Below are 288,358 nucleotides of genomic sequence, written 5' to 3'. Positions count from 1 at the left end.
CTTAGTGACTCAGTGAGCAAGTTTTTTTTAAATACACATTGGTTCAATTTAACACAAATTGTTAACAAAATTCTTTATTGTTCCACAGGCAAGTATTACATGTACTAAAACTCCAGACAAGTATGAAAGTACTTTCACAAACACAGTTTTGCCTGTTAACAACAGCTTCCAGGCTTCTGGAGGTTTGGGTCATTCCATTTGACAGACTTCGCAGTGTATTTTTAGTGTCTTCAGATAGCAAATTACCCCATTTATTATCAAAAAATGAGATGAGCTGTTATTTAAAGAAGATTATTTTCTTAAATCAAAATGATCTGTCTTATTAAATTGTCAGATCAGTTTTAAATGTAGGGGTGAAAAAAGAGGAATAATTCCTTTCCCTTTCTTTCAATAATTTTAAATCACACTAAGAGCTACTCTGAACTCTATGGCAGTTAATTAATTCTCCTTATATAATGCACCCATAGGAGAACAGGATTTGACCTAAAATATTTACTGGTACAGAGATTATTACATTTTTAGGGAAGTTACACTGGGGAATTACATGGCTTTGCGTATGTTGTGCTCTGTGTGCATTTGGTTGCCACACTCCACAAGCTCCCCACTCCTAGAGGGGCAGTCAGGGCCAGCTGAGAAGAGGAGGGTAAGTGGACCTAAGGATGCAGCTCTGACAAGATCACAAAAAAAATAGTCTCCTTTCAGATATCTCTGCGCCCAACAGTGCCTGAGGAAACAAATCCAAAGCAATTGCTGTTTTCACTCAGCGTCTTCAAAATCTGAAGGCAGAAATGTTCTTCTGAATTTAAAGGGATCAGACTGGATTTTGACACAAAATGAACAAGTCAGATCCATCCTGAGGATCACTGGAACACACCTGTGACTTACACCCTCATTCCAGATTGACAATTTGAGGGAGATTTTGTTTGGTTGGAAATCTCCTGTGTGTACCACTTAGTGATCTTCAGGAGGGGTTTTTATTGGGACCATCTTGTTGAAGGGCTGACTGAAGAAGACTCCCAGTCATTTTCTAATATTCCAACTATCCAACTATCTTCCTTCCAGCTTTGCTCTGACAAATTCCTTCCCCAGTCCTTTTCTCTTTCCATCATCTCCTTTATTTCATCCTCAACTATTGGTTCTGTCTCAGAGTTTGTTCCCAAACTCGCTTATTCCAGCACACAAGACACTTGACTCTTCCTTCTACCATTAAGGTCCAGAAAATCCCTATTTCAATTAATTATCTGTTAATGTTTCTATGAATAGAAGATTAGTGGAATTTTTGCCTCCACATTTCTGTAGTTTGGCATTTAAAAAACAGTAGCCTTGTGAATGAGATGCCAGAATACACAACGCTGCAATTACCAGTGAGCATCCATGGAAAATTTGGTGGTTATTGTCAGGAAATAACATTAGTTCCTTATCTTTAGTATTGCTCAGGTATGTCCTTTCCAAAGACATAAAAATAGGACTATTTCAAATAGCAAAACAGCATAACATCAGGAAATAATTAGGAAGTGCATTATCAGTGTCACATCTCTACCCAATATCCAATTTATATTTTCTGCAATAGCAAGCACACAGTTAAACTTTCAAATAAATAATACTAATAATAACAGCAATGGAGTCCAAATAAATCAAGAAAATTATATGATGTACTGAACTTGATTATAATTCTGAGCTCCAAGCTTCTAGACAGCTCTTATGCTTGTTCAGTTCATGAACATTTTACATTCAATATGTTTCACATTACCATCTAAGCTTGCATCGAAAGTAAAAATTGAGAACCAATTCATAGTGAACTCAAAGAGACACCACACAATATAAACATCAGAATCTACTTTTTTTCTGGCTGAACTTCTGTAGAGTCAGATGGCAAGTCAGATACAAGGGAATTTCAATTTCCGGAAATTGTTCAGGCTGGCTCTTTATTATGGGGTCTTTGAAGGGCTTTAATAGATACACAGATAGATATTCTCCTATTTATCTGTTATAGTGCACTTCTATCATTTTGTGGTCTTTTCCTTGACTTTCATAACACAGTTCTCTATACTTAACTTTACTCTCAAGGTGAACTAAAATTTTTATAAGATAAAATCTCAACTGGCATCTGTGCTGAAAATATAAGTTGAGTTGTTCTGTTTGTGACTTGGGTAAAGGTAAGGAGTATTTTGGGTTATGTACTCATAGTTCTTGCTGGTCTCCTTAAGCCTCCATTGTATCTTAATTATTGTTTCTTTCTTTTTCTTTCTTTCTTTTTTTCTTTTCCCCTAGCATGCTTCATCATTTTTTCATACATTATACTGGTTTTGGGCACCCTACCATCCTGGACCTCCCTACCTACAGGGTGTCCAGGTTAGCCACAAGACTGGGAGTCTTAGAGTGACTTGAAGGGAGGGAATGCAGAAGCCTGGAGTTTTGAGCTCTTTCTTTTCCTAAAGCAGAAGAAAAATAAAAGATGATCACTTTGAAAAGTGCCTCTAGATGTCCTTCAGCATTTTTACAGCATTCTTGTGGTTCAGTATTCTGCAGTTGATACCTTGATGTTCTTCAGCTTTTCTGTAAATAGCAATCTGCATTTCTTTCATCAGCTTGGAAGGTACTCCACAAACCTCTCTAGGAAGATGAGGAAGAAAATCTACTTTCATTTATATGTCCACCACAAACACAAGGTCCTTCTAGGTGTGAGGAGAAGACGGGTCACATGATCCTTAGAATCTCTATTATGGTAACTGAGGAGAGCAAAGGAAAGTCCATCGAGTTCTTCTTCTTGGGTAGGATCCTCTCCTTCTGTGTGAATATAAATGTTTCAAGTCCAACATCTTCAGGTACACCTTTTAGTCAGACTCTAGACCCTCCTTATCTGCTGTTATAGGAGGATACACTGAGGCACATTTTGGCTTCATCTTGGCATCTCTCTACTCCGTGGGCTTTTCTAGACCTTTCTTAAATCTTTTTAACCCTGGAAACTAAATTTTTTCTTGGCCTTTTGCCTTTTATTGCCAGTGTTGACAACTTGCCTCTAGCCAAGCAACTCCCACCATGACAGACAGTGTTTTCCTTACTCTGCAGGTCAGACTCTGATCTCAGTCATGACTCTGTAAAGGACTGCACTACTTTAACAAAGGTTAAAGTCCACCCCATCATCTTCTTAGACTGTTCTTGCAGAGCTTCTATTCAGCTATTCCAATTCCACTCCTTTAAGTGAGAATTCTCCAACTTCAGAGAGAGTTGAAGGCTACCAGTACATTGCAGGCATGGCATCTTCATTTTTATTTAAAGGAAAAAGAGAAATATTTACTCATACAATTTGACCATATTTTAGCTATGATAGAGATTAAAACTGAATAGTTTGTAAAATTTTGTAAAGCAGTAAGTTCTGTGTATCCTCAGCATGAACAGGATTCAGAAAAAAAATCAGACAGAATTAAGTCTGTCCAGTATTTGTCTACTCAGGTATTTTCTTTACAGAACATTTATGGAGGTACAGTTGAGTTCTATGACATGAGCACCTCAAAAATAGATCTGACTTAATAACTCCTGTTTCAGAAATATTTTCCAGTGTCAAATGTTTGCTCATGACACTGAAAATTCTGCTGAGTCAAGTGATTCAATCACTGGAAGTGTTCAGAAATAATTTTAACATCGTGTTATAATTTGTGTTATAGAAATTATAGCATTGTATTTTAATTTATACTTTCCCCCTTAAAATCTGACTTTATACACCTTCAGCCTGTATTCAAGTTTGTAGTCTGCCTTTAGTCGCTGTTTCTTCCAGACAGAAGGAAACTCAGAGAATGCACTTGCCTGACTGTGCTACTCTTTAATAGATTTCATGCCTATGGGGAACTGGATTTACTCAGGTATGATGAGAACAAGGTTGAAGAGATACAAGGACACAGTAAGAACAAGAAACCCTTTAATTTAGGTAAAAATCACTTTTTCAAAAGTCCTCTTTCAGTTCAACAAAACTGCAAACAGAATTATTTTCAATCTTAAAGATTAAATTCATAATAACTGTAGAGACAAAAATAGAAGATTCCAGTCATACATGAGATTAATTCTGACACAAAGTATTTTGTTCTCCAGATGATAATAGAATAAATAAAAATCTATCCATGCCAACAGCTGGATTTGTCTACCAACCTCATTTAAAGTGTAAATACATTGTCTTTCAGAGAAGGATTCATACACTTTTCTGCTCTCAACTTTTAAAGTATTTCTATTACAAAATATAAGAATAGGTTTTTATAATTTTCCTAATGGTCTCCTTTATTAGTTTCCTTTTTTTTTTTTTAAATAGATATATTATAAGATGGAAAATCCCTCACTTGAAGTTCTTACAGTTAATGGATGTGATTTGTCACTTTGCTGCAAACAGTCAAATGATCCCTCCAAGCAGGGTCTGGAAAACAGCTGATTTCATCTTCTCTTATAGTAATAGAATCTAACATATACTGAATAGAACTTTAATAGTCACATCAGAGATATTTCAGGTGCTTACCATTGGCAAAATAATAAAGGCCATTGGCAAGTGAAATCCACAGCCCTACTGGAAAACCCCACTTTTGATAAAAGGAATCAAAAAGTCTGCTATGCTTGTTGCCCTTTTTGGTTTCTTTCTTTTTAAAATCTTTCCTTGCTGCCCAATAAAGTTGCTCTGAGGGTTGGCCTTCAAGCTGATGGTGCTCTTTAGGGCTCCAGCTGCAGTTGTGTGGCAGTGTTTCAGCATTGCATGGGATAAAAAGAGTCCTCCGATTCAAGCATGTGGAAAGGACATACACAATGTAAACCCACAACGTATCTACTGCGCACCAAAGGGGGCTGCCACATGGTAGCAGCAGTCTGCCAAATCCTCTGAACTTTTGGCATCTAATAATAGGGCCACTGCAATAAAAGAAAACCAAGGAAGGAAATTATTAGGGAGCTGGGAAAAGTGACTTATGGTGCTTTTTTCAGGGCAATCTCTTTATCCCACTTCATTAATGCAATGATGATTGGATTGATAGAGGCTTAGCTCAGAGTACATCTGTTGGACAATAGCTGCTCTTTATTTATCTCTGTTCTGTGTATCAAAGGGTATAAAGAGAAGTTAACACTCTTTCTACACTCCAGCCTCTCACCCCAGCCCCAGAGCCTGGAATTTTCTTTCCCACTGTTTTGCTTCAATTAGAAAGGATATGCTCAAATGTTGCCTTTGTTCCCGTTTCAGAGGGATGGTCTCTAGGACCTGCAGCAATCTCCAGCAAGAAAGACAAATTGAGCATAGTAACCCTCAGGGCACCATTGATCCCAGAAGGAAAACATGGGAAAAGTACACATGAATATCTTTTATGAGTAGTATTTTTAAAAAATGTGAAGAAAAAAGTAGCTTATATATTCAAATGTGAGGGTATATACCTAGCTGAGTGAGAATGAATTAATAGATGTTATATTAGATTTTGTTACAAACATAACTAGCAGAAATTGTCAGACTTTGATTTTTTTTTGTATTTTTGCAATTATTTTTTTTTTAAATACCTCTTAGGATGATGAAAGTAACACCACAAAGTAAGGTTTGAACAAACCTCCTATCTTTATGACACTAATCCCAAAATAGCACAGAAAATTGTTATTTCTGGCACTGACTCAACTGGCCTTGCTGAATTCTACTTTTAGTTTATATGGCTGCACATCTCATGAATTCCAGGGGAGTCATTTGACTTTTCTGACTTTTTTTAATTTGAAAACTGTTACATAGAAAGCTGTTGATGTTAATGGAATCAGCTCAGACTTATTTAAGTGTTAGCAGAGTGTGCTGTTATAAATAAAAGGTTTTCATCATGTTGCATGAAATTGATCTCTAAATACCACAGAACACATGATTCAATCTCCTTTATTCATTAGTATTTTTATTTTCCATGTCTTCCCTCTGAAAAACCTTTCAAAACATTTACACATTGATTTTTATATCCTGCTCTCTCTTTAGCTCATTCTCTTTGTTCCTTTCTTTTCCATGTCACTTCACTCCAGAATATTAGTGTTAATTTTTTTCTCTATACTCTCTTTCTCCAGTCCTATCTCATGTTTTTTTCACTTTTTAAAAAATCTTCTTCTACCTTACCAGGTGAAATCTTTTCCCAGAGTTCTTCTTTTGTCAAAATGACTGTTTCTTCACCAGCTGCAACATCATAAGCAAGCATTTCCTGCTAGACCAGAATTATCATTCCACAGCATTATTTTTTGAGAGTGAAGTTTTAAGAAAGAAAGGACAGTGTCTGTTGTTGAGAGGAAGGCATATTATCTATCAAACCACACTAACCAACCTCCCTGCATGTTCTCACGCACTAGTTCTACCAGGACTGGCCTGGACCGGTTAAACTCAATTCTGTAATGGAGGCAAACAGTAGAGGTGTTTGAACTTCAGCATCTTCACCCTCTTAATTGTCTGGAAATATTTTGAGTTATGCCTTATGTTCTCTCTTAGATGAGTCAGATGGAATTAATTTATATGATTTATCCATTTATGAATAGTCAAAGAAAATTGATTAACTGTAGTATGCTGCTGGTTCTCCATAAGGAAAAAAAATGTAGATAACAACAGGGAATTGTGAAATATTTATAAATCACCAAAGAGGATAGAAAATAAAACTATTTTCACAAATACTTGTGAAAAATTAAATTCATTCCAACACTAGAGATTGGAAACAAGACTTATTCAGGTTAATAGAAAATAATTATCAACTACAAACTTTACAAAACCCCCAGAAAGGGATTCAATACATGTGTCATCATACAGGAACACGACCTTAGAAAAGTAAAGTAGATATTTGGAAATATTTTTCCACAAACAAAGCTCTTCCAAAATGAAAATAATTATGGAATTATTTTGGTTACCCATCAGAGGTGGTATGTTATGCATTTTCAGAGAGCTGGACATGGATTGCCTATGGCAAGAGGCAAGCTCCTCTATGTATCACAAGTAACTCTTCTACATTTCCAGTAACTGCATCCTGGAAATAAAACATCTAATTTCAGCAATCTCTCTTCAGTGATGTATTTGGTGTTAAGTCAACTTTCTGACTTCAGAAAACAAGAGACACAGATTTTACAGATGAACTTTTACAGTTTCCAGAGGTTCAGTATGTAAAATTTGCAGCCATAAGGATTGTTTTCTGGAGCATTGTGATCTTTCCTGGTACCCTTTAACAATACTACAATGTCTTTGGGGTACATCATATTCCAAAAACATTATTTCCATTGAAGTCTGCAGCCATGGCTTATTATTTGTGTTTTTTGAGAAGTAAGAACACTGCCTGAGTCAGAGTTTCGTCTCCACTCTCCAGCCATGATGGGCACTACAAATTCACATGATAAAGCATTTATTTTTCACCAGTACAGCCCAGTTTGGAAAGAAAAAACATGTAAAGAATCGAAAGGCACTACCTAATTTTTACGCATAGCACCAGAGAGATTTTAAGTAGGACTCTTCACCAAAAGGTTTATTTTTAAGAGGCCAATGCTAAGTAGGACCCTGTCATCTTGGAGCTTCTCCATAGGGGATACAGGCTGGAGATAAATAAGTAACAACACAACTTATCTGATCTATTCTGTCTGCATAACGAGAACATGAATCTGTACCTATAAAGAGTGTCCAGTTCAGATTAGAATCCTGACAGTGACTCAGATTTAAAAGTCAATCTTTTGATCTCTGTTAGGACTGATTACTCTTGTCACTGGTCACTTGACCAGGCTCTACAGCACATCTAAATCAGGGCCATAAACTGAAAACAAATTTCTGATGTGTCATGCTCAAGGCTCAACTGTGAGGGCAAACTCTGAATGACAGTTTCTAAAGATAAATTATATTCCCTGGGCTAGAAAAAGTGAATATCTAAATAGGCAAGGATAAGGAATTGCTTCCTGATTTATATCTGTCCATTTGAGAAAGCTCTTTTCCTTTTGTCAGGTTGGCAAGTGCATTTCTTCTTTTGTGCCAAGCAAGAATTTTCAGAGTTCAGAACATAAATGAAAGGTCACAGAAGTATAGTTTGCTTGCACTAAATCTTCAAAGGAAAGAGGCTGCTAATCACCATGGATGAAGTCTAGCATAGCAGAAAAGCTTGAAACAGCTTCTTCAGAGAATGTTTTAACAGTCAGACCCTTTTGGGGAGGGGGGATGCAAGTAAGCACACAATTGCAACCTTTATCTAATAATTACTACCAGCCTCTGAAATACCACTTTTCCTCAGAGGCATGATATATCAAGAGTTAAAGGCAGTATCAGAGGAAAAGAACATTAATATTACTCAAAATTGAGTTGGTTCTTTGATTTCCAATGTTTTTCACTTGTTGAAATAATAAATTGCTATTTTTTATCCTTCCTTTTAAGATAGGGTTTTGTTACAGGGTTCTTTAGGTTCTTTGCTTTTTTGGTTCTTTTGGCAGGGGGTGTTGTTGCATCTTTTTGGTTTTGTTTTTGTTCACTTGTTTGGTTTGGTTTGTTTCATATCTGGAACATTTACAAAAAAGAGTTAAACATGGAGATAGTTCAAAAGGCTTTAAAGCCAGGCAGCCTCCCACTCCCTATGCTTTGCTAAGCAGGATGCAAGACATACATCAAAGCTCCTGTGGAAGAATGTGGTAACTGTTACCCTGCACTCTACATGCTAAGACAGACCTAGATCCAAAAAGGAACTTGGGTGCTGAACTATGTGAAAACTTCTCAGCTGCTAAATTTGCAATCATAGGCTTCAGCATCTGTTTCCCAGAGTGTAATTCAGGGTGGTGAGTCTGGCCCTTGGTCCTCTCAGAGACAATGCAGAGCAACATCAAACCTGCAAAGTGGTGCCTGTCCCCATCCCACTGCTGCCTGCCTGCCTGGCCCTGGCTGCATAATGGACACTCCAGAGACACCAGTCTGGGGCTTCTGATGCCTAAAGTAGGGAAGGGAGATAGCATTTTTTTAAGAATTAAAGAAAATAAAGCCACAAGGAGGAGTTTCATGGCCTTTTACATGGCATCCTGATGTAGAATCTTAAAAATGATGGGTTACAGCCTTTCAAGGAGGATGCTGGAAAAATTATGTTCATTTCTGCTGAAATACAGAAAAAAATATTTGGGATTTAATAATTTTTCTGCTATTGTAAATTGTTTTACTGCATTAATTCTTTGTTTTAATGCTGATCAGCAAATGCTACTGCAAGAAAGTAGAATATATAACTTAAAACATAATAAAAGTAAATGATGATGTTTTACTGTTGGCAACAGTTGACTTCTTTTGGAATGGATAACTTCAATGCAGTTCTAAACACCAACTGATATGTTATTTTACTGGTTAGAAAGAAACTAATTATTTTTTATAACAACAATGAAAGCTGAAAGCCTATATGGAAGGCAGGAAAAGGGGGTAGAACTCCTTTCTTCTTAGATATTTAGATCTGCAGTGAACAACAACAGCTAATTTTTGTTTTCTTGATGAATTAAAGCCAACCAAAGACAATTAGCTCTGCTCAGACTAGACTGAAATAAGAAAAGGTCATAGAAGAATAACAAAGATCTTCAAAGTTGTTGAACAACTTTCCGATGGGAAAGAACTAGGCAGACAAAAACTTTCAGACTGGATATGACCAAGGAGTGATATGGATGTGGACAACAAAACTTTAGGAGGCCCAGATAAGGTGAATAGGGAATGACTGTTTGTTGCCTTTTCTAGTACAGAACTATGAAGCCTCAGATGAGGGAGAGAGGCTCACAGCAAACAAGGAGTTCATTCTTCCCACTGCTCACAGCTCTGTGGAGCTGGAGGACTTGGTGCCACAAGATGTTGCTGCTGATAAAAGTCTCCAGCTTCTCCAGGGAAAGTGAACAAAGGAAACACATCTCAGTTGAGGCAAATGAAGAAAAGGGTGTCTTTGACAAGTGATATCCTCATCCACAAATTGGTGGCAGGCAGGAAAGTATTCTGGAGAGTTACTACTGCATTCCTAGCCTGTTTCTAATCTCCTTGGGCACCTGCTACTGTTGGAGGTGGGTTATGGAGCTGGATGAGCCTGTGGTCTAATTTGCCATGGTTTCAGTGTTTTTGTCAATGAAAGCTGTACATAGTTCTTGGCAATAGGAAGAGAACCCACAGCTCCTTTACCTCCCTGTGAATGTTCTAGCTGCCAAGTGTGAGGTTTTGGTCTCTCCTCCTGGCTTTAAATGCATGCTGAATTATTGTCCTGACCTCTTGAGTAAGCATAGATGACTGATGAGTGATTATTTTTAACCATCCCTCACCTCCTATGGAAAAGAAGGCAGATTTTAAAAAGGTATTTTGCTCACGTCAGATCTTTTTCAGTGTCTTTTTAAACAGAGTGTAAAATTTCTAGATGACATTTTTCCTAAATTGGAGAGAACTCTTAGGGGCACTTCAGAAATTGATTTAATAGAACCAATACATCTTCTAAGGCTTAATATGCCAAAATCACAATGTATTTAAAAAGCGGTTTTGCAAGAACTATATTACAGCAGAAAACATAGTTCCCATAAGATCACTTAATATAATTTCATCACAAAAATTTTCTGTTTTTCCAATCACTAACATAATCAGTCACAGTAGGGAAAACACAGTGTTCTAATTTTGGGGTTTTTTTATTATCAGTATGACTGAAAACATTCTTCCACTGATCTTGGTATCTTGAATATACTGGCCACTGAAAAATTCATTCATAGTGGTCATTTAAGAAATTTCTATAAGTTTTCTGATGCAATTATGATATTTTTTTATCAACAAATCTGTATGACCACTTTCTGGAACTTTGATTCTCTTCTGATATTATCTTCTTTCCATAACATTTTACTAAAATTAAAAATCCAGAGAAAAGATTTAAAGAGCAATAAATCCTTGACATTTTAGAGAGTGAGCTGCAGGAAAAAAAAATATTGGAAAGTTACATATAGAAGAAAACTAACTCCAGCAAATTCGCTCAAAGTCATTCTGTCTTGTTTTCCTTCACCTTCCCTAGGAAAAGCAGCTGTCCCCAGTTTTCAGTGATTATGGCAGCATGGATACATGGGCAGCATCTTGCACCATTTTGCTACTAGTTGGGTATTTCTCAACTAAATTATGTGGAAGCATATCTCGTGCGACATTCCTGCTGTAGCATGAAGAACTGGAAGAAGATAGAGTACATTGCTATGTGGGAGGTCTGGAAGAGAAAAATCATCACAGGTATGATGCAGGCAAGCACCTGCAGCAGGAGTCAAGGGCACACTTTGGCATCCAAGGTGATTGTGTTCCCAGGGGTTGGCCCTTCTCTAAGTAACAAAAAAAAAAGATTTTGCAGATTAGAGGTGCTGACTAGGGACAACCTCCTAGTCTGTCAAAAGACATTATACATATAATCTGTAGGGTTTATGCTATAAGAATATATAAATATTATGATAATTCATTGTCCTCTTTCATACTTGGTAAGGAAGGCCATTGTGTGCTTTCACAGTAGAAAAAAATATTTTCTAAAAGCATAAAACTATCTCATTTCAACATTCTTAATCCATTTACATTTACAGACCAAGGATTTGAGGACAATGAAAAAAAAAACAATGGGACCAAAACAATGGAAGCAAAGAGATACAGAAGAATTATTAATCAACTTTCTGAAATTTGTGAGAGGAAATTCATTCAAAGGGAGGGTTTTGGAGAGAAAAAAATGGCCTGAGTCCACAGTGACTTCAAGATTATTGCCATGAGAGCAAATCAAGACTTAAGCTAAGAACAATGTTCTCAATCAGAGATAAAGGTCAAGTATCATTTTCTTCCCCAGTGCAGACCTCTGTACTAAAGGAGGAGACCATACAGCATCTGAGCTACCAAAATGGGTAGTTTTTGTGAGGTTTTATAGATACAAAAAAATATATTAATCTTGACATCATGAAGGAAAACTGACTGAAAATCTCTCCAGTTCTGCAGAATTAGAATGCGTTTCCTCAGTTTTGAATTTAGAAATCCCTTTCTTTGCAGCTGCCTGCAATATTTGCTCATGATCTCTGCTATCTCATAGGTTTTAATCTTGCAAAGATTTCCATGGTTTCAAAATAATGATATTTTTATTTTCCATTATATTTCTGCTGGAGTACTTTATGTGTGCAAATCTTTCAGCTGTTCTTTGCACCCCTAATTAAATCCAAAACTGTTACAAGAAATTTCCTAGCAAGCAGGTCACATTCTGCACAAACATCGCAGCTCCGTGGGTGGTTGTTTGAAGTACATATTTGCTATATCTTGCAATCTAGAAATCTTATTCCATGTCCTCAGCAGTGGTGTAATATTCCTGTATCTATTTATCATTTCAGCAGTATCAGTCTTTTGTTATGTATCCATGTATACCATGCATTTTTACTGCCATTTCTGGTTTGAATATCTTCTCTAGGAACCTTTGTACTTTACAGTGCAAAACTTCAGATGAATATGTAATCTTTCAAAGACAGATCCTAGAATTCAAATTCAGACATAAGAGGGCACAATCATCTTTGTTATATTCAAGTTCTCACACTGCTGAGTAAATTCACATTTCCCTGATGGATGCTGGGCTGACTTCCTAACAGATTCTCAAATATGTTGCCTGGATAATGGTGATACTAAAGCCAAAACTGAAGACTGACTTTTGCTACAAAGCTGGACCTTTTATCAATTACCTACTGCAGCACTGGCAGGAAGACAGGGTCAAAAGAGCTTCTGTTGAAGCATGTCTTTGTTTTGGGCTTAGCCTGTCTGAAGTGTGCCAATGCTTTGGCAGGGCGCCCTGATGCCCTGATGTTGGATTGCCAAACACTGGAAGACCAATACTTGGAAAGAATAGTTCTTCCAGTAATGCAATGCCATGGCCATTGTCATAAAATTATGAAGGATTTTGTGCTAGTAAAAAAGTTGTAGTATGTGATTTCTATTATCTTGCTTTAAGTTTACGTGGGAATAGAACTTACTAGCCTTTAACCTACGCCTACTCCCTCCACAAAGTAATGGGTTTGCATTAAGTAAATGCCAAAGAAAACTGACTTCTAACATCTTTCTGAAGAGACGATGATTTATTTTTTATTCCTAAGTTTACTTTCTACATTTTCTTTTGCATGATTTTGTCTCCTTTTAATCCTGTTGGATGATAAACCAGTCCATTCCCATCATTACAGCTAACCAAGTCATAAAACTGGTGACCTGCCCTTAGTCTGACAGTTTCTATCCCCTTGCTTCATTTCCCACACTGTCCATAAGACAATAAATTTTGTTTGTAATTCAATAATTCCTGAGTGAAAATCACAAGCAATCTTTTTAGCAGGTATCCTCTCTTCCAGAAGAATATCTTGTCATCAGTCTACAAAATTGTGCTCACTCTTGCTGCCATCTATTACTACAATGAATTGTGAATTGTTTATCAGCAAAGTGGCACTGTTTCACAAAGAAATAGAGGATAAATCCACCCTAGAGTAATTAGGAGAGGAGTTCTGGATCTGAATGCTCTCAAGTTGAGGATAAATATATTAGGTCAGTTCTTTGTCTTCTGCAAGTATGTTAAGGAAAAGAATGGCTGATCCATGGATTTTAAACAACCATGTAGAAACCATGATGGAAGAAGTTACGCAGACTATAGACAACAAATTCCAGCCCAGTATATGTCACCCTACAGCCCCAAATCAGGTGCCAGAGTACCAAAGGACATGGATCTTCAAAACACCTCTAGTTTAGGATTCCAGGGACTTCATTTTGAGGTACTTGATTGCACTCAGGCAGGGCATATGGTGCTCCAAAGGCTTGATTGAACAACCTCTCTGTGTTGTGCAGTCCCACACAGCTCAGTATCATCTCTATTAATCTCAATAATTAAAAATTGAAAATAGTATCAATGTTTTATCAAATTAATTCAAGGCTATCCATAACATAAGAAATTATTTACATTTACAAAGTAATTTGTCAAGCATGAGCCAATGCTTATCTTCTGAGTCAACTCCATTAAGATGCACAGTTAACTGCATCATCCACTTTTGGATCAGGGGCTTGCTCAGTCAGCCATGATTTCCTTCTCCTTCATAAATTTGTAGTGTTATCTGCAGATCTACTGCACAAACCCAGAGAACTGACATGTTCATTGCCTTTTCTCTCCTTTTTCTTTCTGTGGCAGTTACTGTTTGACTTTCCCATTCAAAACGATCACCTTATGCAAATCAGGAGTTTGTAGCTACAGCAGCTCTTAATGCTAAATGGACTGAAATTTCATGTTGATTCTATATCCCATCTTTTTTTGGTTTTGGTTTTTTTTTTTTTTTTTTGAGGCTTTCCTCCAAAACACAGAAGAAGAGGGGAAACACAGGTGCTGAAAGATTAAATGCTGGACACAGAGAGATATTTAGGAGAGCTGCCAAAGGTCACAGCAGAAATGCTCAGGAGCATGCATCTGCTAAGTCCCAGTGCAAAGCCTGCTGGTCATCCTTTGTGTTTCTCACAGAAGGGGATGGGTTTCAAAGCCCCATCAGAGGAACCTGACACCCTGTTGCAGTCTGCGTGCTGAATCCTTATGTCTGCCTTCCAGTGGTTCAACCACTTGAAATTACTCCTTTCTGGATATTTCAGAAAACCCTTTTGAAAGAAAGGTGCCATAGGCCGCAGAAACAAGATACCAGTGCTATTGCTGATTTAAATACAAACCATTATGCTGTCAATGCCTATAGTTACCTGCTTTAATGCTTTGAGTTTTGGCCTTCCCGTTCCATTTGTATGAATATCTTTGATCTGAGTTAATACCTTCATTTGGAGATTTAGACAGCTGTAGCGTACATACAAGGGATAGCATTGTTTCCATAATGATGGAAGTTTCCTCACCTGCTGTTTCATTTTATCTTGTAATTTAGTTAAATCAGGAGTTCTTGTTCTCTTGAATCACCTTCTGCTTGACAAAGACACAATTTGAGTCAAAAGGGCAATGGCAGAGTGTTTTTACCCTCAGAACTCTGCGTTTAGCTCCCCTTGCTTCTGTCACTTTTATTCAAGTATCTCTAACAATTTAAAATACATCTAAACAGATACTGCAGTTGGATATAAAATTACAGAACAATAGAAAAATGTAGAAATTTCAGCATATTTGGTGCTCAAATTGGCAGCAAATGAAGTTACCATCTTATGACTGCATGTTTTCTTTGAGACAATTCCTATACACACTCACAAAATTTAAACTGTGACCTGAGAGCCACATCATAACAGTCAGCTCCATCACCTTTTGTGAACAAGTGTGATACTTAGCACATCGCTGGTGATTAGATCAGGTTCTCAGAGTATTTCTGAATAACAAATGCTTGTTCAATCAAAATAAATTACTCCTTTGGGGCTACTGCTGAAAAGAGATCATATATGCAAAAAAGTTGCACTGTTTAGATGCCTCAGGATGTTTTATTTATAAGTTAAGGTACTGTGACTATCAGTGCTTATTCAGAAAATACATCAGAAATCTCAAGGTCAAGCATTCAGAGTTAGAAAATACCACCAAACGCCATTGTGACAGTGTGTTAGGAAATAACTTTAATAATATTGCTCTATACTCTGTTCCCATTAATCTGTAGTCTCACCCAGGGATAGAACAGCCACGAACATCAGACAGGCAGCTATGAAAAGCATCCTTTGACATTTAGCATTCCATGCCCAGCTCTAGGCTCCATGCAAGAGTTAAAACCCTGCTCTGAAGAGATGTTTTGGTTTCCTTATTACCATTTCACTATATTATAGTACCATATATGCCTCACAAACAGTAAATAATTTTTCTCAAATACTTCAGAAAATGAAAGAATCATTTATCTCCAAATGGGGGGGGGGGGGGGCGGATCTGATCCTTATCATTGAATTTTCAAAAAAGGGAAATTCAGTGTATTGCTACTTTAAATTTTAGTTCATGGCTCACACTTTGTAGAAGATAGGGTCTCAAAAAATTTTCCTGAAAAGGGAGGACACATTTGTAAAAAATCTGTGGGTAAATGCCTTGTCAAATTTCCTACACAGGAATTTTACACTGGAGGCAAGGACAGAATCTAGTCCCACAGAACTCAGCTGCTGCTGTTCCACATTTTACAATTCTGTATTCAACTGTCTGAAACAAAAGACCATTTTTCCTTTCTCTATGGATCCCTCCATCATAAGAACAGATCACAACACAAAGCCTCTTTCACTATACAATTCTTAAGTCTTCCTCAGAACTCTATCCATCCTTCACATTTCCTGTGGGAAAATAATTAATAAAGGGCTGTATAATAACAGCAACACAGAAGAAAACTGAATTGAGGTTGCACAGGAAATGTCAGTTTCAGTGTCCTTCTTGCTACCATAATATTTTTTTATGCACTTTCTAGCCAGCAATTTCCTTGGGTTTTAAGAAAAGCAGGCATAGACCCCAAAAATTCCTTAACATGGAATTGCAAATTGTGTCCACACATAACCTCCCTACACACATAGCAGGATTAAAAGCAGGCTGGAGGCTGGGAAAGCCACGCCTGAACTGCCCACATTATTTACTGTGGACTCTGTTGTAGCTTGGCTGAGAACATTATAACTGCTTAGAAAAAGCCAGCCTCAGGGTATCTGCTAGTGGATGGGGCTGTAAGTGTGCTTGGCTCAGAATATCCTGACCCTCATGAACTGGGTAAAAGAGAGCTTGGCTCTACTTTAAAGCATTTAGAATACCCAAGCCTTCTTTTCTTTTGGGAGGTCTCTGCAGTTAGCTTCATGTATGGCTTTCAAGCAGGCCTGATTTTCATAAGTAGTTCTGAATCAGGAATACCTCAGTTTTTAAAGGGAATTATTCATGTTTCTGTCTATTTCTATTCCTACTAGTTTTTTGCCCTGGAGAACCATCCTTTATCCATTAAATTATATCATATCTAAAACCCCGTAAGATAGTCTTTTGCACAATTCCCACTAAAATATACCAGAATAATCTAGTGATTCTAGTACATCTAGTAAATTCTGTTTAGTCTACTGTGCTTACCAAGAGATACAAAAAAACCATCTATGGAATAAAGTTGTATGATGTACTAATTATGAACCCTGAAAAGAACCATATTAATTTCAAGAGTCTATTAGTAGAGATTTGTTTTTATTTCAACTCTGAATGACTCTGTTTTTATAGATAATTAAGCCATTAAAATGAAAAAAACTGCAGTAAATTATGTCCACATTCTGATTCCTATTAGTACTGTCATGCAAATTTTTACACTCCAGTAGAATGATCTGTCTGTAGCTGAGATAAGCAGCTCCACGTGAATGTAGGTATCCAATGCAGAGATCTTGCCATGAAGAGTTAACAAAGAGCCCTGGAAAAGTCCTTCTGCCTCAGACATTCTGGGTAACCAGAGACAGGTCAGAGATATGCTCTGAAGTGTGCATGATATATGTGTGCCTGTATGTGCAGCCTCTACTGGAATCTGATTTGTATGAATTGTAGCAATTTGATGTTCTGGAATAAGGAATGCATATTGCATCATTTTATAGAAAGCATGTGTCAATGTGCTTTTTAAAACACAGAACACCAGGAATGGGACACAATTTTCAGTTTCTCCTCCATGTGTATTTCTGGAAAGTAGCAGTTCTTTAGACTGAACACCTTGTTTCAGTGCGCTTTGCCTACACAGGTCTCTCTGATAACCTTTGTGGTTAGACTCCATGGCATGTAAAATCAAATGCCCTTCCCACACACATACTTTTTGTGAATTTGTCTGTCTGGCTCTGATCTTACCTCAACATTCTTTCACAGCCACATATGGTCTATCAACAAGAACCTCAGCACAATATGCTATATTATTCTTTACTCAATTGTTAAAAACATGACAGGCTGGAAATCTCCTAATGCCTAGAAGCAATTTAAATCCTCGAATCAAATTTCTTGTGATGTTCTTATCTTGGATGGACAATTATGCTGATAATAAACTGAACTATGAATTGTTCTACCTGTACAAATTTGTGTCTGAAAACAGGAGTGTTAGAAGGCACAGAAAATTGCTCATCTATTAGAGTGAAGAACATTAAAGAGGCTCATAAACACCAGTGACAGATGAAGTTCTGACACCAGAAATGCTTATTGGTTCTTTTCATGTATCCTTTCTCAGCATTGTAACATTGGAAGAAAATGATGTTAAAAAGCAAACACTACATGTGACAAAGCAAAGATCTTTGATATAGTATTTTTACAATTATTTCCTGATGTTAGCCAAAGAGACCACAGCATAAAACATAGTTGTACCACACAGTAAGGGATTTACCTTCTACATCTGCATTGCTTTAATATATGGAGCAGGAGGGAGAAGTTTTCAAGGATGAAGTTTTCTCATTCACCTGATTCTCATTTTTCAATTCATTAGAATTTTTTCAATTCTGAACAGAGCACCTCTTTTTACTGCATTTTAGGAATAGCACTTCATCCGTTTGCTCAACTAAGCCTTAAAAGCACTAAAGACGAACCTGTCCTTTGAAGATAACAAATCAGTTCACAGTTCATGAACAGATTCAGCATCAAAAAGGTCCTCAGGGGAAAAAGTATCAGCTGTAGACCAGCTGCTTTGCCAAAGACAATATACCAATCTTCTGCAAACTTATTTTTCTTCTGCTTGCCAAGGCCTTTGTTGGGTAAATTCAAGTCAGACAAGTTTTGGGCACAACTCTTCTTGCTCTGACACTCTTGAGCCCGTATTGGAGAGCTCTCAAGCATTGAAGGGCTGAGCTCAATCAAAAAATGAGGCAGTGACTTTATGAACCTATGTTTCTACAGTGAAACTGGACCTCTGCCCTGCAGTCTTACTTTACAGAGCTCTTTCTGTACCAGCAAGATGGGAAAGAAATGCCAGTGCAGTGACGCAGAGCTGAAGGACAATCCCCAGGGCAGGGACAGGCAGGGATGAGCACTGAAGGACCATGGCAGGTCCTCTGACTGGGATGGTTGACATTAAAAGGTCACAGTTCTGGCTTAGTGGGGCACAAGTAATTTGCTGCATAGGATGGTTCTCAGCATCAGAGAGAGGAATGCCTTAAAATAAAAGGTGAAATTAAGAATTCAGGGTAAAATAAAAATGCATGATGTGGAGAGAAGGGGGAAGGTTGATACAATGCTTTTCTCCTATTTTCTGATTTAAAAATACTAAAAATCTGCTATAAATTAATAGCAGAACAAACTCTTTGGCTTATTTTGAAAAGAAAGAGGATAAAATAAAATCTTAGAGCCAGTTTGAATACTATAATGACACTGAGTCTGCACTTACTGTGAGATAGACCCAAATCATGCTTTTTTTCCATTAGATTGTCTTTTATTTTAAACTGCCCTTTTATCAGCATGTTCCTTGACAGCCCACACCCCATGGTACTATATATTCCCTGAAGTATCTCAGCTGGCTCCTGCCAGTCAAGCTGACAAGAATCTCCACCCAGCTTTCAACAGAACTGCTATTTGAGAAACCGACTGGTTTGGTTCCTTCAAGCGGATGCAACAGTGGGTGAGTAAAACTCTGAACTCTGAACTGATACACTGAAAATATGCTGAGAAATAGTGAGTGAAATGGGGTGACGACAATTTACACAGACACAGTTTCTTATCTCTCACTTTATCCTCCTGTATTATTCATTTCCCAAAATCATTCTTTTTACAAGCACTGTTTCCTTCTCAGATCATCTCTCTCTCCATTCCTGCCTTTCTTAACACCACTCCACAGAGTATCAATCTTAGCAATAACCCCTTCTCATATAGCAGCCATCCCATGCCCCAAAATAATCTCTCCTTCACATTTAACTTAACATACTTGCTGAAAGCATCCAGCCCAAAGATTTTCTTTATATCTGGAAAATTTTCTTTTGCTCTACCCATCCCAAGATTTACTTCCCTAGCTTTGCTCTGAGAGGCTCTTTGAATAAAGGAGAGATAGAGGACTCCTGATCTCTAAGAGAGATTTATGATTTGATGGAGTATATTGTTTTTTCCCCTTGGGAAAAACAAATAGACAAGAGTTAATTCACAGTAACATTATAAAATACATCATTCTGGGACAATAAGCAACTGATGGGCTGTTTGAGGCATTACTAAAATGTCTGAGTGTGTGTTTTTGTGAAAATGTTGTGAAACAGAAAACTACTCTTTGCCTTGGACTTGCTGGTAGGAGATAAGTACTATCTGTATCAGGTGTCTAGCCAAGATTTAGGGCTTAGGGACAGTGTGAGATGGTGAACTTTGCCCTGTAGTTTTTCAGGATTTTTAAAGTAACACAGTTTAAGAATTTGTCAACTATTTACCTAAAAAGCATTATTTGCAAGGTGTAAAAGAAAGTGGCTTTACAAAGGAAATGTTGGGATTAATTATATGGCCTTGTTGTAGCATGTATCATAAATGATGCATGTTGAAACTTGAGTTTCATGAAGAAGAAAATATAGTAATTTCATGAATACAAGCCGCACCAATTTGACCAAAATTTTGGTGGAAACCCGGAAATGCGGCCAATATTCCGGGGCGGCTAATACATGAACAATATTCTAAAAGCTGCCAACACGGAAGTGAGAGCCCGCGGCAGCCCCAAGCCAAGCTGGAGCCCGGCCGGCCCCGGCAGAGGTGGGAAAGCCTGGCAGAGGCGGGGCCAGCAGTGTGGGGGGTGGGCGGCTGAGCCTGAGCCAGCATGGCGGGGCAGGGGGGGCGGCAGAGCCCGGGCCAGCAGGGCGGGGGAGCCCGGGAGAACTGGGGCTAGCAGTGCAGGGGAGCATGGCAGAAGCAGGAAGGCCGGCGAGTGGGGCTGCCTGGCAGCGGGGGAAGCCCAGCAGAATCGGGGCCAGCAGCGTGGGGGAGCCTGGCGGTGCGGGGGCCTGCAGTGCCGGCCAGGGCGAGGAAACGCAGTGGCGGTGCAGACCGGAAGGGGCGGCCGGCGAGCGTGGTGGCGGCGGCGGCAGCCCTGCCGGCGGGGCGAGCGAACGTGGCAGCGGGGCGGTGCTGATGGGAGAGGGGGGCCAGCGAGCCCGGCGGCGGCGGCAGCACCACCCGGCCAGCCCCACCGAGCCGTGGCGCTGAGCTGGGCCACCCGGCCCCGTCGGCAACCATGAGCGGGCCGAGCCTTCCTGGCCCCGCCCCGAGCCAGTAAACCCCGCTATGCCGCGATCCTGTTACTAATTGGCCAATTTGTGAAAGCTGCGCACAGATTCTCGCGACGAACGAAAGTGCGGCTAATATTCGGGGTGCGGCTTATCTATTGACAAAGACAGCAACATTGTCGAGGCACCGGAAGTGCGGCTTATACTCCGTGTGGCTTGTATTCGTGAAACTACTGTATTTTGTTTGTCAGGCAACCATGCCATGGCCAGAGCCTGTTCCACTGCCCCAGACAGGTGTAGGATGGCCAGGGGGCATGGGGCCAGGCCCAGCCCCAGTCCCAGGCATCAGGCAGAACACCATGGGCAGGAAAGGGGGAATCTGGCACAAGGAGTGTCAGGACCAATCAGACTTGCGGGCCCTCAGGACCCAGGGAAATTCAGTGCTGAATCTGAAGCACATTCTGACTCCTAGAAGAAAGACTTCATGTCTCCTTCCGGAAACTTCTTTCTCATAGGAAGAAAGGCATGCCTTTTTAGCTGTCTTTGTGGGCTAGCTGTCATCCAAGCTATGGAAGGGAAGATGCTAGATGACCTGACCAAAACTGCCTGGCTTAACACAGCATCTGATGCATCTGCTGGCAGGTTAGGGTGAAGGTAGGTATTGCCTTCCCCAGTAATTTCAAACTGTGCTGAGGGTGGATGGAAGATGTTCCCATTGCTCCAAGGACCAACTTCATGTGTTTTAGCAAGTTTTATCAGACTTTTAGGAGCAAAATAAGGATTAAATAAAATATATCCTTAACTATGTGCAGTTCTAGCTCACTCATCTCAAAAGGGTATACTAAAAACCAGTAATAGCTAATAGAAGGACAACAAATACTGTAAGTATGGAATAGCCTCCCACAGGAGCAGAGATTGCACAGCTGCACGGTTGTGCTAAGCACCTCATTTAAGAGATACATTTGGAAAGCATACCCAGATGTACTCATATATATGTAGAGCTGGATACCAAAGGGATGGGATAGGGATGAACCCCTTACTGTCCCTTGAATTGAAATGTAGGAGCCAAGGATGATCAAATGAAGTCAGAAGTAAGCAGTTTAAAGTTTTTAAGTGCAGGAACATTCTGGAAGACAGAATCAATTTTTAAAATAATTTATTTCTAAATGGTCTTAAAAACCTTACTGTCCTAAGCAGGAAGAAGCACTTCTATATAAGCTAAAAAATAAATTTTAAATGCTGTAATATAAAGGACTGACTTCTGTGAAGCAGAATATATTAGCTTCTGATGGTGTGAACATCTGACTTCATTGATTCTGCCTTCCTTGCAAAGACAACATTCCCAGATGATGTCTACCTGAGAAAGCTTTTTGGTATGACAGAAACAGATGAACATATCAGAGCATTGAAACATACTCAACAGAACAACCTATGTGTAGGATTTGAGACTCTCCAAACGACCAGCCTCTCAGTTGGATCCCAGCTTCTCCATGTGGACACAAATATGCTTGGCCTGCAGCTGCATCTCACCTTCTGCTTTTATTTCCCCTAGAAAGAATATAGATCTGAACCAATATGCTGCAAGACACAATCTCAGACTAAAAGAAATGAAAGTGTTAAAAATTTCTCAGCTTGTTGCCTTGAGTACCTATTACAGGCAGAAGTTCTGCAAGAGAAGGGAAAGGAGGCTTGTCCTCATCAGCAGGGTGTAGGAGGTCAAACCACCAGCTGACAGCAACTGGCACTAAGAGAGGAGTTAATGGAGTTTTAATGAGTGAGCTGGGCCAATAATCACACATCTACCTGGCTTCTGAACTGCCTTCATGATAGGAATGCAATTTTAAGCCATCTCCTTCTGAAAGATCTGAAAATTTCTACATTCTCATTGAGGATCATAGTAGTTGTCAAATTTGTAGGGAATTAAAAGTAACAGGATTTCACAGACTAAGAACATTTGCATTTCTCCCATTCAAATTGCCAATTATCTATCATCTGTGGTGAAAAAAAATCAACTGAACTTAAAACCCCTTTTGTTAAGGATAGAAGAATCAGGAACCCCTCTTCATTAGTAGTAGTGATTGCTTTAAGGATTATCAGAATAGGATGGCAGCAATAGAAGTGCTTAGTAAAATGAGAGATGAATCTTTTCCTTAAATTCAGATCAGTGCATAATGATCTTCTTTTCTAAATGCAGGGGTGCAGATGTTTTACCTACATAGATTATACTTAGGAAGCTGAGTATTGCACTCATACAAACTCCCTGAATTCAGCTATTCATGTGCACATAAGCCCTGCAAAATAGTTGCTAGGGTTAAGAGAATGAATTACAAATAAATAAGATAAAGTAAAAAAATATGTTTATCATATAAACACTCTAACAGCTAACCTGACTTCCCTGGTAGAACATTTCTACTTCAGGAATTTAACCTATAGGCACACATAATTAGCTCTTTCACCTTAAAGTTGCTGAAAGAATGATTTGCTTAAGAAGATTAGGGTTTTTTTAGTACCCAATAGAAGTACTGACAAATGATCCTAAAATGATTATAGGGGCACTCTTTCAACACCATCTTCTGATCTTTTATTTTGAAATAGCATGCCTTTCAGTCAAAAAACTTTTAATCTGACCTTTTGTGTTTTTCCAAATCAATGCTCAACTTTTAATGCCTTCTGTATTCAAGTTGTGTATGCGATGAGACGGTTTTCAAGGCTCTTTTCATCCACATGGACGATGACCACAAAGGTCTCCTTAAATAGAACTTTAGTGCTAGTTTATTTCTTCTGGTCATTGTAACTGCACACAGCTTCCTGTCTGCACTGGAGCACCTTACCACGCCTGTGCTGACACCACAACCCTTTTTAAACTGCGCTGTACCAAAATTACTTAAGTTAAAAATAATTTTCCAAAATGGGGGGATTTTTAAGGGCAGGTGGAAGACAGAAAGGTGATACTGAAAAGCAAAGACAGAAGAAAGTTGACTCAGTTGGGTCATGGCAGGGAAATGGATTGTTCCATCATTTTGCCTGTATACCATAAACTTGAGATGTGGAGCAAGCACTGTAATAGAGTAAACATTGTAAGACACCTCCAGTGGCTCTGTAGCTATTGTGTGCATAACAGTCGATTTACGCATATAAAAAAAAATCTAAGGATCAAATTTTGAATTACTCACACAGACTTACAGAGTAATCCTCTTTTTAAAGGTATAGAATTATCTGGATCCTTCATTACCACAGTTTAATACATGCATTGAAATTATGTGAGCTTTATTTCTATTTTTCCTATTCCTATAATTCTCAAGCTTGGGAAATTTAACATACTTAGCTGTTAGCATCATCTGGAAAATGATGCAAAAATTTAATTAGCTGATGCAATAAAGAAAAATCAATTTCTATTATTAATTCTTACTCAGTAAAAATGGAAAGACTTTCCTACTTTAAGTTATGCTGCCATCTACAGGCAATCCAGGTTGGAAGAGATCTCTGGCCCCTAGCTTAACTGCCTCCACAAAACAATGATAATAATAAGGGGAAAAGTACGTGATGCTCAATGCAACTGCTCACCACCCTGTTTAATGCCAGACCTCCATTCCCAAACTCAGACCAGCTCCCCTTCTAGGTAACTTCCCCCAGTTTTTATACTGGGCATGATGTTCTGTGGTGTGGAATATCGCTTTGGTCTGTTGAGATCACCTGCCCCATCTATGCTCTCTCAGTTTCCTTTGTGCACCTCCTCACTGGCAGCAGAAAAAAGTCCTTGTCTCAGGACAGTCAACTTGGCAAAAAAGCCAAAACATCAGTGTTACCAACGCCATTCTCATTCTGAATTGAAAATACAGCACTGTAATAGCTACTGAGAAGAAATGAACTCTCTCCTAGCTGAAACCAGGACAGCTGCTCAGAGCTTTATCCCATTTGGTCTCACAAACCTACTCAGATGGAGGCTGCATGCCTCTGGGCAACCTCTTCCATTGCCTGACTGTCTTCACAGGTAAAAAGTCCTTCCTTTTAACCATTCTAAAGCTGACGTTTCAATTTAGGCTCATTGTCTCTTGTGTATGAAGATCCTGGCTCCACCTTCTTGCTAACTTCCTCATCGGTACTGGTGAGCTGCTGTTGATTCTCTCCCAAACCATGTCTTCTCCAAGTTGATGAAGCCCAGTTCCTTCAGCATCTCCTCAAATGACAAGGGCTCCAGTGCCCGAATAGCTCAGAGGCTCTTTGCTGAACTGGTCCAGTTCTTGTACTCTTTTCATGCACTAGGGACCAAAACTGAGCGTAAAAGTTAAAAGTGGTCAAACAACTGCTGAAAATTTGGATGTAATACGTTCCCATGGTCTATTAGTTGTGTCCCTGCTAACCTATTTCAGAAGGTTGTTGGTCATTCTTGCTGCCAAGGAACAGAGCTGAACAGGGCCCATGTTTAGCTGCCCACCAGGTCCCAGCAGAGCTACTGGTGCTTCCTTCCCACAGGTAGCACTTCACATTTGTCCTTCTTGAGTGTCATACAGCTCCCATTGGCCTCTTCCTTCAGCATATCTAGGCTGCCCAAACAGCAGCCTAACTGTCCAGAATATCCATTTCTTCCTTCATTTGGTGTCATCTGAAGATTCAATGAAGGTGAATTCTATTCACTCCCCTAGCCACTGACAAAGACACGAAGCAGGATGGGGCCCAGAAGACATGCCAGTGACACTCATTCCAGGGAGGGGTATCACCCCTTAACCCCTTCTCTCTGAGCCTCATCATTACACCACATTTTCACCTATCTGGTTGACCACCCATCCAAACCACAATGCCCTAACTTGGTTTCACAAATACTGTGGTACACAGTGGCAAACAGACAAGGTATAAGCTCATTTTATCACAGTTAACTGCCTCCTTTTTACATAATAAAAAAAACAAATCGTTTTTTTTTTTCCAAAGTTGGTTAGTATTTTTTGTTGCTTGACAGTAACAGAGTAGAATCTGCATCTGGTAAAAAATGTTACATAGTTTTGGTTTCATTATAAATTTTTCAGTGATACCAAGTACTTGCCTGATCTTGAAGAGCTTACTGAAATAGGTACTCCCAGCTATGCACTACTGAATCCTGAAATCATCAGCATTAACTTAATTTGGGGCATTCATCAAATGTCTGATAAAGCAACTGACAACTTGTCACTGTTGACTCAAGACTTTTAACTTTTACCACTAAGTGCCTGAACATGACGAAACAAAATATTTAGGATACCTCAGTACAACTTTTCAGTTAGAAACCTTTAGGCTGTAAACTTGAAACATTATTGCTTGAATAGCATTTAGAATAAAACATTTTTTAAAAATACAATGTATTACAAGATACATTTGTTTGATGCAAATACTTTTTCAGAACTTGACTTTGCAAGCCAGATGGCTATGCAAACAGGAAATTCATGCTGGCTGCCCATGATTTCTTTAAGTTCTGTTCTACCTGCCTGGTGTAACAGTTTTACTCCAATGCATTCAATGCATTTAGAGTTTGGAATGATTTTGAAATATTCCAAAGAATTTTGGTAATGTCTTTCCTTATCTGTATGAATCTCAGTCCACAAATTTTTCCTGCTCATGACTTGAACCTGTTATTCTCCCTAATATTCTCAGCATTAAATGTAAAGTACCAACATTGTACAATATTCTTGTTGTCTTCCATTACGCAGAATCTTAAAAATCACATTTCATTATTTCTCTCAGACAGACTGTTGCGTAACATGAAGGATCAAGGTCGAATGATATATGAAGAGAGAATTTTAAATCATTCTGATGGTTGTCCTCAATTTTGATCTCTTTTTCACTACTTTCCAAAAAATATGAGAGATTCTGAACATTTTTCAAAATGAGTCTGTAGCACCCAGGTATATTCAGCTGTAACGGAGACACTCTGAATTTGCACAACTCCAGCTCATCCTTAGAAAGTCTTTCATGGTACCATTGTCCAACTTTATTACTGGGATACTTGATACTATGTCCCACCATTGGAAGAACCACCTTCAAAGAAAAAAACAAACATATTTGAGGTAATGCTCATCCATTTCCCTCTAAATAAGTGTGATCATTTAAAATATGTTTAAACCTTGTGTTTTGGGGCCTGAAATAGTAAGCCAGCAGATTCTCTTGTGAAATGAAGCTGTGCATGGCAGGTATATTGAATGCAGAAAAAATAACCAGTGTATCAGGCTTCCTAAAATGAAGCAGCATACAGCAGTTGCCATATATTCAGTTGCCATGCAAGACTTCAAAACTACACTCTGAAAGCTTCAAAAAATTAGAACACCAACTGCTTTTGAAAGTTTTTCCCAGTAAACTGAAATCTTTACTGAAGTGTCAGCTTCAGGATAAATATTCCCATACTGCAAATGATACTGTATTTATTTCCACTACCAAGTAAATTTGTTATGAGAATGGAAATAAGTTAATATGTGTTTTGTTCAATGAGCATTCTGGCAGGGATGAAGACTGCACCAGTTAAATTAATCACATTACTTAAAACAAAACATTTCAATCAAATAGAAAGATCAACAAGCCAGAATTTTTCATACAGACTTACTTGGTATATAGAATATTTGTTAGCTGATTCTTCTGAAGCAGTGACTACATGAACCTGACAAGACATTTAAGAAGAAAATAACACCAACCTTTTAAAAAGTAAAACCATAAGCTCTATTTTAGGAATTATGCACTGTACTCACAAACTTGTAAAAAATATTAAGGTTATATGACTACTGCTGGGGCAATAAACTCAGGTATGAAAAAATCTTAAGATAGGCTTAATTTAAATTAACCAGTTTACTGATAGATGACATTGCATTAAACATTTACTGATGCTAGCAACCACTATTATTCTTTGAGTCTGAAGTTAAAGTCAATGCCATCTTGTGCTACATCAGCAAAAGTAAAAACACCAAGAAAAATATCTAATATTAAGAAGGACTATATCTAAAAAATATCTGTATTATCTATTTTATATCTATATTATCTAAAATATCTATTTTATATATCTATAAAACTCAGTAATTCAACACTGAATTTAACATATTTGCTTTTCATTTTATTTGATCTAATTGTTTCATTAACATTTACTCTTGAAAATAATGGTGAAGAAAACTCTCAATTGAAACACAAGCCACTCCATAAGGGACTGAAGGTAACCTTTCAAATGCTCTTGCCTTCCAATTTGTAAGAGGTTCACCCAAAACAAATTAATTACATTCTGCCTCTGCACACACCTGTTTGTTTTCTAGTAAAACACTGCACAGTTTATGATTTATCTCATCAGGAGAAAGAATCATAGAATCATCTAGGTTGGAAAAGGTTGAGTCCAGCTGCAAACCTAACATTGCCAAGTCCACCACTAAATCCTCATCACATACCTCCAGGGATGGTGTGCCAACTACTTCTCTGTGCAGCCTGTTCCAGTGCTTGATAACTCTTTTGGTGAAGGATATTTTCTAATACACAATCTAAATTTTTCTAGCATAACTTGAGGCTATTTCCTCTTGTCCTACCACTTGCTACTTGGCAACTGTCTTCACAATAAGGTATGCTAACCCTAAAAGAAGAGAGCACTTCAGAATGGACTTCAGCATGTCAAAACCTGGGACCAGACACCCCACTGCCAGATTCTCCTCACACACTCACCTATGGCTCCATTCATAGCTCCCAGGCTGAGCTATGGGCAAGGAGAAGCACTCCCTTGCCCTTTACTACTTTACCAAAATACTGCTGCATTTTTTGAACAGTTGCTACCAGTTTAGATCCAGCACCAGTAAAATTGTGCTAAACATGTTTTGCCTCTGTAGCTGCAATGAGATTGTCAGTATAGCCTGAGGTCATCTTTCACCCTGGACTGACACTCAGCATTGTATATAGGAAAGGTCTGATGTGGAGTGCAAGACTCAGAACTGCACTGACTGGTAACATGGGCACACCCAGAGTCCACTCTGAAGTTTTTCCCCAGTCAGATCCTAAGAAGAGTATTAAATATCATGGAGACAAAATTTTCACATGTATAATTTCTGACCTTCTGTTCCTTCCTCTCACTTGAACAACATGAACAGCCAAAACAGATTAAAGCCGCTAATTATACGTCTAGTTCTTAGGTCTATTTATGGTGAAACAAAAAACATCCTGTATCATGGTTTTTAACTTTGTCACAAATATTAAATGAATGAACCAAAATAAAGGCATTAGAGCATGTCTGCTTATGTATTCAAGTGCATTAAGTTTTTCAGAATTTATTGTTGTTGTTTACTTTTTACAAGAACTACTTTACAAGAAGACTCACCTTGTCATTCAGGGAAACGCTTTCATCATTTTCTTCCAAGAAGACAAGATCACCCTCAACCACTTTTGAGCCGTATGTTTTCAACCTGTATGATGCTGCTTCATTCCAAATTTTACTGCAATAAGCATGGACATAGAATATGCGCAAGGAGTGAGGAATGTTGAGCCATCCTTTGGTACAACCTTCATGATTAACACCATAGCGATTTAAAGCTCGTAGCAACATCTTCTCTCTTACTTTAAATTCTGGCAGCATCACAAGTGTGCCCTTTGCATCTTCTGAAATAAAGAAAAATAACCATGTCAGTAATCCCTGATTATTCAAGTATTACCTGACATTTTAAAACATAATAATAATCAAATAGGGAAAAAAGGTGTCAGTCTAATGTCTCCATGCTTTGACTATTTCCTTTCCTTCAATGTGTCATTTTAGACTAATTTCATCTTGTATGCCTATCAACACAGACCCATGAATTTTATTCTGTCTCATAGAGTATAAATTAAACTAGCAGTCATTCAGTTATTCAGTCTAGTTTGAACAATTTCTTTTTATTAGAAACTTACTTTATCACCCAAAGGGGTTTTTATTGAACCAGGTAACTGAAAGTAAAAATGAAGCTATAAAAGAACATTAAATCTCTCATTTCAGAAGATGTATTTCACAGCAGGTAAAAACCATGTCTTCATTTTAAAGGCAAAAAAATACACTGGTTTCAGGGAAGTCTAACCCTTAACCAAAATGAAAATGCATTTAGTCACATTTTTACCACATTATATAATTTATATATATTTAAAATTTTATGGTGGTTTTTTTTTTTCATATTAAAAATTATTACCTGACAAAGCCTTTTGCACAGACTTCTACATCTGCTTTCAGGAAAAGCCCAGCAGCTGCTTTCAGGTTCTACATCAACAATCAATGTTTTTCCATGCATCATAAAGCCATGTACAGAACAGAATCATTCATCTTATAATTTTTTGAGAAACCAAACATATCTTTGTTTTCTATAGCTGCATATCATAGTTGGTATGTCAATCTACAATGATAAGCAGGCTAATGTGGAATATTTGAAAAGAAAAATACATTTGAAGTTGGGAGCAACTTCAAATTGGCGATAAAGTTCAGCTGAATGATAAAAACAATAAATATGGTAGAGCACTCAGCACACTCCTGCCTTTGAGCTATTTTGTTGATTTCAGTTCAAGAAAGAAAGTAAATGTGTTAAGTGCTGCGTATGAGTTGGGTGCCACATTCCTGTATATTTCCCTCACTAGAGAGAAGTTCATGATCCAAAAGCAGACAGATGGAAGGAGGCCAGAACTCCCCTCTCATAAATCTTAGTCTCTTTCAGCATTATGATACACAGCATTTACTTCTACATTTTTTGCAGCTGCAGTACATTCATTTTCCACTATTTTGCACATCTATCGAGTTTCACAGAATGAAGTATAAGTGGCATAAAGCAGTAGGAAAATAAAAAGTACCTCCCAGTGCAGCAACACATTATTACCTCACAATATCAACTCTGCATAAATATATGGACAATTTAAGTGGACATACCAGTTTGAAGAAAGTATCTTTTGGCATTGTTTACAGGATCATCAGTATCTTCGGGTGTGAAAAATAATTTCACAGCTTTCACCTTAAAAGAATAATTTTTTTTTCAGTTAAATATGACTATTTGTAAGCTAAACAGGTAATCAGGCATCCAATTCTGTCTTAACATATTCTGCAAGCTGTCAAAACTGCATCAGTTCTTTAGTATCAAAGTTAAATTCTCCTTTTCACAGGAGATTCTATGAACAATGTATTGTGTCCCTTCTCAGATTAGAAAGAGGTTTTAGTCACCCAGAAAATGTAAACCAATTTTCAAAGCTCTGTGAGAAACCACTTTCTTGGTCATCCAGTTCAAACTTCTCCATTTGAAATTGTCATCATTCTATCCTGAACAGGAAAGCTCCTTCCTTCCATCCTGTGTGCTTCATGTAAAATTTAGACTAAACACTTTCCATAATCTCATACAGAGGGACAACTATTTTTTATTTTGTCTTTTAATACTTATCTGTGTTAGATTAGATGACACTGTGTCAAGGAAAACACTACAGTAATCTCTGCTACTTGTAATATCAGAGGAGTTGCTGTATTTCCTAACACTTCTACCAACTTGTGACACCTGACTCTTGTCCTCCTCTGTATTGGACTGCACAAGCACATACTGGCACATTTTTAATATAAATAGTAGTTCCTACCTATTTTAAATTAAAATAACTAAGTTAAAACTAAGGATTTAAATCATTACTCCTCAGGGATTGGCACCTGGTCTAACTGCTATCTGATGTCGGATACATCAACAGCAACTTTCATGGGCTGTCCTCAAATCTTGATTCTTATATTTGAAAGATAAGTTTTCCTGATTTTTCTCAGAATCAAAACAAGATTAGAAGGATCCTTTTGACTTTGCAGTGTCTGATTAGTCTTTTACCTGTGCCAAACACTATACATATACACTGAAAAGTACGTTACTCTTATCTTATTGTTACTTAATAAGCTCAGAACTGAGAGTTTGGGGAAGCAGTCAAGGAATAATGGAAAGCAGCAATTTCTTCTATACAGTAGATAACTTACTACAGTATTGAAAAAGCAAATCCTTTCTTATGAACTTATGTGACATTTTTAAGAAGTAAACAGACCCCCAGCAGGATAAAGAAGTTACAGTTCAGAGGCAATCAGGACCATGAATACACACAGTAGGAAGACTGCTTCTTTTCAGTGTTCAAACCCTGTATGGAATGCAATCACTTTCCTGCCAAGTGGCATGATGACAATCCCAATCACATTCCAATCACAGACATAACTATCACCCCAGGACTATTTAAAGCTTCACTTGCTGTTTAAAAAAAAGGTTTTCATTTCAGTATGATTATCTTCATGCTTATGCTGGTATCAAAACTGATCTAGCAATCGCTTCCAGCACACAGATGGATTTATCTCACAAATGGAATTGTTCACTGAGGTCAACTCCAGTGCTAGATATTGCAACATTAATATGAAATTCTCTCGACAGTAAGCACTCAGATTACAAAATGGAAATACCATTTTTTCATTCAGTAAAGCCAATCCTATTTGATCTGTCTGAACAATTTGTCCTTGTCCAAATCGCTGAGGTCCGTAGTAATTCACAAAACCTTTTGTCTAGAATGAAAAAAGTAAGTATGTTACATGTATGAACGTACTGGGTATGATTAATAAGACCAGGCAACAACACACATACATCTATATTTACATCCAAAATGGATAAAATCGGAATCAGAAGATACAGGAAACAAAAGCAAAACTCGTCACTCATTACAATATTTTGGCACTAAAAAGACATCTAAAAAGATGTCTTTTATCAAGTTCTACCATTGTCTTCACATCATTAAAAAGAAACAAAATAATTAACTATATAGAAATAATTATTATTTCAGCTATAGGTCAAGTCAAAGTAATTAAGCTTTTTAAATGTGTCACATTATGGAATCTCTACTCAAGCAAATGCAGCACAGCTAATGAACAGTAACCTCTGGACATTTTTTCTTAAAAACACTAATCTTTTTCACATGAGACAATTTCTGTTGTTATTGCAATATAAAGGTCAAAAGTGAACGCTTCTGCTAATTCGGATTTTAAATCTCCTGATGAGTTCTAGATCACATGTGAGAAGTAAAATCACAGTCATGTGACCCCAAGGAGAACACCCTTTTCTAGAAAATAGTAAGTATACACGGAATACAAAACCAAATATATATTTGTTTTTCAAATAGTTATAATTTTATAAGTTTATAAATTTTATAATCTTGCTTTGGACATCTATAGGTCCAATACACAATTTTGCTTTCACAGAGGATGAAAAATGCATATTTTGGATTAATACATATCCGTTTTGTCATTCCTCTTCTGACCAGTAAAGTAAATCTGAAAAGCAAGACACACAATCATATGAATTTGTGTTCATTTTCCAAACAGCAAAATAAAACAAGTCAGATGGAGCGAATAAAGCATTATAGTACCAGCTGAATGCTGCTCTCAATAAAATTAATTTCTAAAATACATGCAATGTATTTTGCATTTGCACACTGGGGAGTTTTCATTCAAGACTTTATTCCTGGATTAATCCTCTTAAAGCAATTTATATTACAGTTACTGCTTCAAAAGATAGGGCAAGAAAATCAATACTATAAAAAAAATCTACATTTTTTCCCTTCCATTATTTGCTTTTTATTTTTCTTAGTGGTTTAAGAATGTCTGATGATGGTAGTTTCCTTCAGGGACTAAGGAAAACAGAATCAAAATCCACTGCATTTCAGGGGAATCTTCCTTCTCGGAGATGGACATTCCACATACATTCATACCATTAAAGGTTTTCATCCAAGCCAACCATGCATGCTCCTCACAGGGCCAAAAGAGGCAACCAGCTGTCATGTGCACTGAGCATGTGTGTGTATATACAGGTATCACACACTCATTATATGGATGTGTAAGTACATTTTTCCCCCCTGCATCTGCCACAGTGAGACCCATCACTTTGGCTGGCCTCAGCTCTGTGCAGCAAGGGCTCCTATATCCATACTCATTTGTTACTGAATTCCCCTTGTCTTTTGCTGCACCACCCTGGGGTCTCCAGTCTGTAACACAGAATTGATTCACTTGTAGTCTCTTCTTGGAAGGCAATTTTACTCATGATTCCCTAAGAAATGCAGGAAAAACATAAAACTGCAAAAAGCACCGAACTTGGAAAATATTGCCATTATTGTGCTATTACAAGCATTTTCCTTAAAAGTACTTTTTATAACAGCAAAGATTTAAAACTGTTCATTATCAGTAACCATGAGTTTTTCTTACTGCAACACTTTCCATTGCTTCAGATATTCTCTCCTTCAAATCTGCAGAAGAGTCATGACTGTGGTGTTGGAGATCTCTCACAACTATGTCAAAGTGATTGCCCTTCAGCTGACCAAGTCTGAGGTGCTGGTATGCTGGACGGATGTTGTATATTGTCATACCCTTTTTTTCCATTTTGTTTCCAATTTCTTTCAACCTGAATAAATAATTGGGAAAAATTATGAACTATCCTCTACTAAAGCTATACAACTTGCAATGAATGTCTTTTTCACCTTTGCACTGATATTAAAAACTCTCCAAAAATTAAGAGAGTTTGTGAAAAATTATTATAAGAAAACCAAATAAAATGCAGAGATAGAAGTTTTAAAATTTAGTTATAATCTATAAATACTTTTTAAATATTTGCTTCATTGGCATTTTTATGACACATGCTGGAATGAAGCAATTCATCAAACTTTCTAAGAGTAACTGCATTGATTTTTAAATCTTTTTTACTGAAAAACTAGTACTTTTTTTATTCTTCACTCCTTAATGTTCTTCATTAAACAGAAAGGAAAAGAAAAGGTAATGTACCCTAGCAGGCTCCAAAACACAATTGCTCTTTATCAGTCAGCCTTAACAAAAACAAATGTGCTCACACATGCTTGTAATTGGAAACACAGCTGACAATTCAAATATATACCCTTCAAAATATCCACTCAATCTATTTGCTCTTATGTGTAAATAAGAGTCATTCAAATTAAAGGAAAATTTCAGCATAAGAGCTCGAATTTGAAACAATATTTTAATAACTTCATAAACTGTTTATTTATAAAAAATATTTATTTATCCTGCTGTGTGTTTTTCTTCATCATTTAAACACTAATGCAAAGTTTTGCTAATTTTCTCTTGGACAACTGGTGTTACAGTCCAGTTTGTAGTGGAGTTTTACCATTGACATGAGTGCTAAGTCACATATTCCCTAAATCCAAAAAAGATTAAAGCCATTTCCACTGTATTCTATATAGGCAAGGGGAAGACACATCAGTAAGAACATTTCAAGAGATCTGTACCATGCTGATACTTATTAACACCAAAAACTAGGTGCTAAACTGCTTGTACCCCAATTTTTAGTACCTCTCAGGAGTCACCTTCTTCACAACCATAGGCTGCAAAGTTATAGCCTTCTTATCTTTGATGCCAGTGTAACTGAAGTCTGAAGGAAGAACATCAAGCTCAGCTGCCAACAAGCCGATTGCTTCCAGCGTTTCTAGGTTTTCTTTCTGAAGGGTGAAAGCTGAAACAATCATCTCAGAATTATTAGGAACTTACCTTTATGTTTCAGTGCCCTGCCATGACAGATGGGCAGGCTCTTCCCCTCAAACTGTAACAGCATGGAAACTGCAAAGAAACTGTCCTCCTGCCCCACAAAACTAAAGCAAATGCGACTTTTACAGCACAGAAGGAAAACAAATAAAAATAGTACACAAAACTCAGACCAACCAAAAAATCCTGATGCCTTTAAAAATATTACCTCATAAAATGCAATAGACATGCATGGATGTATTGCAGGAAACATTCTCTATAATTGCTTTAATAAACGAGAGATCATAAGTCAAATTTGACCTTACTAACTTCTTCAGTATCTAAAAGCACCTCCTAAAACCCCACAATTGCTTTCAAGGGAAAGCTATCACCCTGGGAGTGCTGATTAAGAGTTAGTTAATGGCTACAATCAAAAGAACCGTAACCACTATCAGTGAGCAGTTGATGTCAAATTGCTGCAGTACCTTGGTTCCCCCATTCCATTCTCCATGGAAGTAACATTACTGCATGGATAATTATTTATTTCAACATAAACAATGGGTCGAGCAGGCCTATGTGTCATATAAAAAAGATCCTGAGTTTCAGTCTTCTACAGAAAGACTTATATATGCCATCTTCATTTAAAAATGTAGTATTTACCTGTATAAACATCTTGCTTCTCCTGAAAACCACCAGCAGGTCGTTTTCTGGACCAACATTTTTCTCGAAATCGTACCATTATTGACATATTTGGCTGATCATTGAGATCTGTCACAGTAAAAGATTTTGTTTCTAAAAGCTTTCCAAACTTTCTGTTGATAAAGTGGTGAACTATTTTTCTGTGCTCCTTGTTTCCATCAGGCTGAAAGGAAAACGTAGAATTTTCTAGCTTCGCATCTAAAAATTTAAAGAAATCACTTGTTTCCTTTTCAGTCACTAATTGACAAAGTTCTCTGTAATCGGGATTTCCTTTTACAATCATTTCATTGTCTTTTGTAACAGTGACTAGAAAGGGGAATTTCTGCCTAACAGCACTGTGCAAATCAGCTCGAATTTTCTTGTCCAGCCTAGGTCCTAGTGAGAACTCCCGAGTGCCAGCATCAGCGCTGTTCTCCAAGCCCCACGCATCCTTCAGATCAGCGGCAAATTTGTGGAGCAGCTCGCTCACGGCCTTGCCGAGTAAGGACTCCAACACAGGGACTTCCCCGAGGCCGGACTGCAGCTCGGGATCTCCCTCACGCTCACTTTTGTCAGGGGGTGCAGCACCGCCGCCTCCCGCCCGGCTCGGGCCGCGCCCCCGGGGCCCGGGCGCAGCGTCCCGGGGAAACACAGGGACACCCGGCCCGGGGGGCTCCGTCCTCCGCTTCTTGGGCTCCCGCGGGCACGGGCTGCTCCGTGCCGGCGGCGCTTCGCTGCTCTTCCGCAGCAGGTCAGCGCGGGGGTCCCTGAGGAGGAGTCCGGGCACCGCGAGCTCTGTCACGACGAAGTCCCTCGGAGAGTTTTTGATAGTGCCGCGGAAGCCGGTGTGCGCCGTCAGGTAAGTGAAGGAGGGCAGCATGGCTGCGGCCTGCCCGGCCCCGGCCAGGCCCGCCGCGCCTGCAGCGGGCCGGGAGGAAAAAGGGAGGGGCGGAATAGAATCAACGGCTCCACAAAAGGGCGGGGAGGGAGCAGGTAGGCAGGCAGGGATGGATGAACAGATGAATGGATGGATAGCTGGATGCAGGGACGCGAGCAGGGAACGAGGCAGGAACAGGCACAGAGAAGCGGGAGCCCGCGCTCCCGGAATCTGCCGCCAGGGGGCGCCACGGCCTCCTCCCCGTGCTCCCATCAAAGGGACCCAAGGACGTTACCAAGTTCCCCAGGGCCGGGGGGAAACACAAAAAGGCACCGAGCTCCCCTCCTCGCGGCCGGGCATGGGGCGTGCCGGGGGCGGGGCTCCTTTAGGCCGCCTATGGGAGGGCCAGGTGGGAGAGCACTTCCGCTGTGTCCGGTGACGTCATTGGCATCGGGGGCTGGGCTCTGCCCCCTTAAAAGGGAAGCTCTGACGGAGGAGGGGAAGCGGCTCACAGGTAACGCGCCATGGGAAGCGGGGCGCGCGGGCCGGGAAGCGACGGTGAGGCGTGAGGGGGCTCCGGGTGGGGCCCGCTGCCGGCTGCGGGAGGCGCTTCCAGCCGGGAGTGGTGGGCAAGGGGCGGCCCCGTCGGGCCGGGGCGCGGCTGTGGCCCCTCGCTGGGCGGCCGCTTCCCGGCGAGCCGCGCGGGTAACCCTGTGTCCCACCAGGAGCAGAGGATGGGCGAGCCCGTGACGGATTCCACGTACGTCCGCTGCCTGAGCTACAGGCTCGTGAGGCGGCTGGCAGAGTTCATCGACCCGCAGGAAGGGTGGAAGAAACTTGCGGTGGATATAACCAACGCGTCCGGTGAAAGCAGATACAGCCAAGTGCATATAAGGTACTACATTAAAGTTCCGTATCGCAAACTTGTGCATTACCTGTTCAATATAAATACTTTGTTAATCCCGTTTTCCATCCCGTTACTGTAACTTGTAACTTTGTGCGCCGCTGGGCACTTGTGTCTTACAGTCCCGTTTCCTTAGGGAACGTAAGGTAATTACTCCTAATTGTTCTGCAGTTCAGTTTTTAAGCAAGCCTCAGAAAATTGACTAAAGAAATTAGGATTAATTAGAGCTACAGACACAGGCATTTTTAGTAATACAGCACGGGCTGCATAATCTTCTGTACCCTAAAGGCTTGTGGACATTGATGTTATTGTGCCCAAGGGACAACTGGACCGTAATTCTTAATGCACTGTTTCCAAGAAAATGCCCAACAAATGTGGGAGCCCGAGGCTTAAAACTAACAAGTTTACTTGAGAAGTAATGCTCACAATATTTTATAAGCGCCTCATTGCTTGAAGGGTTTGTAGAATCCTTGTTGAAATTCTTTCAAAGACTGACATTGTTTCTGACTGATGCTGTATGTATCATCTTGAGTTTCCAGTCTTTTCTGGTAATAGTAGTATTAAATCTTTGTTTTCCTTTCAGTAACAGTATTAAATCAGTCAGAATACAGAATCTCTTTTTCTTCTTGATGCCCATCTCAAAATATTCAAAATGGAGTGTGAATGCTAAATGCATGCAAAACATTTGCAAATTATTTTTGCCATTTGATCTGGGTCTGACTTACTCTCTGTCTCTGACTGACATTCTCTTTTCTGTTAGTCCAAGGTGTCAATATATTATGGATCCTTGACAAACAGCTGAAGCCATGTATATGTGTATCTCCTGTAGTTTTCCCCATTTTTTGCATGTTTCCCACCCGATTTTGAATGTGTTCAGGTTTTTTTGGTTGTGTTTTCAGAAAATTTGTGATCTTTGCAGTGCCTTCAGATTTTTTTAGATGTGGATTTTTTTGTGTCATTTGCCTTTTGTCTCTTTCCCTTTATGCTTCTTGATGTAGTTTTTCCCTTTTTTTGGTCTTAATTTGGTCTTAATTTACCTTTTAAGGAGATTTGAGGCATTGGTGCAAATGGGAAAGAGCCCCACATGTGAATTGCTTTATGACTGGGGAACCACAAACTGTACTGTTGCTGATCTTGTGGATCTTCTGATCAGGAATCAGTTCCTAGCACCAGCAAGCCTTTTGCTTCCAGGTAACAATTACTCTTGGACATTTTGTACTGTGTTCTCAGTTTTCTAAGATGCTAGAGAGCTTCATACTAACATGATAATCAGAAAAGATTAGGTTAAAATAATCCAAAGTGAATATATTTTCCACTTTCTATCACTTGTAATAACAGTTTAAATAAGAGTTTCAAATTTCACTAAGAGTGCTGAAGTTTACACATGGTGGCAGAATGTAATCTGGTGATACTTAAGTGTCTCCTAATTCTCAAAAATACTAGCATTAGTATCACTTATTCTCTGGTTCCTAATGTAGTTAACACTTTTTCTAAATTCCCTTTTCAGAAGCTGTAAGGATGCCACAAGAAGTTACATTACCTCTTTCTTCACAGGAAACCTTGCCTATACATGAGAAACAACTACCTGTACAGGAAAAAGAAGTGGCATCTGTAAGGCCTTTTTTATCTCAGAGTACTGTGAAACAGCATTCAGATTCTTCTTACTCAAGTGAAGAAAACAGCTGCTCACAGTCCAGTAACACAGGTAGACATTTATTTTGGTAGAATTCAGTGCTTTTATTTTTGCTGATCTGTCCTTCACCCCATGTGAAATAAATCATAGCCATGCATGAGAGTGATGACTCTATTCCTATCATGGTGCATCTGTGGGAAACATCATCTTGCAACTTGCCAATAAGTCACCCTCTATGAGGGAAGAGTTGACTGTTAATTAAATTGCAATTTCCTTTTTGCCACCCATAATCCTGTTGCCCTTTTCCAATATTTATTTTATAGACTGTTCAGCATCTCATGCTTTAAAACTAGATTTTGTATGTCAGAAATTACTAAGAATTCTGAAGAAAAGATGACTAAAGAAGGCATTTTAGGAAAGTGTGTGGTTAGTCTATTCCTTCCTAAATGTCCACTTTCTGGTTGCTGCCAGAAACATGATGTAACCTCAGTGTATTTTTATGTACAAGGCAATGGGATCTGCTACACATTTAATTTCTACTGTCTGTATTACAAGTATGAATCAAAAATACAATCAGATGCGTGCTGTGGTGCTAGTTGTGAAGAAAGTTATGCATAGGTAATTATATATATTAATCTGCCTTCTTTTTGTTTTTCTTACATCTTCATCATAGAGCTGGAAGTAGGGCTCCACTGTCAGGTTTTGTGTGGTAGCAAGTTTTTGTTTTAAGAGAGCTGAAACAGAAAACTTTGTTCCTTGAGTGAAAATGTAGTTTTGTGCTAAATGTCAATGTCTTTCAGATTTCCAGAGTTTTTTGTTTCGTGAATTGGAAAGCATCACAAATAATTTTGATGCCCGACCAGAATCAGCTGGAGGTAATAAACTGGGAGAAGGTGGCTTTGGCATTGTGTTCAAAGGCTACATCAATGGCAAAAACGTGGCTGTCAAGAAGCTTGTTGCTGTAAGTTGTCCTGGGAATTTTTCATTTTAATGACTGTATTTTATAGGATAGACTTTTTAATCTTGCTTATTGTGAAAAGTGTTGAATGATACATTTCAAAAAGTATTGTCACCTTGTTACACATTAACTGGATTAAGAAATGTATCCTTAGTCCTTAAAAATGTATCAGTGTTGTGAGTCAGCGAAGTCACAGGAGCTAATTCCTGCCTTCTCTGTAGCTCTCCTTTGTGGGATTAAGCTAGTTGTTGGGAAGAGCAGAAAGCTTTCCCAGTTGTTTTCCCCTCACCCTCAAGAAGTGCCAGAAGAGAAGGGGTCCTAAGGAGGTTTTCCATTTCAGATTAGGATGGCTGAGATTCTCAAGCTAATTGTTTTGTGTGAATATTGAGTTTTTTAGTTAGTTGCTATTAGGGGGTAACTGCAGTGAATGGAGTGGGTTTTTGACTGCTGAAACCGGATCCATTTATCCAGTTAAACAGCGTTCCAAGGAATTTAAAGTCATGTTCCGGTACTTGGCTGTTTAACTTAGTTGAAGGTCTATTATGAAAAGTTAACTAAGAAAAGCTTACAATTCTTTTTAAATTTTTTTAAATTAACAACTTTGCATTTTGTTATGAACCAATGGCGTTAATGTCAAATACTACTTTTTATAGATGGTCGATGTTAGTGTTCAGGACTTGAAACAGCAGTTTGAGCAAGAAATAAACATAATGGCAAAGTGAGTACATCATTACACAATTTTTGCCTTTCTAACATAACAATTTACATGTTAACTGAAAATGTTTCTTCTACAGCACAATCACATTTTGTTTGTTTTAAAGCATCATCACACAAACCTGGCTTTGTGCACTAGAGGTGAAAAAAGTCATTTGGAATCAAGTTCCCTCTACCTTGTGTTTTCCTCAGATGTTGAGAGTTTTTCAGAGCACATGTGAACAATTTTTTTTTTTTTTTTTTTTTGCTATAGATGTAAGCATGAAAATTTAGTAGAATTACTTGGTTTCTCAAGTGATGGTGCCCAGCCATGTCTGGTGTATGAATACATGCCCAACGGCTCATTGCTTGACAGACTTGCTTGTCTGGTAAGTGAAATCTTCTAGCTTCCTGTTGCCTTACTTTGCTAACATATACAATCTGTGGAATGTCTTTCAAATGCAACTGAACTGTGATGGCCAGATGATGTTTTACTACTTTCTTCCTGTTCTCTAATAACAACTACTCTTCCAGTAAGATTTTACACAAACATTTTAGATTGTATTGTCAGCCTGATTTGACTTTAATCTATGTCATGTACTGGTACCTCAAGCATCACAGAAGTAAGGACTGACTATGCCTGTGTGAGGCAGTGCAGAGGGTGCTGCAGTCTTGTTCCCAGTTCTGATGTTGGCATGTTCTCTGCTGGCTCCTAAGATTCTACAATATGAAATTGACCTTTGTTCATTGTCCTCATGATAGGGGTTATAATACAATGCTCATAGTCTGCTGAAGTACCTAAGTAAATGTGAATTTAATTTTTAAAAATTATTATTTTATGTAAATGCTTCTGATGTAATCAAATGGTGTATCTTCTAGCCGTGGCCTTAAGTATATAATAAGTTGTTGGGTGAGGCAACTCTGTGTATCAAAGACACACAGTCCAATAGTATGCCAGACTTAAGGTAGTAGATTTGTGTCTGTGTTAATTTGTTGAAGGAATTAAAAAAAATCTTCTTAATACTAAGCAACTGCAGCATCTGAGATTGTAATCTGGTGAACATTTTAAATTGGTGCTACTTGCAGCCACCCATGTCCCCAGACCTAAAATGCTTGGTTTGCTTTTTTTTTCACACTGATCCTCTGGTTATAGTGGTTCAAGCATCTATTAGTTGGAGAAAGATCTTGATTAGGAAACTGATCAGTCTGATAAAATAATACTTGGTGAAAAAAAAAATTAATTTTCACCGGGAAACATTTCTTTTGTAGGGCTGCATAAATACTTTGCTCCAGTAGGAAAGAAGCGGTACGATGAGAATGAATAGCAGTGTTTGAGGAAAGTTAGTCTCTCTGTTAGCACTGCTGTCTCAGTTTAGATTGATTCACTTGCTTGCATACACTGCTACATGTGCAATTATTTTGTTTTTCTAGCTGAATCAGTGCAGAAGAGAGACTAAGTCTTACCTAAGGACAGTGCAAGTTTATCTGTAGAAATGAGCGGTGCTTAACAAGGACATGTATGAAAATGTTCATCTGTGTAACTGGCCATTATCATCAAGTGAGCTTAAAAGATTGGGGATAATTGAAAGCTAAAGGAGAAATAACTGAGTCAAGGAAGAGACAAACTCATGACATAAATCATGGAATCTAAATCAGAATCTGTAAATTAGAAAGAATCTTTTTCTAATAAGATCAGACAGATGGGTAATGTACTTACTTGAATATATGTTCTTGCTGATAACTTCATTTTGTGACTTCACTGAATGTATTTGATTCACGGACTCTTGCTTGTGTCATCTGTCTGGATGTTGAGCAGGCAAGAGAGGTGGTAGAATGGTGAGATACTGTAATCTACTTCCCTTGGCCACTGACAAGATTAAGAACTGTATTTGAAATGTAGGTGTCCTTATTTCTGAAGTTTAGTTAGTAGAATGAATAAAGCTAAACTCTCAAGAAATCCAAGAACCTTGGAAGATTCACTTCTTGTTGTTAGTAAAAGCTGTGGATTGCTTTGAATTATTTCCTTCGGGCTGAAGTCTCTGTTATCAGTGCTGGTACAAAGCGGGAGTTGCAGTAGATACAGATAGATCTTTGCAGAGCAGCTGGCCTTGGAGGGTCAGAGTCAAAGAACATTTTTGCAACTGGCAACTTAATCTAAGGCAAAATGCAGGGAAAGAATGTAATGTGACAAAGGCATGTATTTCTTCCCAAGTCAATTAAGAAATGTATGCTGGTAGTGTTTTTAATCATCTACTTGAAAACAACAAAGAAAAACCATAGCAAGAAGTCACTTTTGGGTTGTGGAGGTTTTATATGTTTGTTTTGGATTATGTGAGCGTATATATATTTTTCAGATTTTTACCTGCCTTTCTCTCTTCTTAATCAAGGATGAAACTCCACCAATTCCTTGGAATATGAGGTGTAAAATCATTCAAGGTACAGCAAATGGCATCAACTTTTTGCATGAAAATAATCATATTCACAGAGATATCAAAAGGTAAAAGCTGTTGACTATTGCTGGCTGCGTTTTCACTTTTTAATTTTTCTTTTTTTCATCTTTACCCTGTTAAAGTAATTTTAGAGAGAACAAACTGCAAAAAGCATTACTTCAGTGAAGGGCACAATCTTCTGCAAGTGACATCAGCACAATCTTGTCTGTGCCACAAGGACATGACCAGTACAGACTTCTAAAGATAATGATGGGGCTAGAACCATAGACTTGCTTAGGGTGGAAAAGACCTTTAAGATTATCAGGTCCAACCGTAAACCCAGCTCTGCCATGTCTGCTGCTAAACCATGTCCCCAGGCAGCCTCGTATACATGTCTTTTAAATATCTCCAGGGCTGGTGACTCCACCACTCTCCTGGGCAGCCTCTTTCACTGCTTCACTTGGTGAAGAAATTTTTCCTGACACCTAATTGAAACCTCCCGTAGCACAAATTGAGGCTATTTCTCCTTGTCCCATTGCTTGCTGCCTGGGAGACGAGACTCCCAGCTGGCTCCAGCCTCCTGTCAGACAATTGTAGGGAGTGATAAGGTATTCCCTGAGGCTCCTTTTCTGCTGGCTCCCTCAGCTGCTGGACAGCTTCCCAGCTGTGGGATTTTGCATTGTAATTGTAATTTGTGTTATAAATGTAATATGTAAATTGTAATTTGTATCATAATCTGTTACTTTCAAATAGTTATTTGAGTGCCATGAGAACACACAAAGGTCTGTTCTTTAACATCTGCTGTTGAAGAACAATTAATCTTCAAATAGGGAATTTTTCACATAAACCACACTTTTTTTTCCTTTTCCTGGAATGCGTCTTTGTGTCTCCTTTGATTAACTCGTATTTTTTATGAATACATTAAAATTAGTTCAGTCCGGTTCATGAAGTTCAGGGTTCTTCAGTGATAGTGAATGTTCATTGTTCGTTATACCAGAGCTTTTTCTTATGGATATCAGAACTCAGAATAGGTGAGAGTTTTATTGTAGAGTTTGGTTGGCTTTTTCTGGTAGTCGTGGTGTTGTTTGTTTCCCTTTCCTGCTACAGTTTACTGTATTGGTGTTTTTAAAAAGCAGCCCAAATCTTTGAAGAAAAGCCCTAAATGTGTTACTCCTTCTGAGGGTTAAGAAGGAGCAACTGACCAATTTGGAACACCAACAGATGAATGTTTCAGTAGCTTTCTGGCTTCTGGCACCTGCTAAATACAGGCAACTTTAGTTTTGTGACCTTTCAGCTTGTGGGGAACAAGCTTTTGCTTCAGCTGCCTCATGTATGTGCTTGCTGCTTTGACAGTTTGTTTCTTCTTTCTTCCCTGCTTAAGCCTCTGGAGAAGTGTAATGACTGGAAGAGATGCACTTCTTTATCTTGCACTGCCTCTACCCTTCTAACTGCTGTGAGTTGATCATATTAGAGAATTGGGTTTTGGGGTTTTTTGTTTGGATAACATTTTGCAACTTGTTGTGTGAATAGTTCAATAGATTTGATTGGTATTATTAATAGTGCTGCCACTCCCAGATAACACTCAGATGAAGAGACATCTAAGAAGATTAACTTCAGTCTTCATTTGGCTATAGAGACCATTCATGAACACACAGGCACTAGAACAGCTTCTCTAGTCTAGAGGGGACATGATTTAATGGGTGTTCTTGCAGTTGTTCATAGTTTTTTGGATTGGTTATGCCCAGGAAATAGTTCCGTTTTCTTTCAAAGCTTGAAAGTTGCAGTAAAACTTCCATTTGTTGTGCTCTTTGTGGTATACACAAAAAAACCAGACCACTCTTTGAACTTGACTGAAGTTGATAAGAAGCTGAGATTTATGAAGTTGTGATCTTGTTCTCCTTTGAGAAATTGAGCTTTAAACAGGAGACCAGCTGGCGGATGATGCCTTGACAAGTGTTTGGCCTTTTGTAGTGGTCATATATCTAGCATTATTTACAGCAGTTCTAACATCAAGTGATCCATTGTAACTTACAGCTCTGTTAATTTTGTTCAGGTTTTGTGAACAAAAAGAAGTTAGAAAAATAACTTTCTAGTAAGTGTTATGTGTTGTATCAGGCCGTGTGGCTTTCTTGCAGTTCCATGAAAGGGATCAGAAAATGAGGATTTCATAAATAATAAATCAAGTTATTTTAAAATGGTTCTAAGTGGTACAAGTTTAAAATCCAGTAGATTCTTGCTGTAATTTATCCCACTGAGTATTTTAGGAAAGTGTTAAGGACTTTGAGATGAGCCTCATTGTCAGGGTTGCTTTTTTTAAAGAAAGTAAAAGCCAGAGGTCGAGGGAAAACATGGCACGTACAACATTCTAGAAGTAATAAGTTTTCTAGTTACATTTCCAGACAAAAATAAGAGTATTCTTACTCATTTGGCATATGAATTTGTCATGGATAATAGGTATTAAAAAAACTGCTTTTGTTAGTTCTGAGCAGAGATTTAGACTAGAAGAATTAACCTGTGGTCCAGTAGAAGTTGATCAGAGCTAAATATTCTCTCTTGTCCCTCTTAAAGCCAAATTATGAATGTAACATAATTGGTCTCTTATAAGAAAATTTCTAAGGTTTGGGGGTAAGGGGAGTGTCTAGTTTTTTTCCTTGTGTTTTTGTTTGTTTGTTTTTAATGCATGCATGCACACAAGAAAAAACATGGATGGATCTCACATTTAATTATTTATTTATTTGGAGGACTGAATTTTGAAATTGAGCAATTTCCAACAAAACTAAATTTACGTAACTTGTTTTATGAATAATATGTAAATATCTTAGCTTTCAAGACAGTCAAAATAGCAGTTTGCATTTTGTTACTAAAGGATTACTAGTCTGTCATAAGACCTGTTTTCTATACTGTTTGGAAAATTCTTTTTTCTTTTTTGTTTTTTTTTCCTTTCCCTCCTGTCTCCACCAGTGCAAATATCTTATTAACTGATACATATGTACCCAAAATTTCTGACTTTGGCCTTGCAAGAGCATCTGTAACATTCACACAGACAATCATGACTGAAAGAATTGTTGGAACAGCAGCCTATATGGCACCTGAAGCTCTGCGAGGAGAGATTACACCTAAATCCGATATCTTCAGTTTTGGAGTAGTAAGTGGAATGTGGAAAACAGTATATGACTTCTTTCGTAAGATAAAAGCACACAAAATCAAGAGTATCTGAAATTAAATGATTACTCCGGTCTATAAATTTTCTTTTTCTTAAGATAGTGTTTCTAAACTTTGACTGTGTTAAAATCATGTGAGATGTTGATTTGCTATGTGGAAGACCAGAGTAAAATAATATTCTGAGTTCTTGCTAAATGTGATTCGAAGTGGTGTAGAACATTGTTTTTGCTTGCATGGTATTGCACAAGTGTAACTCGGGCTGAAAAAAAATTTAAGAAAATGGTCCAAAATTATTGTTTGTCCATATTGGATTTGCCTTAGAGCTGAGTACAAAAAGGCATGAGCTTAATATTTGGAAGAAAAATGTATCCATTCTGAATAGATCCAAGACCCTACTCACTATTGACCACTTCCTTCACAGCATTTGGCTTCATGGGAAGGTAGGCCCAACACTACGTCTGAATAGTTTGAAAATCCTTCAATCTTGCTGTGAAGGAACAACATGTAGGGTGAGAATAACTTGTGCTGAAATTTGTAAGCCACACTGCTAATAACAGTTAATGAAAATAAAGGTAGGAACAAAAACTAGGAATTGTATAGGCAATCTCTGGACAAACACAGATCCTGAGTGTATTTGTTGACAGGCTGGAGGTCATGCTCCTTTTTGCGAATCATACATAAGTTAAGGTTATTCTGTGCTTCATTTTCTCTTCTCATTTTCCTCCTTCTAGGTCCTACTAGAAATAATAACGGGTCTTCCTCCAGTAGATGAAAACCGGGAGCCACAGTTGCTGGTATGTTCTTCATGCTTTCTTCTTTCCTCCTACTGCTCCAGGATCACTTTGTATGAAATCATAGACAGTTAACAGGTTTTGAAACAATCAAATTACTCATCAAAATATGAAGTTGTGAAAACAGCTCTTTTGTCAATATTTGTCTTAGAGGTGAGGCTGAAACTTTTATCTCTTGGCTGGTAGATTTGTTCAGCCCTCAAGGTCATCATTTAATCTGATACTGAATTCTTTGTTTTGGTACTTCTTATTGTAATACCATTGTACTCTATTAACTCCCTGATAATTCCTCATCCCCTGAAACATTCTGAACTATTCATCTCTCTTGTTTCTTTATGATTCTGTATCAATTTCCATCTTCTTCAGCTTTGCTAACAATATGCAAGTACTTTACGCTTTTAACCTTAGTGAAGTTTGAAATTTAAGGGCTTTTTTGCAGAGTGAGAGGTGGGTTGAATTTTCTTTACTATTCAGTTAGTAATTCAGTCTATTAATTAGGAAGCTAATTTCTCAGAATTTGCTCTCTTGAATTACAAAACCTTACAAGACTTCATAATTTGGCCTTTCACATATCTTAAAACTAAGTTCTGAACTACTTCATGCAAGATTTTCCTAGAATACTTTTTACATAAAAACTAATTTATTCTTTAAGTATGAAATAGCATTGAGGTCTGGATTGATTTGTGTTGCATACTGTTTGGAACAGTATAAATCAGTTTCTTCCAAATCTTCAGGAATACCAGTGTAGTATTAATAGATTTTTTTTTTTTTGTCCTTCTAAACTGTGTCTTCTGGAGTAGCAGAATAATTATTATGTAAACACTTTGTAGAATTCAGGTTCTTTAAAGTGGGCATTTTCAGAGATAGGATTTAATTAGGAATATGACTGGTACAGTTTACCTTTGTAATGTATGTTTGGGACCATAAAGAGAATGGTCAGTGTAAGACCATATGGCATCCTTAGCTTGAGAGGAAAATTTTGAGGTGGTTGAATGTTAGCAATTTCAGACTGACTCATAGAGGAAGGCAGAAGATCTGCCTCTACTCACTGCCTCTTATTTATTCATTTATTGCTTCCTCAAACAATATGTGTGATTACAGATAACCCATTTCAAGTGTGTTGGAACTGAGGACTTTTGGACTAAACCAGTCAGACTTAAAATTTGATTTCTGAATAAAGTTTCCAGCGGGATACTGCAGCCACTGAGACTAGAGCCAGAAGTTTAGTTTACAGGCAGACATTTGTTTATAAAAGTGGTTAAAAAAATTATACCAACTTAAGCTGGCATATTTCTGGGTTATTAGGATACTTTGTTGATTGTGCCTCTTCTCTTACAAAAGAAACATTACTAGAAAATTGAGCCTTGAATTGAGAAGGTTAAATCTGTATGATACAGCTTAAAGAAATTTGCTTTATGATGTTCTGGTAGTTAAAATTATAGAGAATAAAAATAAATAATAAATTAACAAAAATTTATAGTTCATTTACACTCTCGCATGCTGTTCAGATACTTATGTTATCTACTCGTTGGTTAAAATTTTCTTGTAGTTAAGTATAAAAGATGAAATTGAGGATGAGGAAGCAACTATTGAGGACTATGTTGATGGAAAGATGAGTGACTGGGATGTACCTTCAATTCATAAAATGTATGCGATTGCTGATCGGTGTCTGAATGACAAAAAGAGCAGAAGGCCAGACATTAAGATGGTATGTAGTCTTTCAGAAAAAAGGCTTATTTTGGGTGAGCATATATGTGTGTCTGTATGTTTGTGTGTCTTCCCTGCCTATGGTTGCAGTATCAGTTAACTTATATTTGTCTGTTCTTTTCCAGGTCCAACAGCAGCTCCAAGAGATAAAAACTTGATAATGTGTTTCTTCTGATACACCAGTGTTTCTGTAATGGAGACACCAGTACCAGTTATTTAATTAGTATTTAGTGCAAGTGGCTCTGCTTTCCAGAACTTTCTGGACACATGTAAGGTGAGCTGTTGGTCTATCAGCAGCTCTTACACACATCCTTAGTCACTGGGCCCTTAACATGAGAAAAGCGTTTCTTGTACTAACAAATTGCTGTGCTGGTACAGCATCTTCTCCTGCAGGTTTTAAAATGCATTTCGATATTATAATCTATTTGATTATTTTTATTTCCAAATATCTAGTATGACTGCTGTAACTAGGCAGAATGTTCTTTCTGCAAATTGCTTTCTTGATCAGGTGTACTAGACCTTCATCTGTTGAACACAAAACCATTTAATAGCTATAATGGTTATATTAATAATATAAAAATACTTACATATGTATATTAATAATATAAAAAGACTTAATGTCTTTTTGAGAAATGACAATAATATTATCCATTTAAAACAAGCTTCTACTTAATATTTTAGCTTGAGTTCATATTAGTGTGAATGGTTTGGTACTGTTAATGAATGTGATTATTATCAAAAAGTCTTCTTGGTGTTAGTTTTAGTCAAATAAATGCTGCGACAGTTCCTAGGCTGGTTTTTCATTTCAAGGATCACCAAACAAAATAGTTATCTTGCTGTGCAGAAGCATTTCCACTTGCAAATGCTTTCTTACAGTGAACTCTGTGATGACAAATCGTTTAATTTTTATTCACAGGAAGACTCTTAGCTACTTTGATTATTTTAGGAGGATGGAGTATTTTTAGTACTTTAGGAGAGGATTCCATATGAATTATAAATACAAATGGTTGCTTTTCTTAAAGGGGTCAGATGTGAAGACCAATTCTGCATTTTACTTAGTCAAATAATTAAGCTATTTTTAATATACATATGTATGTATATTAACTAAATACAAAAATACACTTCTAAAAGTATAAATTGAAAGCTTTTTAAAATAGAAACATTGACAGATCAAAGCAGACTAAATATGGAATGAAAGTAAGACTAGTAAGATTCCAGATACTTTGGACTAAGTATGAACATATTACCATTGTAAATGAAAGATGTTATTTTCAGATAAACTCATTTTGCACCTCATGAACTTTCTTAATAGCTTAGGGATAGGAACATAGTCTGGCCTACAGTTAATTTTGAAATTCTGTGATTATGTGTGACTTCTTTCAGGACTATAGATCTTGTTGGAGGAAGCATGTGATTTCTAATGTAATGATATCATTAGATTTCTGGCTATTAACTCATTCTGTATTGCCTTTTCAAACTGCTAGCTTAATTTAGAAAAAAAATCTACCTAATGGCTTCTAGCTTTTTAGTACAAATTGTAAAAAAACTGTTAACATAAATAAAAACTCTGCATTATTACTTCTTTCTGCTATTAAACCTCACTGTGTGGAATAAAGCTATACAGCTCTGAATCTGGAGAAAAAAGCTGCTGTAAAAATTAGAATAAAATCTGCTGAAGCTATTCTTCAATTTAAGCATCTCCAGCTGTTATGTGAAGATCACATCTGCTTTTTACTATTTCCTGGAGCTGCACTGTATCTATAGCTTTGTCCAGAAGCGTGTTTACTGTAGCAACTCCCTGGACAGCTCTGTTCACCTCTGGTATGGTAGAACATTCTTGTTCATACACCAACTGTGATATTCTTCAGTGTGAGGAGAGTCTCAGCTACAAGCATGGGAGTTCTTGCTCTGTCATACTAGACCATTACTGTTTGCAGTGCTGCTCTCAGCAGTGAGGGTTTGGCAGTAATTTTTACTTCCTCACTGAAAATGAAGCGTGTTAGCTACCCTTTCATACAGTTAAAAAAAAATAAATTTGAACTTCTTTTGAATGAGAATATGAGGGGTCAACTAGGTAAAACTACGTAACTTATGTAGCAACTTTTTTTAAAAAAAATATGCAGAGGGCAAGGAGAAGGAACTTCCCTTTCCCACTCCAGATTTTATTTTGAGGTCTTCATACCATAAGGTCAACATCTCTACACACTAACAGAGGGTAATAGTAGCTGACTTGAGTTTCTTTTGTTCACTGCAAAAGCATTAACTTTTACATACTTTTTTGTGTTGTTTACTATAATAAGACTTTTTAGGACACAGATCAGTAACTTGAGTCATTTAAGATATTTGTAATGGGATGATGTGGTTTCATAGAACTGGAGCTGAGAGAAATCCAGTACAGTTCCTGGTGGGTGAAGAAAGCTACATGTGGAGCAGAGATAGGGCTAATCTGGCTGGCCTACATCCTGTCTCAGCAGGGAAGGGGCCATGGAGGGCAACAGAGGATCACTCTGCTCGGGGAAAGAGCCAAATTTTGCATCTTAAGGATTTAAGAACTGCAGCATAAAGCAATTTAGTCACCCAGGGAAGGATGGGTAAATGAAAAATAGCAAGAGCAATTTACTGCAATTCCACAATTAGAAAGCAATAGCAAGATGAAAGCAGATAATAATGATCCAAAGAGAATTGCCTTTTTGGAAGAACATCATGGGAAGGACAACAGTTCTGCCCTTGGCCACAGCAGGAGTAACAGAATAGCTGGTTGGAGCCAGAGCAGAGGTATCTGCATAGCCCTTGGGCTGGGATGAACCATAAGGGGCTGCTGAGGAACAAAAGCGAAAACAGGACCAGTATCTGGAGATACTTCATTGGAATACAATGGCTTTGTACAGTCAGCAACTCAGTAATTTTGGAAAGGGTGTACAGTATTCCTTAAGTTACTAAGATTCTATTATAAATTTTGATCAGTTTGTCCAGTTGCCTTCTGAGCCAACACACCAGACATAGCAATTTGTATTACTGAAATGGGAAATCTTTATATTTGGGTGTTCCAGCTGGGAGTTTATTTACCACCCACTGACCAAAAGGCAAATAAAATTGCTTCTGAGATTCATGGGTACATAGAGGCCTAGCCTATTCCCTCCTCCTACCTTATGCCTGTTCCTCTAAAAGCTCTGATTACAGATAGCATTTGGCATTAAAATTATTCCCTGCAGTCCTAGTTCACATTTTCAGATTTTCTTCTTTCAATTATAAAATTGCTGCGTCACAAATATTTTCCCATGGGGATGTGTAGGCAGGACATTTAAGAGAAAAGCCAAACCAGTAAATGTTCTTTTCATCTTGACCTTTCAGGGCAACAAATTTCAAGCAAATTATTTTCAGTTTAGACAAAAATGTGTTAATGGAACAACACAACGAGTAGTTTGATTGAAGTAGTTCATGCTGAGCAAGTAAGAACAGTTAGAACTGTTAAATCACCAGTCAACTACTTCAGCATTTTAAAAGGATAGAAGAAATTTTTGAAGAGGCTTATTACTGAAAGCACAAAAGCCTCAAGAGAAGAATAGCCTTGGATCCTGCTATGGAGCCCTTGATGCTGCTCCCATAAAGCAATGGGAAAGTAGTTGTTTCTAACACTGATTTTTCTCTAATAGCAGAAGCCAGGAATTCTGTTTCTGCTCACCTCCCTTCTTACATGCTACAGTCTCTAGTCCCATGGGAACTGCCTATTGCACATTCTGATGTTAGAATACAGATCTTCATTAAAGAGACTATGAAATGATTGAGTCAACACGAAGCTAAAGCATCAATCTTTATTTATAAAGTAAATTACAAAATAGATAAGGTAAACTTAGTTAATTTTAGCATTTGAAGGTGGCTTTCATTGAATACATAAACACACTGATAAACAGTATTTTTTTTTTACATTGTCTATCTGAGCAACAGAGCAATTTTTACCTTGATTAGTTTAACCTTTGATAGGAGTGTTTTAAAAGATCAAGATCTCCCTAACTTGCAACATCTGTCCTGTTAATTAACTATTTAATAGCTTGTGAGTTAGCTGCAAGCAGCTGCATTGCTTTTGGGCTTTATGAAGGCCAACAACAATTTGAATGGACACTTTCAATTATTTAATGACCAGAGACAGTTAAAGGAACAACTTTGATTAATTCCTACATTTTGTTCTGGTTCTGAACATTCATAAACAGAAGTGGAGGCAACTATGTAGGTGTGATCAATTGTACAAAAAGAACAGATACTTCTTATTGCTGTTAGGAGAATAGCTACAAGAGGCCTGGAGAAGCAGCCAGCAGTGCAAGACTTTATACAATTCTCTTTTTGGGGAAAGGTGGGGGGGCGACATGCTCAGGACATGACTAACTCCTGGCTGGGCTGGGTGTGTGTACATCACATAGAATATTTTCATGTAAGGTAGTTTACAATGTCTGGTTTGGACTGAACTCTAAAGCAGCTCATCATAAATGCTCTTGCATAATCACTTAACCAGCTCTCATCATCCTCCAGATTAAGTTTTCCATCTTCTATCCTCATCTACCTAAGGCAGGATTACAAAAAAAAAAACCAAACCAAACCAAACAAACAAAAAAACCCCCAAAAAAACAAACAAAAAACACCCCCCTTCCCCCAAATAAAAGCCAACCCCAAAAACAAAAAACCAAAAAAACCAAACCAACAAAATTAACACGTAAAAAAAAAAAAAAAAAAAAAAACATCCAACAAACCCCCCACAACATGCACACAATCATATCAGGTAAAATTTTTCATTATTTAAAATACTTAGTCTTAAAAAGCTGGACTTCTTTACTGGCTCAAGAAACTGTACAAATGTATGTGCACTCTTGCTATGGCTGGCACAAGGGCAGGAATACTAAATTCAAACAACCCTCTAACAGTAATGTTCAAATGCTACACCCCTTAAGACCAAACCAAAATAAAAATGCCAAAGTGATTTAGGTGTGTTGCAAATATTCTGAGTTAATCTAAAAATACATTTAATTACAGTGTACAATGACCTGCACACACAGTAACCATATTTAAAAAACAATGACACTTGCCTGACACACAGTACAGAGGAAAACTTCAAAGACCATTTCCTTACCCAAGAGAGAGAAGACAAGAAGCAGGAAAAGAACCCAAGAGCTAATGGCAAGCAGGAGATAAGCTGAGGATCCAGAGCTATTGAATTGGACTGCTGTAGTGTGTAAAATTAAATGAAAAAAAGCTGAAGTGTAAAATTTTGCATGTTAAAAAAACACAGTAAAACCAACTATTGCAACCTTCACATATAGTGCAATCTCAGATGTCACAGCTAGTATAGCTAAACAAAATAATAGATAAAACAAATTTTTTTGTCAGGAACTACTAGTGTCAAAACATTATTCCCTACAAAACTAGATTAAAATCCATCTTCCACCAGGTAAACACACGATTCAGCTCTATAATGAGTATATCCACCAGCTACAATAATATCCAATGAACCAAAGCTGGCAACTCCCATGTAGCTTTAAAAAAAACCAAAACCAACAAAACTCAAAAATCACAAAGGTCACATACAAGACACTAAAAAGCAAGTCCTCACTGGGAATATAATCTATTCATGAGTATTTGCTTCATCACACACTTTTAAATATTTAAGGTCATCCAATACTTGATTTCCACATCTAATTCTCCCTTAATGCACTTATTAAAATAACCTATTTTTCCTCTTCCTGTTAAACACATTACTGACAGTTCAATCAAGCTGAGACTCTTCTGCCTGATTTTATTACTTTGAACAAGGGAGGGAAAAAAACCTCAGATTCCTAACTAGGGGCTTGCTGCCAGCAGTTATTCAAGACCTAGTTGGATTTAAATTACGGATATAAGATGCTATTGAAGTTCAAACATTTAGGAAAAGTAATTTTCAGAATACCTTGAAAGTAAAAATTGCAGTTAATACTGCAAACACAGTAGGACCTCAAGGATAACTCACTGTTATGAAGCAAGACTACTTCAATTTTTACTGCACTTAGATATTTTTAGATCCAAGTGCACTGATAATTAATTACTTATTAGATACTTTAGGCATATTGCTCTGAAAGTAGCTCTATAATCTACTGAGTATACTAACTCATGGACTTAAATTACCTTTTACTTGGTCATTCAGTTACCTAATATGTAACACAAGTGATATAGAAGTCTGGAAAAGCTATGGTGTTTTAGGTCTGATTTCTTTAAAAGAGAATTCATGAAATTAGTTATGAATTTGAGGTGACCAAGTTTTTGCCTAGGAAAATTATCCTATTACATACAAATCCACCTATTCCTGAATGCTTATATTAATTGAATGATAATTGATTTTAGTTTTTTCTTTTTCATTACAAGAAAAAAAAAAAAACTCAAACAAAACAACAAGAAAATCCAGCAATGCATTCTGTCAAAAACCAAAGACAACCTTTTATTTTACTATTGCCCATAAGTGCTACAAGGAAAAATATTGGGACAATGCTATGTAGTCCTTCATCTCTTCTCACGTGGAAAATCTTATAGGTTTAATAGACTATGCATAATGATAGAGCTGTGACTTACCCACAGAATACATGGGCTTCACAGTCTTATGTCTGCAAAGTTTATGGTCACATGTACAGCTATTAAATAATGGATTCTAAATCAAAATAAAGGGGTACTAGCTTAATTTTTCTCTTCTAGCTTTAAAATAATTATCTCTTCTATATGTCATAAAACATGGTCAACAAATATAATCATGTAACAATATAAAAAGTGTTGAGGTCAGAAAAGAGAAGAGTAAAAAGAGCTTTTTTTTATCCCTAGCATCTATGACTGGAATGATTTCAGTTCATTATCAAAAGCCAGAATTGCATTTCTTATTCTAATATTTTAACAAATACAAACAGTTTCTAATCACTAGGTGTTTCAGTCTCTGCTGGACCTCTAATCAGTCTTCGTATTCCCCTCTTCCCGGCAGGACCTTTTGGTTTCGCAAAACTCTGTTTGTAAGCATGTTGTTTTGGATGTACCTCTTCATAAAGAAAGTCAGCAGTTAACTCATCACCATTATCTATTTCAATCTGGCAGAAGAAAAAAAACCATCAAACTCAAAAGTCAAAAAGATTTAGAAACTTTGCTGAAACTCAATACTGTACTAAAACCATATGTGCAATAATGTTCAAAGTCAAGCATGAAACATTCTCCAACTTGTGCCTAATGTCCTGAGAAATCTTGAACAGTTTTCCTGCAACTCCCTATGCTCCCACCAATATTAAGTGTGACTTAAGTATTTTCCTGAAATGTAAGCATGACTAAACAGTACATATGTCAAGGAATATTTTTTGTCCCAAGTTTTGGCACAGTGTACCGGTTAATACTAACTAGGAGAACACATTCCATGTGAAACTAGTGCTTATTTACTCATTTGAAGTATTTACACATTTTAAGAATCAAAATTGTTCACCATGACATGTTTTAAACACTACTTGTATAAGTAATGTGCATACATATTGTTATCTCTTGAGAAAGAGGAGAAGTATAAAGAAGCTTGTATTACTGACACTCAGCAAGTATTCAAGTGCTTAGCAAGGAAAAACTAAAATAATGAACAAAATGGAGGGGAGTGTTTTAGTTTTCAAAATCTAGATGTATTAAACCAAAAAGTATAAGAAAACAGTGTTCTCAAGCCAAACTCCACTGTTTTAAATTGCAAGAATTTTGAATTCAGAGAAATGTTATGGCCTTGCTCTGCTGAGCATTCAGCACTTCATGCCCTGCCAACCGTAACACTTGACAGACTTGCCAGCCCCAGTTTTGCTGTTACAAGTACCTGCTCAGAAACTGCTGTCTGTAGGAATTTTCAGGAGTCACATGGTACTTTAATTTTGTTGTAGAAAGGCAATTTCAGAAAAATAATTACATACAAATACACATAGCAAAAATCTAGTTAATTCTTGTCATTCAGTAAAAATTGGTAAGTATTAACTCTGCTATTTTTAGGGGAAACAATCTCCACAGAAACTAAGCTTCCACAAAAGTATTAAAAAAGTAACTGTAGGTCACAAATGGACTACTTCTGTGATCTCTGCTCAGCAGGTGAGAAGCAACTTTTTGCATTGAAGTGAAATCTCTACAGTGTGAAAAGATCAGCTTACTTGCAAATGCTTGTTTGCCCCATCAAGGACTCCTAAGATAGCAGTTTTAATTTTCAGAACTCCAGCTGAAATTATTTTGAAAATCCCTACATAACCTTGGTTTCAAAGGAATTTAGTATTTAACAACAGCAATGTGTTGTGGTCCAAAATACTACACAACTTTGAGTAAGAAATCATGCTAATTCTATAAAGTCCTTCAAAGTACTCTCAAATACTTCCTTGATGCAGGAGGATATATTTGTTCAGGATAAGTGTAGAAATTATGAAACAGAGTAAAACTTCCATGACTTAACTTTGTATCTCTAGCTCCACCAACAATTATTTCCCGTTCAGAACAAGCTAAGTTACACAACACCTCTCACAGTTTAGACAGGGTGGTGACAGAGACAGTTATAATTTTCCATTAAGAAAGGAAGACAGAGATAGAGAAAATACCCACGCATCCACTGTACTCACCTTTCTGACTATCTGCATCCACAACTGTGTTTCTACAATTTCTAATAGTGGACTTTTGCAACTAGAGTAGAGCATTCGTTCTCGTATACTACAGGTATATCCTGGCATAGAGTAGATGAAAACTGCAGGAAAAGAAAACAACAACACAAATCAGACCATAAATACTCTCCATCAAAAGCTGTATCATAAAACCATTTATAGCAGAGTGGCAATGGAAATAAACTATGCAATCTGAAAGCAAAATATGTAGTGTCGTTCTGGAGCTTCTTTGCTTTGGCTAGTGTTTCATTTCAAACAGGGGATAAGAGAATGGCTGGTATCTGTATGTTTTCACATTTATGGGTATTCATAATCAAAAGGGATAGCTCACTACTTTACAAACATGAGGGCTCTCCTTCACAAGTTAACAGTTTCACAACCAAATGACTCCGAAATTTATGATCATGCTGACACATCCTTCTCTCTGACTCAAAATCCCTAAGGAATTTGAAACAAGCCAGTGAAGTTTCATATTGAGAAATTTTCTCATACTTATGGATTCCAAATAGTCTCCTTCATGTGTGTGCTTATACAGGAAAAAGTGGTAACGCGCAGCATCCTTTGGAACTCTTTTTGGCAAGTCCTTAAGTTCAGTATCAAGTGTGTTGGCCAAAATAATAGTTTCATTTTTCATATCAATTTGCTGTAAACAAAGCAAATATGAATATATTTAATGCACAAAAAAACCCAGAGAACATGACAGGATAGAAAAAAGTTAGAATTAATCTAATTCAAAATGGTAATTTATCAGCATATTACATTAACACACATTGCTTAATATGTAGGTAATCTATTTTATATGCATTATTAAATAATAGTTAAAATATTTTATACTTACCAGTTGTACATAATTGAGTTTCTTATTTTTCAGTTTCTCCAGAGCCTGAATAGCGTCTTTAGCAATGGGGAATGCTACTCCTTGCAGTGTTTGATGCTTGGTATCTACACCAACATCTGCCTGTACCTGGAATACAAGTCAGCAGAGATGTTAAAAGAAACCTCTGCAGGCATTCATTTGGTTTCGTACAATGACTAACAATGCATTCCAGATGGTTACACATAGAGTTAGCAGTAGCTGTTCCAAAAATAAAGTACCCCAAGAAATCATCCCCATATACAAAATATTTGCATTTTTTAATTTACAGGTCATGTTTGTTTACAAGTGTGCAAAGTTTCTTATCTCTGAAATAGCTCTGCTTAGCAGAGCAACAAAATCATCAGAGGGAAAACTGGTTCAAGTGTCAGTGAAGAAGATCTAAGTTAAAATCTGGTATAGAGACCAGGAAGAAAAATTTTGAACTGAAAATATTCCTTACAAACTTTGTTATAGCTTGAAAAATTTTAGATCAAAACAAAGACATGATTTCTAGGGAGTCAAAAATTTTGAAGGAAGAGAGAAATTATGAGACAAAGTGATCTTCTCAAAGGAAAAGTAAAGCTACTACTCTCCCTCCTGCATCAACCTACCCCTGCAAAAAGCCTATACCAAAACCAAAGCAAACAAACCAAAATAAACAAAATCCTCATTTCTTATTTCTAGAAGATCTAGTACAAAGTTAAAAAAAAATCCAGGACAAGCTAGACAATTGTTCATAATCCAGTTATATTAGTGTCAAATTATTTGAGAGAATAGTTATTTTAAAGCTGATGTTCAAGATTTATGTTCATCTTCATATTCATTCAGTTTCTCTCAAAATGAGCTCTGGTCTCCAGTCTTCTTCGGTCTTAGTTTATTGTTTAAGTACTGAATTTTGAATATATTCACTTCCTTTCAAAGTTTCACAATTACCTTTAACATTGGTTATGAAATTGCAAAAGTCAAAAAAGTGTACCAAACAGGTAAAAGTACGGGCCTCAGATCTATCAACTAGAAGATGTGCCGCTTTATTAAAAAGAGATGCTAATAAAATATGAAACAAACTGATAAAAAAATTAAAAGCAAACACTTGTGGCAACACTTCCTTAAACATTTTAAAGAACAGCTTGTCAGCAACAAGGAAAGAGGAAAAGAAAGCAGTTGGAGAGCTTACTTTGCAGAAAGATTGACAAATTTATGAACTAGGTTGTATAAAACATGTTTTGCAAAGTATGTATCTGCATAAGTCTGACTGACAAATGTAGAATAGGCATCACAAAAATAATAAACCATAATAAAATACCATGCTCTAGAAACCATATTAAAATACAGGTAGAAAATAAGTACTCCAAACTTAAAAACAAGATGTGAAGTGTGGAGATAGACGAGGCAAGAGAGTAACCCAGCGTAACTCCAGATATAAGGAAATGAAAAGAACTACCTGAGTCATTTAAGAATATTTAAGAGCTAAGATTTAGTTAATAATGGATGCTGAGTGCTGGATAAAATGGCAGATGAAATTTCCTGTGAATAAATGTAAATGTACACAGGAGGAAAAAAAATCCCTCTTTTTACTTGTATGGTGATGGGGTTGAGCTGGCTACTACCATTCAGGAGCAAGACCTTGCATGTCATTCTGACTAAATCTGAAAATAACCCCAAGCAAAAGAAAAAAACCCCGAACACTCCCCACCCACAAATGAAACATTATAAATTGTTAGGAAAAAGAGTAGAGAACAGAACACATTATTACGCACTGTAGATATCAGTAACATGCCTGCATCTCGAATACCACATGCAGATCTGGCTTCCCCATCCCTCCATCTCATAAATTATATAGCAGAACTGGAAAAACTGCAGAGAAAAGCAAAAGGATCAGAAGTATGGAGTGTCTTCTTTAGGAAGAAGAGCTACCCAGATTAGGACTCGTCAGTCTGGAAGAGATAACTGATAAGGAATACAACAGAGGTCCATGGATACAGAATCGTGAGACAGCTGGGGTTGGAAGGGTCCTTTAAAGATGATCTAGTCCAACCCCTCTGCAGTAAGCAGCAACATCTTCAAATAGATCAGGTAGCTCAGCCCCATCCAACCTGACCTTGAATGCTTCTAGGGATGAGACATCTAACACTTCTCTCAGCCATCTCTTCCAGTACCTCATCACGCTCATCATAAAACAAATTCTTGCTCATATCTAATCTGAACCTACCCTGTTTTAGTTTAAAACCATTCCACCTTGTTCTATTGCAACAGGCCCTGCTAAAAAATCTGTCCCCTTATTTTTTATAAGTCCCCTTTAAGTACTGAAAGGCCACTAAGATTTCCCTGAAGCCTTCTATGCTCCAGGCTGAATGACAGCTTTCAGCCTTTTCTCACAAGGAGTATGTTCCAGCCCTATGATCATTTTCATGGTCCCCTCTTGGACCCACTCTAACAGGTCCCTGTCTTTCCTGTGCAGAGTACCCCAGAGCTGGATGCAGTGTTCCAGGTGGGATCTCACCAGAGCAGAGCAGAGGGAGAGGATTACCACTCTGTACCTGCTGGCCCCACTGCTTTTGATGCAGCCCAGGATATGGCTGGCATTCTGGGATACAGAGGGCTTTATCTAAGCGGAGGAGGAATCTGAGGATAGACTGAATGACTCTTCTTTGCCTTTGCCACACTATCTGTAGGGTATAAGAATAAACTAGAGATTCTAGAGAACAGTCAGTGGTTCTTCACATAGTATTTTGTTAAGCTATGGAATATGCTGCCACGGGACCTGTGGACTACAAAACCCTTTATGTGGATTTACAGAAATTACAAGACTAGATGATGGATGAAAAACCATTAAGAAGAATTATATAGTAAGATGTCATCTTTTGTGCAGGAAGATCCCTACCTGCAAATGTTGAGGCAACAGAAGAGCATTTAAGGTAATTATGGCCTTCTTGCCCTTCTCCTACATCTTCCCTAGATTTCTGCTGTTTTTTCAAGGACTTGACAACAGACAAAGTGATCCTTTGATCTGGCCCAGTAAAATATTTCTTAGGTTAATTATGAAAGAATATACATATGGAAAACTTACTAAAATCAGAAAGTTTTACATTTTCTAAGTCTAATTATAGGCTTTGTAATGGTGGAAATAATGAAGAGAAAAATAATGTTAAGTTAATGTATTGTGAGATGTTTCAAACAAAGCCAAAATGGCAGCAATATACAATTTATGTGTCTCTGAAAAGCAAAGGTATTGCTATTGAAATTTCAGAACACATAAAGACTTAATTCTGCTTGAATCAGCTTCTACCTACACTACTACCAGAAGCGATCACCAATCCCACAGAAGTTTTACATTCATTACTCATCATTCATCATCATGGGTTTCTTTTAAAGCTGATGAAGCAAAATGCAGTATTTAATGATGGTGAATGTATTTCTGCATTGACTTGTTAAAATCAGACATGAAAACGAACAAAAGACACCACTGGGGGAAAAAAGTCAATAAACAACAAAGTTGCAGCAAAAGCACAGTAGAGTGAAAACGTAAGAGAAGATACACAGTTGTATTTAACACAATGGCTGCCTGATATCCAGCTGCAGAAATAAATCATACTTCAAACACATGCACCACAGTTCTAACATACAAGTCTAAAGAACAAATAAGTTCAGCACATGACCTGTGTTAATAAATAGTGTTCAAATAAAGCAAAAAGTGATGAAAAGAATCTTCTGAAACTTTTCAGTCACTAGCTAGCTGACAATTATCTTTTTTTTGGTTAAAGACATTTGATAGGGATTTTTCTAAAAAATATTTGTAGCCTAAGCAAATCAGTCTCTTAAAGTGATCAGCTATTTTGTTTGGATTTCTGTTTTATTATTACTGGAAGACTCTTCTCTTCCTCTCAGTCTTAGACAAGTGCACTGGTATCAGAAACTATGTACCTTTCCTGTAAGAACAAGGTTGCTGAAATACTCCTGGCAATCACTCACTGCAATAATTGCTATTCTGTGTTTTCTCTACAATTTCTGCCACCATGGGAAATGCATAGGGGCAATCACATGTGACAATGACTGAGGTTGGAAGACCTCTCCATAGGTCACCTTGTCCAACAACACTGTTCAGTCAGGGCCACCCTAGAGCTAGCTGCCCATTTCTCTGTCCAAACAGAATATTTTGAATATCTGCAGGATGAAGACCCTGTAACTTCCAGTGCCAGTGCCTGGTCACCCCTCCCAAAGAAGCACATCCAGTGATACTAAAAGCTGGAGTTGTAACAATTAAGCTCTGCAGTTGCCAGGCCTCTGATTCAGACACTAGGCTTTTCATATGCCATGAGATCACTCATGCCACTCCAGCCATCATCATCCTGCAGTTTCAACCCATTGAGAAGTACATTTACATGCTCATCCACTCACACTTTCTGAAACTTCCCATTTTCTCTTCTGCCTTTTTTTACCCTGGAAAGACATTTTCCTACAATACATTTGGAACTCTGTACCATTTCCCACACATGCTTGAAGACATTCTAGGTACCTCATTAATCTTAATTTGTCGAAGTTCCTCTTCTGCCGCCGTCAAAGGTGCAGGGGAGGATTGTGATATCAAATATTTTTTATATCCACTCAGTGAAACATCATCCTGAAAGTACGATATCAATAGTTATCAGCTTTTTTTTAGACTAGAACTTTTCTTCAAAGATTTTCTATGGAGGATTGCAAAAAGTAGTTGCCTTCCATACAGCTATGGTCATTTCATTTGAATATTCCAATATTCTGTTATGTCTTGTTTCAGAAGCCCAGAGGTATCCAGATTAATACATGTGAATTAGCTCATGGGACCATAATAGGGTTCCACCAGAATAGCACCAAACCATCCTTAGGTTTAACAAAATAAAGACAAAGTTACCCACTGGATACGGATGATCAAGATTCTGAGTGAGATCAGCAACTTGAACACCTTGAAGAAGTTGTGATATTCACACAGATGAACATTAAAGGCCAGCAACAATTAAGAAGTTTATAAAGACAACAAAACCAGCAATTTAGATATATAATATAAAAGTTGTAACATAATGAGCCTGGAAAAAGTGAGTTATAGCAATGTCATCTTTCCTGTGCCCCAGGCCCATTCTGAAATAACAGTAAGACAGCTGTAATGCTTCTTCCTCAAAACTGATACAGAAGCTCAGACTTGTAGGGCTAGACACAAATTCCACATATTACATAGACTGCTAATGGTTTGGTGCAAGTGGCGGTGAGAGACTGGTTATTGAACAGACAAGAAAAAAATAACAGGACCTCCACCAATAAACTCTCTTAGCAATACAGCCTCTCCAGAGAAGTTTATTTACATGTTTGTAATGAAACCTTCATGATGGTTAATGATAAATACAATGAATTATTTATTCAGTAAGTAAAAGAATTATTCATTTCCTGTCCACCACAACAGTCCATTTCTCTCTCGCAGCTTTTTTCCCCACTACAATATCCTGCATTGTTCCCCAAACCTCCTACTCCTTCCACTGCATTAGAGGACTCATGCTCATGCAGTGAGATTAAGAGAGATGCCTATTATTCTTAGGTTATTTAGTTTCCAGAACCATTTGAAAAAAGGACTTCTAAGACTGATGATGTTAACTATACCTATTACTTGTTCAAATGAGCTTAAATACTCTTTAACACTGGAATAATACCCATAGCTTTTAACTCTTTTTTTTCTTAAACCAAAAAGACCATAAACAGTCCACATTAATACCAATAGCATCAGCTACTATATTCAGTATTTAAAGTCAGTGTCCTGATATTGAAAAGAAAAACATACCTGTACTGTGCCAAATACTTCATCCTTAATATGGCCACCTCCAAATTCTTTCTTAAGCGTTGCTCGGGTTGCTGCATACAACATTTTTTGCCGAACCTAGCATATAATAAAACAGTAGCTTTTTGGTTTGGTTCTTTTTAAAAATGTTGCTGTACACAGACAATCTAACATGTTGGTGCACCAAGTCCATTAAAAACATCTTTCTTGAAGAAGTATTTTAAGTGTTGAAATTGCACTATAAACTTGTAGAGCTCTGAATCATGATACTTACTCATACTATTAAACTCACAACATCATGATATTATATATTATTATCAAAGTAACTTCAAAACTGAATTGCAGCCTTAGTTGGAGTATGAGGTTTTTTAAAATGGGAAAAAAAAAATCAACAATCTTTACTAATTTTAAATGGGAAAAACCCACAATTGTTTGAATCTTTTGTCACCTGGTCTGTGTACTGATGGATACAACAGACAGCAAAAAAGCAGACTAGAAATAACTCTTTATTACTTTTGATTTGATAGTGACTCCAGATAATTACGGCTCATCTACAGAGTGGAAAAACCATGTTTGTTCCCTATTAACCTGTGTCTAACGTAGTCACTTACTCCTCTCTCAGCAGTTCCACCTTTCCACTTTATTTCACCATCATATTATCATCTTCACAATACTTCAGTTTTTCAATCATCTCTACGCACATCAACTTTTGGTGTCTTATTATTTCCTAACTGTTAGTGAAAGCAGTAGGAATATTGGAACAGCTTTGCTTTTTGCCTTCCCTTATCTCACATTCCCAGTATCCTAGTGTCTCATAGAAATCCTTAATTCTAACCTCAGTCCTCTCCCATGCTCTCAAACCACTAAGAAGCAGTGTATTCTGTGGCACACCACATATCCACAAGCATCAGCTGGGCAGCCAGCAAGCCAAACAAAATAAACAGCTTGAGCTCACACTATAATCCTTCTCTATATGAGCACCCATTAAGACTTCTGTCCTATATCTTTCCATAAATTTTTCTCAAGTACTGACATTAAGACAGGGAAAAAAACCTGTGTCCACCAGTCAGGCTAAAAATACATTGGATCAGCTGTACTCCATCTAGATCTACCAATTTGCTCTTTAATCATCTTAAAGAAACATTTTCCTAGTTTTCTTCTGGGAATGTAGGGGGAGGTTGGGGAATGTTTAATTCCTCAAATCCTTTTCCTTCATATCTTGGATCCAGACCAAATGGTACTCTTGAAAAATCATTGACATGAAGACTCTGATGATTGTTACTTACAGGAGAGTGATCAGGTGACCATGCAATGAAGATCCATTCATATCCTTGAGCATTCTGAGAATCTAATCTGTATAATATATAACATGGTTGCTTGTCTTCAAGAAGGGGAAGGACAAAGGAATCATAATCTTTTTCCCATGATCCAACTGGCCGTCTAGAGGATCCCACAACAAGCTGCTCTAAAACAAATAACCAAACCTACAGGTTAGCAACAATACAGTTAATACTGTCCATCCAAAATAATAATTACAGTAAGAAACTAACTGGACGCTTAATCGTTCATAATTATGCCCAGAAGAATGGAAGACAAGAACAGTGAGTATAAAAGTGGGCAAATTCCTACAAAAACTATGTTCAAACCTTAACTTACTTTAATCAAAATACTGATAGCTGAGTAATGACATGCTGGTTGTTATCAACTTCTTTGATCTGAAGTGATACTACTGATGTTAGCTTTTAGCATAACATACATGGAATGGAAATAAGAACTGTTTTCTAACAGTTTATTTTTTAATTGTGAATGCTTAGGTATAAATAAGGTAAGAGTAAACTTTCAAAATTTAGAATTATAAATACTGATGCTCTTGGTATAACACATTAGTGTTTGCACCCATTGTAAGGAATCAATAACCCAGTTATACAGTGAAAAGAGTTTGGAATGAATGTGCTTGCACTAATCACTGACTTGACTGTGTAAGTAGATAAACCTCTTTCTAATATAGCTTCATAGCTATGCTCTCTTTAAATTACTGAAGTTGTTTATTATGTATAATTGGCTTAAGTCTGTACAGAATACTTCAATGGTATTTAATTATGTGAACAGCTGTAGCAACAAGATTTTTCTCTTATTCATACATCACATCTCAGTTTCCAAAGGAAAGTATTAGCATACTGTCTTACAAAACATTTATCAGCTTCCCAAGAAATACTAGCCTGCACAAGTGGAATAGAAATACCTTGTTTAAATGGGATCCTGCACCTGTTTGAGACCATCCCATCATAGTAGCAAGTATACACATCGCCTTTTGATAGTCTAGGGCTTAACTTATAAAATATCAGACGAAAGTACAATAGCAGATGAATGCCTCTACAGCAAAACTTCAAGCAAAGCATTGTACCACAGTAACTCACAGTAAGCTCAGGGCAAGGGTGTTTGGCCTTTCTTTGAATTAGACACAAAGTACCTGAAGTTGTACACCTAAACCAAGATTATTCAGAATGTACTCACTAATTCTGAACTCTAGGTGGATTTATACCCACTTGAATTTAAGATACAGCCAGAGGAACTTTGCTGCCCAGCAGCAAATCTCTTCTCTTATTAACTCAGATTAGCAAAACACGATTTGACTATTATCTGTTGGCTATTATCTGTTACTTAAAGCTCCTAAAGACAGATGAGGCAACTGCCCTTCTTCCAGCACACTGGGAGTTTTACAGGTTTCTTTTTGAACTGCGGAAAATACTATCAAAGATTGGCTTCTGCTTCTTACAGAGATGCAATGCAAATACCCATAGCCATATATGTGTGTATGCACATGTATACAAACACACAAAAATGAAAAAACGGGAACTGAAAAAATAGAGAAAGTATTCAATTTGTATCTTATTCCTAGGCTTCACTTCATATTATAAAGTAGCACATACACAAAAGCATATTGCTTTGCCTTGCTTAACAGGACAAAAAACCCCAAAACAATGGTTTGTCAGCATTTACCTTGTTCTACAGAGACTATCACAAAGTCCTGCCTGTAATCTTACTATTCCCACTGCCTTAAAGAAAGCTATATTAAAATACCAGAAGACTTCCTAAGAAAAGCAAACACAAAGAAGGTAAAAATAGGTTATTTACCTAACAATAAAAGTGTGTCTGTGTATGTATGTACGTGTAGCTTTCTCCAGCTAACAGATTTTTAGTGTACTGTAAATGAATGAAGTCTAGAACAAACTTCTAAGTGGACAACTGACATACTTGAAGGAAATATCTTATACAACCAACCAACATTGCTATTAAAGAAAATTATATATTCTGTCTTTCAATGTTTGCAGCCTATATCCCTTGCCAAGAAGTTCAAAAATCACAGTCAAGTTCTGATCGAAATTATGTGATTTTCTATTTATACATATATGTTGAGATTTAAGAGAGAGTTTTACCTTTGAAAATTTAAGTAAAGTTACAGATTTATAAAAATATTTCCTGTGTAACCAGATTACTATTTAAACATCTGCTTTAGCAAGACTTTCTACATACAGCACTTTTATACTGATACATGCTGGTTAAAATTTACAATTCTACATCTAACATGACTGGTTATTGTGTAAGACTAGCTCTCTCTCTAGTGAAAGGAACCAGAGTGTCCAAATGCTACACAGGTGTGGAAATTTTAATTTCCTCTACTCTTTCTTTAATGAGAGATAAGAATAAGCTTATTTGTACTATCCATATGAAATACACAGCAGTTCTTGGTAAAATATGAAATTACATTTGGGAGGAAAATTCAAATGCAAAAAGACAATAGTATTGCAGTAAAAAAGCTTAGGATCAACAAAATTTAAATTTTACCTTCAATATATATGAAAAACCTTAGTAATATTAAGTTTAGCAGAGTTATGGTTTTAAATTGTACATGTATGTCATTGAAACAACTAAGAAAACATCCAAAAGAACCAGAAAAAAAAATTCTACTAACCATTGTCAATTATTATTTTTAAAAGCCTGTATTGTCCATTTCTGGCTCCAACAAAGATGTCTTTAACACTTCCACTAGCTGAAAAAGAGAAAATAAAAGTAATCAAATTAACACATTTCACTTCCCTAGGACAAAGAATATTCATGAGGGTAAGAACAACACTGGAAAAATGTACAACTGGCCCTTTTTCTACGAAGTTGGACAGAAAAACGAACCCAGGAGTGATGCTGCTGCTATGCTGCGCACTGTTCCAACCATCAGCATGCCACACAAAGATGAAAGGCAACATTACAAAACAGCCCTGCTTTCTAGCATACCAAATGATTTTCAACATTGTGAAAATTAAAGGTGACATCATATCATCAATCTCATGTTTCAGAGTTAACACAGCAACACAATAAAATATGACGCATCTCAAATTACAACAGCTTCACAAAGTCTGCAGGCTTAGTACAAACTTTCAGACAGAAACTTTACGTCTGCCAGGAAAATGTTAGAGCTTGTCTGGCAAAAGTGATGGCCTTTCCTGAGAACGTCTCTCTGCAGAGTACCAGTGAAAGCTGCCACTCATTGCTCATCTTTCCTACTGCCTTATCTCCTTCTATGGTTGACTACATTGTTCAAGCCCCAGCCTACTGTAACAGGATAGCTTGATAGTGAATCTACAAAGTAACAAAAATATTTTTACATGTTTGTAAATTGCATTGACGTGATACCAACCAACATGACAGATTCACTTCCCTAAGCACACTGAAGAATTGTTCTTGACTTGCATGGAGGCCATTCTTATCTCAACCGCTCTGCTAAATAATCCGAGCGCAAATCAGTTTAATTATACCAGAGACAGAGGGTTGTAAGGATTTGCTGAAAAACATTTATTGTAAGCTGGTCCTTTAAGTAATCCCATAGGATAGAGCATAGCACCAGCAAACCAAACATCAAACCAGGAAACAAATAAAATGGATTATTTATAGTCAGGTTTAGGCCAAGTGAACAGATGGTATCCAGCAATGTTATTGCCCATACTTAAACATTTTACACTTATGTTCATCCAAGTGATGCCAGGTCCATTCTGAGAATCCAAACTGGCATGTTAAACAAACTGAACTGTAGTGGTTACCAGTTCCATCCCAGTTTCATCCCAGCTGTCATGGTCTCACTAAGCAGTGCAGACCCTCACAGTAATTTGCTGTCAGCTTTTCTAATCATGGTCATTTTTCTAATCTGGTCTTCACTATTCCATTGAGCAACCAAACATGGTGCCATTTTCTAGACTTTTTGTTACCCCAGAACATTCTTTATCCTTTTCTTTCTTATTATCCTTTTGTTCCTTATTCTCTCATTGCAACACTACACACCAAAACAAGATCGGAATACAGTCATCTCTACATAAATTCCAGAACTGTGACAGTTTCCTGAAAAAAATATTTTGAGACACTTGTGAAACCAGCTCACCATCAAGTGTTCTATGGGGTTTTTTCATCATGACGGTTTTCAAATTCACAACAGTGATATTATTTTCTCTTTAAACTTTCTGCATAGCAGAGGGCCACAGAATCAAAATCTGGGCTTATTTCATAAATACTTTTGCAGGGAATACTATTTTAAAATTATTTAGAAGACTGTAGACCCATTCAATTGTATTTCCCCCCAGTTACTGCATTCTGTGACTTCCTATGGTATTTATCTGCACTGGCCTGTTTTAAAAGTCCAGTCCTTTCAGCAACTGCCTGGTGCGTATCACTGTGCCCATGACTTCATTTCTGTTTCCAGAAAAAAGCAGTCCATGCTGCCAAATCATGTAATTGTTTATGAGTGACAGTAGTCTGTTTGTAGCTAAAGCCAGCAATGGCACAAGTAGAGCTATTCCTCTTCCAAATTGCAGAGGCTGATGCTTTGCTGCAAGCAAGACTCCCTATTAGTCCCTGCTGAGGCAGGTTCCCGAAGGAAAGCTGCCGAGTACTCTACAGCTCTCCTCAGAGGACGAACGATTCTCAGACACGAAGCAGAGCTGCAGAAGAGGCTCAGCCACTCTTTTGCTTACAATAAGCAAGCAACAGAGTATTCTTCTGCTCCTCCCCGCCAGCATCGCCAGGAGAACAAGCGCTTATGAGTTACTAACAGGTTTCCCCAGATTGGGAAAAAAACAACCCCAACAAACTATTCCAGGTGCACCTCTAGCCTGAGAATGGTTGAAGAATTTAAAACAAGACGCTGCAGAAAAGACCAAAGATTGGCATGCTAAAGAAGGAAAAGAAGAGAGGGAAAAGGGCGCAAACCACACGCAGCCAATGGACAAAAAAGGGAACAGAAGAGCAGCTAAGGGCTGCCGTGGCTGGGACAAAAGTCACCTTCAACAATAAATATCTGAGTGCAGGCAAAGTACACGGTAGTAGTCACCGAACACGCAGATTGCAGAAATCCAGACAGTAAAACCTGACCCTTCCATAATCCTGCAATATAATCCCTGCTTAGCAATTCTGTGATTCAGGCGAACCCGCTAATACTGCGAAACAATACGCCGTCTCCTAATTGCTCCTCGCACCCTCCAAGGCCTGGAAACATTGGGAAAAAAATGTTCCCACATAGTTTTCCCCTTTGTGGCCTCCAGTGAAGGGTTTTATAGTGACTCTCGTACGCCAAGGCTCCTCTTCTCCCCACGGCTCTCGCTCCAGGGCATCGGCAGCGACCCCCGGCATTTCCCGTGCTGTCCAACCCATCCCAAACCCGCTACGGCAACCCCGAGCAGGCGACAGCTCCGACTGGAAAACCTGCACTGGGGGAGCTACCTGAGCCCAGGCGGCCCTGCCCGCCATTCATGGGGCTCTGCAGCGAGCCCTTTCCTGGGGCAGCCTCCCTGTCTCTCCGGGGCGGACAGGCGCGGTTCGCTGGGCCGACAAACCCCGCAGCCTTCGCCCGACTCGGAACGCAGCTATGGGTTCGAGGAGCCGTGGCCGCAGGGGACGGAACCAGCAGCAGCTCTCTCGCCAGCCCGAGGCGCAAAGGACGGGCTCCTCCAGCAACAAAGAACGAGCGCAGTAGTGGGAGAAATCCCGCCGGGAACAGCCCGTTGAGCGCCCGCCGCGGCCGCCTGCCCCCGCGCCGCGCCCCGACCCGCGGGGAAAGGCGCTCCGCCCGCCTCCCGCCCGGCTGGCACGGCCACCGCGAGACAGCGCCGGCTGTCAGCGGGAGCTGCGGCCACCGTGGGTACCTTGGATGCCGGTCTGGTGGGACATGTCGCACCGCGCCCGGGCACCACCGCCGCCACCACCGCCTCCTCCTCCTCCTCTCCGCCCGCCCGGCACGGCCCGGCCCGGCCCGGCCGCGCGCACGTGACGCGCCGCCGCCACTCAGCGGCCGCGAGGGAGCGCCGCGCCTTCCGGGCCCGCCGGCCGGGCCGGGCCGGGGGCTGCGGGCAGAGACCGCCCCTGCCGGCACCGCCCTGCCCCGCGCCGCCCTGCCCCGCGCCCGCTCCCCCTGCGCCGCCTCTCGGTGCTCCGGAGCCGCGACGGGCCGCAGCCCTCTCCTCTCCCTTCCTCTCCTTTCTGTCCCCCCCTTCATCTGCTGTCCCCGAGCCTGCAGCGCGGACATCCCTGCGCAAAGCCTGTGACAATCCTGCCTGGCAGGGAGGGACGTGTGCCCGCAGCCCGGCTGCTTGTTAACCGAAGTTCTGAAAAGTACCTGAGGTGAATTTAGTTGGTCTCTAGGAGCCCGTGGTGGAGACCTGTGGTTCTGGCTTGGGGCAGCACAGAAGGAGCCATCAGGTGTGAGTGACAGCAGGTGGCATGTATATACTGTACATTTCGGATTAAACAGTCCCTGACAAAGAGCCCACAAGTCAGGGCACAGGGCCCAGACTCAGGGCTCGCTCAGTTCAGGCCCTTGCCCCTGACAAGGCAGTCTTTCTCTGTTAATTTTGCAGTATTTGGTACGTGATGGCACTGCATCAACAGAAACAGTGAAGATTTCTTCTCTTTCAGTATGGATCTGGTGGTTGAGCCGCTCATCTGCCTCGGCAGGGCATGGATCCAGGCTGAGAAAGGGTGGATCTGCTTCTCAGGGCCCTATCCACATGGCCAAAGGCTTCTTTATGCCTTTTCAGACTGTGTTGGTACAGTTTCCTTCAGCTTTTTCTGTCAAAGTTTCCAGTGAAGAAACTTTGAAAGAAAAAGCATCATGACTTTAAGCATGCTCTGAAGGTCGATTGGCTTTTGCTAGCTCTTTTTCAGGCTCGTCTCTCTATGGGTTGAGAAGCACCATCCTCCTAATAATAAAAAGATGGGTACTGTAGCTTCTTTAAAAGTCACTTCATTGTCATATCGTCAGCATTTTTATTCTGTGCTGTGGTCTAGATTATGGCTTCACAGATAAAATGTGCATGCTGTAGGCATTGATGGTGATGATTCCTTCAGGTTCCTGGGAGCTAGCAGGTTTTTGAGGTGCCATTCAGCTAGAGAACACAAGAAGTGCTGTAAGAGGGCATATCAAATATCCAACCCACTGGACCGGGCAAGAATTGGAAAGTAAGGCGAGTGCACTGTAATCCTTCCTTGCCTGGTTCATCTTCCCAGCCTCCAGCCTGCTGCAGCTCAGGAATTTCTGAAGTCAACTGTGTTGATAAATGGGGGTTCCTGTGCTTTGTCAGATCCCCAGTTTAAAGAACGTGTGGGATTTAGTGTCCTATTTGGGAAATGTGAAACAGCGCTGTAACTGTTATGTGAACTGTGCTATGTAATGCTAGTCCAGCAAATACAAAGTCGCTGTGGAGACACGTCATCAGCTAATGAGCTGGGACCAACAGCAGCTGGGCAAACAGAAAGGCTGCAGTTTTTCTTTCTTCTAGCAAGAACACTGAAAGAAACAGGGAAAAGGGTTCATGTGAAACCAGGAAATAAGAGACAGGTAGCGCCTACCAGGTACTCAGTAATTGGCTCTTGTTCCTCAATTGTAAGGCTCCAGGAGCACCAGGAGTATACAAAAATAGAAATAAATTCTTGGAGAAGAGCTTTTTCAAGAAGAAAGGAGTAGTAAAATCCAACCAAAATGACAACCGAAGATGCGGTTCTATCAACAATTATTTTTAATTATTTGATCCCAAGCCACAGGTTCTAAATTCTTTGATTTTTCCCATTTTACTGTTAGTGCTTGTAAAAGATGGCATTGCCTGAAAATTTATGAGAGAAAAAGTTTTCCTTGATAGACAGATGTCCTGAACACACCAATCATTTCCTTGCTCCAGTTAGTCATGTGTCCCCAGGACCCCCACTATTGTCACAATGTGGTAACAAGGAAGTGTGGCTAAGATTGTGGTACTGTTTTTTTCAGTGGAAATTCATGCTTAGACTGGAAATACCAAAATGATATAACATCTGTCACTATATTCAGATCATCTTATTTGTCTGTCTGAGGTTGTATTACTACAGCTTCCACCAATCTGAGGGCTCTAAAGTGCAAGAATGCAATCTTAACATCAGTTTTATATGAAACAAACTGGTAAGGATTGGCATTTTGTACCACTTTTTTGGCAAAAAGACAAATTGAAATTCAAATGCTTTTTCTTTAAAACATTCTTTCTCAATATCACATATATTTATTACAGTGATTGATATGTGACCAAGAAGAGATGTTGAATGGAAATTAACACAAGCAAGTAGGGATTTTATATCTAATGAAGATTCCTAAAGTTCTGGATGTTAGTGTCTTTCAGATTCTTACTAAAGTGCTTTAAATAATTAAACTCCTATCCAAATCATAAAGAGTGCCTGGACAGAAATAGAAATGTTTATATTTTAAGTAACTTTTCTTCTTTTTATTGGTAATATCTTCCTTGTACTCGAACTGGTTTTTTTTCAGCAGATTTTGTATCTAATTAAGGCTGTTGATTGTTTTGGTAGACACAGCATACTGCAGTTTCCCAAATTATAATAAGATTTCTTTAACTGAATAATAAATGACATTTTAAAAGGAAATACTTCTAATAGACTTTGGTGCAACATTTTTTGTGTGACTTCTGGATCTTGTTTTCAGTGTCTTTAATGCCTTTTCCTGTGCATTTACTTCTTCATTGATTTAACAATGTTCTATGCAAATATTTATGCTAGTTTATTAAATATTGTGGTTATAAGCTCTGGGGAATCATCAGTTCACTCTGTTCATAACTGTGTAATGTTGTGCAATCATTTTCTTCTGTTGTGATGTTGCTGGCATGTCCCAGCTTTGACTAGAATTGTCTCACAATGAAAATACATGAACTGTTTACATACAATTTCTATTACTGCATCTTGTACCTTAAGCATTAAACACATTTCTAACAATGGAAGTATAAACCTGTGTCTTTTTACCAGGCAATATTATAATTTCAGTTTCTTGCTGCAGACCTCAATTGCCCGTAGATGTCTATCCTGATGCTCTTCAAAACTTCAGTTTAGATTATGCTTTTCCCCATCATCAAGGTCTTCAAAACTAACCATATTTTGAAGTAGAGTATGAGAGAGTTCATCAGCAAGAGGAAATTTCCTCTACATAGAGTAAAAATACGGTATCAACTGCTTCCTTTAGAAGTATGTGGAAAATTAATTTCTTCAACTCTGCTTCTAGTTATCTCCATTCCAACACACTCATAGGTAGCTAAACAAAGAAAATAGAAATCACATCACTCCTAGAGTCAGATTTGCTTTTAACTTTGAGGATAATGTGAAAGGTGTCTACTGTCAAGTAGACTTTGATTTTTGAGCATGCCAAATAAAAAGATATTCTTCATGACAAACAGAGCTTATGGATAGTCTGCTATTAAGAATTATTGATATAAGAATTCACTGCTCTCTTGCCATTACAGCAAGTGATTTTCAGTACAGTGTGGACAGCTCTCAGTTCATGTTTGTCAGTAAGCCTTTACAGCAGTAAGAATGTATCTCTTCATCTCTTTATGCTTTGAGGCATTTCTGTTCATTTATTGTAAATGACAAATAAACCATCTAACTCCCTTCTCTTAATATGCATAATCTGAGGGGCTTTTCTTTCTGGCTCCCTAAACAGCTGACAGAGTAGGCGATTTCTGTGGGTGGCCAGGAACGTGCTAGATAGCCAACTATTTTAAATTGAATTGCAATATAGCAAATAGCCAAGGTTGGGTTTTTCCCAGCCACTGCCATGAATAAAAGCAGATTTACAGCAATAGGTTTTGGTATCCTAAAGGTTGTAGATAATTTAATTTTGTCACTTTTTTTTTATGCTTTGATAATAAGATGAAAATGTCCTGTGAAGTAAACTGAAAAAAGTGCAATTGGTGGGACTTCCCATTTTTCCTGCCTTTTTATCTTATGTTAAGTACTGCCAGACTATTAAAGAGTTGATTCCATTTTTTTTTTTTAAATATATCTCTGCCCATTTCTAGTCCTTATGCTAATCTGCTAATCTGGTAAATCTGTAGACAGTCACTAGACATGGTATATCTGCATTCTCTGTGCACAGCGTAGTGGACAGTATCATGATCAAATTGTTTCCTGCTCTCAGTGTTTTTTAAATTTTGAAAGGTCTCAAGTGTTAGTTCTTTCATATACTTTCCCTAGTAGTAGTGATTAACTAACATGTAAGAATCACTGCAAAATGACTTGTGATCCAATCATCCTTTTCACCACTCTTGAGATTTTCTGTTCTGTCTCCATGAGGTATTATTTGACTGCATTTCTGAAGTGCATTAAACAGTAAGACTGATATCTCTGTGCTTCTCTATTCCACTTTTTTTCTCTAATGGGAAAATTTGTTTATGTTCCTTAAAACCTATGTTTTCCTGTTCATTATTGATGACATGTTTCAAGAAGTTTCCTAATCTGTAAAGCACATGACAGCTTCTTAGAAAATTTACATGATGTTCAAAATGATTCTTGGGTCAGAAAAGGAAAAAAAACCCACCTTTTTAAAGACCAGGGTAACTCTCTCAAACCTTTGGAAGAGATTTATAAGTCATAAGTTAAACTTTAAGCTATCAGGGCTGAGCTAGTGAATTTGTGCCTGCTTCCCAGACCATCATGTTCCTGACGATAAATGCCAAGGTTTTACATTTTACTGGAATCTAGATAATACAAGATGGACATAATATAGGCCAGGAGGGCTAGGGGCTAGAGATGCAGTCATTATTTGTAGCAAGATGCTACATTGCTGTAGGTCCAATCGAAGATGATATAAAAAAGCAGTTACTGGAGCCATATTACTATTTTCATTCAACTGGAGTGGAGTCAGTCTTCATGTCAGCAAATAGAAACTTCACTCAAATAACACTTATATTAAAAATGGAGATCTTGTATTGGAAAAAAAACCCCAAGGCAAACATGAGGTGCTATGTGCAGTCATGTAAAACATTTAGCTCAAGATAGAAAAAAATTTTCAAATATCCATTTATTTTTTAAGAGACTGGATATGTCTCACAGCAGCCTCTCCTTGTATGTTTTCATGTCAGTTAGGAGTACTCTACCTTCCACTCCATTTGATTTGCTATTCTTTCTTGATGACAAAGAAAATATGCTTGGGACTGTTTCAGCTCCATTTGGATGATCATACTGACAGCCCAGCACATGGTGACTGGAGAAGGACCCCTTTTAGAAAGCTAGTGAGTCCTGGCAGAGAGCCACTAAACACAATACAGTCTAGATCTTATCTGCCAAGATTGTTAATTATCTCCTGCAGGGGTGGTTTGTCTGGCTAGTAGTCATGTCTAAACATAGAGCAGTATTTGAAGTTTGCATGATCTAATGAGCTGGTAGGTAGCCTCAGGTACTCTGAAAACTAGTAATTTTCTCAAAGATTTCCTTGCTCAAATGTTCCTGTTATCACAAATATTTAAAAAATAATACCAAGACGTATGCAATGGTTAGGGGAAAATGCATATTACAAAAAATAGAGATTATTCTGCTTTTCCTAACATTGTATGGAGAGTATAATAACCCTACACAAAGTAATTAAGAATTCTCTCACTGACTTTGGTACAAACAGGATCTACTAGAAAGCACGTGAAATGCTTTTTGTAGCAGATGATCTGGGATGATAAACCGGTACAGAACTAGCATGGATTCAGTAATTTTCCTGGTGAACTCAAAAGAGAGATGCTGGGCAACATTCCTTTCATGCCCATTTCCACTTTATTATTTACTTTAGATGAGTGCATTGAGTCATGGTAAAATAGTATCAGCTCAAACATCAGCACTGTGCTGATTTGCGCAATTGTTTATCTTGTTTTCCATTACTATAAGGATGGCAGTTCCTCTCTTGACAAGGTACAGCTAGTACAAACTAATTCCAGAGGAAGCAAATGCAGTTCTCGCCAAGACATTGTTTGCACTTGATGCTGAAGACAAAGTCCCAAGTCACTTCCTTTCTTAATCACTGTTGCAGACTCTCTGGGCCTTGCTGAGAGCTTTGACTTTGTAGCCCAGGAGTATCAATATTTCAAAGTTTTGGTCATTTATCTTACATTATCTTTGACGTTTTGCCTAGCCTTTCTGAGCTCCCAGATTCCTGCCTGTTTCTCCATGGTACGTGTGACTATAATGTAACAGATCATAGAATCATAGAATATTTTGGGTTGGCAGGGACCCTTAAGGTTATCTAGTCCAACCACCTGCAATGAGCAGAGACATCCTCAACTAAATCAGATTGCTCAGAGTCCCATCCAATCTGACCTTGAATGTTACCGGGGATAGGGCATCAACTGCCTCACTGGATAACGATTTTTTAAAAACATTATCCCTTTTCCTTTCACTAGAGGCCTAAAAAGGCTGTTCTCATCTTTCTTATAAACACCCTTTCAGTATTGAAAAACTGCAAGGAGAAGTCTTCTCCACAACCCCAACTCTATCTGCCTTTTCTCATAAGAAATGTATTCTAACCCTCTGATTATTTTTATGTCCCTCCTCTGGACTCTCATCAGCAGCTCCATGTCTTTCATGTGCTGAGGACTCCAGAGACAGATGCAGTGCTTCAGGTAGAATCTCACCAGAGCCGAGTAGAGGGGTAAAATCACCTCCAGCCAACCTGCTGGTCACACTTCTTTTTATGTAGCATTTCTGAGATTTGGCAGGTCATTTCTGAGATGTCAGAGAATAAAACTCTAACATATCCTTAATATGCAGTGCTTACTGTTTAAATAGGCAGAAATGTGGAAGACAAGTAGGAGAAAGAATTGCAGTGAAACCCAAAGTAGTTGCATTGTTCCCTTCTAGCCCTTGAGAACTGCTTTGTTAGTGCTCAGCTCCTTGCACTTAATTCCCAGCAGAATAAGACCCTCAGAGGCACACACAAACTCAGATGTATGCTATGTCTCAGCGTAAGCTGAATCTTTTAGTTCCAAAAGATTCTACAGTGTACTCAGTGCTCTTAGAAATGGAAGAAAATTCGATGAGAAAACAAAGGATATTTTGATTGCATTGTACATTCTTACTTATTCTCTCAGGGAATTATTCAAAGTGTGTGTCGATTTTCAATAGATTTCCTGCTGCTAAATAAATTATTACATTTATAATTGATTTTTTTTAAAAATTGCATAACTATGCTTTTTCACAGTGCATTAGAGCGAGATAAAAATAACAGGCATTTACCACAGGCTGTTCTTTGGACATTGAAAAAAGTCTATTTGCTTAATAGATACTGCATATCCCTGTAAAGGACAAGAAAAAACTTTAAAGAAAGGTCACAAAACCTGGTCTTCTGATCACTTCTTCAAAACTGAAAATCAGACAGCAAAACCTCAACTCTCTAGACGTAGCAGTGTATATATTATTCCCTCATTAATTTTCTTCAGACTTAATTATCTTTCTCATATTTGGTATGGATACACAATTCTCTTCAGTGAGATTATAGTTCTTATTCATGAAGTGCTACCATATGGACAGTCATCTTTAAGTTGTTAGCAAGCACAAGGTCACTTGTATTCCTGCATTCAATCCACTGCTTGGACCAGCCAGCTTTGAGCAGGACACCTGAAAGGGTCTGCTTTGACAAAAAAAAATAGATCTGCTCTTCATTTACATAAGTGCAGTGTCTAGTGTGCCATTGAGACAGAGAACGAACTGACCAGTGCCTGATAACATTCCCTGCCCTGGCTGCATTTTTATTCCCCCATTTCAGTCAGTTGTACACGGCAGTTCATGATCAGAGTTCTTTTATTGTATTAGATAACATACCAATTTCAGGTATGCAAAGATTTGAGAAGAAAGTAATGTAATTGTTTGAGTTATCATACTATGCTTGAGCTTAAAAGAATACTTCTTCCAAGATGCAAAAAGTACTTTTCTCAGGATGCAAAATTTTATGTCATGCTGCACCTACTTTTGTTTCAACAGAAACAGGACCAAGATGCAGTGAATTAATGTGACAACACAGTAAAGCCTTCAGATTTAATTTTTTTACAGAGGCAATGCATTGTTGTACTGTAGTTGTACACAGCAAAGTTGTTCATTGCACTTTAGAGGAGCATCATGAGGCACAGTATGTTGGAAACAGGACTTTTTTTTGTCTTGTGCTTTTTTGTGAGGTTAAGAAATTTCCCCTTATTATTCTTAATCAAATATTTCTTTAGTATTGAATAAACCTCCAGGCTGAACAGCCTCAACTCTCTCAACCTGTCGTCACAGTTGAGGTGTTCCAACCCTCTGATCATCCTCCTGACCTTTCTCCAGACCTGCAACAGGTCCATGTCCTTGTCCCTTTGGGGACCCCAGAGTAAGACACAAGAGTCCAGATGATGTCTCATGATATTGGAGTAAAGGAGGGAAATGCCCCCCCTCGCCCTGCTGTGCTTTATAAGAGCCCAATGAGACATGCGGGAGGGACTTCAGATGACTCTTTAAAATGCTGTTTATTGTGTCCAGATGATATAGCAATTCACGGGTCGTGGGTGAAAAAGCCTAGCCTACAGCTGTCGCTTGCCTGAAGCTGGCTCTAGTTCTGGTTACAATGTATTATATACTTTTCTTTGCTGAGCATCTTGATACATAGCAACCAATTAATACCTCTACTGTTACCTATAGCCTATCATAATTACTAACATGACCGTATTTGTTACTGTTTTCCAATTACAGAAAGTTAGAATGTTGCAGTTCAAGCTAGAAGTTGATTTTCAGTTTTCTTGCAGCAGAAAATTCTGAGACACCTTTTCTACTTACAACATCGGCAGTCTTGTTTGCCTCTGGAATCTTTTTACTTGGTAAAAACATCTCCTGTTTGAGGTGGGTTTATCCTTTGTTCAGAGCATTAAAAACCCCTTCCAACTCATTTACCCTTTGCCTTCTTAGGTATCCAGTAAGACTGGTTCAGCAATTCTTTTCCTCTATATCAAAACCCGCTTTCATTTCTATTCCTTCTTCAGATTCTACATTCAAAGAGCTTTCTGCTAAGCATGCATGTCTGTGAGACTTTCTTGTCAAACTTCCATCCATCCTAACAGTCTGTGCTACTTTTTTATGCAGCGTAGGACATGTTTGGCTTTCTGGGCTGTGAGAGCACATAGCCGGGTCATGCTGAGCTTCTTGTCCACTAACACCTGTGTTTGTTTCCAGGGCACCTCTCAGTGCATTCTCTGCCCAATGTGTACCTTTGTTTGGAATTGCCCTGATCCAGGTGCAGGACCTTGCACTTGCTGAACTTCATGAGGTTTGCACAGACCCACCTCTTCAGCCTGAAAAAGTCCCTCTGGGTGTCATCATGTCAACCACAACGCACAGATTAGTGTCCTTGGCAAACTTGCTGAGGTGCATTCAATCCCATGTCACCAACAAGATGTTAAACATCACCTGTCCCACTACTGACCCCTGAGGGGTCCCTCATCACTGGTCTCCACTCGGACATGGAGCCATTGACCAGAGTTCTTTGAGCGCTACCATCCAGTAAAGTCCTTATTCACCCAATAGTCTATGTATCAAAGGCTCATTAGACCTTTACATTAGAGCACTTTTTTTTCTGAAAGACCTTATGTTGCCACCTATTATTTTCTTGACCTTTTGACCTCCAGCTTAGTTCTGTTTTTCTGAAGTCTTCCTTCACCATTGCAACCAACTTGGACAGTGTGGTTAAATAGAATCTGTGTAAGGCTGAACTCAGATTTCCCTTTTTCTTAATTTGTGTTTTCTCCGAGTCTGAACATGGAACTATCAGAGTAGCTGCAAGCTGATTCTAGTGAAGTCACATGTACAGTAATTTCACGATTACAAGCCGCACCATTTTGACCAAAGTTTTGGTGGAAACCCGGAAGTGCAGCTAGTACTCCGGGGCAGCTAATATATTAACAAAAATGTGACATCTGCCCTTACCTGGTACTGTGCTGGTTCTGTCCTGGGCAAAAATGGTTTGAAATCCATGGTTTCCCGTTGTTCCGACGATGAACCAATCAAAGAACAGCTTATTGCCTGCCTGCGGATGGCGGCGTTACTGAGGGGCGGGGAGTGTTATCGGGGTGAGTTACCTCAGCGCGTTCTCTCAGGAGTTTGATAAAAGTGTGTGATATTTCTCTATTTCTCTTTTTTAAGTGTTTTCAGTCTTGTGTGGCTGCGCGGCTGGCCGTGCTCACACAGATCAGGGGAGGGGCCTGGCCAGGCCGGGCCAGGCCGGGCCGTGCTCGCGCGGATCAAGGGAGGGGCCTGGCCGGGCCGGGCCGGGCTGGGCCGTGCTCGCGTGGATCAGGGGAGGTGTCGGGCCGGGCCAGGCCGGGCCGTGCTCGCGCGGATCAAGGGAGGGGCCGGGCCAGGCCGGATGAGCGGGGTGGCTGTGCCGGCTGCTCGCTTGTGCGGCTGAGTGGTTGTTTCAAGGCAACGCGGATCCGTTGGGAATGCTTGCAAAATGACCACACTATTGTTCGTGTCTTTTTTGGCTTGGAAATAAAACTTGCAATGTACGCTGCCGCAGCTATGGTGTGTGTCTTTTTTCACTTGGAAAGAATGTTTCCAAGGCCGGCACCTGCCAGTAAGCCCTGGCGATCCCACGATTCTGTTACTAAATGACGACTTTGTGAAAGTTCGCCACGAACAAAAGTGCGGCTAATAATCGGGTGCGGCTTTTTTATTGACAAAGACATCAACGTTGCCGACACACCGGAAACGCGGCTTATACTCCGTGCAGCTTGTAATCGTGAAATTACTGTCATTGTTATATTTGCTGAAAGCATCCATATGGCCAGCAGATGTACTTAAAAGGTATTTAATGAGTGGTGTAAATTAGCTTTGTTCAGTTCTCCTTTAGTGATTTCATCTAGGTTAGGTGTATATTGCCTCTGTTTGATATTCGGTGTGGATTGTCTGAAGTAGAATCATGCTTACTTGGACTAAACTTGGTCTGGATGAACAGAAGTAAGTGCATAAATGTAAGGTTTGCCACTGGACTTTCATCTTCAAAATTGTCAGTACAGTTTCTGCTTCAATTTTGCTAGCCCCTATATCACTGGACTCTAGGACTGAAGTTCTGCTCGATAAGTAAAAGGTCAAGTAAAAATAAGTAAAAGGTCATGTAAAGTTCTGGTTCTCCTACTCCTTTTTTGTTACAAGTTCCACTGGTATGGTAAGGGTAGGTATATCCACATATTAAATTCTGGTCAAAATTTGATTTTTGTGATTTAATGTATCAAAGGCAATGAAACCATCCCTAACTTCCTCTTAGTAATCTAAAACCTGATCAACAAAGATCAAAAAGTACATATTAATCACCCATATCCCAAGATTCCACTAACATTTTTAACTGGAGCATCACTTATATTTCTCAAAATCTGTATCTGAATGCTTTTTTCACTTTTTTTTTGTCTTAACATGTGTGCGCACCTGCACATGCATATGTGGTTGTCTTTCTCCCTTTCACTCATTACAACATTAACTTTCTTCTAGTTCTGTGAATTTTCCTCAGTATTTCAGCAGTTAAGGAGAAAATTTAATTATTGCATTGCTGTCTATCATGTGTTTCATTTATTTTTCTAATAACTCTTCAACCTACCATTTAAAAATAAATGTTTCATTTTAGTTTGTGCAGTTTATTAGCCTTTCATATTACTGATTTAATGGAAAGTATTTCTTGTTATGTAATGTGAAAACACTGTTTCTGTTTATATCTTCCAAATATGCAGTAGCAACATTTCTGCTGCACAATTTCTTTTGCACAATTCTGCTTTTCACATCCACTTTTAAAGCAGTATTAGTGTTTGAAATATCATTGTCTCTGATTAACTTAACATTCTTAATGCCACAGAATGTATCCATTTGCCTTTTCTTTTTTCTAAGTTCTTGAACTATTTACTTCTTCAGTTATACACTATCTGTTGCCAGCTTTTTTTGCATTTTTTATTCTCCCGTTTGTTTCTTGCTTATTGTGCTGTTTTTTCTTTTAGAAGATGGTAAGCAATGAGTTGGGCATGCAGATAAGGAGTAAGTCTGAAGTGTTATAGCTGAGACAGGTCATCATAGTAATGAGTTTGAAATTCCAAAGCGGGGAGTCTTTTGTTCCAAGGACATTTTTAAGGTGTACTGGATCTGGCCCTGAATTAAGTTGACTATCTTCATAGCAGTGAAACTGTGCTGTGTTTTGTGTTTGTGACTAAAACAGTGTTGAAAACATGCCAATGTTTGGGCTATTGCTCAGCAATGCTTGCAAAGGATCAGGGCTGCCTCTCCTTTCCATTCCGCCCACATTCCCATACCAGCAAGTAGACATGAATTTGGGAGAGGACAGAGCTGGGACAGCTGACCCCATATAATCTATGACATCAGACCCACCAATAAATCTGGATAGAGGAAAAGGGTGAGATAGCAGGTGTATTCAAAGCTGTTATCAGAGACTGGTGGTCTGCTTGTGGGCTTTGGTGAGTGGTTGTATTAGTGTATTTTTTTTAAATCCTTACTTATTGCATTTTATGTGTCTCACTTTTTTTTTTTTTCTTTACATATTAAACCATCTTTATGTTGACCTACTGGTTTTCTTTCTTTTTCTCCTATTCTCTAGGGGAAGAGGCAGGGGCAAGTGAGCTAGCAGCTGTGTGGGCTTACCTGCTGAATGTGTTCAACCCACAACAGCAAGGTGGAAGAAAAATACATTAAGAGCACAATCTGAGTGATGGGGTTTTGAGGTTTGAGGGAATTAGGTACTTTTAATGAGAAGCAAGCCAGGGAAGAGGCATTTGTGCATCCACAGATGAAAAGAGAAGGAGGACAGGAGAAAAAAACTGTGGCTGTTTAATAGGAGTAAAGACGAAGACAGACTCCTTGTGATGTCCAGGGAGGGACAGGAGGCGATGAGAAGTTTCATATAATTTATGACAAAAAGAGAACATTCCAGTTACATACTAATGTGCTGAAGGCTGATTCCTCATATCTGGGCATAAAATGACACTACAAAAATTGGTACTGTAATATCAATTAGTAGTATCAATATACAGTTAGTTCAATACTCACAGCTCTGCTGGAAACTGAGTGTAAAACAATAGCCTTTATACAAGTGCTACTTTGTAGTAGGAGTGCTGATAGATTCATTCCATTCACAGGTATCAAAACTAACATTTCAAGATGACTCATTGTCTTGATTCAGCCTGCTTTTTAGGTTCAACTTACTGGTTTCATTTCTGGCTTTTTTATTTGCTGACACTTTTGTAGGTAAGAGTTTGTTTATATTCTTCTTTTGAAGGCAGTCCCTGGCATTCAGTGAGCAGGCCTGATTAGTCTTGTCTACTGAGATTATTTGTTAATTGTTGCTATTCAGATGGGTATTTCATCAAGGCAATCTTGATTACTTGCTTAAAAATAAGAAATAGGAACCATCTATCTTTTTTATATATGAGTGAAACACTACACTTTAAAAAGATATATTAGCTTCCTCTTAAGAGAGTAAATGCAACATGAAATTTGGGAGCACTTATGCTTTTGGTTGCTTTAATAGAACAGTAGAAAAGTAGATGATGTTCATTTAATCAACTTAGTGACTTCAAAAACTTGCTCACTGATTTACTATCTGAAAAAATTGTTCATGGATGCTTTGTAGTGTAGCATGGGTTTCAGTCTGAGCTGAAGAGAATATTTTTTGGTGTGTAGGTGCATGAAGAGTGTGATCTCTGTAGTGCACACTGCCTGCCTCTCTGAGGATTCTCATTAGCTGCACATAAGGAGACAGCTCTGCAAGAGTGGCAGTACACACAGAACTGTTGCATGAACAGGCAGTGCTTCAGCGCTTTTCACCGTATTTCTGTAATCTCACATTGTACATGATGATTTTTCATCTGTGAATATTTGAATTTTCTTTTTACCATAAAGATAGCTTGGGGTGTGTTAGTGTGAAATACTGAATACTGCATTTTTCTGCATACAATTGAGGGTCTCAGACTATTCCACTGAGAAAGATAATGTAGTGATTATGTTGGACATCTTCAATAGCAGTTACATTTATGTACAAAAATACATAAAATTGTATTGCCAGAAATACAGAAGGGGCTCACAAGTCTTCTGCTGCTGCATATTCTGGTTGTGCTGGTCTTTTGCAACATGACTCTTCTGAAGACCCTTCCACATTCCTCAGTGGATCTCAGCTACATTCCTATCGACCTTGGCCTGAAGCAGCCAGATGTCTGACACCAAATTTCAAATACCCACTCCAATGGAGTTACCTAACTTTTCCCAACAATATATTGAGGCTGTGTCTAGCAACTTCAAGTTGGTTCTATCTGTCTTCAGCAATGACCAGAACTAGTACATACTGCACTAAAACCCAGTCATAATGCAATGCTAAGAGCATCCTGTAAACGTTTTCCTGGGATGTCAGCAATACCAGCACACTGACACTAGGGACTACATCCCACATTAAAAGGCTTTGGTTGACAATTCGGCTGAAGTGCAATGTCAACAACTCTGGCAGGCTGCACAGAATCGTTTTGCCCGACACAGTGACCCTACAGACTGTGTGTGCACCCTGGAGCTTCAGCATAGCCCCTTCCCAAGTAAGTAAATTGGGTATAAGCCTCCTTCCCCTCCCAAATATGAGGAAATAATATTTTCATAGCTCGTCTTGAGTGATCTGGCTGTTATTGCCAGCCCTGTGCTTTTGCGTTGGGATAATTAATAACCAGATTTGACCGCCCGTTTTCCGTGTTTCTAAATTTGCATAATACTGGAGTCTGACCGATGGGAATCGAGCGCTGCTCGGGTTTCGTTCACCTCGCCGGCTGGACAAGCCCCCGTGGCTGCCCGGCCACCCTTTCCCCGGCTGAATACAGACACCCCGGCACAGCGCGCACGTTTCGGGTCCTTGCCGGTAGGCTCCGGGGAGGGGCGGCCACGGCCGGGCACGGGCTCCGGGGGCGTCGGGACCCTGCCGCAGCGGCGCCGCCCGCTGCCACCGCGGCTGCGGCACTGCCGGGGCCGCTCGCCCGCGCCCGGGAGCGGAGCAGAGAGGAAAGGAGAGGAGCGGAGAGGAGCGGAGGAGCGCAGCTACCTCCGCCGCCGCAGCCGCTCCCTCCCCCGGCGGCCGGGGGGCGGGACGCCGCGGCAGCCAGCGCTGCTGTCAGCGCCCGAGGGGCTGGGGGGCCCTGCCGGCCGCGGGGAGCGGAGCGGGGCCGCCCGCCGCCCAGAGCCGCACCGGGCGGGCGCACAGCCACAGCAGCAGGATCCCCGCGGCGGTGAGCGAGGGCGGCGGGGCCGGAGCGGTGCTGAGCGAGGGCGGCGGGGCCGGAGCGGCGGCGCTGCGGGGCCGTGGCCCTGAGCCCGGCGGGGCGGGAGCGGCCCCGGCAGGGTGAGGTGGCCGCGGTGCCCGGGTGCGCGCCGGGGCCGGGGGGAAACGGGGCCATTGAACAGGTTGCGCCGGGCGTGTGCTCCGCGGCGCTCTCGGTTTTGGCGTTGAGGCAGGTAGGAGCAGGATTTTTGTTAGCAATTCGTCACTGGTGCTATTGCTAATACTGGCTTCTGATGCTACAGAACGCTTCCTAGGAAGCCGCGTCTTCAGCTGGGGGTTTGATAACTCTCGGGTATCCGACAGCTGTCAAAAATACCAGGACATGTAGTTGTTTATCTCCAGCTCCATTCGGGCTTTAAGATGGTTCATACACGTAAGGAAATACCAAAACTTTTCTTACTGCTAACGGAACGAAAGCAGAAAAAGAAATAGCTTTAGGCATCCTTATGGCTCTAAAGGCAGTTTAATCCCCCCAGAGTGGTATTTTCTTAGACAACGACCCTTACTTTAAATCACTTTTTTCATAAAGTTTTTGAAGGACTGACACTTCCTTGTGCCAACTTTTTAACTCCATAATGTGGTATTTTTTTTCTTTTTCACATGTAATTTATAGATAATGGGACATTATTCCATTCTGTCATTTGCTGAATGCATTGTCTGAATCTGTCAAGAGGTTCTTTTATCCTTTTCGTTTAATGGGTACAGGATTCCTTGCAATTTTACTAGTATAAATTGGGTTATGGAATTAAATAATTTTGGGACTGACTAAAGGGAGACCTTGAAATTCGTGACATTTCTAAGTTTGCAAGTCCTAAGTTAGAAGTCCAGGAAGGGATGAGTAATTGATTGGGGTTTCAGGTATTTTGTGGGTGGTTTTGTTTGTTTGGTTTGGTTTTTTGCTGCAGGGCATATGACATTTGCAAAAATTTGTCAATGTATCCTTCAAGGATCATGCTGTAATAAACAAGCAGTATTACTAGGCACATTTTGTTTTTCTTCCTACACACTGTGCCACTTGAATAATTTTGGTGTTCTACAATACAAAGGCCTTGTATCTTCATGCAAAGTGGTTCAAGAGGATGAAACAACTAATTGGTTGTGAATAAAAGAAAAATAAATAAAATGAACAACTAAAATGTTGACCGTGCTCAGTTGCATTTTTCTATAGCAGTACTTAATAAGTAAACAGTTTTCAAAATACAGTTTTTGTATTCATACAGAACAATCTGTTTTCAGTTTTTGTATTCATATGGAACAGTCTGTTTTCAGGGTGCCTTATTTTATGGTTTTGAAAATATGCTACCTATAGGTGTACTCCCTGAAGTCAATGGAAAGATTTATACAGGCTTGCCTGATTTGCAAGAATTAATTCTAGAAACTTTTCCAACACGTTATTCTTTCATGTGAGCATAAGTTTCTGATGTTTCTGGGTCATATGCTTTCAAGTTTCCAATAGAAGACCTTTGAATGCCTGGGCTGGTTCCATCCTTTTCCTACATGGAGAAAGATTCCATTTAGGCTTAGCATTAATGTTTGTGAAATCTGTGTTGTATTTTTTGTGTGGCTGGAAAGGCAGTCTGGGTTTTAGGTAGTCTGGCATGTTCTTATAATCATTATTTTCGTGCCCCATTATGGAGTAGGCATAAAAGCAACAGTATATTTGAGACTGCAAATCCTTTGCCACAATGTATATATGTTTGGTTGTTGTTTTTACATGGGAATAGGGAGAAATTTCAGTTTTTCTTTACCTGGATCGAACAATCTCTTTTGATTGAAACTTTCTTTTCTAGTCAAGTCTAAAGTGTTAAAAATTATGACAAGGTTGTTATGATTTGATTTTTGTAATGTGCGAGTCTCTCCTAAGCTCTGAGAATTTGGGGTATAACATTATGCATTTGTATCTTTGCACACAGGAAAAATCCAGCTCTTCAGTGTCTGAGGATGGATAAAGACTTCCGCTACTACTTCCAGCACCCGTGGTCTCGCTTAGTTGTGGCTTACTTAGTGATCTTCTTTAACTTCTTAATCTTTGCTGAGGACCCCGTATCTCACAGCCAGACAGAAGCCAATGTTATTGTTGTTGGTAATTGTTTCTCCTTTGTAACAAATAAATACCCTGAAGGAGGAGGCTGGAGATTCTTGAAGGTGTTTCTGTGGCTCCTTGCCATTCTCACAGGACTGATAGCTGGGAAATTTCTCTTCCATCAGCGCTTGTTTGGTAAGTTAAAAGACGCATCTGCTGATTTCCTGGTAATGGCTTTCTGTCTTTTCCTTGTAGCTTTCTACATGTGGCAATTTTGTAAACTTTGCTTTTAATTGCTTCTACTGTTTAGAGCTATATAGAACTCAGTACATCAAAGCTTACACCATCATGGAAACTAATGCCATAGCATAATTCTCAATGATTTCAGTCAAAAAAGAATAAAAATAGTGAAAGGTGACATGTTTTAAATACTTGTGAGGTCAGTAATTTTTGGTTTTTCCATATTACAAATGTACTTCTTTGCACCTTCAGACCAGTTTTTAGGAATTCTTGCTCTTCATGTCTTGTCAAAAGACCCTTAAGTGGAAGCAGAGGAACTTGTAAGTATTAGCAAAGCTGTGCTGAAGGACTCCCATATGAAAATGGGAACTCTAGAGAGGAAGGACCTGTCTCTGCTTTAGTACGAGAGCAAATCAGTAAAATGGAAAGGTGAGAAGTGGGGAAAAACAAGACAGTAAATGTTTCCATACACAAGATATTACTTAACTGAGGAACATACTGTACATGGACTAACTGAAAGGAATGAAATGGCCCTGGAATAAATTCTGAGTTTGAGAGCTTAGATGTAACTATATAGAGATACAAAAATATTCATTGTTGTCTTAACTTACATGTAGATAATGCTGTATCTGAAGGCTCAAGGCTGCCTCTGTGTCTTAGAGATAACTAGAAATCTTCAGTAGAAAAGATTTCTTTGTTCCTGCCATTTGCACTATTCTTTGAAACATCTGATTCTGGGTGTGTTGCTACTGGTCTAGATGGACAATCCCCATATTCTTTTACTGGTAGTACTGAAGGATGGATGGTTATGGAAACACCTGGAAACACATGAGCAATAGGCCATTTCCTTAGTCTGTCTCATTCTATTAAGATCAAGAGAGAATCACTGTTGTTTCAATAAATCAAATGTGAAGCTATTGTGTTGAGGAATGAACAAGCAAAGCCACATTAAGAAACTTCTTTTAATACAGACTTCTGTTGAAGCACTTATTCTGAAAATAATTAAACATCATGAGGACTATTCAGGTATTTTACCACAGTGTAACAGTACATGCAAAATGTTCCCATAAAGAGGACGTTTTACCCAGAACAAGGGCTACTGCAAGAATGTTTTCAATTCTGGCTTCCCCAATTGAGAAGTGATTTTGTTAAACTGAAGAAGTTTAAGGAAAAGTGATGAAACTGATGATAAATTTAGAAAATTAGCCTGATAGTGAGAGGATTGAGAGGATAAAGGGAAGATTAGAGAGTGACTTGCTCAAATTTGAAGGACAGAACTTTCAGTTCAGCATATGCAATGCAAGGTCCAGTGCTTGTAAGTGGCAAATAGCCAGCTTTTTTTTTTTCTTATCTGAAGGACTAGACAATCAGTAGAATAATTTTTTTTACAGGATATGACCTCATCAAGACATACATTTTTCTTTTTGAGAATATATTTTCTTGATTATGGAGTAATTATCTTCTGTCTAGGTAGGTTATTGATAATACCGTCTGGATTTGTAAGTGAATATCATATGTAGCTAGCCATAAATTTTAAAGGGGCTTGATTTGTTCTTACTGCCAAACAGGGAAGGTCTGTCCAGCCTTAAGTATCTGCTGCTGTATGCCTTTGTGCAGTTGCTCAGTGAAACAGGATAGGGAACTTGCCCATATTAGCAGCACCCATCTTTTATTTCTGTAAGGATCACATGTCTGACTATGCTGGTGTTTGTGGAAGCACTAGGATGGGGTCAGCATTGAGAAGAAACTGACGGGCAAGAAATTCCTAACCCTGAAGGCAGTGCTGGTTTATGGATATTTGTGGTTGTGGTCTGGGCAAGCAACATGGGCGTAGGTACAATCTGATTTGAGGCCAGCTGCTGCATGTTGAGTTTCATGGCAATCTGAGCCAATGTAGATCTGTCACAACCCCACCCCCCTACTGCCAACCCCATGAGTTTGGTGCCTCCTGTGAGCCAATGCTGCTGTTGATGTGACAGCGCAGCAAGCCAGCTCAGGCAGCCAATCTTACGGAAAATTAGTTGTTTCTGCTGTTGGCTACAGCAGCTCCTTGAACTGATGTGATCACTCGAGTGCCAGTGCTGATGAAATGGCCAAGGATTGTGCAGCCAAGATAGCTGGGGGCTGTGGCAGCCGTACCTTGTGTTGGCTCGAGTGCTGTGGGACTGCACCCACACAGTGTGTCAGTGGAAATGTGCTGTTACTTGTGATACACTGTGAGCAGATGGCAGGCAGTGTGACTGGGGAGCTGACTGTATTGCTGACTGATGTGGCTGTGTAGTTCCTGTAGATAGAGATTGCTTCAATAAGAATGTTAGTTTACAGCTTCAGTTAACTCTGTGTCTCCAGAAGATTTGTACAGCCTGTGCTGAAATATTTTCTGCCTGTTATTTGCTAGTACTTTAATGACTTCATTGCCTAGAAATCATTCCTTTTATTAAAATCCTCATTAAGTAGGTCCTCTGGATCTTCTGGCATCAAGCAGTTCATGAATTCACTCTTTTACTGTTTTTAATTTGCCTAGTCTATTTTTCTAAGTAGCTGTTACTTTTGCAATTTTTTGAAATTTAACATTTTTTAATGCGCAATTGCTTAGGACCACTGTGGTTTAAAATCCTTGTTTATTTGTCAACTTCCTGCAGTCAGGGAACCAAATAGCACCAATCTCCCCCTTTCAGGTCTTGGGCTCATTGTGTAGGCTTCAAATGAAAAGGATTAGCCTGCACATCTCACTTTAAATTAAGAGGAAAGGATTTTCTTTCTCTATGCCCTTATTGCTTTTTTGTTCCTTGTCTTCTGTATTTCTTGTTGCTGAGTTCGCATAAGAACTAGAAAAATAGCGTATCTTGAACTGTGTCATAATTTAACTGTCTGTGACAGTCACTACCTGATAGCCATGACTGTCATGGACTAAAAAAATAAAAGAAATAAGTTCAAGCATCTTACGTGTCTAAAAGGGGAAGGAGACAGGTGCTGGAAACCTGATTTAGGCTTCATCAGTCTGACTTTACAGAGAGATAAGGGAGCAGGTAAACTATATGGATAAGAAGGAGAGATCTTGACTGGAGGACATGGTGGGGTGTTTTGTGTTGTGACCTTTGAGCAGTATCATCCTCATGGAATCCTTCAAGACACTCCTTGTGACTTAGAACAAGATTAGAAAACAATTACTTTTCTTGTTCTTCATCAAGAAATGGCTTATTTAATTTGATAAACATCTCCCATAATAAATATTTCTGTGGAAAATAGCCCTTATTTATTACATTCTTTACATCTTCATGACATGTGGTCAGAACAAGTAGAATTTAACATTATCTTTTGGCTGTTATCCACTGTATTATTTTGATCCATTACTAAGCATACCTTCTATTTGGTTCGGTATTGTCTTCTGCAGTGCTTTTTATTTTGTAATGGAAAGTGAAAGGTAGTAGAAGACTACTGAAAGTTTGGGGAAATGACAAGTAAAGATACCTACCCCTGGTTTGTTTTTTCTTTCTATATGAGAGAATTACTTGAGATAAGGGAAAGTGATAATTTCTTGATGAATTTTCTGCTTTATTTAAATCAGGGAGAGCTTACAAACTGGCCCATTTGGTGACACTCTGCATTCAAAAAATGCATTCAAATCTTGACTTAAAATAAATTCCTAAATAACTATTTGCCTATTTTTCATATTGTTCTGGGGCATTGTATGGAAAATAACACAGTTTTTAAGATGTAGAAAGTGTAGCTTTTAACTGGCATCTGCTCAGTATATGCACAGTTGCTCTTCTGCACTACTTCAGACCTAAATACTGAATTCTGTGGGGTGTTTTTTCGCCCAAAGTTCAGGCTGTGCGTTTTGCATCAATATAGATAAACACCATCTATCATGTAAATTTAAAATAGTCTTCAATTTGAATAGATTATTAGCAGTATGCATAAATGGGCAATATACTTGGAAATATATATTGTTTTTCCATTCCAACATTTTTGCTTTGACTGGTCCTTATGTGCACTAATACTTAGCTTATGCTGCATATTATATACATCAGTTTTTAAAAACTTACTACAAAACATATGTGTTTCTCCCTGCCCATTTTTCTGATTCTAAAGATGTATTAAAATCAGGTTAAAAGTCTGATTACAGAGACTGTATTCGTATTTGTATTGTATTTTAATCAATTGCCAATGAGTGTGCTTAGATTTATGCTTGTAAGTTCCTTTCTAAATGGTGTGGATGGAAAAACTAAATACTTAATGTGTTATAAAAAATTACAGAAAAGAAGATATATATAACTAAATCTGTATTTCTTAAAATGGAGGAATCATAATACAGCAAGTAAATTAGAGCTGTTGTATAAATGTTGAATTTAATGTGTTGCTGTCTTACAAATGCTCACAGTATGCTGTTTGTTCAAAATTAAATGATAATCTGAACTGAGATAAATGAGTAAAACACTCATTATAGGAATTGCACTTAACTGTGGGTGCACACAAATGTTGCAGATTTTTTAACAGACAGTAGTGCCATGCTGGGAGCAATTTCATGATACAGAATTTCAAACAAAACACCCACCAAGGTTATACTGTCTGAAAACATTACTCTTTTTGTCAAATATCTTATCTGGAAGGCTCTAAAAGACCATGCAAATGTCTTAAAAGCAGACTCTTCAGTGTCTGCTTTTATGCTGAAATGTAAGGGGTGTATTAACTGAATGAAGATTGCAAGATGAAATTGGGCAGATGATTCAGTCAGGATGATGGTGCACTACATAGGAAAAGTGGAAGTTAGGTAACAGGATAAATTCATGCAATATTACATATATAATTACTTAGTATCCTGATATACTAGGGGTCATGTTAGTGTAAAATCTGGGCAGTGGTATTGCTGCTACTGTTGGCATATCACTTTCACAGTGGTGCTTGTGAAATAGCTAATGAGCCATGTGATCTGTTTTGCCAAAGAAGCTTCCCATAGATTTGTTGAGATTTTTGCGTGCTTGTTTTTCAGCCAGATTGTTTCCCGTTCGTGTTTGATGGTAGTGATAGGAGCAGTTATACCACCATCTGTGAGACAAGTGGTGTGCCTATAGCAATACTTGCATAAACTTCTGAGCTGATTGATAGAGCAGATTCTCTTCTGTTGTCAGCTCTGTGTCTTACATTACAGTAAGGACTGTCACTTAATACCCAACAACTTTGTTCCTGCTCTTTCTTTTCCATTGATGACTTCAGCCTAATAGAAAACAACTAATGTGATAGCTGCTAAAAAATACTGTCTTCAAGAGCCTGTTCAGTATCTTAATAACAATGACCAAGTTAATACTGTTGAAGGAATTCAAGGTCTGCTGTGATTTCGCCTCACAGTCAATTAATCTCTTTTGTACCAGTAAAATACTGAAGCAGTACAATAAAATTATTTTGGTCCTACAAAATGTGTGCCAAGGGGCCAGTCTAACAGTTTGCTAATAATAATGCACAAATGACTGTGAGCAAGCATTTCTGAGAGCCAGAAGCCTCAAATTAAAAAAAAAGCAACATAAAAAGAAGATGCTCTCAGCCAGTGACTGAATGAGTTGCAGGCTCATCAGATTCCAGCTTTGGCAAGCTGACAGTAATTGAGATACCAGTTTATTTTAAACTTTACATCATTCATGAGAGAGACCACAAGTGACCTTTCAAATATAAATGAACAGCATGCAAGTGACCTCCTAATTTCTTCTTTTACTTTTATTTTTAGAAGAGCCATAACATCTCACTGCTTCCTCTTTTCACAGTCAGTGGGAAGACTGCTGTTGTCTGCACTTAGCCTTTGTCGTGGAATCAGTCTTTGGGTAGTAAATGATAGAGTTTAATTGGAGAGATACAGGCAATAGCTCCAAAAAGATTATTCTCTCTTCAATGGCAGCTTTGGTTCTACTGAAGGTGCATATCCTACTCCCCAAGCAGTAGCATAAGAGTGCAAGAGCTACATGTGTCAGATTTTCCAAAATGGGAAAGCTCTAGATAATATTTAGCACCCAGTGACTGAAAACTAAAAATAAGTTCATTGTTACTTCATATTGATGTGTCAAAACTATGTTTTGATCTTTTGGACATGGCTTTCAGACTTTTCTTTCTGTTTGAAGCTGGGAGTGATTATGGAACGATGCCTGCCACTTACAGGAATGATGTGTCTCCATTCCCCAATTTCCAGAAATAGAAGTGAGCTTATTCTTAGTAGGTGCATCCTGATGGGCATAGTGCAGGTGCAACCTAGTGCTGGGACAAATTTCATATATCATTATCCCATACAAGGAGGAGATGGAGAGGATATTAGTGTGGAACATCACCTTGCCATGTGCCTGCTTGAGAGTCCCTAGGAGAACATGATTTCCTTGGTCATGCTGTGTCCTTTAGAAGCTCCTCTTAGGCTGTCAGAGTAGCATGAAGGTCCTTCACCTACAAACCAACATTTCTCTCGCTGTGATTCCGCTGGGATCCCAAGCAGAATCCAGCCTGTGCACCTGTCTTGTAAAGTTTTATATATCTATATATGGAGTTTTTTGTAAATTCTAGAATGAAAAATCCTCAACATATTCTGGTCCTTAAACAAATTTGAATACATTATCAGGTTGTAAGAACTATTTAGCAAATAGTAGGTGTGGCATGTACATTTCTCATAAATATTTTACATATGGCAAAAGTAAAAAGAATGTGTAAACGTATTCACTAACAAGAGTGACTTTGGAGGAGGGGGATCAGTAATTGTTTCCTATGACACAGGTAGGGCAGAAATGCAGAGCTTCTAAATATGACAGCTGAGACATTAGAGGCACATGCCCTAATTTGAGATGTGGGAAAACAGAATTTTCTGCCTTCTTCTTTTTCATTTTTCATTACAAAGGGCAATGCCTCTTTCCCCATTGAGTAACTTATGCCAAGGGATAGCAGGAACAGCAGAAACTCTCCTGCTCTGAGGATTCACACCATTGCTGGTGTCTTTATGTGGGAAAGGAGTCTCCCAAGAGCAGGCTGGACATCTGAGTAGAGATAGCAGCAGAACCTTGAATTCAGCTTTCATCTGCAGCACTGGGATATGATCTTTGGCCAGCTGGATAGGGCTTATTGTGCTCACTTATGTACATGCTAAATAATGTTTTCTATTTCTGGGACACTGATGCAATGTCTGTCTACTATGAAGCACACTTTTGTTTAGTAGTAAAGCAAATAAGAAATTAAATCTGTACAAGATTCAGGTAAAGTCAAACATGCTAAACAAATAATGAAAAAATTATTAGGGCAGTAAAGAGATGAGTAAAGGAAGTAAAGAGATGAGGCAAGATGGAGAAAAACATTCCCGGAGAGTCACAGCAACAATATCTAATTTTAGCTTACTTGTGTTAAAGGCCTAGAAATTGAGAGACCACCGTTTTGAATAACAAAACCCCGCAAATATCCTAGCCCTTTTGCTAATCTTTGCTTGTAGATGTATGTGACCAAGAATATGGATGTTAATCCACACCTGACTGTATAATGTGCTAGAAAAGGGAGGAGGAACTGAAAAACTAATATTTCATGTGGAATATCTGTGGAGTTCCTGCTCTGGGGAATTCAGGGCTTAGCACAACGTTCAATTTTGTGTCACCTTCATGCAGCAAATAAAAAACTGTTTACAAACTGTTTTCTCCATGCCTACAACTTGACTGCATGTTGTCCTTGATAGGTTCCAGCTGAGATTACTTTGAAGAGGTTTGGGGCTTATATCCCACAAGCCTTATCTCTGTGGCAGCCAAAGGTAGAGCAATTTTTGTCTAAATTAGAGGTCACTTTTGTATGGCTTGTCTAAATTCAGAGAGTAAAACAGGTGTGTTACTCTCTTGGGGCAGTCTATAGATTTCCATCTCTTAGGCTGCAGAGAGAAAACAAACTTCTCTTGAGACTGTGTTTCTGCTTGCCTTGCTAGGACACACACCTGACCAAGGCAACCTGTGTGTACCCAGAGGTTATCTGGGTAGCAAACTAAACCAGAAATTGGTTGAGGCTCATATAAGGCTGTGTATAAAAGATGAATTATTGGTCCTTGTACTTTTAGATGAAGTTTGATGCCCCAATACTTTTTGTCATGTGGAATTGGTGTAGATTATATACTTGGTGTTTATATGTTTGTCTCAGTTCTTTGTTTTTTGTTTGATGTGGTGTTTTTGATTTTAGGTTTTTTTTAATGTTGGGCTCTCCTTCAGATTTCAGACAAGTGTTCAAATTCTAATTAGGGATGCATTCCATCTTAATTTACTTCAGGAATGGGTTTGGTGGTGTTAGGTGCAAAATTGGAGTCAAATATCATAGAAGTATTTTCCAAGTTAAATGATTCTGTGATTCCTAACTTTACAAAATGTGTGGTTTGCTAGTTCCACCACAATTTCCATGCCTCACTTTGCAGCAAAATTAATTGGAATCCTGCTCAGATGGGATTTCGATTTATTAGAAAATGAACGATAACAGATCTGTTATTTTCATGCTGTGATAATGCTAATAGCAGACGAGGTCCAGCTGTTTTATAGCAGGGGTAGTGGCTGCAATTGCAGTCTGTGTAAACAACTGGCCAGAACCAGTTATTGGAGGAAAATTAGCTTTTAGCAGCAATTCAGACAGAAATAATTTCTTTCAACAGAGGAGCACCTTCTAGTGGTCTCGAGTGAACACGGCAGCTAGTTAAACAGTTCTCCAAATAAGGAGACCTGAATGTGCTAGATAGAGAATAACAATGCATATTTCTGCACACTATTTTTATGGAAAAAATAATAATTAATTTGAAAACAAAGGAAAAAAGCATATATTGGAAAAAACGAAAACATTTTTCAATTACAAAATATTCTGCTCCTCCCCTTCTCCCTGCTGATCTAATAGTTTACTATCTTTTAATGCAGTCACCTTGAAAGAGTATTTTTGTATGTTCTACTTGTAACCTACACACCCTTTTGCTTTCTTAATGATGAGAATTTGTCTTCGTTATATACCAGCTCCAAAGGAAATTTGCCATGGAAATATTCTTTTCTTCAGTTTCACTGAATATTATACCACAGTTTCTCCAGCCAGAGTACTCCTAGTAAACATAGATCTTGCAATATATTATTTGCCCTGGTTACTTTTGAAAATAACATAGTATAAAATGATTTAAAATTCAATTTTTCCAAAATTACTACTAAATATAGGGGCTATAGCAGTTTAGTCTTGTCTATGGTCTCTTTCAATCTGAATGTAGTTGATAATCCTTTTTGGACATGATTATATAGTGTGCATAATACAAATGAATGATATGCTATTTCTAGAAAGACAAATTAAAATTAATAAGTAATGCTTAACATTTTGCCATTGCAGGATATTTGTGCATTGATGGAAGCTATGTATGTGAAACGTATTCATACTTAGATTTTCATGACCTTGCTCTGAATTTTTCAGCTGAGTGAAAAATGTCAAGTGCAAAAACTCAGATTTTCAGGTGATTAAAGGATGACATAGCTATTCAATTTTTGCTCTATAAACATTTTAAATATATTCCTGAGTTATCAAAGTAGGGAACTTGACCTTTTTTTTCCTGAAGAAATTTTTCAACATTTGGAAACTTCAACCCAAAACTGAAACAAGTCTTGCAAAGATTTTAACCCATGAAAGCAAATTTTGCATCATTTGTTTTGGTGGTGCCATTATAAAATAGGTTTGATGAAATAGTAATTTGGCATCCTCCATCCCCTACTAGAAGGATAAAGGCGTAGTAAGACAAAGTTAATGGAGTTTTAGGGTTGTCAACCACTTCTGTAACCACAGGCACAATATTCTGGAATATATTGCAAGTGCTACACACTCATTTGTAAGAAGTACAATTGCTAACCATAAGACTGCTCCAAATCTGGCAGAATAATAATCAACCTTCCTGTGTAAGATCTGTGCAGATTGAAGCACATGTTAGTTCTGACATAGAACTGGTTTAACTGGTTGCATCCCTTTTTGGTGCTCAGACAAGTGTTGCTCTAGATGCTTATACAGCTGCCAGTTGAGAAGTGTACAGCTTACAAAAAACCAGTTTTCACCTAGTCTGGAAAGGCTCAGGTCTATGTGCATACCCCTGTATTCCACTGGGAGCTACAGAGCATCTTTTTGTCATTGGAATGTGCTTCCTCTCAGTCCCACAAAACCAATTCTTCACTTTGTTTTGCACTGGGAACACAGACATGCTCAGTAACCCGTGGAGTGCCTGTTTGTCCAATTTGAGATCTGGTCACAGTCTCTGTCATAGACTGCAGAGTTGAAAATATTTATTGAAGACAAAAAAATAAACCTCATGCTTAATTTACTTTGTCTTCTGATGTTTATTTTAAAGGCCTGTGTAGTAGATACATCGTAAGCAATTCTATTTACTATTAAAAATAAGCTTGTGAATTGGCTTCAGGAGAAAAGAACAAACATTATAGAAAAAAACCCTGATTATTTTGACAAGTTGTTACAGAGCATCATCAAACTGGTATTGAAGAACAGAGATTTCAGCACTTCCCTTCAGAGTTCAGCCAGCATTATACAGGCTATAAATACTGCTATGTTTCTTTTATCTGCTATGAAGTTTGGATTCCAAAGAATTCAAAGAAGGAGGATGTAGTTTCTGGGGGCGTGACATACATGGTGATAAAACATTTTAGCTCAAAAATTAAAAAAAAAATTATGATAATGAAATTGCTTACATAGGTTTGACAGGTAAAACCCAGGTTTCTCAAAAATGCCAAAAATTCTAAAAGACTAAAGAGTGTAAAATTATAATTAAATACTCACATGCCCTCTAAATAACTTTTTTTAAATACTATGCAGTGAGACCATTTAAAAAGAGAATTATTTTTTCATGTTAGTTTTGTAACCTGGGATTGAGTCAGGTAGAATTTAAAAATCTACACCTCAGGAACAAATGCGTTAGCATTTTCTGTTGCTAATGCAGGGTTTTCAGTTAGTTCCCCACTAAAAAATGTTCTAAAACATTACAGGAAACCAATATCTATTTTTACAGGTTTCCTTTTATCTGCATCAGCACAATTGTCTAAACATGAAGCAATAATTTCAGTAATAGTAAAGTCTAAAATTAAAATTATAAGCTAAATCTTTATAATGCAAGTTGAGAGGTGACGAAAAATTCTGAATTCAACCTGCCTGCACACTAATTCTGGCATAGCTTTACATCTTCCCACATTATCTGCATTTTACAACGCTTTCAAATCAGCAGCCTGAAATATTGCCTCAAGGTAATAGCAATGACATTAATGTAAAGCAGAGATGTGGTGCCTTCAGGACACCCCCTGCAGTGTTTGGTATGGCAGATGGCACTGACCATCACCACACGGCTCTTTCTTGCCTTGGGGTAATCCACCAAGAAAAGAACATGTCAGCTCTCTCCTTGCAGCAGCAAAAGTCCATCCTCCTGTTCTTGTTTTGGTATTAAAAGATGAACGTGCATTCTTTTGAACAATTCTTTTCTTCTTTGAGAAATAGCAAAAAATCTTTAAAGGCTATGTGGCATTTCTGAAGTGGCATTTCTGAAGTGGCATTTCTTTCTCTAAAGAAGGTAGAGTGCTATGCATTTCACCTGTGTGCGCTCACCTGCAGTCTCTAGTTCAGACACGGCCCTTGAGACCACCAAAATCAGATAAGGCAGGCTGCACAAGTGGAAAGACATCTGTCTGTGGGCATCAGTCTGGTGACCAGTGTTGGCTGAAGTGGTGGGAAACCGGAGATCCTAAGCTCCCCTTGTCTTAGTACACCATGTTCTGTGTGAGGACATCAGTTTTCTAGCCAGGTCAGTAGCTGAGACCTTGGCTGTTACCTTTTGTGACATTAGGCTGCATTTTACCTTAGACTGCAAAAGCTGAGAACAGCAGTGCTCCCTGATTAAGGTTCACCTTTCCCAGCTGGAGGAAGCCCCATCTATGCTGACTCATGCAAAGTGGAAGGGACTGAGCTGGTAAGTGCCAAGCTGGGAGAAGTCCTGAGAAGAGAACTTGGGAAGGCTGCAGATTTGATAGGTCTCTGCAGGAGGCCAGCACATCCCATCATCTCTTGATTGCAGGCTGCAGGCAGAGCACAGGGAGACTTGGCCACTCAGAGTCTTGGATGTCTCTCTAGAGTAGGAGCAGAGAAGCTGCATTTCTTTACAAGGCAGATGATGGACCGTATTACCTGCCTCTGCTGTGGTTCCTCCAGCTGTAGAATCAGCCTAGGCATATTTTTCTCCTGCCTAAGAAGATTTGACTTCCACAGATGAAAGCAATGTACAATAATGAAGTATTTTAATACAACTGTGGTATTATTTGTTACGGTTTTTTGCCAAGTGAGGTGGTTCTGAGGTGTGGCAAAGAAAAACTTTGATATCAAAATACACTCATTTACGTATCTTGAAGAGAAAAGCAAACTTTTAGGCAGGTCTGAACATTTTTATTTAAAAAAGTAAGCTCTTAAGCTGTCTTAATAGGTAAACATTTCAGTAGTTTCTCTCTGAGATGAAAGTTTTACAAAGAAAAATAGAGAATATAAAGATTGCTTTCCTTAGCAACTTTTAGAAATTTGTAGCAAAATTTATCACTTCAATGTAGAGATTTTTGGTTTAATGACTTTTTGCTTGCATAACAATGCTGAATGTACAATAGTAAATGAGAAAGTTGTTTTGCTGTCAGCAGCTGAGCACGTACATAAAAAGTCAAATCTTTCAGGCCGTGGTTATCTTGTGTTCCTTGAATGTATTGCGAAGATGTTAGGATATCTAGATAAGGTACACAAAACCTACCAAGACCTTGTAGTGAGTTTTGTAGGCTAATACATTATTACAATAATGTGTTCAAACTCATAATAATTAAGTATTTAACTGGATACCATGTCCTCAGATTTAGTCCAAACAAAGATCTGTGAGAAACCAGTATTGCAACATAATTGTCACAGTAGAAGATGCTTACTTTGGCTCTTGGCTGTTTAGTTTATTGTTCACTTATTGTAGCAAAATGGAATAAACATTTAATTTCATTTGTTTATGTCATTCTATCCAGGTAATATTATAATAAAACAATTTAGGATAATGTACTTCAAAGTAAAAATATAAGCAAGTAAATATGAACAGATGTCTTGTGGCTTTTTACTCTTACTTTGCAGGAAACTTTTGGTTTCGATCAGAGCAACAGTAGCATTAGATCAGCCTAGTTGAACAAAAATGCTTTTAAAAAGTATGCTTAATTGATTATATAACCATTTATAATCAGGAAAACAAGTTTCTGGAACCCTTATCAGCTACTAGAGTGTATTCATTGCTGAGTATCATGAGAAACAGAAATAGTTTAGTGCAAGAGATGGAAGTATAAAGATTAGGCTGTGCTTTTAGACTCAGCCCAGGACAAAGGCATGCTGTGTGAGATGTCCAGGCTGGGAGAACAGCCAGCAGAGGCACTGTGGCACAGATGTGTTTTGTAGCAATGCCTTATCTGCTTTTTTCCCTTCTGTTCTTCATTACTCAGGGCTGGTTGAGACTATTCTTTTTAGAAGCATGAGGTAGTTTCTTCTCTTTTTTTCCTCCCCTTTTTCTCTTATTTGTGTGGGCATTTAGGACCTCTGTTATAGATGGCTTTAACAGATAATTAATGAGCTTTATAGAACTTGTAGACACAGACAATGGAGGTGAACAGACATGGAAGCATCTTTCTAACAGACAATTAAAAATATTTCTCTTCTAAAGCAAGAAAAAATGAAATATTGAGAAATATCGAAGAAAAGAAGCAGTAATTAGAATAAGTACACATAGACATACAATTTTTCTGTGGGCTTTTGTGAGTGTAGTAATACATCCCAACATCTGTAAAGTGTCTCAGATTATCAAAACCAGATTATTTTCTTGTCACAGACAATTAAATTTTTTTTTCTTAGATTTTATATGTAAATATAATTGACAATATAATTGACAATATAATTGACAAAACAAGAGAGATTGAATACCCATGTAGGTATAATTTTCTAATACATACGAGGAGAAAATAAGATTAAAACTGTGGAAATTAAAGAATTAAGACTGTACAAAGTATATTAAAATCTACTTCATCATCAATAACTTTGAAAGTAAAGTTAATGTGCTCACTGATACATGGGCTTTCATAATTAACAAGGTAATGTGTGGAACTTGGCAAGAAAACAAGTCAGCAGGTGGCTGATTATTAGAACATGATTATTTTGCCCATACAGTGTAATGAAAGAACACATATTTAATGACTCTTGAAGGTGGATGTTCTGATGACTGTTGTGTTGGTTGAATGACTAAAATGTATTGTAGTCTAATTATCTTGGACTGTCCTGAAACTGTGATGCTAAGACCCCAAAGGAACAAGAGAAGAATCATTCTGTGTAGTGGCATCTCTCATGCTTCTTGCAGCTCAGCCACCTTTTTATTTCAGAGCTTCTCCAGTGCAGTCTTCTCCCTGTAGAGAAGTTCAGAGTTCAAGGCAGAACAGGGGCTCCCCTGAGGCAAAGCACTGATAACAAACAGTTGCAGCTGCCTGGGGTTGTGGGGAGCCCCTGCTGCCTGGGAGAAGACTTAGCACAGCTCTCTAATCCATGCTTATTTATTTCATGAGCAGATTCACTGTGGCTCTGACTATCCTCAGGGACTTTATTTTACCATTTATTTTTTATTTGTTTGTTTTTGGAAATGTGCTGCACTTTCCTGGGTTAATGAGGTTCTACTGCTGTTGGAACTCTAGTGCAAGCAGCATTAAAATGAAGTACTTGTAGAAAGCCCCTTTGCAAATGCTCAAGCAGTTCAGCTGTAAGCATTCTGACAGTTATTAATTGCACAATCACAATCACAGCAGCACTTAAATAGATGAAGAAATAATTAACAGTAACTATAAGGAGGCTTCTCAACACTGTCTGTTCTTAATCTCACTCAGAATTAAAGGAGCTACTTAGAACATTTTATCATTTTTTATTCCATGTTGCATGTACATGCAGCTAGAAGTATTATTTCACAATCAATTAGGGTATGACAACAATATTTAAAATGCCAATTCTGTAAAGCTAGGAGCTGCTAGTGTTTCTTGTCATGTAAAATTTTACTCTGCATTTCTGTGTATTCTTGCTTATTTGAGAGATATCCGTACAACAGGGGAGAGAAATATGAAATCGGTCTGATGACACAAAGCCAAATGAACAGTTGGAGATACAAGTCTTTGTAGACTGGTATTTAAGTAATTGTTCTCAAGGACAGAGTGATGTCCCTTACCCTTCCTTTCAGACAACAACAGTACTGGCATTTGGGATGACATTTTATACTTTGACAGAATGTCTTATTTGCTATTGTAAAAATGATTGGGTCAAGGCAACTGTTTATGCCGCAGATGATCTTTGTGACTTTGTAAATGGCACTTAATGTGCTTATATTCCCACAGGGTGGTTGACAATTAATTCTGTAAATTATTATCACCATCATCATAACATGGTAAGGTATGACAGAAACAGCGAACACAATCATGGCAGCTGAAATCAGTAGCAGTGGCCTAACAAGTCTGTTCCTTCTTTGCTGACGTTTGCTGAATTGTAGTAATGCTTTGAGAGTCAACATATAGCATGTAAAGATGACTGTGGCTGGAATTAGGAACCTCAGTACAATTTTGGAGAATGTGAATGGCGTGGCAAATTGTAATGGTTCTTCAGTGATATCCAGGTAATTTATGACGTCATGCTGTCTTCTAGCTGCAACTGTGGAGTAAACCTCAGGCAGGGATGCCATCAGTATGAAGATCCATACCCCAATGGTGCAAAACACAGCCTTTTCTTTGTCCCACCATGTTAATGAACTGATGGGATGAACAGCACCTATGTATCTGTCAAAACTGATAAGTGTCAGGAAATACACACTTCCGTAGATGTTAACACTGAAAAATAGTTCTATGATCTGATAAAAAGCTAGACTGAAATAGACAGCAAACTTCTGGATATTGTAATACACTGAAAAAGGTGCCATGAGAGTCCAAGCAAAGTCACACAGTGCCAAATTAAAGAGAAATATGGTATTGGTAGTCCATGTCTTCATGCAGTAAACATAATGTCGTAGTGCAAGTATATTGCCTAGAAATCCTGTAAATAAAGTCAAAAGGCAAACCACAATCAGCAAATAACAGTACCACTCCAGCTTGGGATTTCTGTTGCAAATGAGAATAATGCATGTGCCATTCATCGTCTGTCCATGGAGTACACCTGAAGGGAAAAGAGAGAACAACAGCCTTTAAAATAAAAATTGAGTTGGATACATTGCATTTAAAATTCAGAAATAATAAGTTAAATTCAGTGTGTTTGAGCTCAGAACATAGTAGAATGTACACACTCTCTTCTCTATCTGAAAAAAATATAAACTCCAAGCAGGTAACACAGCTTACTCTACAACACCCACACAAACAGATCTTCAAGAACTTATATGCAAAGCTTTATATACTTTCCTCTCTGCTATTTACTGTAGAGTATGATGGATGTGAGGAAAAAGTGTACACTCTCAAGTGAGAGCAGTGTCCCTTGGCCACTAATGTGTTTGTATCTATCTTTGGAAAAAGCAGAAGAGATGACAGGAGGACAATAATTGCCCATGCTCATTCCATCATTGCTTTGATTGCTTTGAGCATCCATATGGGGCCTAGGGGCAAGTTTCATGTGGGCAGCTGTGCAGTGAACTGTGACTGAGATCAAGAAAACAACATCAAAACAAAGGAGGATGAAATTCTGCTTTTGGTGAAGGCCACAGAAACTTTTCCATCTAAAGAGCTAGACAAGGTGCTTTTTTTGACCCTTTTCTTCGTTTTTCTTCTGTAAATATTTGTCCCAGGGTTAAAAATTGTGCTTTGGTAGGGTTAGAGTTCTTTTTGTCTAACTTTATGACCTACTTTGTATTAATTCGCATTATGGAGTGCATGTAATATAGATCTGCAGTTCAAAGATTTTCGAAGCAAGTTTTTATGCTTAATTCTAATGATTTTTTTACTCCTAATAAAACCAAAGGCTGAAATGTCCTGTCAGAATGAGCTGTCACCAATTGCAGTTTGTTATGTTTCTAGAAAATTTCCAAATGATGCCAAACTGTGAGGTCTGTCCAAGTAGAAGCTTTGTATGAGGATCATCCAAACAGCAATTTGTAGATCAGAGTCCATTACAGTGCTTGCTACTCTGACAGAATAAAATTTTCATTAGTACAGGCCATACTTTGAGTGAAAGAAAGGTTCTTTTTCAGTTTGTTATTGATTCAATGAAAATTTTGAACCATCTTCAACTGTTAAGTTGGCAATAACGTTTTTTTCCCTAATGTAATGCTTTGCTTTCATGTCTAGCTTAATGCAGTAAGACTTTTCCAAAATGTATGTTCACATGGGTCAAAATATAAAGAAAAGAAGCTGCAGTGAAGACCTCCTAAATAAAGACTGCATTATCGTGTTTTGCAAATTTATAGTCCACTCCGTTACTTGACAAAAAGCTGGTTTAGACTGTACTCAGCAAAACTAGGAGGGAAAGTGGTTTTTCTAGAAGCTCAGCAACAAAGGCAGTCAAATGACTTTCAGGAAATTATGTAGATAGAAAACCATCTGTTCTACTCACAGTGTATTTCACAGGTGGGGAGTGTTCATTCTATAAATGTATTTTTTAAAGTAGTGAAGCACTGGACTTTAACCTAAGGTAGCTATACATTCCCTGCTCCTTACCTTTGTGAATATAAAAAATTATGCAAACTGCTTTCTTCTGCTGAAATTTATGATATCCCTGTAAATTCTTTAAAATGTGAAACATAACTAATTAACATTTTCTCATTATATATTCAATTAAAAATAGTTGGAATGGATATAGGAAATTTATATTATCCTGAAATCCTCTTGGCTAGAGTTTGTGTGTTCTTGGAATTAAATGGCATTTCCTACTTCTCTGCCTTCCTTTTCAGTACTTACAAATGAAGGCATGAGACACTTGATTCCAAGTTGTATTGGCAGTATAAGTAAGTCCTAAACCAGCTACAAACATGGCCATAGCTGCACAAGAGAATTGTAATGCCAGGATTCTGATCTTATTAAGCTGCTGGCCAAGGGCTGTAGGTAGGTCTAAATAGAGGGTGGCCAACAGCTGTGCCACCTGCTCTGCTTTGCTCTAAGTTGGCCGGAAGAAGTCTGGATGTGCAGCCTTATGACTCAGTTGGTTTTGTAGCTGGAGGGGACAGGCCTACCCAGCTGTGTAAGGTGCATTTGGAGCTCAGAGAGTCATTAGAATATATGTCTGTTTGTGTAGGCATTTCCCCCACATCTACCTGGGGATTCCTATGTGAATTTTCTAAAATATTTTTCCTATCTCCTGTTAATTCTTTGTAATGTAGAAGAGCTTAGAGACTATAAATAAGGCTAGATTCTTAAAACTATGCCTTGCAATTGAAAGGAGTGACTTACAGGGTGGACACAGGAGAACAGGTGCAGAGATAGCAAGAACCTTCCCTGAGTTAACTTAATAAGCAAGAGGAGTCTGGACCCCAGTTTGGTACTCCAGGATTTCCTGATCTTCCATCAGAAGAATTTAAGTCCTTATGCAATCAAGGATGCAGTCTGACTGCATGCTGGAAGACAGACAGTATGCCCTACTCTATGCTCTATTGGAGTTCCCCTGATGACCAGAAGTTATGTGCTGTAATAATTTTCAGAAGTAACATTTTTCATATCAGACAAAAACAAGTCTTCTGTCTTAGCACCAACAGAATCACTCCCTTTACAGGATATGACTAGATTGTCTTCACAGTTCAAATCCAAAATTTTGCATCTTTATTTTAAGAAAAATTTCTTTTTCTGAGCATTATAGCATTCACTTCTTAGTCCATGTATGCTTAAGTGAAGCCAGTCAACACACATATGCATATTGTATTAGGGTGGAATAAGCAGCATATGTGTGCATGTGGTGTTCCTACTGACTAAAACCAGAACTGCCAAACTTTTGTGAAAGTGGAATTGGTTATCAAGGTTAAAAAAATACTTCCCTTTTATTGAGGTTGATTTTTCAGTTGCGCAGTTTCAGTCATTGATGAAGATAACCTTGAGCACTAAGTGGGCAGAAAGAGCAATTCCTTGATGTGACACCCAGAATTAAAGGCATACTTCTGATTCAGTGAAGAGCTTAGTATTAGAATATTAGAAATATGCCCAGGAAATGGTTGAAGTTTATGGTTTTCATCACTCATAATTGAAACAAGAAAGCATGCTAAATGCACAGGTAAGAACTTGCTGTTTCTCTTGGTTCTGCTTCTGCAGTTTAATGAATGCAACCATCTTATGGGCTGTGTAGCTAAAGATACTAGAAAGCTTTAGTTTTTAAAAAGGTGACCTGTTTGACTCAATTTTTTGTATCTGCCTATTGAGTTGTCTTTTCTCTTGGACTGAAAAAAAATCCTGGTTGGTTACTGCCTGGTTTGTTGCAGGACCCTAAACACTGAAATTTCTGCTACCCTGTGTTCCCCTAGTACCGTTGATGTGCTCTCCAAAGCCTTGGAGCAGATAAAAAGAGCTGTTTCCAGTAAAAAATTGCATTTTGAGGAAGCTTCTTGTAGAGGTAGAATCTTAATTGATTTTTGTGTATAGTTAATTCACATTTTATCACTGGTGGTCATTTATAGGCATTTAACTCGCATATGCAAAGGTCCATTAGACATTACACATTTATTTGGGATTTTTTAAGTATATAATTTTTTATGTGTAAATATATCCTAATAATCATGTTATTCTCTGTCATACCTGTTGGGGTTTTTTTAACATTTTTAACAAGCTCATAATAAGCAACTCATTTTTCCTGAAGTAAAAAACTATAAAAAGAAAGTTGAGTCAAAAGCTTATTTTGTGCAATATTATTCCTTATCTACTCTCTTTGCCCCTTGCTACTTTTTGTTTGCTATTCTTTATAGTAAAAGCCCTAATTTTTGATAAACTGTTCTATTTCTCTGGAATTACTCTTAGAATTTTGTTGGACTGTTTAGAATTGTATTTTAATCTAGTACAAATCTATTCCAGTTACTAGATATGTTTTCCAAATTTCTGACCATCCATACCCCATAGTATTTCTGTTATGTGTGCTTTCAAAGTGTAACATTTTAGCTAATTTTCTTTTTAAAAAAAGCATTATACAGAGTCCTAGGTTTTGTTATAAAATAGCACTATTTGCAATTTTTACTTTAACAACTTACCCGTTAGGTAATCATCTGATACAACCCATTTTTATTTCAACTGAATTGATATAAAAGGATATATAAAGCAACGTGAGCACTAGGTGGATTATTTAACAAATTTTAGTTTAACTGCATTTAGCATATTATACATACTGGTATGGTGGGAACAAGCAGTAATACCTGCAATATTTGTATGCAGTTGGGTAAGAAGATTGTTCTAATATCCAATTCCTTTCATTTTTATGTGTCAGTATTGTGATTGAAGTACTATTTTTTTCATTTAAAAATATGCTGATGAAACCTTCTTGAGAGTTAATTAAGTCCTATATGGCAAACACAAGCTACAGTAGAAGGAAAGTTGAAGTGCAAGAATTTGTCTACTGGAGACAGTATTTATGAAAATATTCTTGTAAGAATATGACCTTTACCATATTTGTAGATATTAATCAGTGTGTAGTAACTAAATAGGATAAAACATTGCTTTCAGGAGTACAGGTGCAATGAATATTTATTAAATATTTCTCTTACCTGTTTTAGAAAAGTTGGTGTTATCTGTTTTACAGAAGTCTGGATTCCAGGCTGTGTTTTTTCTCTCCATTAATCTGAAATCACAACTCTATTCTGTGCGTACTGTTTATTATCCCAGGTGTTGGTAATATTCCATCTACAATGGCAGCTGTTCAGAGAGCAGGTATCAAACTGCAAGGGAAATATCTTTTATCATTAAGCCCCTCCTCTCTGTAAGTGAGGATAATATGTTATTGCTGTAGCAGCCTCCACTTGCTCTTTAGGGAAGGACAGACTTATGGGACATCCTCAGTCTAGCTAGGCCTGGGACTGTCATGGTTTCCTGCAGCGAAAACTTAGAAGAGTACAGGGGCTTGGGGCATGTGTATGTGTGTTTGCACACTTTCTTCACTCACAGAATCCTGGTTGCTGCCCTGCTGCTGGACTGGTCTGTGGACCCATGTTGCTCTTGTCCCGTCATAGATCTTCGTTCAGCCCCCCTATACCTACCTGCCACTTTTCCTGCCTCATAGTTCCCACGTAATTCCAAAGTCTCAGCTTTGTCAAAGAACTCTCATCCTCCAACTACTTAATCCAGAGCTCACATCCTACCTCTTCAGCCCATAGTGTATGTCTGCTCCAGGTCCTCAATTCTTCTTCCCCCAAACCTGCATCTCCATCTTCAGCAGCAAACACCAGTCCTGGGATCTTCCTGTCTGCCTAAATGAGCACCTCAAATTTTGTATTATTTTCTTCCACTTTATAGCTTTCCCCTCTGTCCAGCCCTAATCAATACTAAATGTGGACTTGGTAGTTCAACAACCAGCTCAGAGAAATTGCTTCCGTCCCCAGACCATTTCACATTGAGTCTGCTGTATCACTTCCCTTGATGCTTTCTGTCCAGCTCCTCATATTACTTCTGTTCTCCCTGTTATGACATCTTTTAGCACCAGGCTGCACTATCTCTTTTTTAGATGCTGTCCTTCACCTTGCTGCCCGAATTATCCATCGTCTTCCTTTACCCCCTCTTGGCTTCTGCTGTGGCGCTCTCAGCCTTGCAAAAGCAAATTCCCATCTCTTGTGCTGGTTTTCAATACTCTAAACAATTCTTTAAAGGTAAGAGATGACAGAGAAGAAAAGCTAACCCAGGAAAAACATGTTTGCAGCAAAAATATCATAAAGATTTCACTTAACAGCAGTGGTGAGAGTAAGCAGAGCTTCTTTTCGAGTGGCAAGACACACCAGCATTCTTTGAATACTGTATAAATTACTGCATGGACACTATATAGAATACTGTAGAATAAAGTATAATACCATATCATATGATTAAAGTGATTAGGTCTAAGGAAAACATACATTACAAGATTCTACACCGACTCATAATTTGATTTCCAAATTAAATTAGGGAAGAAAATAGTATTTCTCAATGGACATAGCCCAAATACTTCACAGTCTTAGACATGAAAAGCTGTCTTAGACAGGAAAAAAAGAAAATTATGCATGAATCACTAACCTCTTTTAGCATTTGGAATGCATTGTTACGAACTGTGGTCTTTCTCATAGTGTCTTAAAAATACTGCTATTAATAAGTTATTATTGCATTTTCCCCCCTTTTGGATTGCAAATAATTTACAATTCTGTAGCAATAATATCTGTTCATGCTAAACTACAGAAGAGTAGTTTGTCTGCATGATGCTGAGTCTGTCCTCCTCACACACAGTGGAATAATTGGATATAGGAAGCAATACAGTTTAGTATACTATATTTTGATTTTATTAAAATGTAAACATGTATTTACTGACTAAAATACTTCTCATAATTTTTGTATCATAGGTCAGTTGCTCCGTCTGAAAATGTTTCGAGAGGACCATGGGTCTTGGATGACAATGTTCTTCAGTACCATCCTCTTCCTCTTCATATTTTCTCACATTTATAACCTGTTCCTCATTATGGCAGGGAATATGAGGTAGGTTCCAGAGATTATTTTTGTCTATTTTGCTCTAGAATATATTTCACTGTAAACTTTTTAATTCCTCTGCTTTCTGAATTTAGGTGGAATAGTAATTTAATTGGTTGATTAACCAAGAAGATAAAAATATTGGTTATAAAAAATGGAGTCCCAGACTAATGTTAACAACTGTTAGATCATGGTAATAATGACTATTATATCTTGGTGGTTTTTTTTAATTACAGCTGGACTGATTTGAAGTTATGGCTGAGTGGTTTATAAGATTAAGCATTACTATTGTGCCTGGGGAGGAAGTTCAGAGTTAAAAGTAATTGAAATAGCTAAATTTGAGGAAGCTCATAGGTATTAAATGGGTAGTATAGTTCTGTTTTGTTTATGTAAAATAATATTTGATGATCCAGTTTGTTTAGAATATTCTTAACTTTTTTTCCCATAAGGCACTCTGACAGAGCAAAATTGTGTTTGGTTGAGGGAAGAACAACCATCTATTATATATGTATTTATTTTAAATGGACCTCTTTATATTAATTTTCTGTCTTAAGACCTGTTTTCTCCTATTATCTCAAAATTAACACCACTTTCATGTGTTGATTTTCCTGAGAAAGCCTCTATTATTAGTCGTCTATTACGTACAAAATGAGTGGATTGGACAAAAACCCCAGAGCAATATTGTTTATGAAAGGCAAGGTAGCATCTAAAGACTTCCCAGCAGGGAATAAGAAATCCAAACTATTTTTGAGTTGAAGAACAATTCAAATAATTAAATTTCTTGTTTCTAACAGAATATCAGAGCTATACAAATAAACTGATAATGAGCAATTTAATGGGCTGTGGTGTGGTGTGTTACAGATCTTAAACATGTCAACAAAAATGTGCAGTGTTCAAAGTCCTGTAAACAATGTGACATAAAGAAAAAGGTGAGTAGGAGGCAGACTGCCTGTCACTGAATGAACATAAGCACAGACCAGCTGGGATAATCATGAGATTGTGACATGCAGACTAAATGTATTGGTTTGAGCCAGGCAGGTAAAGCATCAGACTCATCGACTGTTTTATGAAACGATCACAGTAATGACATGGTAAATATGAGTAGGTGCTCAATAACAGGTGGGATAATTAGGATGAGGAAGCAGGGAGCATTGCAGGTTTCTGGCTTCTCTATTTATGTAGTCATACTATTATCGGTATTATGTTAAGATTTATATTTGGTGTTCCTAATGTTCCATAAACTAGAACCGGCTAGCTGTTAGACAAAGCATTAAGAATTTTGAAAGCCTGACTCATGTCTGGAAATCACATTTCATTTGTCCTTGTCCACATTCCTGCTTCCTGTATCAGTTACAAGCTTCCATTAGCTGCACTGAAGAGATTGTGTGGCTATCAGCATCCAAATCCATGGAAATAGGCACAGCCTAGTACTAAAATAGCTGTGTCAGACAATGTGCCCTCTTGCTTTCTGTGGGGTGAAGCCTCTCCTTTCCTGAAGCTTATGCCCCATCTCTGGATTTTATTGTGATTCTTGTGGGAGGTTCATGGTTCATGTGCTCATGGAATTGCACAGCTTTTTTTGAAGTGGGCTGAGGGCTCATTTACAGACAAGTCGGCTCTCCATTCCAGCAGGAAAGGATATGGAACAAACAGTTTCAGTCTCAAACAACAGAACTTAAATCATCAGTGAAACAGAGCTCTTGGATGAGTCCTCTCAAAGTTGGGGTAGAACAATCTGTAGTACTTTTGAAAAGAGGGTTTCTACAACAAACATCATCAAAGCCAACTGCTCCATGTTGCCTTAATGAAGTATTTCAAGAAGTACATTATTTTTTCCTGAGTAAATGAAAGCTATTTGCTTCATGGTTTGTACCTCTGTGCTAAAAAGCAGCTCTGTCTGTATCTTTTACCACAGTGCCTTACTGAAATGACTGTCACCATAGGGACTGGTTTCCAGGATGAAGGTCAGAGTTTACCTGCATGAAGGTTATGGTGTTTGTGGAGGGAAACTTATCTTTGAGCCTGCGGGCTCCTAGGAAACACAGGCATCCCAGATTATACATCTTTCAATATGAGGGCTATGAAAGCCTTCCTGTCTACAAGACTAACTGAAAAACACTTTTTTCTGGTTTTTTTTTTTTTTTCTTTTTCTTTTTGTTGTTTTTGTTTTCTCCTTGCAATGTCTCTGTATCACTTTTCCCTGGGTGCTGGCGCCAGAGGGATTCTGAAAAGTTTCTTTATGTCAGATGTTTGGTCTCATCAATGAAAATCCCTTTCTGATGCACAAGTAGGAAAGTCATACATCCTGCATTATGCCAGCATGGCTGGTTACAGCAAAAGCCCTTTGAGGGTTTGAGAAACCTGTAATTGAAAGTTCTGTCATATAACCATCTAAAAAAGGTACATGTTACAGTTGCCAAAATTGGGGAGTTTTTAAAAAGTATTTTTTGAAGACATTTCACATGGATCTTAGTGCAGCAAACCTAAAAAAGTGTGAATATATATCCCTTAAAAAAAATAGCAGTAGGGACTGCAGTTTGCAGGGAAGAGCACAGGCTGGATATCGTGTTCAGTTTTGGGCCCCTTACTACAAGAAAGACATTGAGGTGATGGAGCAGGGCCAGAGAAGGGCAAGGAGGCTGGTGAAGGGTCTTGAGAGTGAGTCATAATAAAAGTGGCTGAGGGTGCTGGGGTTTTTAGCCTGGAATAAAAGAGAATTAGGAGACACCCTGCCAGCATCTACAATAACCTGAAAGGAAGCAATAGCAGGGTGGGGTCCATCTCCCAGGCATCTCCTGGCAGCGTGAGAGGGAACAGCCCCAGACTGTGCCAGGGTGGTGTGTATTGGATATTAGGGAAATGTGCTTCACAGAAAGGGTTATTGAGCACTGGAACAGGCTATCCAGGGAAGTGGTGGAATCACAGTCTCTGGAAGTGTTCAAAAGACATGTGGCTCTTGAGGATATGGCTTAGTGGTAAATACACTTCTTCTCAGTTGAGTTGGATTTGATGATCATGGAGGTCTTTTCCAATGTTAACGATTCTACAATTATATGAGCAAGTTACCGGTATTTGAATATGTATTATACAGCTGTCTTCTGGGTGAAAGTGTAACTATTTGAAGTAAAAATTTTGGAACAGATTGGTATATATATTTTTAAATTTAGAGTCACTATTTTGTTTTTTTTCAGTGATGTTTCCTTTTAGGTATTTCACAGTGTAGAACACCGATCCACTATACATAAGGTCACTGTTCTTGTAGTCAGAGCTGAATATCTGGTGAATATAACTGTTATCAAAATACCATTGAATACTTTTGTTAAGACGGGAGGGACTTGGGTGTTTATTTATTATCTTAGGCCATTTAGAGTCTTGAAATTAAGCAGTGATTTTGAACTGTTAACAGATAAGCAACATGGCTTATTTATTCAAGGCTGTATTTGAAACATAAATGAAAGGAAAAAACTTATTTTTCTGTGTCAAAAAGTATCTTGCAGCAAAACCACGTGGTGGCAGCAAAGGGTACAGTTTAAGAAGCTAAATCCCATGAAAGTATACAGGGATCCTTGCTATCAAACTTTTCTCTGTGTTTTTCTGTGCCACAAGCAAATTCAGACCCCTTTATTTATTGTGTCTTTTTTTAAAGGAATTTCAGGTCTGGAACTTTCCAGGGACTGTCCCATACTTTTGTCATTTATATGTGACTTTTGTACCCTTGACATACTGAAGTATTCCAGGTCTGTACCTACACAGTTTTCCCAACTGTATTGCTTTAAGTAGAGATTGTATCATGAAAAGGAAATCCATTTTCTCCTTGGGGAGCCTGCATCAGTAAATACTGCTTTGATGTTTTACATTACGACACAGTGATGTGTTTTTCATATGACATCCAAAAATCAAAGTTGTGACTGCTTGCCTTACAAATGTCAGCTGTCTTGTCTCAGACAAAGAAAGTTTCAATTGTACAAAGAATGTTCAGGTACTTCATTTTCAACACTGTAAAGTGTCAGCGAAATAACAGACACAAGCCCATTTTACAATAATACAAATTGTTGGGATTGTCTTCTTTGAGTGTTGCATGTGTCAGGAGAGAGTTTGGTATGAATTTATTAGCTGTGCTGTCAAAAGGTTTTGGTGATTCTTATTGAGCACTGAGGGGAAAGTACATCGTCTTTTGGTGTAGTTTTATCTTCTCTTACTGCTAATTTCATTTGCAGAAAAATTGTGACATTTTAATACAGTTTACATTACTTGCAGAAATTCCTTAGGAATAAAAATGCAACTTTAATTCATTTTAGTTAGAGTGATTTAGTGAATTTGGACCCAGTTACAATCTGCAGCTGACAAATGCCTGTAAAAAGGGCTTGCATTTTGTTTAACAAGCTCAAACAAGGAAACAGCTATTTATATATTTAAAAGCCACAATAATAGCTTTCTATTAAATACTTTACCCTTATCCAAATTAGTTACTGCTCCTTTTCCTTTTTCCCCAAGATACAGATTATTGTGTCCCTGGGAATGTGTATTTACTCAAAGCTTTAAAGCTACATGTTGTTCAGGATTCTGTGCTTTAGTTTGTTTGATTGCTCATTAGAGTCAAGGATTAGTCATTGTTAGCATAATTTTACAGCAAGATTTAGGGACAATAGCTGTATCTACCTGGCCATATGTTTTGTGGGCTTTATGTTGATAAATAATTTGTGTATATTTGGTGTAGCTGGGTATTTAAATGTAGTCATGTTAATATTTAGCAAAGATTGCAGTATTATACTGCGAGCTTTAGAAAGTTCAAGCTTTTGTGAACTGCTGGAAGAAAAGGTTCCAGATCTGTAAGGTTTCTATGCTGTTCTCAGACACTAATACTTTGAGGCCATCATTCTTTCTCAAAATGTATGTGGAAAACAGGAACTCCCTTAGAATGTTTATAGCTTCTAAACAGAATAAATTGTGACATGTTTGCATTATGTAAAAGTGAATAGAAGCAGAAAGTTTATTATGGTTATACAAAATATGGATGCAAAATATTGCTCTAAGAATGCAGTCTGTAAGAGGTTTTCAAGTTAGCCTTTTTATTGCAGGTTGTCCTCCCAGCTGGGATCGTAAAGCATCTAGTGAGATCACAGCAGGAACAGAAACCATATTTTCCAAGTCATTGTGATTGGAAAGTGTCTTCAGCCAGGATTAGTACTTGAAAATCAAATTCCAAGCTAGTTCACGGTGTCCCACCAGTCAAAAAGTACCTCTCCATGTGCTAAATCTGCCATATTGCTTCTTTCATCTGTGAAGTAGGCTTCATCAAGCTTTTCCTCCTTCCAAGCCACGAAATGGCAAAGAATAGAAAATGCTTAATTTAGGTGCAATTACAAGATGATGACACTGAAAACCCAAACCTTTTAAGGACCAAGAAACATTCCCCAAACCACACTCTCTGCAGCAAAAGGACAAAGGAAGTCTTGCATATCGCAAAACAGTTGGCATAGAATCATCATAGATCCTAGGGATGATGGTATCCAGGACACCAAAGAGCTCTCTTATCCATAAAGCTGTCCCAGGAGTACCTCCTGGTTGTTGGTCTCAAAGGCTGCCAAAATTCCTGTGGCATAATTTGCTCTCTCATAATGCAGGTCAGTCAGGGTGAGAGCAATGTTAATCACTTTGATAGAATGACTGAAATTAATAGGAATTTGTGGAGAACACCAAACAGTGAGAAAAAAAATCAAAGCCAAATTATTTTCCCATAAACTCTTTTTGATAGCTTACAGGCAAAGGCCAAACCATAGAATTTCAGGTGACAAATATCAATTTTGGAAGGAGTTCTTTGTCAAGATACAGGCAGAAGACACAGTTTGGGAGTTGAGTACTAGTCATGTGGGCTGACTGAATTAGTCTCAGGTACTTGTGAGTTTAAGGTTGTTGGAGCACTGTTGTAAAACCTCCCTTCCTCTGAGAGTTTTCTTCCTATTGCCCAAAGTCAATGACTCTGGTTTCAAGAAGGTTGTCACTGATAAGAGATGCCAGAGGGAAGAACCGCAAGTGCTGAGCACAGCCAGACCTGTTAGCTGTGAACAGCAAGTACAAAGGATGCTGGAGGCTGTAATGGGAGAAGGATGGAATAGCCACAGCCATGTCCAGCACCAGAGGGGTCTCACTCACACCCAAGACAGAGGGACAAGTAGCCCTGTGGCTATGTCCTAACTGTCCTGTGGTGTTGCCATGGTGAGACTGATGTGACTGTGGGAATGTCTTTAGGCTTCATAGACAGATTCCCCTTTCCTCCTTTCAAATAAATACCCTTTCTAGTGCTAGGGATAAATGACTAGGTAAATTAATCACAGCACAATGTTTTTAAACCAGATGCAAAAGTTAATTGAGGGTGCTAGTATGGATTTTACCTTTGCTTTTTATTTTTTTTAATTAATATCATGCTAATTTAAAGTGAAAAAAGTACTCAATTTGAGGCACAGGTAATGGCTGCAACATTACTTTTCTTATTTCATACCCCTCTGTATTGAATTGATATGTGGATATTGAGAGTGTTTTCCCTTAACCACACTATGACCTCATTGCTGTGGCATTACAGTAGGGTTATGTGAAAATGCTCATCTCCAGCAGCCCCCTTGCCATTTCAGGAGCTATAGCATTGCTGCTGCATTCGTTTCTTGTTTTCTTGGCCCATGACACACACAAGTTGAGTCCCCTGAAGACTGAAAAATACTTTCCCCTAACCCAGATTATTGAGTTCCAAAGAGAAAGACAATCTGCGGAACAAGCTAGTGGGTTGCCCTGTGTTTGCAATTTATGAGGTGAGGTCGTATCTATGGGTAATATCTCTGTGTAGGAGGTCCAAAGACACCCCTTGAAGCCTGTTAGGATATAGTCCTTTTGGAGTCGTCTGAGTGAAGCAAATTTCTTCTTGTACAGGATATAATTTCTTTGATCATCTGTCCTTGAACTAGAAAATCTGTAAAGCTGTAATCTGCACTTCTAAGAGGTTTTTCCTTTGCCAGGGAAACCTAAAATTGAGGTTTATCTTCTAAGAGGATCTACTGCCAATTTCCATTAGCTGAGGAGCTGGTCCATTACTGTCTTGTTTGCTTTTAGCTTACAGGAGGACATTGAGATAAACACTGTTTTAAAAATAGAAATTTAATAAAACTTCCATTAAAAACAGGTTTTTTTAAGAAGAAAAGGCTTCTTCACACTTTTTATCCTTCTTTATTTTGGCTGAAAACCCTGGAGATACCAAGTACCTGGAACAGAAAAATCTGTAGCCCAGCTGCCAGCCTAGTGAGGCAATTGCTTGCTGTAGGTGCTGCTGCTGTATTCTCTTTCTTGTTGTCAGAGCAGGACTGGGGAGAAGAGCCCAGCTGTCCCCAGCACGCCTGCCAGCAGCGAGGTAGGTGGTGGCAGCAGATGGGGAGCAGCCTGTTTCCCTGCCCTGTGGGGATGGTGGAGGGGAGGCTGCAGTTGTGGTGGAGGCTGCTAAACATGAAAGCCATGGCAAGGAAGAGAAGGAATTGGAAAGTGCAGGAAGAAATTTTGCAGGCATTTGGTCTCCCCTGGCAGCAGAGACAAATTTGGCCCACATTGCGCTGTCAGCTCCCATGGGGTAACACAGGATGGTGGTGTCTGCCCTTCTGACAGTCCTGGGGACAGCAACTGCCTTGGCTTTGGAGGTGACTCCTTGTGTGAATTAAATTGAACATTTGACGTAATTCTTGCCAAATTATGGCCCTAATGCTAGTAGTTCAGCTGCTCTTGCTAGAGAGGGCAATTTGAAGTATCTGTTTTCTTCACCATTTACTAGTACAAGAGATAATGGAAGAAAATAGAAAACCAGGTTTGCTTTCTGAGAATATATGACTTGATTTTATTTAAAACATGTAAGATTGCAGTTCTTCCCAAAAGTACACGCATTTGTATGACACATTTTATTGTCATCTTGAAAAATCACTGCACAGACATTTTTATAGAAATGTCTGAATTTAGCAAGTGATAATTCATGTCGCCCTATTGCTTTATTGATGTTGTAACCATCAATTACCCTAATAACACAACTGTAACAAAAATAAGTAGTCAATTAAAAAAATATTTACCTGCATTTTTCAATAACTGCCTGTTTTCTAGGTATTCTTAAAGAGAATCTCTAAGTGTGATGTAAATAAAATAGTGCTTTAGTGATTAACCTGCAGGGTTAATGCAGTTTTTTTTAAAACAGGATATCACTTGTAGGTGACAACTCTTCATTAATATGTTCATACCTCTACAAATCAGTAGACTAAAAAATTTCCTTGTACATATGAAGTTATAAATGTTTGATGTCAATTAAAATTGACTACCTTTTTCCAAACTAGAAAATACATATTTTTTTTAAATGAAAGTCTTCTGATTTTTTTTAATCCAGGCTTATGAATTCTAATTCTAATCTAATTTTGTTTATAAAATTAAGGTACAAACAGTTTTTGAGTTTCTAAAAAACCTTTGGATAGATTTCAGTGAGAGAAAAAAGGTTAAAAATATCCAAGTACTTTAATCTCCATGAATGACTTGATTGGAAATAGTTACCAGATAGTAAAGGGCACAAATTAAGTTGGTAGAGCAATACTGTATCTAAGTCCTGCTACTTGCATTATTTTGTCTGATACCTAAGTTAATAAAAAATTAAACTAGAAGTGTTTACACTATGGAATTGGACTTGAATCCTTAATCTGTTAGCAATACTCATATGCTAAGTATGGAGAAGCCTTCATACAAGGCCCCCAACAGGAAAGAAGACAGTAAATTTGTGAAGGGAGGAGAAATTTGTAAGACTTTATAAAGAAAATTTAATCTACAAAAGTACTCAGGACCTTAAAGGCTTTCTTACTTTATTTATTTTTTTCCAGTTGATTACTCAGATTGCTGCTTTTTTCTCTCTGTGAGTCTTTGTGCCAAATCTTGAGTTCTTCAGTCAGAATACTCACTAGATGATCCAGGATTTTTTTGCTTGCTAGTAGCTGCAGCGCTCTACTTTCTTTGCATGTTAACAAGAAATAGTGTCTTAGAATGTCTTCAACGTTTTTCACAGCATTGCACATTTTAAACATTTCCCTGCTACACTTATCTATAGATTTTGAAGCAAATATTTTTATTTACTGTGCAGTAACATTGTACAAAGTTTTGAAGCAGGAATTGCTCCCATTCTTTTACTTTTTTTAAAAATAGAACTGCTTATTCTGTAGTTTCAGCACCCAAAGGAACTTCACATTCAGATAAGTAGCCAAAACATCAGTTACAGAAAATTGAAGCATATGTTTTCAATAAAGCATTGAATGCTTGCTGTAAAAAAATTAACAAGCAATCTAAAATTCAAGAATTCAAAAATAATTTTGAATAATATACAGATAACTACTTATGATGGTACCAGATGGCAAAAAAAATTGCTAAATTAAAGAGGAGAGCTTTTTTATAATTAATGTGTCAAAAGATTTCTCCATGTTATAATTCTTCAATTAAATTTAGTGTTAAAGCTTTAAAATTAGCATGAAAGTTTCACTATTATTTAGACAAAATGCAGGTACATCCATTCTTGTCCATTCTGTAGGAATATTCTGTGAAATAAGCAATGGACTATATATTAGTACGTAAGTGTTTGTTTTTTAATTGATACCTGTGTATGTATATATATATATGTAGATCAGAGGAATTGTGATATATTGCTGTTTCTGAAAAAAATTAAAATACACTCTTTTAATTCTAGAGACATATAGTTTCCGTAAATGCATTACTAGCTGTAGTTATCTAAACTTTTCTCCTTTTTTTAAGTATGCTAAACTTTTAATACAATTCACCATTTTGGGAATGAAAGAGCTTGAAAATAGCTGAGTGCAAGAATTCCAAATTTGGTATTCATATAAACATGCAAAAAAGTTAATGCAGCTTAGGATACAAACATTTTCCAATCCAAAACTCTGCATGCTAAGATTTCTTACAGAAAATTTGTAAGTATAGGTTAGAAATGTTTTGCCACTTACCAATGCTCACCTAGGAAAGCATAGGTTAGGAATTTATTTTCAGAGACATTTTTGCTATAAGAGAATCAGCATGACTGTGATGGAGAGCACTGCTGGTTGTAAAAATTACAATGAAACATTGAAAATGACAGGGTTAGAGCCTATCTAAATGGAATCAACCTGTAAAATAAATTGTGATAAAATGACTTTCAGTGACACATGCTCTGAAAAGTAGAGTCAAGATGCGCAATAGGTTCTGCTTCTTTCAGGTGACCCATTGTAATACCTCAAGTCTAGTGAACACATAATGCTTACTGAGAACATAAATTGGTGCTAGGTAACAGCAGCATTTGACACCTACAATTAGTCCTCAAGAGATGAATAAATGATAATAGAATTGAACCATTTTCTAACCTTAAAATGCTGGCGAGGATACAGGGAATATTCCTTTAGTACCCTGCAGTAGCAGAAGGATGACACCTTGCTCTGTGTGAAGTACAGTGAGGGAACTTGCAGAAGGCTTTTGTTCTTGTCCTAGAGGAGTGAAGGGTGGTCCTGTGTGCACCCCCTGGTCCTCCCTGGGTGGCAAATCCACCCCTGAGCAGGGTGATAGCAGAGGCAGAAATCCACAGTTGTGACTGTGACACCAGCAGTGAGCGCTGCGTGTCTTGGGCTTAGGACTGAGGTTTGCAAGATTGGCTTGGGACTAAGCAAAAGCAACAACAACAACAAAAAAGAAATGCCAGATTAGAGACTTCAGAAACATACCACAGAAGCCTGAAATTTTCCAGAGATGAAAATACTCTTCTCGACCTCTGGTCATATGTAGCATCATGTAGCCCTTGGGGTTACAAAGATATCTTCTAGTGATTTTCAGAATGGTTTCCTCGCAACATTTACCTACTAGAAGCATTCCATGCTGAAACAGTTTCCATATATGCATATAAAATGGTGAATGGAATTAGCATAGGAAAAATGAGGAAAAAAATCCCCTGCTTAAGGTGACACCAAAATTCTATAAGCTGAGTATAACACCATCACAAGCCTATGATCAGTTCTTGTGACTCAGAAACACTGATCTTTTAAGATCTTTCAGTTTCGGGCTTTTTCAAGTAAGAACTGTCTACCTTTTCAAGGAACCGTAGAGTAAATGCTCAGTTCTCATACTGACAGAGTTGAGGAAAACCTTTTTTTTTAGTCTGTTGCTGAATGCAACAGGAGGCAGGACCAGGGTATTTCACACAGTGGATGTTAAGATGCAGGTTCTCCTAGTTTTGCTTTGCCTTATGTTGCAGCTCCATAAATGCAACATAAGCATTAAATAAGCAGAGTACACACAATGTCAGAGATATGTCTTGAATTCTGTAGCTCTGAACACTGCAAAGAATCGAATGTTCTCATCTGGTATTACTAGTTCCAGCTGCTTTTCATTTAAAATGACAACAGAGTGAAAATGGCTGTTTAAAAAAAATTGTTTACCACAAAGTTATTCTCAGGATTTATAGATTAAAATTACAGTAGGCTGGTATGGAGAATTTGAAATGTTTTTAGGACCCTTGTGATTCTTAACCTAAGCTTTCCATTTTCACTCCTTCTTCTCACCTTCCATGGAAAAAGAAAACCAAGGAAGGAACTTTGCTGCGTCCAAAGCACTGCCCAGACTTCAGGATTACAGAGGGGCTGGGAGCACACTGCTGAAGAAAATAGTTTAAATAGATGCTTATTTTGTGAAGGTCTGCAATTTCCTGGTGTTTTTTTGAAACAAAAGTGACTGTGGTTAAAAAAATCCTGTGTGCAAGTCATCTTGTCCATTAAAGGTTAAGAAAGAAGCTGAGTGCATCTTGTTACAGAGAATAAAATTGTGAAGGTGTATTTAAGACACTGAGTATATCAGGATTTAGTAGGATCAAGTTTTAGTGTGGCTTAAGAGGTCAGAAGGGGTAAAGTCTAGTCTCAAGAGAAGGAAGAAGGAAGAGAATATCAAGTGTCCATCAGAGAGTGTTTCTGGAAGACACAGCCTTTGAAAAGTGACCCAGTTCCCTAAACCAAATGGATTAGGAAAACACATGATAAGCTGGATCTTACCTGTTTGCAAGATACTGGTGTATGACTGGTGTCATCTGAGAAGGGGGCCTGTCCTTCATGCTGTCATCTAACAACCCACCTTTCCAGGTGTGCCCAAATGTGCTGCTCTTTACTGGTGCTTCAAATTCAAAACACTCAGTGTGGGTTGCACACAGAGGTAAAAAGCAGTGAAAGGCAGAAACCCATTCTTTCTGTTGAGGTTTTTTGGGTCCCAATGAAAATTTTGAACCTGTTTCTATTTTCTTCAGACTGGTTTCCTGATCTATACTTTTCAGGCTGGGAGATTCGATAAGAAAAATATATTTTGTTCATTGTATGTTAGAGAAAGACTTTTTTAGGAGTGGGGTGGGTGGGTCATCATGATAAGGAAAACTGGGCAGGTGGAACACAGCTGGCAATACCTGTACCTCTCTAGCTTGTGGTTCAGGCAGACTTTTTGCTTCCATGAAAACTGCACCGAAATTGTAAAATAAGAATTAAGACAGCTAGAGGGCACTGTGGCTAAACTTTTGTAATCTGCTGTTTAATGAGACCTGATTTATTTACCAGACATATACTGTAATTTGAAATTAAGAACAGCTTTAAAGTTACCCCTCATATCTTTTGTCATATGTGGAATGCATCAAAATCACTGTAAAAATGCTGTTTGTCTTTCATGGGCTTTTGAAGGAAGAGACAAAAATATACAGAACTGAGTATTATTGAAGTCCCACAAAAGAATACATTGACTATAAACTATATGATTATTTGCAGTACCATCTGCACAGTTTCAGATGCTGAAATCTTCTATCCATTACTCACATTTGTCTAATTGATAAATTATATTTAAAGAAGTTGGTAACATATATGAATATATGTTACACTAAAATTTTTATGTATGTAAATAAGTGACAAATGAGATATTGCTATATATGTCCAAAGTTGCTTCCCTGAGGAGGAATTCAGTGCAGTACATAAAATATTGCTTTTTGAGTTTGGTCATTAGTCTGCATGTTTGGGAAACTATGAGAAACTAATAATTTTCTGTAACCTGCTTAGTTCCTTCACACAGAACTAGCAATATGTCAACTATGAGATAGATCTCTTGGAAATCTTAACAAAGAAAGGTTCCAGATTTTAACTTACTGAGAATAGCAACTTCTGAACACACGAGACTGGATTTAAAGTCAGTTTTTGTTGCATTGATTTCCTTGAGGAATGCCTTAGCTCTCCTGTGACCTCATTTAAACCAGCAGAACAACCTACTGTGAATTGGTTCTCATGTGAGTCAAGTACACCAAGACTGTCCATAGCTGAACTGCTATGAATTAATCATTCAGGTGTCAGATAATCCACTCTAAATCACAAGGTAATCTCTGCTGCATAAATGATATGTGGACAGCTAGTGGAGAAAATATGTCATCTTTACAAAATGTGTTTTTAAATGTACAGAGAAAAGTGTATTGAGATATGTAAGGCTGTGATGAAATGTAAAATTAATGATTCAGAGCACTAGCTTCTGTTTTCTGGATCAAAATGTTGAAAATAAAGGGACATATAGCATTATTTTTCACAATTCTAGAGTTCTTGGCTTAATACTTCATCAGAATGCAAAATGGCTATATATAAGGTTCATTAATGCAAAGTTTACATCTGAAACGTCTGAATGTTTTTATCTACGTAAATCACATACCAGTTAACTTCACTATTTAATTGCACCGTCTATTTGATGGAATCATTTATTAATCCCACCTAATTGGATGTGTGCTGGTAACTGTTATCAGTTGTGCAGTTCAGCTGGGATTAGTTTCATGCTGCGTGTTGCAGCTGCACCATTACTCAAGTCCTCTCTTTTGTCTCTGTTTTATTTAGGGAGATGACACTATGGGTAACAGCTGAGCCAGTTATTGGTCTTGGGTTTATTGGCGACTTGAATGCATGCTCAAGGCAAAGATAAAGTGATTTCTGTCCTTAGGGAGTAAGATTTTTTTCTTCTCAGGCTTCTTGTGGTTGAGCCTATTCCTGGTTTTTGGACTTGTTTTTTCCAGTGTCATTGAAAAATGTGTCTGCGCCTTTACAGCAGCACTAAGTATATCCTGTAGAACATCTGAATTTCCAGTAGGCTTGCAAACATTAAATATTAATATTGAATTTCTGTCACTCTACCAATAGTTGTTCTACTTCTCTGATACTATTGCACAAAGTATACTTTAAAAATGTTAATTGAGACCCACTGTGCTGACTTAAACACATGGTTACACTAAGTGTATTAAATTCACAATTTGTAAGATTTTTATCTTCAGTGGTTTTAATTGAAGCTGTCTGATTTTTATCAGCTTGGTTGTTCTTTACTTTCAATGAGAAAATTGTATAATAAAGCACAAAAAGCAAATAAACGTTTATGGAGGTAGGTATGAAAAAATCAGATTGAACAGCTGAAATCCTCAGATTACAGAGAAACTACCCTGATAATTGATGGGAGGGTAATTGATTCCTCTAATTAAAATCCAGAGTCTTAAGGTAAATGTAACCTCTCTATATTAATGTTTTGTCAATTCTAACGTATGTTTGAGGCAATTTAACATACAACAGCTTGATTTTCTCTCACATACCTTTCTCTGTCCAACAGGAAGCTTGTTTGGCTTCCCTCTGTCTTGTGGTATAAAGATCAAAACAAGAGTAACTCAGGGATTTAGTACAGTGTGTGTTTTAAATAGAAGTCCTCCTAATAGTTCATTCTGCAAAACACATATTTCATAAGTGTAATTTTGTATAATCCCAGAAGTCCACATAAATTGTTTTTTCTTTATTATTTAGGAAAATTAATATGAACCAGTAGAGTTATTGCTCTGTAGCTATTTTTTGTGACTACTTAAACTGTAATTTCATGTATATGTAATGAAACCTGAAAATTGCTTTTATTCTGATTATTTGATAATCTTTTAACCCAGCAAGCAGTTTTCATCCCTGTAATAATTCTGTGTCATTACTGACAATGTACTTTACATCTAGGTATTATAAAACCAAAGGTAGAGAAATGCCTTCTCTTGCCCCTGTTCTTTCCTTGTTTGCACATCATAGTCAGATGGCTCAAAAGGCTGGATGGATCCAAGTCTGATTTATACTGGTAAAAATCTTTCCCAGGTAAATGAAGACACACAGAGATTGATTGTCAGGCTGTATTTTTAATAATAAAATGTTAGAAGAGAATAGTGTGTATCCAGTTTCCTGTCTTGTGTGTAGGTGGCATTTATGTGGGCATGAGTGCCCAGTCACAGAGTTCTCATGATGCTGCAGCCATCAATTCACGTGAAAGCCCTCCCTTCACCCACTCTTGGGAACGAGCCTGCTTCTCATCCACTGAGCTTTGTCTGGGAAGGTGCTATTTATCCCTTATCCAGTCCAACTGCTCTATATTGGGGGCTGTTAGATATCACCTTGTTCTGAATATTAATGAGTTTGGCAGAGCTCAAATATCCTCCACCAGAGATGCCTGTGCTCTGTTGATAACACATGCTAGGACTGCAGGATGTACTGAAAGAGAGTGTGTTTGGGGCACCTGGCATTCTCGGTGCTTCCGTCAGTGCTCATCAAACAGTTGATGGACACTGGGGTACACCTTGCACTGCTCAACTACATTCCTTTATTTTGTTTTTTTTTATGGCCAGAAGAATTTCTAGTTTAAACCTCTGCCCATCTTTTGAAGGAGAGTAAGTGTCATCTGCGTGCTGCTGTGTACATTGCACTGCGTGAGCTACTCCTGGAGCTACAGGAAAGAGCTGGAAGATACAATAACAAAAGTTGTAGGCTCCATAGGTGAGTGCCTTGCAGGCAGAGCATAGAAGTTGACTTCCTGTAACTTGCTTTAATATATGATAAACAAATACTGAAATTAGTGCAAATCAAATGCCTTCAGTGCCCAGCAGCTGACTGTGGGAAGGAGATAGCAATAAGATTTACGTAGGAGGGGTGCAAAGCTCAGGGAAGGATGTTTGACTCCTCTATACAGGTGCTCCCCATGCCAGTAAGGGAATGTAGAGGTATTGGATTTAATGCATTCCTGTTTGACAGGGTTTTTTTCCACATAATTGTGTTTCCTTCATCCATGAATTTCTCAAAGTGTTTACTAAGGCCTTTTGAAGCTGTTTACAGTTATGGGAGATTATCTTGTTCCGTACTGCAGGCATCTGGTGTTCAATAGGAGCTGTTTCTTTGTTTTGCTTATTCCACCCCACCCCCAGTTTACTGTATACAATACATTCTTTTCCCCTGATTGCTACATTATAATAGCTAAAAGTGACCTAAACTACTAAACTCATTAAAAATCCAGTATCCTGACAGGTTTCAGATAGTTCTAGAATGAAAATATATTATTTGGAATGTCTTAAAGGGCTCTCTGTTGATATTTGCATTGCTTGGTGTCTGGAAAAGTGTACTGGAAAGGAGAAGAATGGCAAAGGTTTTGATGGTCTGGAGTTACTCAGTGTAGCAAAAATGAAAGCACATTGCAGAGATGCAGAAGGATTTCACAATACTAAGTTAACAGATGACAAAATGGCAGGTGACAAGCTGTTCCCTCTCAGGACACAGGGCTCAGAACTAATATAGGTAGGTGTATAAAAACTGACTGTGCAAAGGTGAGCAGAGGGCAAGAAAGAGAATGTAAAGAATTACTAGAAAAAGAGCAGAGAACTAGGAACTGCATTCAGAACAAAACAGAAATTATTGGGCAATTCCTCATACCACTAATGCTCCTGCATCTTGAATAATATACATGGTTCTTCTCCCCCTTCAGAAAATAGTACAAGGAGCTCAAGATTGCATAAAGAAGTGCAGCAAGGATGGCCAAAGGAATATCTTCTATATTACAAGCTGTGAAGTAGACTAAAGTCTGTTAAAAGGTCTATAAATTCATGGATGATGCAGAGAGAATTAATTAATTAAACTGTTTAACCTGATATGAAATTTAGACTGTATCAAATGACAGCAAAAACATGCTATGGAAGTCATTGCCACAGAAAACTGCAGATGTCTGTGTAGATGCAAAAGCAATCAATAAACTCATGGAACAAGAATATGCTAGAGTTTTACACACAATGTTATCACCCTTGTCAGAGAAAGTCCCTGAAAGTCCTCCCATCTGGGGTCTGTAATGGGGAGGTATCACCTATAGGGTTTCTCTGTTCTAGTACTTTCCTTGGTCATCTTACAGGGGTGAAGTATTGGGACAGACAGATGTTTGGAAAAAGTAAAGCCATTATTGTTACATAGTACAGCTTTAGTTGAGTCTCTCTCTAATGTTTGAGAATAATAAAAGAGATATTTTAAAAATGTAATGTATGCATTAAGCTCTGTAAAAACACACTGAAGAATGTTACAGATCACATCTCCAACGTGCCCTTTCTACCATTCTCTGAACACAAAATTAATGCTTTTTTAGTTTTCTTCTAAGTACAGTAATTTCACGACAATAAGGTGCACCGGACTATAAGGCGCACCCCCCGGGAGTCGGCAAAATTCGCAACTTTGTAGATCAGACAAGGCGCACCGGACTATAGGGCCCACTATTTTTTTGCAGCGAGGCTCCGCCCCCAGCTCCCTCCACGCGGTTGCTGGCCAAGGCTCCTCCTCAAGCCGGCAGCCATTGGCCCCCGGGGCCTGCCTGTACCCGGCGGGGCCGGGGCATGGCCACCACCCCTCCGTGCTGCCTCTCCGGGGCCGGGGGGTGCCTCTAGAGGGGCCGTCCCGCCTGCACAGGGTCGGGGGGTGCCTGTGTAGGGGCGGCTCCGCCTCCACGGGGCCCCGGAGGGCCGGCTCCGCCTGCACGGGGCCAGGGGATGCCTCTGGAGGGGTGACTCCACCTCCACGGGGCTGGGGCGTGCCCGCCACTGCTCCGCCCCGCCTCCACCTGGCAGCCATGGCCCTGCCGGCTCCCCCCGTGGCTCACAGCTCTCACTTCCAGGTAGGCAAATTTTTTGAACTTTGTCCATCAGATAAGGTGCACCGGACTATAAGGCGCACTTCCGGGTTCAGGGGAAAATTTTAGTCAAAAGGGTGCACCTTATAGTCGTGAAATTACTGTAATCTCACGAAGGATAGAAATTGTCTTCCAGATACCATCATATCTCATGAAAGATAGATGTTCTCTTCCAGATACCATAAGAAGTGATGACCTTAAAATTCAGGAAATGCTTTGGCACTGAAAAGAAGTTTAGCAAAAACGTGGGGAAAGAAGTGTATATAGATTTACAAATAGGAAAATTGGTTTAAATGATGGCCTGTGTTTATTCACTCATCTGAGATTCTGGTTGTGTGTCTAATTCTATTTGGGATTCTGTTTCTGTGCTATTCTATTTGGAATAGTAGCTTTTGATTCAGTATGTATTATTTAAGGGTTGCAGCAAGTACAGGCCAGTGCATCAAGCTCAACTAAATATCCATCAGAGATGGAATGAATATTTTGTCATTCTCACAATGGTGCTAAACACATAGTAAGGATCATATACACAATACAACAAAGCTGCAAAAGAGTAAGTGAGATTGTGAATTGCTACAGTATTATGTGAGAGAGATCAAAGGTTGCTTCATAAAGATATTTCAGTTTTGTCAGCAATCTTATGAATTAACTTCCATCAAAGTGTTAGCTACTCTTTTAGTATAAAACCTTGTCCTTTCTTTTAAAACACACTGCTAGTGAAACATGTAAAACGTACATAAGAAAGTGAAAACAGAAAGATGTTTTGAAGTGTTTTTGGAGATAACATTCTTGGGAGAGATGTACATTTCTTGGGGTACTCTTTGTATTTTAGTTCTGTCCAAATCCTCCTGTTAACAAATCTGTACTAAAGACAAAGGTACTGGTTTCATTCAGTCTGTCTTCATTCATTCACTCACACAGCACCTAACAGACACTGGACTGAATAATTTCCATCAAATATTTTCTCTACAGTCATAAATTATTAGCTAAATAAGCCATCAGTACCCTGACCCTGAAGAGTGACATCTTGCTATAAATATCCAAAGAAGGAAACTTTGGAAAGCTTGGCAATATAAATCAACTCCTCTCAGTTTCTCTGACACCCACACATACTCATGCACATGTGTCGTGGAACACATTAAACATTCAAATCCTTAAATTAGTTCAGTATCTATCCTTATATTTGCAGTTTTTATACTGTTTATCATCACAAGAATACACATATTATGGTTTTGTTTTTCCAAATCCTTTAGGTAACATATTTTTGTTGCATGTCACTGGTATAATTTTGGTTTTGTTGTCAGACTGCTAAATGACAGTGAAGTGTCTGCAGTATACATAAAGGAACATCTTGTAAGAGACTGCAGGTCCCATGTGAGAACTGAAGATGAATACATTTAAAGTTGTAACATTATAGCCAGAAAAATTGTCATCAATAATCTGATTGCAATGTGTATGTGTACTACTTTTAGACATGCCTGTATGCATGTTGATGTAAATCTTCCATGAAGACTGTGACAGTATCATGACCTCCAGTTAGCAGCACCCCCTGTTACTTAACTAAAATGATATTACTTCACAGAAAGAATATCAACAGTTCTGCTCCTACTGGAGAACATGTAGCAAATTGGAGGTCTTGAAAAGCAGTGTTTCAGTACTGCTAGCAATGTGTTTCTGTGTTTTCAGAAACATGTGCCTGAGTCCCAAGCATTACCTGAGCAGGGATAGGATGCAGGACAATAAATTAAATTTTAGCTACACTTGTATAATATAAACACAGTGGATTTGTAAAATATTACAGAAGTGCAGATGAAATTCAGGTGTTCTTGATTTTCGTTGACTTATACCAAAATGTCAGAATGTCAGAAATCTTTTTGACTGATACTATTAAAAAATTTGCCAGTTTAAGTACTTAGGTGCATGGGAGGCATCTCTCTTTGCCATCATAAATTCTACCAGTTTATGTTGTATATAATTCACAGACTTTTGGAGCCAGGACATTTCCAAGATTAATGATTTTAACAGTAAAACTTTGCTACCTTTATTCTATTTTGGTATTTAACTTAGTATTTCCATAATAATGATGTTACTTTCTTTTTGGCTGGATTTAAGAGCTCTCCACTATCAATAATCTCCCATGTAAATACTTGTGCAATGTAATCAAGTCCCCTCTTAATCTTTGCTTTTACCAGATAGACACAAATTCTTGTCTGTCAGTGTAAGGCAGGATTTACAGTCCTCTGATTATCTACTCTATGTGTTTTTTTCTCTTTTTGCTGATGTTTTCCTTCAGAGCATTAGAATCCAAAACAGCACTGTGAAAATATACATACTGTCCAAAAATACCTCCATATTGACAAGGAATGCCATCATTGAAGTCTATTCCTCTGCTTATATTCCCAGGGATGTTGTTATTCATTGGCTCTAGTATTGCATTGGGACCTTGAGTTTTGTTAGCACTAATGATGCTCATAGTGCGTCTTCACGGTTGATATCTGTCTTGTTTTACAGATTAGGATTATTTCATTGAATATAAAAGTGTTATTTGATTGAACACAGTGTGATGTGTAATGAATGAACACATCTGTAAATGATACAGATGACATAACTGCACCTCTGCTTTTCAGTATAACTCTGTGTTGTGTGAAATTTAAAAAAAAAAATCAACTTGTAGTGTTTTCAGGTCAATGACAGTGGATCTTGTAGGATGCCAGAACAAAATGTACATGACTGCATCAAATAATGCAAAATAATTCACTGCACATTCTTTTAGATATCACCTGTGAAAAATTGATTTGGTTTTGCATTCAGATGTGATCAATTTAAAGAGCTGTATTCTGTTGCTGCCACACACGATGTATGTGTTTGCTAGATAGCCACTAGTTGGTGTGGTTCTTCAATCAGAATTTTTGAGAAGACTCACCTTGCATGAGTATTTTGAGAATACTTACCTACTTGAAGTCTATCATATGATGAGGAATGAACCTTTTCAGGTTGTTTATGGTAACCAATAGAGTGAAATAGTGATGACTAAAAAGTCATTGGAAGCCTTTTCAAAATATGGATTGTGTTTTGCATTGGTGTTGTTAGTTGCTTTGGGATTTTTTGTTAAAATTTTTTTGTTAAAAATTTTTACCCAGTGTTTATGCATAAAGTATCTTTTGAAAAGGAATCAAATCCAAAAGCAATATTGTTGGGAAAGGTGCTGTCTTGGCTCCTTGAGAGCTCACCTCTCCTGTTACTGAAATCAGTGGAGTTAAATAAACTTCTATCAGGTAAGGATCTGGCTCAGCTTCTGTAATAAATTTTCCATTCACTGGGTAAGCTGACAATCTGATGTTTTGAAGTCAATCTTTTGAGAGAAAAAAAAAAAGTTACTCTGGAGATATCTGTCTCTCCTTTATCCTTCTTCCTCCCACTACCTCCAAAAATACTCCACTTGCTCTCCCAGAGCGGGTGAAGTTTCAGAGAACATGAGGAGGAAAACAGAGCTGTCCTTTCCAAGGCGCCGCACTGATGAAGATACCCTTTTCCTGAGTGATGTACTCCACTTCTCTAGGCTTTCCTCTCTCAGTCTGTTTTTTCAAACTCAGATGCCCTTATTGCAAAATAATTTTTTTTTTCTCTGAGAATCATTAAATTGTTTTCAGACATGTATTTTTAGCAATTTGGAGTTAGGTACTTGGCAACTTGTGGTTGTGGATGAAGTTCTGCATGATGTCAGACCAAACTCACAGTGATAATTAAGCAATTTGACTGATAATGTAGTATAGGAAAAACTATATTGGGAATTTTGTTTTCCTTTCAGTGGAATACCAGTTACTGCTAAAGACTGCAGGCATGAAATACTTTTCTTATAGGAGTGTTTTCTCCTTGCTACCATCTGTGAAAATTTGAAGCTTTAAACATTTATGTCATGCATTTCTGTGTGGGAGGTGTGATACTTTCAGTTTAATAAATGAGTCTTAGCTTGTTTACAGTATATCAGAATTGACTATAATTTGGACAGTGTGCATCTGTTCTGGAAAATGTCTAGTGTACTTACTTCATAATGGAGTGTGATTATGTTTAATTTGATTTCTTCTGCACAATGAAGCATAATTAATATTTAATTTGTAATCCTTCGGTAATACAGTATGAGGCTCCTGTCAATTAATTGGAGGCAATTAATTCATTAGCTAGAGATGATAGTATCACAGGAACAATGAGCATACATAGCTGGGCAGTGAGGATATCTATGGGAGACCAACAAGTGTAGTTCAAGTGTAGATTTTCTTCGATCCTAAACAATTTGCTGCAAAGAGATGTGCCCGTACTGGTTTTAAAATCTGCTTTTGCATTGTTAACTTGGAATCTGACTTTATTTGTGCGTGAGTTGCCATTTGTATTGGAAATTTCGTTCACACTGTTGCACATTTGGTTTGTTTTGGCCATTACCCTGTCTCTCAGGAGACGAGTACCTGAGGGAAGTTTAAGGGAAGTTTCAGGGACAGGCACACTACTGAGGGCTGCTTGTTATCTTGATTAATTCAGGAAACCTTTCTTTCATTTCTGGCAAGAGGTGAGCTTTCCCACCTGAAAAATGGAAAAAGAGATTCAAAGAGGGGGAAGGAGTAGAACCTGAGAAACAGAGCACTCTGCCACCACCTCCTAACCGTTAGGCAGGAAATTCAGATGGAGAATCCAGCTTCCAGAGCCACACATAGACCACATAAAGTACAATTCTGCAGACAGATCAATTTGCTCATCACCTCAAGAGAAGAAGGGACCTACAATGTTTCTTATGTACTCAAATACTTAATATGACTCACCTGGCACATTAAATCTAGATGAATTCTTATGGATACAAAGGTCTTGACTTCTCTTCTGAGACCACCTCAGGGCCACCAGTTTGATTCTTTTCTCCTTGTCAATAATGCAGCAAAAAAGAAATATCTATTACTATCTATAGGTGTTTCACATGAATAGCCTAATTTTTTTATGTGCTCTGGTCTGTGTTATCTTCACAGGACCACTTTAATTGGCACAGTCAAGAAATACTGTGATTGTCTTGTTCCTTATTGTTACTTATTTGATGGAGGCTTTCCTTCTGCTTCCACAAATCTGTTTGCATCTCTTTGAGGAAGACCAGATCTTAGGCTGGTCCTGCTGTGCTTGCACGTCAGGAATTCAACATTGCATGGGTGGGATCTACCATTCCTGAAGAACTGGTCCTTGTGGCACTCACTGTAAAAAACTTAACTCCTGATGTAGTATGTATTTTTTGACCTTGGGCATCAAAACCGTCTTCTCTTGAGAACCTATATCTATTCCAAAATAATTTTGCCCAATTTATCTTGTCAGGTCAAAATTTGTCCTGGCTTGGAAAAGGAAAGGTCATGGAATATAACCTCTTTCACAGTTCGATAAAGTCAAATTGACAAGAACAGGCTCTGCTAAACTAGGACTAACTTCTGGCTTTCTCAAAGGGATGAGAATAAATATAGGCTTATCTTGCTTCCAGCTAGTAAAGAGGGACCTGTGCAGCCTATATCTGTGTTAGCGAGATCCTTAGCAAAATAGGATAGAATCTGTAAAGAAAATAAAAAGAGGTGCTGAGGACTGAGTATCCTCAATCCATGTGACTGGGGGGATGTGAGGGAGTTCACCCTGGCTGTAGTCTGGTACTGGAGTGAGCACCAGTGCCCCTGCAGGAGCAGAGAAGGTGGGAGCTGAGTGGAAAGCTGGGATCTCAGTAGTGTTCAACCTTCCCTTTCAGTTTAGATTTATTTCCAGTCACTTTCTATATTCCTTACCACTGGGAGGCAGCTGATGTCTAGGATCCAACACAGCACCATTCTGCACAGCAGTCTTGAAAATGGTTTGTGTTGCAAACAAACAGATGTTCTGTAGAGAGAGATGTGGAACAGCATCTGGTCACATACAGTGAAAGCTCATTTTGTTCTGTCTCAGGATAAGTAAGGCAGCACATTGCTTCCAGGCCATTAGGCTGGTTGTAATAATTTCCTTTTGTGCCATTTCTCTGAAGTTCTGTGGATCGCTAAAATGAGACATCTAAAAACCAGTGACTCTCTAGATGCAATACTGCAGAGAACAATACGGACTAAACTGAGATAACTGAATTTTTACTTCTATCTACTTACAATGTTTACTTTTTGTCGAAGTATCTTTTTTTTTAATAGATTCACCAAGTTATGATTTCCTGTTGATATTGTGCACCAGAGACCATTACAGCTTCAGGGGAACTTTATTGTTCTGTGGTTCTTTTGGGGAGAAAAAGTTCTTTTGTTATTGGCATAATTTGCTACAGTTAAAATATGCCCAGCGGTACCGCAAAATGTTAAAAAAATGTTCTGAAACTATCTGCACTTCAAACAAACAGTGGTTAGTTGCTCTGTGGAATTTTCCAAAGTGTCCTTGGATGAAATTGTGTTGTACCAGGAGGAACATTAGGAGATTAATAAATTATTTGTCAGTGTAGTTGCCAGAATATACATAAATGAAATACTGTTCCTGCATATTTGTTTTCACTGGGACCCAGAAACAATAAAAAACTTCTGTGGTGATACTATTTTTTGTAGCTTTCAGACCTATATTCTGGACCTATACAGTAGTACTTAATACTATTTTAGCATGTGCTACTTATAGCAGTATGGGTTTTCTTACATGAATTTAGAATTCCACTTTTTTCAAACTATCTACATTTTTTGCTTAAATTAGGCACTCTGGACAATACTTACCTATTTTCAATTCCTGATAACTATATTGGCTATTTCCTAGATTTCGTGTTAGGAGACAGATAACACCCTCTGTTCATATTGTTTCTCCTTTTATAATTTTGTAATTTATAATCGTCTGTATGCCTTCTGCTCCTGTTTACTTTCCTTTCTCTTAAATGCTCTACTTAAGCCTCAAAAATGGCATTATCTTCAGTGGTATCCAGGAAACAGAAGTGGGGAATAATTTGTTAAAAAAAAAAGCAGGATGAGGACAGGGAGGACAATAGCCATCTTGAATTAATGACATTATTGTATATGCAAGGTCATCACCAGGTGAAATTTCAGTTTAGAGTGAAGGAAGAATCACATGGGCAGATGCATATAAAATGGAATTTATTTTCTGGGACATACAAAACAAAAATAAAATAAAATAAAATAAAGAAAACACCATGAAAGGAAATTCGTAGATTTTATGTAGATGAATTCCCTAAATTGTCCCGGTCTGCCTTTTTCTTCCCTTTGTTGCATCTCTATGTAAGTAACCCCCTTAGAATTTATTATTGCTCCTTACATATTAGAACAGCGATTTAGCTGGCACCAGACACCTTGCAAAAGGAAGCTAAAATTTTGCTTACTACCATTGAAGAAAGAATTGTTATTACACCCAGATAGTAATGGAGTGGAGCACAGCAGAGTGAATGATATTTTTTTTTGCATATTTCCTCTATTTTATGATCTGTCCTATATATCCCTTTTCTCTTCATCACTAAAATGGAGTTATTAAATCTGCTGGACAACTGTGCTGTTTTGACTCTGGGAGGAATGTCACCATTGAAAGTAGCACTTCAAAGAATATTTTGTTTGCTTTTCATCTCTGGTACCCTCATTTCTAATTCTTAATATGCAAAAGCCACATGAACTTGGAATTGTTGCCTCTTTTCAAAACATTTTAAAAAGTTTTTCAATCTATTTGTTAATAAAATTAAAGGTCTGCCACCAAAATGTGATCTATTTTTGTTGTGGTTTGCATAGTGCAGATATCTACACCAAAAGCTTTTCCACACCTGCTTATATGAGCAGAATATGAATTTTAATGAATTTGACCTTGATGCCGGCAGGTGAAACCAGTTAAGGCAACAAGAAACTTCCATGAGCAAATTACTTGAATAGAGTATAAGGCAGGGAAATTCAGGGGTAACAGTGTACTGCTGTTACCATTTTGAATCTGAAATAGACTGAAACAGTTCAGAGTGTGGTAGAGTAAAAATACAGCATGGTCTTCTATGAAGCTGGTGATGAGTTCTGCTTAGACCAGGGCTGCTCTGTGCAAGCACATCAGATGACTGAGTTTCAGAACAAAGCATTAATTTTGCAGGGTATGTACTCTCTTCAGAAGTTTTGCAGGAAGACTTTAAGGCTTTATTCTATCTGCTGCTCAGTAATGAAGGCTTTGAAAGGGACTGAAAATACTGCCATTCCAAGGATATCCTCCTGCCTGTGGACCACTGAGAAAAAAAAGAAACAGCATCTGTCTGTGGATTTATATATTCAGGAGATGGAACAGGAGAAGGAAAGGTACATCTATATCTGATTGTGCACATTGTTGAGAATCTTACTCATGCTTTATGTACATACAGTTTTGGCATCAGCAGCTGCAAAACAAGAGTGAAAATAGAAAACTTCTTGAGAAACCACTTCAGACACTGCGAGCTAGGAGAGGCCAAGAGCTAAGAGAGGAGAAATAGAAAAAGCAAAGTATAAATATTTCCAAATCAGGTTTCATGCAATAGAACGTCTTCACATGTCCTTGTACTCATGGATGTCCGTGTTAAAAATGTTTCATTTTCTGCTTTTACTTAGTTTCATTTTGACCACTGGAGTGGGAAAAAAAACCCCCAAGGTTAGGTCCACTTATGTTTTCTTACTGATACCTTAGTAACGAGGCCTTACAGCAACTAAGTAATTCTAATCTGGTAATAAATAAATTTTGTAGCAATAAAAGTAACTGCCTTTAGCAGTTACATATGTTTTTAAGCTACAAGGAGATTAATCCTTTATGTAGCTATACCATGTATCAGCCACTAAATCTGCCGCAGAAACTGTGGCAGGGAACTTGGTGAAGTGTCTGTATTTATAAAAGTTACTGGTTTTAACAATGGATTGAAACTCTTTAGCTACTAGTTTTCAGCACTCCTGTAGCAAGTCATTAAAAATGTTTGCACATTGCCATTCCTGAAGTCTTCCCCAAATTTGCTCTGCATATGTGTCTGATTTCCCTGCGGCAGATTTTTCTTGACGTCTGCTGTCAAGACAACTGTAGCTAAACTGAGGTGGAAAATGCTGTGGCTCTTCAAGTGTGCTGTTTGACCAAAATCTGGTACTCCAGACAGACCCAGCAGGGAAAAAAAGCAACCAGCCAATCCTCATAAATTTGTATTACAGTTGGATAAAACTTCAAATTAAGAATTTTCTACAGAAACTATGTTTTCTACTAAATTAGAATTTTCAACAGGACACTACTTTTTTTTTTTTTTTTTTTTTTTTTTTTTTTTTTTTTTTTCCCTAGCTTTTAAGGAAAGATAGTTTAAAAGTAGTGACTTAAAAAAGGGTTTTCCATTACTGCTTGCATAAATCTAGGTCACTGTGGTGGTTTATGAGATTATAGGAGGTATAGTTTGGATAATTCTTGTCTTCATAATTCCTTGTCACCAATATAACTTTATTATGTCCTGAATCTTTTCTGGTAGCAGGACAGTTCACAACACGGCATAAATGATTTTTTGCAAAACCAAATTTGGAACTCTGTTTTCAGACCATCTTCCATCAGAAAATTTTCTGATATCAATGTTGCCCCTACTTCAGGAAAAAAAATGAGTATTGAAACAATTAATTTATTAAAAATCAGAAAATTATCTTTTTTGCTAGCTTAAACATGCATATAAAGTTAATTGGTTAATTCATTTTTTTTTCAGGCAGCTGTAGGAAGACTTGGCAGGGCGTTCACTAGCCTGTTAAAAGTGGGCACAGCCAGGAAGCTGAGGTCAAGTTCCTAAGGAGGAGTAGAAATAGTCATCTTTAAGATATAGACTATTTATAAAGTCAGACTTTTAAGCTGATGCTGTATAGATGACATGTATAATCTATTAGATATTTCAGGCAAATACTTTTTACCCACTAACCAGTGACTAGAGAATGTGAAAACATCTTTACCATGAGACCCTATGACAACTTCTTAGGGAGATAATAAATATATTTGCCATACTTGGCAGCAACAAAGTCTTAATAGTCTTAACCTGCTTCAAGTGATGCAAACAGATCATTAACACTGTTACTTGTATGAAAAATGTCTGTATTTAGTTCTTTATTAAGTGTTTTGCTGTCAATGGCTCTAAAGCTAGACATTTTTTGTAAATAAAAGTGTGGGAAAGATCTCTGGGTACCCTTTCTTGCTTTACGCAAAAAGTGTTTGCATTACCAAAACATGACCCAACAATGTGCACATGCATCCCAGAAAGCCAGTCTTATTGTGGGCTGCAGGTTGAGGCAGTTGATTCTGCTTCTTTACTCCAATCTCCTGTCATCCCATCTGGAATACTGTGTCCAGTAAAAGACATAGACCTGTTAGAGTAGGTCCAGTGAAGAGTTACAAAGTTGATCAGAGTGCTGTAGCACCTCTCCTGTGAAGACAGGCTGAGAGATTTGGGGTTTTCCAGCCTGGAGAAGGCTCTGGGGAAACTCCATAGAAGTCTTTCAGTATTTCTGTATTTGTGCCTTTTACATGTTTGTATCGGCTCCACTGGAACAGCACCATCAGCAAAGTACTGACGATGGATCATAAGAAAGATGGAGAGGGACTTTAGCAAGGTCTTTAATGACAGGAGAAAGGTCAACACTTTTAAACTGAAGGTGATTGGATAGAATGAGGAATTGGTTTTTGATGAGGGTGGTGAGACACTGGAACAGGCCACACACAACCCAGAGAAGCTGTGCATATCCCATTATTGGAAGAGTTCAAGGTCAGGATGGAGGTTTGAGCAACCTGCTAGTGAAAGGTGTCCCTGCCCATGGCAGGGAGTTTGAAACTAGGTGATTTTTAAGGTCCCTTCCTACCCAAATCATTCTGGGATTCTCTGGTTCTCTGAAATGTTTCCAAATGCCCAACTGCATCTGACTTTTTTGTATAGCTTTGCTGTTTTTCACTGCATGGTGAAACCTAGGCTGTCATTTATTGGAAATTAAAATGTATATTATGCTAAAGATGCATAAATTCTTTTCTGTCATTAGAATTCATTTGGAATTGATAGAAACATAAGCAACAACCTGAACTGTTCTGAGATAAACACATCAAATTCTATATCCCATTAGGATGTCGAATTTGACTAGAACGGTACCTTTGTGCTAATTTGTATGGAACCAACATATTTTATTTTTTTCTATATCTTTAAGATTCATTTAAAATGGTGTCTGTTAAATTGCTCAACTACATTTGGTGCTTTTGTGAGTGAATGTCTGTCTACAAGGAATTAAAATAAATTATTTCTATTTTTGTTTGGAATCTTGAAATGTTAGTGGGAATGTCAGCCCTTCTCATTTTGGCACTCTCTAGAGGAAGGCAAGTGATTCTAGCAGCATGATCTTATTTATCTCTTGTCAGCTCCATGTGGTTTCTTTGGTCTGTTTGTGTCTGGGATATTAATTCATAACAGAATTATTTCCTCCTCAGCCAGGCATTTTTGCAGTGTCAGCATCTCCTGGTTCACACTCCAGTACTGTAATCCACAGTGTAAGCAGACCTAAGGCATGGTGGCAGAAAGAGAAATAATAGAAAACTAGAAGACTGAGATGACAGAACTAAGCAAGTAAATAAAAGGTGTAGGTAAAGATTCAGGAATTGGAATGTGAATAAAGGAATCTATATCATTTCCCCCATGCTTGTGTTAATAACAAAGATTTGTACACAGCGCCAATCACTGTAAAATGCAGTAAAAGAGGGGAAATTCAGTAAAACTGTTGTTGGTTTTAGGTCTGCATGAAAAAATATATATATATATATAATTTTTAAATTACAGTAAGTTAAAAGTGCCCTTGAACATTTTGCTGATAAAGATGTTTCAGCAGAGCAAATTCAAATGTGTAATAGCCCTAAATTTGTAGACATTACATTCTTCATCTTGCAGCAATTTTCCTAAGTATTATTGTTTGAGTCTTCTATTACATGTAAAAGCTAGTATTTGGTGAAATCCATCTGTATGCAGTACAACAACAAGGTAATGTGCACCATTAATGACCACCATCTATCTCAAGACTCTTTTTCTTTACTGGATAACCTCTATCACTGTTGTATCTTAATGAAAAGAGATAAAGGTAGGGTCAACTCATCAGTGAATGTAAATTAGACCAGTCCAGTAGGTACCAATTTACATGTATTTCATGGCCTTGTGCAGAGATTCAGAATTACATACTTGAACATTAAATTCTTGATGGTCTTTTAGCTGTAGTTCGAGTCATAAAACTAACATATAGCAGTAGTTCAATTAATACACACAAAATACACTGTATATCAGTGAATGAAGTTTTATTTTGAAATTGACAATTCCAAATGGAATTGCAGCTATACTTGTGTATTTAATATTTAATTTGATAACAACTTTCAGTAGTGAATCAGTGAGGAACGGATAACGTTTCGCTGTGAACTCTTGCTTTTCTTACTTGTCTAATTCATAAATTAGTTTTGAAAATAATTACTGAAAACTTACAACTTACACTGATGTCCTGAATTCTGCATTTTTAAAAAATTTTACCCTTTGTATTGGTCCGGAAATAGGTAGTTCACTATTGGATTGATTAGATTAAAGTCTTTAGAATCAGCCTTTAGAATGGCACTTCTAGAAGCCAGTTTAGAAGCCCATATTCAACCTCAGCCCTTTTTGATCAAATTGGATTTGCTGCTTGTTTGCAACTTACATGACCCTGAAAATGTAAGGATTCCACTTAAAGGAGAGCCAGCTGAGATGAAACCATGAGTTGTTTTAATTTGTCAATCCAAATTAGTCACATTTGTCTTTTCTTCAAACAGGTCTCTACATGGAATTCTTGACATGATAACCTGGTGTTATATTTTGCTTTGTTACAGTTGATAACATCTACTTAGAGATTATTTCTGGATTTGTATGTTCCTAACATAGTTACATATTGTGACTTGTTCTTAGTTTGTATTGTTTACCTATGTGTGTAAGGAATTTTTATCCTGAGGGTAGTCCAGTCATCTGCCAAAGAAAATGTATGCAACTTTCCTAAGTAACTTTATATTCACTTTCTGTGAAACCCTACATAACTGACACAAAGTAGTGGAGGCCTGTAATGCTTGTGGTTTTATAACAGCTGTTTTAAAATATTTTTGGTTGTTTGTTTGATCAATTCTGGTTTCGTTCACTTTTCCTATGTGCGTGCTGAGGGCAGTCTGCAGACAGTATCACCTAAGTTAGCTGAGAAACATCTGCTGTGTAGTGACTTATATGAAGAGGTCTCTGTTTCCTCAGAATTATTGAGTTGCTTCCAAAGAACTTGGTTTTACCAGTATACTGTGGTTCAGGAAATCATGCTTAATTTAAGTACACACTTTCTGATATCAATAGCTTTAGTGATATACCTGAAGGTAAGTGTTCTGCTGTAGCTGACTATAGCAACCAGCTTGCAGCATAATTTGGTGCAAAAACCAAAAACTATATTTCAGCTGATAGTAAAATATCTAACTTGTCTCTTTCTCTCTAGGAGTCACATTAATGTAGAGGCTGGTTATGTATTTTGCTACTCCTTACATGCTGTAATGTACTCCTTACATTCTTAATGCAATTTGTATTTGGACCTATCCTTTCATTGGATCCCTGCTGCTTATTTTGTCTCAATACTTGTTCTTATTTGTAATTAATAAACCCATGGAAATACTCTAGTTGCTGGCGTATGTTTTACTTCAGTTATGCTATGGTTTTACTGAGATGTTGAGTGTAGGCTTCTAAAAGATTAGAACACAGTTAAAAAGATGGTTAGCTGAAAATTTCAAAACAATGTAAAAGTTATTGACTCCTGTAACCTGGTAATACTAAGCAAGCATCTGAAACTTTGAACCCATTTGTAAGATTTCATTGACTTGAAACTGTTCAATTGAGCTTCTAGAATTATCGGCTGTTACCAGTTTGGAAGTAAATCTCAGTGGGACATATTTCAATGCTGGAATAGATCCAAGATAAAAGCCTTGGGACAGAGTATATACATAAATCCCTAATCTCATTGGTCAGGTTATTTTAGGGAAGCCCAGCACATTAGCAAGATGATGGCTTTCAATTCCATTAATGGAATCCTGTCAGAATAAATTCATGAATATTATACTGATATTTTAGACTACTTTATGGCCGTGTAATGCAGTTGTTTAAAAACTCATTGCAAAAACCATTTTTAGTGTTGTTGACATTAAATAGTAACCCATGCTCTTACTCAGTTTTTCCCATTAACAGCAGTATTGATTTGGTGGAAAGCAGAATTTACAAAATTATTTTGTGATAAAGTTGCCTATATAGGACAAAGGTTGCAGTCCTACTAACACAAGAACAGCATAAGTTCTGTACAGGATTGGCTTAAAGGAACATATGTTTTGAAATTTAGAGAAACATAAATTTTGATCATAACAACCTTTCTGTCCAAAATGTTATAACAGAAGCATATTTTGATTATATCAGTCTGAAATGAGCTTAAATAGCCTTGTGCAGAAGTGAATAATTTATTTATTGCCTTTAATAATTGTTGTTTATTAATGCAATGCAATATTTATAATTGTAAAAGGAATTAAAATGTACCAAAGTCAATATCATTCAAGAAGATTGTGAAAAAAATTGTCAGGAAGAGAGGAGAGAACAATGCTATTGAACAGAGGTGACTTGGTCTTGTTTCCATAAAAAACTTACATGAAATGAGGCTCAGAATGCCTCACACACACTGATGTTAGAAGGTAAGTATGAATATTATTCAGATAATTTAGATCATAAAATATAATTCAGGTTAAGTGTGTGTTTGCTTCATTTTTGGTTTAATTTTACAAATCCATCTTGATGTGGATCCTCCTTAGATCACCATGTGAGTTGACTTTGTATTGCTCAAGACTCTAAGAATGCCAATTAAGACAGAAAGAGCTGGACTTCCAGAGATTAGTAAATGACCAACAAAGCATGTTTGCTTTCACAACCTGCATACAAACAAAGTAAAAAGCCAAGGCTCTGAAAAATGATATCTGCTATTTGTATTGCAATTTACTGTTTGTGTCCTGGTAAATCTATTTTACGCTGCTTTAAATATTATTTCCTATTAATTTTCTTTTTCACCACTGCAAGTTCTCCAGTCAGAAGAACTTGGTTCTAGGAAGCACTTCCCTAGTCAAAAGTTGAACCCTCATCTGTTTTAGTAAAAAGCGTTTGTTTTAAACCAAAACATGTTGGCTTATACCACTTACATTCTCAGCAGCAGCTTCACTTTGCTATTTCACAGTTTTATCTTCAGGATCTTAGTCTTAAAAATTCTCTGACAGAGACTGGAAGGGTAGCAGATTGGTGTTCCGCTGTACTGACAGTGTTGCACCCACCTGCAGAGCTCATGTTCCTGCTCTTGAAATGGCAGATTGAACTGGAAAATTAACGATCCACTCACTCTGCTGACCTTTAACCTTTAGCCTTCTCAAACGTCAGTGCAGGGATAACAGACCAAACTTATCAAGGTTTTCCCTTTTTTCCTCAAAACTTCAATTTTTCAAGTTCTCAGTCCCCTCATCCTGTTCAAGGAGTTCATGAGTGCCATCAAGATTTCTTATCCATAAATCAAAGACTATACTACTAACCAGCACATACCTTATTTTTAAACTGAAACTCAAATATTATAGCTAGAAATTGTTAAAAAGTAGTTTAAAACATGAAATATTAATAAAGTTCTCCTCATATGGATGTGATGCATAAGGACAAAGCAACATCTGCAAGGAAGTATTAGTCAGAGCCTGAAATGAGTACTACAAAACTCAAGGTTCATGAACATTCCTTTTTCTCCAGCTGTAAACTGGTTGACTCTGAGTAGGTTCGCTCCATTAAGAAAAGATTCATGAGTGAGACTAGAAGCCACACAAAGTCTCAAATACAAATACATGAGTTCCTCTCTTCAGCATCACTTCTCTTTTTGGCACTTGTTACACTATTGTTTCATGGCTCTTATTCCAGTAAGCAGTTGTCACTAATGCACTTGGCCTGCCTTAAACATAAATTTCTTTTTCAGCCATAGTCATCAGCTCTTGAAAGAACTACCAATTAATAATGAAGGCTTCTATTGTGGCAAAAATCTCCTCACATTAAGAAAGTTTGCTATAGTTCCTGCATTGCCCAGGAGAAGAGAGACTGATGGCAAACTTTTTCACTGCCAATTTTTTCTTATAACTGATCTCTTCTGTATCCAGTCAGATTCTTTTGCTTTATTACACCCCTGCCCAGAAGTACTTCAGGATGAAATACATTGGATATGGACCCCATTTCTCCCTTATATTTTGTATATGTTTTATTCAAGCTGACCATAGTGCTTATAATTATTTGAAAAAGCCTCAGAAAAATTATTCAAACATTCTTAACAAACGTATGACAGTAGTATCTTACAACAGTAAGAACGAAATGTGTCAGCATTTCAAATCCAGCCTGTCAAACATGTCATCGTATATTACTTCTCTTTCTCATCTTTTGGGGAATTTATCCCCAGACTATCTGGGGGAAGAAAATTCTCCCAATAACACGGGATCCATTCCACTTTTGACTCTCTCTGTGCCCTGGAGGTCATCTGATATTATTGAAAGCTAATATTTGTTCCAAACTGGCACTGCTGGTGGCATCAAGAAACTCTACTCTCTTGATTACTTTCTCTCTTGAAGGACTTAAAACAGTGACTGTCTCTACAGTCTATCCAGCTTTTGAAGAAATAGGATTGACTTATTGGTCTCACTCCAAAAATAATCTTTTCTATCTTCATTGTTTTGAAGTGAACTTCTTGAGTTTGTTTAATGAGGAGACACTTCTGTCACAAAGTTTCCATAAGGGAAAACATGATATTTTTTAATGAAAACAAATCCCTGATAAGGAAGTGCATCTGAAGCATAGCTATTTTGCACCTTGCCAGTCTGGCATAATCATATGGGGTTTCTTTACTTCCACACTGACTAAAAGAACAATAACATTTTTTTTTTGTTTAATGATCATCTATTTTGTGGATAAAAAAGGGTCTATTTTTTTATTTTCTATAAATAAATTTTTTTTTGAGATTTCAGTTTCATCTCATGATCTCATGATAGTCATACAACATTTTGTGAGAAAAGGAAGCCCTAACAACTAAATATTTTTTGAGAGACATAAAGAGAGGTACATGTACTGACAGGACTCTAAAACAAAGGGCAATAAGAAAAGTGGTGTAAAATCCTCAGAAAACTTCTGTTGGCTGTTCCTCTTGCAGACTGAAGGCACGATACCGGCAGAGTTCATGTACTTCTTTTCCAAACACTAACTCATTCTACTATCTGGAAAGAGCCATGTGGCTTGTGCTATGTTGCCACAGGTGCCTTTGCATAGGAAGGCAGCGCTGTGCTGACTGTCACAGCCAGCCATAATACTTACAGGATGGGCATGGGGCTGTGCCAGATATTGTCAAGCCTGCAACAGACTAGAGAGAACACAAGGTGACAAAGTGTGTTGGAAAAGTGAATGAGAATGTATCATATCCACACCACATGAAGAATCCAACTGTCCTGCGGAGGACGCCCGTATGCTCCTCTTCGGTGCCAGGGTTTCTTTCACTCCTGAGGGGTCTGTTAACAAAGAGGAGTTCTCTCAGCCCTAGGAAAAATTCCTGACAATGTGGTAAACTAATGCCAAGGTCTTGTTTTCCTGTAAGGGGGATAGAAAAATACATTAAAATTACAATTGCTCTCTATTTCAGCAGTTCAGTTAAAAACCAAAGCCTTATCAGTGGAGATTTCTTCTTAACTATCCAAAACTATAGCTTTTTATTTATCACTGTGTTAGTAAGTCCTTGTTTAGCAATAATTCTTTGTGGGCTTCTCTGTCCAAGACAGATTAACACACTTGGCTGTGCTTTCAACTGTGTTTTTTCTTTATCTAACAACATGATTACTTCCAAGATGAATGTAGTTAATCTGAAATTTTCAGAAATTGAGTGCACTTTCTCATCAGTTCAAAATGCTTATCACAAAAAAACCCACAAAAATGTAGTAAACTGATAAAATTCTGACAAAAAAAAATAAAAAGGAGATACAACTTTTACTTCAAATTTAGATGAATAGTATTTGTCTTTGTCATTCCAAATGAAAAGTATTGAAAGTATGCAGTACATGGAGCAAACTTTTCTTTTGGAGTTCTTTCTACTGTCAGTCTTCCTGAGATTGGTCATCCAAACTGCAAAAGAAGGTAGGAATATTTTTACTATTATCCTAATAAATCCCAAAGAGTTTCCCAGCATGGCAGTGGCTCTCCTTTGTGCTGCTCCTCATCTCTGACCACAAGAGCTGTGGAGGTCTCCAATCTCAGCAAGTTTGGGCTGTGCTTTGCTGCTGAGGGAAGATCTCAGCATCCCTCAGGCTGCTCAGATTGAAATAAGCCATGAGTTGAGCAGGAGTTTTCATTAGGTCCTCTCCAGAGTTTTCCTCCAACCTAAATTATTCTATGTGTTCATGAGAAAAAAAGGAAAATATGTAAAAGTCATTAATTTGCAGTGTTACTTGTGTGGGTTTTTATTTGGAGTAAAGGAACATCTGTAGAACAGTTGAATTCTGGTCACTACAGAAAACAGTAAAAATCCATCAGTTGTAAATGCTGGTAAATGACCCCCCTCCAGTATAATAGGAAATAGGAAAACTGGATATAAAAAAGTGGAACTAGATTCCTGCAATAGGGAGATCTCCTGCCAGTTCTAAGATACAATCTTTGGGGAAATTCAAGAGATGACTTGGTGTAATGCACAGTGTGCCTGTACAACCAGTAAATCAAAAGAGACAGTGTCACAATCTGTTCTTTTTTCTCTTATCTAGCAGAGGATTTTGTTTTCATTTGCAGTACAGAACAAGAAATGGGATTTAAGTTCACAAATATGACAGACTACAGGCTTCAAACAAAGACAAGAAAATGTCCTTTAAACACTGCAGGAGATAACTCACAGACATGGTGATACTTATTTTTAGAGGTTTTTGTACATCATCTGCATTGTTGTGTTAATGTTAAAATTTCTCACTAGGTTGACAGATTTATCATAAATATAATTGTGAAGTTTTCTGGTTCATAAATTTTGAACTGAGGATGTAAATTATATAAATTGTCCCAGACAGCCACCAAAAGGGGATGATACAAAGTTAGTCTATATGTAAGAATGCAGTACTCCTATCTGGATACAGAGAAATTGGAAAAAAAGATGAAAATGAAATTTTATGGAGCTCTTTGTTTCGGTAAATAATTGATATTAGCAAATGAAAATAATTTATTAAAAAAAAATCTCTAATCTTATTTAACAGTATGTATATTCGAGAGATAAATGTGATTCATGCAGGTGCTGGAGAGCTCTGAAAATCCTACCAGAAGTTGGGCATTATGATTTGTATTTGAAATGTTGCTTAGGAATATTTAAATTAATATTAAATCAGAGTACATACTACTTTATCAGTTGTGGACTCTTTTTGTTACTAGAAAGTCAGCGTGAACAGAATATATTGTGGAGGGCTGATTTTGGCTGGCTGCCAGCACCCACCCTCTAGAGGACAGAAAGAGAATAAAATGGACAAGAATACTGGTTGAGATGATGACAGTTTACAGTAGTTTCACGAATACAAGCCACACGGATTATAAGCCGCACCCCCGGTGCCTCGACAATGTTGCTGTCTTTGTCAATAGATAAGCCGCACCCCGAATATTAGCCGCACTTTCGTTCGTAGCGAGAATTCGTGCGCAGCTTTCACAAATTGGCCAATTAGTAACAGGATCGCGGCATAGTGGGCTTTACTGGCTCGGGGCGGGGCCAGGAAGGCTCGGCCCGCTCATGGTTGCCGATAGGGGTGGATGGCCCGGCTCGGCGCTACGGCTTGGCTGGGCCGGCCGGGCGGTGTTGCTGCCGCCGCCGCCGCCAGGCTCCCTGCTCCCGTCTGCACCGCCACTGCTGCATTTGCTTGCCCTGCGGGCGGTGCTGCTGCCGCCGCCGCTGCCAGACTCCCTGGCTCCCCACTCCCGTCTGCACCGCCACTGCCATGTTGGCTCGCCCTGACCGGCACTGCTGGCCGCCGCACCGCCGGGCTCCCCCACGCTGCTAGCCCCAGTTCCCCTGGGCTCCTGTGCACTGCCAGCCCTGCTTCTGCCGACTCCCCCGCCATGCTGGCCCGGGCTCTGCCGCCCCCCTGCCCCGCCCTGCTGGCTCAGGCTCAGCCGCCCGCCCCCCACACTGCTGGCCCCGCCTCTACCAGGCTTTCCTACCTCTACCGGGGCCGGCCGGGCTCCAGCTTGGCTTGGGGCTGCCGCGGGCTCTCACTTCCGTGTTGGCAGCTTTTAGAATTTTGTTAATGTATTAGCCGCTCCGGAATATTGGCCACACTTCCGGGTTTCCACCAAAATTTTGGTCAAATTGGTGCGGCTTGTATTCGTGAAATTACTGTAATTAAAAAAGCAAAAGACACATGTGAAAGGGAAGAAAAAAAGAAGAAATTTATTTATCATTTCATGCCAGCAGACAGATAGATGTCCAGTGAATTTCTGGGAGTAGGGAATTGGTACACATTGCAATTCCTGCAGAAGGCAAACACCATAACCCTGAATACCCCTCCCTTCTCCTTCCCACCCTCCCTTGTATGACTGAGTATGATGCATACAGTGTGGAATATCTTTTGAGGCAGCTCAGATCAGGTGCCCCAGCTGTCTCCCCTGCAAACCTCTTGCCTGTCTACAGCCTGTTGCTTCTGAGTGGTGGTTGGAGAGATGGCCCTGATGCTGTGTGAGCTCTGCTCAGCAATAGCCAAAACATCAGTGTGTTACCAACACACTGATGTCTATAAATGCAAGCACAGCACTGCATGGGCTACTAGAATGAAAGTGAAATCCATCTCAACCAGACCTAATGTGTGTAACAAAGGAGATGTGTAGTATTATGTCTGATTCAAAGCTGTATTTAGATAGTCATATATTTTTTTGTTCACAACAGCACGTGAAAAAGACATTAAAAAAAGGAATTGAGCAATAAATTTAACATATAGCTAGAAAAATATTTATTTTGAAAAATAATATAAGTTTAAGGTAAAGTGTTTATAAATGTTAATTACAAATGAGATTTTAAAGTCCTGAAATATGATCATTTAATCATATTCTCCTTGTAGCGACTGGTTTCTATTGATTAAGTCTCACATCACATTATTGCCTTGTGCCTTCATAGTGGTGTGACCATTGCTGTTTGAAAATGAGCTGTTTACTATTTCTGTCTTCTCCTTTAAAAAATCAAATACTTTTGTATGAGGCTTAAAAAACTTGATTTTACCTGAAGAATTGCATTTGATCTTATCTGCTTCTAAGCATTCTCATGGCTTCAACCAGTTTCAGAACATGGGGAGAGTTTTTGCACTGCTGTTCCTGAGCAGAGAGGAGGGTTTAGAATTGCTCTGCCAAGCCACTCAGCAACCTTTTACTTCTTCCATTCATCAGTGTAGAATATCAGTTTAGTTACAAAATCTCCCACATTATCAATAAGTAAACTCAAGAAACACTGCAAAATACATTGGTGTGCTCCTGAAGCTTGGCTGCATCCAAGATAAAGATCTCAAGGTTTCCGTATTAAGGACCCTATTTACTTTAGCTAATAATATGTGAATGATAACTTTCAGTCAGTATAAAACTATTTCTGGATCAAGTTATCATTGAAGAGTAGTATTATGAAATGTTTTCCACATTTAGCACCAGACAAAGAAATTCACTCCGCAGTTTATTTAATTATATCTTTCTTGCTTTCATCTATTCAGCTTTGAATTTAACATAATAGTTTAATAAAATCTTAATTGAAGTTTGCCCATTCTTTTAAAGGTTTCTTATTGACAATGTTCTATCATGTAATCTTTTACATGATTTGGAAATGTATTTTTCAATCGTATGTATAAGTTTAAAGGTAATTTTTTTCAGTTAGAATGGTATTTTCCAGACTACATATCTTGACTGAAGTCACTGGTTTTAGTTGCAGTTTGGGACATGTGTAGGCCTGCAAGGAATGCTAGACTGTCACTCCAGAAATCTGAGCTGTGTCACTCTTAAAAGTCTATATTTGGTCATATTTCATAGTTTGAGAATCCAATAAAGATGAGTTTGCATTTAACTAACTACTTTTAGATTTAAAGAAACTGAAATCCCGAGATGATTCATTTGATTCAGACATTTTCTTGCATTTTAGCAAGGTAAGCTAACAGGTGCAGCATCAGTGTGTTATCAGCACTCTCTAGGTCACAAATCTAAATGACAGCACCATACGAGAGGCTTTAAAGAAAATTGACTCCATCTCAGCCAGACCCAGTGGAGATGTTTAAGATAAATCAGATGAGTTATGTCTTTAAAGCGCTTATTCTTCTCCATTGACTCTGGAGAGAAGTGGGCTCTTCTAGGGAATCCTAGAATTACTAGCTGAAATTGAGACTTTTTAAAAAGTCTATAACTGAAATGAAACTCAGTAGTATTTGTAACTAACTGACCTTAAAAATGTATCCAAAAGCATCAAAGCTCAGTGTCTGGGTGTCAAAAAGGCGTGTGCATACATCCCTCTCTCTCTCTCTCTCCCCCTCCCCATTGTTCGAAGATGTGCTGCTTCTTAGGGAAAATTAGGAGAATATACTTTTCAATGAAGTTCAGACCACAAATTGTATATTTTCTTCATTTGTGTGTCTTATAGTTGTATGACAAGTGGCAGTGACAGAGCAAAAACTTGAACAGCTTGTGGTTCTGATGTGCTTGTCTTCTGATAACTCATTTTCAGGACATTAAAAGAAGACTATATTGTAAAATGGACAGTCTGCAATAGAGAGCTGTTGATTTGAGGGTAAAAATCAATAAACACCTTCTGTCACTTTTCCCCTCTATATTTTAATGATAATTTTATTTAAAATGCTGAGTATTGTAGGAACCAGAAAATAAAGCAGACAGTACAATACAGAGAAAAGTTATATCAAGTATTGGACTGGTATCAAGTATTGGATGGTTAAGAAGTCACAGCAAAGGTGTTTGCTTTGTCAGCCAAGGAGTGGAAGAACAGGCTGTCTTCTTTGCTGTGTTTCCCATGTGAAACTCTGCTACAATTACATGCCAGCTCCTGTCAAATGACTGGCCCTAGACACAGTTGTTCTTTATATACAGTTTTCAAGTAATATGGTAAAGAAACAATCTCCTCAATTTCATAATTTGTACATTGCTTGAAGTCTAGTTCTTTTCCATCTGCTCTGCAATCTGCTGCTGATAGTACATTATGAGGGAAGCCAACCAAATCCTCAGACCAGCCCCTGAGTTGTCAAACCTCATTTTCCTTCCATTTCTTCTCAAAGGTACCTGTGAGCATGATAAATGATTTTTGTTTAATAACTCTCATTTCTATATCCCTGATTTTATACACTGCAGCAAGACTGATATACACCAGTCATCATAAATAGATTCAAAGCCAAATATACATAACTGAGATAACAGAAAGGTTTGGGTCGGAAGGAACCTTATAGATCATCCAGTTCCAAGCCCCCTGTCATGGGCAGAGATACTAACCACTAGACCAGCTTGCTCAAGGTCCCATCCAACCTGTAAGATATTTTCTGTTTTCACCTGTAAGTAGTTTCAAATAATAAATTTTACTCCTATGACAATTTCCCAATTAATTTTGATTTATTCACAGAATACTGGCTATGTGTCTGCAGGTTGTAGAACTTGGATTATGTTTTAGAACAAACCATTTGCAGAGAAAGTGCTTCAGAAGATTCTTATTTAGGGCTCTTTTGTAGCTATATCAGATTGTAGTATCCCTTTCAAAGCTGTGGCTTACAGTTCTTTTCAGATCCAGCTCAAATTCTCTTCAATTATGATCACTGAGTATCTGTCAGCAGAGATTCTGTGTCAACATTTCTTTGTTCCCTCTGTTCCAACTCATTAACTTACGGCATGTCTTTTGTAGTTTTCTGGCATTTCATTACTTAAAAATAAAAGCCTCCAAATTTTTTATCAGATTTCCAGGGAAATTTAGTAAGTTAAAGAATGATTAATATGCAAAGTTGCATCATCTGCTAATACTTACAAGCTTTTACTAAAATTTACTTAAATATTTTTCTGCTTCTGTTTTCCCAGTTGGACTGGGAAAGTTTACAGAGTTTATCTGGTGTTTTGTAACAACTGCAAATTGTCCCACTTTTCCTTTCTGAATAGCAGTAATTCTGCAGTTACTTGATCATTCATTGTAATAATGCATTTAAACTTCTCTGTCATCCCTACAATTGAAACAGATAGAAAGTGCAAACTTTTGCTGAAATTCATGGAAGTTTTAAAGTTATCAAAGCACTTGATTAAAATAATAGAATTCCAGCTGTATAATTTTTATATTATATCTCTTTATTTTTGTTTATATTCTGTGGATGGCGTGAACAGTTCTCTCTTTTTTTTAAAGTGAATAATTTTTTTTCTTTGAACTTCTATTTCTGAGAATATTGCTAAACATCTGTCCTTTTTCCTTCTTAGACACATTAAAATGCCAAAAATGGGCATGGACATGTGCAAGCAATGGCACTTTCTGAAGAGTGCAGCCAGTGCAGCATTACTCAAATCCATTCTTACCAGTATCTCACCAAGTTTAAAAAACCCACATTATTTATTTATTTAAAAGAAAATGTATCACCACATCTCTTTTTCTAAATTACTAATGTAGCTTTACTTTTATAAATGCATTGCCTGGTATATTCTTTAGTTTCTGTTGCTTTTTCAAATATGTTAATACTATTTCCAGATCTATTATTTTCAAATTTTAGTAGCTGAAATATTCTGAAATACCACACACCAAATTATCTGTATTTTAAGATAACTTAACAAAGTGCCCAAAGCCTCTTGTCTTATTTGTGTCCATGGGCACCTCTTTTATCTCACATTTTGGCACTTTTTACTGTAAAACTATTCTGATATCATACTATATAGGCAAATGGAATGAATCAAATCGGTCATTTAATGTGCCAGCACATAGTATAGTATTGCAGATTAGTTGCAGAATTTTGTTAGCCTATTAAAAGAAATGCTAAAAGGTGGCATGTTTCTCTTAACCTGTCACAGTTCTAACTTGTTTCACTAATATAATTTTCAACAAGCAATTCACTTAGCAGTAAGAAAATATCTTAATCCTCTCCTGCAGTATCAAACTGGTGTGTAAGAGGCAACCCTGTGTGTCATTGCTTCATAAAAACAAGTTAAGCAGCAGTCACAGAGCTGAAATGGAAACATAAACTGCATATAAGCTACATATAAGCTACATATGAGCTGCAGTGCTTGTGTGAGCATGTGGTGGGGACAGGTAAGGCTGTGCTATGTGTGAATGGGTGAACAGTCATCTGTTAGCACAGTAGAATTTGAAATGTTTCTGCAACCTATCCTTGGCTGAGTATTGTAGCCAATATTTGCAGCAGAAAAATGCTAAATGCTCTCTGCAGCCTTTGTTTTTCTTCTTTCTGACTAAACAGAGTACATATATTTTTAGGATACCCATTGCACATGAATAGCAAAAATCCTGGAAAATTTGTAAAAATATCTCATAGACATAATGAATTTGAAAAATCGGTTTGCTTAATTCTTTTTTGAGGTACTTTTTATGTTTTTCCCCAGACTATCCTGTCCATCGTAAGTGCCTTGTAGTGGAATCTGTAGGGTTAGTACATAATTTTCATCAGAGCACTTGCATAATGATGGAGAAAGGTGCTTATCCAAGGGAAGAAATCTGGGTTCAACTCCCTACTTGTTCATTTGTTGTCTCCAATTTTATTTGTCATTTAGGGCTTGACAGACACACACAAAGTTGTAGGTGTGGCAGTTCCTGTCATCTAAACTTGCTGGAATTATGTGCTAGCACTCCCAACAGTTTGCCTTTACCTGGGGGGGTGGTGCATTCTTCCCGAAGTGGAGGTCCTTAATGCTTTTGGATTTGCAGATCCCTAAGATTTTCCCAGTAAAGATGCAGACTCTCACAGCCTCTGGTAGTAAGCCTGTCATTATGATTTACATTTTGCAACTCCTTTTGACATAAGCTATTGGCCATTTTCATATATGACATCACTATGCCATGGAAGAAAATAATTTAAATTAACATCCTACTTTGAATTGCTGTCAAATCCATTGATTGTGGAGATAGCCTAGGAAGACTAGCATCAGCAGTTAAAAGTTAACCAGTATGAATACCACCTGATCTCTAAAGAAAAGTCCAGAGTCTATTGGACATCAAGTGCTTTATGCTTGGTTTGTTGGAATAAGATTCGCAGAAACCCATACAGGGAACTCCTACAACCAGCAGTAGAAAAAGCTGCATTAAGAACAAAAATATTAAAAATCCTGTCTCTAATTGCTTAGGCACCTTAATTTGGATGGTAGTTGTGATCTAATCCAAACACCTATACTGATCAGTGGCATCCATTCTAAAAGGGAAGGAAAGGGAATATTTTTCTTCTATGTAAAAGATGATATTTATACAAATTATGGAATATACAGCTTCAGTTTCACCTCACCTAACAGAGTCCTGAAACACATATTTCTTTTCCTCTTGTGTTATCATGTTTTCATATTGGGAATGACAGTGAGGTGCAATTCTCTAACTTTGAAGGGCATTAAACCAGTGTCCCCTTGGAATGGGGACTGGATCTCATGTGTACCCTAGCATTTAAGTTACATACCTCTTCTATGTTAACAGATAGACTTGAAATTGTTCTATTTTTCAAAGAGGTTTGTCTTAAATGCAGGCTTACAAATCTAGAAACAAAATGGGCTGTTCCTGTGGACAGTGAGGAGCTCCTGTGTATCCTAGCAGCAGAACTTCTAATGGCTTGGGAGCTCCACAAGCAAAGTCCCCAGAGTAAATTACACAGCCCTCAGACCTGTAGACTGATGAGCAGAGGTTTTCAGAATTACAGTTCTGCTACTGATTTCAAAAAAGCATGTATGAATAACTTACTATCCAGTGGTGCTCAGTTACAGAATCGGTCTGTCAGTCTCAGGTGTTCTGCGCTGTGCCATGGATCAGCCTCACTTTAACCAAGCTGGTTTTGCTTGTCACATTTTTGTGTCTTGGAGATTAACCTGCTGATCCTCATGTGGCTGTTACCTGTTTGATGTCTTGTCAAGCAAAATCCCTGATTCTGTGCCTCTTAATTCTCTCTGTTCTGGTGTCATAGAAGTTTCATCTGTATGTCTAAAGCATGCACTGGGGGTGGTTAGGGAGAGGATGAATAGCTGTTGTGCTCTCTGTGCTGTTTGCTGGTAGCTAAGCATTATGCCATCCTCATTATGATGTGCCAGTTTATAAGACAGCAGGTCTTGCTGTCACTGGGCACCTTCCAGTTCCCCGTGGCTCTGGCTTCAATTCCTAACATTAGAAGAATAGCTTTTCAGCTGAGTGAAGTGCTACCAAGTGTCACATTTGCCATTCTGTCATTTTAGAGTGACAAATACAGATCAGGCACTGTATCTGCAGTCTTTTATGTATGTTTTCAGTTATTCTGACACCTCTGCCTCTTCTAAATTGAGAGTAATGGAAGCTTGTGGTGCCACATCTAAACACTTTGCAGCCTGTGTGAACTCCTGTGCTTTCACTTGTTTGCCAATGTCAAAACATTTCACTTTGTCAGATGCACCAAGGAAGATGAGTTCCATACAGATAATCAGCTATTTTGGGGGAAGGCCGAATAATAAAACCACCTCAGAAAAGTGCATATCAGACTGCAGAACATGTACAGACCTTTTGTTACTCAACATAAAAGATATCTAGGCCTCCCCTCCTTTTCAGAGAGCATTATCACTCTCTGTGGATGCAGCTCTTGTTGACTCTGTACAGAACATGCACCGCGTGGTGTGTGCCAGCCCAGTGCCTTCAGTACTCTAGAGTGTATAAAGAAACAGTTGGAGCTTAGTTAAGATGCATCAAGGTTGCTAAAATTGCTTTAAAAGGCAACTAAAACCTCTCCCAAAATGTTTATGTTCTCATTGCTGTCCCTGAACACCCAGGGTTCAGTCCAGATGTGTCTGGGTTGTCAGTTATGTCACAGGCCTCACAAGAGATACAGAGCTCTTTGGATTATCATCTGGAGATCAAGTTATGTCACCTCACTGGAAATCACTTAGTCACATAGGTTTAACAATGCCTTTGCATATGTGAACATGGCTTTTTTTGATGTGCCAGCCATCAATTCTTGACCCAGTCTGACCAAGCTCCATAGAGAGTTTGACTTCCTGGTTTGCTCTTACATTTAAGTGTCTCTATTCAAGCTATATAGTGTCTCCATTCTTAGATCCTGTAATGGTCAAGAAAACATCTCAGTACTTAGTCTCAGTCATGGCATTTTTTCCAGTGCTTGGAACCGTGTTGATAGCATCACAGTGACTTGTGCATCTTAATCCAGTGTAAAATTTAAAACCTTCCAATTGCTTTCAGAATATTTGTCATTTTAGCAGTGTCACCAGTCTTTGAGAAAATGCTCTGACATCTTTCTTTGAACAAAATCTTTAGGCTAGTGTGGTTGTCTCGCTCTTTATCCATTCTGTGCACACTGCTGCTAACTCCAGAAACTCTTTAAATACACTGGGCTCATATACCTTTTTACTGACTCATGGTTATTAATTTACCTTTTGCATCAATGTGGATGTAGACAGTTACTTATGATTTTTTTTAATCTGGTTTTGAACTGTGTTTATCAAGTCTCTTTTTTTTGATTCCTCTTTTTTGTCCTATTCTGTTAAAATGTTGGTCTACCTTCCTTAGACTTTGGAGCGCTAAGAGCAGTTTCCATGGAGTTGCAACTGCCAGTGTTACTGTGAAAGGCTCCCAAATCCCAGTCACAAATTTGTCCTTTATCTGTAATATTCCCAAGTATTGGCTCCTCAGCCTTCAATTATTTACACTTATCCTGTCTGGTTCAGAAGAGTTTTTTTACTCTGGGCTTTAACTGCTGTGTTTCCTTAGATTGTGCTGCTCATGCAATATGCTTGTGCCTTGCTGCAGAATACACATATGGCAAAGCAAACAGAAGCCTTTTGACAAGCTATAGTAAATCTGGGCTGGCCATGAAAGTTAACTGGAACCCAGCAGACCTTAGTCCTCCTGCAAGATGCAGACATGGGGCCTAGCCAGGAAGAAAACCAAACAATTGAAGAAAACTACTCTAATCACTAGCTAAAGCTAGAAAAATGTGAGGATTTTCCACAACAGAATTAATTTAAGTTGTGGTACTGTTATAATATATGTCCTGCTCGTATCATCAGGAAAGCATGTCTCTTTTGAAAATGTCAAGTGTTCTTATTTCTGTTTAAAATAAAACCTGAAAATGAAAATTGGAGGATTACTTTTCTTTTTTAAAAATTCATTTTTAGCAGCCCCAGACCCCTATTTTAAAATAGTCAATTTTTCTTTGTGTTTTGAAAGAAAAATAATATTGCGGGGAGCATAAAAGACGCAGGGTGTAATGCTAACAGTTAATGAAATAGAAATGTATTTCATTACCATTTCTAATAAGATGACAATGCTAAAAATAATATTCCTGTTCATAAAAAGTTGTAGCTGTATTTTAATCAGTAAATGCACTTAAAACATACACAGTTTATATTCCTAAGAATTTCTTTATAATAATACGCTATTCTGACACTAACTGAAGGTTTGTCAATTTGCATATTTAATTCAGGCATTAATTACTTGTAGACTAGAATGCACAATTTATAGTGGGTTTCTTTGGTGCTTTCATGTTTGAAATGACAAAAAGGACTGTTGGGAAGAGGTGATGCTTTCAAGGCCTTTCTGTGTTTTTAAGTATTGTGTCCAGCTCATTCAACCTTATTATAAGCCTTCTGATACTCCTAACACTCATAAAAACAAGTGATTACACTGAGAATTTCAATTTCCATTAAAAGAATCGCTTACATCTGGGTTGATTTCTCTTCTACTAAGTAATAGCTATATTCAGGGGTCAATGACCTCTCAGCCTTTGTGGTTTACCCTCCTTGCATCCTGCAGCCTGCCAGGACAGCTGGGGTAGGCCCATTTTCTGGGGGTGTTATGCAAGTGTTTGTTTATTGTACTCCTGTAGTGATGTATAATGCATATGAGGATGTGTAGTGCCCATAAGAACAGGTGGGAACCCCAGGGTTTTGTATGTGTCTCCCACTGCTGGAGAAGACTAAGATATGATTTGCATTTGAGGGCATTCCTTACAAAAGACACTGCTGTGCCTTATTTGTGAATGACACCTCTTTAAGGAATGCAGACTTGCTGATCTTCTGCCTTCACAGATGCTACAAGCACAGTGTGCCCAAGAGGCAGGAAAAAAGGAATTCCAAGTATTTTCCAGTTCTAAAGCATTTAGGAGAATACATCTGGAAGGGGTGTGCTGGTCTGTTCTCAGTCTTTCTTTGTTTCTGCTGTTGCCCTCTGTTGGAGACAGAACATTGAAACAGGAGACTTTAGACTGACCTGAGGGTCTTTCATCCTTATTTATAACAGGGTGAATTTGGAATACTGATGATCTTTTAACTACATGGAACGTTATTAAAAATAGTTTGGAACAATTTTTTTTTAGTAGAAAATCAGAACCAGCATTTATGTGCAGTTCAACAGATAAATAAACAGATGGTGTTTTTGTTAGTGACATACCAGCTGAAAGGTCATAATGTGTATAACAAAAAGGGCTGTTACAGTAGGACATTTTTCATGTGTCGTGAAAGTATTTGGTAGCGATAATATTTGTGCTTTACAACATATTGTCTCTAAGAAATTATACCATGCTGTGCATGAATTTGTGCTAGCAAATTTGTACTTCTCTCGATCATATGTCCAGATTTTAACAGAACTGGGCCAGTTTGCAGGGATCCAGTTGCAGAGATATGGTCTGTATAGCCCCTAGACTTTGCAATGTTTGGTATATAATAATGGTAAGATTTGAATAATGGATAGCTCAATGTTCAAGGACAATTTTACATGTAGCTTTCAATTATGTACACTCTTAAATAGGCATAGCTTTACGTAAAAAATGTTTACAAGTGTCTTGAAAACAAAGATATCACCTGTAAAGTTAAAATACAATTGCCATTCATTTTCATTATCGTCATTATTAGCTCTTGAGGAGAGTCACCTCTCATTGACCACTATAAAAGTCTTTTAGAAAGGGTATCAGTATATTAAAACGTATGTTTTCCAGAAAGGTTTTAATCCAGAACAAGTAACTTTACCTTTTTAATTGTCCTTATAACATCTTGGTGAACTTGAAGTCAAATTACCAAGTGAGGTTGTAAATCCTACCTGTTGCATTATTTAAGCAGAATGGAAATGCTTATTTTGGGTTTAAGTAAAATATATCTGTGAAAATAAATTGCATAAATCTAGAAACAGTGACATCTCACCGAAATTTTGTAAAACTTGCTTGCACTGCTGTGTTAAAAAAGTGGTTGTATAACTGATAGAGTGAAAAGTCAAGTAGCTCAATTATCTTTTTAAAGATACCTTAAAGATTTTTATTTTTCTTCATGGAGATTTTGCAAAGTCACTGATTTGAAGAATGTTGTAATTCTATTTGTATAAAGGAAAAAGTGAAAATGCATAAAACGTTTTCTACTTCAAGAAGCTTTACATAATCCTATAGTCTTTGCCAACTGTTATTTTAACACTTTCAAAAGAGGCATGGACTTCAAAACCAGATTCACATTGCATTTCTAATTGGAATCAACCAATATGGGTTCAGTTCTATGTCAAGACTCAGATCTAGAGGAAAAGTTATTATGAAAGCAATGGGAAATCTTTCACAGACAATCATAAATTTTGTAACTAATGCATGTTCTTTGTAACTACATTGAGCAAATGTGTATATCTTACATTTGTGTTCTTGTTTCCACAGTGCATACATTATAACAGACTTCATGGGCATCAGGAATGAAAATTTTATGAAGGTAGCTGCAGTTGGAACTTGGATGGGAGATTTTGTCACAGCGTGGATGGTAAGAAACATAATTACATTTTAAAAGGAAAGGAATATATTTGTTGCTTTCAAAGGAAAGAGGAGAGGAGAAGAGAGAAAACTCAGTTTCTGTAAGTGTTAGAACCCAGAAAAGTAAAAAGTCAACAAGTCCATAATGGCAGCTATTCAATTGACAGACCAGAGGAGTTTCAGTTAACATGTATAAGGGTAAATTTTTTTTTTTTTTTGGTGAGTGGAGTTTTGCCATTGTCTTCTGCGTGATGGCCCTTCTTTGCTATGAAGTAGCATCAAAATTCACTATCCCGTGAAACAATGAGTAACACCTAAAGATAAGTAAGTCTAATGAAAAGGATTAGAAAGAGAAGAAAATTTAAACTGAAAGACGTGATAGAGAACAATGGAATGAGAGAAGGAAAACAAACCAGTTATATGCCCAGGATTTGAAGGTAGTCTGATGTGAAACTATCTGGCTCATTAGGATTTAAATTCTAAATCTATTTTAGAAAAACAAAATTTTCACTTGGATTATACTTGTTACAAATACTTTCTTCTGAAATATGTGCAAGCCAAAGATCAGCTTAGTGAAAGAGAACCAGAAAATGACAGCTAATTTTTGAGAACAAAGTAAAACATCTGCACATTCTAATTGTTCAGAAAAAGCATTTTTTAAACACAAAGTGATAAAAAGTGAATTTAATTGATTTTGAAGGTTAGGTTTTTAAGATTAGTGTAGGTAAGATTTTTAGCAATTGTATTTTAACAATGTGTTCTACCCCACATATTTGGAACATACTGTACAACAGACCGAAGGAGAAAAAACAAGCATCAAGGATTTTTTCAGGATGTTGTTCAGTATGTGTCTGTGGTTTGTCCAAGACAAAATGCACTCTGTGGAATGGTGGCCATGAAAAGCAAGTACAGAGAAAATAATTTGTATATGCTTTACAGTAAGGGCATCACAGAATTGGTGCCTTGACTAAAGTTGACAATTAATCTGGGCTTCTTCTGAGTTGGTAATAAAATTCATGGGTACCTCTGAATACCTTTAGCTTACATTTTTCTCATGAGTTTCACGTCTTTATTCCACTGTCAAAGAAGAGATGATGCATAAGACAAGCTGAATTGAGAGATTTTGTGTACATCACACATATGTGACTTAGGGCTCCAGTGATAGATTAAAGACAAGTTGTACTACAGTAGTTAATGTGGGTTTTTTCACTCCCTCTTTTCTCGTTTCCATAAAAAACACCCTGTTATATGTAACACTGTATGAAGCATAGAAATGGTTAATGCCAAAGGCATGACAATCCTGATCATTTTCTGGGTACTCAAAGCCCACTTAGGTCTCTTCAGCATGGAGTCACAATCGGATTGTGCCACGGCAGATTCCTGTGGCAGATGGAATTATCACTGAAGAATGGGAGAGAGACTGGGAGAAACTACAGAGATGGTTTGATTAGAGGAGACTGTTTAAATTAATCTGGTTCTATTAGCTTTCAGGAAGAGTAAAGAACATGAGATTGGAGGGTCAATGTGTTTTAGGACATGCTTTGATTGCATGAGGAGAATTAAGAGGTGTAGTGATTCATGTTTAGGCCTTCAGAGTGAAAGGGAATAGTGATATTGCTTCTGCAGTACAAATCTCTCGGCAAAGTATGTCAACCGGGCAAGGGAAATGACAGTGTTCAAGGGCAGCTAAGCCTGGGAGCGTCAAACAAAACTACAATTTCAGGTCTCTACCTGAATTAGTAAAAGAAAAAATTGGATATGTATGCTGGTGCATGAGCATGTACATTAGTGAAAATCATCTCCCACGGTGTCTATTTATACCATCCATCTTATCTATATGAACAGAAATTGCTGTGTTATTTATATTTGAATTTGCTTGACCTTCTGTTTATAAAGCCCAGCATGGAATTGATGTCAAAGTAATATGAGTCTTCTGTGGTATTATATTTTGTGAAGTTTCCCCATCCTGTTTCGAAACAGAAAAGAAAAAAACAAACCTGTAAAGGAACCTTTGCACATCTTCCCATTCACAGCAGTGTTTATATTTTCTAATGTTGGAGATGTTTTTTAAAGAAACCATCCATCCACAGACTTCAAAGCAGAAGATTAAAGCAAAGATGTAGCCTTTACTTCACTGCGTTTAAACCATACTGGAATTAGGATCTTATTCCTTATTTAATTGGAAACTTTGGAAATAAGCATAAATAAAACAGAGGGGATTACATTTTAAAAGTGAGTAATCGATAAAGAATACTATTACCCCAGGACAGTGAGGAGCGACTTATTGAATCAGGAAAGTGATTGAAATGGGAAAACATATTTTGGATCTCTCTTTGTTTTGGATTGAAAAGGCAGAAGTAAGACTTTCTCCTCAACACTTCCTAGCTCACTGACTAGTTTGGTGACAGGATCTCACACAATTTCTAATAAAATCAGCAATATTATTTCTATTGTGTAGAATGAGAATGGGACCATGCTATGGGTGCACAGAACCTTCCTCTTTGTACCTCTGGACAGGGAGCATCTGCTACTAGCAAACATCTTTGCTGAATCTGTAGTAGGTATTCTAAAATCTGTGGAGAGGGAATAGGCTCAGTACACTGACTGTCTCTGCACTTTTCCCTCTTTGAAGCCATGGAAGTATATCTTGCAATCTTGTACCTGCTTTGACATGCCCTCCTGCTCCCATAAAAAGCGTACTGTCCTCGTGGAGAATGGTTTTGAGGCAGACACGACAGATTTTTGCACAGTAGGACACCTTGGAAGAAAGACTGGATTCCACCCAGACGAGCTTCTAAACTAGCAATTATGGCTTCCTTCTGGGAAAGTGCAAGCAGGCTGAGGAAGGAGCTGACTCGAGGGCAGTCTCTGATGATTAGGGTGGCCTCTCTGTGAAGATGAGCAACCTGCTGCAAATGTGTTTTTGTGAGGGACACAGTCCTGAGCGTGTGGGGTAAGGCATGCTCAGAGGATAGCTACAGGAGTGGGTGGCACTGAGGAGTGACACAGAGAGCACAGTAGAGTTGGCTTTCAGGCTCTGTCAAAACTGTTCCCTTTTGATGTTGGTTTTTTGGACTCTATAAAGATTGGCCCTGAGCTGTGAACTATACTTGTACCACATGGAAGGGTTTGCTTACCAATTGCCATTGCCATTTGCATTAAAGACATATTCCTGCCTACAAACCCTACATATGTGTGTAAGAGTCTAAGCAATAGAAGTTTAGAAGTTTGTTGTATCTTTCTGAGACGTTGCTTTCTAGGATTATCAGAAGCTGAGGCAGTTGTTTTCAGTCAGTGCCTGGTACTGATCTCTATGAATATCCCAAGCTGAGCCTCCTAACAAGGGATCCTATTCCTATTTACCTTCTTTCTGAGTGTTAATTTGGTTGAGGTTCTCTTTTCCCAAGTTAATTGCTAGAGACAGTTGGGAACATTTGAGACATCACTGAGCAGCAGAGACTATGCTTGGTCTTGTTATTGGAAACAATGATAAACTCTAGGGATGATTTAGTTTATTATTCATCAAACTTTTGTTTACCACATAAGGACCAGATAAGTACCAAAAGAGAAGCCAGAAATTTTGTCATCACTGTGCTTTAGCAGAGTACTTGACACAATGAGTGTGAACTGAATCATTGCAGCAATTCCTGACTGTTCTTTTTGACACCTTTGCTTGATTTCAGTTTGACTTTTCCCTTGTGTGGGATGATGACTTCTGGGACTATTTCTCTTTCATCATCTTAGCAGAAGAATTAGTAGGAAGTTAGGAAGTGGTACTTCCAGCATAGTCTGGATGGCAGAGTGAGAAATCACTGTTCTGCTGATCCAGTACTGACCAAGACACATCACATCCACATGGATGGATGGATGTGTATGGAGGTAGAGACCTTCCGCCTAAGGCTTCTTGTCAGGACATAGTATTGAGATTTCAAAAGGTCTGTACTGAGTAGTGAATCTACACCTCCCCTTCCTCATTAGTGGAACTGGATGATGACTCCCATATGTACAAGTTGTCTGGGCTTCTGTGAAGTCTTTTAGGGAAAAGAGTCACTTCATTAGGTGACATTCTGAAATATAACTTTTCATGGAATGCTCCTCCCTTTAATAAGGATTATCTGGTTTTTTTGCAAGAAGGATTTTCTGTTCTCTGAGATTTTCAGCATTAGCTGCAAAAGCTCCAGTGTTTCAGCCTCATAATTCAAGGGGAAAATCTCACATCATTTTGTGTTCTGGCTTTGCTAGTTGTGGAAAAAATAGATTTCATCCATGTTTTTTTCATTCACATTCCTCTATTAAACATTTTTGTCTTCATCCTTTTGTGAAGAAACTTTCTGTATTTTCCCATATTGTGTGATTAACATGTCTTATCTGGGCAGTCCCAGTGTAACCAGTAGAGAGGCCTGTGGCTGGTTTGTGAATGCTCTAAAGGGCTGAAACCTTCCTTGGGATTCTTAATGCTATTAACATCAGTAGTTGACAGGTTTAAGTTAATGGTTACTGCCATGCAAGGACACAGTAAATCTGTAGAGTCCTAAACCACAATGTTTTTCTATCACATGTGCCATATTAGATCTCAGGGTACATCTGTAAAAAAGCCCAGTTTCTCCACCTGGGCAGGCCAAAACTCCATCCAAACTAGTATCATACCTCAAACTGTGACTATAAGCAGAGGCCAACCAGGAGAGTAAGAACAAACCAATGGTATGTGGTAGGGTCCTCTAATGTTCTCCTGAAATGCATGCAATTTTGTGTATATAACGACTCTTGATCTTAGAACTGTTTTGCTCTTTTCATACCACTTTGCATTCCACTACGAAGAATTTCATCTGCCATTTTATCCCCTGGGGACTTTCCTCCATAAGCACCTATGCTAATTCTTCACATCCAGCAAGCCATCATCCTTTTCACTGTGCATAAGTTAATATCATTATAAAGCTTTCTCACCTCACTGCTCATCCATTTTCCCAGGTTGCTTAGGAATATGATGAATAACTGCATCTCCTGCAAGAATCCCTATGGAACTCTGCTAATGACCCCCCTCCATTGCTAGAGCTGTCTGGCTAACCTACTTACCTTCTGTTCCCTGTCTTTTAATCAGTTATTTATCAACATAAAGACCTTCCCTAAAGCTCTGAGTGTTGAGTTTCCATAGAAGCCTGTGATGAGGAATTTTTCAAAAGCCTATTAGAAAATTCAGCTTTGCCTATTTCAAACACATCTCCTTTATCCATGAGTTTTTGTTGATCTCATTCAGTAATTCTCTTCTGAAAAATCTCCATTACTGCGGTTTACAGAGTCAGCCACTTAGCACTCCTGCAGCCTCAGATATTCCCTCTGCCATTAAAGGGATATTCTAATGATGTTGGCTGGCCCTGAAACTGCTGCTTGTACAAAAGATAAAGTCACACTCAGGAGCTGTGAATGTGTGAAAGAGTATGGAGCCATCTTCATCTGCCTTATCAGTGAAAGACAGTGAGCTTATTTCCTCTTTACTCATCTTTACTCATCTTTACTCATCATTACTTTCCTCTGTTCTTTTTCCTCAACATCTCTTTGTCTAATGGCATGGGCATCATTTTGCGGGTGAAGTAAGCTATGAGTATTTTGTTTTATACGTTCTTGCATATAGCAGAATGTTCAGCAGAGCCTGAACACGGCTGTTGCTGTAATCTCAAAGACAGAGATGTCACTGCTTGTGGTAAGACCTATATTCTGAGTATGGGCCTGGATTCTATGTTTCAGAGAACATCAACTTTCCTGAAATCTTACGTAGTCTATAGATTTCTTTGGCTGAACAGGGGGGTTCTTAAGAAGTTTCTGATATTTTAATAATTAGATGGAATTGTTGAATCATAATTTTGAGCACAGGGACATATGTCTGCTAAAGTAATTATTTGAATCTGAACCCCTCTTGGTCTTGCTGAGAAACAACTTTTTTTTCATTCCCTGCTGTACAGACAGTGGACAAAATGTAATTGCTGTAGTTTAGGATAGAAGTACTCAACTGCCCCAAATATACTCTCACTTGGCACTTCATTTTGACTGTGTAAATGCTGTACTGGCATTTCTTTATAAAACACAAGCATAATGATCTAAAAGCGTAGGGTGAAGTAACGACGCCCATGTATTACATGTTAGTAAACTCATGACTTGATGTTTTGGTCTGGTAAATACCTGGTACCTGTAGAATATGCTTTGTGTACTTTCTTCTTTATTATTTTTTGTGATAAGAATAGATGTTTACTTATTGCCATTAAAACATTTTTAATGGCTTGCAATCTCTTGGCAAGAGTTTTAAAAGTGTTTGGAGATATTTGCTTTTGACTGTTGCCTCTGTGTTCATGACAAACAACATTTATTTGTAGAGCAGGATAGCAAGCTTATCAATGATTTCGAAGTGCTTTCCTTGTGTCCATTAAGAGAGAATATTATTTTTGTCCTCTTTTGCTGAGATGTAACTATCTAAGTCAACATTGTAGAGTAACGAAAGGTTCATTACCACTCTGCAGAAACTAGATTAATTTACCTCTTTATTTTATTTAATCTCAAAATATATGTGTGCTGCTAGGGCATGTTCACACAAAGTGAGCAACATTGATGCTGGAAATATTGTCGTATTGCTGAAAACAGCAGACACACTAAATTATTGTAGTGAAAATACATAGAAAAGAAAATAATAATTGACTGAAAAATGAAGGTTACTTTAGCACAGGGAAAAGAAAACATATCATAATTAAAAATAATAAATTTCCAGGATTTTGTATTTAACTTTTAGACTAAAATAATAGCTAAAGATGTTCACACTTAAATTTACATGATTCTTGGTAAGTAATTCTTCTATCTAGGAATTTCTGTTTAGCAAGGAATAGTGTATAGGTTTATTTGCAAGCAGTGAAGAATCCATTTTGATGCACATTACAAGGTAGTTTGAAGAGTTAGGAGTCTTGAATGACTGGCACCTCTTTTAACTCATGCCTCTGTCAGGATTGGGCATGACAATTTAGATTATGATCCATGTCAATCTTCTTGATTGTTTCTGTTCCACTGGCATAACAAATGACAAAATAAAACTGTAATTGAATTTGCAGCAGCATCTGAAGTGCCGTACAGCTAACAACTCTGCTGTTCTTGAATAGAGGAAATGAAATTGAACTATGAAACATGAACTGGAAGGAGCAAAATGGATGAGACCTGTTTCAAAACTCACTTGCCAGGGTTGCGCAGAAATGTGACTAAGAACATTATTAGTGGCAATATGTTTCTTTTCAGAGAGGCACACAAGAGCCCTTTCTGTGCACCTGTGTATCTTGTTTTGGTTTCATTTCTTTTCTTAGAGGCCAGTCCAGTTGCAGAAACATTCTCTAGCAAGTGTCTCTATCTCCAGGTGATAACCACAAGTAAATTCATCAGCACAATGGCAGTCCAAATATATCCAGTCATATGAGACCTGCTAATTTTGTTTTTTCCACTTTCTGGAGCATGAATGTGCTCATATCCTGCTCTGCCACTTAGTTATATAAGGTGGAGTGTGCCTGGTGTCATCTGAGTTCATCCAATCATCCCATCAAGTCAGACTGCACTATTATTTATTCATTGATTGATGGTGTTGCCATCTGTTCATATGCTCTAGATTATAATTATCTGCCTTTTCAAGCTTAATCTTTTTTTGTATTCCCCTGTTACTTTGTCATTTCAGTTCTGACCAGGCATTGCCAGAGGTGTTACTTCATCCCTGTCTGTTTCCCAACCAGGGAGTTTCTTCAACTCCTTTTTGCAGCAGTTACCTTTGTTGATAACCATTTTTTGGGCTCTAAAACATGTACTTAGTATAGCTAGCAGTAAAAGCCTCTGGATGTTTTTTGAAGAAGGCCATAGCCAGCTCTACCTCAGAGCTCAAGAGTAAGAAATGCAAACCGCAAAATTGGGTCCCAAAATATCTCCTAATGTTTCTCCAAAGCAGCTACTGACATCTATCAATGACAAGCAAATGCAATAGGAGATCTTTCAAATAAGTGTTACATTTTCCCAACTAGCCTTTTAAAAATATCAATACCTCTGAACTCATACCCATCTTTTTGTGACCATATACACACTTTTCTTGCAGTTTTTAGTGCCATCTAAAAATACGGAAGAGTCATATTAACTATTAATAAGAGAAATTCTGTTCTCCAAATATCAGAGAAGTCAAGCTGTAAGGAGAAGATATGTCTTCCTGCAACTCAAATCTTGTCTGATTGATTTGTATCATAGCTTCAAGCTATAAATGAGACTATTTTCTCTTCCTTGTTGTCATAGTCTCCTTTGCTCTTTTTCACATGGAATGTTATTTACTTCTTGATGATATTTACGCAGCAGATCTCGATATATCCTGGTTACAAGTATTTAGAAATCAAAGTCAGAGTAGCACACAAATTAAAGTAACTATGCAGCAATTCTGCTGCATTCTGACATGATGTACTCTTTAGAAATGGTGTGAATGAGTGGGTGTCAGATGTGCTGGAGAAGTGGGACTCTAGAAATAACATGTTCTCACTGAAGATCTTTGAGTACAGATGGCAAATGTGTAAACTGTTGGAGTCTCTAAGATGGACACTTCCTCTCTGGAACAGTCTGGTTCTGGATGAGATTGCAGCACAAACCATTTTCACTGACTGGAGGAAGAAAATAATTTTCTTTCTGAAACTGAAATCAGAAAAATCACCTCAATATATCAGCTGAGATGTGCAATCAGAACCTCTATGATAAAATGGGGAGAGATGGTTTAAAAAGTAGCATGAGGGGACTATTGGAACAACTATGCACATTCGTCTGAAGGTCTTTATTGGATTAAATATATGATGAAGTAAGACCTTCTGTGTCCACAGGGAGAGATTAGCAGCAGATGGCAGTGGTACACAGCAATACATTTCTTTAATTTTGAATTCCTTCAGGATCTGTGGGATGAACTATTAGACACTGTGTAAAGGGAAGAAAGAGAAGAAGGCTGTTTTATTATGAAAAAACATATCACAGCACTCATGCCTAAAATAATGTCGAGAATGCTGTCCATGGTCCATTCTTCTCTACAAGGAACAGGAGGGTTAAAACTGGTAAATTAAGGAAGACACTATTGCTGCTCTTAAATTGCATAATTTTGGTGGGTGGGTGTTCTGCTGAGAAACTATCTCTGATGCTGTTTTGTAGAGAAAATATATTTAGAATATGTTTAGAAAGTAATGCATTAAACACTCAAATTACCAGAATATTACTCATTTTGTGTTGCATTATGCCCATAAATGAAAGTTTATTCTCACAACAGATACAATATCTTAAAAATTGTATTCTATGTTGTCATAGGTCAACTAAACCCATAATATATCATCAGAGCAATCAAATAAGTGCTTGAACAAGTACAGCACAGAGTCAGTTTTCCTGTGCAATACTGCATAACATATGAATTGTAATATGGCATGAGAAGTCTTCTTTTAATAACCCTGCTATGAACCCTGAATTGAATAGATCAAGGAATCCTGAATTGTAAGCGAAATTACTAACTCTATCTTGCATGTATGGAGAAATCATAGAAACTTTCAAACTTAGACTTATGATACTCTAACCAGAAGGTCATTTTTTTTTTATATCCATGCTTGTGATTGTGCTCAACAAAGAATGAAAATTCAGTATGTTCAAACCAAGTTTCTACAGAAAAAAGTCAGATGGGTTGGCTTCCAAAAGCTCTCTGCTGTCAAAACCCAAGTCCAACTTCGGTGCAATTCTGCTGATTGTAACAGACTTAAAATATACAATTGCTTCTTAAAAACTGAGATATTAAAAAGTTTCAATGGATTTGAATTAAAATTCATTATAAGACTTCATTTAATAGAAAGTGCTCAGTAAGATGAGTCTAATCTCTTCTTGGCCTCTTTTTATTGTTATTTTACATTATTTGAAGTGGGAACTTGAAGTACTTGTTTTAATGGATAGAGAGATTGTCGAGTTTCACTTAAACTTTTCTAAGTACTTTTAAAACCTCCATTAAAAAGCTATTTTTGTAATTTCTTACAGTACTATGCTTCTCCAAATCACAAAAGAAATCACTGCCTCCTACACTAGCAGCAATAAAAAAGGTTTTGCATTTTGCAGACACTAGGGATTGATCTTTATAGCAACTCATGGAGATACGTATGCTAATATGCCCCTGTTTTACAATAGAGAGCTGAAACAAAGGAAAAGGGACAAGAAAAAAGGGTATTGGTGATGGAGCCGAGACAAGACCCTGCACTCAGTTTTTTATTCATCCCATCCCTGCTCTCCTCAAATCTTTAAGGGAAATTATTTTCTTTATCCTTATTGATGACAGCATTCTAAAAGGTATCTGCCTCTGCAAAGATGCTGAATAATTTCTTCTATGGAGAATTACAGTGGAATTTATGTGCATTGGAGATACTTCCAAGTGGTGAATGCCCTGGACTGTGCTTTTCTTTCCCCTGGCTTCAGCTATGTGTGAACTCAGAGTACATGCATGGATTTTTCTGTGATGGTTTTTCTGGGCTCATTTATGGTCTGCATTCTCTTTCACTTGGTATTTCTTTTATAAATTGTATATAGCTTCTAGAAGTGTGACAGAGGGGTGAAGTTCCTACTAATCTGTGATTGTAGAGAATCAAGGCATGTACTCCCTTTCTCTTAACTTGTAGAGGTTTTTTTCTAAAATATTTTGGCTCGTCACAACATGACATAAAATTCGTTTTACCATCTAACACCACAATTTCATTGTAAAGAAACAACCTAAGTAGAGTTATTAGACAACATTATCTACTTAATAATGGACAGAGTCCTGTCAGGAGCATTATCAGAATGAGTACAAATGATGTAGGTGTGATTATACTGGTGTATCACCTTGCTCCAGCACTAGTGCAAGGCACACCTCCAGCTGCAGCACTTACATATTGTATTAGACAGGACCATAATTTTCAAACGGCAGACATATTTTGCATACACTTCCTTTTATATCTCATAGACCTCCAGAATATTCATGGTAGATGAGGAACAGGCTTTACACCTGTATGGCTTTACACTGTGCTTTACTTGGGTCAACAGTTCACCCTGAGAATGAAACTAGGATTTGTGTGACCAAATAGTGGTTTGGTCTCAGAATTGGTAAGATTTGCATTTGGACAGCTACAGATTTTGATATTTTATTCTGAGCTGGTTTTCTGGGTTGTCTTAGTAATCAATGAAGAGAAAAAGGCCTGCTATGTCGATGGAGTATATTTGACATCTAAAATGATGCAAATCAATCACATTGTAAAACCACTTATTTCTTTCCACTAGTAATAAAGGAATTATAAGGTGACTCAGATTTAGATATTTACATTCAAGGTATTAAGGTTTTGTGTCCTGGGAAAACCCAGGACACTTATATAGGGGGTATAAAAATACCAGAAATTGTCCAGCAGAGTTAAAACATGTAATGATTTACTATTAAATATCCCTTGAGAGTTAAGGAAGGTAAAGGAATACTTCCAGAGTGTCAAGGCTTTCCTGATGAAACATTAGAAGAACATCACATAAAGTCAGAGGTTCATGCAACAGGGAATAAATTAAACCATAACAAAATAAACCATCAAGAATCCACATGCAACAGCAATGGGAAATCAAGGGTTGTATGGGCAGTAATGAGAACAATGTCAGTGTTTCCTCCAGACTTTAAATTTTGCCTTGAAGTTAGGAAAATTGCTAAGAAGAAATGTTATTTAAGTTATCTAAATTTCAAGACGCTTTTCAAAACAAATTGGGCATAATAGATAAAATCATTTATGTGCATGTGTGTTCCTGAAAGGCAGCCTTTTTTGTGTTCTGTTGCTACTGATACAAAGCAGCCTTAATCTTTATAAGACAATTGAAGGCAAGCATTTATGACTAAGCTGGTTTGTGGCCACAGAAATCTTTGGCTCATTGATTTCCCCTGAATATTCTGTCCTGTGGTGATTTCCATGTACAGTAATTTCACGACTATAAGGTGCACCCTTTTGACTAAAATTTTGGTCCGAACCCGGAAGTGCGCCTTATAGTCCAGTGCGCCTTATATAATGTACAAAGTTGCGAGCTGCGAGCCGAGTTGGGAACCATGGGAGCCGTGGCTGCTGGGTGGGGAGAAGCGTAGGGAAGTGGCGTAGCCGCCAACTGCGGGGAAGCGGCGAGAAGTGGCAAGAAGTGCCGCAGCCACTGGCCGGGGGGAAGTCGAGACGCAGTGTGGCCGCATAGTGGAAGCTGGGAGCCGTGAGCCGTGCCAGCCGGTGCCGGGGGCGGGCAGGAGTGCCAGGGCCTGCTGCACAGGGAGGGCGCCTGGGGCTGCATTTAAAGGCTACACCGATCTTTGAAAAATGTTTGCAAATTGAGCACCTGCCAGTAATTCATTATTTTGTTATGTGCCGCGCGGCTCCTCACTGCAAAAAAATAGTTGCGGAATTTGCCAACTCCCAGAGGTGCGCCTTATAGTCCGGTGCGCCTTATATGATCTACAAAGTTGCGAAATTTGCCGACTCCCGGGGGGTGCACCTTATAGTCCGGTGCGCCTTATGGTCGTGAAATTACTGTATATTCTCATTGGCATGACCAAAGCCAGACTGGGCCTGTACCATCTCCTAAGTTTGTTCATGCTTTGCTAACCTACTGCTTTTATTGATATGACAGATTTACAAGGTTATCGTATGCTAGCTGGTAGATGAAAGACTGTCAAATGAGGTGAGGTAGCATGAAGGGCCTGAATCAGTCACGTGATGCTCAAAGCCAGATACTTGGGAATGATTTCAGAACAGATGCCAACACTGGCTGACTATTCCTCTGTGAGGTCACATCTCTGGCTTCTTGTCTGGTCAACTCCATACCTTCTTTCTGATTTGGAAATGCATAGAGATTTGGAACTGAAAATATGGTGTAGTGAGACATCCAAGCCATTCTAGCATTACATGGTGCTGCCATGTTGGGCTATTGAAGACTGTTTAGCACTCACTGGAATAAACCCTTATATTGCACAAATGAAATCTGAATTACGAACAAGTGTTTAAAAATCCAGTTATTTGACAAGAAGGGATAATAAGGAAGGTACTGAGAATTTAGCTGTAATGTGGGGTTTATGTTAAAAGATCTGAAATATAACTGTTGAATGATGCTGTCTCTAATTGTTACCTCAGAAACCAGCTTTTTCCTCTTAAGTTACATTTTTTAAACTCATTGCTTGTCATTCATTTCAAACTGTAGATGCTAAAAAAAAGATTGTCTTTTTCTATTCTTATTTCTGTATGTCAGTATTCTGGGACAATCAGAGTGGTTCCCAAATCTTTTTTTTTCTGGTTCTGCCAGTGCCTCTTCCTGCTGTAATCTGTGCACCACACAATGTTTTAAGTTCCTCATATTTCCTTCTGTATTTGTCATTTGTTCATTCTGAATCTCTTGCCCAGTATTTTTACACTGAACAGCCTCCCAATACACGTTGCACTTCAGCTCTTTCACACGGAATTAAAATTCTGACCATTTAATTAATGATGACTTAACCAAACTATTTATTTATTGTACTTCTATCTTCTGTGTTTCATTTTTTGACCTGTGTGTTATAAAAAAGGTACTGACTGTCTTTCACTGCCTGTTTGGGTGGGGTTTTGCAAACTGTACAATGTTAAGGCTGTCCTGCAATAATAAACATTAGTGCTGATTGAATTATTTAGCATTAACACAATTGCTTCACTCTCCTCTTTTATCATGGGCAGTGAAGCAAGTCCTGCACACCCCCCAAGCTTGCTGTTTTCTTGTTGCAGTTGTAGTCTATTTTGAGGCTCAGAGGGGACAGTGTACAAGCTTAAGCTCTCACTGGCACCAAGGACCATCCTTGCTATGCAGTGCGGTTGAATATTTTCTGATCTCTACAGCCCTGGAGAGACCTCTCTGTCAAATGGGTCAATGCTATGGAGAAGGTTGAATCCCTTTTACTGAGATTTTAATCAGTGCTCCACCAGACTATACAAAAGAAACTAAAATTAGGAGATTTACAGGAATACAGCAGGGGCATGACCACAGCAATCTGCTAGCCAGTTCTAAATGCTATAGTTTTATAACACTGTTAAAGGAAGTTGCAGGACATAGCATCGGCTGAATTAACCTAGCTGTAAATTTTATCTGTGCAGAGTTGCATGAGATGGGCTTTGGTGAATATGGTCCTTCCTCTGCGGTTAAACCACATCTTTGCACCTGCTCTTAGTAATGAAGAACAGGTGCTGGTGACATACATTCACTGCAACATGGTAACGTAGGGCAGACTTGTCAGAGAAAACTCAGATTGGCATTAGAAATTTTGATTAGTTCAATAAAATTAATTTCTAAAAACATAATACATTTCAGAATAAGGTGTGCAAATGCAGAAAATGAACAACTCATTTTTGGAAGAGTACCTTGTATTTAAATAAAAATGAATTCTAAAACTCAGCAGTAGCACAGAAAAATGTACTCACTTCACTGCATTAACTCATGGACAGTTCATTAATGAACATTACCAGGCAGCAAAACATGTCAACATTAGAGAAGCACTCAGTGTGCCATCCATGTAGCTACAGCTTGTGAACCTCTGTGCAAAGTGTCCTATCAGCACTAGTACTGATAAAGTCAGAAAAAACATTTCATTACTGGTGATGTTAGAGCCAAGATATTTTTAAAAGAAAGTTCACACACACTTTTGTAATAATTTAACTTCAACCTTATCAAAACTTCTTTGACAGTGTGAGAATTATCATCCCACAACCCTTACAGCAGTATTTGTGTGAAAAATAGTGTACAGATCAAGCCCACAAACCAGTAAATTTGCAGGAACCCTTTAAAAGATTTCAGAGAACTCCCACTCATTGTGTTGTAGCACTAGTAGCTGCTGCTGTGGTTTCAGTTCACTTATAAACATTTAATCCAGCCCCCAGCATCATTGCATGAGGTCACTTGAGAGAAAAATTGAATTATTCATTGTATTTTAAAAAATTTTTGAACTCCAAATGTTTAAGAGTTCACAATCTATTTTATATAATGTACTGAATTACTTCAGAGAGCGGTGTTGATTTTGTTCTTGGGGTTCTGCTGCTGTCCATAAAGCATTTAGGCAGTGTTTTTGTAGTATATGATGTCAGAAATATAATCCCTTGAGTGAATGATATACATTTGTATTCATGCCAGGTCATCTTATTACCCTGAGGTTTTTACTCAATCCACTTGCTTCCACCAGCTGATACATTTTTGAACTCTGTGCACTTTTCTTCAGTAACACCCATATCTCAGCTAAGGAGAAAGTCCCAGGACTGAGGTGTGACATCGTGATAGTATGAGAAGAGTGTTAAAAGTTCAGTCTCATTCCTTCTGATCCTAATAACTGTTTATGACAGCCTGTACTATTTTTCTTTCTGATGTGGAAAACCCTAGTTAAAGTGAGTTAAATTTTCTGAGACTGAATGTTCCTTTGCTTTTAAAAAATATTCAAGAGGATACTTTTGTGTCCATCTGAAGCACTGCACTGTTTAAAACATAGCCCTTCTAAGTGAGCTGCTTTGAATTTCCTATCACTGTTGAGTTCCCCAAAGTAAAAGTACTTTATGGGAGAAGGAGAGACAAGTGTGTTTTGGTGGTAAGGACCATTGTCTTTCTAGGGAAAGAACTTGAATTGTATTCACCAATAATTCAAATTCAGTGAGCAAGAAATTGGGAAGAATTACTTGAAACTCACTTTTCAGTATTTTTCATTGGCTTCAATAGAGAATGCATTTGAGATAGAGTAGGTAGGTAGTTTTCTATGCTTTTCTGCTAGTCTAGGAACCACAATTATTAAAATATTACACCTCTCACTATGTGTGTTTATTTTGTATTTACATCTGGCAATGATTATACACTGAAGACTGGCACCCAATCCATCCACCCATTTTGCAGGGCTCAGTTTGGTGGGAAGAAACTTATGTGGGGACGGGCTGAGGATTTCAGCTGGTGAGATTTAGTAATTTTCCTCTCTTCTGGATGAAACTCTCACCCACATTTAACTCCTGTAAAGTTAGTTCTTTTGCATTGCTGAGCTTCTTCCCTTGGCTGACAGCTTCATTGTTCCAAGGGAACAGAGCTGTCAGAAAAGGTCATCACTGCAGAGGGGATGGAAGTCTCTCAAGTACCTAAAGCCAGTCCCACAGAGAGTTTTGAGGACCATGGCAATAACCTCCACCTGGACTCTGAAATCGTGAGGGAGCCTGTTCAGAGACCAGTGTGGCAGAATGATGCATTCACAGTGGCTTGTGTTGCTAAGCAGACAAGCAGCTGCTTTTGTAGCAGTGGGAGTTCTTTTCACATTATGTATTTTTCAGTCTTGGATACTATGAGATGCAGTAATCAATCTGGAGGTCATACATTTGTGGATCCCTGCTGCCAAGTCCCTGTCTGATAGATTCTGAAGAGAAGTATATTTTACAGTACTTCATTCAACAATAAGTTGATGTTTAGTTAAGGTGGCAGATTTTCTTCATTTCTTCTTGGTCTTTTTTGGGAGTGAAGAGGAAGAAGTAGTAGTTTGGCAGGATTTAGGAGTAGTTCTTGTATTCCATCTATGCCATACATCTTCAGTTTTCATGGGTACAGATTGAGGTTTATGAGTTCCCCACTTTGCTCATAGGATGGCAGCTGTTGACTATATGGTTAAGAATTTCCTATTAAGAACTGCAGCTCAATTTCTCTCTCTTTTCATGTTTCGGTAACTAAGAGCAAATGTAATGCCTACAGACTGTCTGTAATGTGATTGTTTTCTGTGCTTCTCCAGTGTGTTCTTTAGCTTTTAATTTCCATGAGAATAACAACTAAAAAGTATTTATAATAAAGCAATTGGTGCTTTGAGAAAAAAAAATATGTATCCTTTTTCACCAGCGTGTCTGACAGCTAGACTAACTACTCTGTGCAAACAGTTTTTGTGTCATACTCTTGAAATATTTTTAGACACAGCAGTTAACTAGACCTTGAAGGATTATTCAAAACCATGTTTCTGCAGAGAATGTATAGATACTGAATAGAAGGAAGAAAACACACTACTATCACCTCTGACATTACTGTGGCATTTTATGCATATTCCTTCACTGGCTTCTGTTGATAACAATAAGTGAATCACTTATTTTCAAGTATTTGTGCACTTTACTGACTTTTATAGGCAGCCTACCAACCTTTCATTCATCGTAAATGTTAAAATACAGGAGACAGAACTTTTTGTGAAGAATGCTGATTAGAAAGGACATGGAAATTCATGGTAAGGAATATGTCTCCTGTGCTATGTTCAGCAAGCCAACTTGCTAACTTAAACATTTCACTCCAGCACCTATGTACTAATGATTACTGCCTGTGCTTATAACTAAGAGCAGTTACAAGCAATGCACGTAACATTTTCACTTTCATCTGGTAGTATGTTGCAAGTATATTTTGAAAAACAAGAACATGGGAATAAGAAAACCTAGCCACAGCACAGCCATGGGTGTTAAATTAGTTATACAAGTCACCCCATTGCATCTTGGTATATCATAATTCTGCTGCATTCTCTTGCCTTGAGTGCAAAGAAAAAGCTTGGAGACAATTAACTGCATCTACTGACGAATTCAGTAATAAGCTCAGAAGAATAATAAAACTGTGTTTAAGTCAATAGCTTAAAGGAAACAGCTGTGCAAGAGCAATGGTTTTGAAACAGGGTGTATCTTGACAGAAGCTCAGATCCCATATATTTCAACCTTGTTCATTTGTCAACATAAAGGCAAGATAAAACCTTGTGGGATTAAGTAAACTCCACAGCTAAAAATATAGTTTGACACTACTTGTAGACACATGACAAGTCTACAAAGATAAGATATAGATAGCCTTTTCATCTAGAAAAGAATATGCTTTTAAGGAGGGTGAATGCTTTTATTGAATTTAGATTCAGCAGTGTAGTATTAGTACCTTCAAGTAATTTTAACCAGATGTTGCATTTTTCTTCTTTTCAGAATTTGCAAATACAGATGGTAAGGAAATCATGTATGAAATACTTCTAAATAGAACCTTTAATTAATATTTAGAAACTATTTTGCAGTTGGCATGATTTCTAAAACAGTTTATCTAAATTTTTTAACTGTGTCCTATTATTGGAATTTAATTTTGTTAATGAAGATTTTCTTTAGTTTTAAGTTCTATATTTCATATGTACTTTCCAGGAACTTTGTAGCACACATGATCCTAAATTGAGCATGCCATCCCCATTGATGCCAGTTGTGCTATATGCATTAGATATTAATGAGGAGCAGTGACAGGCACCCGGAGTGTCAGATCTGTAATTTGTGTCAAACAAGTCTGATGAGAGTGCAATAAAATGTGACTGGAAAATCTTGTGAAGGACAAGAATGCAGGCAGAACAGTAAAGTCTAGGCTGAATTCTATTCTCTTTTAGGTAGGTCCTTCTTACCATACAATCACATTAATGGATTTGCCCTAGTCTGTGCAATGAGAGCAGAATTCAGCCCTTTCATCCTTTTTCATACTAGCTTTCCACTGGTTTTGGCAAGATGCAGTTCCTGAGTCAGAACTGCTGTTAACCTTCAAAATGAGAAGAAGGTATTTTGCGACCCCATGTGAATCACAAACTTCTCCATTTTTGTTTTTGTTTGGAAAAGACATTTCTATTGCCATGTGTAGAACAGCTGAGACTTTTCTTCCACATCAAACATGAAAAAGTTAGCTTTGCAAAGGTCAATTCCAAAGAGATATATTGTACTTTTCATGCACGTGCAACATTCTGGATTTTCCTGGGAAGATTCTCACACTAGTTCACCCTCCAGTAGGTGTCTGGATGGTAAACCATACTTGCATTATCTGCTGCATTTGCAGTATATTATTACCAACATCCCAACGAACTAAAAAAAATATGTTGTCCTTGGCAAGCCATAGCTACCTCACCAGTCCAGGCATGTGAACCTGAGTGATCTTAGAGGAATGATGTTTGCACATTTGTAACTGGAGCTGCAGGTGTAAAAATTACACTTTTTGTCTGGCAGATGGTTAGCAAATTGATATGATGGTGATACCTTGAAGAGGTGATCAAACAACATTGCTGTTTATCAGTCTGAATACTGAGAGCTGAGTCAGAGCTTGAGGAAATGTAGAAGCAGAAAAGTACAAATGTAGTTTGAAGCTTTTACTGTCCTCTCATGCCCAAGTCTCCGAGTAGGGATCTGGGCCAAGAAATACTGTTAGCTTAGAAAATTATTTTAAATGGAAGTCACATTAGACTGTTTTTCACACAGAAAACAAACAGACAAAGCTGTCTGCAAAGACAGTTCCAGAAAAAAGAAAGCGTTTCCAAAATATGCCCATAATTTGATATTTACTGTGATGAAAAAGCAACGAAATTTCCCATGTAGCAAACTGGTAGAGCTGTCTGAGGAAGTGCCTTTGAATTCAAAGAACTTCAATTAAATAGACTTTGTTCATTTGCTTTCCTTAACATTTCTATGTTATCTGTTTGGTTTCGGCTGGGGGTTGTGTGTGGATTTTTTGTCTGTTTTGGTTTTGTTCGGTTTTTGTCTTTTTTAGTTTGTTTTGTTTTGTTTTGGTTTGATTTTTGTTCTTTTTGGTTTTTTTTTTAACCTGCAGGATAAATGCAGCATGTTCTTACTGTTAGGAAGATGTGGAGGCCAAACAAAGGTCTAGAAATGAAGACGGTTATGGCTATACAGAACTTTCTTAAACTGCCTCTTCAGTGTTCTTTTACCACCCATCTGTTTCAAATATTACAACCAGAGATGAGTCAGTCACATGAACCTCCTCCTTCAGCTTCAGTACATAGTGGGACAGCTTAAAATGGTGCCAAAAGCTTTGTTATTTTGGTCTCAGGAAGCTAACTATAGATTTTAAAGCCCCCAATTTTATTCATAAATGGAAAATTTTCATGAAACAATGTAAGCTATAGGAATCTCTTGCTAGTTGTATTCCAACTAACAATCGATTCCTAATTATTGTGCCATAATATTTATTGTTGGATTTCTAATTTATAGGGCAGTTAATGAGAAAGGAGCGTAGTCAGAAACCACAGGACTCATTTTCAAGATGGAATTTTGTTGCTATCTTGTTACAAAAAAGAAAGAAAATATGTTGCCAGTTACTTACCTATAAATCTTCTAAAAACTGCTAAAATAATTATGATTAATGATATTTTTCTAAAGGGTGACACATTTCTGTAATGACAACATGTATGGTGCTAATAAAAATAGTGCAAGAATTTAAAAACCAGAAACTTCTTGGATCAAAAAAATATAGGCTCTAGAATGTGAAAGAAGACACACTCAAACTAATCAGATAGTCAAACAACAGTTAGAAAAGCAAGAATGACCAGAGGCAAAAGGTATTTTAGCTCTATTTCAGTATCTTCCTACAGCAGAATGAATGTGAAATAATATAGTAAGGGCAGCCATATGTATGCTGTCTGTGCTGACTGGGCATTCTGCTGTAAAAATAGTATAGATGTGCAAATACCATATATTTAGAATGTCATATAACAATTTTGGGAGAGAAATGCCCTTCATAAATAGCGCCCTTCAGAAATATGCTGTTTAGTGCTCAAATGAGGACTTTTGTGATGCTGTGACTTAAAAAAAAGGTAAATATGCCTTGGTTTGCTTGCGTATGCCCTTTTACCTGATACTGATTTTTTCCACTTGAAGTACTTGGTTCTTTGCTTCAGTAACATTTCTGAAGCAACAGTGTCTTCAGCTCCTCATCAGTCTCCTTTCTAGAAGCATTTTCTTATTACCCATTTCTGTTTTCTATCACTTTGAATTTATTTTGCAACTGTAAATCACAGTGGAGTTGTGGCAGTGTAGGGGCAATGCAGATTACCAGAAAGTTGGCATACTTTGAGCTTTCTCATTGACTCTCATAGAATGTTTTTAGATCATTTTGTGTAACCAGAAGAAAAACCCACTGAGGACAAAAATAATCTCCGAGGTTGTAAACAAAAAATCTTAAGCCTTGAGATCCTTTGTTTATTTATTAGGTAATGTTCTTTCATGATAGGAATGGGAAGATACTCAGTGAGACAAATGTGAGGAGGGCACGCTGCTGGGAGGCAGGTGGCAAGCAGGACAATAAGAGGGTGGTAGATGGAGACTTCCCTGCCTTAGAGACTGGGGCAAGAGCTTGAGCCTGGGAATGTGGACTGCATTTGACTTCGCACTCTGTAAACTGCTGCTCACACAAAAGTCTTTGTGGCACTGGGACCTATGGCCTAGTTTAATTCTTTCAGGGTGTTAGTCCTTGCCTTGCTCATAAGAGCACTGAAGACAGAAAGGCAAAAATATCTCTTCTTATGTATAAATTAATATTTTTGTACTTGAATGTGTAGTCACTAAAAAGTGACTACCACTTTTAAGTGTGCTATTAAAAATTCACCATTAAAATACACTAATCTTTAATGTAATTTGTTAAACTTTAATCCACCAAGTAATTTATTTTTCCAAAAACCTCCATCCTCCTTTTTCTCCATGTAAGAGGACTTAATATAAGTATCTGACAGAGGAACTATGCATATATGTAGATACATATATGTAATATATCACACATGAAATCAAACACCCATTTGCTGGTTCTGTTCTACATTGATTGTTACACTGAAACAGCTAACAAATAATAATTTTTCTGATTATTTTAATCAATTGTATGCACCAGGTTGCAAGTAACATCTCTAAATATGTCCTATTTACCATCATTCGTAATTCTTAGATTTTTTTGTTGTTTTGTTTTGGGTTTTGTGGGATTTTTGGTAATTGTGCCAGAAATGAAAAAAAAGTACTAAGAATGGTAGAAATATTACTTTTTAATAGTGACTGTGGCTGTAACTTTTAATACTAGTTGGGCCTAATGAACTGAGCTGAGGAATCTGATTCTGCAGTCACTCCCTCCATTGTGTTATCCCCAACTTGCCTGCAAATTCTGTGTATAAATTGCTTGCAGGATTGTCCCAGATATTTCATAGCCTTATTTTTGTATTGAAAATGATTGATAGTAGACACATCTGTGTGGAAATCCAGGGATAGGTAGCAATACTGGAGTCAAGAGCTGTTCAAATTTACGTCCAACATTATTGGAACCCAAAAATTTCATGGCCACTGGGGTGGGCGAAGATACATCACCAGAGGTATCTGACACAGAAAACCTTCATCCAACAGTGATAATCTCCTTTCTGTTTGTACACCAGTACAGAAGAAGCCCCAGTGAATCAACAGTTGATAGAACATCAATCAGAGCAAAGAAAAACTCAAGTCTTCTCCAGCTAAACTAAATTTAATTGCTGACCTCTGAATACAATATTACAACACAGTTTAACTTATTAGCCTAAATATAGTTTAACTTCTTCGCCTATTAACTGGAATTAAATATCCACATGAAAAATCAGTTTACTTTCAATACTTTTCATTTGGTATGGGAAAAAAAAAAGTAACAAATCAATATTTGCAAACCCAGCATAAGAAGCACAAGCGTGCATAGTGCATAGATATCAGGCCTGGGTCATAAAAATGAAAGCAATGTTTTGTGGCCCTTCATCAAAATAAATCTGCCTGCATCCCAGTAGGCCAAAGCACATTAGATCAGCTGCCTGTGCACCAAAGCTGTGTGTGGATGGCATTGTAGTCCACTGAGGAGACACACTGCCTTGTATTGATACCAGTTTGGAGTTTTCCTTGCTGGGCAAGGTTCCATAGCAGACCAAAGGTTTTTGAAGGCTCATATAAAGTCTCTTCACATGTTTATCCAATGAGATAGGAAAGCTTATAAATCACTAAGCAATTAACCATTACTCCTCTCTGTTTCTTCAGCACTGGGTTCTGTGTGTTTTGAAGATATCTTAATTACTCATGAAAGTGAAAAATCTACAGACTACTCCAATTAAGAGTATTTTATATTTAATAACTTCAGTTAGTATGTAATTTCTACCTGTCTCTCAAGCATATGATAATGCTGGGGTCTTAGATGTGAACTTTCAGCTCCTGGAAGTTGTGTCTGGTGTGCCTTGACTTGGTTCTTGTCCTGTGGGTTGGTATTTTGTCTTACTTGAACAGCTGTTTGCATTGCCTTTCAAATACTTCAGGAATTAATATTCAAACTGAGATGTCCTATGAAATATTCTAGTATCTGGTTTAAAGCTGTAGTTTTCTTTAATCTAGGGATAATCTACCTGTCAGTGTCAATCTTTCTTTCTTTTGAAGGAAGTGTAAGCAACTCTGAATTGGAACATCATTCTTTTGCAACTATACATTACTATGTCAATTTCCTAAGCTAATTTCAACTCATATTCTCATTTTTAGTATTTTATCTTTTCCATACTTCTCACTCTCTGTCTCCCATCTCACTCTCTTTCTAGAATCTCTTTCAGTCATCTTTGACTGTCTATTTTCTTGTTTCATTTTCCTATAAAAAAATGAAAAAAAGTTTTCAAAGCTGATAATGGTCTTTATTAAACTCTGGGTTTGCATAGGACTGAGGAAGCACTGTTGTAAACTAAAATGCCTGTATATACTGTATTTTTACATGAGAAATGCTTTATACTAGACCTAAGGTCATACCAATTTTAGCTAATCTAGAACTGTGATCATATTTCATTATTCATCTGTTATAAATGTTTTTGCCAATATACAGAGAGGAACTGCAATTTTAATAAAAGTGTTTACAAACCTTCCTAGTCTTCAAGCATATATAGATAAAGTTTATATGCTTATATAAATAAACCTTAAAAATTCTGTTCCAATTTTTCAGCCAAATGACATGGACATTTTCATGACATCCCTGCTTATGTGACAAAAGAAATCAGGGAATGTGTATTTCAGCTTTATGCATTATACATACACTGAACATCACCACTTACATTTGTCATTTGTGCCTGAAGTGTTGCCACATTAATTCGGCTGGGTAGTAGTTAAACCAGCAGTATGCCTTCTAGGTTAATGTGCACCTGGGCTAAAATGCAAGTGCATCAGCACCAGCTTAGTTTTCAACAGACTTGTCTTTCAAACTGGAATCAGAGTGGAATTGCCAGGTACAATGTCACAGTGCTCTTGTACAAATGGGCTACATAGTCCTGGGCAGAGAAGTTTTAAATATATGTTTTTGAGCAAGGACTAATGATTAACAGAGAGAATTCAGAGGCATCAAAACTGTAGTTTAAGGACTGGTTTAAAGATGACCTAATGTAGTCAAGGCAGCAAGGGTAAAAATTCAGTAAAGCAGAACATACACATTTGACAGAGAGGTGATATAATTTAAAGTAAATCAGCTATAAATTTATCAGATATAAATTTACTTCAACAATTGCAGTAGTGGATATCCAGTAACTATAGTATCTTTATCTTTTCCCAGTTAAAGTGAATTTTTTGTCTCATATCACTTGAGAATATGTAGTTACTATTTGAGAGCACTAATAATCTAACTGCATTTTTGCCTTCTCTTTGCAGTTGTAAGGTAAAGATACAATTTTAAGTCCTTCTGTTTATGCTTAGTCATTGAGCTTTTGTTTCTCATTTATCAAAAAATATTCTAGCAGATATTAAGAAAATATGATGTGGGTTCTGGAGGGCAGATTTACATTTTCCCAAAATATGGTGATTCCCTCCTTGTGCTAAGAGAGAAAGGCAAAGAGCTGGAGCTCAGCCAAATGGTCTACTCAGAAAAGCCCAAATGATAATGCTCCTGGGTTATGTTAATATCATAAGGGAGACATATATAAACATAGCATTAATAGACTAAAGGTGATTTCAGAGTGTACATCAAAGCTAGTTCACATAAATATAATCTGCATTTCATTTCCTGAGAACTCTGGGAGAAAAATCAGAACTACTTCGTCCAAAAAATGAATACAACACCTAATCTGGCTGAATACAAGAGGTGACTTAACAAAAAAGTCAGAAGATAAGGGATTAATATTTTACTAAACACAGTCTTTTGTTTTTTAGAGGTAAAAACGTTAAAGCTTAAAACACAATAAGGCAGTCTTGTTGTATATTCTTCAAGGCATTATACTAAATTTAAAACAGCTTAGCAGCTTCATTGGAAGCTGCTTACCATCGTTATTAGTAGAGAATTTGCAGGTGTTGGAGAACATTCATTGTTGTTTTGTAAGAAAGGAAGAAAGAATTTAAGATACTAAGATACCCTTCTAAAATTATGGCATGAGAAATGGACAAAGCCTAAGTAAGATGTTGAGAAGTCAACTGGTTTTCAACTAAATACCAGCCAGACAATTTTCAACAGAAGGTGCATGGTCTTAAGCAAAACACTGATTAAAATGCTTAATCAAGTAAGCTGAGATGACAAACAAGACCAGCTGTAGAACAAAGATTGTACCGTATCAGCTGTGCACACAGTATGGCTCAGCCTTGAGAAGTGTCCACATGGGAAGTAGTAATTGACCAAAAATTGTTGTTCAAAGGAGAATCTGATAAAAAAATCTGCTTTATACCATGTTGATAAAGCAGCAGTTTTTAATTTGCAACATCTGAACATTTAAGAAAACTAACTTTCCCTTTCATGTGAAGTTGGTCTCCTTGAGCTTTTTCTCCTTTGTTCTTTTTTGAAAGAATGTATTGGTTTTTGCTAGTGTTTCTTATAAATATGTATAAGGCAAGAGTATTTTTAATGAGTGACCATTAGGTGATTTCCCATGGTCTTGTGTGTAGACAGTAGATAAAAAAAGCCCATGTCTAACTAATGGCAAATAACTGTGCAGCCATGATCTAATGTTGCTTGTTTTCTTCTAATGACATCAATCTTGCTTACCCATGGGATGAATGTTTGCAGATGGATAGTCATACATATGAAGACAAAAACAAAACTTAAAAAAAATCTTGATTATTTTTTAATATGAGAGATATTAAATTTCAAATGAAAGTATACGAGGGTCTGAAAAACAACTGCATTTTAAGGGTAATGTTCTCAAACACTATCTTAAAAGTGGAAGAAATTTCTTTCCATTCTCTTTGAATATTCTCTTTGCCCAGAGGTCCTGGTATTCTTTCACTTCTTATTGAACAAAACCAACAAAAGTAAGAAGTTCTGCCTAACTAAGCATTTTGGCTAAAGACTGCTATTTTCTATAGCCTAGGGCATGTAAGAACCAATGTTACTACCAATCATTTCTAGCAATCCTTGACTTCCCAGTCTGCAAAACCTCTTATCTACTTACTGTCAAATTGGCTGTGGAACGTATTTCAGCACAAGTCCAGAAGGGAGTGTTAAATTCTGTCCCTAGAGATACTGCAATTTCTCTCAGCTCTCTTTTTGCTGTACCTCCTTTTCTGAAATCCTCTCCAGCAACCCAACAAGTACTTAAGAATTCTTCACAAACCCTTATCCCCTGTGTGTCTTCAATATTCTTCCCAAACAAGGATCAGTGTGAAACGTTTTCAGTTGTATCCATTAATGTTTAATGACCAGCTTCCCCTTTGGTGCTTACTGTACAAAAAATATCAATATTTGGAGCTGTTAAGATCTGTAATATTTTTTCTTGACTCTGTAGTAGCAGCAATTTTATCTGAAAGCCAAAGTGGAGTTTTGTGTGATATAAGAGTGTCTTATGCTCTGCTTTATTTCAAGGCATCAAATTTGGTGGAAAGTCTACAAAAACATGAACCTTAAAACCTGAATGAAAAGAAAATGAAACATAATGGAAATATCTTTCTTGATTTGATATATCTGAGTTGAGCCAATCATACAATTTTAACGGAATAGCAGTGTCACTTGAAATCCTCAGGGCCTTCAATATTATGATTTTTTAATAGAGACAGCTTCATTTATTATCTCAATTTTTTGAATATTTAATCCCAAAATTTCCCTATTCAGGCAGTATGGACATTCATTTTGTGTTCTTCTTTTGGCGCTGAGAATTCCTTGAAACATGCCTATAGAGTTTAGTTGCAGCAGACCTCTCGTTAGGGGTAGAAATGAGCCAAGCTACAGATTCTCTTTCAACAACATGAAGAGGATCCTGGTTTATTCTTCTTCACAGCTCAGCCATCCTGACTGACTGCAGCAAGCTCCTGCTGCAGGGTCCAACTGCAGACTCTGGCTGCTGGCTGTTTCCTGCTGGACTGTGACTGCAAGGGTTGGTTTGCAGACTCTGAGCACAGCTTTCACCCAGCTCAGCTGTGACTGCAGGCTCCAACAGCAGCCCTGACTCCATCAGACCCAGTCTGACCTCACAGCAGATCTTTTACTGCAGTAACTCTCTTCCTTGTTTTGTTCTTCTTTGTGCCTCTCTGGATCACTCCTTCCTCTGGCCTCCTCTACCTCCAATATCCCCTTCCTCCAGGATCCCCCAACCAGCCAACCCACCCCTTTTATCACACCTATCTTTCTTAGTCATAGCTGCAACCCATGAAGGGCAAGGCTGTTCTGTTCTTTGGTAATTAGTGAAACTGATTTATCAAAGGCAAGGTTGTCTGCAATCTCTTCTACACATACACTGTTTAAGAGTAATCATTATTTCTCAACTTTCTAATAAGATGCTACATCCTCTTGTGAATTTTTGATGGGTATTTTTACATTTTAATTATAATCTGGGTTGTTAATAAATTGCCTAGGTTTTCTTAAAGAACATAATCCAACAGGAAAAATAATTGACTGACTTTTCAAAACAAAATATTTGTTATTCAGAATAGCAAATGACTTTGCAACAGGGTCTGGAGATTTTCTTCTGTTGAAGTGAAGCTGGTATTAATCACCTTTCACTGAATAACTTCATGCATACTCTTTATTCTGGAAGTAAGACCAAAGTAATTCTTTACCATTTAAAGAGGATTGAACAAAACTGTGGCCATGCTTGCACCTCAAGTGCAGAATTGCACAGGAAATGGGGACAAATAGAAGGATTTATTTGATGGATTACGTTCTCAGTGTGATTGTAGCTTCCATATAAAAAGGTAATTAAAGCAATTAATGATGATGCCTCTAAATCTGTCAAAGGACCAGCAGCTGCACATAAATATTATTCTAATTGTATAATCCCTTACAGTAGATAAAGAAAATATGGGAAAGAGCCAATGAGAGGTTTTTCAAAAGTGCTTCATGAATTTTTTCAGTTTGTTTTCCAGTGAGAGTTTTCATGAGAAACTTGTTTTGTGAAGAACTGTTCTCATTCTCTATTTAGAGTGAAAATATTGTCATGTAGTAGCTGTGTTTGCCTTGAGTGCAGAACAGAAAAGGCCAGGTAAAGGAAGTTTCAAGTTCCCCTTTACTTTGAAATAAAGGTTTCTCATAAAGGAATGAAATGGATTGAAACCAGTCTGAGCTGTCAGTACATCACAGCTTTGAATCAACTGGAAAAGCAGCATGGTGTCAGCAGCATGGAGATGGATTTTCATTTAATTAGGTGCCTTGTTCTGGCAAGAGGAGACAGGCGAGTGTCTCAGCAGAGTGGTCTGTGTGCTTCCCACCCATCGTGGGGACATCCCAGTGTCCAGGTGGTTCTCCTGTGGTTGTGTGCTTGGGTGCAGAGAGGTGGAGGGCAGAGAGCAAATATTAGAGCTTGGAATCACATTCTTCATTCAAATAGATTCATTCATTTTTACTAGGTTCTGCATTATGTAGACACCAGTAGAGAATTTTGAAAGATCTGCTTTTGTAACTTATAGTTACCCTATTTAACGGTTGACCTAGAACAAACTGTGTAAAGTGAAATCAATTCCCAAAAATTAAGTTTAACAAACACCCATTGTATCTCACATTCACTCTTTCATAACAAGATACTCCCTCATCAGTCAATAAGTGGAAGTTAAATAGAGAAGAAAATAGCAACCTCCCAAATAATTCATTAGAAATATGCTATTGTCGCAAAATATTGTCACAAAGGTTGCTTTTTTTGCTTTCTCGCATGCCACAGAATCACACTAACACTGTGTATTCAAGTGTTGGACAAGAGTTATTGAAACATTTTTTGTTTTTGTTTCATCCCCTAACTCACCAAATATAATTAAAAGGTATTTGTGGGAAAGGAGAAGGCATGCAAAAGGCACCAAGTGACATGTGTGTTGTCACTTTTTTCTGAAGAGCAAGAACTTCAAAACTACGATTGTCAGAGCAGCAAATGATGACCTTCTGGCACATCAAAACTTGCACAGACTACACAGACACTGACAGTTTACAACTCTAACTGTGAGTCTCTGAGGGCATTGTGATACAAATAAAAATGATGGCACTGTTCAAGAGTAATAGCTAATGGCCCATCAGAAAGCTGTCTGCATCTGTTAGACCACATGGGTATGTGCAAGTGTTACTGAGAAAATTGTTAGATGGAGATGTTGAAAGAAGACAAGCCTGAAATTAAATTTGATCAGTAGAAACCTTTGTCTTGTGAACCTGTCTGGCATGGGATTCCTTCATGTTTTGGGAACTGATATTTATTCCATACCTAAGCTGCTATTCTGCTCTACACCAGGTACTCTGGTAAACTTCCTGTTTGCAAAGTCCAGAGTCTATAGAGAAATAACTACTCCTTGTCAATATATCCAGAACAGCTGGCAATCTATCCAGAACAGCTCAGCATCTGTGTTCCATTGCACCAAATCAAACCAGAATTTGATCTCAATTTTTCATTGCTGCACACAGGGACCTTCCTGAGTTCTAAATCCTTATGGGACCAGGCAGTTGAACTTGTCTGTGATGGGTACATTCAGACATCAAAATTTTAGGTCAAGACAGTCTCAGAGGATGAACCACAACTTAATTACTGTGTACCACCATTTGGTATATGGCTTCATATATGCTAAAACAAAACCAGTATGATTATGTAATGTGATTGTACAGTTCAAAACTGGGAACCTGCAAATGCTAACGTAAATGAGGAAATGCTTGTATTCCTCCAATATGGATTCAACCTTAATTTTAAAACTGCTACTTGAATTTTTTGTAAAAATTCCCTTTCAGCATGAACTCATTTTCAACCTTCTAGGCTACCTCTATTCTAATCAGGCGCTGGCTCAATTCTTTCTTCAGTGCTTTGGTTTGTAGATAGCTGTACAATATAAGTCATTACATTGATCACATAGGATTAAAGAAAGGATAAGTTGTGAAGAATCTAATTATGCAGCTACGGAAGATGGGGAGACTTGAAGGCTGATATTTTACCTGGGTGTGTCTTTAGAATTAAAGTCAATGGATCATGCTAGAACATTGGCTAAGATATAAACACTGTAAGATCCAAGGCTAAAATAGGCACACTGATTTTACTGCTTTAAGTAATAGTCTGCTGCACAAAAGAAAACCAATGCACCTTTGGCATAATTCCCTAGAGAACTTTGCAGGTTTATTCGCAAAAATACAGAAGCACATCCAGTGCTAGGAAACCTAGGAAAGTTCTTCCGTCTCTGATATTTGCATTGGTTTGCTCTGCTCCCTAGGCTGGGTTACCCTTTTGTGATACAACTTCTCCATTCTCTAAAATCCTTTGCTAGCTTCCCTCCTAGACCTGTCAAAGGAGCTGTAAAGGATTCTCTAAGTATCTTTGAAACAACCTACTGAAACAGCCTATCCTTAGGCCCAGGACATGTGGATACAGCCCTTTCCTATGACAAAACCTCATCTCTTATGAACCATCATATATGTAATTAACTAGGTTAATGACACTTTGGTGAGAAACACTGAAAAATGTAGGAAACTGTGTTGGGCTTCATGTCATCAGACTTCCAGCGCCACCAGTGTGATCATCTAAGCAGGTGCTGGTTTAGAGTGAAGAAAAATAGGTACATCTTTACAACAGAACCTATTTTGAAGTGAATTTCACCCCAGAAATGCTTTTTCTTTTCACTTACTATAAAAAGAATCTACATTGGTTTAGATGTATGTGCCATGTGCACCACACACGGCATGACTTCTGTCTCTGGCCTTTCACCTGAACCACTAAACTCTCTAAATGAGTAACGCAAACTTTCCTGCCATGACAACTTAAAATGGAACTGAGATGAATGTCTTAAATGAAAATCATGATGTGGCTTTATGTCTCACACTTTGTCTGTAATATGTGACATTACCCAGACCTCTGCTTCTGCATTTGTAACAGTAATAAGGAAGCTGTAAAGGAAGGAAAAAAGTCTTCTGAAGTGTGCTGTCAATGATTATATAAACAGCAAGTGTTTGCCACATGGCAGCCAGGATTTTTGTTGCACATATATTGTGATTTGTGTGCACGGTAGGGACTTGAAACATGTAAGGAAACAAAATGGCTCAGTTTAGAGCTTTTCAGCAGAAGCTCTACTTTAAGTGTAAAATTAATCCTAAACAGTTACATTTCCATTTAAAAGAAAATTCTTCTTCTTCTTTTTTTTTTTAATTTTTCAATTTTATACTTGACTTTTAAGAAAAGCAAAATTTATTTTGAGATTATTTCTCCTGGTACTGAAATATAAAGTATAATTTCCAGAATAAGTTGAATCGACGTGAAATCATTGCAGACCAGATTTCTCCTTTTGATATCTAAATTTTTTTACCAGAAATTTATTGTGGGCTAGATGTTGGCTTTGTGAAGCATTAGTCCTAACTGAATTTGGAAATGGAAAGGAAGTGCTGACAGAAGTTACTTTTTTAAAGTTGAATCTAAAGTGTTCATATTTTTAATTGTTCTTGCTGTCTTGTTGAGTTGTTATCCTGGCATGGATTGTGCAGAAACCATCATGACAATATCGGAACCAAATCAAGACATTCTAGCTAAAAAAGAAGAGCCTTGCTGCTTCCTCAGTGGGTGAAGAAATAAATTTGCATGGACCAGTAAAGATGGCAGTAATTCACATAATTCTCCTCCATGTTTATACAGAAGAAGTTTTTAAACTGGTTTTGGTGGATATTCAGGTGTAAGACAGTACACCTGTCCAAATGTTGTAGATTGGGAGAATAAGAGCCCATAAGAGCAGTACTTAGGAAACATGGTGGGAAACATGGAGATGAACAAAATTGTACTGGGAGCCACAAAAGTGAACCATAATATTCTTTATCACTCATATTGGTTACTGAATCGTGACAGCAACTTAATGTTGTTTTTCAGGATTTACTTATTGTTAGAACAGTAAGCATTGGCAAAACAAGAACAATGTTCTGGTTCTCATTAAAATGAGAATACAATAAAGAGTATATTGAAGGGGCCATTTTGTCTCTGTGATTGTTGCTACTTTGAAAATGCAAATATGAAAAGACTTTATTGCAATTAAATTGAAGGAGAAGTAACCTAAAAGAAGCTTCATTTTTCTTTTAGGGTAGAAGTCTACTAAATTAGGAATGTTCCAAAATAGAGGAGATGGACAAAACTTTAAAATGTAGTAGTGAATTTGCAAGTGACTAATATTTAGCTTGAAATATATAATCCCCCCCCACTTATACATCTGTAAGCCTAATTACAAATATTTGCTAAATTTGTTTTCAAACACTTACACATTTTGTTTATTCCAAAATGCAGCAGAAGGAATTGAAATAAATTAACAGTTATTTTAGAAGAATGTGCAAAAAAGTTCTTGACACTTCTGCTCAACTGCCAAAACAATTTCAGAATTAAAAGAGGCATTGCATATTGTCATGTGTAAGCTGTGTAACAGTTGAGACATGATCACAGAATCACAGAATTCTAAGGGTTGGAAGGGACTTCTGGTGATCATCCAAGCCTCTGCCAAAACAGAAGAGGTGACACAGGAATGTGTCCAGGTGGATTTGTCTCTAGAACGGAATTCTTCCAGAGAGGGAGATTCTAGAACGGAATTCTTCCAGAGAGGGAGACTCCACAACCTCCCTGGCCATCCTCTGCTGCAGTTCTCTGCAACCATCAATGTGAAGTTTTTTCTTATGTTGAGGTAGAACTTGTTTCTCAGTTTTTGGCCGTTGCTCCTTGTCCTGTCTCTGGGCACCACTGAAAAGAGTCTGGCACAATCCTCCTGGCCACAAGGATACTGCTAGCTCATAGTCAATTCTCACTCTCCAGGTTCTCCAGGTCCTTCTCCACAGAACCACCTCCAGGAGGTCAGCTCCAGCCTGTGCTGGCACTTGGGGCTATTCCTCCCCAGGTGTAGGATCCTGATTCTCCTTCTCTGAACCTCATTAGGTTTCCTTCTCTCCAGCTCTCCAGCCTATCAAGGTCCCACTGAATGGCAGTCGAGCCTTCAGGTATATCAACCACCCCACACAGTTTCTCACCATCTGCAAACTTGCTGAGGGTACATTCTATCCACACTGCTGATAAAAAATTTAAGACTGGTCCCAGTATTGATCCCTGGGGAGCACCACTGACTACAGGCTTCCAACTGCATCCTACTCAGCTGATCACAACCCTCTGGGTTCTGACACTCAGCCAGTTCTTGATCCACCTCAAGGTCCATCCATCTGACCCACAATTTCTAAGCTTATTCATGATGTTATTATGGGAAACAGAGTCAAAAGCTTTGCTGGAGTTGAGAAATATTACATCAACTATCCTCTCCTCATTGACCCAACCTGGTATGCCATCATAGAAGAGTATCAGGTAGGTCACCATCCACAATTTCCTCCCAGAAATCCAGATGAAAAAAGAATAAAAGAATTTTCCCTATAGGTTACTTTTATACATCAAGTGAAGAACTCCACAGTTTTTACATATCTCAAGGAAGAGAAAAGTGATGGATAAAAACTTTTAATCACTGAGTACTAAATGTTTGCCTAGCTTGGTGTATAATCACTGTGATGTAGTATAGTACTTAAAGACTGAGACATGATAAAGAATTGATGTGCAGTTAGTGGGACACCTATATATAGCTCTCACCTAAAAGCACATAACAGCAAAGCAAGGGGAGTGTATCCCCCCAGCGGTATGCATTAGCTCTCATTGACTTCACACTCTGGCTTCAGAAAACATAATTACTTTAACCTGATTTAGCCCCTGTTTTTTTCTGGAAAAAAACTCACATACTTTTCAGAAACACACAGGCAATGCTCAGTCTTTGCAAAGCTGTTGGTGGATTCTTTTGATGAGGAAGTCAATGTTCATGGTCTTACCATGGGAAACTGCCCTCTGCCCTGTCCTGTTACTAAGGCATCCTTACAATTCCTGAAATATTTTAGAATTTATGATATTCACTCTTATCAATGAAATGCCCCAGTTGCAGGACTGAAAATAATGTTTCTTGTTTAGAGTTTGGGGGGAGTGGAAATACGCAAGTTGTGCATTATTTAGAGGCTGAGTGTCCAGTGATATTAATATAATGCTACTTGTGAATAAGTTTCTGATTTAAAATAAGATATTTAAAATTGCAAAATTATAAAAATTGAAAAAATTAAAATGTCTAATACCTGAATCGTGTATTTGACAGTGGTAGATGTATTTTGGCAAGGGCAGTTATTCAGGGTACTCTGTTTTCCAACAATAACACCGTGATGCCACGTCCTTCTGGCTGAGTAGTTGCACACAAACAGCTTCGTTACTGATACTTAATGTTGGAGTCCTAGTGTCCATTAGACTTTTTGCTACTCATTGTGTTACCAAAATAATACAAAGATATTTCATGTTTCACCATTTGGTTTGTGTTTTCAGGCTTTTCTTGTGAGCTTAGATTCTTCTATCTTCTTTTGAATTCTGGAGGGCTGCTCTTACCCTGCTTTGATGATTTATCCAAGTATGAATAAAGCAATGAAAATGCTGTTAAGGCCTTGTCTCCACTTCATGAATATTGCAGCATAGAACATATTGTGTCCTAAAGCCCAGAGTCCATTTCTTTAGTAAGAAACTGTTTCTGCTGCTGCTTATATGAAGAAGTGCTACTGTTAAACCAACTGATGTACTTTTATGTTTCTACATTTGTAAAATGTGATTTGTCAGATGAAAACAGCCTGGCCAGCAGCCTGTGCCACATCAGTTTTCTGTGGGTTATCTCTTTGTGCTCTGAGGATGGTGGCCTAGTTCCTGCTAGTGAAATATTTTGATGATACTTTGTAGGCATGGCCAAAGTATGAGGTCTTTTTTTAATTTTTTTTTTTTTTTTTAAGGCAAGGTTCACTTGCTGTTAACTTATAATGGAAAAGATACTTTGCCTTGCCTCTGCACTTCCAGTGCAGAGATGCGGAGGTTTCCTCTGCTGGGAAGGACCCTGGGAGGTACAAGGTAGCATCATTTGACATGGGTGTCTACAGAGAGATATAAAGCATGTGCAGAGTGTCCTGAGCAATAGGCTCAATGAATAACTGCATGGAAGGAATAAATGATCCTTAAGGTGTCTTACTGCTCCACTTGGTACATCTCAGGCATCTTTGGTAGCTTGCTCTTTTTTTTTTCTTTTTAAATTTTTTTAAATTTTTTTTTTTAAAGATTTTGGTTTCTGCACTTCTTGTCTGATTAAGTTACTTGCTCTGAATGACATAGAATCCCAGATTCTTTTTCCTATGCCCATGGCAGAGTGGGGTTGGAACCAGAGGATGTCTAAGATCCCTTCCAACCCAAGCCTTTCTGTGGTTTGATGATTGTATCAAACATCAAAACGATCATATCAAAAGGAACAATTTTATTTTTCTGTAACAGAAAAATGGTGATCATAATATTTTGCTATTAATGACAGCAATATATATTTTTAAAATCATTATGAGTTAGCTTCGTAATTAATATAAAGTGACTAACATGAATAGTTGATAAAGTCACATTTTATATGGCAAAATGAAAATTTAGATTCCATAATATGTATATGAAATACTAATTATTAATGGAAATGGAAATTTTGTCACATTTGTGTAACTTATAAAGTCAGGCAGTGTGTGGGATACAGCTTTGCTTTTGCAATTTAATATAGTGTAACTGTTTCTCTCATGAGATACAAAATAAAATGGGAGTGCATACACTGTCTGTATATAGAGCCCATTCCTTTTTGAACTGAAGCAGTGTAATTATTCATGAAAGTATATTGCATCTCGTAGTTCAAGAAAAAATGCATTACTTAATTACATTGTAAGTGGCTTTCCCTATTTTATCTTGATTATGAAAGATGCAGGCAGACATTTACTAAAATGTTCAATTTTTTTTTTTTTTAATTCCCATGTATCAACAATGTTTTCAAGCCTAGTCCAGTAAAGCAGAGATAAATGTGCTGTCCAGCAATTACATTGGGAAATAGAAATAGCGAAAGAAAAGTACACACATTTCTGTACATTAAGTTCTGTAAATTAAATTAAAATTTATATATTTTTCTTTTTCTGAAAACAATGGGTATTTGGTATATATCTAAAACTTGTCTGCTGTATGACAGTGTTGAGTGCTTTTCTCCTGTGAACTGTTTTCTACAGTGACTGTCCTTGACCAAATCAGAAAATGAATTTGATTTCTCTAATGCAAAAGGTAATTGGATTTCTCTTTATGGAATGCATCCCTTTAATGACTGTCTCTGCTTCAGCCAATTTAGCTGCAACTGACCTGACATTGATCTGGTGATATGACTTTAAATAAATGCCGAACTTGGGAGATGAAAGACCAACTATTTGATATCAGAAAGAACATTTCCTGCTTCATCTTGCCGTTTTCCTCAGAAAATATCTCCGTCTTGATGTCATTCTTATGAAACATGCTCCTCTAGTAATTGGTCATAGAGCTGTAAATTGCATCCTTCTCCCAAATATAATAATTTCCCAGAAAACATCTGGAGAAACTATTTTGAAACTTGAATAAAACCTCTTGAAATATCTGTTCTGCATTGCAAATATTTGTTACTATGTAGAATCTTCCTAAGAGGGAAAAAAAATTGTTGCTAAAGTAGTGAATTAAATCTTCACAGAAGTCTTTTTCAGCATTAAATATTTATTGAAATATTTATTTAGATAATTGGGATCTTATAAAAAATATTATAGCTTGCTGATCAGAGAAAAGATTTACCCATATAAAAGAGTTATTAAAGATGGTATTTCAGGATATTATCTGTTTTTTGTTAAAATTAGGTTTAATGGAATAATAAAATTTTAGAATGTGTATTTCTATTCATTTAACATAATCATTATCCTTTGGACCCAAGCCAGGCTAATACCTGGAGCACTTTTAACTCCAAACGGACTTGAAGCCAAAATTTATCAGTTGAGTACATTTTTAATTTAGTCATTGTCCACGTGTTCTTTTTGATAAGCACTCTTAATGCCATTGATTGAAAGTGGTAGATTACACTCTGGATGATAAACTGGATTTTAAAACTTGTGAAATTTTGTCTTCACTTTGAAGTTATTTCCTTCTGAAACTTTATGATTTATTTTCATTTTGATCAAAACACGTAGTAACTTCCCACCCTGGTCTGATAACAGTGAGAACAGAATTTGGTTTCCTTATCTGCATTTTGAAGCAGGTGGTCACCCCCATTTCCTTTATCTGATCAATTATTTCTTAAATCTTTACAAATTGATAGGTTGTCCACTCTGGACCTTTTGCACAACAGAATTTAGGAGTTTATTATGATGTAATTTTGGTGCTTTTTTGTACAGTTAATTTGAAGTAAATGGATATGAAAACACAGCTTCCCAAAGAAGCAGGTGCCTGAGGGGTATTCACCTCTCTCACTGAGCTGAAAGTAATTTTTAATACTTTCATGTACCACCCAGAAGTACTGCATACATATGAGTCTCTGGACAGAGAAACAGATGGTCTCTTTAGATAGGAATTATGAAAATGAGAATAAATATTTCATACTTTTAAATTTTTTTGCAAGTTTTAAGGGTTTTTTTTCTGTTGCCAGTCCCAAGGGTGCTTTTTATACTGATAGGAGGAATAGAGAGGACATTATAAATGTTAGATAGTGCTTAATTCACAGGCTTCCACACCCTAGCTGCAGTTCTGATTTCAAGAGTGGAAATTCTGCTGATGCTGCTCTCAGAGAAGTGGTTCCCCTCTCCCAGACTGGGTCAGAAAGCTTCACAGCCACAGGGGAATGTAACTCACGTCCTGTAGCTTTCCGCTGCTTTTAGAGTGACTGCTCTTTGCTTCTTATCTTTAGATCTCTACAGGTTTCATTGTTTCTCAAGGAGTTGCACGCACTTCTAGAGGCAGAATATGTACCCAATCTTCCTTATCTTGATTGCAAATAACACTGGACGTACTATTAGTCTGCTGTCTCTTATCATTATCAGAACTGATGCGGGTGTGCCACACATAAAATAGAAATGTTCCTAAATTCCCTGCTAGTGCTGCCTTATGTAACACCAGCGTAACTGCCTGCTATTGCTTCTTTCCCTATAGGTCACAGATATGATGCTTCAGGACAAACCCTACCCAGACTGGGGAAAGTCTGCCAGAGCTTTCTGGAAGAAAGGAAACATTAGGATCATTTTATTCTGGTAGGAAAATAGTAAAATCAAATTATTGCCAAAAAAACTTTTACAGAACATTGAAAAGTGTATAAAACATATCTTCTATGACCATCTGTGGTAAAAAGAGATATGGTTGAGAAAAAAAGGAAAATCTGGTCTAATAAAAAAGCAAACATTGCAAAAATGGTAAATGAGTGAGGAATTCCTAATCAAAATACTTGGGGTAGAAATATAATTTTTAAATTGATTTATGCAATTTCCTTTATTCTATTGTGACACTTTAAAAGTGAGTTGCAAAATTTTTGTTGTATGTGATACATGGGTGTACCACTGTAATTCCTTGTAATAAAGTAGAAATTTGAATCTCCTCTCGTGGCCATGGAATTAATTATAACAATTCTATGAATTACCTCATGAATAAGATTTAAAATGCCACATCAGTCTCAGATGATAAAGAAAAATATTAAAAATAAATGCAAAAAGTTGTGAGGGATAAGAGTTCATTTCACCTCAAATGTAGCCTCTTCCAGATGAATTCCAGATGAATGTAGCTATTGAAACATAACAAAAATTATGTCAGGAAAAATGGAAGATGGAATACATATTCTAAGAAGCAGTCTGAAGACCTTACGGCTGAAGATTTAAGAAATAGCAAAGATTTTTTCAATTATATCAGAGCCAGAAAAACTTATAAAATATCATCAGACCTGCTGGTTTTAAAAGAAAAGATTTCAAAAGAACTCTTACAGAGAAGTTGAAAGATTTATTTGTGTGGAGTTTCCTACGGAAAATGCCATGAAGTATCTTGCATTTTAAAATGAGCTATTATATTAAGTTGAGGCAATAAAGGAAATAAAAAGAGAAATTTAAAAAGGAACTGGAATCAGATGGCTGATTGGCTACACACAAAGCTTGTAAGGAACTGAAGGGGTTGAGCTGATGCAAGTTTTATTAGTACTTGATTGCCTATTGAAAAATTGAATATTAAAATTTTGAGATTGTTTTGCTTTTTCTGCCTTTTTTTTCCAGTGAACTAGTATTATCCCATCCTAAGTCTGAGTTCAGTTTTAGATAAATTGATTGAATATATTATATGATTATATATTATATATCATTATGTATCAATGATAGAATCATGAGCAAAGTTTTAGATTAATTTCTGCTACAGGAAGCTGGGGAATCTTTGCTGAAAGAAAACCTCTGATCTGTTAGAACTCTTTGCACATGTTATCAAAGTAATGGATGAGGGAGAAATGCTTGATATAATTTATTTGGACTTTCCCAAGGTTTTGATAAAGTTCTTTACAGAATGTAATTAAGAAAACTAGTAAGACTAAGTGTGTTAACATTTAGAAATCATCTCAGCAATTTGCAGTGAAAGTTATGAATAAAATAATCATTTTCTGCTACATTGATAAGGCTGAGGAATTATGTTATTTAATGTTTGAAGTAGTATTCATTATTCATATACATCGTAAATATTAGTGACGTGACAGAATTTAAAGACTAAGTTAATAATTTGAAAAATGGATGAAAGAGGGATCTTAGAAAACTTGGTGAAAAAAATAACATGACCGAATACTTGAGTTATGGGTAGGGGTATTCAAGTAGCTCCTTGCCATCATTGCAGGATGTGCAGAGGAAGATTCTGTCTCAGCATGCAGGGATGGACAAAAAACAGATGTATAAAAAAAATTCACAGACAGATGCCAAGTGGGCTGCCAATGATTGCAGTGTCATCTGAGCAAAAACTCAGTCTAAAACATCATTGATTTTTTCACCCTTGTCTGAAGAATAGCTTTGTCTGAAAGACTTGAAAAGGAGATTAGTTAAGATTTAAGAAAAAACTTAATTACATGAAAAGGCTGGAAAAATGGGGAAAAAGGATTAAAAGCAAGGTGACCTGGTAGTTTTAAAATTTATATGCCAGACAGGGAGACCAATAAAACAGTATTGTCGTGATTTTCTTCCACTCTGAAATATTAAAAAATCTGTATTTTGTTTCAGATAATATTCACATTAACAAATCCTACCAAAAGTTCAATATAGAGATAAGTAAAAACAAAAGGGTTTTCATTCAAGAGTCTCGCTAAAGGGTATGCTCAAAACCTAAAGGGTGACATAAATGCTTTTATTTTTAGCTTTAGGCAGTGAAATAAGAAAGCCCTGGATGACAGTCTATATTCTGTAGACATTATTTATATAGTGCAAGTTAGACATCAGTAAAAGTAGATCTTTTTTTCTCCAGTAAGTAGGAAAAATAAAGGAGTGATAATGTTATGCATGGTAACATGGGGTGTTTGCATTTACTTTATTGTTGCTTAAGCAATGTGATGTGCATAACCTCATTTCTGAAATGTCCTAAATTGAGCATCCTCAACAGTGTGTCCTACACAGATCAAAATCCATTTATTCAGGGCATTTTCTAGTAGCATACCTGTTGAGGAGAGCTAATGCAATACTGTGCACTGTATTTTAATTATTCCTAGTATGGATATGTGATACATAGTCTAAAGTGGTTGATGAAATAAAAACCTTAAATACAAACTAGACATTTTTTCCTGCTGGAGCCTTTTTTATGTTTTTGGTTTACTTTTCAAAATTAGAAAACTTCTGTAAATGTACCAAAGATGGAGGGATTGTAAAGGTGGTGAAGGCACCATCCACTTGTTTATCATAGTTAATTTTGTGTCTGCTTTGTTTCTCATTTGGAAATGTTTTCAGCTCTCCAATGCAACTAATTCACAACTAATTAACATCTCCTATTTTAAATCATTCTCTGGAAACACTGTCAGCAACTGCTTGTTGGCTGCTCCTAAGGATTCTGGCTGACTTCTGAATTTCCTCACAATATAATTCTTCCACAATCAGCTTATCTCAGCTGAAGAATGATCAGTTGCCATTTGCTTTTGTGTAGTCCATCACTAAGGAGTACTTTGAAGTGCCTTCAACTTTTATTGAAGTCAGAGGTTGTCTTTTTTTCATAAAAAAGTTCTCCATTTTGGTAATTTCCAGCTCTGGTCATGGCTAATTCCATCATTCTGAGGCAGTTTTGTGGAATGCTGTTATATTGCTAAGTGACACAAGACAAACACAAACACACTTTCTCATGTACTTAAGAAAGTGTGTTGTCAAGAGGACTTTAGGTAGCAATGGAGCATTTTGAACTCTGATGGAATTGCTAAGATGTGCAGACGTATTTGTGGCTCACAAAAGAAAGATGCATACAAGGAGTTAAATATCTGACAGCACCCGTAGTCAGATGGGTCTCTCTACAGACCACTGTCTCCAGTGCTCTGTCATCACCACCAGTAGTGCAAAATTAAATTAAAACAGGCTGATTTTTTTTTATATGTTGATAACTTGACTGATTAAGGAGGGACAAATTATATATGACACAAGAGGACTGGCATTTAAAAGAAGAAAAAGAAAAGGGGTTCATTGCATGAAGTCAAATAAAGATCTTGAATATATCCAATGACAAGTCAACAGCTGTAGCTAGTGGTAAGATAAATAAAGAAGACAATATAGAACCCTACTTAATTTTGATGTTTTATATTAAGTGAAGCAAGGGCAGAAATAGAATTTGAGAAGACTGATTGTTTTGCAAATAATTTCTTTTCGATTTTCCAGCAAACATTTAATAAGTCCTGCACTAAAGGTGTCCACTACACATCTGCACGTGAGTGAGCTCTGCCCAGCAGTACAGACAGGTGATGTTGTTGGGGGCAACCCACACCAATGCCCCAGTGTGTGCCCGGGCTGTGCAGACACTGCCCAGGCTAACACACAGCTATGCAGCCACTGCCCATGCTAACACACATCGGGGCTGTCACTGCCCAGGCTAACACACAGCTGTGCAGTCATTGTCCATGCTAACACACAGCTGTGCAGTCACTGCCCAGGCTAACACACAACTGTGCAGTCATTGTCCAGGCTAACACACAGCTGTGCAGTCACTGCCCAGGCTAACACACAACTGTGCAGTCATTGTCCAGGCTAACACACAGCTGTGCAGTCACTGCCCAGGCTAACACACAGCTGTACAGTCACTGTCCATGCCAACACACAGCTGTACAGTCACTGTCCAGGCTAACACACAGCTGTACAGTCACTGCCCATGTTAACACACACTTGTACAGTCACTGTCCATGCTAACACACAGCTGTACAGTCATTGCCCATGTTAACACACAGCTGTACAGTCACTGCCCAGGCTAACACACAGCTGTACAGTCACTGTCCATGCTAACACACACCTGTACAGTCACTGTCCAGGCTAACACACAGCTGTACAGTCACTGCCCATGTTAACACACACTTGTACAGTCACTGTCCATGCTAACACACAACTGTACAGTCATTGCCCAGGCTAACACACAGCTGTGTTGTCTCTGCCCAGGCTAACACACACCTGTACAGTCACTGTCCATGCTAACACACCTGTACAGTCACTGCCCATGCTAACACACACCTGTACAGTCACTGCCCATGCTAACACACAGCTGTACAGTCACTGCCCATGTTAACATTCAACTCTCTGCCACCAAGCCCGGGGGTTACCTCTGCCTGCTTTGTGCCTGAAATGGCTGTCTCCTCCTTGCAGTGCCTTCTGCCGTGACCTGCCACATCCTGTGGAGAACTGAGCATGGTGGTTGGAATAAAATCATAAGGGCATCTCTGGGTTGTGTGCACAGTTTGCTCAACAGAGACACGACCTGAATACTACCTTTTGACAAACTCTGATGTTAATTGCGCTCAAAATTTTCCTATCAGAGTGTGGAGGGTTTATAATGAACAAGGCATTAAGAATGTGAACTTTTAGGCATAGGGAAAAATCTGAGCACAGTCAAAAAGAAAACAGTTTATGGGAATAGAGGAAAAGAGCTGCTGAGGTCTGTGTAACCAGGTAACAGGAAATTTATATTCAAGGTAGCTTATCAAAAAGGGGGATTGTAGAGATAACAGTGGATTGTGCAGCTGAATCTTGATTGCAGACGGGTGACAGAACAATATATACAAACTGAACCTTTGATTATACAAGTTCCAGGCTGGAATCCATTTCTCTGGTGTCCCTGGCTAGACATTCATTGTATTTGTATACAATGATCAGTCTTTATTGGTGAAATAAAGACAATTGTTCTTTGACACAGGATTCTTGTCTGAAATAATGCAAAACAGATACCAACACGGAAGAGGAATAAAGCAATGCAGATAATTGTAAATTTTTGATTCTGTGTTTGCTGTTTGACTTCTCAAACTAAATATTCTTCTATTGTTATGTATTTCCATAAGTTCCTGCTAGCTCTCTTTAATAAAAAATACAACTACATATGCTCAGAAATGTGTGTTAGGCATCACAGTATTTTAATTTAGCAAATCAACTTAGTAATATAGGATTAGACTTTTTTATTCAAAATAATTATGCAGAATTGCTACAGAGTTCTAATTTATGTACATATATTTATACTGGATAGTGTCAAACATAGCTTAGGTTAGTATTCTTAGCTGGAAAATAGTTTGTACCCTGGAAGTAGAGAAAGCTTCCTTATAAGATAGATAGCCACATCTCCTACAAAGAAATTAAAGCTGTTTCTCTAAGAGATTTTCTATTATGCAGCTATTTGAATGTTTGGTTTGATAAATTATATTTCCATATTCTATATTTTCACAATCAAGATGATAAGTATACACTGGAAAATTTCATTCTTTTCTCATATTTGAATGTTCAAAAGACGGCTTCTAAAAACATTCATTCTTCTCACTATAGGCTACATTGAGAAAAACTAACTACAAATACCTTGGTCAATTTAAGTTGTGTACTAACTGAAACAAAACAAACCTTTCATTAAGTTTGAGTAAAAGTTTTTGGGACACATTCCCACAAATAAAACTGGAAACAATCAAATTTTTTATATAATATGTGTACATTCAAAGACACATACAGTATTCTCTCTCTAGTTTGGAGGTTTTTAAGTTTATCTATTAATTTTTTCATATTTAAGTAATTTATCTTGGGATAAGGTACTGACTACTGAACAGAAACCTGGAATCATCTAAAAGGCAGATTTCCTGGTAAATAGCATAAATAGTATAAAAGAACATATCAATATGTTCCCATATTATTGCTCACAGTAGATCTTATACTATAACCCAAGTGAATAATATCAGTTTGTATCAGCAAGACAATGCAGAAGTTTCTTATGATTTCCTTTTTGTCTCCATACTGAATACTCACTAAGGTCCTCCATATTCACTTATATTGAGTGAACTGACTATTAATCTGGTCTGGGATTGTTAAATATATTCTGTCAGGATAAAACTGTCCATGAATAGTATTTCCTACATTTAGTCTGGACACCAAGACGTATGATTACAATTTTTCAAAAAATGACTAAAATATTTTTGTGAGCATTTATTTAATTTCTGGGGATTATTGGTAAACTATGCTGTGAAATGACAATTTGTTAACATGAAAAAATGCTGCAAATAACACCTGTGGGGAGAGTGACTTCTGACATTATATTTGTCGTTCTAACATTGCGGTCTGTCTCAGCCTTTCCCTGCCTTTTCTGGGAGCATCTTAGGGACTGCAATCACTCCACAGATCTCTCATGTGGCCACATGGAGCGTGTTCTGTGCAGACTGCTAATGCACTGCATGAGGGGTGGATGCTTTGCATGACATTATTTATATATGAGCAGAGAAAAGGTATGCATATGGGAGGGCATGCAGGTGGAAGTCTCCCATCTGTCTCAACTATCAAGGAAAAAAATCTGTAGCTTGCCTGTGCCATTCTCTATTTGGAAAGGCTGTGTCATGCGTTTTCCCACACCCTTGTCGTGATAGGAAGAATAGTGAGAAAAATCACTGTTCATCTCACTTTTCTTCTCAAGGCAAAGCCTTTGAGGGAAATATAATTAAGTTTAGGGAGCTCTGAGATTCAAAGAAATACTTCAAACCAAAGCAACAAACTAAAACTGAGATCACTTCAGCCTGAAGATTAAGTTCTTTATTTGTCTCGTTCAAGTTACATAAAGTAGTCTCATCCTGTTTTTTATCTGAAGGAGACTCCTACAAATCCAACAAAAACATATGTTACTTCTTATTTGTATTTACCTGAATAAGAGAAGGGTTGGCAGAGGAGGAGAGCAAGTATAGCGTGGCAGCTTTCCTCTCACATGAAGTAGAGCACACATGCTCATCTACATCCACACACACAACCACACACTTGGGCGGGTACAGAGGGGAGGAAGGGAGCTCCTAATAGCCCTGCACACACACCATCACCCTGCCAAGTTCTAGGGTGGAAACACTTAGTATGGTTTTAAAAAATATTCGTAGACCATCCTGGATGAAAAATAATTGTACTGAAGAGAGAAAAGCATCATCCATTAGCTACACTGGGATTTTGGACAGGGCCCACTGATGAAAATTTCACCTTTAATTTGGATTTAAGTTCTCTGAACCACTGTAGTACGTATGTATTTTATACCATCTGTTTTCAGCTCCTCAGCCTGTTTAAGCTTCTTGAGTTATATTTGGAAGATACTTGCAATTCAGCAGTTGATAGCCTGTTAGAAAAAAAACGTTTTTATTCCTAAGTAATTGCTAGATTCCTAAGTATAGCCTTTGTAATTGAATGGATATAGCAATCCATGTTCACCTCTTTCTAAAAGTACATTTTATTCCATCTCTATTACTGAGAAAGAGGTATATCATGAACAATTACTAAAAATATTTCATCCAATGTATAGCTCTAATAAAACTTCTTAAAATGCAGTGTCTTCAATGTTTCAGTAATAACAGTACTCCCAAATGGTAATACTTTCACAAAATCACATTCTATGCCAAAACCTGAGAGCTCTAATTCTCAGATGAAAATTTTCTTTGGGAAATTCCAAAAAATTATTTTCTCTGAATGGGTAGCTGCAGTTCTCAGTTCACCCACAGTTGGAGGAAGTCCATTTTTAGCACCTTCTCTCCACTTCTGGAGAATTCTTGTTGAACAGAAGACACCTCTTCCTCCACTCAGGCATTGGAAGATTTTCCGTAAGAGCAGAATCAGTGACGTGATTGTTGTTATATTACTGCCCTCTTTCTGCTTGAGTGTTTTACCTTTCTTCTTTTGTTTGTTACTAGAAATTCTTTTCTATCTTTAGAATTTACAGCTAGCCTAGGCCTCATTCTAGGTCCTCTCCAAAATCAGGATGAGTGTAGCTGTCATGTAATATGCATTATGATAAATAAATATATAATATTAAAAATATAGTCAGATAATTGAGATAGCCATCCCAAGATAGAAGCTCTGAGTGTTGCAATTACATCAGCATGCACGCTGTGGACTATTATTCTTACAAGAGAAGGAAACATTTCTGTTTCTGTACATTCAGGCTGTGAATGTAGAGACTCAGTCTTGCATCCTTGCTTCAGTGTGCAGAAGCTTGGCAAAATCATGGTGAGTTCAACTGAAACTCATTTGTTTGGGAAAGCGGTAAAGAATCATTCCCACCAAAGACCTGGTACATAGAGAAGCTGCAGTGTCAGCCAATAGTTTTGTGCAAGATGTGAACTCTGACAGCCCACAAAGTTCGATGGAGATCAGAAAGTGAATGTTTCAGCTGCTCATGCTCACAGCCAGAGCCTGGCTGGATTCCAAAAATCAATAGAGTTTTCTAAGATAAATGTGATGATTAGAGTAATGAAATTATTTGCCTTCCTGGAATGCTGGAGTATTTTTTTTAAATTGTATTTCTCCCTAATGGCATGTTTAAATTTGTGCCTTAGAATTTGCTGATGTACTTAGCTTAACTTCTGACTCATCTTTCTCATAGAATCATAGAATAGCATAGGTTGGAAGGGAATATAAAGATCATAAATTCATTTTCCAACCCCTCTGCCAATGCCTTTCACTACTCCGGGTTTCTCAAAACCCCATTCAAACTGGTCTGGAACACTTCCAGGGAGGGGGCATCCACAACTGCTTTGGGCAACCTGTTCCAGTGCCTCACCATTCTTACAGGAAATATTTTCTTCCTTATATTTAATCTAAACCTGTCCTCTTTCTCTTTAAAGCCATTCCTCCTTGTCCAATCACTACATGCCCTTGTGGAAAGTCCCTCTCCACCTCTCTTGTAGCACCCTTTAGGTTCTGGAAGGTTGCAATAAGTATCCCTGGAGCCTTCTCTTCTGTTTTGAACAACCCAACCTCTCAGCCTGACTTCATAGGAGAGGTGCTCCAGCCCTCTGATGACCTTTGTGTTTTTCTTTTGAACTCCCCCCAAGAAGTCTATGTTCTTCTTTTGGGAATCCCAGAGCTGGATGCAGTACTACAGGTGGGGTCTAACGAGAGTGGAGTAGAGGGGCAGGATCCCCTCCCTTGCCCTGCTGACCATGCTGCTTTTCCTGAAGCTCAGGACATGTTTAGCTTTCTGGGCTACAAGTGCCCATTGCCAGGTCAGGTTAAACCTCTTGTCCATCAATACCTGCAAGCCTTTTTCCCCAGGGCTCCTCTGCCAAGAGGAGAAATTAATCCAATCCACTCTCTGCCTGTGCAGTACTTGTGCTTGGGATTGCACTTGCACTTGCAGGACCTTGCACTTGGCCTTGTGGAACTTCATGAGGTTTGCACAGACCATCCCCTCAATCCTGTGAGTATCCCTCTGGGTGTCATCCCTTCCCTCCAGCATGTCAGTTCTACCACACAGTTTGGTGTTGGCAATCTTACTGAGGTGCGCTTGATGCCACTGTCCATGTCACCGACACAGATGTGACACGGTGGCCGGCCCAATTCCAACCTGTGGGAATACAACCCATCACAAGTGACTGACCAAACTCTCTTTGCGTGCTGTCCAGCCAATTCCTTATCCACCCTGTGGTCCATCCATCAAATCCACGTCTCTCCAGCTTGAAAAAGGTTGTCATGTAGTACAGTGTTAAATGCTTTGCACAATTCCAGGTAGATGATGCCAGTTGCTTTTTCCTTATCTGCCAATGCTGTAATGTGATCACAGAAGACCACTGAGACTGTCAAGCACCAATCTTCTCTTAATGAAATAAAATTAGTATTCTTGTGTATTTTGTGTAAAAGCTGAGTATTTACACATGATCATGTTAAATATTGTTTGGCTTTCAGATCCATCTGAAGAAGCAACTTTGAAACTGATTTGTGCCCAGTGAAGGTCAGCTTAGAAATGACGCTTTTAAGACCTGTGGATTTCATGTGTAACTGGACACACTAACACAGTGAAGCTGTTCCACCAACATTAATGGGATTTTTTAACAGTGGGAGCTGAAATCAGTCTCCCTGGGGACACTCTGGATGAGGTTATTAATCTTCTGCAGTTTTCAGAAGGATATGGCAGTGGTTATCCATTGAGTGTCTGATTAAAAAAATTTTATTCCTCCTGATTTCCCCATAGTTCTTCATGATGTGACTTCTGCTGTGTTTTGGGCATCAATTTTTCAAATAAAATTAGTGAAACTCTCCACCATATTCCACCTGTGGCTCTGTTTACAGCCACAGAGTAATAATGTTTCCACTGAAATCACTTCTTTTGATTCAAAGCGCTGAACATGGCTAGAATGTTGTTGTACACTCTAAATTGAGATGCTTTAAAAGAAAGGAAAAATAGCTTGATGTATACAAATTCAGTTATTTAGGCCTAAGAGAAACATTACAGCACTTGGTCTTTTGCAAAGATTGGACTCAAAGCTGGAGCAAGAAGTAATTACTTGAGTGCTGCCAGACTTCATCCTCTATCCCATCCTGTCCTCATATTCTTATACCCCATGACACTGTCAGAATGAACCCCTTTCAATACAAAAGAAAACTTAATTAAAACTATTTTTTAGGATGTGCTTAAAGTAGTTATAAATACGAATATATATAAGCTTATTTAATCTATATATAAAACGTCAATTTAGATGTAACGAGCCTTTCTTTTGTTTCTTACTTGCTTTTTTACTATGAAAAAATTGCTATGGCAATAAAATTAAGTGCATCTGCTGACAGATATCTTAATCAAGGCATACAGCTTCATGTCTTTTTTAGGCTGGGTACCATAATGAGACTATTGTGGCTATATTTTTATTTCAGATAATTGCATGTTGTCTGTCTGCAATTGTGACTGTGGAAAAACCAAGGTCTAAAACGAAGAGTAGATTAAATTTTCGATGAAATCACAACAAAAAGTTGTTAACAAAAGATACCCTGCAGGGCTCTTGGTTTATAATATATGTTTTGATGCTTTAGCATCTTTGCTAGATTTTTCTTCTTTTAACACAAAAAAAATCATGTTAGCAGTTAAGCCCTTAAAACCAGCTGCCATTTAAATTTTAGACCATGCATATTTGAGATGCTTTGTCTAGCAGGAAGTCATCCTGATGAACATAGTGATTTTGTGATATTGACTAATCAAAGAGCTTCAGTAAACTGCGTAAATAACAATATCTTAATACAGTACTTGACATTTTCCATCTTTTCAGATTCTTTATGTACTGAAATGATTGATCTACTTCTTCAATCAAAACCACCTTGACTCCAGTTTACTGCTGTTTGCTTTGTCTTACTGATTGTGTTGGTGCATTGGTCAGCACAGTGCTACTTCTCATGCAGACAAAGAGTAAATCTTTCTGGATTTCAGTGGAAAGGGCATCAGCCCTTGTTTGTGATGGCCAAGGAGTAAAGCAAAGCCAGTGAAAACAATTGGAAAATGACTTATTCAGCCTTGAGAAAGGTTCATATTTTTCAAACCTTTGTTTCCTGCTTTTTGCTGTTGTATTCTTCTTCAATGTTTCCCCATTTCTTTTTTATACATCCTACCAGATTCTGCTGGTTCTGCTATTAAAAAAAAATTGAATCTGATTTCATTTATTAAAGGTTATCTTACAATTGAGAAGGTAAAGAGCAAGGACCAAGAAATTATCAAATTATTGCATTAAAATGAAGGAGGTTTTCATTTCAGTTTTGTGTCTTGCTCTGCCAGTTTTAATTCATTCAACACTATGCTTAAAATAATAAAAAATGGGGAGGTATTTCTTATTTTAAAAATACTAGATACAGCTTTGTCCCAGTTCTGAACAAACTTCTTTGAGACTGTGCGTCTTCATTAGCCCCAGTGCAAGCCCGTTTTCCATACATGGTACTTTTCATTTAGATGGGTTGGCTTGAATTTTTATTCAAACCTCTTCTATGAAGTCAGGCTGAGAGAGCTGGAGTTGTTCAGCCTGAAGATGAGAGAGTTCCAGGGAGACCATATAGCAGCTTTGCAATGGCTAAAGGGGCTGACAAGAAAGATGGAGAGGGACTTTTTACAAAGTGGTGTCAAGACAGAATAAGGGGGAATGGCTTTAAACAGAAAGAGGATAGTTTTTGACCAGATTTAAGGAAAAAATTATTTCCTGTTACTGTGGTGGGGAACTGGAAGAGATTGTCCCAGAGTGTTTGTGAACATCTCCACCCTGGAAGTGTTCAAGGATAGGCTGGACAGTGCTCTGTGCTACCTGGTATAGTGAAAGGTGCTGGCAGGGGAGCTGGAAAGAGATGATCTTTAAATCCCCTTTCAACCCAAACCATTCTGATTCTGTGATCTCTATGATAAACTGAAACAATAATTTTATAACTTTTAGAGAATGAATTCTGTATAAACAAACACCTGTGACTATGGTTTGAAAACAAACTGCTATTGCAACTGCTCATACATGGGACCTCCATTGTGCCAGCATTGCACAGTCCAGGACAAGTGAACTCTGCCCCTGTGAGTTTATTGTCTGGAATTCTAATTTTAAAAAGAAACGTGGCACAGAAATGTGCTCAATCCCTCATATATAAACATATGTTTTCCACTCACAGAATGGTGTGCCAATAAAAAATGGACCTCAACACATGCTCAGCTTCCAGTTTTTTGCATGCTTTGACCTGGCCTCTTCTACTGAAATATTCAAGGCCAATTAGCATAGAAAGGGAAACGTAGTCTTGGGAAGGAAATAGAGTGATGCATGTTTTCAATGGCAGTAAACAAGCTGGAAATATCTTATTTGACTTTTAAATTATATACTGAGTTGAAAGAGATGGAATTTAAGTGGGAAACAATCAGTTTTAAATTGAATAAATTTGGTCTGGAGGGTCTGGAGGAAGACAGCACTGGCAATGTAATTTTTAATGCATTAGTTCTCAGGATGAAACTTCTCTCAAAAACCAGTCCAGATTTCTTATCTAAGCTTCTTTCCAATATTCTGTCACATGAAGTCTAACATACTCATGTTTGTAAACATTACAAGTTAAGTACATGGATGGTTCCCAAGTATTCTTTCAGTGTCTGATACAAGCTTGAGCAAGCTGCATGGGCATATCTCTATCAGGCATTTTTTCTTTCAAAATATGGGAAAACTGATTTTAATGTCTTCAATTCTAAAGATTTAAAACTGTCGGTAGCTTTCAGGTGGATCGCAGAATCATTTAGATTGGAAAGGACCTTTAAGTCCAACCATTAACCCAGCACTACCACGTTTACCACAACCTTGTCCCTAAGTGCCAAACCTACATGCCTTTTAAATACCTCCAAGCAGCTGGTTCCAATGCTTGACAATCCTTTCAGTGAGGAAATTTATCCTAATAGCCAACTGAAACCTCTCTTGGCTCAACTTCATGTTCTTTCATCTTCCTTCACTTGCTGGTTTCAGGAGACTGACCCCACCTGTCCTCAACCTCCTGTCAGGCAGATGTAGAGAGCAGTAGGGTCTCCCCTGAGCCTCCTTTTCTCCAGGGTAAACAATCACAGTTCCCTCAGCCGTTCCATCTACTTGTGATATGGACTTGTGCTCCAGACCCTTCATAGGTTTCATTGTCCTTCTTTGAATATGCATGTCCCAGTACCTCAAGGTTAATCTGGAATCAAGGCAGCGCTTGTGAAGATCTTAAGGATTGTTGCCTCAGGTGGCTTACTCCAAATTTTAGCTGATATGCTGTAATTATAGTTACCTCTTGTAATTTGAAGAGGAAAAGTTTTGATTCATAGTAAAATAATTTGTGGTGTACAACATTATCTTAGCTTTAATTAAGATGTTTTAAAAGCACTCAACTTTTCCTCTTGTGTGCACCTGAACTGATAAAATGATCTGAACTCCTAAAGTTTTTTTTTATGGAATGTAAAAAAATTATACTTTTTCCCAAAGCAAATTAATTTACAAGGTGCAAGCACAGACAAAAGCATCTGGTTTGTGATAATTGTATTTCAAAGAATGATTGTTTTACATTTCAGAAAGGTGGGACTTAGGATTAAGCTTCTGTTTAAAGTGTTTGGCAGTTTGTCAACCTAGTGTATGATTTCCATCTCTTCCTACCTGAAACATTTCTATGAAACTGATGTTTTCAGTTAGGAACTTTCTTCTTGTGCCATATGATCTTTCAGTGACTACTATATATATTGGCTGGCTTCAAAAAGCATACGCCCTCTTTTAATCTATACATAACCTCAATTAGCGTTCAGGTCAGTAAGTGGGAAGACATTTATAGAATCAATCATTTTGGGTTAAGGAGTACACGTACTGCAAGTGTACTAATGGAATGGAAATAATGCCTGGAACATCTCCAGAACAGTCACAGTCTCAATGGAGCAATTAAATATGTATGAAGAATGTTTGCAGTGAAGTTCAAACACATCAGCCTGAGGCTTATTTTTTGGTTTAATTTATTCTCTGCCTTTCTGTGTACTGCTGCTTGATGATTCAAAAACACTTCTGCACACTGCCTCCTGCATCATCTATGTATACACTGACTGACAGATATGGTGACAGTTGCTATTTTTAATCACTGTCTCAGCAACAAGGAGTAGACTCCACAGGAGAAAAGTGCAGGGTTGGTATTGAGGTTAACAGTTTTTATTTATTAATGAATTCGACATAATTCACAATATGGAAAATAGTCTTCAGATTTAATTCAGGCAGTGTTTGAATATTTAGCAAAACTTCTTAGTCTGAATCTGTTGGTGCTATTAGAGTATTTCATTATATGCCCTGTATTCCATACCTTCATATCACTGCTTTTATCCTTCATGAAAGACATTCCTGTCCTGAAGTTAGAGACTACTTTTTTATTTTTACATCATGGTGAATGCCAGCACTCCTTGAAAAGTTAGTGGCTCTATTTCCTGGTAATTGTTGTTCTTCGCAAAATGTATGAAAGGACGTGTGCTATTTTCAGCTTTCTCTGCTGTTTTCAGCCATAAATAAAACCAAACTATCTGGGGCTTTGTAAAGCATGTTTGTTTCCTTTGATGGGTCCAAGCTCTATGATTTGTGACTGATCAGAGAGCACCAGTGAATTAGCTGGTTCATCTGTTACCAATTCATGCGCTATGAGCAAGTGCCATGTAACCAAGCTTAGAGCTATTGGCAAAGCAACTGAGCAAAGAGAGCCTTTTAAAAGGATTACTGGTAATGTAATTACTTGTGCAAGATGTATGGATATCTCCCGAATGAAAACACCAACATCTTAATATGTTCTTTAAGCAATACCATTAGTGGAATGAGAGCTTCTGTTCCAGTAATGGCATACTCTGCTGGTAGATAATGGCACTGTGAAGCAAAGGCATTTGTGTGAGGTAAACACTGAACTGAAGCCAGATATATGCTTTTGTTTCTTTATATAGTTTCAAGGCTGTTATTGAAGCAAAATTTACTTTCTAGTGACACTAGCGTTTTTTTATTAAATGCAATGGGGTTTTGAGGCCTCAGAACTTTCAGTAGATTTTCTTTAGGTCTGGAGGAAAATATTTTTATATATATAGTCAATCTATAACTACTAATAATATCAATAATTCTAATGAAAGAAATATCACCCCTGTTACTAGAGATATCAGAAGCAAGTAATATAATTTTATAAATTATGTATATAATTTTAATTTCATTGAGGACCTTCAGTTGAGGCATAGAATAAGCAATCTTGGTGAAACTGGCAAAATTAAGAAAATCTTTGTGCTTCTGAAAAGTTGTTGTCGATGGCTTTTGATATTGACTTTAACCATCAAGATGACTGACTTTTCTTAGTGAAAAGGTACATTCACATGTGTTTAAATAAGCATCTGACCTTCATCTTTTGAAAATCAATGACAAAAGTCCAGTATGAAACTTTAATCCTCTTTTAGATACTGACCAATTTTTTTTCAAGTTAGATGTAGGGAATGTTTTTCCTTGAAGTGGTTAATAAGCTCCATGGCATCCATAAAAATAGATTACTGAAGCATACAATCATAGTTGTTCTGTTTGATTTGTTTAGTCTAAAACACTTTTCTCACCTTTAATAGTACTTCCCTCTCAGAACTTCTGTATTTCTTTTCCTTGCAGTGTTGGTTGATATCTTCTCATTATTCAATAAGCAAAATTCTGACTCTTGGTGCATATTGGTTTTTTTTGTTTCCATCAAATCAGGCTCCTTTTAACATTCATTCATTCATTGAGTTTTGCTATTGGTTTGGTTTTTTCTTAAAGACTTCTTTTCTGATTTTGAGTAATAACAATATTCTTAACATGTATATCTTTATGATTCTTGTATCAGAAACCTGATAAGGTTTTTGATTGTGATATCTGTGCAAATACTCTGGCTTTATCAGTGTCAGAAATCACATACTTGTGCAATACAGCATTCTAAACTTGTAACTGCAGTTTTTGTTCCTCAGTGGAAAAACAGACTAATAAAGAAAGCTGACACTAATGTCTACATGTATGCAGTCAGAAAGTGTTGCATAAGAAAAATGCTTTTTTTCCTTCCAGGAAAATCAGTTATAGTAAAAATATTCATACCTTAACCATCTGAACTTATTATTCTATAATATTATTTTAAGCATCAAAATATGTTTTAAAAAATATTTAATTTTACTTACATCAGATTTGTGGGACTTGCAGTACTCCAGTTAATCAGACCATTTAAATATAATTCCCTGGCTATGGATTTAGGATCCTGGCTTCAGCCACAAACTAAAGTTTTATCATGAGGTCTTCCTATGGACCTTGTGAAAATTTTAACTATCCATCCATCCATCTTCTTAAACCACTTATTATGGTCATTTTTTGTGTTTTCTGATCAGTTTGGAAATAGAAAGAGATTTAAAGGAATTTAGAAGAGGAGCATCACTAATGCCATTGTAATGCCATTATTCATTTTACCTCCTTTGTTTTTAAAATCATTCATGATATATGGATATCTGCAGCGATGTGACTTTCTGTGATTGAGGTAATTCCCAGTAAAAGGACAAAACCAGAGCACCTTGAACTGAGAGAGGAAGGATTCAACTTTCATGTCTCTCTCTGCACAAGCAGAAAGAGGAAAAAAGATATTATTATCCCATTTGCAAATGCCATCTAAGGTCTGAGCTTTGGATTGTTTCAGGAACATTTTGGCCTTGTGACCCAGGGCTCATTAAGGCAGTAGCAATTAGGGCTCAGTTTTATAATTTTCTTTGCAACATGAACAAACTGAATGAGCATTAATATGACTCAAATTGGCAGCAGGTGTGACTGTTATAAAACAATCCAAAATTTAAGAGGCATTTCAATTTTCTACTTAATATTAAGTTTTTCAGCATAAATGAAAGAAAACTAAGCAATCACTAGCAGTTGGGTTGCAAAAAGAATGGGCTTTAAAAATCACTACAAAGTGTAATAATGTAACTAGAAAACTCTTGGAGATGTTTTTAAACAATTCCTTTTTAAAGAGCACCTAGGTCAACCTATTTGGAATGAAATTGATGGCAAGGTCCAAGGTGTCAAAACAGCAGGCACACACACTACCAGCATAGTATGTTAAGCAGGAGCTGATATTTTAATCAGCTTTCACAGGTATTAAGGTATTAGTTTGCTCCAAACTTTTTGACCTTTTGACCTGTTCTGTTATCATCTTTCTGAAAGAGATTTGAAGACTCTTTTCCACATGGTCAGTCCAGCTAGAAAATAGTCTTTATTCTTCAGACTGAATTATGAAAACCTCTTTTTTGGTTTGTTTTTTGTTCTTTTTTCCATAAGAAAGAGGTGATCTATACACTTTCTTTGAATTATGCCTTGCAACCAAAATCCTTGATATGTTCAGTTGCTCCCGTTCAAGTAAAGCAATAGAGGTTTGCTGGTATCATCTATTACATATATACTTTAAACGAATTTGATGCAAATGTAATTATGGAAATCTAAATAGAGTTAAGTATGTGTTTTCCCAGCATTTAGATTCATGCAAATCCAGGTAAAGTATCATTTCATTGACAGAGAAATTGGTAACAGTATTAGTGTCTGGAAGCATTGTTAAAGTTTATTCTAGCAGCGTATTCTGGAGAACTCGTGGGCTACAGAATATTCTGAATGAAGTTAAGGGCATCTTGCTTAGCAGGCAGGTGGCTTCAAAGAAGATGTTGTGACATTCTGCAATTACTGTTCATAAAACAACTGGTGGTCATCCCAGTCCTCTATAATCTATATCTTTAAATGCAGAATAAAATGCCTATATTAGTAATGAACACTTCTCATACCAAAGAAACTCAGCTGATCTAGTATAACATTTAACACTATTTGGGGAGTTTTAAATAGAAAAGCTATTCCTCCACAGATAAATATCAGAATACTCCCACTGTGGACTGAAAAGCTACTTTAAATTAGTGAAGGTACCACTGCCTCAGATGAAATAGATTTTTTGGGGTTTTTTGGGGTTTTTTCAGTAGGTTATCATGATAGGGTTATCAATTCAGAAACCTCTGGTAGATTGCCAGTAATGACTGGAAAGGCCCAGGGATGATTGTAAGTCACATTCATCTTTCATGGCCTCTTAGCTAGAGATAGCAGTTATTTTCAGGACTCCCAGGAAGAACATAAAGTCAAAAACCTCATTGAATAACTGGTCAAATTAATTTAATGTCAACTCTGTAGGATGTATGAATACCTAGGAGAAAACTGAAGATAATACTAACAGAGTTAATCCAAATTACTAAAAAAAATGTTCTGAGATGCTATATCTAGCTGTCTTCCCTCTTAGAACCTTTGTGAAATGGATGCAGTTATTTGCAATATAAAAGTCTAAAAATGTGGCCGATTCTAGTTTCTCCAGTGGTTGATCAAAGAAGCCAAGTGCCTCTATTTATTCCAAATTCTGACCTGTTTCAAAGTCTCATCAACAAGACAAAGGTTTCCTGTTTACACAGAAAGTGAGACAATACAAAATATAGCCCTTCCAAAAGTATTCCTCCAGCTTCTCACTGTAGGTGCTTGCTGGAGATTAATTGAGGAGTCATATATATGGAGGGGTTGCAGCTTATGGCCTTTTAGGCTTGTCAAACACAAATGTTGAAGTATTTTACAAGAAGAAAAGGATCATAGAGCTGTAAAACTAGAGGAGACACAATCAGTGAGGGGTAAAAATTTTTAAGAGAATGTTAAGCATGGAATATATGTTTAACAAAATTTGGTTAGCACAATCTCTATTAAACTTGGGGTCTCTTCAGCAGCACCTAAACTATTTTGAGCACAGTATAATCATGCAAGCAAAGCAAAATCTGATGTACTATTTGGGTCTCCGGAGATAAACTGGGTGGATACCTAACCTCACCTAGTTGTGGCCCCAGACAGCTATCCAGACAGCTCATCTATTACTTGGGCAAGATAAAAGGCCTGTCCCCAGCTTGTAGCCTGGGTCTGGTGAAAGAATTTCCTTGTTGGATAGGCATAAGAGGTGTGATATTGATCACTTACTCTTCAAGCCTTTCTAAAAGACAGTTATAACCCTAAAGGAGATCCGTGAGAGAAAACTTTGGGAGAAGAAACAAATGCCTCTAATTATACTGCAGGAAAAAAATGGAAAACTGATGGCTTTTAGCAGTCCCTGTCAATCCTTACTGCCTGAACTCTGCAACGTCTTTCAGCAGTCCAGTACTACTGCCTTGCCTTAAATCCTGCTGAGATATCCTTAGTCCTTTGCATTAGTCCCTGATCAACAAAAAACTGCCAGATCTCAGGGCCAAAGGGACTCTATTACAAGTTAAAAACCACGTGGAAATCCATTCAGAACTAAGTCAGGTCAAGTGGACAGGTAAGAAGGAAGAAACACATCTAAAATTGAAAGAGTACTAAGTGCCAGGAGGGAATGTCAGCTAAAAGCAGACGGGGTTTTCCTCAACATAGAGTTATGTGACTGAGATGGTAAATTCTGAGCATCTTAACATTAAGTCTTACTTGTTAGCATGTTAAAAGTTGAAGAGACCAAGGTTGAAAGGTAAAGGATGATTAATTAGTTCTGAAGGAAAGGGATCTTTGCTTACACTTTGTTGGGAATCCTGCAATAGAACCTTTGATTGCTATTTTTTTAAGAAAACCAAAGCATTCAAATAAGCATAATTATCGGTTAAACTTTCATTGATAAATGGTTTTCATTCATGGAAAAGAATTTCTGATGAGAACTAGTGAAACCCCAGTCTCCTCAGAGTAGCCAGTAGCATGATGTTCCAATCCACACGAATGATTGCTGGTCTGAGCCCCTGCACTTTGCAGGGCAGGAGTGGGACAAGCCTCAGCCTGGGTTTTACTGCATCTTTGCTGAGATCCCTGAATATTGCTATTTCTTCCAGGATTTATCTGGTTTTTGTTTACTGGAACAATTTGGAAAAGAGGGCAGATTAGTCTCAGGATAGAACACAGGACTTTTCCTGAAGTACTGAAAAATTTCTGTTTGATGGGGATAACTATTTCCTGGAAAGCTCAAAGTTTACCCAGTATGTATCTGGGCATCTTAGTGAATTTAGCCATAATAATTGTCAAGTTCCCTTGTCCACCTCCTTCTTGGAAATTTTTAATGTTTATCTTCCACTGAAAAAGTGATGATATTCATATTCTCACAGAGCTGGGCATATAATTACTGGAACAGCACTGACTGTCAGGATGTATTTTGGTGAGTCTTGTTATTAACTTCTTATTGTTCAACCTTATTTCTAATCCTGTTCTACTGTCGGAAAGGTTAACTTTCCAGAAAGTCAAAATCACAGTAATTTGCCTGTGATTTTTGTTTTTAAGGAGACATGTGTCAGGCTTATACTGGAACTGGTTCAACTTGTGAAAAACTAAGGTATATTAACTTTTATTTTCTAAATAACTTTTGAATTGGTGTCAATTCTCTTGTCATCCTGTCATTCACTTTCTTGGAAGAGGTTGTCTCCATCTTCTTGCTCACCTCCCCAGAGGCCTTTGGTGGGGGGCAGCTGTTAGTTTCTCCCATCCCCCAGGCCCTCTTCATGGGACAAGAGCTTCAGCCCCTAACAAGTAAAGCTTTAAAATACTCCACTTTTAAATACTCCACTTTAAAATACTCCACTTCAGTTTATTGGTGCTTTTTATGTATGGCTGGCCAAAAACTGGACGTGGTATTCTGTATATGAACGAAGTAATGTCCCTCGATCTACTGATTGTACCTCTGTTATTGCAGCCCTGGACACTGCTGAGATTTCTTTGCTGCCAGCAGACATGCCTGGCACACACTCAGCTTGCTGTCTATTAATGCCCTTTTCTCACTGAGGTAAAATTGATATTATTTGAAAGATTTTTGACGTAAAAATGTGTTGTTCGGGAAGCAAAATTCATGTTTTGTTTGTTTGGGTTTTTTATGCTGCAGTTGTTTTGGAAATACATTTCATCAAAATATAAAAAAGTTGTTAGGTGAAAGACCCTGTATTTATTTAAAATGCTTTGGAAAAAAAAATTGAAGAGCAGTTCAAAACAATTGCAATTATATTTTACTTTGATAGGGTTTGTGCAGATATGGTTGTAAAAATCAAAACATCTTGATGAATGAGAAACTATATCCCATAGATATAATGCATGGTGTATGAAGCCTAAAATAATGACAACTTTCTTGTTCCATAAAAGTCCTCTATAGATAAATTATACAGCTAGTCTAATCTAGAACCTAGAAAGCTATTAAACTGTTTCATTTATTCTAAATTTGAACTGTGTTTTAGATTTTAGTTGTGGATGTGATATGTTGTCTGAGAAGCCCTGAGAATGTAAGCACATACCATACAGCTCTCCTACCCACTTACCATAAATGTTTCTAAGAGTAGCAACATGAAGTATCTGGGCAAGGACAACATGCTCCATATGTTCTTCTTAGCTAAAATAAGTTCAGTTTTTATCCTTTATGCTTTGTAACTCATAGAATCATAGAAATATTTATGTTGGAAAAGACCTTTAAGATCATCAAAGTGGAATTGATGCCGGGCTGACTTGACCTCGGTGTCACCTCTGTGCTGGATGAACCATTGTCCTTGTCACTGTTGGGTTCCCCTTGCAGGGGCTCACAGCTGTTACCCCTGGGGAGGTGGGGCAGCGGTAGAAGAGGTGTGCTGCACCAGGAAGGGACTTGTCACCCCTGCCCCTGTCCTTATGTCACTGTGCTCAAGCAGGCAGAGGGAGGGCAGGGAATCCTCCAAACCATTAATCCTGTCTGCCTGTTGGGCCTGTCCCAGGGAAGGCTGGGTGCAATTCCAGCAGTGTCTCTCTCCTGCTCTGTCTCTGGCAGCCCTCATCCCACATCCCTCCTGCTGCTGCCCTCTGGTCCTGGCATTGGAACCAGGCACAGCCTGGCATAGCAGCAGCAGCAGCGTGTTCCCAATGTCTGGGCAGCCTGTCACTCATGGTGCTGCAGAGCTCATGGCTTTGTGCTGGGGGATGCCACTGCTTCCTGGTTGAGCTGCAGGGCTGAAGTGCCCTTTCTGCACATCCTTCAGTGCCTTCCACTCCCTGTGTGCCCACCCTGCAGGCATCACTGCTGGTCGCTGCTGCTGCTTTCATACCTGGTGAGGTCTGGATGCTGCTGTAACAATATTTGAGGGCTCCTAGCAGCTCTCTTGTCTCCCCCTGAGGTTTCCCCAGTTTGGGAATTGTGCTGGCCCTGGAGCTGCTTGATTGGTGGCTGAGTGATACTTTATCACACATACTATGGGAAATTTTATGGGGTCTGTGCTTGGTTTTCTTCCAGAAGCTTGCGAGGGTAATGTTAAGACTGACACATCAAAATTCTATGTGAAATCATTTCAATATTCTAAAATATGTTTTAAAAAGTGAGTTATACCCAGCTTTTCAGTGATTGCTTTCATTTGACAGTTTCTATGTACAAATTTTCCATTATTTTATTCAAATATGAATGTTGTTAATTACTACATTAAATTTGTTTTTCAATTTTTCAACACATATTTGTTTATCAATTTAGAAATTCAAATGCTTTTCATTGTTTTCTTTAAAGGAATTAAAACATCAAGAAGTGACTTGAGTTTTGAGATTCAGCTCTGGGTTCAGGTATCTGGTGTTTATATGTCAATCATGGCTATCAACATGCCAGCTCCTCCTACAGCCCCTGGAGCTCTGGTCAATGCAGATGATGGTCATTCAGCTTGCCCCAAGTAGAAATTTACCCGTAGTCACCCACACAATTTTGCAGACTGCATCGTTTGAGTAAAGGTGGGATTCATGCCCCTAAAATTAGCATTGACTACATTTTGGAATATTTTGATGCATTGAAATAGTGCATAGGCCTGGTGGATGTGACACAGGGCTCAGACGGGACCATCTGTTGCAAGGTTTGAAGACCAACCAAGGTTCTCCACAGCAGCCCAAATCATACTAAACTAAATTTGGTTTAGGCAACCAAATCTCACACTACATCTGTACTGACTGTAATGAGAGATTAGATATGTTAACTCACATGTAGACTTCTGAAAAAGAAAACTCTGTGGTTAAGTTTCTGTCTGATTCTGAATTCCCCACAAAATGTTTAATTGCCCTAAACTAACCCATATGTAAAAGTAGTCACTTTTAAAAAAAATAATAATATCAGTTTTTTACTTGACTCTAGACAAAATGTAGCAGATCTAACTGTGATTTGGGAAAAAAAGAATAATAAATTAAATGCAGAAAAGAAATATGAGTCTAGAATATCCTGAAGAAAACATTCAGACTGTTGTTTATATAGTAAAACATTGATCAGGTTTGAAGTTCCATTAATGATGAAATACACTGTGGATACAAACAATGCTAGTAAATGCAGCAATTGAGGAGCAATTATTTTTAATGAAATAATTGATTTATTAATTAATTACTTTTTACCACTTTTCTTAGATGTTTTCAATTGTGTCATTTGAAAATCAATCAGTTTGTCTTAAATTGATCATCTAAAAATCCAAATAATGCAGATCATGAAAATGTGGCGCTAGATCCACACACTCTTCCTTGTTTCTAAAAGCAGAATTTAATAATGTGTCTCAACTCAGGAAAATCAAGGAGGTGTTGAGATATACTCCTAGCTCCTGCTTTAGGTCTGAAAATCTTAATTTTCGGTTTGGCTCTTAGAATAGCATTTCAATTACCATCTAAATGCATTTGAAATAGGTTTTTCTTTCTAAATGTTAAAACATAAATCTTTTCCATTTAAAAAGCTTTTTCTTGTTCTACATTGCAATGAATTTAAGACTTTACTAAGTGTTTCATGATAACTGGGAAATGGGGGCCAATCATGTTTTCTTCTCATAACCAGTTTCTTGCAGTTGCTGCGGACACTGGAAACATGAGAGCCAAAGCCCTGTTTGTATGTTTTGGCATGTGATCCCATGTTTTACCACAGCGTTTACCTCCCTCTTACCAGGGACTGGGAATAACTAAGCACTAAGACACTTGGGTGTAGGAAATCCGTGTCCAGAGAATAGTTGACTCATGTCGTGACTAATGTCATGTCATGACTAATGTTGACTCATGTATACTAAATAGACCAGCTCCAGCTAGAGAGTCTGAACAAATAGCACCCTGTAGCATGTGAGAATCTTCTTGTTATTGCATCCAGCTGGTCTCATTAACACTAATATTCAAATAGCTGGTCTGGCTTACTCAGAACAGGTAATGGTCTTTGTGCTGTTTGTATCATCTTGTGTGACTGAGATGCCCAGCTCCTCAGCCACAATGAGGTGCAGGAATTGTGCCCAGTTCTGACACAGCTTCCCTCACATTACAGAAATCATTCCTTTCACAGGTAAATTTTGCATATCGATGAACTGCCCTTGTCTGAATATAAACCATTTTTGCAGAAAAATTGCCAGGCAGGTCTGCCCTAAGGCACATTTGATGCTCAGAAATATTTTTCAAAATCTTGTTTCTGCTGTTTTTTGAGCAGCTGTCTTCCACTCCCCATTCCATTGATAAAATAAGTGATGTATCTATCTGAAATTAAAACAGAAAAATGGCTTCTCTTTACCGTATATAGAATTCTGTTTGGTTTTCTGTTTTGGTTCAGTTTTTGGTTTTTTTCCAAATGTTTTCTACTGGAGTCGAGCAATTAACTTCTAACTTTGGAAGTTGAACATGAGTAGAGTTCCTTGGATATGATTCATGTGAGTTTTATACTGCCTTGCATATGATACGTGGTGATTGAAAATGTTTTTCACAAGTAAGACCATGAACTTTTATAAACTGTTTTTGCTTTTCTGTGTCACAGATAGGAAATGCCATTTGAAATGTAAAGCTTATGGTGATGAGTTCAATTTAAATGAGCTGCTGTTTGAAATAGATAACACTTCCATTTTAGTAAATTAATGGTGTGGCAAAAGGAAACTCAAAGATGCTTCTACCTGTAATAAAAAAATTATACTCTCTAGAATTCTGATATTGCACCATGTGATTACATTACCTAATCTTATTAATTTTATTACAGGAAACATAGCAAAATGTTTCCTTTATATATTAACATAAATGTAATTTCAAGCTTTGTGCAAGTCTTTGTGCAAAAATTCCAAATAGCTCTGGAATCATATTGATACACTCTAATAAAATTAAAACTGTTACAGTCAATAGATGTAAAGCAAGGTTTGTGGGAAAAGTTTTTGGTTTTATCTCCAGGGACATCTGGGGCTGGAAAAGGCATGCCAAGTTGAACCTGGAAAGCCTGAAGCCTTGCTGCTCCTACATCTTTCTGATCTGGAAAATACATAATATTAGTAAGTGAATATATAAAAAAGCGGAAAACAATTCCAATTTTACCATCTCACAGCATCCTTTATACTCTGCAGTGTCCAATGTCTTCAGCACACCAGTCAGAATCACAAGAGGCATTGTTTAGAAGACTTAACTGGGAATGTGTGTTTCTCAAAATGTATAGTATCTGCTACTGATAAGTAATTATGAGCCACACACAACATAGGGAGTGTTTCAGAACAGGTATTTCAGAACTGGTGGTTACTGGCCAATGCTGGATTACTTACACATTACTTTCGACAGGACAGAAGTCAGTCATACACTACTGACAAGGACTTTAAAAAATAATGTCATTCAATATCTGAATTATAAACCATTTTCTTGTAATTGATATTTAACTTCAGATAACTAGTTCTCATTGATAGTAATCTGCATTAATGTAATTTCTCCCACTTATTCATGCCTGAAGAGCATGCCATGGGGAGTGTGGTGCTCTGAAATCTGAAAATAGTATTGTTCCATATCTCTGCCACATGCTTGTCCTCATCAGGATCAAACACCTCCTTTTAACAAAAGATATCCAATGAAATTAACTCTTCAAATACTCTTAGATTTCTAGGGTCTGTATGTGTTACCAATTCACTTCAGTAGCACATTTCTGAGGTAGACCTGCCAGTTATCTCTCCACCTGCCCATTGCTTAATGGCATAGTTTGCTCTGGGGTGCACAAGTAGGATTTCTTCTGGATACATCTGAAGCAGACAGTGCTTTCTGGGATCTCAACTAAAGTTATGGATGCATGCTCAGGTCAGTCCACCCTACACAAACATGGTGAATATGGGATCCTCAGCACGAACTGTGTCACTCTGTGGCACTGCAGTAGCTGCTGATAAACACAGAAATCTCGAGTTTCTGCTCTCTCTTCTTTCAGAGAACTGTCCCAAGGGGGCAGAAAAGCAGTGGCCAGCTGGAGGTTGAAGTTATGCTGCTACAGGGAACACAGATGCTTTTCACCACCAGAGCATCTGTCCCTTATATTTGCTTAATTGCTGAAGTAGCTCTGACACCAAGCAACAGGCAGACTAAATATTTTATTTTGAATAGGATTAGAGTTGTTATTTTTGACAGATTAAATAACAGAGCCCTTCTTAATTAAAACAAGTGAAATAAAGTGTTGGCATTTGTATATGAACATCTGCAGTAGCATTGTTCTTTATAGTTATTGTACACTGTGTGATTGTATATTAGGCCAGCGCTGAATCTGAGATTAAAACTTATGTAGAGTATTTGGCTTGATGGATGATCTTTCTTTCCTGAGGACTGGAAAACCTTTTTAAATATAAAGAGCAGTCAAATTTCTTGTTCCCCTTCAGTATTTGTTTTCACAGGATATTTGCATCTATTTGGGTACATTAATTAGAAACTGCCAAGGCAACCAGAGCCAGTGCAGGTGCATTCCACAGCAGAATGAGGGATTGTGATGTATGTGGATGGGTTCTGAGTTGGGGAAACCCCAGGGAAGTGCAGAGACATGCCAGGAGTTGGCAGTGGGATGTGGGTGGGACAATAATGGCAGATGCTCCACTCCCACAAAGGGCAGCCCTAAGGAGCATGATGGACTGGTTTCTCTGGTCCTGTCCAGTGTGTCCCATCCCAAATGAACTTTATGTTAAGCAATACTTTGAATCCTTGTTAGCAATGTTCGATGATTTCCAAATTACCTAGCCTAGTGACAATTATGTGTGAAATTAGGATAAAAAATTCTCCAAATGCTGTGTCATACAAATCTAAGAGCTACTTTTGACTAAGCACAGGTAGGTCTTTTACTGCAAAAGGTGTAGTCAAAGGGCAAGATAATGCTTTTTGCCTCTTGAAAAAGATGAAATGAAAATGAGGAAAGCAACTAAAGTTTGTCTTTAATCTCTTCAGTTGGTCTTAACAGAACTCTTGCTATCTGATCATCAAAGCTGTAGCATCACAAAAGATTTGGCAGAAAAATCTGAATATCTCTAAAAATAAGCAGCTCAAATTCAGAAGTAATGGGAAGGTAGTGTTGTGCAAATAATTGTGTTTAACCTTTGAATGAAAAACTGCATTTCTTTTATGTTACAGTTTGAGAGATGAAGTTCCATCACAGACCAGAATCCTTTTATATACTTTGCCCTGCTGATTTAGATATGAAGAATCATGAGAATCAGATTGGAAACAGTTCTTTTTTTCCAACATTAAATGTTAGGTGACCATGTATACATTTATTAGCTTGTCTTTTATCTTTCCAGGGACAAATTCTGGATTGTTCAGTTTTTCCCTCAGTGCAGACAAGTAACAGACTGATTCCTGAAGGCATGGCCCTATGGAGTCAAAGATACTTCTGGTGTAGGTTTGGAGGGGAGACACTATGATGGTATTGCCTTGGGGCTGCAAGAGAACGAGTTGTGGCCTCATGGGCTCTGCTTAGGAGGTCCTCATGAGGGAGGTAAGATGTACTGATGGGCAGAAGAGAGTCTCCAAGCATTCAGGACATAAGATCACAGCAGTTCACTGTGTTTTCTCTCTACAAGGTTTAGGGTGTGATGCTGTCTGCCATGAGGGAACCACCACCAGTGACCAAAACCTGCTCAGGCTTCTGGTCCATGTCGTTCACAGCCTCTCACAATGCATAATATGCTGGATGATGGATTTAAAGTTGGTCAATTTGGTCAAAGTGTAAGAAAGTGTTGCGAAAAGGGGCAGAAGGGAAGATGCATCTGTTTTGGACCTTGCCAAGTTTTTGGAGCCAGAGAACCGGATCAGTCTTCTGTTGGCAAATGGGCCAGTAGTATGGATTCAGTTTGGCATGGATGATTTGGTTTGACAAATTCAAGACCAAACACAGTCCTGGCAATCAAAGATTATTATAGAGATACAGTCTAAAAAAAATTGCCTACTTTTTGAGATATTTCTGGTAGTAAAAGTTCTCTTTCAGCCTCCCCTTTTTAAACCTCACCCCCCATCCCAGTTCAGTGTAGCACTGGGGATTTTAAATAATCGCTGGCAGTGATAAGCACAGTAGTGACTTTTGTGGACCTACCTAATAATTTTAACTATTCAGTATGCTATTGGTTTGGACAGTGTTTATTTGCACTCTTAAGGAGTATGCAGTAGGTTGTAAAATGTGTGTTATTGCAGCTGAATAGGTGTCCAGGGTATATAATCATTCAATACAGCAAGCTAGAATTAGAAGTGAAATATAAAAGTGTATTTCCTTCGTGAACTAGAGACAGAAATTGCATTTCTTATGCCTGGTACAGAGAAGAGTCTGTCCTCTCTCCCTTCACCTTACACCCTTCTGTAATAAGGAGAGGTCCTGCCAGCAATGTGGTGAACAGTTTGACAGTGTAGCTCTTTCTCAATAAAGTGCATTGCAGAATAAAGGGCAACTATACTGGGCTAGATATTGCAGGGCAGCTCACATTGGTTTATCCAATACAAGTTATGTCAAGTTAAATGAAATCCTCATCTTTTTTTCTTAATCTCCAGGACACTGTACTTTCACAACGAAGCGAACTGAACTCTAACCCAAGCAAGCTGAGTTTAGAATAACTCCAAAAGCATGTATTGAATATCTTGCTGTGTTCCAGTATCATAGGTCAAAAAATACAACCGGAGTACTAATTATGCTGTTTAATGCAACCGTTTTGAAAGTCTATTTCTAACCTTCTTTGTTGGTCTCACATTTTCTTATTCTATTAGCAGCCCATTTTCTGCTCTCTTCCCTCCCTATTTGACATTTCAGAATGAATAACAAAGCAGTTTTCTAAGTGCATATGCATTTCCTCAAGGAAATCAGGACTTGAGCACACACATCGGTCTTTGCATGCATGCCAACAAAGCATGAATAAAAATATGCCTTCCTTTGCTTGCCTACATGCCAAAGTCTGACCTTCCATGCTTTGAACTCTTGCTCCAAAATGCAAATGTATAATTCAAGAGGACTGAGGCAGAATAGTCTTGAGCATAACTTCTGGGTATGTGCTTCCTATAGCAAAATACTCAAATTTGAATTATGGTTTTAAACTTCCTCTGCCCCAGGGGAGATGATTCCACAGAAGGAGGTCAATGAAAATCAGGGTACCTAGTGACTGGGGGAGTCTGCTTTGGCCAGCAGACAAGTGCTGAGGTTTGTTTTCTTTCTGGAGAAACTTTCAGGAAAGTAAGAGCATTAACCATGAGAATTTCAGATATGAAGGTGAAATAATAGGAAAAAACACCTTTGTGTGTCTCAAGAGAGAGAATTGTCTTTCCAAAGTAAACTGTCCTGTGTATGTGCTGAACAGGAGCTTGTGGAAAAGTCAATCAGGTTCAGGTACTGACAGGTGAGATGGTAGCTAAGCAAATGTTTTGGGATAAGAAGGCTTGACTATTGCTTAGGTTTAACTATATTTAATATGCCTAATTTATTGTTTTTTTCTCTTGCCTAGGTGCTCATAATTCTTTTGAGGGAAATTGTTAGGGTGTCAACCATAGCGTTGCTTGTAACTGAGTTAATTTATTAAGAACAAAAATAAGTGTTCCAAGGTGTAGGTGGTAGCAATCAAGTAATTTTGTGTCTCATTACATTTTGAAGAAGTGCAGCCTGTCCTGCCATAGAAGAATGATGTTTAGGAGTCTAAATGTATTATACTATTGCCTAGGTGCATATTTGTTTTCCCTTCCTCACAGAAACAGACAAGCTGCTGTTTAAAAAGAAATGCATACAAACTGGTAGCCTGCGACTACTCATGTACAGATTTTTTTTTTCCCTCTGCTGAGTATTTGTCCTGTTTGGAAGTGTCATGGGAAATATTCTTCACTTTATTTTATAACCTTCAGGAGCTGAAGAAAATGAGATATTATTACTGTAGAAAAAAAAACCACCCTGACACAATTATTTAGCCATGAGCATGCATTCAGATTTTGATAAACCACTATTATAGCACAAATTTATGGACAGCTATGGCTACTCGAAGAAGCCTTGCTCAACCTTAAATTGCCAGCTGAGTTTTCCAGCTTTCATGGAACCAGAAATTCAATCAGTCACTGCTGCCAACTCTGTAAGATATTATCAAAGTGCTGCTGGAAATGATTCAGAGGTATTTTTCAGGGATAGCTGAGAAAGATGTTTTCTTAAATACTGTGTTCCAGAATTGTATGAATTAGTCAAATGTATCTTCTGGAATTATTGTAGAATTTTTATAGAGGCTTTAATACTTTTGCGATTCATTCTTCGCTGACTTCTCAGAAAAGTCATAAAATTGTTGAAAACTTTTACAAAGGACATCTTTGAAAATACAAAGTAAAACCTTTCTACAATCTCCAGAATTTACTAAAAATTAATTTAGTGCATTGAATTCTTTTATGGGGACATGTCTTTGTATAAAAATTAGACCTTACAGTTAGTGTCTTACAACTAAGAAAAGATTTTCGAAGCTTCTAGTGTATTTGGTGCCTTAGACAATGTTCTCTCAATTAGTTGATTTGAATTTGGCCTTGATACATTTTACTTCTCTTATTTTACTTAACTGGTTTTCATCTTCAGTGAAAAATACAGAATGAATAACCAGATTCTTATACTCCAGCTAATTTTTCAGCATGCTTAGTACTAGCTACTAAATTTATTTTCACTAAGGATACAGCTGACTACGTACTTTCTTTCTTAAATTAAAATTTGTTTGTGCATTTAATTTTCTTCAGCCTGTTTTTATCAGTGGAAAAGTACTGATAAAATGCTATTTGACTGTTAGAAGATAGATAAAATAGAATGATACATCTTCATTACTATCGTATTCTCTCTGAACTATTTTTTCTTCTTCCTTCCAGGACGGTTCTGTTTACTCTGACCTCTGTAGTTGTGCTTGTCATCACTACTGACTGGATCAGCTGGGACAAGCTAAATCGTGGATTTCTGCCAAGTGATGAGGTCTCAAGAGCCTTCTTGGCTTCTTTCATCTTGGTGTTTGACCTTCTTATTGTCATGCAGGTACACTCTCCTAATGCTCCACTCAGGCTGTTGAGGCTGCCTAGTCACTCTATTTCCTCTAGAGCAAATGGTGTTTAGCTAAGGCTGCAAAAAGGTAAATAAATGTTTAGTTTGCAATCACTATTAGTTAAGGGCATTTTATAACATCATTCTCAGAAACTTTGCAAAAAAGGTCTCTGGCCTTTTATTGTGTAATTATTGCTGATTTCTCTCGTTAGAGGGCTAGGTAAGAACTGCATGACTTTCCAAAATAGAAAGTGTTTCCTGCAAAAAATTACATCAGGAAAAGTAACAGAAGCTGGTTGTTTTGTAAATTCAAATCTTCTCTTAGGGAGATGAGATAAATTCAGACAAACAGGAAAGAAATACTTCCATATTTCAAGCATTTACAATATTAGGTATACACACAGTAAGGTACTTTAATAGATGAAAATTAGTATTTGCTGTTATGATTCAGCTTTCCACTTTTAGTGAAAATTTTGTTACGTGATGACAGATCCTTGCAGTGTAATAATTTCTACCTGAAAGATAACTGGGGAGATGTTTCATTGTAATCTGCCTGATGTCTACTCCTTTGAATCTAGCTGCTAAGAAAGGAATCTATGGTTCGAGCTGTGTGTGAATAATTTACCCAAAGCTTTGTGAGAATGTCAGCTGGGCTGAGGTCAGGAGGAGGAGCATCGAAGTCCCATGACTTTGCTCTTAGTCCTAGACATGGTAGATTGTTGAACTGAAGGTCAGCAAAGAACATGAGAAGAACCAATGGGTCCTTTCTCTCAATATATTGCTAACTACCAGCCGAGAGCATTTCTGAGACACTCAGTTCCCTTTTAAAAGCCATCTATTACATGAGTAATTATCATAGAGGTAACACTGGTGGCAGCAGTGCTGTACTAGGACTTGAAAGGTGCATAGAGTCCTAGAGCTCAGTTTTGTCTTGCAATGTCCACCACTGTTCAGTGCTCACTGTGGTTCATGGCTGGATCTGGGAGGATAAGAAAGGAAACAGTGTCTTTCTCATAAGATTTCTGGTGCTTTGTTTTCTCTACCTTTGAATTTTATATTTTGTTTGATCTTTCAAAAAGATTCAAGGGAATGTATAATAAATGATTGTACTTTACAGAGCTGTAATGAAAGTAGGAATGAAAATGCAGGATCTGTTAAGCTATACTGAATTTGATATTGCATGCAGGGTAGAAAAACAGAGCTGTCTTCATATAAAATAACTATTAAACCATCCTTTTGGCTTTGAAAAATGAAATCCTGGTATTTTGACCTTGGAGTTGTTGAATATAGAGAAAAATCTTACGTGAAACAGCTTGTCCTGAGCACTCTTTCATATTTTTATAACGCAAAGCAAGAGGCTCTTTATAATTGCATTTCTAAGTTATGTTTGTGTGATGGAGTGATTTATTTACTTGAAGTTATTTGCTTGGATTGTGAAAATATGTCGGCATGTTTTATTTACAATATAGTTCTAGCACTGCTACTGCAATAATCTCATGTTGAGAGAGCAAAGTGTTAAATCACCTAAAATCACAGAATGGACCAGGTTGGAAGGGACTGGGGTGGGATGTCTAGACCAACTTCCCTGCTCAAGCAAAGTCATCCTGGAACATATTGCACAGGGTTGTGTTCAGACAGTTCTTGAACATCTCCAGTGAGGGAGACTCCACAACCTCTCTGGAAATCTTTTCCAGAGCATGGTTATCTACACAGTGAAGAAGTTCTTCCTCATATTCAGGTGGAAGTTCCCGCGCATCGGTTTCTGCCCTTTGCCTCTTGTCCTATTGCTTGGCACCACAAAGCAGAGCCTGGCTCCATCCTTTTGGCACCTTCCCTTTGGATACTGACAGAGATTGATAAGGTCATCTCTGAGATGTGAACTTAGCAATAAGGGCAGGTGACCAGGGACAGGTTTTTCAGATGAGTCAGGGTAGATGGAAATTCACCTTTAATAAAACTGATAACAGATCCAGCTTCATTACTGGTGCAGGTTTTACAGGGAGGAGCCATATACCCTGGACTAGTTTTGTCAGAATTTTGTGGAGTGTTTCACTCCACTCAGAGTATATTGCTCTTCCTAGCAGATTTTAGACACGCCTGTCAGACAGCATTACTCCGGAAATGGATAACCATTTTGAAGACATGCTTGTACTCAGCTAATTGTGCAATGTTTGCTGAAGAATCCTGCTGTGAGGGCTGGCTCTGTTGTAGTGTGTCTCCCGTGGCCTGAAGATCTCTGAAGGAGAAGGGACAGGTTCAAGTGGGGTGACTTTGGGAGAAAACTTTCTGTAGCAAGTAATGGATTTTCCTTCCTGCAGTCTCTCACACAGTAAAGACTTTCCTCTCTTCTTTTGTCCCTTCTACATCCTCATCTATCTATGGATTGTGGAAGCGTTCCTTATCAGTACTGATGTAAAACATTCAAAAATAATCCTGAAAATAGAAATTAATTAAAGGACTAGAAAGGACCAGTCTTGATCTACAGCTTACCTTTATTTGTACCTGCTATGAAATTCAAGTGACATACCTGAGTATATCATTTAACCAAAAAATTACAATGTTTTGCATGCCATTATTGGTACCTACCGTGGCATTTCTTTGTAGTGGGTCGGATATGGATCTTTCTTGCCTATCATAGATTTCTTTTCTTGAATCTGCCTCTAGAGCTGCCACTTATTCAGTACAGGTATAAAACTATTCCTCAGTCCCAAAGTGCTGTTTTTCTCTCTGTGAGAGTCACTGCTTTGAATGATATCAAGTCTCTCTCCTTTCATTTTCGAACACAGAACAGTAGCTCTCCTGAGCTCCACTTTCATCTATCAGGCATCTGTTTTCTCTTAATTTTCCTGTATCATCTCTCTGTGACTGGTAACAAGGGACTGAGTTATTATGTACTAAGAGGGACAAGTTAGTGTGGTCCCAGAAATGGCGAGCTCAGGAACAAGCACGTAGAAATGGAGTGTCCTACAGAGTGAAATGTCCCTGCCCATCTCCTGGTAGAGAAGTGAGGCTCTGAGTAAGCAGGGCGTGGAGCCTCCACACCTCCTTCACTTTGTTTTTTTCTGAGGACAAGGCAAACAGAATGCAAATGTATTATACTTACAGGTCAGAGAACAAAATAATGCATTGGTAATCCAATGGTTTTATTTTAAAGGCAAACACTTTCAAGCTTTATGAAAGTGTAGGTAGTGTTTATGTAAAAGGGTGACAAGGGGCAAAAAGCATTGATATGTGTAATTAAAACCCCAAAGTTTCTGTTGAAATGTTTTCAAGATATATGGGGATATATAAATTTCTTCCAAAAATCCTTGAAACATTCTTTTGCCCCCTTGCCAGACCCCACTATAAATTTATTTTAAGTTTATTATAAGTTTATTTTTTAAGTCTTTCAGTTACTTTGGGACTAAGAAAATTATAAGCAAAATAATTTTCTGCTGAGAAAAGGTAGGAGTATTCTGTTCTTTATTGCACATTATATACCTTTCCATTTTAATGAGCTGTCTGGTTTTTCTTGCAGTGTTACCATTCTGTGCTTGTCTAGTTTGATAACTGGCACCATCATTTTATGCTGTGGATTTTATTGAACAAGACATGTGAAGTACAGTATTTTTACATACATTTCATCCTTTATACTGATTGCAGATGGTTAAATCTTGCTCGGATGCGTTATATTTATCTCAGGCTTTATAAATTCAACTCCAGTGTTTTCTTCAGCTGCTGTAACTTCGTGTGTTTGGGCTGACCTGAATCCTCTTGTGCCAATTTATACTGGCTGAGGGCTGAGCCCTTTTTTTAGCTCTGTCACTTAGTTCCTCATTTGCAGAAGAGGAACAACTGTAGTTCTTTTCTTTCACTACTTGTGTGATTGTCTGCTTAAGCCCCCAAGGTGCTCAGTGAAGGAGCCTGTCTGACTTGGTACAGCTTCTAGTGCAATCAGGCACCAGTCCCAGCTGGAGCCTCTTGGCTCTGAGATGACTACACACAAAATGAATTAGCTGAAAAAGCTTCTCATTTGTCACAGTCATTCCCTTTTACCCTGACAATGGGTACATGCCATACATGTGACACTGAGCCCCTTCTTTGGCAGTGCAGGCATTTGCCTGAAATAACAAAGCAGTTGTCTAAAAGCAGACCCAGCGTTTTCACATATTGCCCCTGGAAACCAACACATCCAGCCCAAATTCACAGAAAAACATGCGCTTATAGGAACAAGAAAATCTGGGAATTCTTTGCAAGTCCTTCGTGGGACTATTTTAATCTTTAATAGCAAGGAGAGTCTTTTCATAGATTCTGCTGTAATCACTGTGTGATAGGCTTTGTTGTTGCTGGGTGTATGTGTAAGAAATGTTGCATTGCTTAAGAGTATATTGGAATGATTTATGTTGGTATAACAGTAATGGTGGCATCAGATAATTTATCCACAGCAGTGCTCTGGAATGTATTATTTTATATATATTTAATTATAGAAATCTGCTTTGTTATGAGTTTTACACAAGTTTTTATCTGAAAATAAAATACCTGAGATGAGACAGAACAGGTTCAGCTGCTTTCTAAGTGATAGAATTGCTTGCAATTTTTAAATGCAAGCATTGAATTAAAAAGAGAAAGATATACCTCAGCTTGCCATCATTAGACAGAGTACTTAGTGCCTTGGCAGCAAGTTTTATGCCCATCCATATCTTACATTTGGCTTCATGGCATATTGAACATACAAGACTTATAGACAGGTTGTACAGAGCATACAGATCCACCTATCAATAATACTGAGTTCAAGTAAGAAGAGAGAGCAAGACCAGTGTGGTTGCTCTTAATCTAACCTTAGAGTGGAAAAGAAACAAGAATATGCTTGATATTGTCAACCTAGTTGAGTTTTTTCTGCAAAGCTGATTGAATGGTAGATGTTTATATTTCCTTGAAAAGTTTAAAGCCTGTAATATGAAACATTAACAAAAAAGACTGAATTATTTTTATTGCCTTTGACTTCTTCTAACATGCTATAAAGCTGCTGCTTTTATTTGTGCAACAAAACAGAAATATTTAATCACTGAGTGTCTTGAGATACCAAATACATTAGATATTTTTGCATCTGTTAGAATCCAGGCTTTAAGGAGCCCATCAATAAATAATTTGTTTTCATATGTATAGAGGAGGGGAAGTATTCCCTAGTGCCTTCAGTGATTTGAAATTGTAGGTTGTGATGGTTTCTGAGTTTCAACTACCATTTAATTACTTAGCTGTACTGTGCTTGCCATCATGTCTCTGTGGGTCATAGGTGTTGTGGAAGTGTGGCCTTCAGTCAACCAGTTTTCTTGTTTCCTATTGGTCAGAGACTAAAAAGTTTCCTTCTTCTGGAATCTGATCATGTTTCTATCATGTAATGGTTTTTAGGGAAAGGAGATTCCGCAGAATAACACCAGGTCTGACAGATAGATTAGGCACCAGCAGTACATGTAATTTCTGTGTTTCCCATTGGAATAACAAAGCATCTAAATCAATGTGCCTATAGGGTCTCCCAGATAGTCTCAGAAGTGTCCTGCAGCTGACTTTGGACTGTACTATGCCTCGATTGGTCCCTAAATAATTAACCTCTTCTTCATCTCTTCCTAGTACCCAGATAGTATTTGCAATATAATTTTTCATTAAGATTCCTTAGAGCCCTGCCTGAGCCAATGGGTGCTGTAGGCATATCAACATGTCATCACTCTTGTTGAAATGGTATGAGCAGAGACAAAGGTGATGTTGATCAAACTGGGAAAGAGCTGCAGTTTTCACCTCACTCTCCCCAGCACTTGTTTGATTGCTGCAGTAGCCAGTAATGCTGAACTTATCCTGATACCTCTAATGCCAGAATGACACAGCCTCAGGTAGTGTGTGGTGGTACCATGTGCTTGTATCTTCCACTTATTAGCAGAGAGAGCAGCCACAGGCATGGAGGGGACTGTCCATTAGCAACCAGTGCAAGGTGGAGCTGTCAGAGCCTCTGAAATCAGTCACAGCAGGCATGGAATCCATTTCTCCCTGGATGAAAATAGCTGAATTAAAGAGCTGCTTTCAGGACTGGCTCTGGGGAAGGCAGTGTGTCTCCTAAGGCAGCCTGATGCTGGGAGTGCTTTGAAGCACTTATGGGGGCCATAAGGGAGAAAGAAGCCCAGGCCCAGCAGTCATGGCTGCTGCCCCAAGCCTGGCCACCTCCAGCTCACAGCAGTCATTCCCAAGCAGTTCTTTGTCTCTGCATAAAGGTCATGGTGGTAGCAGGATAGTCCTGCTTGGCAGGGTAGCAAGTCAGCAGAGAGAAAGACTGGAAATTGGTTTAATCCTCTGAAATGGTCTCCCTCCATCCAACAGCACTGCATGGTGCACTAGAGGCACAGAGGGAGGCACAGACCAAAGGCAGCTGCTGCTGGTGGTGCCCCTCTCCCAGGGAAGTATTCATGGTTTCAGTGACCCAACCCTTTCAGAGTTGCTTTTCTGCTGTGGCTAACCAAATTTGGCCATCACCTTCAAGAAGCTTTTACTCTGCCCTGGCAAACTCTCTTTCTATCTCTTTTTCAACAATCGTAGAAGCCTCTGGAGCACTGCACTTCTCAGTGAATTCATGGCTTGCATCCCTGCCAGCATTAATTTAGTGATACAGTAAGTCAGAAGACTGTACTGTAGTTGTTCTGGCTGGTAATGGTCATTTTGTCTGTGATTTTATTTCATTTTTCAGGAGAGACATTGAAGCTCTTCCTTTCATATAAACCCAGCTTTGATTTTACTCTCCATCAGTTCTCACTGAGCTTTGCTGTGATGTTGTTTCCCGCATCACGTACCACACAAGGAATTAAATGATGGAAATTCATGGCTAGGTAATCCATTCTATTGCCTGTAGATGAAAATGAGAAAACAGCGTACATCACTTTCTAATGTATCTCACTATGGATTTAAGGAAATAATCCTATAATCCTTCTTGGATGTCTCTTTACTTTTAGTTTTGCTCAGGTGGTTTTTGGGCTTGACTTTGTACAATGCGCAGCACGCTTTTAGTCTGTAATGAAATATCATTCCACTTCAGAACTGTGTGCCCAAAGTGGAGAAACAAATAATTCTCAACAGCAGCACTGATCCTATGTATAGCACACAATCTATTTAGGAGTAGGTGGCAGAAAAGCAGTGATTAAGTGATCAACTTTATCAGACAGCTAGAGTTAGAGGAAACCAAAGAGATGGTTGTTCCATATCAGGGGTGGGAGTGCGCATTTTTATGGTCTTGATTTGGCCCAGTTTTCACAGACTGTGCATTGGAAAAAGCTGCCCAGACTGTGCCAGGTGAAATTTCTGAAGGCAACCCCAGCCACCTGCAACTGCCACCTCCCAGACAAGAACCACAGCACATTCTCTTGGCTGTAAGTCGTGCTTTCATCCTCACCTTAAGTTGAAAAGAAACAGCTACATCTGAATGAATGTTAAATACCCTTGGGGATGTTTCTAGCATCTGGGCCAAACAATTACTGAGCTAATCTAAATTACACAAACTCTTACTGTTCCTCAAGGTCAGGCTGCAAAGATTTTCATATCTGGATAATATGTTCTAAATACAGGGCATTAGAGAAAGAAAAGCATCACACAAGCAAGCCTAATATCAGAAAGGAACAAATGATAATTTAAGCAACATGAATACAGTGACAGGTAAAAAATGGTGTTAAAAATGTGACAACACCACTGAAGCTGCAGAATCATTCACTCAGGAATTAGGAGATGATTTTCACCCTTATTTTGTGCATACATTATGATACAATCTTTAATTGTCTATTCACATTCTATTTTTCCACAGGATCTCTGTCTCACTTGCTCTACTGGTGTTCACTTAATGAGAAGCTATTCGTTTTTTTGGTTTACTTTTTCTGTGCAGCCTGTGGCCCCAGGCCTTACTTATTGCACATGATTGGAACCTTGATATGAAGATGAAATGGTTCATTTCCTAGTGGACTTTTTTGTGACACTCATCGCTGTATTTCCTAAGGGCTTCTCAAGCATTAATATATTTATCTTCACAATAGCCTTCACAACAGGAGTATTATTGTCCATTATTGTCCACATTTTATACTGAGGCACAAAAAAATTAGAGTCAAAGGCCCCCTAGTTTGAGATGTCTGAGGACATTATTATGAAAATTCATATTATTACTCATCTGAGCAGTTATCTAATTGAGGGAGGAGGGTCTATCATATTATTTAATTAGCAACAGACAGAGCCACATATTTACTTGATATAATCTTATATATTATTATACTGACAGCCTTATTTCTCTTGTAGCATTCCAATAATTTTAAAAGCAGTTTCTTTGCTTGCTTTTAATGATGCCTTTAAATGTGTCATATATCTAGCTCCATTAAAATTCTGGTTACTTTTTTATGCTGATCTTAAAGAAGTACAGTTCAGTCCTATCCAGATAATGCCATACACTACAGGACTTTTGTTCTCCCCATGAATATTTTGTCAGCTCTTCCTCTTCCCATTGGTGATACACTCTGGTCCAGCTCTGGTTACACTCAGCCATGGGCACTTGTCACTTGTACAAATCTAAGCATAGATAGGGTGGGGAGGCAATCCCACAGGGAAAAAAAAAAGAAGTTTGGTTCTAGATATTCACTTAGTGTCTCTGAGAGGTCTCATAGCAGAGCTGGTCAAATTCAGTTTCTCCTAGCAGCAATGACTTCTGTAACAGGAGGTAGATGTTTTCACATCTGCTACTGTCTCTTGCATTTACATCCCTCTTCCCACATACTTTCCAGCTTGTGCAGCAGATGCAGAGTGCATGAGAACTACAGGGGTCTCTGTCACCATATATTTCCACCTTACAATCATAAGTTAGATACTCTTTAATGAAAAAAATTGTGTCTTCTGGAACAAACTCTGTGTGATCCAGTAACTAGGAAAGGATTGTGCCATGCCTACCCACAAGGAACAGATAACCTTAACCAGACATCTAGTTCTTAAGTCTTCACCATTGAAATATTCAGGCAGATGCATTAATGCAGGACTTTCTGTGTGTATAAATGTGATATTTATTTTTACAAAGAGATAGTAATCTCAAAATCAAAAGCCTGCCATATGAATCCAGTGTGTCTTATCAGGGTACTTGAACTCTTACCTCCCATTCAGGGATGTTTGCCATGTGAGCAACTGCTAATAACTGTGTGCTTTTTCTTCCAATGAGACAGTTCATAAGAAAGGAGTGAAACATACTTTGCCTCTGGAACTCACATCTGCTTGTTAACAGCAGAGAGTGGTAATAATTAGAGGCATGGTGACCAGTCCAAATGCCAGAGCCAATGAGGTACTGACACTTTCTGATCATATCCCCAAGCAGGGCTTTTTCCTTCCTGTCACTTCCAAATCCTCTCTCTGTGTCTCCTTTTTTGCCCCCATTCTGGGTCCTCCCCATGTCTAGTCCTGTGACATATCCCATTATTCATATCCAATTCCAGCTTTCAGTCTTCATGTCTCTCATTTCCAGGCTCCATGTTTAGCAAATCCTATTCATCTACTCTGCAGCTGCTGTTCAAATCAGAACCACTCCTTGTCTCTCTTCCCCCTCTCCCTAATTCAGTCCCTTTTTCCTTAACCAGCCAGTCCTAACCTCCTGCTCTCATCCCTATCCTCTTGCCCTGATTCAAGTCTCTCCCCTCTTCCCACTTCTTTTGTGTAGTCTGTTCCAATTTTCCTATCAAACCTTTGTGTGTCTGTGGTCGTTTCCTTTCACAGCATGGCCCAGGCTGTGTGGCTGCACATGGCCATGCCAAGCCTTCACTCAGCCTCTTAGAAAGGGCTGGAGGGGAGGGAGGAGGGTAGAATAGTTTAGGTAGGGTAAGACCATTAAGATCAAGTTATTAATCTAAGACAGCCAAGTCCACCACTAAACCTTGTCCCCTAACAGCCCATCTGAGTGTCTTTTACATACCTCCAGGGATGGAGACTTAATCACTTCCCTGGGCACTCCGTTCCAGTGCATATAATACAAAATTTTGATCTGGTTATGTACGGTTTGGAAAAGGTCTAAATACCTTTACTTTCATTCAACACACTGCTGTGTTGTGCTATGTGCAAAATTAAAAGATCAAGAAATTAAAATCAATTTTAAAAAATAGTCCCTGCTGGGCTCAGTGTCAGACCCAGAGCCAAGTGCCCTTCTGCCTCCATCTTCCCTCAGGTCCAGATGCCTAGCTCCAGCTGTACTTCACTAGCTCCAGCTGCACACAGAGCACTTGGGATTAGTAATTAGAGGAAAGATGGCTCTCTGTCCCTTGGCTGCTGTGCAGGGCCAGCTCAGTCCCTGTTTGAGAGCAGCTCAGAGTCTTGCCAGCAGCTGCAAAATATGGGGGTGGAGGCAAAGGGGAAATGGAGGATGCTCTGTATCTCTTGTGAGATTGGCAGTTTCACTAGAGCCTGATGCTCTGGGAGCTGAGGGACACTTTGGCATGCTGAGTGATGCGCAGTTTGGGAAGATGCTTGTTTCTGAACCTAGATACTTGTACGAAAATTACCGACTTTTCAAAGGTACCTTAACCTTTTTCAGTTTGGGGCAGGTATTTACAAGGAAGCAAGAGGCACATCTCTGACACAAAGTTACTCCCCTGCTAAACAGTATGTCTGCACTTGAGATATCTCTACAGAGCAAAGCAACTTATTTTCTGTTTGGTCTCACTCTCAGAAGTGAATAAATGATGCTAGTTGAAAATGTCAAAACCCTAGACCAGAAACAGAGAACCAAATAGAGAAAAAATAAAACTGCCTGAGGCACACACCAGGCATGGCCTGTGTTCAGCCCAAGAAGTTATAGTTGGAAAAATGCAGAAGCCCACTCACATGGTAAGCAGCAGCACCGTGATTTCTGCCTGTTCTATGCAGCACCTGCCACGGTGGTAGCTGTGTGCCCTTGTGTATTAATTCCTCTAGTGCCATTCTTTACAGCAAAATGAACCCAAAACCACTCTCTTTTCATGCTGCAAGGAACTTCCTGCATTTCGTTTGCTTTTATAAAACTACACTAAGGACTGAGTTTTCTCACTGTGTTGGTCTGTGGGAGGGGTCTGGAAGGAAGAACAATCTTTGTTCCCTTAACCTGCTGAATTTCAGATCAACAGAGGTGAGACTTTTCCCAACTCTACAGGACTGTGCTCTGGCATCCTGGCTCCATTTTTAGCCTTCACTGAGACACTGGCTCCAATTTGACACTCCTGTGTTGATTTGCAGACAAAATGCCTAGTTCATATTAGTGATACTCAGAGTCCAAGTAGAGTTGTTATGTCACCACTTCCATGCAGCCTTCTCAACCTAATTTATTATTCATTTTTCTATCTATAAAAACCTCACTTTTCTTTTGCATAATGCTTGTAGATATAAGCAACTTTCAACTATCAAAAAAATGGAAAATGAAATTTTTATTCCTTATACAGATCCAGTAAATAAATTTCTGCAGTGTGTCCCAATGCAAACATACACAGTTGTGGTCTCTTCTGCAAAGAACACTTCAGAGAGTACTGCTCACTGGGACAGTGAGAGGGGCAATCTATCAGGACAGTATTAGCCAGCAAACATATTTTATCTACTATATAAATTAATGGTATTCTCTGTTTGTAAAACACAGATTGTTACTGGAAATTCAGAAAAGTGGTGAGAATCCTAAACTATAGCTAAACTAGAAGTTCCATTTGGGATAGAATAACTGTGTCTGTATAGCCACACACAGAACCATACAGGCTAGATGGGCCTTCAGGTTGTATAAGAAAATTAAATGAAATTATTACTGTGTTTTGTAAATCATAGATTTCTGTAACATTCAGGTTAGAATGAGAACATGCATTTAATTTTCCTTAGTGATTTAGTTCCAAAAAGGTAACACATTCTGGTAGAAATCCTTGTGCAGAACCATACTCATAAAAAGATAAATGTAGACATCAGTTACATGATTGGTAATTTCCCTTATGTCATGGAAGTCAGTGAACACTTTCAGTACTTTTTCAGGGAAGTAAAATGTTGTCATTAGTGCCAATTAAGCAGCAAGCCTCTAATAATTCTCTTTTCTGTCAAAGAACCTGTTCATGGGGTCTCTTTATTAGCAAAAGGATTTCCATGTACCTAGTGAGTTCATAGGAAACAAGTATTTGGAATTAGGCATGTGGCAATGTAGACTCAAAGAGTGTGTTTATCAGAAGAAAATAGTACTGATTGCTTCTTAAATGGTTGCTAAAAGAGTTAATTGGGATATATGTTCCTTGAAATTTGACTCAGCATTTAAAACAAAAAGTTTGTCAGCTGACTCCAGGAAACCTCAGAAAAGAATTGGGAACGAGAGGCAAAAGATGTAGTAATATTTTAGGAAGGGGCACTTAAATACTTATATTACTTCTTATTCTGAATTTCTAGCAAAAGGCTTGGTCATTCTAAGTGACTGTTAAGGAATAGCCAATACTTCAATCAGTCTTTATATTGGTCAAGAATACAAGCTAGGGAGATGTTAAAATTAATTTTGTGTCCTTGAGCATTATGAATTCCCCTGTGCTATGTTCCTATAGGAGCTTATAATCTTCTACGGCTCACTTGAGCAAAAACTTTTAAAAAATTCTTTTCTGGTCAGTGGTTTTTGTAGCCTAGATCAGGGAAGTGAATGAGATTTGAAGTAGAAAGACTGTGAGCTGGAGCTTTCAACTCTTTTCAGCATCTGCAAGGTCCAGCAGGGTCTTCACTATAGTATGGGAGAAATGTTATTTTTATTAGTAACTCAGCTTTTGAAGTTTTTGCTTGCAGAGTCCAGTGAAATTGCATTTTGGGGAGCTCAGACAATTTGGCCAAACTCTACTGTCAGGCATGCTGATGCAGACCAATAGCCCAGTAATTTTTAATTTTTACATGGTACATTCCTGGAATAATAACTGATCATGTGGTTCTAAGTTATTTCCCTGCATTGTAACTCTCCAACACTGATTATAGATTCTTTGAAATTGCAGTAATACTGGTTATAATCTGTTGCAGCAGACCTCTCATTAGGGGTAGAAATGAGCCAAGACACAGACATTCAACAACATGAGAAGGATCCTGGTTTATTCTTCTTTACAGCTCAGCCATCCTCTGACTGCAGCAAGCTCCTGCTGCAGGGTCCAGCTGCAGACTCTGACTGCTGGCTGTTTCCTGCTGGACTGTGACTGCAAGTGTTGGTTTGCAGACTCTGAGCACAGCTTTCACCCAGCTCAGCTGTGACTGCAGGCTCCAACAGCAGCTCTGACTCCATCAGACCAAGACTGACCTCACAGCAGATCTTTTACTACAGTAACTCTCTACATCGTTTCATTCTCCTTGTGTCTCTCTGGATCATTCTTTCTTCCTCAGGGTTCCTCTACCTCCAACATCCTCTTCCTCCAAGGCTCCCCTGATCAGCCGACCCACCCCTTTTATCACACTTATCTTTCTTAGTCATGGCTGCAACTCATGAAGGGCAAGGCTGTTCAGTTCTTTGGTAATTATTACAACTGTGACTTATCAGGGCCTGTAATCTCTTCTTCTATACCTACAATAAGCTGGTTTGCTCATATTTCTTTCATACTTGCCATCTTGAAGCCATACATGCAAACTTGATAAACCTCAGGAAAAATGTACTGTGTCTGAGGAGACATCAAAGCAATGGTCTCTGTTTTCTTTTAAAATCATGGCAGCAAGCCTGTTGTTCTCTGGACTCTAATTGCATTTACATAATTAACAACAGAAATACCCAGCCAAGTCAATACATACCAGGTAGCCCTGCTACAGACCAGCAAATTCCTAAATATGTTTTGTAGTGCATTTTTTGTGTACCTAAACTGCTACATTTAAGCGTGCAGTTTATATCTATTCATTATTTTGGTAAATGTAGATTGCCCAGGACCCTCTGATGAATAATTATATGTTTGAATGAGCACAGCAACTTCGGTAGCAGACGCTTGTTCTGTAGACATGTTAGGAGAATTTTAATTGATGCCTTTTTTATCACTGAATGAAAGAAAGATAAAAGTACTGCTATAAACTGAAAGTTGAAATAAATTATGTAAAATACATAATTCGCATAATGACTGTCCCTTTATAAATGTTCATATTAAGTAACCATATCATTTGGGATAATTTCTCCTTGAGGAATGCTGTGAAAGAACAGCTCATTCATTATCTTGACTTGGTGAATTGTTCTAAAACAGCTCCTCTGATGAGAAAATTGATTTAGCATTTCTTTAAACTATTGAAAATAATGCTTTAATTCTCTACTTTCCTGTTTAAAAAGTTTTAGTAACTGTGTCCACTGTATGGTTTTGACTAGTTAAACTGGAACTCCCCCCAAAAAACAAACGCATCTACCTCCTGTCTGCATGCATGTACACACGCAGAACCTTGCTTTAGAACTCCACCTGGTCTATTAATCAGGCTGACAGAGTAATCACTCAGCTGCTGTAATGCTGCTCCCCTGATTCATTGATGGCTGGACTTAAAAGTTTTGGAGTTTGGAAGTTTGGAAGCCATGCACTTATCTGCAGGCAAGATCCTGTGTCTGTTTACTGCCCTAATAACAGTGTCTCTGAGAACAGGCGACATGGTATTTCCCAAAATTCTTGTCAGGAAAGTTCCTAAAATTAAAAATATGTGGTTATGAATTGAGTCTATCACTTTTAAATGTTACAGAGGAAGTTGTGGGAGAGAAGACAGCAAAGGGAAAAGAATTTAAGTGTTATTGTCTGTGGCAAAGATTAGCAAGATAAAGGGTTATGTGGATAGATGAAAGGGCAAGATTTCTGAAGCAAGCGATGGTGTAAGAGACCATCTTCCCCTCCAAAAAGAGTGGCTCATGAGGCACTTATGATTTTCCTCAAAGAAAATTCTCCCTGAATGAAAATCAGCAAGTTATCTTCCAAAAGTAGTATCAGCCTCAAGGGGGAAAAGGAATTTCTTGCAGATCAAAAGTAAAAACTAAATAGAAGGGCTGCAGGGGGACATCATTCAGAAGTGTCTGTTAGTTTGGATAAGCTTCTGCCAAGAGCTGTATATATGTTTTTTTAATCTACACTGGATTTCCAAATCTTTTGAGCTTGTCCACCCTGTCTCACCCTGTCACATCTGTCTTTTTTTTTTTTTTTTTAATTTTAATTCAGCCTTTCTTTATGGTCAACATAGTTGTTATATTTAGATTCAAATCTCACTAGCACAACACTTCAATTCATTGCCTACCATCAGCCTTTGATTTTGTCTTTCAGATTCAAAAAGACACTTTAATAACACTCTCCCTGCTCCCAAGGATTTTGATGGGAGCATTTTTGAAATTCAGACCAAACAGTTGTGTTTGCCAAGACCAGGTTGAGTTTGTGCAATTAGAACTTGGTTCACTGTGTTTTTGACAAGCTCTCCCAGGAGGTTTCTAAACACTGAAAACCTTTTAGGATGAAGTTCATGTTTTCTGCATGTGCTTGGCAAAGGCAGATATATTGCTCTAGTATAAAAAGCTGAAATTGCATTTTTCCTCTCTCATGCTCAGGAAGTGAGTTCTGCTTTGGACATCAGAGAGGAGGCTGTAGAAAAGAGTTATCTTCTCTAATTTTTATTCACATTGAAGACAATCCTTTTGGGTTATGATGTTGTTCATTCTCTGAGGGATGCAATTCATGTATGTATAGCATAGAGTACTAGCATCACTTCCTCAAGGGATAAGAAAATGAACATATTTTTGGAGAGAGGAGGGAAGATGGGAAAGAGGAAGCTCAAGCAAATAATTCTGCAACTATTAAGTGACACACACTCTCTCTAATAAGAGGACACGCCATGTCACTGAACTGCAGTGAATGACTAATGTAATGCTGTGCACTCAATGGAACATAGAGCATGGTAATCCCAGCAGCACACTAGTTTTGTGTAGCCTCTTATTTACCAAAAATAATAAAGCTAGTAGACCTGTACTTACATAGGTAGACTTAGTGTTTTCTTATTTTTCTCAGCTCCTGGAACAGATGTGCCTGATGGCCACATCACAGTTTTTGAGGATAAAACTGGAGGTAGAGGAGTAGCATGGAGATGTGGCTCAGGAATGGGAAAAGTTGCCTCTAGGAAATGAAGATCTGTTTGCAAACAGTATACTGCTGCTGTGGATCCTACTAGCAGTCTAAAACTCAGGGCACAGAAAATATTTGAACTTCAACTTAAAAAAACCAGAGGGAACTGGGAAGACCAATTATATTCCATATTACTCTTCTCCCTGAAACAAAAATTAAGGGCAGATATCCATGTTTTGCAGTCAGCCTTTCTTCTTACAACAATTGCACATAGTTTTCTTTATCTTTCCTTATATATTAGGTCTGATATATTAATTAGCACAAGTCATGAAGAGGAAAATAATTTTGGAAAGGGTTATTACCATTTTTTTAAGGGAAAGGGAATTCACATTGACTCATTTGCAAGCCTTGCATTTAAATTCATGAGACATTTCTCTCTGTGTTCCATATGCATTCAGTGTTTTTTACTTTATGTCACCTTCAGCTCTATTATTTTTTCAATATCAGGCAAATGTAGCATGTAATACTTGTGCTTTTTTCAATGGAAATTTAATATTACTGTTTCACTCCCTTAATTGCAGCAAGCTGAACCCTGTGCATGCTATTTTGTTTAGTTATAGCTAAACCAAAACAAGCTGGATGAAAGTTTCAAACTGAGATCATTGGCCCAAATCTGCCTCTTCATATCGCACTAAATACCCAAGGGCAATCTATCGTTTTCTTTCAAAACCAGACACAAATTTTGGGGACTTGGAATAGGTGATGGTAAAACTCTTCAAAACACATCTAATAATCTGAAGGCATTATGGCCAGAACAGAATGGCTCCTCAGTTATCCATTTCAAACATTGGTACAGCTGATTTACTTTCCACCTACAGTGAACAACACACAGTAATTCCCTTGATCCAGATGCTCTTTATTTTTATAACAGCATTTTTATTGTGTTGCAAAGCTTATAGAGAGGAAATACCTGCTCAGATATTTTACAGCAAGTCTCACTTCTCAGGTTTAGGTAACACTAAAAAATATCATTACAATTTAAATATCAGGCAGCAAGGAAATTAATGTATGTGGATATTTGGAAAGAGAAGGAACACTATACATGTTAATACAGCTGAAGTTAGCTGGAGACAGTTGTCTTAATGAAAAATTACTTTAGACCCCTAAATAGAGCTTGCTGTTCTCAAATAAGTACAAAGGGCATTAGCAGTGTTTACAAATCCTGAAATGCCCCAGATACCATTTTAATGTTCAGTTGCAGTGTGGGTATATTTCCTACAATGAAATGGCACGTGTTTCATTACATGTACTTCTGCAATGTTTTGATATTGTTGAAGATGATTATACAGCAATATATTTAAAATTCAATTTTATTCTCCGCCTCATAGTGAGACATTTGGTTTTCTAGGGTATGAGAAACATTGACTCTTCTGCCATGATTTCCCTTGACAGTAGGATGTAGTCTTAGTAAATGTGTAAATATAAGTATTGTGTATTATTAGTGAATGTTCATTTCTCCTGTTCACTGCACAAATGACTTTCATAAAGTGTACCACAGAGGTAGTTAGAAAAACCATTACAACTGGCTGGTGGTTTAGGGAGGTTTTAAGTAGAGAACAAGAGATAGTAGCTTTACTGGAGCTGATATCTTTGTCTTTTACAGATACATAATATTGTAATATTAATGCAGCTGAGCAGCTTAACAGACTCAAGAATTAACTGGAAAAGTTTTCACTGGTGTATCTCATCCAGATGGATTATCTGATAGCTAATAAGCTCAACTGAGGTCAGACATGAGTGAGACAGTAAAAGAATAAAAGCTTACAGAAAATGGAGACACTGAAATAAAATATAAGAACATTTGAGTATATTTTTTAAATCAGCATTGTCAGCAGTTGTGAATAGCTATTCAACATGTGAGAGATTTACAATGAAGAGGAACCTCGGAGTGTCATCTCGGTTGTATAAGACCTCACATTTCCTTATGGAAAAACTGTTAGACTTGCTCCTAGGACATCCTGGGAGTAAATGCACAGAGGCTGTGCTTTATGCGGCCTGCCACTCCTTGGGAAATGAATAAAGGGGTTTCACCTTGCTCCTGTTTGACACTACTTAAATTTAAAGGGTAGCTGTAGGACAGAACAGTCATTACCCTCAGCAGGAAATGGTGGCCACTGCTGTTCCTGGTCACTACACAACTCAAAATTTGGGACCTTCTAGTGTCTGTCCTTTCTTGTGCAACGGTTTGCCTTCAAACAGAATTTGTTCCTAATGTAAGAAAATCAATGGATAACCATTCACTCTTCACACTACTAGCAGTTTCTGTGCTATTAAGAAACTGGCAATGATCAGTAAGGACCAGAGCAGTGTTGTGCTAGATGATGCTCAAAGACAGCCAGAATACAACTCCAGTCCTAGAGAATTTCATTGCTAAAGAAAATCCCAAAGTTGCAACTGGTTAGACAGGTGGGTACAAGCAATAGCAACTTCACTGTTCAGGATGACTGGTAAGCTAGGATACCTGATTCATGACATCCTCATGTTTTGCCATGCAAAAGAGAATTACAAAGAAGAATGAGACAGGATTCAGCTCATCTGATAGAGAACTGCTCAAGAGAAAAAAAATGTCTAAATAGAGGAAAAAATTATAGCCTGAATGATAGACTGATTGAAGGAGCAGCTGTCATGTGGACAGTCTATACATAGGGTATTGAAAGAGCTAAACTAATTTGAATGAACAGAAGTGTTCTGTACTGTATTGCATGAAAGAGAAGAATGTCATGGTCAAAAAAATAGATTAGGTCTTTGCAGCAGCATTTCTGTATCAGTGGAGAGCAACAACCATTAAGGCCAGAGGGAAATGTGCCAGTGTAACTGAACAGCAGATGATGAGAGCCTTAGGAAACATTTTAACTGTGGGGTTTGGTAGGAATCTTCATATCTGTGACATGTTATGCAAAACAGATCTGCAGTATCAGAGCACTACAAGGTTCTGAGGAGTGAATAGATGATGATACCCAAGCCACAGTCACAGGGGGAAGAGAGGAAGGTGCCGTCTGTCATGAATCAGGCGTAGATATGTGACTTTCAGTGAAACACAAGCATTCCTTATTTTAGGTGGACTGAATACTGAGATTACTTTGAGCTTCCTGTGGAAAGGCTAAATACCAGTTCAGACAGTTCACAAATGGTACTGTTTTTGAGGACATGTGCATACACAGCTTTGTCTATGCTCAAAATGCATTAGTGTGTAGATTCAAAGTGCAATGAGTGTAGAGTGCAGAATGTAAAGGGCTTGTTTGGATCCTATGTGACCTGGCAATTGTTGCCTTTAAATAAGCAGGAAGAGATAATAGACCAAAGGATTCTGTAATGATTTTTTAATGGAAGAGGTCATTCAAGGCCAAGCATACATTACTGCTCTCTCATAGAGGGAGTTATTGCTGTCTCATTATCATTTTCTCAAATGAGAGGAAAAAAGCAAGATTTGCAGTGCTCTTTCTAGAGAAAGGCCAGGAGCTTGAAGAAGCTGAGCAAAGACTGAGGAGGGAAGAGCACAAAAATGATGGAAAACAACAGTATGATTGTGTGTATGTTTGTACCTTGCATTGCCATATGGTGCAGGGATAGCCTTTATATACCTATATAGTATATGCTTATATGGTCCTGAGAGTTGTCTTCAGTCTTCTGTCTCTGCAGCTTGGATCTCAACCAAAGCAGCTATTCCACCACTGCAGTGGTTTTCCTGTATTTTAAATTATTTAAATCAACACTGAGTGATAAAAGCTGAAGCAGTGTCTTCAATAATGGACTTGGTGCAACAGTTCCTGATGGGGTTTTGTCATCATTATTGTCAGTAACAATCCAGAGAGGTGAAGTAAAAACAGATGACAAGACCAAATAAAATTTCCTGAAGAGCTTAGCACTGATAGCACCAACATGAAGGATAACATGTAATCTTTCACTGTGGGAGCTGAGTAGCCCCACTGAAGCCATTTAGGTATACAGGAGGTAACATTAAGAGTAGACATCATTTTTGGTTTAACAAAACAAAAGGGCTAAAACCAGTAGTGCCCATCAAACTTTATTTTTCAAAGAACAGAAGGTGAGCAGTAATTTTGATCTCACAACCATGAAAGTGAGTTCTGGTCATGGCTGCTGACTTCCTTTCTTATCTATGTTGGAATGAAATGCTATAAATGTGTTTGCATTTTAGCAACTCACAGAGATCTCAGCTGTAGACATCACTGCAAGTTGCAGCACTGCAATGAAGTCAGACATAACCACAGAGGAGTTGGGGCTTTGTCTCTGAATTCTGGCCACTCATTTCTTGCTTCTAACACTTGCAAAAATACAAAACCGTTTCATCTCCTGAAATTTCCTCATGATGTCTGTGTCTGTCATGTTCTAAGATGCAAAGATAGCTGAAAACAGTCTTCACCTCAAAAAGTCTTTAATAAATAAATAAAAAATGATGTAGGTGGTTTCTGAAAAACATATACACAGTCATCTGTGCATTCTCTCAGTTCCTGCCCTGGTTTTATTTAGTGAGACATTTAAATATGAGTGTGTTCATAACATTAAATATAGTATATGTCATCACTACTTAAAGCATAAATATCCAGTGTGCATTATTCCTCTTTCCCTATTATATCTGAATAGTGTTTTTATTATTCTAATTTTATATTCACTGAACACACCAAGAGCTATATTCAAACAGGAAGAGAGATAAAACATTTGCTCACCATTAGTTGCTAGGGTTTTCTAATCATGATCCCACCTTCTTTGTGGCATTTTTCCCTGGGTGGAAAGAGTCTTTTGGCTGAGGCATGTGGGGTTACGTGCATGATGCATGGGATGTGGTTTGCTGAGGGGTAGCATTCCCTTCCCAAACATATCCTCAGATTCCCAAATCCTGACTTGATCCTGCCAGCACCTGCTCCTCATCCTCTGGGCTCTGGAGATGTGGCCCAGAACCTGCAACAAAAAACACCAAGGACCAATCCTTCACCAAACCAGGACACTGGGCATTGCCAATATGCTCCTGGGCAGCTGTGTGTCCTGGTTTCAGGTCAGGACAGGGCTGCCCAGGAAATGCTTTTGCTTTTCCTCAGATGATTGCAGAAAATGGCCAGATCATATCAGAAAGTCTGGCTCTGCTGCTCAGTTAGCACTGCTAAAAATATCTTTACTTAAAGAGGTACAAAACTGCACAGCTACACTGTAGGGTCTTAAGCTAACACCTGGTATTGCAGCAGAGAGTATATGCATTTGTTTGGCCTGGGTAGATAGAAACCAGGAAACAGAATGAAAATACCATGATCTTCTCAGGTTTTTTCTGTGCTTCTGCATTTAATGAGGTAGCTGACAGAACTTAGAGGTGCTCTCTGCCCATTGCAACATCAGGATGAGGCCCTCAGTGATCTTAAATTCATCCTCTGGCTGCCCTTTCCTCAATGACTAGAGTGAAATGAGGCAATAATCTTATTTGATTTGCACATGCCACAAAACTCTCCGCCGAGGTTAGAGACCTCTGTGCAGCTGATTTAAGGCTGGTGGTTCTGAGCTGGCTCCGTCTCCCCACACTGAGTAGATGTATGCTGCAGTCCCATCCCCCCAGGCTGGGAGCCACTGAAGTAGATGCATATGAGAAATCTGATGCTGGTGGATTTAAAGGAGAAACAATCTGTTCATGCAGTATGAAAGGTACTGTATAGTACCCGTACAGGATATTTGTACAGCTTTATTTTCAAATTCTGCAATGCATTCTAAATATGATGTTTTGGGCCCAGTTCCTAATGGGATCCCAGAAATGGCAGAGTTCAAGCACCTCAGCAATAAGGACTAAAGCTGATCAAGAGAACTTTGCATAGTTATGAGCTGAAGACTTTAAGAACATAACACATGACACTCATGTCCCAGTGGTGAACACAGACTGATATCAGAGGCCACAGAGAGAAAACACTGTGTAGGGAAACGTGATGCATGCCTGAGCTAAGATCCAGAGTCAGAAGTATTTGGATTTATGGGCTTGAACATTGCTTTATTCGTGTAGCTGTTAACAAGTGAGGTGGAATATATATAAAAGGCATGTTGAATTTCTTAGGAAAATGTTTTCCTGGATGTTACTGAAATTAAGATGTCTTTTTGTTATCAGTAAGGGAAAACATCCTCCAAAAACCAAAAACTATTCAAAATATTTTGGACAACATTTTCTTAGAATCTAGATAGTAAAATGGCCACTTTGTTGGGTTTGGATTTGGCAGCTTGCTATTGGCATTAGCCTGAAAATGTAATAATAATCTGCTTTTCTTTGTAGCAGTAATAATACTACAGCTATGTTTCTGCAGGTGATAATGTCTCTCTGTGGACAGTTGACACTCACACTTACCGAAGCTGTGAGTCAAATGAAGTTCCAAAGGCTATTTAATCCCTATCTTAAAGCTTCATTTTCCTAACTGCTGCATCTGTAGTGACTTCCATGGAAGTCAGTAGGTTTAACTCATTATTTTAGTCTCCTTATCTTAAAATTCTTTTAAATACATTTTTTGTTGATGGTTTTTAAAAAATATTTTATTTCTGTAATTTCATGAGACTTTTCTTAAAGAAAAGACTGTATAATTATTCTGATAAAAGTGTTGCATTCAAAATGTTGTTTATGAGTGTGGAAGGACATTTATATATAAAGCAAATATTTTATTATGAGTGTTAAATTCAAACAGTGTAATCCAAAAACCATTATTAGCTGAGATCTAATCATTACAGAAAAGAATACTTCTGTGCAGAAAGAAGTTTAAGTATTATTATTATTATTAAATTTCTAAATGTCTAAATTCTATACACACACTTCTTAGTTTCTGTTGCTTTTTCTGATGTTTGTCCACCCTCCCTTTGTTCCTGTAGGTCTTGAAATGGGCAGTTTCAGTCTGATGGGGTTCAGTGGGAGCATTATGGCATGTCATTGGCATCTGGAGTCTTTTGCTGGGAAGGATATGATCTTCATCATGATGGTTTCTTTACTCTTATGCTAGCAGCTGCTTGGGACTGTTTTTATTTTTGATAACACATTTAGATCTTGCTGCTTCCTCCTTGATCTCTTGATCTAAAGCTCCATGTTACAGATAGGTTTTACAGATAGTGTCTTATGTGAGACACTTCTTTGTTCTGCTTGTTACCCCTAAAAATAGGTCTGCCCAGCCCAGATCAGCATTTCCTTAGCTAAACACAGTGAGTTTTTTATAGCTGTGAGGTCTGCAGCACTAGCCTGTGCCCATCTCTCTAGTTATGCCCACGCCATATTGCAGTGCCTCAGTGTAATAAGGGCCATGATAGAATTCAGGCGTGCTTCTTATAATATGGGGCATATATGTAGAAAATGTTATTATCAGGTAATACTCATCCAGATCAGAAAAACCTCTTCTTAATAAAAATCTCAGATGCAGAGACACATACCAGTACAAAATTCTGCATGGTGGAATTTTATCTGTAAATCAGCAAAAGGCAGAGTAGGAGCCTTGGGTCAAGGCTGGAACAGGAGGCCAGATTTATAGACCCATGTTTACTTATAACTAATGCAGAGTTCACAGCTCTCCTTTCATTTATTTTCAGGAATATGTAATGTATTTCTTCCTATTTATTCCTGGGTAAGAGTATGTACGGGTTAATAAGAGACACCAGTCCAGAGATGTATATTAGAAACTGTGCACACTGAAAGTGTGCACGCATAAAATTTTTGTCTCTGGGCATTTTTTGAATGCCTACCCCTTGCAAGGGGATGTCCACAGGTGCAGGGTAAGGGACTGTGCAGCTGGGCATTTATTACCAGGAGTGTATGTGTTGCATGAGTGGTAAGGCAAAAGAAGAGCATCCTTATTTCTCTTATCTTCTACATCTGTAAATTGGCACTTTCTGCATTTCTGTGAACAGTAAGAACAAATGGTGTCAAGATTTTCTACTTGCTTGCACTCCTGTTAGTCCATTTAACTGAGTATCACAAATAGTTAGCACTAATCAGCTGTTAGTGATCAGGCTGTGCTATTCCCAAATCATAAGACTCTTCCATTTCCCTTCTATTGTAGAAAACGTTGGAGAGCTTAGCAAGTCTTGGAAGTTAAGTTATACATAGGGATTAATCTTTCAGAGGTCGTATAATCATAAAATATCCTCAGTTGCAAGAGACCCAGAAGGACTACTTCTGACTCTGCTCTGGACAACGCCAAGAGTCACACCATGGGACTGACAGCGTTGTCCAAACATGTTTTGCACTGTCAGGCTGGTGCTGTGACCACTTCCCTGGGGAGCCTGTTCCAGTGCCCGCCACCCTCTGGGTGAAAAACCTTTTGAGGTATCTAACCTAAACCCCCCTGACACAGTTTCAGACTATTCCCTCTGGACCTGTCACTGGACACCACAGGGAAAAGATCAGAACCTGTCCCTCCTCTTCCCCTCACAGGGAAGTTGCAGACTGCAATGAGCTCTCCCCTCAGTCTCCTCCAGGCTGAACAGACCAAGTGACCATAGCCACTCCCTACACAGCTTGTCCTAAGGCCCTTCACCATCTTTGTTGCCCTCCTTTGTACACTTCCTAACAGCTTTACGTCTACCTATCTTATACTGTGGCCTCCAAAACACTCCCCAGCACTTGAGGTGAGGCTGCCCCAGCTCAGAGCAGAGCAGCACAATCCCCTCTCTTGCCTGCCTGTGATGCTGTGCCTGATGCCCCCCAGAACACAGGTGGCCCTTCTGGCTCTGGCTGCCAGGGCACTGCTGACTCAAATTCAACTTCCCATCAACCAGGACCCCCAGGTCCCTTTCTCCAGCACTGCTTTCCAGTATTGCACTCCCCAGTCTGTACATCCAGGGTTGCGCTATCCCAGGTGAAGAATTTGACACTTGTCTTTGTTAAACTTCATGCAGTTGGTGATTGCCCAGCCCTCTGATTTACCAAAGTCTCTCTGCAGGACCTCTCTGCCTATGAGTGAATCAACAGCTCCTCCCAATTTAATAGATGATTACTTGTTTTGAATATATATATTTTTAATTACTCTGTAAGGAAACTTTCTATTGTTACAAAACTGAAAATTAAATAATGGAATTGGTTCTCATGGGGAGATGGCTGTGCTGGAATTGTTTTAATGTGAAGGAATCACAAGTCACTCACAGAGTTCTTCACATTTTGGATTCCTTTATTTTATTTTTAGTAATTCAGGTTCTTGTTGCGCTAGCTTGTTGGATACAAATCCAGGAATGTGCATGGGAACAGGGACAGTCTGTTTGTAACAGGAGATCATCAACAATCTGCAGTGCACAGAGTTATGACACTGGCAGTAATCTTCCTGATTCTAGCACTATTGCTATCAGTTTGGGCTCTAATGAACCGTGCAATCATACTTCAAGTGACTGATGGTAGGTACAGATAACCAAGTGAAAAATTCCTTTAAATGCAGCTCTTCCTCAGCTGGGGTACCACACGCTACCAAAATATGCATAATGCTAGGTAAGAGCTTCCACATTTCCAACATTACCTTGTCAGTTGAAATATGGCAGTGGAGAAAACTGTGCTTGGGTTGATTCAGGCACATTATGCTGAAGAGTCTGCGTTTGCAGTGATTGTTTATTTAAATGTATGAAGGCAAAACACAGAAAACTCCCTGTGAGTTGAACAAGTAGAATACAGATATATGTGGTGTTTGAAAGGCTCAGGCCTTCTTTGCCAATTTTGTACCTGTAAACTCTTTGCCAAATTGCAAGTTATTAAGAATAAGTAGCATAGCAAGATTTTTATATAGGTTTTCTTAGTATTGCCAGATATTAAATAAGTATTCTTGTCCTTATTCTGTTCTGTACTATCAGCTGGTAAGATGGGTTCAGTACTGCCATTCTGAAGTGAACTTTTATGCAGATAATTACATGGAGCTGAGGTAAAAATTATATTGTAATAAGGTATTCTATTTCTAGTGGGTTAGTCAAATTAAAAGTAAGAAAATCCAGTAATGGAGGCTTAAATATAAAAAATTTCTGTGTTTGGGTTTTTTTTTTTTAATTTAAGCCATTTTAAAGGCAAAAATATACCATGAAAGTTTACTTTTAGGCTCTTATTTTTCTTTTTTAACAGGACTGGGAGTTTCCACATTTCATGGGTGATGTTGAAGTGAATCTTCCAGGCTTGCCCTCAGCGCACATGCAGTTCAAAGTACCTTATTTCCAAAAGATACTGAAAGAGGAATATCACATACATATAACAGGTGGGTAGACTTACAGATTGTGACACAGTCACACAGCGAACTGCTTCTGTGTAATAAATGTATGATACCATCATCTTAAATGTTTATTTGTGTGTGTGTGTCCCAGACTTTTTCCTATCTCTTTATCTGTTCATATCCATATTCTCCATATATAACCACCTTAAGGAAATGAGATGAAATATCTTACAAATCAGAGAGGCCCGCTGTTTTTAATGGATTTCAGCAACTTCGTGTGACAATAAGTAATACATAATATAACTTCAGACATCTTTTATCTAAAATTGCTCTCTCAGGGAAATTAGCAGCTTATTTCATCTTCAAATCTCTTATGCTTTCGGATGCCTTTGCTATGATTTATGCTAATACCTTTTCATAACTTCGGTCATTCTCATCTGGCAAAGGCCCCTCATAACCGTACTTCCATCAGTCATCTAACAAGAAGCAGACAGTTAAATAACCTCGAATAAAATAGAATTGCAGTGATTCAAATGGATGATACATATAGATAAAAAGTACCTGATCCTTGCATACTGTGAGTCAGTATTTTAATAACAGTAGGGAAGGAAAAAGAGAAGAAGGTTAAATAGGGATAAATATTTTCTTTTACCTTCAAGCTATACAAAAGGAGTATAGCTCCTCTCTCTACATTGAGAAGAGATGGATAATAATGGATAACAGAAGAATGCAGGTGTGAATTGGCAGGGGTCTTTAACTGCAAATATAAAAAGTCACAGCACATGACGCCACACAGAAATAAGATAGATGAGGGCAACCAAGGACAAGCAAAATAAACTCCTGCAGACCAGGGACAAAAGGAGCATTCAGAGATGATACAAACATAAGGCCAAGAGTTAGCAGGTGAGTCACAAACTCAGCAGACAGCTGAAGCCTAGGGAAGAAAATGTGTCAAGGAAAGAATGACACCAGCACTGATTTGAGGCAGACTGAATGAGGCCTCAGAAAAAGTGTTTTCAGCAGAGAACACAGAAATGAGATTAAAAAACAGAAAAGAAGATAAAAATAGTGCAGAAGTTACCTGTTGGCTATTGACACAGGGAAGGCAAATGGGCCAGTAGGTATTAAAGATGAAGGGATAGAAAGTTTTTCAAAATTGGACGTAGGTACCCTGCTGGAATGCTGACAGAGAACAGCCAGCCAGCAAGGAGAAAGAAGAGCTGGTACGTATCTGAGGGAGACCATTTGTGCCATTAATGATTTATGGAACAGGATGAAGTAAATGATGGCCCAGTCAGTGACTAGAAGGTGTAGGGTGAAAGGAGATATGATGTGTTTGTGATGAACACATTTTTCTCTCCCAAATGAAAAAAGAGAAAGGAACAGTGGGAAAAAAATTAGTTTAAGCATCAAATATTTTATGTGAATTAAAGGAATGGAATTCAGGGATAAGAAAAAAATTTTTTTTTTTTTTTTCCTTTTTCTCAAGACTAGGGAATGAATTTGGAAGGGCCCAGTCCCACAAGGTTCCCAGATGTCATATTTATTCCATTGTATACAGAAAAGTAATGGAATAGATGCACAGAGGAACAGGAAAAAATGGCTGAGGCATGGTAGGCTGGGCTGTGTCACCAGATACAGAAACTTGGCATAAAATTATTGGGTGATAGAAGAGGAATTGAAGAGCGAGGAACAGTTTTGCATTGTAGAAGAGACAGGGACATTGATGATAATCAGGGATAATCAAAGAAGAAACAAGACCAAAAAACATAAATTAGTGATCAGAAATGCAACTGCTAGCAGTGCTGCTGTTTGAAAACAGGCCAAAAAAATAAAACCAATATTTATGCATTGTAGTCTTCTGCAAAGAGGACTGGAATCCTTTCTGATTTTCTAGTGAGAAGGCATTCTTTTAATGAGGATGAGATAATGAATGAAGGCTGAGGAAAATTTTTCCCTGCTCAGCATTAACAAGATCCATTTATTAGATTCGCTAGACAAATCAATCCATTTGACTGCACATCACGTATCCTGTCTACTGAGTGCCTGTTTTATCTCAGTGCTGCACCACCCTTTAGGAGATCTAATAAGCAGCCATAACACATGGCACGAGAACCTCCCTTTGGGTAAGTTTTGCTTGAACCATCTGTTCTTGCCATCAGTTCTTGTCTTAGGTTAGGGCATCATGTTGGATAATTTTCAAGCTCTAGTGACTGTTTGGATGTGTAGATACCTCAATATTCTACTCAAATCAAGGTGCTAATAAAAGAAAAAAGCTGGATTTATAGATATAGATAGATGATACAGATACAGCTACAGATATAAATATAGATGATATATAAAATCAAGATTAATATAATCCAATCAAAAATGGTGCACATGGATGCAACTACAGCAGGTGACATGGGGGTAGGACAATGATAATGACAGGGAGGTGGCTCTGTTTAAGCCCTGTCTTAATGTTGAATTTAATAATAGAACTTCTTTTAAGTACCAAGCAGGAAATGAGCACTAAGGCCTGAAAAACTTTTTAGTACTGCCTATATAGATAAATCCAGGCTGTAAATCTATGACCTGTCCTCTAATTTTAGAAACTAGAAACCATTTTCTCCCAAGTAACAAGAAGAAAGCATGGCTGAAATAACATTTGTCATCCTTTTCCTGGCAAATTTTATTATTTATTCGTTCTTACACAGTCTTTTTGAGTCACTGTTGATTGATATAAATAAAAGCAGCCCTATTCAATATTGCTTTTTCAAATAAGCAATGGTCCCACAAAGGAGCAGTTCTAAGGAAAGCGACCTTCCAAGGAGTCAAGGGTTTTAAGACACCATTCTGTTGATTTATCCTTGGTGGCTTTGAGCAAGTTCTGTACAGAAGAAGTATTTCTGTTGCATGCTCTGTGTTGCCAGCTCTCCTGATTACATCACAAGTTAAATAGTTGCTCTTTCTCTTTCTCTTTCTCTTTCTCTTTCTCTTTCTCTTTCTCTTTCTCTTTTTCTTTATTATTTTATCTTAAAGACTTATGTTCTGAATAGAGTGAGTAAATAAGAATTTCAGCTTTTGTGAAATAAAGATCATGATTGCAGTGAAAAAAAAATTTGCCTCTGCATAATTCAATGTCTAAAAGGCAGATAAATACAACAGTACTAAGTATATCATTTTAACCCATGCTACTTTAAACGAATAACATGCTTTCTTAGGCCTGACTTGTGATTTCTGAATGTTGGTGGTAATATTGAATTAGCATGTCCTGACTCTAGCTGATATGCTTCAGTGTAATTTTAAATTTACTATGAAAAACTTAACTTATTTTTACTGGTAACTGAGTACCTCATTTTACTCTAATTTCTTTGCAGCTAGGACCTTCTTGTAAGCATTGGCTGTGTATTAAATATTTTCATTCTGTTTTGATAACCACTTTTTTTATGAACATCAAAAACAACTTGAATTCCTGCATCTGCTTAGCTCATGTGGATTTCCCTTGACAGATGGTTCATTGCAAAGTGTGTGTTTTCCTTTTTAGGCTGACGTTTATGAAAATCCATAGTCTATCCTAGTTTCTATAATACCCAGGGAAATTTGTAAAACTTTAAAGTAAATTTTGTAACTTCAGATTCTTTTGTGGTTAAAAGGCACTGGAGGGACCTACACCTCGTACCCTTTAATGGCAGCACAGGAAATCCAAGAGCATCTACTGTCAAGTATGCAGATAATTTTCAAACCGATAATTGTTGTGGTTTAGGTATCAAAAGAGATGGAAGATTTCTCTGGCTGTTCATAACATATTTCTAAGGGCTGATCTGACCCAAGTGCCTTTCCACCCAAAGGAGAAGTCATCACCTTCATGGTTTGGGAGTTCCCAGCAGGGCTGGCTTGTGGAGTTAAACCAACACTGTGTCGAGACTCAGCCCAAGCTTGCACAGAGTAGTCTGAGGGAGTCCGTGGGCAAAAATAGAAAGGTTAGAGGTAAAAACAAAGCTGTCTGTGCACACAGATGTGAAAGGAACCTCAGAGGTTTACCATCTTAGATCAGCTGTGAGTGGTCTGTCTGTGTGCATGTATCTAGCTAATAACACTAATGTGACAGAAGATAGGAAGAACATTTCAAAGGTTTTACAACAGTGTCTGAGTGGTTTTAGACACAAATTACTGTTGAGATAGAAGTCTAAATCAACATTTCCCACACTAGCCTCTGGCTGTGGTTGCACAGCATGAGGCTGCTTGCGTCTAGCCTTATTAAGTGGAATTTCCACATTGCCTTGTGACCTCAGTAAGGTTGCTGAGGACTGGCTTCTACTTGAGATCCTTTTGCTGGGAAATGAACGGTCTATTCGAGAGTGGGCATACAAAAATAAAACTGCTCCAGAATCAGCGGCTGGTTTGGAATATTGGGACATATTCCAAATGTTGTGTGTGGGATTGCCCAAAAATCTTGTTTGACAGTGAAAACGTGAATTTCTGGAAAAGGAAAAAATGAAAATCTATGCTTCTTTCAGAATGAGAGGACCTCTGGTATGCATGCACAGTGCACAGTTGTTGAGCTTCATCAGGGAGGGGAGTTCTGTACAGGCTGGTGTTCAGAGTATGGTCCTATGATGCAACTCCAAGCTGCCACAAGTGAAGGTTATTGTAGAGTCAAGGTTTCACTTTTGGGGAGTGTTCTAGCCAGGAAGATACAATCCTTTTCAACAGACATGCTTTCTCAGAAAAGCATTTTCTCAGAAAAGAATTTTCATCCACAAATACTGGTTGTAGTCTACAATGGCTATAAAAACATTTCATATTTTGCATCACAGCCTGACAAGACTAACACTAACACTCTTGGGTCCAATTTTTCTTTTGGAGGATCTTTGTTGCATCAAATTGCAGTAGTACCACATTTCCAAATACACCAGATCAGATTCCTAACTCTCCAAATACTGTGTGTAGCGTGTAAAATGTCAGTGCTGTGAAAGGTATTAAATTATGAAGTTATTAACCAGGTCTCTTTTTAGATAGTGCATGACTGAATGACACAACCTATTTTTCCACATGACTTACTTCATTGTTAGCTTAATTGAAGACTGGATACAATTATTTTCAGTTTGCTGAAATGATTGACTATCCTTCCAGTCTTGAGAGTTGATCCTATTACGTCCTTCCATTTCAAATTTTGTCTTTTAATAAACCACTTTCCATCCAAAAAGGGCTAAGTGGGGTCAGGTACATGCCAGAATTCTTGGGCACACAAATGTTATGGAAGTAGAGACACCCCTAAAGCAAAAATGATGCTAATACTACAGAAACCGGGTAAGAGACAATTAAATGACTTCATAATGTAGAGCTCCATTTTCCCTTGTCACTTTTCATCAGGAATGAAACTTGAAATTAATTTTTAAATAAAATTAATACCTATACCTTCATAACATATTTATTATAATCCTTTGCAAACTTACAAGCTTGAACTTGTTTATGCACAAGATCAAAGGTTGTGATTGACTTTTAATCTGCCTAGCTTATTTCCTATATAAGCTTGATATATGACTTAAAATTTGCTGTAAAAATGATTATGCTAAAATTAAATTGCAATAGACAATGATTTCAAAAAAGAGTTCTAACAATCAGAGAAGGCTTTCTTTTAGCAAAGATTCCCCGGTTTCCTGTAGCAGAAATTAATCTCAAGCTTTAGTCATAATTCCATTATTAATGATATGTAATATATAATCATATAATATATTCAATCAATTTATCTAAGACTGAACTGAGACTTACAAGCCAATAGAATAATACTAGTTTGCTGGGAAAAAAAGGCAGAAACATATTCAGAGAGTGAGAATATAAAAAACAGTGATATTATCATTTTGTCTTAAGAAAGGGTGGTAAGGTAGAGTTGTCTAAGTGCCCAGCTGAGGAAAAAAAATCAAGAAGTCAGCTATTATATTCTGCTTGACAGCAGCTATTGATCGGTGAATCCTGTGTCTTTCTGTTGAAAGACGGATGTGATGAGAAAAATAGAAACATGAAATACATGGCAAACATCCGCAGGAAACATCAGGTTACATTGTATTGTTTGTTATATTATTTTATACCTTAGCATCACTTTCAGTCTCTTGATGTTGATTTAAGTAACAAATATTATTAAATATGGTGATAATAGTCTGAAAAGATAGTTTTCTTTAACATGTCAGGTATAAAATTGACAAAATCCCTGGGAGAAATCACAGAATGGTTTCAGTTGGAAAGGACCCTAAGGACCATTTTGTTCCAGCCCTTTTGATGTGACAAGGGATACCTTTCTCTACACTAGATTGCTCAAAGCCGCATCCAACTTGACTTTGATAGAAGAGTTATTCAGGAATTATAGGATCTTCTGCAAGGTCTTTTCGGTTCAGTTTTGTTTCTGGACAGTAATAATAGCACGAGAGATTAAATATTCTTGTTTATTTTCAATCTATTTAATCTAAGACAAAGAGAATTATTAAGCATAACTCCTGAATACAAGAAGTTAGTCTCCTTACCCTCCTGAAGAGTTCTGATTATACAGGTTGAACACACATGCTTTCAGGAACTGGAATCCATTAATTCTCTGCAAGTCACTAGCCTAAGTAATTTGATAGATCCTATGATACATTTTCTTTTTCACTTCAAGTATACTTGAAGAATATGATTCCAGCAAAGGCCAAGATCATTCATCATCATCAGGAATGTTCTTCATACATGTATGTATTTTCACTTAACCCTGACATGTAGATTTGCCAGGTTCTTGGGTAGTGGCAGTCATCATATCTGAACATACGTCCAACTAGAATGTAAGATATGCTTTGACTATGAAAATTGTATAATTTGGTATGTGCAATCATAGACACAGATTATAAAAAAAGCTAAGCAGGCTAGACTCTGAAGTCTACAATCAGCCCTTGCTATTTCTCAAGAATCTCACTGTGATTCTATAAATCACAGTTTATCTGATTGCCCATACCTGAATATATCTGCATTTCATGATTGGTATATCAAAAAACATAAGTATATATTCTTAAAATTCACATAATTACCAAATTTAAAAACCTCAGTCACTTCAGTAATTTCTGGAATATAAATGGTCCTGTCAAATATGGCCTTTTCATGGAAAAATATCCATATGAATATTTTTAAAGCCCTAGAATTAATGCTTTTTTTGGTTTACTGATCTATAACACATCATCTAGTGATTGAATCAGCTGGTCACTTACAAACTAATGCCAATTGAATAAATATTCTGTCGTGCTTGTGTTACAAAACTGTGTCCAGACCTAATTGTGAAATACTAAGGGATATTCAGTATAAATCTGCCTGTGGTGGAAAATTATTTGAAACTTTGCTCTAGAGATTAATAAAAAACCACTCTTTTTCTCTGAGTATTTGTTATATATAATGGCATTTGTACTGCTTCTAAAATGGATATATCAGATGACAGAACTTTCTTTTTCCAAACAGGCAAATGGTTTAACTATGGAATTATCTTCCTTGTTTTAATCTTGGATCTGAACATGTGGAAGAACCAAATATTTTACAAACCTCATGAATATGGTCAATATATCGGTCCAGGACAGAAGATCTACACAGTGAAGGATTCAGAGAGCTTGAAAGACCTTAACAGAACTAAGTTGTCTTGGGAGTGGAGATCCAATAACACCAACCCACTGACGAACCGGACCTATGCCGAAGGGGACATGTTCTTGCACAGCAGGTTCACAGGCTCTAGCCTGGATGTCAAATGCCTGGCTTTTATTCCAAGTTTGCTGGCTTTTGCTTTGTTTGGTTTCTTCATCTGGTTCTTTGGGCGATTTCAGAAAACTGACCAAGGCATGGAGAATTTAGACAAATCGTACACAAGAATGAAACGAAAGTCACCATCAGATATGGGAATGACACGAGAAAATACACAGGTGTTAGAAGAACCATTGAATTTTCAAGAACCACATCTGGTATCCATAAAATCAGACTTAAGTGAAATAGTTTTTAATTCTTCTCTCCTAACTTCTGAAAACTTGAACGCACAACTGAATGAACAAGACAGCCCTTTACAGCCAGTACCAGAGCCCTCTGTCCCTAAGAATAACCCTGTGACATAGAGGAAAATACCCAGGAAAATCAGTTTAAATAAGCAGTTGCTTTAAGATTTCAGTTTTACCTTTTGTAAGTTAACATTTACATAGTGTTTAGAATAAGAAACTTAACCTATACCAAGAGGTGCTCAGCATGCTTTTTCTAGAAATTTTGGTTTTTATTTGTATTATAGTACGTGCCTATTGTATATCTAACATTCCTTTATAGATTGCTTCCCAAAATTGCACAAGCTATTTATGAATACATTACCTTAACTGTATAATAGTGTATTAGATGATTACTTGCAGGTAAAAAATTCTACCGTGGTGGTGCCTTGAGACATTAAACTGTTTTTTAACTCAACACCAGATGTATAGCACAGTTCTTCTGATCTGTTTTGCAAAGCTTTTTGTATATGATTGTTTCCAGTATCATTTGGTGTCTTGACAGAGAAGATAAATATAGTTATTCCTAAAGAAGGTTTTCTGTTAGGACATCACAACTTGACTTTGTTATTTACTCATCTGTGAAGTCAGAGATTTTGATGACCAGACTGCAGAGAAGCATGTTGATTACCTTTTAATTTTTCTGGCTAGCTGCCAAACACAAACACAGATTTATTATACAGTAAACAGCAGAGACATAATACAGCATGGGTCACTAGTTGTGAAAATATGAGTTTCTCCATCAGTAATAGCAATTATGTGATAATGACTAATTATGTTTTTCTTAATTAAAGATAAACTGCTCCTTGATTTAAAGTTTTGCCCTTCACCTTTTAGAAACAGAGGTGAAAATACATGGTTGAAGCAACTCTTTCCATCATCACACCAACCCCATGCAACATCAAAGAACCAATGGACTGATTACAGTAAAGGACATAAAGCCCATTAAATCCAGTATTTTTGCAGTTCAGTGCAGTTATGGTCTGGGTATGTATGAAACATATAGGAACATACTGCTTGTAGTCTTCTTTCTCCAAATACTGAAGAAATGTTTAAGGTTTTTAATTAAAATATATTAAGAGTTGAATTTTATTGCACTTTTTTCTTTCCTTCATTTGTTATCCATGAGTAGTCATAACTTGGAATCAGAAATAGAGGGAAACTGGGGTTTTTGCTTTTTTGAAGGGGACTTCACAATGTAAATTTCTCCACTATACGAGCAAACTATATGCATTAGAAAAATTGCACATCTAAAACATCAGAAAGATTCTGATTTGCCTCTAATTTAGTTCTATAAAATTTTTGTTACATGTTACCAAATATTAAGTAATTTTTAAGACTGAATTATTTCCCTGTCACTTTCTGGTTGCTGTATTTTGTCTTTGTGACTTTTTTATCTATGTTAGTTTTGATCTATTTGCTTTTAAGTTTTCAGACTGCTGAATTTAGCATGTATAATAGAACTATGCATTTATTAACTGTCACTTGAGAGCCAATTTTAATAAACATCATTCAACAATTGTTTATTTGAGGCAGGAACTCACTCTGTCAGTTTTGAATTTTTTCAAAACATTTTACCCATGCATTGCTCTATTTCAATTAATAAATATTTCTAACACTAAAAAAGACAGCGTCACAGTGATACCAAAATCTAATATTTTGTTTATTAAATATTTAACGTTTTTTTCTGGAAAAATTAATTTTATAATCATACTAATTTTTTATCCATTAAAAATTATGACTAAATGCAAATCTATTTGCTCTTGCTTGCTGCAACCTATAAACTTATTTAATTGACTTATGATATAGTCAAAGACAAGCCATTAAAAAGTAATGATAAAACAGTGTGAGATCCTGCTTGTACTATGTAAGAGGTGATATATTGATGTTTGACATTCAAACAGCATTTGATTTCTTAAGTAGTTACAGAAATAACTGTTTAATTTTGCTGATACATGCTTCTCTGTATGTCTTGGACACTGTAAACCCAAGTTAAACTCTTGTTAACTCATTTCTCTATTTGTGTAGAGTAGTAGTTAAATATATTTATATGTATGCAGAAAAATGAAATAATTACTTGAGCCTTACAACCTGCATGATTACTTGACTCTGAGGAAACTGTTATTAAGCAACTGATTTCACAGCTAAAATAATTCCTTGACCTCATATTGAGTTAATGCTTTTAAGGTCATTATAAGCCTTCATGAAAGAGAGAAAAGCATCAAGTAATCTTAGATTTTTCATGAGTATTTAAATTATACTGCTTTATCATGAATTTGTAAGAAGTTTAAAGATTCAGTGTAACCACTCACCATGGTCAACTCATCTAGTTAATTAATAGAGAAAAGACTTCTCAGTCATGTAGGAGTCTCATTTGTAATCACAGACATGGACGGAAGAAGAGAGCAGTATTTTCATTTTCCGCTTCCAGCGTTAAGTTTAAGAAGCCTGAGTTAGGTGGCCAGGCTTGCTCCAAGCACCTTCTGAAACAGGCAGAAAATTGGGAGCTGAACACCCTAAAGATGATTCAGTACCTAACTCAGCCATTTATCTCTGCATTACTGAGTAGTGCAACTCTGCAGGAGCAGGTTTGTGGAGCTGGTGCTGAGGACCCAAAACTACAGTTCATGTATTGCAGGGGCTCACATCAGTTTAGCTCTTGTTTGGTCTTAATAGAGTGAATGCATGGTAGTGCTGGGGTACATGCAGAAACCACATAATCGATGTTAGAGGAGTGTAAGCAAGCACAATCACAACTTTACTCCTGAGCTGACCTGCTAATGCAGAGTCATTCTGAGTCTTCTTCCCGAAATGGAAATATTCCTCCTCCAAGCACATTCATTGTTGTCAACTGTTGTTCACTTTTAACATTCTGAAAAACTTCACTTGCTCAAAACTGTCTGAACTACTTTCTAGCCTAATACGCATCTCTGAGACCTTATTATGAAAATTTGACCTTCTCCTGAAAGCCCAACTACTGGACAAATCTTTTAGGCTTCTATTTCTTTTCCTGAGGATGTTGAAAAATCCATAGGAGGGATGAAGCTTGAGGAAGTGTCAGTTTTTTCCCCAAACCACACATCTCCATTCTTCCCTCCAAAATGAGCCATCTAGCAGTTGCCATCACTACAGGGCTGGCCGATGTCTGCTTTGTCAACGATCAGATTTGGTACAATACCTTACTTGTTTTTTTGGTTTTTTTACCATCGTGTCCTTGTTTGGAGGACAGGTGTCTGCTAAGAAACGCAGAAACCTCTTTTTAGAATGGAGAAAGTAAACCCCCTCCCTCCAAATCATTATAATTTTGAAATCAAGGGGTTCTCAGACAAAGATATGGGAATTAGTAATGACAGTTCTTTACTACAAAAATTAAAATAGAAATACAGTACTACAAAGGAACAAACTCCAAACCCTGACAAAGTCAGAGTACAACCTGACACCCTGTCAGGCAGGGTGTTGGTAGCAGTCCCATTAAATGGTGGCTGCATCCTCCTGCAGTGACAGATGTGGCTCAGTTGGAGCAGTGCTCCTGTACAAGGTGCAGTTTCCCTCTGGAGGTCCAGTGATGATGTGGAGAAATCCGGTTTTCCTCTGGAGTCCAGTGGAGAAAGGGGCTCCCTTGGTGCCCCAAAAATCTCAGTTTTTATCTTGGTAGGAAAGGCTTGGCTCTTCCCCCTGGCTGGAGCAACTTCCAATGGGATGCAGTAATTTTATCAGTCCCACAGTGGGACTCAATGGGCCATTAGCAGAAAATTACTCGCTGGAGGAAGGATGGATTGTGAAAAGGTAAAGAACAATGCCCTGCCTGGTTTCAATGGATGGCCCATCAGCAGATATCTCACACGGAGATAAGGATCACTGCCCCACCTCTTCTCAACAGATGGTGATAGAATAGACACTTTTGGTCACATCCTGTATTGCAACCCAAGACACATAGATACATTGTACAGTGATGGATGATAGAAACCACCTAATATAGTATATATATAGAAGATACCTCTTTAGGATAAGTACATAAGGTTTATGAGCCCACAGGTGCCCATAAATTGCCTTAGTATTGTCTACAATTACCTTTACTGAGATGGAAATGGCATGAAGCAAATAGAAGGTAAGAGAATTTTTGTAGAAAGTACCTTAAATAGAATATTCATGCTTATGGAAGTGTATAGATATCTTCAAAAAAACCACATATAAAATGTATATATGTATGTACCTTAGGAGTCCAGGGATTAGTTGATTTTGTTGGGAAAACTGCTGAGTTTCTCAAGGCAATTTACTACTGCCCTTTTCATGCTACATTACTCCATCAGTTACTTATTCCAGGTTGTTTCATCTCCTCTGTCTCTATTTATTTTGCAGAGATAATATAAGACCAAAGAAAGAGCATTTAATTGCACTGTCTATGTCCCCAAGTTATTTCTTTGTCTAATTTTTGCATAAACTAAACTTTTTGTGTTTTAAAATATTTCTTTCCAGCTAGTATCATAATACTTTGGGCTACTGCACTGTATTACAGTATGTGTCAAATTATTGCTTTTCCTGCATTGAACAGCATCCATCATGACAACCACCTGGAAACAAAGAGCAGACCCCTCACAAAGACTGGGAAGGCAGCAAGTCAGTTCCTTATGAGACTGGCAAGCTCATTTTCCCACAAGTGAAGAGGTTATGATTCACTAGTAAAAGATGCAACAGATTTTTAGTACACTGGCCCTAATTTTTAAAACCTTCTAGAAGGAGCTCAGTGGGAGAGGACATTTTATCTTAGACTATAAATTTGAAGTAGTTACATCCCGCAAGCAGAGTATTTCAACTTTTTTGGGCACTTTTAAAAATAACAAACTTTGTGCAGATTGCAAGAACCATAAAAATTAGAGCACACTGTGAGTACGAACATGAAGGTGATTCACTTCGTGCTTCCTGGCACAGGATGGAAAGATAACACTTTTATCAGATGTTTGAGTTGTCCTGTGCTGGGATTATGAATAGTGAAACGCCAAGATTCAAACTGCATTTATTAGCAAACAGTTGCAGTACCTTTAGCAGCAGAGGTGCTGCTGCCAGCACCAGGCAGACCAGATCTTCTGCATACACTCTCTGTCCTGTCCATCCATTCTAACTTGCAAATGACAAAGGAGTTGCTCCTTTCCCTATGCACTCAAAACTGCCCTATGGGGAGTCTGGGCTACCTGAGTGTGCTGTGAGATGTAATTGCAATACCTAATGTACAACTCCAAGGGTAAGGGCTTGGAGCTGTGTATTAGGACAACCAAGAAGGACAACCAAGGGCAGGCAAAAGCAGGGAGCCTAATCTGTCAGATTTATGACCTTGAGGTGAAGAATGTCAGTTATGTGACCATTTCAGAAGCAAATAAATATACATGGAGGTCCTGCTCATAGAAACACAGAGGGACAAATGGAAAGACAGGAAATCACTAGAAATCTTTTCCATCCCCTTCAGATATTCAAACAGAAGCAGCACATTTCTCTTTCCAAATGTTCACGAACAGTTCCCAGCTTCCAGATGACTTCTGGGTGAGTAGCTCTTCTGGGTAACTAGGTTTTAACACCATCTAATTCCTTCCTAACACTTCCTCTGCATAGGGGATGTCAGCAGATTTTCACTGTGGGGGAATGGAGTAGGTTTCTGAAAAGGAAGTGGGAAAGAAATTGTAAGAGAGATGCTCCGTGAGGCTGGTACTCTCTGCAGCAAATTTCTTGGAGAAAGGAAAAGCATGAATCCAGCTGCTTCACGAAGAGGAGTGAAGTAGTACAATCAAATAATCTCAGAAATATATCTTATATCAGCAGGACAGTCACAGAGATATTTCTAATCGCGTGCTTTCCCTATAATGTGTAGCAATTGAGGTGTGCAAAAGAGAAGCTTATCTGATTCCTGCAGGCAGGTTACAGACCTGGCTCTCATGCTGTTTGTGGCATCTGGAACACTTCTCTTCAATCCAGTTCCTTCTTCTCTTCATTTTTCTCTTGTTTTTCCCCCAAAAAGTCCATTTTCATTCATTCTTCTGTTTTTATTTCCAATAAACTTTTATTGTTAGTGACCTAAACAGTAAGTTACCCTCCAAAGGCCCATAACTGCTGTTATGGATTTGGTACCGTCTGTATCTCTCTTCCTCCCTTTCAATAGGGATAAATATTGATGGTGACTCCTCTGAGACACTGCATGCCTTGCTGACCTTTCCTTTGAGAGCTCTGAGGGCACATAAAGACATTTGATGTGCTGGTGACTACTAGGCCTTTTGGTCAACAAAACACTTTCTCAGACAGGGTTAGAGTTTCAGTATTTAATTGCTGAAAGCAGATATACCTTGAGCCAACAACAGCTAGAATTAAATTATTCCAAAACTGTAGTGGCTTCAGCTGCTCCAGACATTTGAGAACTTTTGCAAGATTCATTCTCTGTCAGCTGTGGCAGCATTACTGAGGATGCATGTGTGGCTTAACTTTAGTGTGATCCAATGATAGCTCAAGTAGAGATAATTTCCAGTAATCATTGTTTCCATGTTTCCATGGTTACTGAAGAAATTTCTATTTTTGCTTCATGAAGCTATAAAAAACCAGAATGTCTTCCAAAATCTTTGCAAGGTTAAATTATGAGTAGACAATCTAGCCATTTTTGCTTCATCTGTGCAATCGTCTTACTCCCTTTTCACCCTTTCCATCAATTTTGACCTGCTGATCCACAGCAAAACTACTCCTCAAAAATAATCCCACAGGGGACAGCAATCAAATTCTTTCCTATGCAGTCCTGGAGAGACTTCAAACATCATTCATTCAAACAAAATTATAAAAAATTAAAAAAAAGAAAAGAAAAAAAGAAAAAAAAGAATATTGATTCTAAGGTCTAAAAGGTTTTTTTTTATTTATATAAAAACAGTTAAAGCAGATGCAACAGAAGTTGGCAGTAACGTCCTGCTCCATTTTAATAGCAAGCCTGCCTACAAGAGCCAACATAATTATTTGTTGAACCTGTCAGTTACAGATAGATTTAGGATGTAGCATTTAATGAAACCTCCATGGAAATGTGTGATGTTGCACTTAAAACAATTGAGTGGACTTTTTTCAGTATTCAAGCCCAGGTGATAACTCTATCACCTGAGAGAGCACAGTGACAGCTTTTAGTTAGCCACCAGTCTGTACCAACGGGCTCTTGAAAGTGATGTAGGACCATTCAAAGATAGCAGCTCAGATCTACGTGAGCTATATGGCTATTGAGGTCACTCCTCCTGAACAGTGTGGCCCTGTTGCTCTGAGGAGCATCACAAACACACAGTGTAATACTGCTCTGACTTTACTTCAAAGGCCTCTGCTTCATTTGGATGTACCTTAATGCCTTTCAAAGTGCACATGGAGGAATAAATGCAGATAGCCCAAATGTCCCTCCTGTTCTTTTAAACACCCTGGCTTTACATCACAGAAATATCCACCAATTTTTTTGAGAAGTTAACCAGGAATTTTACAAGACCTTTCCTAGAGACCTCTGCCCCATCTTCTGTGTTCATTGGAAACTATATTTTACTAAAACTACCAACTCATTGTGTTACACTTGTAATGACACCACTGTCACGTATAAGTCTCTCAGACAGCTACAGAGATTGGAAAGGAGCTGCTTGAAGACTTTGCAATGCAAAAAAAAATGAAAAATGGAGAGGAGAATTAAAAGGCTAAGACATGAAATAATTTTCTCTATTTCATTCATGTCAGGTATCCCCTGCTTGACTATTTTATTAGGACTTTAGTCTTTCCAGTTTGTTGCTGTCAAATGTTTTCTTTGCTCCATGTGATTAACATATGCATGGACATGGCATGAAATATCCCAGGAATAGGGTTAGGCATATTTCACCCTTGCATACATTTCAGGTGGAGAAATTAGGTTTTGAAATCAGAAGGCAGTTTTTTTAGCATCAGATTCCCATTGTCTCATGCCATGAAACTGCCTCAGGGTAACCACCACTGGAAGTGGAAATACATCATTCCTTCCTCAACTGCCTTTTGGAGTTTCCTTTGGAAGAAACCAGTCTGGTTTCAGATACTGTGATCTGGAAAACAGACATCAAATAAAACAGTGCTTCAAGTAACAGCAAGTAACATGCAAAGAAGTTACAAACCACTCTTTTATCCCCTCAAACAGTGACAACCTTATTGTTCCTTTGCAAATGATATTTTCCAAAAAGGAAGTAGTTAAATTCCTTTTCATAGTAATAGCAAAGACTGCCAGTGTTTTGGTGATGGAAACGTCAAAATTTATGCTGGATTGTGTTTTCCTTCAGCTCTATCAAGTGTCACTGAGGAGCAACGCTGGGAGTTCAAAAGACAAGCAACAAAAAGTATTCTGCTAACATGTTCCTGTCATGTACACTGTGAACACATTAATTTTTTCTTGAATGATGAAACAGAGACCTGTAAAACAAAAATCTATTTGTAATGGGATTCTGCACCTAGAGTCCTGATACAGTCTCATCTGAGATGGAAAGTCTGCCAGTATCAGATTAGGGACAAGACGAGGAAAAACATTCACCCAGTGAGAGCACACGTGAGCAGCAGGAAGTGACAAGTACTGAGCTGCATCTCTGCCTGCACACAGCAAGGCTGGAGTGTTTTGCCAATCAAGGTCAATCTGTGCAGATGGAGGGAATGGTGAAAAGCAGGTGGTGGGACAAGCACTTTTAAACACATATATCTGCTGCCTGCTTTATCATCCAGACTTAAGATTTTCTTCCTCCTAGTCACTTGAGCCAAAACTTTACTTTGAATAATATTGGGGGATGTGAGATTGCTAGAATTTTGTCCTGCTGAGTGAATCTTTTTGGAGATTAATTGAAAGACGCCTTGAGTTTTAATAATACAAATTGGATATTCTTGTAGAGAGAAAAGCCTGGATATTTTTTCCTCACAGCTTGGGAGGTCTACCAGATAGCACAGCAACATTTTCAGAGTTCTAACTCTGAGGAAAAAAATGCCTAAAACTATCCAAAAGGGAGGAAACCAAAATGCCTCAGCTTCTTAGATAACTGCAATATATGAAAATCATGTTCTGTATTCTGACAGTTTGTAGAAACCTGAGGAACTTACATCATACAGCACAGAGTTATTTCAGCAATGTTCTTGTTTTTGTTGAAAGAATTACTTTGAACTGTGAGAAAATTCTCAATTCAATTTTAAAATAAATCAGTGGTGTCCTCCCAGAATGATCTGCAGTTGGGATGGTGTAAGTGATTTCACCCCCCAGCACAGTCTGGGGATTTACAGAAAAAGAACAGATTTCTCAGTCCTTGCTGAAGTCATCTTTGTGTGCTGAGCTTACGTAGGTCCTGCGGTGCAAAAGGATTTGCAGATACAGATTGCATTCTATGTCCAGATTTAATCACACTTTCTATGACTTGTTTTGCATCATGTCTTTGAATTATGCCTGCTGTCTAATCAATGATGAGCTTCCTACATAGACCATTGGACTCAAGAGACCTTAAGCAATGTCCCTGAGTTCAGCCTAGGTACAAAGGTGCACTTGTGTTTGTTGCCTGACTCCCTTTGGCTGAGGGATGTGACCCCCATTACAGAGAAGCATCTCCTCACAAACCCCCTGAAAGCATGCAACAGAATTGCTTGCTTCATGGAAAGTCTCTGAGCAGCTGCATGGGTTGGGGGTGCTCCCAGGAGTCAGCTCCCAAGAGGCACCCAGGGGTACCACACGCTTGGTTTTCAGGGAACTTCAGTCACACTGGAAAAATTAAGTAAATTGCAGATAATTGAATACATTTCCTAATTCAAAAAGTGTTGCACCTTACATATCCCAGCAAGGGAAATGATGGCTGCAGCCATGGGGAAAGTGCAAAGAGGATGTTGGCAGGAGTGACTCAAGGTGCCCCTTTCTATGAAGGTCATGAGGGATTTTCTGGGGTGCCACTGATGTTGCACAGCAGTAATTGAAGAGTTTCAAACTACCCATAGTGTTGTGACCTCCCACTTCTGGTTTGCTCTAACTGGGAGGATTCTTCTGGCAATGAGGATGGTTATCTCCGGTAGTACTGAAACTCCTCTTTTCTTCTTCTGGATCTAATTAGCCTAGAGATGTTACCAGTCATATTCCATGACTTGCAGGAGTCAGTTACTTGAGCAGTCTTTACCTCAGAGACAAACCAAACTGAATTTCTTGTGCAGTGTCACAAGATCCTTATCAGGATTAAAAAGTAATGTGTCAGCAGGCACCTGGATCCAAGCATGTACCCTTCTTAGAGAGACATCAGATGTGACACAAGTAGGGCGTGTAGGAGGATCAAACACCAGACAGTAACAGGCTACCAAGAACATATCAGCAGCTGAGTGTCTAAAGCAGCAGTCTGTTCAAACAGCAGTGAAGGGCACAGAGTAGTCAGGGTAAGAAGGGTCAGATCCATAACTTTTTTAATGTTTTAAAATGGCTTTCTTGGACCTTTCAGAGCATTTCTACAGGCAACTAAGATGTAATCAATGCTGGAAATGGAGGAAAAGGACTGAGTTACAGTAGTAAAAATCTGTTATAAAAGTGTACTGCATTGGCAAGTCTTGATGGATGTGGGTGCTCAACCCTTTTGAGAACGTGAATATACAAGTAGGTGGCAAAATACAGATTTGAACTTTAGCTGAAAAGATTGAGAACTGAGGTATTTTGCAGATACCTGTTATTATAATGAAAAAAAAAATCCAACTCTCAGTCTTTCTCCCTCTTTTCTGTCAGAACTGTGACATCTGGTAGCATACAGAAAGCATCAGTGTGCTGCAGTACATCAAGACTAAGACTGTAATGCATGTGTAAGGAGTGAATGACCTTTGGATGGGGTAGAGCTTCCAAGTCAGAGAAGAAATGAAGTCTGATCACTGCAGGTTGTAGCTCAAAAGCACAGTTTTCCACATATTAGCACAGTCTAACTTCAGTACTAAGCTAGTCTGGGGTAGTAACCACCTGTGACCTGTGGCTAAATTTCAGGATTCCCAATAGACCCCATGTTATTCCCCAGCCCACTCAACAGGTTCAAGGAAAGGTAGTTTGATTCACTCTGGGTGATGTGGGGGAAAAACAACAAAATTTTTGGGAGGCTGAATAACAAACTTTTACTAGCAAACTTTAAGGGTAGAATAAGATACCTTGCAAATTTTAAAACAGCATCCGGACTATGTAAGGCACTTCTCAAACTTTAGCTCAGCAAACTTAACCAACTTTAACCTTATGCAGACACAACAAGGAATTGACTGGAGCTTTTTTTAGTCTTAAGATATTTTGAGAAGTTAGGAGAAGAACGAGAGAAAGAAAGAGAAAGAGAGGAAAGAGAGGAAAGAGAGGAAGAAAGAAAAAGAAAGAAAGAAAGAAAGAAAGAAAGAAAGAAAGAAAGAAAGAAAGAAAGAAAGAAAGAAAGAAAGAAAGAAAGAAAGAAGGAAAGAAAGAAGGAAAGAAAGAAGGAAAGAAAGAAAGAAAGAAAGAAAGAAAGAAAGAAAGAAAGAAAGAAAGAAAGAAAGAAAGAAAGAAAGAAAGAAAGAAAGAAAGAAAGAAAGAAAGAAAGAAAGAAAGAAAGAAAAAGGATAAGAGTATAAAGATATTACCACTCATGGATCCAGTGATGAGACTTGATAATTGAAATTTAGATGTCCCTTGGTCAAAGCAATGGTCGCAGTCTTGATCCAGTAGAGGTTGGGGATAGAGAAAGCCTGTGAAACCCAGAGTTCAGTGGGTTAATGAACAATGTTAATATGTTAATACATGTTCAGTATAGCTGGGAACACCCATGTACCTCCTCTGTGGGGGAGTTTTGCACTGTCTGATGCAACTCTGTGGATCATGACAGGCCTCTGATGGAAGGCCCCAAGAAATGAGTCTGTGGGTCATCAGGAGTCTTTGATAGTTTATGTCACCTTCTAAGGCACGACAGCTGCCTCTCACATCAGTATTGTTAGCCAGTTAAGCCCCCTCAAAAGTGATGAACACCTTCAGGCCTATGTGTAAATGTTCCCAGTACTTTCCAAGTGGGAAATTTTTATATGTGAGCCAGTTGTGTAGGGGAGGACATGATAAAAGCATTATTGTACTTGGCAGGATCTGCTTCTTATTGGCATCTTCCCTTATCTGTCTCAAAACCCAGTTTTTTGCAAGACAAAATTTGATTTGTCATGGTCATCCTCAGGTGCTCACCCCCTCTGCAGCTGGGCCATTACCTGGCACACTGACAGCAAAACACCCCTCCTTTCACAAGTGGACAATTGTTTGAGCCATTAAACATTACATTTCAGTCTCTCACACCCTAAAAAAGAGAAGTTGGGAAAGCAGAGTGCACTTTCTAGGAGGCTTCTCCTTGTTTAAAGCATCTCCTGGAATAATCTACTGACTTATACCACACTGGTTGTTACATCTCGCTGACTTCACTTTTTTTATTAGCTTTGTATATTTTTATAGCTCTGCATTTATGTGTGTACATGCTGGGTTGTATAGTATTTGAAGGGAAGGTGCAAAGATGATAGTCTCTTCAATGGTAAGACAAGACAATAAGAACAAATTGAAACACAGAAGGTTCCCTCTGAATATCATTAAACAGTTTTTCACTGTGTAAGAGGTTGCTCAGTAAGGCTGTAGAGTCTCTTTCCTTTGAGAAATTTTAAAACCATCTGTATATTGTCTTGGACAACAGGCTTTACATAGCCCTGCTTGAGTAGGGGATTTGGGCCAGAAGACCTGCAACCAACCTAAACCACTTTGTGATTCTGCAATTCAGTGAAATTATCACACTTTTACAGGTGTTTTCAGTGTTTGTCTCATATTTTTATCTCTCAGTACAGATACAGATGTGATTGTAATAATGTCTTTATTATAGTTGCAAATAAAACAAAGATCATATATCTGGTGGATACGTACTGAGACATTGGCCAAGAACACCGAAGGCAAGCATTTTAAATGACCAAAGAATGTTTCAGAGATCTGCTTGTGACTGGAAGTTTCCTACCTGCTGCTAGAAAGGTTGTTATAGATTTCTGTGCAACAGATGTTCACTTCAAAGATACTGTTTGTGGGAAACTACTCAGACGCTCAAATATTGCTTTGTGTACACCACCACTGATCATTGCAAAGTCATGGTTTGCCATATGATGTATGTGAAAAGGAGATGGGACAAAAACAGAGCGCATGTTTTAAGGAAGACTTACTCCACTCTGGAAAAATTCTGATGTCACATCTCCTAGTCCAGTGCATACTGGAATGAAATACTGTTCAGTTAGCCAGTGCCTCCTTCCAGTGTTTCACCCCGTGTGGAAATTCCTGGCTTTGGCGGTGTAGACAGCCTGGTTGGTGCAAGCCATAGTCTTGTCATAGTCTGGCTCAGGAATACCCTCCTCAGGAAACCTCTTCCCTAAAGCTCCAACTTCATGACATAGTCCATCACAGTACTCATGAGATTCAGAACCAGTTGGCTCTCTGTGCTGGAGCCAGCCAAACGCTCCTCAATGTCAGCAGCAGGTTAGTTACTGTCAGTGTAAGGGAAGTGTGGAAGCTGGTGCTACTGGAATCCTAAAGTTGGATTGCAAGGTCATCTTCTGCTGGCCCACTCTGTGACTCTCTGCCAGTGAGAACACACCTACAAATCCCCCCACAGCTCACAGGGTCCATGGATGTCACTATGCTGGCTGCACACAGCTGGTTCACATCATCTGGGCAGGCTGCTGCTGGCAGTGTTGATCTTGCTCACCGATGCAGTACGATTGCCAAGATTTTATTGTAATGGAGGAGACTTTGGTGAACATAGCTAAAGGCAAGGGACTGAGATGAAGCTCAGCCCATTTTGTCTCCTGAATTTCTCTTTGTCATATCAGAATTACTCCAGCTGGAGCTACTGCAGCTGGATCATAATATTAATGGAAAAGACATATTCCTTAAAAAAAACCCTACCCCAAAACACTGTAAGAGTGATTTGAAATAGACCTGCCCAGAATAAATATGCCGTGCTTGGGTCCAGTTAGATGTGGGAAAGGAAGAAAAAGGATGCAGCATAGGGGATCAAGAAGACATCTTCAGCCAGGGGAGTAGGGATAAAGACAGCTTCAGTGAGGGCTGCAGCGAGGATCATGTCTGCGGCTGATGCCAGGTGACATCTGTGAGCAGCTGATGAGTCGTGAGTTCAGAGAGAAAGTGCTAACACAAGCTCTGCAGAACCTAGTTCCAGAGGCAATGTTCTCAGCTGCAAGTTGAGGATGAGGGCACATGCTGAGAATTGCTGAAAATTAACTGATCAAGACGGCCAACAGTTTAGGAAACAAGTCAAAGCAGCACAATGAAGTTTAAGTATTTCCTCCTCCATGCTAATTAGTCACTTGTTACAAGGCTGTCAAGATTCTCTTTCACAGCCTCTGTACTCCATCCTCACTTATAGTGTTTTCAGGTGTTTCTTCTTTCAAGAAAATAAAGAATCGAATTAACATGCTGACTGCAAACTGTCACTCAGTTTCAATTCTTGGCTGTTGTGTCTCATTCTCAGAATCTCTGCTTGCCTTGCCTTGTTGAAAGATAAACTCTTTGGGAAAAGAACTGTTCAATGCCCTAGGCTGTAGTGAGAAGGAACATTTTCTCAACTGCGTACAGAATTACCAATAACAAAAATATCCTTTTTCTTATTTATGCTTGACAGTTTTCAGGAGTCATTGTCTTATGCACAAGTTGTGTGGTTATGGGTGAAAAACATAGCTTATAGCAACTTGCATGAGTGATGATGCATTGCCAAGTAAAAAAATTATAATTAGTGATAATGTATGAATTGAATGCTAGACTCCCATGGTTTAGTGCTCAGACACTGATTTATGATTTACAAAAATAGCTTATAGCTATGATCTCCATGCTACCATTACACCAAGCCAATATTTCATCTCATTCTCTACATCCCCTGGGAATCTGAAGTGCAATCTGAGCATGCAATCATCCAGAAAAGGAGGAAGCATTGCTTTTATGTCATGGTTTATTTTCCTTTCTTAACTCTGATTTCTACCTTGAAGTTAGACCAGCTAAAAATGAGTTGTGCAAACATTGTTTCTTTGCACTTTGTGATGTCTATAACAAAGTAATCTTTAAATTTCATTTCCAGAAGAACTGTATAGTTTATGCTTAACAGAAGTAAGCTTCAAAAAGTACAGTAGGGAGCATTATATTCTCTCCTTGCCTTTGTTGATGTATGGTGTCATTGATTTTGAGCTTTCAACTGATATCAGACAAAACAGAGCCTTTCTTCTGAATCATCTGCACTTCAGAAGTTGCAATTGAAAGGAAAATGGATCCAAACCTCACTATATTTAATTCCTCAAACCTAAACCTGGATCCCATAACTTTCTTTCATTCATTTGAGAATCTTTATGCAGTCCCACTATGTTTCATAGTTTAGTGCAGCCATCAGAAAACACTCTGGCATTGTTTGCACCTGGTTTCATACTCTGAGAGTCACAGGAGCACTGCTTTGGATTTGAGCTTCCTGGTCTCAGTTTAAAATTTTGGACCTAAAATCTCAATGGGAAATGGAGGCTAATGGCCCTGAGATTGCAGAGTTGCACTGTAATAAAGCACACAATGTGGGGTTGTGTTGATGAGGCTACAGTGACCAGGCTCAGCTCAGGGGGGCTGTTGTCTCTCTGGGTCTGCACATGGGCTGGCTTCCCCACACATCTCCAGGTCTGAGTCAACTGGATGTGGCAAAGCAGAGGGAAGACCCAGACTGAGGTTCTAGTTTCATCACAGGACTCAGACTGGTGAGCATTTTAAGAGGATCAATATAAAAGTATTGCACAGGTCTGGTTTGCATTCTGCTGCTTTCCACCAGTCTGTGAAGGGTTTGAATTTGCACACAAATTCCCTTTGTGAGCTGAGCTGCCTCTATAGCTCTCCTGAGGGTGACATGTGGAAAATGGAGTACCTGAATTTGAATTTTAAATTTCTTGTATTACATGGGAATTACCATTAATATTACTATACTGATAGTGCTTTAGATTCACTAAATGCCAGCACTGGCTTTCTTGAAGCCAACTTTACAACCATCTCCTATGCAGTGACATAACTGTGAAGAGACGACTGTGGAGAACTTTTCATACACTCAGCCACTGTTAGTACAGAGAGAAAATAATTTCAGGGTTTTTATTTTGACAAGCAGTGTCTCTGTGGAAAAAATAATGTGTAATAAGCACTGTGAGTAGGACTGCCAACCAGAGTTAAATGGATAATTCTCATTTGATATTCCCATACATTGCATAATTCACTTGGCAACCACAAGGTCTGTTTATCTTTTAATACTCTTACTTGGATGTGATTGTGATATATTGTGCATAAAAGTAAAAAACCAATGCTTTCACTAATAGTGTTTAAAATTTAGTCAATGCATTTCGAAATATAACCTTTTTCATCTCTCTTCTAATTTTGAAAATACTCTTTATATGAATATTAGTATTCTCCCAGGTCGTGGTATTAAAAATTACCCTTTAATGTGTATCCACAAAGCAGAAAAACAAACCTTTTCTACTGCCAGTTGGTCCTCCACCAACTTGTTTTGCAACAGATATAAAGAGCTGTGCCATACAACCATGCAGGGAAACTAATTTCATCAGCAGGCATGTCAGTGTACTTGCCAGGTTTTTGTAAGCCAAAATCTCCTGACACCTTTTTTTGGAAGGATCAGCATAAGTCAGGCTGACCGTAAATTCAGAGCACTTCCTTTATTATGTGGCTAATCTCAACATTCAGTGAGCACATGCAAAATAACCGCTTTAAGGATTTATAGCTGTACTTGGTAAGTGAAGAGGTATAAGAAATACAGCCGAGCCAGCAAGACTTTAAAGTTCTACTGTGATAGATCTTACTGAGAGAAAGTACTGAAAAGCTGTCAATAGCTCCTTGTAAACAGTAGAGCTTGAAATAGGGAAAACATGTTTTTTCCCCTGTCAGAATGGCACAAAGGCTTGGCTGAAGCCCTTGCCTGGCCTATCCATCTGGCTGATGTGAGAAATGAGATATCGATTTTTCTGATACCATACGATCAGAAACTAAGAGGAGCTGCTAGACTAGCAAACAACACACAGTTTATTACACTCTAAATGAGATGTTGGAAAACTTTTGCAACACATATATTTTGATTTACCAAACAAAACTTGATTCACATTATTAACCAAAAAGATGTAGAACACACTCTTCTAGGTTTGCTTCTGGTAAGAACTGATGTAGTTAGGAACTGGCTTACATGCTGCAGCTTCCCATGCTACAGAGGATTTGTTCCTGAAAGGAAATCATTCCTTTTTAAAAAATAAGTTGTAAGTATGCAATTTTTCAGAATCATTCCATTAGATTAGAAACACAGTTGCTGCTCATTTCAAGGAAATGTGTGCAGCCAAATCCATGCTGTATCCTTGAAATTATTAATCTAATCACCCAGAATGATCTCTTCCCAAGAAAACAGTGTACAGGAGAAAATCAGAGTGGGAAATATAATTTATTATATATTGCATGACATTACATTATATTATAAAATCACAGGGTAAAGTCAAGAGTACCTGTAAGCACTTACAAGAAATTAAGATCCCAATATACAAGAACATAAGATAGTTCATTCTTTCTACTCAAAGTTACTTAGCTACAAGAATCTAAACAGAATAGCCTGAAGATCCAGAAACAACTGTGGGAATGAGAACAGTGTGCTCCTGGCATCAGTAGCAAGTTTGCACTATTTTATCTCTGTTAGAGAGACATAGTAGCTCAAAACTTTCTTAATAAGCCAAGAAGCCCCAGAGGGCTGCAGTTTCCCATAGGAAAAACATCTTTTAATCATAGACCAGATCTTTTAATGATAGTCCAGCACTCACGTCCTAAGCATCTGTTCTGCTGACTGCCATTACTTTAAATAGCCATGGCGTTAGCCTGTCTGCATTTAAATGAGCAAGGGGATAAATAGGCCTTTTACAGTTTCCCAAAGTGTTGCCAGTGAGAAGGACAAAGCCCCAGCAGGACAGCCCCAGTGACAGGCACAGATCCCCACGGGCGACGGGCAGGGAACTGCTCTGCTCAGAGCACTCCGGAGAACGCGATGTTCTTCCTGACAAGTGGCTTTCTGGGAATTGTTCTGGAGCAAGCCAGTTCAAAAGGGGGAACATTCCTCAATATTTCCCCAAAAACCAACCCTAAATGCAGAGTGATCCTGACCCTGAAATCATATGGGAGGAGAGAAAACATGAAGAAACCAAGTCTAGTAATTTGCCTAAACAACCCTCACTATGAAAGCTCAGGGAACAAGCCTCATCATCTGTACATGTATCTAATGTGAAGAAAACATCACTAAGTTGAGAACATGGAGTGGGTGAAGCTCCCTTCTCTGTGCCCCTCATTTTTATTCAGGGCTCTGTACCCCATCCTGTGGCATATGCTGTCTAACCAGCAGGGTTACCCCATGGGCTCAACATGCACGTCCCCTGTACCACAGTCAAGAAGTCCACCATCCCTTCAAACCCTTCCCATGCAGGTCTCCTGCAGGTTAAAATTACGTTTGAGGTCCATGAAGGCATTGGGGACTTCCCCACTCTGGCACCACCAGATTCAGCACTCTCAATGAGATATGGTTTACTCCAAAACTTGCTTTTGAGAAATTCTCACAGGCATCTGCTGAGTCTGTACATCAGGTTAGGCATAAGTGATAAAATGCTTGTTTTGGCCGCACCGAGGCTTCAACAGGAACTGGAGGTTGAGCTGTCTGGCACATCTAGTCTGACAAATTAAGCTCTCCGATTTTCTTGGGAAATCTGCATGTGTTTGCATGTGTCTCATCTGTACTTCCAGATACAATATTAAGAATTATATCAGGGCGGTGTAGTTTCAAATGAACACTTAAAGTAAAGACAGCCCAATGCTTTATGTTCCTCATAAATTGCTGTCCAACAAAGGCATGCTAAGAGAATGTCTCTCTATTTTCCAGTCTAGTGTTGCCCCGTTCAAATGAGTTGTTATTCCATTTTTTCCCCCCTTTTAGCTTCCAGATTCAGGCCTAGAAGTGTATTTGTTCAAACTAGGTATCATAAATAATTGAAATACACTAAGAGGTGGAAGTTTTTATTGGCTGAGTTGTCCAGTGGGGAGAGTAAAGTGGTTGTGACCTTGACAAGCATATAATTGAGAAGCAAGAGGGAGCCTCAACAGCATGCCACTACATGGAAGATAAGCCACTTTTGTATATGAAGACATGAGATTGTTCTTCTAAATGGCTTCTCATTTAAGCAATTTACAGTCTCTTTTAACAACTCTGTTGGTTTTTTCCAGATATTCCTCAGTGGCTTGTTTGGTTAGGTTTGGTTTGGTTTTAGTGGTCAGAGAACCTGAGAGCAACACAAGACAAATGAGTGAAAACATTGTACATACAGCGTCAGGAACCTTAGCAGATAAATCTCAGGAACACAGAAAAACAAGAGCAGGGAACGGAAAAGGGAGGAGAAAAAATGCCCCAGATGAGTTAATGTTTTGTTTTTCTGTCCTACTAATGGTCCTCAAAGGAAGGTGAGAAGTCCTTCACATAGAAGTGAAGGGAGTGAGTTTCTTTGTTTTAATCATGATACAGAATTGGCTCCTTTGTTGGTCACTTGAGCCGCCTGTGAGTTCATGTCCCCTAAAGTTAATTCACTGGCTTTAAATCTTTCATGTCAATATAAATAACTGGTGATCAGAAAGGGAGGACCAGGTTCCTTACCTGTCACCACATAGGCGTGGGAGGGACTCTAGCAAAAAACACCATGATGCCACTGATTCTGCTTATCTGCACTGATCTACTGCTTTCAAATGGTTTATTATTTATGGAGCCAATTTTAGGCCTAGTGTAAAATACGTTGTTCTTTTTGAAAAATCAAACCACACTATACTAAGCATGAATTGTATAGAATTTTTAATATTTTTAGCTCTTGATGCATACTAGGAAATGCACTTTGCAACAGTCCTTGTAGCCTTCAGTGTCAATTTTTTATTAAGGCTTTCCCTGTAATTCTGCATTTGTCTCTAATGTAGGTTGGGAATAAAATGAGAGCTCTCCAGTGACTAATAAGATATTTTTGAAGTTTCATGGATGTTAACAAAAGACTGTGTGGTCCAGTGAATAACAGCTACTCCGTAAGTTATAAATGACACTACGATTATATCCCATGTAGACTTTTTTTAAATAAAAAATTATTTACCAAAAGATTGCGACATTTCTGTAAGAAAGTATTTAAAAAAATATTTAGCAATCCATGAAGGAAAATGGCAAGTGCATGATCAGCTGCCATTCTGCTATTTGATTTGCTCTAAATCTGTGTGTACTGAAAAAACTCTTGACACTCTGCCCTTGGTATGAGGTATTCAGCTTGCTGTCTCATCAGAGGCATTCACTAAAGGACATTTGAAAGTCCCAGCTGCAGGGCTTGGCGGGGGCACATTGATGGGAGGTCCTTCCTCTTGGCCACCACATGCCTTGCAGTAACTGGCCATCCAGGAATGCAAGTGTCTTGGGCGAAAAGGAGATTGAGTAAAGACAGCACAACTTAGCTCTAGGCTATGGCCCTTAGCTGTGAGGAGTGATGGCTTTTTTTAAACTAAAAAGAAGCATAGGGAAAAGGAAAAGGTGAGAATGGAACCAGAAACGTGCAGGAGGTAATGGCTGGGCACTTATTCCTGGGCAAGGGAAAGAAGAAGGAAACAGAGAAAGGGTCTTACACTCCAGTCTCCTCCATCCCAGGAGAGCACTGAGACATGCAACTGCAACACAACTCAGCTGTGTACAGCTTCTCTTTAGGTGAGTAATTCTAGATCTTCCCAAGGAGCCCTTGAAATCAAACATTCACCTGATTCATTACTGCCATTTCAGAGACTGCTCTCTGAAAATTTACAGTGCTGAAGCAAACATTTCAGGAAAAAACTTCTCTATTTCTATTCCTTTCTTCAGGCTAAGCATTTTCTGGTATATGCCTTACAAATTCAGGTAATGACAAATGGAGTTCTTTAAAGAGACTTTGGTTTGACATATTATATCATTGTCCCATACCAGAAACATTGCCAGTTCTAAAAACACACACATTATCCAGAGGCTTATATATCAATTTTCTTTAAATATATTGAAAAAATGTTTGCTGCTTTAATGGGGTACATATGTATAATTATAGTATAGGCCTAGAAGGAAAGTAATATAGATTTGAGGAACTACTACTGTACTGCAGAGATAAAGGTACAAGTGATTATGAAGAAGAAATTATATTCAGAGTTCAAAAGAAATTTTTCCCTAGAATAAATGTAAATGAGCTATCTGCTGTTTCAGGGTTTGGGTTTTTCTGGGGTTTTTTTTCTGGATTTGAAGTTATTATTCTGGCCATAAAGGAGGAAAAGTATATGCAGACATACAAATAGGATCAAAAATTTATTCCATTTGAACTTTGGCTTACAAAATAAAAAGGATGTGAATTAACTGAGACTGCATAACTAGGCAGAGTTAGGAAATGTCAACTGTGTTAAAGAACAAGCAGACATTTATCAGGGAATCACAGTTAAAAT

General features: G+C 38.1%; 5 protein-coding genes across 12 annotated transcripts; 2 read left to right on the top strand and 3 right to left on the bottom strand.

The window, feature by feature from the left end:
* Positions 1 to 25,890: 25,890 nt before the first annotated feature.
* On the bottom strand, positions 25,891 to 37,341 carry PUS7L (pseudouridine synthase 7 like). Of its 2 annotated transcripts, none has more exons than XM_033058979.2 (8): positions 36,174 to 37,341; positions 35,346 to 35,505; positions 34,230 to 34,425; positions 32,442 to 32,540; positions 30,909 to 30,990; positions 29,349 to 29,626; positions 27,612 to 27,665; positions 25,891 to 27,052 (listed from the first exon to the last, which is right to left on the bottom strand). In XM_033058979.2, the coding sequence occupies exons 1-8, from the start codon at positions 37,339 to 37,341 to the stop codon at positions 26,729 to 26,731; spliced, it is 2,361 nt and encodes a 786-aa protein (XP_032914870.1). In that variant the 3' UTR covers positions 25,891 to 26,728. The 2 variants fall into 2 exon arrangements, with proteins under 2 accessions (XP_032914870.1, XP_032914871.1); XM_033058980.2 differs by having other exon boundaries at positions 35,346 to 35,491; positions 36,174 to 36,275.
* An 89-nt stretch (positions 37,342 to 37,430) lies between these two features.
* IRAK4 (interleukin 1 receptor associated kinase 4) lies at positions 37,431 to 50,923 on the top strand. Its single transcript, XM_033058981.2, has 12 exons — positions 37,431 to 37,582; positions 37,794 to 37,963; positions 39,018 to 39,163; positions 39,480 to 39,677; positions 40,406 to 40,566; positions 41,217 to 41,281; positions 41,531 to 41,645; positions 43,644 to 43,753; positions 46,647 to 46,830; positions 47,579 to 47,641; positions 49,188 to 49,346; positions 49,471 to 50,923. Exons 2-12 carry the CDS (start codon positions 37,803 to 37,805, stop codon positions 49,501 to 49,503), a joined length of 1,395 nt encoding a protein of 464 aa, XP_032914872.1. The 5' UTR covers positions 37,431 to 37,582; positions 37,794 to 37,802; the 3' UTR covers positions 49,504 to 50,923.
* A 3,665-nt stretch (positions 50,924 to 54,588) lies between these two features.
* TWF1 (twinfilin actin binding protein 1) lies at positions 54,589 to 71,925 on the bottom strand. Of its 2 annotated transcripts, XM_033058977.1 has the most exons (9): positions 71,840 to 71,925; positions 68,629 to 68,706; positions 65,942 to 66,120; positions 64,659 to 64,754; positions 63,372 to 63,476; positions 58,841 to 58,966; positions 58,495 to 58,645; positions 57,964 to 58,085; positions 54,589 to 56,433 (listed from the first exon to the last, which is right to left on the bottom strand). In XM_033058977.1, the coding sequence occupies exons 1-9, from the start codon at positions 71,862 to 71,864 to the stop codon at positions 56,263 to 56,265; spliced, it is 1,053 nt and encodes a 350-aa protein (XP_032914868.1). In that variant the 5' UTR covers positions 71,865 to 71,925; the 3' UTR covers positions 54,589 to 56,262. The 2 variants fall into 2 exon arrangements, with proteins under 2 accessions (XP_032914868.1, XP_032914869.1); XM_033058978.1 differs by lacking the exon at positions 71,840 to 71,925 and having other exon boundaries at positions 65,942 to 66,115; positions 68,629 to 68,708.
* A 14,535-nt stretch (positions 71,926 to 86,460) lies between these two features.
* Positions 86,461 to 267,220, top strand: TMEM117 (transmembrane protein 117). Of its 6 annotated transcripts, XM_033057986.2 has the most exons (9): positions 86,461 to 86,575; positions 89,220 to 89,524; positions 112,110 to 112,242; positions 162,169 to 162,268; positions 200,501 to 200,598; positions 232,386 to 232,545; positions 258,706 to 258,835; positions 265,422 to 265,491; positions 266,246 to 266,345. In XM_033057986.2, the coding sequence occupies exons 2-9, from the start codon at positions 89,248 to 89,250 to the stop codon at positions 266,256 to 266,258; spliced, it is 981 nt and encodes a 326-aa protein (XP_032913877.1). In that variant the 5' UTR covers positions 86,461 to 86,575; positions 89,220 to 89,247; the 3' UTR covers positions 266,259 to 266,345. The 6 variants fall into 6 exon arrangements, with proteins under 6 accessions (XP_032913877.1, XP_032913871.1, XP_032913874.1 ...); XM_033057980.2 differs by lacking the exon at positions 265,422 to 265,491 and having other exon boundaries at positions 266,246 to 267,220; XM_033057983.2 differs by lacking the exons at positions 86,461 to 86,575; positions 265,422 to 265,491 and adding an exon at positions 86,803 to 86,889 and having other exon boundaries at positions 266,246 to 267,220.
* On the bottom strand, positions 104,784 to 110,367 carry LOC116995340 (P2Y purinoceptor 1-like). Its single transcript, XM_033057987.1, has 2 exons — positions 110,298 to 110,367; positions 104,784 to 105,796 (listed from the first exon to the last, which is right to left on the bottom strand). The coding sequence occupies exons 1-2, from the start codon at positions 110,365 to 110,367 to the stop codon at positions 104,784 to 104,786; spliced, it is 1,083 nt and encodes a 360-aa protein (XP_032913878.1).
* Positions 267,221 to 288,358: the final 21,138 nt, after the last annotated feature.

This window comes from Catharus ustulatus, chromosome 4, assembly GCF_009819885.2.
Source record: "Catharus ustulatus isolate bCatUst1 chromosome 4, bCatUst1.pri.v2, whole genome shotgun sequence".
In the NCBI taxonomy this organism is placed as follows: Eukaryota; Metazoa; Chordata; class Aves; order Passeriformes; family Turdidae; genus Catharus; species Catharus ustulatus.
The sequence above is the reverse complement of the archived record's forward strand: the minus strand, read 5'-3'. Positions and strand labels throughout refer to the sequence as shown.

Excerpts from the sequence above, each read along its gene's own strand:
- PUS7L (XM_033058979.2), bottom strand. The coding sequence starts at position 37,341 with ATGGGAGCACGGGGAGGAGGCCGTGGCGCCCCCTGGCGGCAGATTCCG. Across the intron at positions 32,541-34,229 it reads AAGCAATGGAAAGTGTTGCA|ACAAAAGGTTTTGTGAATTA; the intron begins GTAAGAAAAACT and ends TTTTCATTCTAG. Across the intron at positions 30,991-32,441 it reads CTTTACTGAATGAAAAAATG|GTGAAAGCTGTGAAATTATT; the intron begins GTATTTCCATTT and ends TATTCTTTTAAG.
- IRAK4 (XM_033058981.2), top strand. The coding sequence starts at position 37,803 with ATGGGCGAGCCCGTGACGGATTCCACGTACGTCCGCTGCCTGAGCTAC. Across the intron at positions 41,646-43,643 it reads TTGACAGACTTGCTTGTCTG|GATGAAACTCCACCAATTCC; the intron begins GTAAGTGAAATC and ends TTCTTAATCAAG. Across the intron at positions 47,642-49,187 it reads ACCGGGAGCCACAGTTGCTG|TTAAGTATAAAAGATGAAAT; the intron begins GTATGTTCTTCA and ends ATTTTCTTGTAG.
- TWF1 (XM_033058977.1), bottom strand. The coding sequence starts at position 71,864 with ATGTCCCACCAGACCGGCATCCAAG. Across the intron at positions 66,121-68,628 it reads AAAAATAATAATTGACAATG|AGCAGCTTGTTGTGGGATCC; the intron begins GTTAGTAGAATT and ends TATTTGTTTTAG. Across the intron at positions 58,967-63,371 it reads GACAAATTAAGATTAATGAG|GTACAGGCAGATGTTGGTGT; the intron begins GTACCTAGAATG and ends CTTGTATTCCAG.
- TMEM117 (XM_033057980.2), top strand. The coding sequence starts at position 89,248 with ATGGATAAAGACTTCCGCTACTACTTCCAGCACCCGTGGTCTCGCTTA. Across the intron at positions 112,243-162,168 it reads ATTATGGCAGGGAATATGAG|TGCATACATTATAACAGACT; the intron begins GTAGGTTCCAGA and ends TTGTTTCCACAG. Across the intron at positions 232,546-258,705 it reads ACCTTCTTATTGTCATGCAG|GACTGGGAGTTTCCACATTT; the intron begins GTACACTCTCCT and ends CTTTTTTAACAG.
- LOC116995340 (XM_033057987.1), bottom strand. The coding sequence starts at position 110,367 with ATGGAGAGAAAAAACACAGCCTGGAATCCAGACTTCTGTAAAACAGAT. Across the intron at positions 105,797-110,297 it reads CACCAACTTTTCTAAAACAG|GTGTACTCCATGGACAGACG; the intron begins GTAAGAGAAATA and ends TTTTCCCTTCAG.